The sequence below is a fragment of the Solanum lycopersicum genome, chromosome 4, assembly GCF_036512215.1.
Source record: "Solanum lycopersicum chromosome 4, SLM_r2.1".
Lineage (NCBI taxonomy): Eukaryota > Viridiplantae > Streptophyta > Magnoliopsida > Solanales > Solanaceae > Solanum > Solanum lycopersicum.
The window spans coordinates 3,053,517-3,257,927 of record NC_090803.1 but is presented as its reverse complement, the minus strand read 5'-3'; the positions used below and the strand labels follow the sequence as shown (position 1 = coordinate 3,257,927).

General features: G+C 33.1%; 33 protein-coding genes and 2 long non-coding RNA genes across 84 annotated transcripts in view; 17 read left to right on the top strand and 18 right to left on the bottom strand.

Annotated features, from left to right (window-relative positions):
* Positions 1–7,196: 7,196 nt before the first annotated feature.
* On the bottom strand, positions 7,197–13,291 carry LOC101264918 (E3 ubiquitin-protein ligase RING1-like). The gene is made up of 2 exons (XM_004236795.5): positions 11,198–13,291; positions 7,197–7,561 (listed from the first exon to the last, which is right to left on the bottom strand). Exon 1 carries the CDS (start codon positions 12,164–12,166, stop codon positions 11,237–11,239), a length of 930 nt encoding a protein of 309 aa, XP_004236843.1. The 5' UTR covers positions 12,167–13,291; the 3' UTR covers positions 7,197–7,561; positions 11,198–11,236.
* Positions 13,292–14,696: 1,405 nt separating this feature from the next.
* LOC101265224 (uncharacterized) lies at positions 14,697–28,187 on the top strand. Of its 4 annotated transcripts, XR_011220412.1 has the most exons (6): positions 14,697–14,922; positions 17,625–18,502; positions 18,623–18,682; positions 19,485–19,862; positions 23,250–23,620; positions 25,636–28,187. XR_011220412.1 is itself a non-coding variant. In XM_004236796.5 (5 exons), the coding sequence occupies exons 2-5, from the start codon at positions 17,879–17,881 to the stop codon at positions 23,280–23,282; spliced, it is 1,074 nt and encodes a 357-aa protein (XP_004236844.2). In that variant the 5' UTR covers positions 14,697–14,922; positions 17,625–17,878; the 3' UTR covers positions 23,283–23,763. The 4 variants fall into 4 exon arrangements, 3 of the variants coding, with proteins under 3 accessions (XP_004236844.2, XP_010319325.1, XP_025886370.1); XM_004236796.5 differs by lacking the exon at positions 25,636–28,187 and having other exon boundaries at positions 23,271–23,763; XM_010321023.4 differs by lacking the exon at positions 25,636–28,187 and having other exon boundaries at positions 23,250–23,763.
* LOC101265531 (disease resistance protein RPP13-like) lies at positions 21,167–28,095 on the bottom strand. The gene is made up of 3 exons (XM_010321022.4): positions 25,550–28,095; positions 25,380–25,466; positions 21,167–23,543 (listed from the first exon to the last, which is right to left on the bottom strand). The coding sequence occupies exon 1, from the start codon at positions 28,093–28,095 to the stop codon at positions 25,561–25,563; it is 2,535 nt and encodes an 844-aa protein (XP_010319324.1). The 3' UTR covers positions 21,167–23,543; positions 25,380–25,466; positions 25,550–25,560.
* A 1,444-nt stretch (positions 28,188–29,631) lies between the features above and the next one.
* LOC101265815 (uncharacterized) lies at positions 29,632–32,465 on the top strand. Its single transcript, XM_004236798.5, has 6 exons — positions 29,632–29,938; positions 30,482–30,547; positions 30,966–31,040; positions 31,490–31,613; positions 31,700–31,822; positions 31,976–32,465. Exons 1-6 carry the CDS (start codon positions 29,787–29,789, stop codon positions 32,117–32,119), a joined length of 684 nt encoding a protein of 227 aa, XP_004236846.1. The 5' UTR covers positions 29,632–29,786; the 3' UTR covers positions 32,120–32,465.
* A 179-nt stretch (positions 32,466–32,644) lies between these two features.
* LOC101250108 (disease resistance protein RPP13-like) lies at positions 32,645–37,276 on the bottom strand. Its single transcript, XM_069296428.1, has 2 exons — positions 34,181–37,276; positions 32,645–33,225 (listed from the first exon to the last, which is right to left on the bottom strand). The coding sequence occupies exon 1, from the start codon at positions 36,816–36,818 to the stop codon at positions 35,670–35,672; it is 1,149 nt and encodes a 382-aa protein (XP_069152529.1). The 5' UTR covers positions 36,819–37,276; the 3' UTR covers positions 32,645–33,225; positions 34,181–35,669.
* LOC138347834 (probable disease resistance RPP8-like protein 4) lies at positions 34,225–35,606 on the bottom strand. The gene is made up of 3 exons (XM_069296378.1): positions 35,597–35,606; positions 35,252–35,469; positions 34,225–34,635 (listed from the first exon to the last, which is right to left on the bottom strand). Exons 1-3 carry the CDS (start codon positions 35,604–35,606, stop codon positions 34,225–34,227), a joined length of 639 nt encoding a protein of 212 aa, XP_069152479.1.
* Positions 37,277–39,245: 1,969 nt separating the features above from the next.
* Positions 39,246–41,685, bottom strand: LOC138347833 (putative disease resistance RPP13-like protein 3). The gene is made up of 4 exons (XM_069296377.1): positions 40,958–41,685; positions 40,159–40,648; positions 39,727–39,951; positions 39,246–39,491 (listed from the first exon to the last, which is right to left on the bottom strand). Exons 1-4 carry the CDS (start codon positions 41,683–41,685, stop codon positions 39,246–39,248), a joined length of 1,689 nt encoding a protein of 562 aa, XP_069152478.1.
* Positions 41,686–43,667: 1,982 nt separating this feature from the next.
* Positions 43,668–46,630, bottom strand: LOC101250682 (disease resistance protein RPP13-like). Its single transcript, XM_010321024.3, has 2 exons — positions 43,980–46,630; positions 43,668–43,795 (listed from the first exon to the last, which is right to left on the bottom strand). Exon 1 carries the CDS (start codon positions 46,517–46,519, stop codon positions 43,988–43,990), a length of 2,532 nt encoding a protein of 843 aa, XP_010319326.1. The 5' UTR covers positions 46,520–46,630; the 3' UTR covers positions 43,668–43,795; positions 43,980–43,987.
* A 6,972-nt stretch (positions 46,631–53,602) lies between these two features.
* On the bottom strand, positions 53,603–53,971 carry LOC101251274 (disease resistance protein RPP13-like). Its single transcript, XM_069296376.1, has one exon. The coding sequence runs from the start codon at positions 53,969–53,971 to the stop codon at positions 53,603–53,605; it is 369 nt and encodes a 122-aa protein (XP_069152477.1).
* Positions 53,972–56,105: 2,134 nt separating this feature from the next.
* Positions 56,106–65,099, top strand: LOC101266113 (uncharacterized). Of its 3 annotated transcripts, XM_004236799.5 has the most exons (11): positions 56,106–56,292; positions 58,099–58,309; positions 59,431–59,556; positions 59,634–59,786; positions 62,329–62,458; positions 62,555–62,596; positions 62,994–63,242; positions 63,384–63,423; positions 64,215–64,292; positions 64,455–64,562; positions 64,633–65,099. In XM_004236799.5, the coding sequence occupies exons 1-10, from the start codon at positions 56,222–56,224 to the stop codon at positions 64,519–64,521; spliced, it is 1,167 nt and encodes a 388-aa protein (XP_004236847.1). In that variant the 5' UTR covers positions 56,106–56,221; the 3' UTR covers positions 64,522–64,562; positions 64,633–65,099. The 3 variants fall into 3 exon arrangements, with proteins under 3 accessions (XP_004236847.1, XP_010319328.1, XP_010319329.1); XM_010321026.4 differs by lacking the exon at positions 63,384–63,423; XM_010321027.4 differs by having other exon boundaries at positions 64,455–64,725.
* A 751-nt stretch (positions 65,100–65,850) lies between these two features.
* On the top strand, positions 65,851–72,310 carry LOC101266410 (protein LNK1-like). 27 transcript variants are annotated; one of them, XR_011220411.1, is made up of 9 exons: positions 65,862–65,997; positions 66,662–67,231; positions 67,332–67,668; positions 69,730–69,993; positions 70,117–70,335; positions 70,988–71,199; positions 71,298–71,446; positions 71,725–71,854; positions 71,939–72,310. XR_011220411.1 is itself a non-coding variant. In XM_069296421.1 (8 exons), the coding sequence occupies exons 2-8, from the start codon at positions 66,870–66,872 to the stop codon at positions 72,032–72,034; spliced, it is 1,557 nt and encodes a 518-aa protein (XP_069152522.1). In that variant the 5' UTR covers positions 65,872–65,997; positions 66,662–66,869; the 3' UTR covers positions 72,035–72,310. The 27 variants fall into 27 exon arrangements, 15 of the variants coding, with proteins under 15 accessions (XP_025886366.1, XP_069152522.1, XP_069152526.1 ...); XR_011220410.1 differs by having other exon boundaries at positions 65,875–66,026; positions 66,668–67,231; XR_011220409.1 differs by having other exon boundaries at positions 65,876–65,997; positions 66,655–67,231.
* A 6,749-nt stretch (positions 72,311–79,059) lies between these two features.
* LOC101251570 (probable LRR receptor-like serine/threonine-protein kinase At3g47570) lies at positions 79,060–82,878 on the top strand. Its single transcript, XM_004237124.5, has 2 exons — positions 79,060–81,974; positions 82,164–82,878. Exons 1-2 carry the CDS (start codon positions 79,199–79,201, stop codon positions 82,547–82,549), a joined length of 3,162 nt encoding a protein of 1,053 aa, XP_004237172.5. The 5' UTR covers positions 79,060–79,198; the 3' UTR covers positions 82,550–82,878.
* Positions 82,879–82,998: 120 nt separating this feature from the next.
* Positions 82,999–86,219, bottom strand: LOC101266713 (glyceraldehyde-3-phosphate dehydrogenase A, chloroplastic). The gene is made up of 5 exons (XM_004236801.4): positions 86,014–86,219; positions 85,784–85,897; positions 84,584–84,885; positions 83,756–84,000; positions 82,999–83,666 (listed from the first exon to the last, which is right to left on the bottom strand). The coding sequence occupies exons 1-5, from the start codon at positions 86,047–86,049 to the stop codon at positions 83,164–83,166; spliced, it is 1,200 nt and encodes a 399-aa protein (XP_004236849.1). The 5' UTR covers positions 86,050–86,219; the 3' UTR covers positions 82,999–83,163.
* Positions 86,220–88,869: 2,650 nt separating this feature from the next.
* On the bottom strand, positions 88,870–94,639 carry LOC101251873 (protein high chlorophyll fluorescent 107). Its single transcript, XM_010321037.4, has 9 exons — positions 94,451–94,639; positions 92,425–93,284; positions 92,166–92,309; positions 91,282–91,587; positions 91,118–91,177; positions 90,433–90,678; positions 90,089–90,199; positions 89,714–89,890; positions 88,870–89,605 (listed from the first exon to the last, which is right to left on the bottom strand). The coding sequence occupies exons 2-9, from the start codon at positions 93,031–93,033 to the stop codon at positions 89,213–89,215; spliced, it is 2,046 nt and encodes a 681-aa protein (XP_010319339.1). The 5' UTR covers positions 93,034–93,284; positions 94,451–94,639; the 3' UTR covers positions 88,870–89,212.
* A 4,579-nt stretch (positions 94,640–99,218) lies between these two features.
* LOC101267014 (protein-S-isoprenylcysteine O-methyltransferase A) lies at positions 99,219–101,579 on the top strand. Of its 7 annotated transcripts, XM_004236802.5 has the most exons (4): positions 99,233–99,334; positions 99,486–99,552; positions 100,376–100,461; positions 100,585–101,579. In XM_004236802.5, the coding sequence occupies exons 3-4, from the start codon at positions 100,380–100,382 to the stop codon at positions 101,169–101,171; spliced, it is 669 nt and encodes a 222-aa protein (XP_004236850.1). In that variant the 5' UTR covers positions 99,233–99,334; positions 99,486–99,552; positions 100,376–100,379; the 3' UTR covers positions 101,172–101,579. The 7 variants fall into 7 exon arrangements, with proteins under 7 accessions (XP_010319340.1, XP_004236850.1, XP_010319343.1 ...); XM_010321038.4 differs by lacking the exon at positions 99,486–99,552 and having other exon boundaries at positions 99,219–99,334; XM_010321041.4 differs by lacking the exon at positions 100,376–100,461 and having other exon boundaries at positions 100,462–101,579.
* Positions 101,580–101,813: 234 nt separating this feature from the next.
* On the top strand, positions 101,814–104,591 carry LOC101252167 (pentatricopeptide repeat-containing protein At2g13600). The gene has a single exon (XM_004237126.4). It carries the CDS (start codon positions 102,233–102,235, stop codon positions 104,360–104,362), a length of 2,130 nt encoding a protein of 709 aa, XP_004237174.2. The 5' UTR covers positions 101,814–102,232; the 3' UTR covers positions 104,363–104,591.
* A 614-nt stretch (positions 104,592–105,205) lies between these two features.
* LOC101268091 (nucleotidyl transferase superfamily protein) lies at positions 105,206–110,365 on the top strand. 6 transcript variants are annotated; one of them, XM_069296347.1, is made up of 8 exons: positions 105,250–105,525; positions 105,607–105,674; positions 105,802–105,886; positions 106,721–106,800; positions 107,384–107,436; positions 108,524–108,659; positions 109,538–109,713; positions 109,801–110,365. In XM_069296347.1, the coding sequence occupies exons 6-8, from the start codon at positions 108,631–108,633 to the stop codon at positions 110,325–110,327; spliced, it is 732 nt and encodes a 243-aa protein (XP_069152448.1). In that variant the 5' UTR covers positions 105,250–105,525; positions 105,607–105,674; positions 105,802–105,886; positions 106,721–106,800; positions 107,384–107,436; positions 108,524–108,630; the 3' UTR covers positions 110,328–110,365. The 6 variants fall into 6 exon arrangements, with proteins under 6 accessions (XP_069152449.1, NP_001335317.1, NP_001335316.1 ...); XM_069296348.1 differs by lacking the exon at positions 105,802–105,886 and having other exon boundaries at positions 105,206–105,525; NM_001348388.1 differs by lacking the exon at positions 106,721–106,800 and having other exon boundaries at positions 105,245–105,525.
* A 937-nt stretch (positions 110,366–111,302) lies between these two features.
* Positions 111,303–116,514, top strand: LOC101268382 (uncharacterized). 2 transcript variants are annotated; one of them, XM_004236808.5, is made up of 3 exons: positions 111,303–111,996; positions 114,229–114,626; positions 115,331–116,514. In XM_004236808.5, the coding sequence occupies exons 2-3, from the start codon at positions 114,257–114,259 to the stop codon at positions 116,221–116,223; spliced, it is 1,263 nt and encodes a 420-aa protein (XP_004236856.1). In that variant the 5' UTR covers positions 111,303–111,996; positions 114,229–114,256; the 3' UTR covers positions 116,224–116,514. The 2 variants fall into 2 exon arrangements, with proteins under 2 accessions (XP_004236856.1, XP_069152517.1); XM_069296416.1 differs by lacking the exon at positions 111,303–111,996 and having other exon boundaries at positions 114,089–114,626.
* Positions 116,515–116,915: 401 nt separating this feature from the next.
* Positions 116,916–118,530, bottom strand: LOC101268672 (putative GEM-like protein 8). Its single transcript, XM_004236809.5, has 4 exons — positions 118,293–118,530; positions 118,125–118,199; positions 117,449–117,723; positions 116,916–117,368 (listed from the first exon to the last, which is right to left on the bottom strand). Exons 1-4 carry the CDS (start codon positions 118,528–118,530, stop codon positions 117,186–117,188), a joined length of 771 nt encoding a protein of 256 aa, XP_004236857.1. The 3' UTR covers positions 116,916–117,185.
* A 235-nt stretch (positions 118,531–118,765) lies between these two features.
* LOC104646720 (uncharacterized) lies at positions 118,766–121,464 on the top strand. Its single transcript, XR_011220400.1, has 2 exons — positions 118,766–120,311; positions 120,817–121,464. It is a non-coding gene; the product is annotated as an uncharacterized lncRNA (long non-coding RNA).
* Positions 121,465–122,986: 1,522 nt separating this feature from the next.
* On the bottom strand, positions 122,987–124,108 carry LOC101243696 (pleckstrin homology-like domain-containing protein). Its single transcript, NM_001348389.1, has 2 exons — positions 123,909–124,108; positions 122,987–123,629 (listed from the first exon to the last, which is right to left on the bottom strand). The coding sequence occupies exons 1-2, from the start codon at positions 124,060–124,062 to the stop codon at positions 123,157–123,159; spliced, it is 627 nt and encodes a 208-aa protein (NP_001335318.1). The 5' UTR covers positions 124,063–124,108; the 3' UTR covers positions 122,987–123,156.
* Positions 124,109–127,208: 3,100 nt separating this feature from the next.
* Positions 127,209–128,765, bottom strand: LOC101243979 (putative GEM-like protein 8). Its single transcript, NM_001319246.1, has 4 exons — positions 128,543–128,765; positions 128,382–128,456; positions 127,668–127,942; positions 127,209–127,584 (listed from the first exon to the last, which is right to left on the bottom strand). The coding sequence occupies exons 1-4, from the start codon at positions 128,694–128,696 to the stop codon at positions 127,402–127,404; spliced, it is 687 nt and encodes a 228-aa protein (NP_001306175.1). The 5' UTR covers positions 128,697–128,765; the 3' UTR covers positions 127,209–127,401.
* A 1,945-nt stretch (positions 128,766–130,710) lies between these two features.
* LOC101244273 (putative GEM-like protein 8) lies at positions 130,711–132,271 on the bottom strand. Its single transcript, NM_001319673.1, is given in 4 exon segments — positions 130,711–131,114; positions 131,198–131,472; positions 131,860–131,934; positions 132,044–132,271. Coding segments are annotated over 4 exon segments (687 nt in total). The 5' UTR covers positions 132,198–132,271; the 3' UTR covers positions 130,711–130,931.
* Positions 132,272–134,374: 2,103 nt separating this feature from the next.
* Positions 134,375–136,103, bottom strand: LOC101252476 (GEM-like protein 4). The gene is made up of 4 exons (XM_069296417.1): positions 135,752–136,103; positions 135,569–135,643; positions 134,856–135,130; positions 134,375–134,771 (listed from the first exon to the last, which is right to left on the bottom strand). Exons 1-4 carry the CDS (start codon positions 135,987–135,989, stop codon positions 134,598–134,600), a joined length of 762 nt encoding a protein of 253 aa, XP_069152518.1. The 5' UTR covers positions 135,990–136,103; the 3' UTR covers positions 134,375–134,597.
* A 1,790-nt stretch (positions 136,104–137,893) lies between these two features.
* Positions 137,894–145,452, bottom strand: LOC138347832 (putative GEM-like protein 8). Its single transcript, XM_069296375.1, has 4 exons — positions 145,356–145,452; positions 139,056–139,130; positions 138,381–138,655; positions 137,894–138,297 (listed from the first exon to the last, which is right to left on the bottom strand). Exons 1-4 carry the CDS (start codon positions 145,450–145,452, stop codon positions 138,115–138,117), a joined length of 630 nt encoding a protein of 209 aa, XP_069152476.1. The 3' UTR covers positions 137,894–138,114.
* A 3,752-nt stretch (positions 145,453–149,204) lies between these two features.
* LOC101244570 (putative UPF0481 protein At3g02645) lies at positions 149,205–149,645 on the top strand. The gene has a single exon (XM_019213266.3). It carries the CDS (start codon positions 149,205–149,207, stop codon positions 149,643–149,645), a length of 441 nt encoding a protein of 146 aa, XP_019068811.2.
* A 1,018-nt stretch (positions 149,646–150,663) lies between these two features.
* On the top strand, positions 150,664–153,106 carry LOC138347854 (uncharacterized). The gene is made up of 2 exons (XR_011220399.1): positions 150,664–150,761; positions 152,773–153,106. It is a non-coding gene; the product is annotated as an uncharacterized lncRNA (long non-coding RNA).
* A 5,662-nt stretch (positions 153,107–158,768) lies between these two features.
* Positions 158,769–160,553, top strand: LOC104646793 (UPF0481 protein At3g47200-like). Its single transcript, XM_069296374.1, has 2 exons — positions 158,769–158,926; positions 159,216–160,553. The coding sequence occupies exons 1-2, from the start codon at positions 158,864–158,866 to the stop codon at positions 160,551–160,553; spliced, it is 1,401 nt and encodes a 466-aa protein (XP_069152475.1). The 5' UTR covers positions 158,769–158,863.
* Positions 160,554–161,667: 1,114 nt separating this feature from the next.
* Positions 161,668–165,866, top strand: LOC101252767 (UPF0481 protein At3g47200-like). Of its 2 annotated transcripts, none has more exons than XM_069296414.1 (3): positions 161,668–161,802; positions 164,123–164,218; positions 164,395–165,866. In XM_069296414.1, the coding sequence occupies exons 2-3, from the start codon at positions 164,147–164,149 to the stop codon at positions 165,745–165,747; spliced, it is 1,425 nt and encodes a 474-aa protein (XP_069152515.1). In that variant the 5' UTR covers positions 161,668–161,802; positions 164,123–164,146; the 3' UTR covers positions 165,748–165,866. The 2 variants fall into 2 exon arrangements, with proteins under 2 accessions (XP_069152515.1, XP_069152516.1); XM_069296415.1 differs by lacking the exon at positions 161,668–161,802 and adding an exon at positions 162,380–162,504.
* Positions 165,867–166,149: 283 nt separating this feature from the next.
* On the bottom strand, positions 166,150–169,300 carry LOC101244858 (uncharacterized protein At4g14342-like). Of its 2 annotated transcripts, XM_004236814.5 has the most exons (4): positions 169,201–169,300; positions 168,844–168,929; positions 167,953–168,076; positions 166,150–166,380 (listed from the first exon to the last, which is right to left on the bottom strand). In XM_004236814.5, exons 1-4 carry the CDS (start codon positions 169,204–169,206, stop codon positions 166,333–166,335), a joined length of 264 nt encoding a protein of 87 aa, XP_004236862.1. In that variant the 5' UTR covers positions 169,207–169,300; the 3' UTR covers positions 166,150–166,332. The 2 variants fall into 2 exon arrangements, with proteins under 2 accessions (XP_004236862.1, XP_010319349.1); XM_010321047.2 differs by lacking the exon at positions 169,201–169,300 and having other exon boundaries at positions 168,844–168,935.
* A 550-nt stretch (positions 169,301–169,850) lies between these two features.
* On the bottom strand, positions 169,851–173,481 carry LOC101253076 (uncharacterized). Of its 4 annotated transcripts, none has more exons than XM_069296413.1 (3): positions 172,558–173,481; positions 171,787–171,872; positions 169,851–171,130 (listed from the first exon to the last, which is right to left on the bottom strand). In XM_069296413.1, exons 1-3 carry the CDS (start codon positions 173,404–173,406, stop codon positions 170,551–170,553), a joined length of 1,515 nt encoding a protein of 504 aa, XP_069152514.1. In that variant the 5' UTR covers positions 173,407–173,481; the 3' UTR covers positions 169,851–170,550. The 4 variants fall into 4 exon arrangements, with proteins under 4 accessions (XP_069152514.1, XP_010319351.2, XP_010319350.2 ...); XM_010321049.4 differs by having other exon boundaries at positions 171,787–171,890; positions 172,558–173,479; XM_010321048.4 differs by having other exon boundaries at positions 169,851–171,151; positions 172,558–173,479.
* Positions 173,482–174,024: 543 nt separating this feature from the next.
* LOC101245350 (transcription factor SRM1-like) lies at positions 174,025–176,805 on the bottom strand. The gene is made up of 2 exons (XM_004236816.5): positions 175,836–176,805; positions 174,025–174,961 (listed from the first exon to the last, which is right to left on the bottom strand). The coding sequence occupies exons 1-2, from the start codon at positions 176,219–176,221 to the stop codon at positions 174,544–174,546; spliced, it is 804 nt and encodes a 267-aa protein (XP_004236864.1). The 5' UTR covers positions 176,222–176,805; the 3' UTR covers positions 174,025–174,543.
* Positions 176,806–182,562: 5,757 nt separating this feature from the next.
* On the top strand, positions 182,563–192,876 carry LOC101245639 (probable protein arginine N-methyltransferase 6). Its single transcript, XM_004236817.5, has 13 exons — positions 182,563–182,965; positions 183,678–183,743; positions 183,917–183,985; positions 185,062–185,097; positions 187,378–187,443; positions 188,151–188,219; positions 188,442–188,519; positions 189,014–189,092; positions 189,915–190,009; positions 190,974–191,058; positions 191,239–191,444; positions 192,264–192,382; positions 192,490–192,876. Exons 1-13 carry the CDS (start codon positions 182,681–182,683, stop codon positions 192,530–192,532), a joined length of 1,296 nt encoding a protein of 431 aa, XP_004236865.1. The 5' UTR covers positions 182,563–182,680; the 3' UTR covers positions 192,533–192,876.
* Positions 192,877–197,004: 4,128 nt separating this feature from the next.
* LOC101246125 (protein ASPARTIC PROTEASE IN GUARD CELL 2-like) lies at positions 197,005–198,784 on the top strand. Its single transcript, XM_004236819.5, has one exon. It carries the CDS (start codon positions 197,267–197,269, stop codon positions 198,704–198,706), a length of 1,440 nt encoding a protein of 479 aa, XP_004236867.1. The 5' UTR covers positions 197,005–197,266; the 3' UTR covers positions 198,707–198,784.
* Positions 198,785–203,928: 5,144 nt separating this feature from the next.
* The window catches only part of LOC101246414 (FRIGIDA-like protein 3), a 6,284-nt gene continuing 5,801 nt past the window's right edge, over positions 203,929–204,411 (top strand). The window contains exon 1 of one of the 2 annotated variants that reach the window (XM_004236820.5): positions 203,929–204,087. The gene's annotated coding sequence lies outside the window, so the exon portion shown is untranslated. The other variant, XM_069296946.1, reaches the window with a different exon arrangement.

The window sequence follows — 204,411 nt, the reverse complement described above, 5'->3', positions numbered from 1 at the left end:
GTAAAAAAAAAACTCACATATTTTTTTTAAAAATATTTTTCTTTCGTAACGAACGCATCGAAAATGCTAAATAATTTGAGCCTATTTTTAACATAGAATTGGTTATAGCAAAATTTGGTATTGGATGAAGAAATTTGTCATGGTTGTTAAATTGTCAACATCAAAATTTCAAATGGATAAGGCTCGTTAAAAAGGAACTATTATTATGGATATTAAGTCATAATACACCAATAATTATTTTTTAAGAATTTGATTCCTTCTACCTTTATGTGCCTAATTGTAATTAAAAAATTAAATAATTATATATGACCAAATGCCTACTAATTCATTTATATCAAATTGAATTTTGTAGGTAGTAAATGGGATAATTAATTAATTAATTATTAGATAATAATATGCATGAAAAAAGACACGAGAAAATAACAAGAAGTCACTTACGTATGAAAGTAGTTTTCAAAATAAAATTTTAAAATATAGTTTTAAACCAATAAAGTCCAAACAAAAGTATATTTTAAATAAGATTTTAAAATAAATTAATTTCCTTTATAGTCCTTCAATAATTGAGAAGATTCTATTATAGTCATTTTTAATTTCTTTCACCATATATAATTATTCAAGTATTGAGAAGATTCTATGAAAAATCACTTTTTAATTATTTTTTTTCTTTACTATAAGATTATTCAATTTTATGTTTTATAAAATCTTTTTCCCTAGCTAGATTTATTAATTTACATGCCATGTCATAATAATTATTTTTATATTTTATGTCAAGGAGAATAAAGGTTACATGACATGTTATTTAAGAAATCTCATAAGAGAATGAAGTTTTTGTAAGACATAATATTATAGTTAGAATGACTTTAATACCAAAAAATTCAAAAAAATAATTTTAAAACTTAGATAATTATATTGAGAGAAAAATTTAAAATATAACTTTAGTGAAACCTTTACAATACTTAAATGATCCTTTAATCAATTAATTCATTTTATTTTAAATATATCACTAATATAAAATGATAATCGACTTCAAAAGTTAACTTATGAAGGAAGAAAGGAGACTAATTTATCATTCTTTTTTTACTATTGAAAAATTTCTTAATGCTTCCTGCACGTCCAGATCTCATTAACTAGAGCGCGAACAATATAATATAAGAATCTGACTCTAGTATTATATAAAAATAGATCTTAGAATAAAATTTAATCCCAAAAATAACTTATAAAAAGAAAATTATCCAAATTCTATATAAGGAGATCAACTTCGTATCGTTTTCGACGTAGACTTCTTAACCATAAGAAATCATTTTTCTTTCAAAATAAGAATAAAAATATATAGTGGATTCATGGATATGATGTAAATTTTATTAATTGATTTGGAGCCCAAATGTCAGAGAACTCAATTTATTTATTTTTGGTCCCAACTTGCAATGTTAAATAAAGCAATTTCCCTTTAAAGAGTGAAATAAGATTTAAAGTATTATATTATTGTTACTCCAATTGTATTATCTGTTCCCCAATTTAGAGACAAGGCAATTACAAAGTCATTTATCATTTTCTTAAAATAAATAACCGGAAAAAAAAACATTTTTAATGGGTGTCTAATAATTAATAAGCCTCTATTTTTAGTTATTTTGAATTTTTTTTATCTTTTTAGAGCATGAATAAATGTTTCAATGTGCAATTATATTCAATGTCCATATTCAACTCCCCTTTTTCTCATAAATTTTGAAGTTAAAATTAACTTTGTGCTTTAAAATTATAATTTTTAAAATTTAAAATAGTATTTTGTACCTATATTTGAAAAAAAAATTAAAATTTTATGATTAAAAATATCAGCAATTGAAGTATGAAATAACTTTTAAAAACTTATTTCAGCAAACAAAACTGAGATAGCCGAGTGAATTGGTGATGCGTGGAATGATTGAGTTCTTTGTCAATCAGACCTTCAAACTTTGATTTTTTTTCTTTAGGTATCTGTTACATTCGGTAATGTGTCAACGTGTCCTTTTTATTACCAAACTGAGATGAACTTGAGAGTTAAGAATAGTAACTTTTGGCGATGCTCTTTCCAATTAATATTGATTGAAACACGCTTAGACGATTATCAGAAATTGAGATGCCACAATTAGAAGAGAGAAACAAAGCATTCAAAAAATATTTGAAAATCAACCTTTAGACTTATAATTAAATTTTATGACATTTTTACATTTCATTAAATCACTAAAGGCTTGAATTCTTATTGTTATCCCAATCTTCTATGATATCTAAAAAGGAAACAATAAGACACTCGATATAATCTTTATTTCATCGTAAATATGAAATAGTAATTCCACAATTTTTATACAAATAGTAATTAAATTTTTTTTAAAATTAGCCAATACATCAAATTAAATATGAAATAAAGGTAATCTTAAATTTTATTTCTAAATTATTATTCTTTTTCATTGGATGTTTATTACCCATCGTCATGAAGCGACTCAATTCGAATTCACACTAAAAATTCTCACATTTGAAGGTAAAACGTTTCGTAATAAAGACGATTCCATATTTCAAAGAAACTTAATCTCGAAACATCTGATTAAAAATAAATAAATACTTATTAGTTTCAACTCCAATGTAATCCTGCTTATTAATGATTATCCTTATCACACGTATCAAACGAAATAATCAAATAAAATCGAAATTCATATACATCAAGGGGTATTTTGGTCATTTTCTTCTCTCAATTTACCACGCAATAGCAAATAGGTAAGTCGTGTCCACACGCGCCAACGAAAGCGCGTGGAGAAGTCTTTGCTGAAATTGTTTTAATGCACTCAGTAGACAGTGCACAGTACTCAGAGGTGACTCATGTAATACAATTTTCCCAAATTAGACATACAAAAACATGAAAATTACGTAATTTGCCACTATAAGGTTCACACGTACACATAGCTCGTATACGGTTAGTCGGTTACATGTAAAAACAAGGAAAGTAGACGTACAGCACGTGCGGTATAATGACGTCATAATTCCATTTATTAGGTCATAATAACAAGAAAATATTTTATTTTTTTTATAAAAATGATATAATAAAACAATCTCATCTAGTGTTTGATAGTGGTTACAAAATCAAATTATTTTTTTTTCTTTTAATAACCCTTTTTTATAGTGTCGCTTTTGTTATCGGTATTTTCTTTTAATCGTGTTTCATTGAATATTTTTTTAAGTCAAAATATGTCAACCAAATAAAAATAGAATTAAGTATAATATTATTAATGTTAATAATATCATAATTATATTTATATTTATGTCGTTAACAAGCAGAGAAAAGAAAAGAAAGTATATCTAGAAAAGAAATACCAATTTTTTTATGTGTATTCATCTCAAAATGATGCTAATTCTTTTTCTTTTATAATAACTTTTTATTTATCTTGTTGTTTTTTAAAATCCTAGTTGGATTACATTTTATTTGAGGCGAAAGTATATTAAAAACTTTTCGATCTATAAAAATAATGTTAAAGTATGCATATATGTTATTATTTTCAGATATCGTATATGAAATTAAACTTAATATGCGCTCTCTCTCTCTATATATATAGATAGATAGATAGATAAGAAAATTCATTTGAAAGTGAAGCACTCCCAATAAAAATAAATTTGTTACGTAAGTGCTAAGTTTAAGCTTGATTTCTCGATTAAAAATGAAAGGAAGGTTACACATATTGGAATGATATTAGGTGGAGTTTATTAATATCATAATACATTATCAAAGCAACTAAAATGATGGAAATAACTCAAATGTAAATAGGTTTGTTATATATTTTTGTTTAAATTAGCTTAAGTAAGTGGATTTTAGAATTTAGTTTGGAAAATATTTTGCTTTCATATTGGAGCCATTATTTCTAATGATATAAGTACTATGAATTTGGCAAAATGTGAAAATAAAGATGTGTGGTCTCAATCTATAAAAATAAACTATAGACAAAATTGTTCCACAAATTGAAAAGTCTAAAGCTAGCACAAACAAAAGTGCACAAGTACCACCTCAAATCTATGTTTGAAATCTCAAAGACATATTTATACTATGCTAAGGTCCTATTATCCCCCAGAACTTATTTTATTAATAATTTTCTACCCCTTTTAGGCCTACGTGGCACTATTTCGTGGGCCCACCGATGGTTGACTTTTTCTTTTAAAACTAGTGTCACGTAGGTCGAAAAGAGGTAAAAAATTACTTATAAAATAAGTTTAGGGGGTGATAGGACCTTAGTATAGTATAAATATGTCTCTGGGATTTCGGGCATAAGTTGAGGGGATACTTGTGCATCTTTCCTAGATAAAATGTACATATTACTTCTTATGATATGTGAGTCTGACTCTTAGTTGATTTAACAAAATTTAAGAAATCACGGGCTTTAACCGTATTAACAAAAGTTATTGTATTTTTATAAATCGAAAGATATTCATTTAGAGAAAAAAAATTATTTTGTTATTTTTTTTAATTTTTTCACCAAAATGCACTCAAAGAAATTTCAACAATCTTTCATATGTAACTTCCATTAATTTAGATATTAAATTATCAATAAGTCTATGTCCATAAGTATAAAGACCAAAGAAAATGCATCAAATGCAAATAACATGACCATTAAAATCATGCAAAACGTGTAACATATATATATATATAATATATATATATATATATATATATATATATATATATATATATATACTTTAAGTTATATTTAATTCGATAAATTAAACACTATATTAATTTTATTAATTTTATGATAACTCTTACAAAATAATTAATAAATGTTGACTTAGTTATGTGGAATATATGTTGAATAAAATTTCCTTTTGGCTGACCAATCCTGACCCTTATAACGAGTTAAATTAAATACATTGTTATAGACTTTGAAAAAGCAAATTAATTTTTAGTTACGATTTTAAAATAATAATTTTTTCCATAACAATCACGCTCTATAAAAAGTATTTTCTTTTGGCAAAAAAATAAAAACTAGAGAATTAGGTCGTGTTTTTAATTTTCTTTCATGTTCGATTGATCAGAAAAATAAGATGGAAAGTAAGAAAAATGCATTCGATAAATAATATTAATTATCTTTATTCGGTCTGTAAGATATTTTTTACAAAGAAATTAATTTATTTTTTTTGAGGAAAATATTTTTCACGAAAAATATTTTTGATTAGTAGCAACGCAACTTAATTAGGCTGTACTTCAAAGTCTTAATGATTTAATTCTTTTTTTTCTTCTTATCAATGATTTAATTGACCGACATAAAAGAAACAAAAATTAATAAAACCAACTAAGTACAATTATTGTTTAAAAGGAAACAAAGAAACAAAAATTATTAATGTTGATATCATTTTAATTGATTAACTTAATTAAAACAAAGAATAATAATACCCTACATAACTTTTTCTTCAATCATTTTCAATTTATTAAAACAGCATAACAAATGCTATGATTGTTTCTTCACAAACATAATTTTGAAAATTGTTTAATAATAATATTTTATTTAACTTTATGAATTGTCTTTGTTTTTAATTTAATTGAATTAATTAATCTTTTAATTAAGGGCGGCTAATGACTCCGTGTAATGCGGTGTTTATACAGCTTAAAAGATTATACTCTATGATTACCATGCAATTATTTAAATTTAATTTAAGCACACGAGTGCCTATATTCCACATTAGGTTAATACACTTTTTCCCAAAAAGAAAAAAAAAACAAATCAACTTTTTGATTGTCAATCATGTAATGAGATTAATTCATTGCTTTTACAACGTCAGAATTTGAAAATTATGAATTTTATGCTTTTCACGAAATTTATAACGTACGAATTCACGCTATCATCAATACAAAAATAAAATTTAAGCAAAAATTATTGTTTCGGTCTAAAGTCATGGCTAATGATCTAAATCCGCCCTGACTAAGAAAGAATAATTAATCACACCATTCTTTTTTTTTTTTTAATCAGAGAACTCAAGTTTGATCCTAAACAAAAATGAATATACACTTGTATTTTCTTAATGAGCTCATTTGACGCCAGTTGAAATTAAATTGGGAAAAAAAATTTCAAATATCAAACAACTAAATAAAACGACAACAAAAGAACACTTATTTAAGCTTAGTCTAACCACTACAATAATGATAATGATTAATATTCACTAAACGACGATGCAAGATCTTTGGTAAGGATATTGGTGTGCTTTTTATGGGAGTTGATAATATTAATTTTTTATAAAGTAAATGATAAGACATTCCCTTTCTAATCCATAGTTTAATATTGAGATTATGATCTGTGAATCATATTATATTTGTACTAATTAATTCCTCAAACAATGATTTGTAGGGCCCTATATAAAAAATGGGTCAATATAAAATATTCCTCGAATTTTTTTATTTGTTATGATATGGGCATCACCTTATTAAGTGCCTATTTATGTGGGCCTTTATTTATCTATTTTCTGGGCTAAAATTCTAAAGCAACAGGCTATATATAGAAAGGAAAAAAGGTAACAAACGTACTCCTTCCGTTTCTTTTTATGTGACACCATTCAAAATGGAACAATCGAGGCACCTATTCATTAAGTTGACGTCGAATCATGTATTTGATAGCCACACCTATTCATACCTGATTGAACGTCAATTTAACGAATGAATAGGTATGGCTATCACACAGATGATTCGACATCAAATGAACAAATGAATAGTTTAGTAACAGGAAAGAGAGCAAGACCTAAGAGACTCACTGCTATAATAGGCATAAGCGCTACGCTACACTTCATCACACAAGCCCCCATAGAGATAGGTACGAGCCAAGAGCTATCCTAAACCAGTTTAGGACTATCAGAGTTGCAGAACAACGATATCAAGAGCAGACTTTAGTGAAGGCTGAGGCTATCTGGGAAGTGTTTGGCTAGAAAGCACGGGGATTTGTAGCGAATGTACTGCTACTTCTCATGCAGTAAGAGTGAATACAATGTAGCTACTAATGAAAGAATTGCTTCTACCAAAGTTGTGTTGGTAGAAGCATATTTTTACAAGTACGCTTCTAACATATAGTAAAGTACACTGCAAAAATGGGGTCTAAGACCAGACCAGCAGGGGTTCAGCAGACGGCACTCAAGAGTCCAAACACATAGCAAAAATGTTATGAAGTTCAATGCATTTTGAATGCCATAACCACACAATATAACAAAAGCCAACTCAAACCACAAGCATCATATAGGCTTTTTGATGAGAAAAATATGTATCAAGGAAATTCATCAACTATAGCAGCACAGAGACGAGCAAAACAGTAATGCCAGATCAACTGCACAAGGACTAAAACAATCCGCAAAATTCGCGATTGATGAAGCATAAATGAAAACTTTGGACATCTGATGCAAAACATTCAGACAAACATCTTGCAATACTATCTGGGGTTTGTGTAGACCCTGTATCTATGTTTTAAGAGATGAAACCTAATCCTTTACCTTTGTAGCATTTTCTAATTATCTACCCAACAACTCCTCCAACTTTGTCATCCATGATACAACCTGCAAGCAAGGATACCACCTGTAAAACAGAGAAATCATTAATGATCAAAATACATTTCAAAGTGGTATATCATGTTTGTATCTACGAAATCAAAATCAAATTTGTAACATCTCTGGATGTCAGCAATGAATGTAGGAAAGAGTTGACAATTGAAGTGTATGATCAACATAACATAGAACATCAAACAGAAGTACCAATAAAGAGCATGAAATATTACCTAATTATTACTTTACAAGAGAAAGATCAAGAAGTAGTACCATTTCTTTTCATCAGAAAAGATACTACATAGATGTTTACAGTACTATGTAGGTGTGATACATACATCAAGAAGGAGCAAAAGGCAAAAGTGTGTCCTATTTCACCCCAAGGACCAAGGAATCTAGCAAGAAGTGGAACTACTTTTGGACTATTTACAATCTAATGCAACATTTTCAACTACTTCTCAAGAGCATCCAGAAGGAAGATCAGCAGAGCAATTGAGTGACATCATTCATGAAATCCTTAAAATTGAAAGGGAGATTAGATATGATAAATTGGCTATGACCAATTTGCTTATTGATCCAACCTGCTTAACCCACCCAAATTTAGTCCAACCTGCCTATTTGACCCATATAAAACTTTAGAATTCAATGGTGAAACATCATTAAAAGCCATCACAAACCAAAAACCAGCAAAGTGCACAAAATGAAGAAGACTGACAAGATGTACAATCTCGCATCTAAGAGCTCAACAAAGGCATAAGTTGCAATAACTCTACCATCAATAACCTTGGAAATACATGGGAATTAGATCCTTTGACTAAAGAAGGCCGATTCCCCGACACAATTAAAGGGCTACGGCTTTTGCTAGGGCTCATAAACACTTCCTTACATTTATCAATAGGGCCCTGCTCTAGTTGGTCACTTTTCTGGGCTTTCCACGGATAAAAATACCGGGATAACCTCCTCTTTCCAACATTTGACCAATTTTATAGATTTGGTCCCTTGTTTCCAGAAATGGCATCATACACATTGTGATGGCTAAGTATTTGCATGTACATATAAAGACAAATGCAAATAATTTCATACAAATAGAACATGTGTTATGTTGTAAAATGCCCTTGTAGTCGCACAGTTATCAACATACAAGCATAAACTAAATACTAGTTCTGCCACTGAACGTTATCTGCAAAGACATTTAACAACTACACATGCAGTTCAAAATCACACATGTAGAGTGAGAAAGTTTGTCCAGCAATTAATAGTAGTTGCACTCTAAGTCGCTCGGGTGCGGGTATCCGATAAGGGTGCAGATCTAGAGATCAGATCCTCTATGACCTAAATTTTTAAGTTCGGGGATACGGATCCATGTGTGGATACAGGGTGCGGGGATTTGGCTAAACATAAGAGTTATAAAACCAAAATAATGAGATATTATGTGGAAAACTCAAGGAGTGAATAATGATCAAGAGGAGAATCTTGGAATGAGATAAAAGAAAAGGGACAGAAATCATTGGATCTATCCAAAAAATTTCCCTCGAATTTGGTCAAAGTACCCAAACCTAGTTGACCAGATCAGGTACTTATCCCAGCCCAGACCCACGCCCATGTCGTCTCGACACGGTTTTGGCACCGAAAGCGAAGAGTCAAAGCAACTTAGGTTGTGCTACATATCTACATATGCTAATAACTTTATCAGTTGGTCTATGCATAGAATACAAGCATATATGGGATTAATCACCACACTATTCCATAAGTGGAAGCCCCAAAGTTAAAAGTTGAAAGATTATTTCACCCCTTAAAAACTATTGCAATAATGTTCTTGTACAAAATGTGAACACATTATATTTTCACAATTAAGGCTACTCCATTAAATATGAACATTTTGCATAATTAAATGAGAGTTAAATTATATATTGTGGAACGTGTGTGCAAGTGTATCTATGGGTTATATATTAACGACTAAAGAGGATGGTAAATGTATTCAATTAATGTAACATAAAGCAAGGAAAGATTTTTTTTTGGGACGTGGCAAACTAGGAAAAAGATATTTTATAATTAAAAATGATAATAATGTCTCTTCCTATCCTTAATATACTCTTTAAATAAAGTGCAAATTTGAAAGAAAGAAAAGAGGTTCCGTTAATCTATCTTCAAAAGCAAATGAACACAGGGACACACCCACTACACGTGTAGTTTATCGGTGCTCGAGCCCCCATTGCCCCCGATGAGAATTTTGTGTATATATAAAGAAAATCTGTAAAACTAATATAATCTACTCGCGAGCAGACAAAAACCAAAAGTTCTTATGGGTGCTTTGGTTCTAGAGTTGAAATAAGAGTGCACTGATGGGTTCTGTTGAGGGTTCGAATCCTAGTAGGTGCTAACTATTAATCTTTTTTTGGTGGAAAAAAGGAAACAGAACTACTTCATACGTATACTTTAGCTGCTGATTCTTTTTTGCTCATTTTTTCTTTCTTGTTTCCAATTATGTATTTGTCTTTCATTAACTAACTAAACTATAAAAACATTACAAAGCTTCCAGAAAGTAACCCTTCTAGGCTAGCAACTTTATCTTAAAGAAAATGAGCACCCACCATCTTCAAATCCTAGATCTTCCACTGAATGAACAGGCTATCATTATAATTCTATTATTTAAGTTGATTAAGTGGGAATTACAATCTAAGCAGAATGCCCATAAAAAATGTGCGATCATTTTCCCATTCTAATTTTGTGCAACTCATCACATACATATTGTAACCTTATTGAAATCATTTTTAAATGTTTATATTAATCAGCATGGTCGCACATGTCCGAGGACTTGTGAAAATACAAAACTGAAGAAATCGAACAGTTGTTAAACACATCTCCAATGAACTTGAAATATGAATCAGTCTTCAGGTCCCTTTATAGCAAGTACCTCATCGGGTTCACGTAAGGACCAGCTAGACACTGAACATCAAACATGGACGTAGAAGTGGACCTAAATCGAGCCAGCGAATACAACTGAGCTCAACAGTTTCGGAATTAGGCACAGCTGATTGATTAAGATGTCCCATGAACACAGTTAAGGACATTCCAACTACCTAGTAAAATGCATAACCACAGTTAATCCCATTTCCTAGTCTAGAATTCCTTATATTTACCAGAACTTTGGGTATATCAACTCCTGACGTCAAGTACAACCTATGTTGCATGGACTCTTCAAAAATGCGAACAGGTGCGTGTCGAATTCGTCAAAAGTAGTGTATTTTGAAGAATCCGAGACAGGTGCGACATCAAAAGTGAAGAGTCCGCGCAACTAAGAGTACAACAACTACAACATATCCAGTGTAATCCCACAGTGGGGTATGGGACGTTAGAGTGTACGGAACCTTATATCTACCTAGAGATGAGATAAAGAGGCCGTTTCAGATAGACCCCCGGCTCAAGTCAAAATAGTACGATAACAGATACTGAAAGTACAATCAACAATACAAAGTAACAAAACAACAAGTAGGAACATAATAGTACTACAACAAAGTAATACTACAAACAAACTACACGAAATAACAGATAGTCACAAAAATCGATGAACAAGTACAATTTTAGCTTCGATCAGCAAGTCACGTGTATAAATTTGAATCAAATGAATTGAACAATCAAATTAAGACGATTATGGTTTGTATATCTCTACCTAATTAGACTCCCTGTTCCGCTGCCCACGAGACTCGGATCATCCCTGGCTAGATGATGCTCCAAAGCTTCCCAAAGGCCATGGCAATGATATTGTAGTAAACCTTCTCCCTGATCCCCCACTTCCAGAAGCAGAACCATCCCCGCTCGAGTCCCCATCATTGTCTCTTTGCCTGTTCTCATTCTCAGGCTCATCCGTTGGCAACTCATAGCGACAAACCGGGCAAGAACTGTGCAACTCAAGCCACGGTATGATACAATCCTTATGATAAACATGCTTACAAGGCATCTGTATCACATCTGACCCCATCTCAAAATCATCCTTACAAACAGCACACTGTGCCAGTTCAGAACGCATCAATTCCTCATCAACTTTGATGGTAGGGAGCCCCTCCACCGCTGCTCTCGACGCCGGAGGAGTCCCATATCGGTTTGGATCATTTTCTGCCAAATTCTGGATCAATTGCTCAAACCCCGGTCCAATGAAATAGTCCCCATAATTCGCCGGCATTTGGAGACCACTACCCCCGTTACCCCCCTCGATAACGAACTCGAAACTAGCCCCGTTAGCTCTTAGAGCAGCCAGATGAGTCTGAAGAAACTCAAATGGATTGAAATCATCAGACCCGGAGGACATTTGCCTAGGGTTTCGGTTTGAGTTGAAAAAAGCAGTGTATGGGGAAACACGAGAACCGGTGGCAGGAGCAGAATGCTGATGAGAACCGGTGGTAGGAGCAGAACGCGGACGAGCACCCATGAGTAAACTACTCAACAAGCCCGGGTTGGGGAAGTTCGGAAACATTTCCGGTTCAGGGTCCGGTTCCTCGTATTCCTCGACGAAATCACTGTTGCAAGTAGGGCAGAAGAGATCGCCGCTAGGAGAAGGGGTAATGGTGACGGTGTTACTGCATTTATGGCAGAAATACAGCGCTGCGCCGCCGTCGGCGACGGTGATTCCGGCGGAAGACATTTTGATTCTCAGAACAAAATGGAAATGAAAGAATATAGGGGCGGTTTAATAGTCAAAATATATATATATATATATATATATATATATATATATATATATATATATATATATATATATATAAAAATGTAAAACCTATTATAATTTATTTATTTTATTTATTTAAAAAAAGGTCATATATTTTCATATATTATATGTTTTTCCATATAAGTAATTTTTTTCTCAATATAATACATATATTTAACATCTTTCTTTATTCATATTATTTATGAAACAATCCAAGTCAAGCACCAATTTCAAAATCCAAATGTTAATAGTTTAGATTAAATCATATCAAGTCAAGCACCAATTTCTAAATTTGAATCTTTATAAAATGAATATATTTTCTTCATTATAAAATAATATATACTAACCACTCAAATAATTTAATTTAAAGGGGAAATATTCCAAGAAATTCTCGTATTTGATTCTATTTGACACCTAAACCTATCTACTCACGACTTTGTCAATTAAACATTTAAAATTATTAAAACAGGTTATTTTAAATCTCAGTGACTGTTGTCCAAGCTTATGTGGCGTTTATTCGTTGAATAGGATGAAATGTATGGTTACACGCGTTTAAAAGCAAGTGAAGCACATACATCAATTAAAAATGTATATGTAATGAAAAAAATCCCCTTCTTGGATTTTTCTATATTTCCTTACCGTTACTCTACTTCTTCGTCGTCATAAGTTATCACTGTCACCATCACCGTTGCCTTTCCCCCTCCTCTCTCCCCCACTTCGTTTATCTTTCTTTAATCTTCATTCTTTTTTACGATACTTGTTTTTTATTTTTCTCTTCTAACACTAGAGATTAGATTTATAGAAGAAAAAAAGGAAAAAGAAACAAATAAGAAAAAACAAGATTGAAGTGACAAATAAATAAAAAAAATTTAGAAGAGAGAAAAACATAAAACTTTTGATGAAAAGATTATTATTTCCTCCACTTCTCCACTTTTAATTTTGATGGATTTTTCGGCCAAACAACTCGTCACAACTCGTCGATATTGATTTCTTGACAATGACTACCTCAACGGCGGCTATTCGTGAATGAAGTGGTCGGAGAGATATTTTTTCTGGTGAATCAATTTTAAAAGACTAATTTTTAAAATGAATATGAAATTCTTTTCTTTTTGGAAACTAAAATATTTGAAATGATAAAAATGATATAGCAATTTTTGGTGTATGTTATCTGGTATGGATAATGATGTGTTATCCACATCAGCGCGATTGAGAGACACTCATGTTCAAAGGGATTTAAAATAAGATATTTTAATAACTTTAAGTGTTTCGTTGAAAAAGTCGTGAGTAGAAGGATCTAGATGACAAGTACGAGAGTCTTCCCCGTCAATCTGCCTAATTTAAATGGCAAAAAGAAATATAAATTAGGACATGTAAATGGCAAGCAAATGGGAGTGGTATTTTTGACAACTTGTTGGGATGTTTACTACGTTTATCATTATGAAGAAATTAAAATGATTCTTAAATTTATTTAACAAAACTTACTTTAACATTTTAATTTTATAAAATTTTTTCAATTAAATAACTTTCAAGTGAATAAAATATTACCTTAATGTTTTACGTGATAAACAAAAAAAATTCGCTCCATATAAATAGCAAAAAATTGAAGTTGAAAAATGAGTGAATCCCGACAGGTGAGAAAAAGAGTATAGAAAATTTCGCCGACAAGCGTTTCTCCGATAGATTTTGTTTGTTAATGTGGAAAGGGGGAGAAGATGTACGAGTTTCAAAATTTTATTTTAAGGAATAAATTTAAATTTTATTATTTTATTTTTTGTTAAATAATTTTGATAATAAATTCTGAAAATAGTTAATAAAGATAATTATAACATGTCAAATTCATATCACATATATCAATGACATTTACTGTTATAAAAAAAATAATAACGTTTACGATTCAAAATAAAATTAATGAGGAAACAAGATATAATTCCTAATTTTATTGAATGGAGGATAAAATTAAGCATATAATTGTTGTTAATAACTTGATGTCTCACTTGAATATTTAATTAGTGTGAATTTAATTTAATTTACTCAAATTCTTTACATAAAATAAAATAATAAAATTGATTTATTAAATAATAATTAAAAAAATTACAAATATACCATTTTACAAATTTCAGTTTTTAAAAAATTAAATGAATTCCGTTCAATGAAGTCATTGGAGTACAAACTTTTAATTTAACAGCGAATAAAATTTTTCTTTTTATAATAAAGTTTAGTATATTCAAGTCATTAGTAGCAATAAATATACTTTTTGTTGAATAAAATTATGACTTATATTTTCTTTACTTGTGAATTTTGTTTTGAACCGTTAAGGTTAAGGTTCTTCGCGTAAGATTAATTTGAAGAAAATGAAGCGGAGAGAGAAACAACAAAAAAAATTGCTAAAGATTTTATTTATCGAAACATGAATTTCGTTAATACAAACCTAAGCTATTTATATGAAAAATAGAAAAAGACCAACTCTAATAAATTTTTGAATACTTAAAAAACTAAAATCGATAATTTTATAGTTAAGAAACTAAAATCATAAAGCATATAGTAAATGAACTAAAACCGACAATTTTTTTGAATAGTGGACTAATTTTGTCATTTTCTCCAAGTACACCAATAAACTAATGACGTTCTTCTCCGATTTGGAAGAATCGGAAGCTGCCGGTCGCCGATAATCAGTGGATTTTCACCTATTTGAGGTAAGAATCGAACCCCATAGCTGTGAATTTAGCTTATAATCTTCATATATATGAAGTACAGTTGAATTAGGGATGAAATTGTGACGGGATAACTTTGGTAATTGTGGGTTTTCATTTCAAGCATATTTAATTGTATTTTGTTGTCCGATTGATATGCAAATCGAGTGTAAAGTTTCTGTTAGCTTATCATACCATTGTCTACTTGTCTGTTTTAAGCCATACGGACACTTTTTGAGTCTCCACACTAGTCATGGAGCATCCACTTAGACTTCTCCATGCAAGTTTCCATGGGGAACGCATTATTGACATCTAGTTCCACTCGATGTACGGAGTCTACCTTGGAGATCCGATTAAATTCGGATGACACACGACAAGGTCCACTTAGAGGTGGCGCTCCCAACAAGATTTTTCTCTATAGCTAGGGCTTGAAGGAGACCTCTGGATAAGGGTGAAACACTCCCACCAGTACACCACAACCCATGTTGGTTATTGACATCTATTTGATAAAGCTACTATCCTTGTTTGACAACTACATTGATTAAAGTCTCCACAATGGTCAAGATGACCATTGGTGAAAATGTTTCAATGTAGTCAAGTGTACCCTTTGCCCACCAACCTAGCCTTGAACCTTGCTACACTTCCATGTCCGCTGTGTTTGATCTTGTAAACCCACCTACAACCCATTGCCTTCTTTCCTGCAGGTAGATTAGCCGAATGCTAAGTTTGGTTAGCATATAAAGTCTAAAATTACCGTGTCATGGTTGGTTGCCATGCAGGATTCATAGCTACTCTCTCATAGTAATTAGGTTCTCTTATCATAAGAAATGTTTTGCATAACCGGCTGGCTATCAGGATCCAGTGAGATGAGGGGAATTTTTCCAGTGTTGGTGAAAAGGGCACTGAGAGATGGAGAAGGTTCTTAGACCTGGTCTTTCAGAAGGGGAAGATAATAGACAAATTCCATCAAATGAGGTGGGGTATTGTGGATCCTACATCCTAGAGTATCTCCTAGGAGCAGGTATGTCTAAGTGGCTACTAGAAGTGGATGGTGGCAAGGTCTTATCAAAGAAGGATGATTGATGAGGTTGATAGGATGATAGACTTTGATCTGCAAGTAAAGGAGCGTATCGGTAGGACTGGCAGTGTGAAGTATCAATCTGTTAGAGTCAAGAGGAGCAGTAACAGAAGGTGGAGTGTTCTTGGTGTGCAATTGACATTCATCTAAAGTATGTAATTCTGTATAACATTGATATCACACATAGCTGTGGTCTTACAAGTATCACACATTTAGACAAACAATTATTCATAGGTTGAGAGCTTCAAAAAAAATATTTCATAGGTTGAGAAAAAGCAACAGGAACATAAAGTGAAACATGACATGACTCAGTAAATTGGCACTTCGCGCAGAGAAAGTATATTATGAAGTTGGGTTTGATGTCTAAATTCTGTGTTGCTTTATGGATTCATTTGACGAATTGAGTAATTTTACTGGGAATTGCTGGACTTGAACTGTGACATTTTTTTTCCTTCACAAAAAACATGATTTTGGAAGTTTTATTGTTAACAGTGAGCATCTATGTTCTATGGATTTTAATTTCTTTTCTCATCCCAAAGAAATCAAAACAAGATATAAGAAAAAGAGAGCAAAACAATAGAAAAAACTCCAACGCAGCTTCAAAACTTTTTTTTTTTTGGTATTCAGTATCTAAGTGACATGTACTTTCTCAACTGACTCTTGTGAAAAACTGATGTGTGACATCTTTTTTCTGTTTTGTTGGTATTTTGTAGTGGTATTTAGTGTCATTTATGTCATTGATGCAATCTTGATATTAATTACTAGCATGAAATGAATGTGACACATCATTTAATTAGACGGAAGATGGATTAAAGAGGAAGCCATCTGGAAGAAGGCCCTATGTCGAAAACATTTAAACAGTTACACTCTTTAGTGTGTGTTCATCGGAACTGGGGGTTAACCATGATGTTTTCCAACTCGATGAGTTTCTCCATATCGAGCAATTAATAGTCTTAATAATCAGATTCAACAGTAACATATTACATAAAACATTATCTTAAATGTGGATAAGCAAGATAACTTACCGCAGACCAATTAATTTATGTTAACACTAGCATTTATGCATAGAATGCCAAAACCAATTCTCTTCAAACCAATTCCACACGCACAAAAAGAAATTAAACACTACTGAAGACATTGACTCTCTTTGGCAGCCCTGAAATAATCAGCAAAGCGGCAGAAACCTGTTTAATGCTTTTACAATCCAACTTCATTTATGCATATGTCTTCAAGTGCTTGTCAAAAATGGATCAATAAAAGACAGCTTCTTTTCCCGTTTTACCCAAATTGTAAGACACTTTTTAACATAATAACTAGTAGTCAATAAAAACGAAAAGATTTATCAATTATTTAAAATAATGATTTAACTATAATGTTCAAGGCATTATAGTTACATCTAATTTTTTTTATAGATTATGTGGGGAAGGTACAATCCTCAAAAATATTGTACATAGTTTTGAAAATTTTATAATTTCTCTTCAAAGTTATATATGTTATTACTACTGATTCTTGTGTGCTTACTGGTACCCGCTTCATAAGGACTTCCTATAATATAAGCCCAAAGTTTGTGGTTGATGCTTAATCATGGGAAAGAGGATTTATTTTCTCCTTTTGTCTACTTTTACAGGGTGTACTTTGAGGAAGGTGAATGCTCAAATTCGTCATTCTTTTTAGTGGAAAAATACATCTCGAGATGATGGAAATTGAAATTGCGTCCCTTTACCACTACGTATAAGCTGGTCAAGCTGATTTTGAGTTGTTTTCGGTACAACTTTTAGCTTGAATATTCTGAGTGTCCTCCTTTCTCTCGACTGAGTAGCTTTTACTCTACAAGAAATTCATCTGCTAGAGTAGTTCTGCAAAAGAAAAGCAATCAAAATAATGGATGATCGGGTTGTTCTTGACAAGGGTGGAACAAGGAAGTTGCCTCAGTGGATGTTTGCTACATCTGCTGCTGATCAAGTAAAGGAAAAAGCCAAAACTGATAAAGTAGACAATAATAATACTACAGAGAAGGAGATTGTCACTCAGAAACAGAAAAATAGAAGGATTAAGGATAAAAAGGAAACATTCACTGAGGAGTCGTCCACTCAGCTTCCAATATGCCAAACAACAAAAAGAAGCAGAAGAAAATTAAACCTACCAAATGATTATTGTAATGATGAAAGCACTTCAATGGGGAGTGAATGTGACAGCAAGCAAGCAAGTGGTGATGGAGAGGTTCCTATGTTGAGGAGACAGAAACAGAAAACGAAGAATTCCAAGACTGAGAGAGTTGCTGAGATGGAAGAGTCCACAACAACAGCAAGTGATAGATGCGGCTTAAGGAAGAGAAAATGCAGCAGATTGAAGGAAAATTCTAGTGAAGCTGGCCCTAGTTTAAGGAGGCAGAAACAGAAAACAAAGAATTCCTGGAATGAGAATTGTGCTGATGTTGAAGAGTCAACACCAAACACAGACGATGAGGATTTGACTGTTGAAGATCTAATGCACATGGCGGAAGAGGTGACCTCTTTAATTCTCTTGAGGTTTCCTAAACAATTCTTCAAGTTTACCATCTAAAGTAATGATCACATTTGGCCAGAAATGTGGTACCTCAGATTTTCTTACTGTTCATTTTTGCAGTATGCTGGTGATGCTGATGAAGATTTGACCGTTGAAGATTTGATGAGCATTGCTAAGGAGGTGATTATTGATATCTAAATCTTATTAATTTTGAAACATCTGAATCATTTACTAAAGCTTTAATTGCTATTAAAAATGAGAGGCACTACTTCACTTGCTATTTAAAAATACAGAAATAAGTGACTCCCTCAGTTTCAAAAAGAATGACCTAGTTTGACTTGGAACGGAGTTTAAGAAAAGAAAGAAGACCTTTTTATCTTGTGATTCTAAATTAAAATTATGTCAAATGTACCAAAATGTCATTTAATCTTGTGGTCTTAAACATGCCACGTGGAAAGTTAAAGTTAAAGTGTTGCCAAAAAAGGAAAGGGTCATTCTTTTTGAAACAGACTAAAAAGAAAATAGAGTTATTCTTTTTGAAATGGAGGGAGTATTAATCTGTGGCATTTGAATGATTTTTAAAATATATGTGGTGTCTTGAGTTATTGTCGTGCTTTTATGTGGGTGAGGCAGGGGGCGAATGAATCTCCTCTTCTCTTCTTCTCCTTATTTGTAGCATTAGTTAGTATTCACGTAGTATCATATTCTTTAATTTTTACTACTACCTGTTGCTTCATTTGCTTTTTTCATCTTGCTACTTTGCTCTCGTTATTTCCCTTCCAATCATTCTTTGATTACACTTCTTTTGAGCCGAGGGTAGGGGTAAGGTCTGTGTAGACCCCACTTGCGAGATTACATCCGGTAAGTTGTTGTTGTTGGTGTCTTAAGTGCTCTTGTTGTTTGGTATTAAAAATTGATACTTTGACTTTTGTTGTAAATATGAGAATTATTGGTTGTTATTGTATTTTCCATTTCCTGGCAGTATGTTAATGAGAATGAGCAAGCTACATCAGGCAAAGGAAAAAGTGGTCCAACGGAGGATGCTATTTCCATGTCAATAGGCTCATTAAGTGAAGTTGACAATCAATCTTTGAGAAGAGAAACAAATTTTGATTGTATTTCAATTCAAGAGAGAACAATTGAAGATGCTTCTCCTAAGCTTAACATGTCCGAGAATCCGACCCAAGACATGTTAGATTTGTTTCTTGGTCCCCTATTGAAGAAAACTCACGAGGAGAAGAGAGTTGAACTGGTCAGAGAAGAAATGAGTTTAGCTCATGATCTGAACAAGAAAACCCAAAGTAATCCTTCTGAGGTTCAGCCACTTATGGTGAAGAAGAAAAGCAGTCTCAAGGACAAGGTATCACTATTTCTTGACTGATACTTCTGAAGGTAGTTAGGTAGTATATTTGGAAGAACAAGTTTAGTTAAATATTAACTTAAACATTTACTTGTCTGCTTATTAATTCCATGAGAGAATATCTTTATTTTAGATTCTTCATAGTAGTTTTCTCTCTGTCTCATCATTGTACAGAAATTATGAGAACTTGATATCCAGTTATATAAAGAAGGAATATTTTTCCTTAGAAATGAATAGACTTGAAAGGAAGAATCCTCAATAGCTGTGTATTATTTTTTGTCAGCTATATCTACCAAAATGTTATGTCAGAGTTAGCAACTATATCAAAAAGGCATTATACATAAATAAACTTAGCCTTAACTGACAAGTAAACACTCAACTTTGAGAGTGCATGTATAGACACCTCAACTTGGTCCTAACTAGCAACTAAACACTCCATCTTTTCCTGTGTCTACTGGATGGGGGATGCATCTGTATAACATTGAATATCATATATAGCAGTGGTCTTACAAGTATCACACACATTATTAGACATACAAGTATTCATAGGTTGAGAAAAAAGGACACAGGAACAGAAAATGAAACATGAAAATGATACAGCGAATCAGTGAAATAGTTTTTAGTTTTCATGGCTGTTTGACGAATTGAGTAATTTGCCGGGAATTGCTGGACTTGAACTGTGACATTTTTTTTCCTTCACAAAAGACATGATTTGGAAGTTTTATAACAAACCATGAGCATCTACGTTCTATGGATTTTAATTTCTTTTCTCATCTCAAAGAAACAAAAACAAGATATAAGAAAAAGAGAGCAAAACACTAGAAAACACTTCAATGCAGCTTCAAAACTCCTTTTGGTATTCAGGATCTAAGAGACATTAACTTTGTCAACTGCCTCTTGTGAAAAATTGATATGTGTCATTATCTTTCTGTTTTGTTATTCTGTTGTGGAATTTGGTGTTGTTTCTGCCATGATGCAATCTTGATGTTAATTACTAGCATGAAATGAATGTGATGCAGCATTTAAGTAGACGGAAGAGGGATCAAAGAGGGAGCCTTCTGGTTAGCTTAAAGGATTGCCTATCGAAATCATTTAGACAGTTATGCTCTTTAGGGTGTTCATTGGAAGTGGTAGTTACCCACGATGTTTTCCAACTTGTAGAGTTTCTCCATATTGAGCTATTAATAGTGTTTAAGTTTATCAAGTTAGTTCTCTGGGGAGATAATCAGATTCTACAGTAACCTATTACATAAAGCATTATCTTAAATGTGGATAAGCAAGATAACATAGCGTAGAACAATTAATTAACATATTAACATTGTTTATGCATAGAATCCCAAAAGAACAGTTCTCTTCCAATACACATTAAATAAAACCAAAACCAAAAATAAATTATACATTGAAAAATCAAACCCAAAAAAATAAAAAAAATTGAATGCTGAAATAATCAGTTAAGTGACAGAAACTTGATTCATGCTTCGACAGCCCACATCAACGTGAATGTCTTCAAATGACAGCTTCTTCTCCCTAATATTAACACACTATTTATAGAAAAAGAAGAAAAAGAGAAATCAACAAAGTTATATAGGAGTGGTCGCTGTGGATTGGTAATGTTGTTTAGTGAGTAAGATTTGGTAATATCATGCATGCTTAATTCTCGAAGATTGACTAAATCAACAGCGTCAACATCTTTCCACTGATCACAATGGATGCCTTTAAGAACTTGAAGACTAGTGAGTTTGTTTATACGTTTCAGAGGTTTTGAATACGAAGCAACTAAATGTCTTAGATTTATCAGGTCAGTTGTCTCGCGGGGTAGTTGGCAAAAGTATCCATAGTCATTGACAAGAAGTGTCTGTAAATTCTTGAGGTTGCCAATGGAAGAGGGAAGATCATGGATACCTCTCAATTTTAAGAACTTGAGGTGGTACAAACTTCCTATGGCTTTAGGTACTATAGACATATTGTCAACATGCATCTCCAAGTACAACACATATAGATGTTGGAACACATAACAGAACTTTATAGGAGCCATATTTAAAAAATCCGGATCAAGGAACATAAGTGAGCTCAACTTCAAGTTAGAAAGATCAAGTGTGAGATACCTTTTTCCTTGACTATGAATGGCATGTCTAAGACACTAGGAGGATATGGAGTGCTTTATTGGATCATAAATGTCAAAAAAGTTTTACCTCCAATGCTTTTGCACAGCAAGATCGCGAAGCAGATCATGAATCCTACATTTACCAACTTTTTCGCAAAATGTGTGTACCACTTGTATCAAGCTTCATCTTATCAACTCATTCAAGAAGCCTTCAGCAACATCCTCCATCATTTCTTTTCCTATTGATACAAACCCTTCAGCCATCCACAACCATAATATGTGATCAACATGGACCACATGATCTTCTGGAAAAATATCAAGTACAGGAAACACTGCTTGAGCACAGTTGGCAAATCGTTGTAGCTCAATGATAGTATGCAGGAGACTTCAATAGAGTCGTCTTCAATGTTTTGCCAAAGGTGGTACTTCACCTTTTCCCATTCTTCTAGCCCCCTTTTATGTGAAATTAGTCCTCTTAATACAACAACTGCAAGAGGTAAACCTCCACACTTGTCCACCATTTCCTTTGCTAGCCTTTCCATTGCTGAGACCATTGCCCGAACATCAAGTAGTTTCCTACAAAAGAGATCCCAACTTTCTTCTTGGCTCAGGAAGCGAAGTCTATAGACAAAACCTTTGTTATCTGCTCTTTCAGCGACATCCTCTTTGCGTGTAGTAATAATAACTCTGCTGCCTTCTTGCTATCTGGAAATGCCCGTTTCAAACTTTCCCATGCTTCTCTATGCCATAAATCATCGACCACCACAAGGTATTTGGGTTCTTTTAAAAGATCACGAAGGTAAATTTCTAGATCGATCTCTGTCATCTTTTCCAACAAATCTAGAGTTTCCTTGGTGCAACCTTGGATGGATTTTATGATATTCCTAAGGAGATCCATGGTGTTGTACTCTTGAGAAACACATATCCAAGCACGTGTAGGGAAGCTAGAGATTATAGTAGAACTGATGTATAGGTTTCTCGCAAGAGTTGTCGTGCCTGATCCGCCCATACCATAAATGGAGATGACACTTCTGTGAGGCTCTGGTTTGAGAAGTACAGCTAGCAATGTTTGTACAACATCCTGAAAGCCAACAAAAATGTGATCCTCATCTACATATGAGGTAGTTCTCCTCAATGTTCTAACCAAGTCATGCTGATTGTTTGGGAGATTACTTGACCCTTCTCCTGCATTATTGATATCTCTAATACCATAAGTATCTCGTTCGCGAGAGATATCCATGATTCGATGCTTTAGTGATTTGATCTCTTTGCTGGCATTGTAGAACTTTTTCTCCTTCCTGCAGATGCAAGTGTAAGCCTTCAGACGACTAGCAAATCTAGCGTCTTCACCTTTACTAGCCTCGAATCTATAAGTCTCGAGTATGGCAACAGCGTCATTAGCAACAAAGTTGATCTCAAACACCCATTGTTGAACTCTTTGATCTACAACTTGCTTTTGTTATGCATCTTTAAGGAAAGACTGCATGAAGAACAGCTCATTTCGCAGCCACCGCACATCCTGTCTGAGACTTGTATGCAGGGAAGCTTCCTGTATGAGGAAATCCCCAGTTTTTGAACTGCAAATGACACAAAGGTATCAACCATCAAAGCTGGCTGTTAATTGCTGCCAGAAGAAGTTTGACTCAAGAGTCAGGTATATTTTAGTTTACTTTTCTTCTCTTTGATTAATGTGGAAGGTATATTTTAGTTTACTTTTCTTCTCTTTGATTAATGTGGAATAATTTAAACAAGTATATTATCATTCATTGTTAGTACACAATCCCAGAAAATTTAAAATTGGTTTGCTTGTAGTGCACATGATTTCTTTCTAATTTCTATATAGTCAATATTTGATTTTGCATAATTCCATCAGAATAGTGATCACACAAAAAATATTAATATTATTAAGATATTTATTTAAATATTTTCATGAAATCAGAGGTAGAGTATGCCTACACTCTACCTTTCTCGAATCCTATTTAGTGAGATTTTACTGGATATGATGCTGTTAGTAGTTCAAACAATTCCCTCATCTAACCTACAGCCTTCGTCCACCATTAATTAGACACCACCATTTGGCATCTACAACCATTATTTATTAAGAATTATATAATAAATATTTTAAAGTATAACATATTTATAAAATTTATATAAATATACTTTGGTTTGATTTTGATATGCTTTTTCTTAAGTTATGACTAAACTAAATTAATTATGATGGATCTTTTCTTCTACAATACAAAACCAAATCCTTGTTTGTGTTTCTTTTTCTTGATTTGATTCAATCTAATCAACTAGCAAATAAGCACTTCAACTTTGAGAGTGTACATCTAGACATCTCAATTTGGTCTTAATTGACAATTAAACACTTCAATTTGTCCTGATTGTGTCTCATGGACACCAGACGTAGACGTGACATATAAGTTTTGAGTTAGGTGTCTAGATGATCATTTTGTAAGTTAGAGTGTATAACTGATAGTTAAAATATAAATTAGGATACTTTAGGTGTATTTTTTACCATCAACTTTTAATTAATAATAGAACATTATTGATAGTGTTGATTCATATAACTGATTGTCAACCCTCAATACTCTTTTGGATTGAGACTTAAGGGTGCGTTTGGTATGGGTGAGAATGTTTTCTTAGTAAATAAGTTGGTTTCTAACTTATTTTCTCATTTCGGGTTCGTGAGAGTGTAAATATTTTTAGTGTTTGGTTAGTTAATCAATAACATTTTTTAAAAAAAAAAACTTCTATTTTTGGCTAGAGATTAGAAAATACATTTAGGAAAATAGTTCCTGATTCGAAAATCAACACTAATAACTGATCTAGGACCTGACTCCAACACCCAAATCAGGGCCTGGCCTCGACTCCAGATGATCGTTTTGGGTCTCGATCTCGACACCCAACCCGAGATCCAAACCAAGATTCGACCCTTACACTTGATGTGAGACCTGACTTCTGACACTTGACTCATTTTCCAAATTGGGATATGATCCCAACTCTTTATCAAGGACTTGACTTTCGAATTGGAATTTAACCACGACACCCGATCTTGACAACTGATTCGGGACTCAAATAACTGATTTGGGACTAGACCTCTACTCTTGATCCAAAACCCAATTCTGAACCCCACACTGATACCTGACTCAAGAATAAACCCCGACATCTAATCCAAGATCTGACCTCGAGTCTTGACCTGGTACTCGCCACCCAAATCAGAATCTGACTTAGATCCATCTTATGATTTCGTATAATATTTGTGTATAAATATTGTAAATCAAGTTTTACAATATTTTTGTAAAAAAGAAATATAAAAGTCTTGTATGTTGTTGTACCAGATGTATATTAATTAATAATCACAAAATCATTTTTGCATACAAAAGATCTCTTACAACCAATTCCACACTTACAAAAAGAATCACAAAATCTGTGAAGTGATGGAAACTTGATTGATGCTTGGACAACACATCTTCATCTTCGAGTGACAACTTCATCTCCTGTTTAACACATACATTAGCTATACAAAAAAAAGAAAAAAATGAAGAAAGTTATGTAGATTGGGATTTGTTTGTATATTTACCTTTTCTGTTATCAAGAATAAGACTTCATATGAGATATATGTTTGAAATGCTTCACGTCTTTCATTCTCTCTGGAATCTCCTTCAGCTTTGAACAACGATGGATAAGAAGATCTTTAATGAGAGGCATTGCACTTGTGGCTAAATCCCATCTTTCTAGGTTCCAAAGATAATCAAGAATAAGGAACTCTAATCGAATGAAGCTGTTATCACTGCACATTATTTCCTTTCCTTCGTAAGCTCTAAACAATTGGAGATTCTTTAGTTTTGGCAGCATTCCCAGAATAGGCATCGGATCTTCTCTCAATGCTGAGTTCCAAAGAGCTATCATTGTGATGGAATTTGGAAACAGAGGTAGTTTCTCTATTCCCCCATCTAAACACAATTTCTGGAGGTTTTCACAACAGTTGACAAATTCAAGAGATGGTAATGATTCCATATTTGAACAATGCAATGTGAGAGTGCTTAGGTTTTTCAAGCTGCTAATGTTGTTTAGGGAATAAAATTTCTTAATATCATACATGTCTAACTCCCGAAGATTGACTAAATCAATAGGGTCTACATCTTTCCACTGATCACAACAAACACCTTGAAGAACTTGAAGACTAGTGAGTTTGCTTATATGTACCAGAGGTTCTGAATACGAAGCAACTAAATGTCTTAAATTTATTAGTTCAGCTGTCTTGAGGGGTAGTTGGTTAAACTGTCCGCCCTCATTGACACAAAGTGTTTGTAAGTTCTTGAGGTTGCCAATGGAAGAGGGAAGACGACGGATACCTCTCAATCTTAAGAACTTGAGGTGGTACAAACTCCCTATGGCATCAGGTACTATAGGCCTATTCCCAACATGAATATCCAAGTGCAACACATATAGATGTTTGAACAGAACTGACCTCAACTTACGAAAATCTGGATCGAAGACCATAATTGACCTCAACTTTAAGTTAGAAAGATCAAGTGAGGGGTACCTTTCTCCTTGACTATGAATGACATGTCTGATAGATAAAGAGGATATGGAGTGGCGTTTTGGATCATAAATGTCAAAAAAGTTTACCTCCAATGCCTTTTGTATCACAAGATCATGGAGTAAATCATGAACCCTACATTCAGTAACTTTTCCCCAAAATGTTTTAGCCACTTGAACCAAGCTTCGTCGTATCAGCTCATTCAAGAAGCCTTCAGCGACATCCTCCATTCTTTCTTCTCCTCTTGGTATGAAACCCTCGGCCATCCACAACCATATTGTGTTTTCAGCCTTGACCACTCGATCTTCTGGAAACATACCAAAGTAGAGAAAACACTGCTTGAGCTCAATTGACAAATCATTGTAGCTTAGTGATAGTATGTTGGAGATTTCAACAGATTTATCTTCTTTAATGCTCTTCCAAAGGTGATCTTTCACCTTTTGCCATTCATCTAGATCCTTTTTATGCGAAAGTAGTCCGCTCAATACAACAATTGCAAGAGGTAAACCTCTACACTTTTCCACCATATCCTTAGCTAGACTTTCCATTTCTGCAACCATTGCTCGAACATCAAGTAGTTTCCTAAGAAAGAGATCCCAACTTTCTTCTTGACTTAGGAAACGAAGTTTATGAACAAAACCTCTGTCGGCTGCTCTTTCAGCGATATCCTCTTTGCGCGTGGTAATAATGACTCTGCTGCCATTCTTGTCATCCGGGAATGCTCTTTTCAAACTCTCCCATGCTTCTCTTTGCCAGACATCATCAACCACCACAAGGTATTTGCGTTCTTTCAATAGATCACGAAGGTGGTTTTCTAGATCTCTTTCATCCATCTTTTCCAACAATCCTAGAGTTCCCATGGTGCGACCTTGGATGGATTTTATGATAGTCTTAAGAAGATCCATTGTGTTGTACTCTTGAGAAACACATATCCAAGCGTGTGTAGGGAAGCGAGAGGATATATTAGGATTTTTGTAGAGGTTTCTTGCAAGAGTGGTCTTGCCTAATCCTCCCATTCCATAAATGGAGAGGACGGTTCGACGAGGCTCTGCTTTGAGAAGTTGAGCTAGCAATGTTTGTACAACATCCTGAAAGCCAACAAAAATGTGATCATCATCTATATATGAGGTAGTTCTCCTCAATGTTGTAACCTGGTTACTTGGCCCTTGATCTCCTAAATTGATATTCGTAATACCATATGTCTCTCGTTTGCGAGAGATATCTATGATTCGCTGTTTGAGTGATTGAATCTCCTCTGCCACATTGTATAATTTCTTCTCCTTCCTATATATGCAAACGCAAGCCTTGAGACGACTAGGAAATTCGTCGCCATCAGCCTGGAACGTGTAACTCTCAAGTATAGCAACAGCATCATTAGCAATAGTGTTGATTTCAAACACCCATTGCTGAACTCTATGATCTACACATTGCTTTATTTCGGCATCTTTGAGGAATGAGTGTATGAAGAGTAACTCATTTCTCAGCCATGTAACTTCTTCTCTCAGACTTATTCTCAGTGAAACTTGTTGTATTAGGAAATCACCCAATTTTTGAACTGCCAATGACACAAAGGCATCAGCCATCTTTTTTTTTATTGAAAAAAAAGGTGAAGTGTGTATGGAAACTAATATTTGGAATTGAGAGATGAATAATATTGTTGTGATGGAATTCACTATTTAAATCTTAAAAAAGTTAAAAAGATGATAGAATGCTAAAGAAGAAAAGTATATATTCTCTACTAACTCCAAGCCAAGAATTTCAAATTCCATCACACAAGTTATGCTTAGTGTAGTGGTGAAGCCAAAAGTTGCCGTTCAAGATTTAATATATATGTATTGAAAAACTAAATTTGTATAATTCGTATATTTCAACGAAGAATGTCTGACAGAACACTAGGCCACTGCTTCATTGGCACAAGTTGTGTGTTTAGACAAAGAAATTATGTCCCAAGGCACAAGTCCCACTGCCTCGTGGAGGTAAATGTTTGTTTCAAAAAGACCCTCGATAATAATTTCAGTAGGGTAAATATCAGGATATTTAAAAAGACATACTATCATATTAGATTAAATTTTATTATTCAGAAGAGTTGGTTTAATTGTTTTCTTTACCTAAATCACTTTTAGCTAATTAATTATATTTCATTTGCTTCATTTTATCGAAACATGTTTGACTAGGTACGCCATTTTAATCAAGACTAGGAAGATTTTTAAAATATATGATTATAAAATTTCATGGTATCAATGTGGTTATAAAATAATATTATTAATACTAAAATGAGAAATTTTTAAATTTAGTATGTTTAAGTTCATCTTTAAATTATAAATACGTTTCTTTTCTTTTTAACTATTCATGTCGACGAGACTAATCATATAAAATTTCAGATTATTTGGGTAAAATTTGAATTAGTTTTGGGACTGAATTTTTAATCATAGTTCGTTGAAATTCAATATTATAGTCGAACTATATCAAAAATCATATGATAATAATGTAATGTCGGATGAATTATATGTAAATTGTTTTTTGAGTTTGATATTTTATTGTTGTATTTTTTTTCCTGATCTCCCACTCGATACCCGTTAAAGCTCAACTATCTCAAATTTATGTTGCATAGGACTCATTATATACTATTAATTAACTAGTCCTCGAAAAGTGCATTGCATGTTTAACCCTTATTAATATAATAAATTTATACCGCTCTAACTCATGTTTCTAATATCCTTTATCTTATTTTGTGCCACCAAATTCGTCCATGTAATGTAAGAAATTTTGTAAAATCAAATTATATAAAATAGAATTGGAAAAACTCTTTTTATAATTCTTGAATGTGTCGGTACAAGTTTATTTTAAAAGCATATAATAAAAGAAAAATACCTTTTTTTTTAATTAAATACTTGAATGTCACTCATGTCAAGGTATGAACGGATTAGAGTAATCCGTATTTTGGATTCGGCACCTCTTCATTTCCCCAAATTCTTGCTTGAATGTGAGGCAAATGACACTAGATAAAAATTAATGACTAATATTTAATTGATTAAAATAAAATTTAGATAATTAATATTTCATAAGAAAAATAACAAATGCCATAATTATAAGGGATTCACATTTCATTCTTCAAACCCAAGTCCCAAGCCCATAAACTTCAACCCGAGTCCCAAGCCCATGAACTTCAACCCGAGTCCCAAGCCCATATACTTCAACCCGAGTCCCAAGCCCATAACCCTTCCCCAAATTTCATTTCACTTTCAGTACTGTGGAATTTGGGTTTTTAGGGTTTATGAAAATGCAGAGGTGCTGTTCATCTGCGATAGGTAAACGATGGTTTTCTTCATTCAACAATGATAAAATTGTGGCTTCAGTGCTCTTTGAAAGATTACCGGTAGTGGTACCCAAAATCGATCCTACTGTATATGCTTTTCAAGAATTTTCGTAAGTTTTTTCTTTTTTTCTGTTCAATTGTTGCACGAAATCGAAGTGTAATCAATCCCTTTTGTAATCCAATTACAATGATTTACTTTTAGAGCGATAATTGCTGGTTCGTATAATAGAATGATCAAAACATTTACTAGTGTTGATTTTTTTTTTCGCTTTTCAGAAACTGTGCTGGTTAATTAGGGATTAAGGGGTACTTTGATATGTTTGCTTGAGAAAAATAGTGCTAAAAAACAATAATTTTATGCCTTAGTCAGGTCAAATTATGAATCTTCGCTATTTTGTAAGTTTGATGAAGTAAATCTACGAAAGAAAATAGTTTCTTTTGTCCAAAATTTTGCAGTGGTTTCTAATGCTTAGGAGATAATGTGTAATGAAGTTGAGAATAATGAGGTTATAGAATGGGTTAGAAGGAGAAAATGAGAATAAAAAAGAGCAAAGGTTCATGAACAAGAGTTGGCGAATGACAATGTAGATGATTGTTTAACGTAATTGGTGTTTAGTTGATTGCAGTAATTTTATGATTAATTTCTTTTATAGGTTTCGTTGGAGGCAGCAATATCGGCGAGAGTATCCAGAAAGTTTTCTGAAGAAGTCTGATACCAGGTACATTGATGTTGCATTTTTTGAATTACACCTTGCCATTGAATACCTTTCCTTGTGAATTATGTATCTTCATTTATGATGAAATATTAACTAATGAATGGTATGAAGAGTGTGCATAGGATGTATGAAATAAGTTTAAACATAATAGACCAGTGAAATTGATTTAGGAGCTGAATAGCACAAAGAGAGCATAAAAGTCGAAAAGTGATGAAGATTTTCTGAGCGTTTTTCTTTACTCTAGAAATAGAGTTTGTCTAAATTGCTTGTGTAGTATTATTGCCTTTTCAAGCATGTGTTCTTCCTTATTAGCCATTAAATATGTGCATGGTTCTTCTTGAACATGCTATCACATACTGTTCTGTCTAGTGTCAAATGCCACATGGTCAGTGACTCGGTTACATCTATATGTTACATGCAGGGGAAAAGGTGATTATCAAATTGATTATAAACCAGCTCCTCGAATCTCAGAAGCAGATAAGACTAATGATCAAAGGTACCAAAGCTTGGACTTCTAACTTTTGTCAAATATTATACAAGAATTTGAATATGGACATTGCACTAGAAGATATTTTTCTTTCAAGAGTTGCTTTACTAAATTCAGCAGACTCGTATTTCCTGACAATAGATGATTATTGACTTCTAATTGTTTACCATAACTAAATTTTTGATGTTGAAATGCCTTAATATTGTCTCGAAGTAATTGATGTGTTAGTTACATGAGATTTTTCAATTGCGCATTGTGTAAGTACTTAAAATTAGGAATGCAGCGCTACTGTTTTTTTTTTTACCTTTTATTTGCCTTCTTCACCCTCTCTACCCCACAAAATAAAGCTTGCGTCTTTTTTTTCAACTCATCACTTGGTCAAAATTTGCTAAAAGGTGCTAACCCTACACAAAACCTTTTCATGTTACTAATTATGAGATTTTATTGATATGCATAAGGTCATTACAGCGAGCACTAGACAAGAGACTCTATCTTCTAGTCCATGGTACCACACAAGGTAGTGGAAAGCCTGTCTGGCATTTCCCTGAAAAAGTTTATGAGTCTGAAGAGAATTTGCGCAAGGTAAATAGTACTTATCAGTCCATTTCTATGCTGATTTCAGTAATTTGGGTTAGGAAAATGAAAATATAAGTTGCAACTATTTGCAGTGTGCTGAGTCTGCCTTAGAATCTTTCATTGGAGATCTTTCACATACATATTTTGTTGGAAATGCCCCTATGGGTCATATGGTCATGCAACCCACTGAAGACAAGAAAATCCCTTCAATCAAGGTATGTACATTTTAATTATTGAAAGTATTGAAGAAAAAGAGAGTAAAGAAATTCTCTCATCCCACGGTGAGTGAGGGACGGAAGGAGGGAAATTTCCTGATAGCTTCTGCAAATTTTTGTGCTTCTTATATATTCTATATTTTATTGTGGCAGCGCTTCTTCTTCAAATCCCAAGTTATTGCAGCCAACAAATTTGATATTAGGAAATGTGATGATTTTGTCTGGGTGACCAAAGATGAACTGTTGGAATACTTTCCCGAGCAAGCTGAATTCCTGAACAAGATGATCATCAGCTGACGTTAGTTTCTGCTCAAACTTCAGGCTTCGTAGGATAGCGGAAATAGTTTTGATCTGAAAAATCCATTTCTTCCCGCAAATGCAATGGGCTTGGACTGCTGGAGACTGATTTTTATGTCTCGACAGTCTGACTAGCATGCCATTCATCAAGTCCTGTAGAATTTTGAACATAGGATACCTAAATTATGATAGCCTTCTGCCTCAGCTATCACCAATCCTCTTTGTGAGAAGCTATGCTAAAAACTCTGAAATAGTCATGAATTTTAGTATGAATATGCTTTTGTAGATGCACGATTTCATCTCGCGTCATAAAATAAACAAAACAAATTACATGTTGCAGCCTTAACGAGTTGCGAGCTTTGTTTCATAGCTGCATTGTGCATAGAGTGGATTGTGATTGTATTTGATTGTTAACTGGATGATCTTAAGATACACTTGATCGACCAAGTACTTAGACATAGACTTTGTAGCCTTATTTGGCTCTTGGGATCAAATGAGCAACCTTTATCAAGGTATTACAATAGCTATGAGAATGACATTTTATTTGGACTAGTGAAAAACTTCAAATACAACATACCGAACATAATCCAATAAGTGGGGTCTGAGAAAGGTAGTATGTACCCAGACTTTATCCCTACCGTGAGAGATTTGAGAAAAGAAAACAACTAGAAGTCTGCAAAATACTAAAGTTTACTGCAGTAACTAAAGACAATTTTCAACAATCTTTCTACAACATCCTGAAATCCAACAAAATGTTCACCTTGATCATCCACATTGGAGTTGGTTCTCCTCAATATTGTTACCATGGAAGACTGTTCCCCTGCATTATTATCGATATTTGTAATACCATAAGTCTCTCATTTGCGAGAGATATCCATGATTCTTTGCTTGAGTGATTGAATCTCCTTGGCATCTTGGCGACATTTGTAGAATTAATTTCTTGAGACAACTAGCAAATCCAATGTCATCACTTTTACCACCCTCGAAGTTGTAAGTCTTGAGTATAGCAACAACATCATTAGCAATAGAGTTGATCTCAAACACCCATTGCTGAACTCTTTGATCTCTACTTCTTAGCAGGGAAACTTTGTGTATGAGGAAATCACCTAATTTTTGAAGTGCAAATGACACAAAGACATCAGCCATCTTCAGGAGTTTTGATTTTTATCTGGAAAAGAGGGGTATGTATAGAAGAATACAAGTCGGATAATGGGAGATGAGCACTCAAAAGCAGTAGACATAAAGTTGTCAGTAGAATTCACTTAGCTAGACGCCTCAACTAGGACTAGTATCTATGGAACACCTCTTTCCCTCAACATTTGAGCCGCTTAAATGCTTTTTGCCCAAATGACACTTTTTTCTATGATTCACCTTAGATGGACGCGAGAACGCAATCAAGTTTAAAATTTGAAGTCAAGTTTTGGGTCAAATATATGTATTATGCCTTGAATATATTTACCATGCATCGAAAGTTCTTCCATGGCTCTTTCATGTTAGGACTAGGAATTTTGATGTGGTTTCTGGAATCAAATTGAACGATACAAGAAGGTACCTTTGTAACACACTATTTAATATTAATATTAACTAGTATTCATCATCAATTAAAGATAAAAAGATTATAATGTTCATGACGGTATCAAGTGTAAACCAAATGATATATATATTGCTCATTGAACTCGGGCGTAATACATAAACATGGCCTTAAACTTGGCTTCAGCTGATATTAATTCCCTCCAACTTTGAGTGTGCATAAGTAGACATTTAAACTTGTGTAAAAATTGAATAGATAGACACATTCGTCATACGTGGCGTCCTACATGACAATATTGTGTCCTATGTGGCATCCTACGTGTATTATGCCACATGACGTGTGTGTCTACTTATTCAATTTTATGCAAGTTTGATTATATAGCTGTGCACAGCCTGAGTTAGAGGGTATAAATGATTTGTAGTTGACTTTCTTTTAGTAAGTTGATAACGTAAAACAATACTAACATATCTGCAGCAAAGTTTGAGTAAAACAAATTAAAGAAATGGTAATTTGGGATTGGGATTAATTACCTCTACGATTATGGAATAGGACATAATATTATGCTTGAAATGTTTCATCGATAAGGAGTTCTCTCCACGTCTTTCATTCTCTCAGGAATCTCCTTTAGCGTTGGACAATCATAGATACCAAGACCTTTAATGAGAGGCATGACACTTGTGCCTATATGCCATCTTTCTAGCTTCTCAAGACCATCGAGACGAAGGAACTCTAGTTGACTGAAACTGTTATCACTGCAGGTTAATTCATTTCCTTCATAAGCTCTAAACAAATCAAGATTTCTTAGATTTGGCAGCATCCCTAGAGTAGACATTGGATCTTCTATGAGTTTTGAGTCCACAAGAACCATCATTGTGATGGAATTTGGAAATGCGTCTGGGCAGTTTCTCAATTTCCCCTTCAAGCCACAACTTGTGGAGCTTTTGACAAGAAGCAAGAAACTCGAGGGCTGGGAATGATTCATCATCTTCACAACACAATGTGAGAGTGCTAAGGTTATTCAAACTACTAATGTTGTTTAGGGAGTAAGATTTGTTGATATCATGCATGCTTAATTCTCGAAGATTGACTAAATCAACAGGGTCAACATCCTTCCACTGATCACAAGCAAGGCTTTTAAGAACTTGAAGACTACTGAGTTTGCTTATACGTTTCAGAGGTTTTGAATATGGAGCATCTAAATATCTTAGATCTATCAGGTCAGCTGTCTCGCTGGGTAGTTGGCATAAGCACCCGTTTTTTTCATTTACTACACAAAGTGTCTGTAAATTCTTGAGGTTGCAAATGGAGGAGGGAAGACAACGGATACCTGTCAATCTTAAGAACTTGAGGTGGTACAAACGTCCTATGGAGTCAGGTATCGTTCCACCAGAAACATCCAAGTATAACACATACATATGTTGGAACACACTACTGAAGTTTATAAGACTCATGTTAAGAAAATCGAAGAACATAACTGACCTCAACTTTAAGTTAGAAAGATCAAGTGAGAGGTACTTTTCTCCTTGATCATGAATGGCATGCCTGATGCATAAGAAGGATATGGAGTGGTTTCTTGGATCATAAATATCAAAGAAGTTTACCTCCAATGCCTTTTGTATGGAAAGATCACGAACTACATCGTGAACCCTACATAGAATAACTCTTTCCCAAAATGTTCCAGCCACTTGAACCAAGCTTCGTCTTATCAGCTCATTTAAGAAGCCTTCAGCGACATCCTCTATTCTTTCTTCTCCTCTTGGTATGAAACCCTCAGCCACCCACAACCGTATAATGTTTTCAGCCTCGAGCTCTTGATCTTCTGGAAAAATACCAAAGTAGAGAAAACACTGCTTGAGTGCAGTTGACAAATCGTTGTAGCTTAATGATAGTATGTAGGAGATTTCAGTAGAGTCATCTTTAATGTTCTTCCAAAGGTGGTCTTTCACCTTTTGCCATTCATCTAGCTCCTTTTTATGTGAAAGTAGTCCGCTCAATACAACAATTGCAAGAGGTAAGCCTCTACACTTTTTCCACCATATCCTTAGCTAGACTTTCCATTTCTGGAACCATTGCTCGAACATCAAGTAGTTTCCTAAGAAAGTGATCCCAACTTTCTTCTTGACTTAGGAAACGAAGTTTATGAACAAAACCTCTGTCGGCTGCTCTTTCAGCGACATCCTCTTTGCGCGTGGTAACAATGACTCTGCTGCCATTCTTGCCATCCGGGAATGCTCTTTTCAAACTCTCCCATGCTTCTCTCTGCCAGACATCATCAACCACCACGAGGTATTTGCGTTCTTTCAATAGATCACGAAGGTGGTTTTCTAGATCTCTTTCATCCATCTTTTCCAACAAATCCAGAGTTTCCTTGGTGCGACCTCGGATGGATTTTATAATAGTTTTAAGAAGATCCATTGTGTTATACTCTTGAGAAACACATATCCAAGCGTGTGTAGAGAAGCTAGAGGCTATATTAGGATTGATGTAAAGGTTTCTTGCAAGAGTGGTCTTGCCTAATCCACCCATGCCATAAATGGAGAGGACGGTTCGACGAGGCTCAGCTTTGAGAAGTTGAGCTAGCAATGTCTGTACAACATCCTGAAAGCCAACAAAAATGTAATCCTGGTCATCCACATATGAGGTAGTTCTCCTCAATGTTCTAACCATGGCAGACTGATAACTTGGACCTTCTCCTGCATTATTGATATCTCTAATACCATAAGTATCTCGTTTGCGAGATATATCCATGATTCGTTGCTTGAGTGATTCAATCTCCGTGGAAACTTTGTAGAATCCGGCCTCACTCCTACAGATGCAAGCGCAAGCCTTGAGACGACTAGAAAATCCATTGTCATTACCTTTAGCAACCTTGAAGCTATAAGTCTCGAGTATAGCAACAGCGTCATTAGCAATAGAGTTGATCTCAAACACCCACTGTTGAACTCTTTGATCTCCACATTGCTTTAGTTCTGCATCTCTGAGGAAAGAGTGCATGAAGAGAAGCTCGTTTCGCAGCCACTGTATATCTTCTCTTAGACTTAAACGTAGGTTAATTTCCTGTATTAGGAAATCACCCAATTTTTGAACTGCAAATGACACAAATGCATCAGTCATCTTTAGGAATACTACTACTACTTTTGATTGAAAAAAAAAAGGAGATGAGATCATTTTATAACCTCAGAACTCAGAAGCACTAAACATAAAAGTAAGACCTCAAAAAATGTGTTCAAAGGGTCCACTAATGTGAATAAAGTTTAGAAAAAACTAAATATGACCATGTGGTTTTTTTTTTTGTTTTTTTTTTTTTTAAAAAAAATCAACTATTAGACAAGGCAAGCAGTTCCATTGTCTTAAAAGGACAAAGATGCAAGCTATGCGAAAGGTACATTTCAATAGAAGAATCTTCTTATTCTAACCAGTCAAATTCTTTCTACACCAATTGATATTATCTATAAAAATTGTTTGATGATGGAGTTGAAGCATATGGTGAAGCGATCACATAAATTGTCGTGCAGGATGTTACGTGGAATGCGTTTGTATATTTGTTCGTACATTCTAAGTTGAAGGGCATAAATTTGAAATTAGGTCAAGTTAAATGACACACTTAAAAGAAGCCAAAAACAAAAAAAGAAATTAAACATTGAAAAACTAAAACAACAAAAAAAAAGTTGAAATAATGAGTAAAGTGACAGAAACTTGATTGATGCTTTCTTGAAGTGGTGGGCAATCATGATAATGAAAGGCAACAGGAAATGAAAGCTCCTATTATCAACAAGGACGATAAAGATGCAAGCTAAGTGAAAGGCACTTTTTTTTTTTTTTTTTGAAATGGTAAAGAGTAAGTACCATTAGGATATTATCAGTTGGAAATAGTCATTGGCGTTATCGGTTTAGAATATAATGAAGTAAAGAAAATACAGGCTTAAGTCACCTTCTGTCCTTTAAAGTTATCAGCATAATTCACTTATCTAGATGACTCAACTAGGACTATAGTATGTACGGAACACCACTCTTCCTCAACATTTGAGCCATTGAAATACTTTTTGCCCATACGAGACTTTATCTATGATTCACTTCAGATGGACGCGTGAATGCAATTTTTGCAGCTTATGTAGTTCAATGTTAATAGTATTTTCCTCCGCATCCTTGAGGAATCTGCTTATCTCTCAACCATCGGACATCCTCTCTTCGACTTAAAATGCATGTTAACTTCCTGTATAAGGAAATTGCCTAGATTTTGTGCTGCAAATGACACAAAGGCATCCGCCATTTTCAGGCGTTTCGGTTTTTAAAGGTTTCTGCTAATTGCTCCCAGAAAGAATCATGACTGTATGCTGAATTTCAGTGAAGTGATGATTTCTTGGTTTTTTTTGCTTTAAAGTTTTTGTTTAGTTTCCTTCACAGGTATTAACGGCTGCTTTGTTTAATTTCTGCTCGTTTCACATTTATGTCCTCCAACTTTGAGTGTACAATTTGCGTCCTACATGGCAGTTTGCGTCCTACGTGGTGTCTTATGTGTATTATGACATATAAGACTTATGTGTCAATTTGTTTAACTTTATACAAGTTTAAATGTTTACTTGTGCACATCCAATGTTGAAGGTCATAAATTTGAAATTAGGTCAAGTTAAATGACACAATTATTGCCTTGAGATAGCGTGCATTGAGATTTGATGTTGCTTGAATTTTATGAACCAAAATCTGTACTTTGTCAACTGCCTTTTGTGAAAATCTGATGTGTGTCATCCTCTGACTTTCGGTTTCGTTACTCTGTAGGTGATATTTGGTGTTGTTTCTGTCATTGACGATGCAATGTGATCTTAATTACTAGAATGGAATGAATGTGTCAGCGTTTAAGCAGACGTAAGAAGGCATCATCTGCCATTCATGATGCAGTGATTGGATTATTTTGGTACGTATTGCATCTCTACTTTTGCATTAAAAGTCGAGTCTTTTGTAGTTTACAGGATCTGTTCTAAAACAGAAAGAACGAGGCATCGGATTTTTGAGCTTGTGTGTACAGAATCAGAAAACCCAAAAATTAGGTACTAAAGCTAGTTAGATGAATGAACTCCTTCGCTATGCCATCATGAAGAGAAAATGATCAAAATGCTCCTTGATAAATGAGCTTTGGTTCATTTAGTCAATACATGGCCTACTTAGGCCTCGAAACAGGGTAGAGACAATGCAAATCCTATAATGCTTTGTGCAAAAATCCATCTAAAGCTCACAATCAGTAGCTGGATGAAAGTACACAGCATACTTTTCATTCTTTTTTTTGAATCTGATGCAACTTCAAACACTCATGTCGACCTAAACCTTTAATAACAGGCATGGGACTTGTAGCTGAATGCCAACTCTCAATGTATCGAAGATCAACAAAGACGAACAAACTCCAACTGACAAAAAATGTCTTCAAGTGACAGCTTCCTCGCCTGTTTAACCGAAATATTATTAACACACTATTTATGAAATAAGACTTCATGTATGCTTGAAAAGCTTCGCGTCTTTCATTCTCTGGGGAATCTTGTTCAGCTTTTTACAGTGATCAATACGAAGACCTTTAATCAGAGGCATGGCACTTGTGGCTAAATGTCATGTGTCTAGGTTCTCAAGACAAGCAAGACTAAGGAACTCGAGTTGAGGGAAGCTATTATCACTGCAGAATATTTCTTTTCCTTGATAAGCTCTAAGAACTTCGAGTTTTCTTAGGTTTGGCAACATTCCCAAAATAGGCATCGGATCTTCCATGAGTTTTGAGTCCAAAAGAACCATCATTGTGATGGAATTTGGTAACAGAGACAGTTTCTGTATTCTCCCATCTAACCACAATTTCTGAAGCTTTTCACAATAATAAAGAAATTCAAGGTCTGGGAATGATTGACCATCTCTACAAAACAATTTGAGAGTGCTAAGGTTTTTCAAGCTGCTAATGTTGTTTAGGGAGTAAGATTTGGTTATATCAATCATGCTTAATTCTCGAAGATTGACTAAAATCAACAGGGTCAACATCTTTCCACTGATCACAAGAGATGTCTTTAAGAATTTGAAGACTAGTGAGTTTACTTATACGTACCAGAGGTTCAGAATACGGAGCAACTAAATGCCTTAGATTTATTAGGTCAGCTGTCTCGGGGGGTAGTTGGCACAAATGTCTAAATTCACTTTTGACACAAAGTGTCTGCAAATTCTTGAGGTTGCCAATGGAGGAGGGAAGATTACCAATACCTCCCAAGCTTAAGAATTTGAGATGGTATAAACTTCCTATGGCATGAGGTACAGTTCCACCAAGAGTATCCAACTACAACACATATATATGTTGGAACACACTACAGAAGTTTATAAGATTCATGTTCCGAAAATCTGGATCGAAGAACATAATTGACCTCAACTTTAAGTTAGAAAGATCAAGTGAGAGGTACTTTTCTCCTTGATCATGAATGGCATGCCTGATACATAAGGAAGATATGGAGTGGTTTCTTGGATCATAAATGTCAAAGAAGTTTACCTCCAATGCCTTTTGTATGGCAAGATCACGAAGTAAATCATGAACCTTACATTCAGTAACTTTTTCCCAAAATGTTCGAGCCACTTGAACCAAGCTTCGTCTTATTAGCTCATTCAAGAAGCCTTCAGCTACATCCTCCATTCTTTCTTGTCCTCTTGGTATGAAACCCTCAGCCATCCACAGCCGTATTACGTTTTCAGCCTCGAGCTCTTGATCTTCTGGAAAAATACCGAAGTAGAGAAAACACTGCTTGAGCTCAGTTGACAAATCATTGTAGCTTAATGATAGTATGTAGGAGATTTCAATAGAGTCTTCTTCAATGTTCTTCCAAAGGCGGTCTTTCACCTTTTTCCATTCGCCTGGCCCCCTTTTATGCGAAAGTAGTCCGCTCAATACAACAATTGCAAGAGGTAAGCCTCCACACTTATCCACCATATCCTTAGCTAGCCTCTCCATTGTGGAGGTCATTGCTCGAACATCAAGTAGTTTCCTGCAAAAGAGATCCCAACTTTCTTCTTGGTTTAGGAAACGAAGTTTATGGACGAAACCTCTGTTGTATGCTCTTTCAGCAACATCTTGCTTGCGCGTGGTGATAATAACTCTGCTGCCATTCTTGCTATCCGGAAATGCTCTTTTCAAACTCTCTCATGCTTCTCTCTGCCATATATCATCAACCACCACAAGGTATTTGCGTTTTTTTAAAAGATTACGAAGGTAAATTTCTAGATCTCTCTCTGTCATCCTTTCCAACAAATCTAGAGTTTCCTTGGTGCAACCTTGGATGGATTTTATGATATACCTGAGGAGATCCACAGTGTTGTACTCTTGAGAAACACATATCCAAGCTCGTGTATGGAAGCTATTGACTATATCAGGACTGATGTAGAGATTTCTTGCAAGAGTGGTCTTGCCTAAACCACCCATGCCATAAATGGAGATGACGCTTCGACGAGGCTCTTCTTTGAGAAGTTCAGATAGCAATCTTTCTACAACATCCTGAAATCCAACAAAAATGTGATCCTGACCATCCACATAGGAGGTGGTTCTCCTCAATGTTGTAACCATGGCAGATGGATTGTTTGGCCGCTTACTTGATCCATCTCCTGAATTAGTACTATTGATATTTGTAATACCATAAGTCTCTCGCTTGCGAGAGATATCCATAATTCGTTGCTTGAGTGATTGTATCTCTTTGGATACTTTGTAGAATTTGGTGTCCTTCTTACAGATGCAAGCGCAACCCTTGAGACAACTAGCAAATTGATCGTCACCTTTACCAGCCTTGAAGCTGTAAGTCTCTAGTATAGCGACAGCGTCATTTGCAATAGAGTTGATCTCAAACACCCATTGTTGAACTCTTTGATCTCCACATTGCTTTAGTTCTGCATCTCTGAGGAAAGACTGCATGAAGAGTAGATCATTTCTCAGCCATCTAACTTCATCTCTGAGATTTGTAAGCAGGGAAACTTCCTGAATGAGGAAATCACCCAGTTTTTTAACTGCAAATGACACAAAGGCATCAGCCATCTTCAGGAGTATTGATTTTTATCTGGAGAAATGGGGTCTGTATATTGGAATACTAGTCAGAAATGAGAGATAGAGATATACACTCAAAAACAGTTGACATTAATACTGATTAAAAGTTGAGTAAAAACGAAAGAAATAATACATAAACATGACCCTTAACTTGGCTTCAGCCGACAACAATGACCTTTAACTTTGGGTGTGCACAATTAGACACTTAAAAAATTATATATAATTGAAGAAAAGACATATTCCTCTATGTACTAGACCCTTAAGAGTTATGTTTATATACTATGCTTTTTTTGAAATATGTATTAAAGCTTCTTTAACTACCATTACACAACTTGTGGGAAAATTTATGTGTGGAGAAAAGTCTAAAAAGTAAATAATTATAAAAGAATTATGATTGTCAAATATGTCAAACAAGAATGTGGAAAATGAACAAGAAAAAATTAGAGAAATGAAAGTGAAATGTGACTCATTTGACTGGGCAAGAGAAAATCAAAGTGTTCCCATTTGAAAAAATTAGAGTAATGAAACTATATATGGAGGAAAAGTCTATCAGTAGTAGTTCTGTGTTGTCCAATTCAATGGTCCACCTTATAAATTTATTTGGGTATGATTATGAAGAGGCTGAAATAGGACATCGATATATATATATATATATATATATATAGCTTCATCGAAAAGGAGTTCTCTCCACGTCTTTCATTCTCTCGGGTATCTCTTTTAGCTTTGGACATTGATGGATAGCAAAACCTTTAATATGAGGCGTGGCACTTGCGGGCTAAATGCCATTTCCCTAAGTTCTCAAGACGAAGGATCTCCAGTTGACTGAAGTTGTTATCAATGCATGTAATTTCTTTTCCTTCATAAGCTCTAAAAAAGTTCAAGATTCCTTAGGTTTGGCAACATTCCCAAAATAGGCATCGGATCTTCTGTGAGTTTTTGAGTCCGAAAGAACCATCATTACGATGGAATTTGGAAGGCATAATACATAAATATGCCCTTTAACTTGACTTCAAATCACATTTATGCCCTTCAACTTTGGATGTGCACAAGTAGACACTTAAACTTGTATAAAGTTGAACAAACAGACACACATGTCCTACATGTCATCCTACTTGTCATTTTTTGTCCGACGTGGTGTTCTACGTGTATTGTGTCATGTAGGACTCATGTGTTTATTTATTTAAAAGTTGGATAGTTAAAGTGTCTGTTTGTGCATTATGAAAGTTGGAGGTCAAAGTTAAAATTTGAAGGCAAATTTAGGGTCCAATATATGTATTATGCTGGAAATTGGTCCGACAGAGGCAGCTTCTCAATTCTCCCTTGTAACCATAATTTGTGGAGATTATGACAAGAATTAACAAATTCTAGGGCTGTGAATGATTCATCATCTTTACACAACAATCTGAGAGTGCTAAGGTTTTTCGAGCTGCTAATGTTGTTTAGGGAGTAGGATTTTCTTAATATTATGCATTCTTAATTATCGAAGATTGACTAAGTCAATAGGGAGTGATCACATTGGTTCCTTTTAAGAACTTGACGACTAGTTAAGAATTTAATAAAGTAGAGAAAATTATAGGCTTATGTCATCTGCGAAAATACTGCAAAAAAGAAGTGTTGAAATTAACTGAGACCCTCAACATCTTCTTCCATACACAGCCCAATAACCAAAGTTATTCTATGCTTTCTTCATATTCTATTGAATATATTTACCATACAATTGCATTTTTTTCACCCTCTACCCTGCATCGAAAGTTCTCCTATGGCTCTTTACATGTTAGGACTAGGAATCTTGATCTGGTTTTTGAAATCAAATTGAACGATACGAGAAGGTACCTTTGTTTTGTAGTTTGCACATATCGAGAATGTTACTACTTAATGCCTAGAAATATTGGGATAGACCAAGTTGCCTGTGGCATCGATCAGGCGGAATGATTAATCAAAACATCAGAAAATCATTATTTTTACTTAAAATCCCAAAAACAATTCTCTTTTAAACCAATTCTGCACACTCAAAACGCTCAAAAAAAATATACAATTTAAACACTAAAAATACACTCCTGAAACCTGATTAATGCTCCCTTCAACTGCTTCTTTCTCCCACCTGCTCATGACAGTGTCAAGTGTCAACCAAAAGATATATATTTCTCTTTGAACTTAATGTATGTTTGATACGATAAAAGTCATTTTCGAGGAAATATTTGTATTATGCTCACCAAAAATAGTTTCATAACAAAAGAGTGAGTCATTTTACATAGAAGTGGTCATTGTGGATTGAGATATATTACCTCTACGGTTACGAAACAGGCCAAAAATGAGTTATCCCCACATCTTGCATTCTCTTGGGAATATGATATAGATGTGGACAGTATTTGATGTCAAGACCTTTAATATGAGGCATGGCACTTGTGGCTAAATGCCATGTTTCTAGCATCTCAAGACGATGAAGACGGAGGAACTCAAGTTGACTGAAGCTGTTATCACTGCACGTTATTTCTTTTCCTTCATAAGCTTCTTCTAATTCGAGATTCCTTAGGTTTGGCAACATTCCCAAAATAGGCATCGGATCTACCCTGAGTTTTGACTTCCAAAGAACCATCATTGTGATGGAATTTGGAAACAGAGGAAGTTTCTTTATTGTCCCTCTTAACCTCAATTTCTGGAGCTTTTGACAAGAATTGACAAATTCAAGAGATGGGAATGATTCATCAGCATAACACAATAATCTGAGAGTGCTAAGGTTTTTCAAGCTGCTAATGTTGTATAGGGAGTAAGATTCGGTAATATCATGCATGCTTAGTTCACGAAGATTGACTAAATCAACAGGGTCAACATCTTTCCACTGATCACAACGAATGCCTTTAAGAACTTGAAGACTCGTGAGTTTGTTTATACATTTCAGAGGCTCTGAATATGGAGCAACTAAATGTCTTAGATTTATTAGGTCAACTGTCTTTTGGGATAGACGGCTAAACCCTCCATGGTCATCGACAAGAAGTGTCTGTAAATTCTTGAGGTTGCTAATGGAAGAGGGAATATTACAGACACCTCTCAAGCTTAACAACTTGAGGTAGTACAAACTTCCTATGACATCAGACATAACATAACCTCCAATATCCAAGTACAACACGTATATATGTCGGAACACACTACTGAAGTTTGTAAGATGGATGTTACGAAAATCTGGATCGAAGAACATAATTGACCTCAACTTCAAGTGAGAAAGATCAAGTGAGAGGTACCTTTCTCCTTGACCATGAATGACATGTCTGATGCATAAGGAGGATATGGAGTGCTTTTTTGGATCATAAATGTCAAAGAATTTTATATCGAATGCCTTTTGTACGGCAAGATCACGAAGTAAATCATGAACCTTACACACAGTAACCTTTTCCCAAAAGGAACGTACCTCTTGTATCAAACTTCGTCTTATCAGCTCATTCAAGAATCCTTCAGCGACATCCTCCATTCTTTCTTCTCCATTTGGTATGAGACCCTCGGCCATCCACAACAGTATTATCTTTTCAGCGTCGACCTCTTGATCTTCTGGGAAAACACCAAAGTACAGAAAACACTGCTTGAGTGTAGTTGACAAATCGTTGTAGCTCAATGATAGTATGTAGGAGATTTGAATGGAGTCATCTTGAATGTTCTGCCAAAAGTGATCTTTCACTTTTTGCCATTGGTCTAGCCCCCTTTTATGTGAAAGTAGTCCGCTCAATACAACAATTGCAAGAGGTAAGCCTCTACACTTTTCCACCATATCTTTAGCTATCCTTACCATTTCTGGAACCATTGCCCGAACATCAAGTTGTTTCCTACAAAAGAGGTCCCAACTTTCTTTTTGGCTTAGGAAACGAAGGTTATGGACAAAACCTCTGTTGTCAGCTCTTTCCGCAACATCATGTTTCCGCGTGGTAATAATAACTCTGCTGCCCTTCTTGCTATCTGGGAATGCTCTTTTCAAACTCTCCCATGCTTCTCTCTGCCATACATCATCAACCACTACAAGGTATTTGCCTTCTTTCAATAGATCACGAAGGTAAATTTCTAGATCGCTTTCTGTCATCCTTTCCAAGAAATCTAGAGTTCCCTTAGTGCGACCTTGGATGGATTTTATGATATTCTTAAGAAGATCCATTGTGTTGTACTCTTGAGAAACACATATCCAAGCGCGTGTAGGGAAGCTTGACACTATATTAGGATTGTTGTAGAGGTTTCTTGCAAGAGTGGTCTTCCCTAATCCGCCCATGCCATGAATGGAGATGACACTTCTACGTGGCTCCGCTTTGAGAAGTTGAGCTAGCAATTTTTCTACGACATCCTGAAGTCCAACAAAAATGTTATCCTGCTCATCCACATATGAGGTAGTTCTCCTCATTGTTCTAACCTGATTACTTGTCCCTTCTCCTGAATTGATATTTGTAATACCATAAGTCTCTCGTTTGCGAGAGATATCCATGATTCGTTGCTTGAGTGATTGGATCTCCTCAGCTACATTGTATAATTTCTTCTCCTTCCTACATATGCAAGCGCAAGCCTTGAGACGACTAACAAATCTATCATCATCACCTTTACCAGCCTCGAAGCTGAAACTCTCGAGTATAGCAACAGCGTCATTAGCAATAGCGTTGATCTCAAACACCCACTGTTGAACTCTTTGATCACCACTTTGCTTTTGTTCTGCCTCTCTGAGGAAAGACTGCATGAAGAGTAGCTCATTTCTCAGCGAGTCAACTTCCTTTCTCAGATTTTTACGCAGCGAAACTTGTTGTACGAGGAAATCACCCAATTTTTGAACTGCAAATGACACAAATGCATCAGTCATCTTTAGGAATACTACTATTACTTTTGATTGAAAAAAGGGGTAGCTGTATGGAAATTTAACACTTTTTTGTTTGCAAAAGGTAAAGTCTCTATGTGAAAAATTAATATTGGAAGCAGTAGTTTGAGTGTTTGATAATTGTTATGATGGAACTGAGTATTTAAAGCATAAAAAATCCAACAGAGTAAAAAGTAATAAAAGTAGAAAGTTGATAGAGTTGAGGTAAATGATAAAGAGAAGTATATATTCTCTACTAAGTGCAAGGCAAGAATTTAAAATTGCATGACACAAGTTATGCTCTAAAGGCACAAGATATTATGTCGATCGATTTTATCACTATCTCGTAAAGATAGACTGGTTGTTTCAGAAAGACTCTTGGCAATAAGTCCGACAAGGCAAACGTTATCTATAAAGTTATGTCCATCAAAATTAGATTGTAACTAAGGATATTTTAATCAACATATTTTTGTGTCATAATATATAAACATGACTCTTAACTTAACGTCAATTAACAACATTGACTGTGCACAAGTAAGCACTTAAACTTCTATAAAATTGAACAAGCAGACACACATGTCTTACATGACATAATACACGTAGAACGCTATGTAGGACACAAAAGTTCCATGTAGGGTGCCATGTAGGACGAATGTGTCTACTTGTTCAACTTTATATAAGTTTAAATATCTATTTGTGCACACCTAAAGTTAAATGTCATAATTGTCAACTGACGTCGAGTTAAGAGTCATATTTATATATTATGTCATACTTGCAGTTATGCCCTGCAACTTTGAGTGCGCACAAGTAGACACTTGATTTATAAATTTGATGAAATAGACACGCACGTCATATGTGGTATCCTACATGACAATTTATGTCCTGTGTGTATTATGGCGCGTAGGACTCACGTGTCTACATGTTCAGTTTTATACAAGTTTAAGTATCTACCTGTGCAGACCTAAAATTGAAGGGCATAAATGTGAAATGAGATCAAGTTAAAACACATTTATATGAAGCTTAAAACTCACCCCAAAATTAGGGTATTTGTGCTAATGATTTTGGCCTTATACATTTCCAAAAACTATTATTTATTTAAGGGAAAAGGGTCTGATATACCCCTCAACTTTGTCATTTAGAGCTGATATACCCCTTATTATGAAAGTGACTCATATATACCCCTACTTGTAAACAAATGACTCAGATATACTCTTTTCCTCTAACGGAAATGAAAAAAAAAATAATTTTAATCTAAATTTTTATTATTTTTTTTCTAAAAAATATAATCCCAATCCTCGTCAAACATATTTTCTTTGACTTTTTTTTTTGTTTCAATGACTAGTTTATAATTATTATTTTGATAATCAAATTTATTTATGTTTCACTAATATTCTTGTAAAACTTATTGTAGATGACCAAATTTTTTCTTCAAATACGAAATTAAATTACAATACACACAAAAAAAATAGTTTAATTTTTTATTCTTTAAACTAAGGAATGAAAGAAAAAACAAAATAAGAATAAGAAATTCAAATAATTATAATAAAAGAAGTCAAAAAATAATTAATATATGAAAAAAAATTAAAATATACCTTGAACTTTGATAGAAGAATCATATATACCCCTAAATAATTTTTAAATTTTTTTTAGAAGTAATAAATATAAATTTAAAACTAATTTTTTAGCTTTCGTGAAATGAAGGATATATGTGAGCCATTTTGTAACGGTAGGGGTATATGTGAGCCGTTTATATAACGGTAAGGGCATATATGAGCCACTTTTATAACGAGGGGTATATCAACTCCAAATGACAAAGTTGAGGGGTATATCAGACCCTTTTCCCTCTATTTAAAAAGATATCTCATATTAGACTAAAGGCATTTAAATATTCAGATTAGAAGAGTTTGTTTAATTGTTCCTCCACCTAAATCACTTAATTAGCTAATTAATTAATTGTACATCTGTTTTATGGAAAGACTAGTTACGACATTTTAACTAGGAACGAAAGATTTTTAAAATTTATGATTTTAAAAATTTCATAGTGGTTAAAAAATTATATTATTAATAGTCAAATAAGAAATTCCAAATTTAATCTTTAAATGATAATTTTCCTTGTTTGGGGAATCTATAGGGAAAAATAGGAGCATGACTTTTCAATTTGAAGATGCATTTTGTAACTTTGAAGAGAAAGATATAAAATATTCGATAAGTCAGCACAAATTAATTCGAATTCATCCATGGAGGTTATTCCATAAAAGATTTTGTTAGAACTTGAAGTTCAAGTTCTCAAAATTAATTTTTAGTGATTTCTCAAAATGAAATTTATTTAGTAAAAATTGAGCAACTTTTGTATTGAATTTTAGTTTTATTTCGTTGGAATTCAAAATTATATTAAAGTAATTTGATAATTGTATAATGATTGATGAGTTATATAAAAATTGTGTTGTATGTTGTTGTAGTTGCATAAAATTTATATGAAAGAAAATACCCTTCAAAGCTTTAGTGACAATTTTATTCCCTTTAATAAAATTTACTGATCCATAATTTAGTGTCACCAAAATTTAAAAGTTTGTTTCTTCTATATCAATTTCGTTTGAGAAACGACTTATTCATGTGATTTTGTAATGACCCTTCTTGTCATTTTTAGTATTTTATCTTCTGTGCATCGTTTAGAGCATTCCTATAGCGATCCCAAGTCATTTATGACTTGCTGAGACTGACAGATCGATCACCTGGTCGTTCGTTGATTGTTGTGTGAGCTTTAGTATTTTTGGAGCTTATGAAACTTGAACGATCATTTTTTATCAAAAGTTCAAGAAGATGACATCAGAATCCTGTTAGGTAAAATGACATAGATGAATCAAACTTTCAACGACCGATGGCGAAAATGAGTTTTGTTAATGTTCAAGTTTAACGACTTCTTAGATTCAGCTGTTTTTGCAAGAGTTGCATAAGATGAAACCTGTTTTGTAATGGCGAATGACATGAATGAGTCGTTTATAATAGTTTGACGACATATTTGAGCCTTTTTTTCCTTAATTAAATCATCACAAAATCATTTTAGAATAGAATCCCAAAAAAAATAATTGTTTGAACCAATTCCCCACACTAAAAACAAGCAAAAAAAAAAAAAAAAAAACAGGAGAAAGTTGAAACAATCCAAGTGTTGCAGAAGCCAAGTTGATGAACTTGAATGTCTTCATGTACAACTTCTTCTCTAGAAATATTAACACAAAGGTATAACACCTTCTTAATTTCCAAGTACAACACATATAGATATCAAAACACATCTATATGTTGGAACACATTACAAATATTTGGATCGAAGAACATAATTGACCTCAACTTCAAATTAGAAAGATCAAGTGAGTGGTACCTTTCTCCTTGACTAAGAATGGTTGGATGATAAATGTCAAAGAGGTTTATGTCGGATGCCTTTTATATCGCAAGATCACGGAGTAAATCATGAACCCTACATTTTCAGTAACTTTTTTCCAAAATGTTTTAGCCACTTGAACCAAGCTTCGTCTTATCAGCTCATTCAACAAGCCTTCAGCGACATTTTCCATTCTTTCTTCTCCTCTTGGTATGGTGAAACCCTCTGCCATCCACATCCGTATTATGTTATTGGCCTCGACCACTTGATCTTCTGGAAAAATACCAAAGTACAGAAAACACCGCTTGAGCGTAGCTGACAAAAATCGTTGAAGCTTAATGATAGTATGTAGGAGATTTCAATAGAGTCTTCTTCAATGTCCTTCCAAAGGCAGTCTTTAACTTTTTGCCATTCGTCTTGTCCCCTTTCATGCTAAAGTAGTCCACTCAATACAACAATTGCAAGAGGTAGGCCTCTATAATTTCCATCATATCCTTAACTAGACTTACCATCGCTGGAATCATTGCTCGAACATCAACTAGTTTCCTACAAAAGAGTTCCCAACTTTCTTCTTGTCTTAGGAAACAAAGTTCATGGACAAAACCTCTGTTGTCTGCTCTTTCAGCGACACCCACTTTGCGAGTGGTAATAATAACTCTGCTGGCATTATTGCTATCCGAGAATGCTCTTTTCAAACTCTTCCACGCTTCTCGCTGCCACATATCATCAATCACCACAAGGTATTTGTGTTTTGTTATTAGCTTACGAAGGTGATTTTCTAGATCTCTTTCTGCCATCTTTTCCGACAAATCTAGAGTTTTTGTGTTGTAACCTTGGATGGATTTTATGATAGTTTTAAGAAGATTCATTGTGTTGTACTCTTGAGAAACACATAAAATTTGAGATTATTGTAATTTTAGTTCATTCAAATTCAAAACTACAGACGAATTGTATCAAAAATCATATAATGCCGGATGAGTTATATGTAAATTGTTTTTAAGTTTACTATGTTATCATAGTTGTATTTTTTTCTGATCTCCCATTTGGTGTCTGGTATCCGTGGGAGCCTGACTATCCCGAATTCACGCCACGTAGGGGCCATTTGAGGAGAGTGCTCCATACCAATAATTTTTCCATACCGAGGATTTAAACCCGAGACCTGGAAGGAGCAACTTCATCCACTGCAGTCTGCAACATATCTTTTGCTGGTATTGTAGTTGTATTTAGTTTGATATGAATATTGTATACAATGTTGTTGTAGTTGTATGAGATTTTCAGTAATGAACTTTATACAAAGTTTATATATTGTTCATACACAAAAATTATGAACGAAATTCTAAGCTCTAAGTGAGATAGATATATTTCATATGAATTTTACGCTGTTTTCATACACGAGATTTCATATATGTTTGGAAAAAAAACTCCTATAGGTGATTTTTCTACAAAATTATGTAAGATTAGGATTTGTTTGTATATTTACCTTTGCTATAATCAAATACGCTTCACGCCTTTCATTCTCTCTGGAATCTCCATGAGCTTCGGACAATGATCGATATGAAGAGCTTTAATGAGAGGCATCGCGTTTGTGCTTAAATTCCATCTTTCTAGCTTTGAAAGAAAACCAAGATAAATGAACTTTAGTTGACTGAAGCTGTTATCATTGCTCGTTATTTCTTCTCCTTCATAAGCTCTACACAATTCGAGATTCCTTAGGTTTGGCAACATTCCCAAAATAGGCATCGGATCTTCTGTCAGTACTGAGTCCCTCAGAACAATCATTGTGATGGAATTTGGAAACGGAGACAATTTCTCTATTCTCCCATTTAAATACAATTTCTGGAGCTTTTCACAACGATTAACAAATTGAAGGGATGGGAATGATATTACTTCTTCAGAAAACAATGTGAGAGTGCTTAGGTTTGTCAAGCTGCTAATGTTGTTTAGGGAGTAATAATTCCAAATATTACGCATGGTTAATTCTCGAAGATTGATTAAATAAGCAGGGTCAATATCTTCCCACTGATCACAAGAGATGTCTTTAAGAACATGAAGACTAGTGAGTTTGTTTATACGTACCAGAGGTTCTCAATACCGAGCAACTAAATGTCTTAGATTTATTAGGTCAGCTGTCTCGTGGGGTAGTTGGTATAAGCGTCCAGTTTCATTTACAACACAAAGTGTCTGTAGATTCTTGAGGTTGCCAATTTACAACACATATAAACGTCGGAACACATCTGTAAGTTCAAACAGATTATGAAAATCTGGATCGAAGAACATAATTGACCTCAACTTTAAATTAGAAAGATCAGGTTAGAGGTACCTTTTTCCTTGACTATGAATGGCATGTCTAATACATGAAGAGGATATGGAGTGATTTCTTGGATCATAAATGTTAAAGAAGTTTATCTCCGATGCCTTTTGTATTGCAAGATCACGAAGTAAATCATGAACCCTGCATAAAGTAACTTTTTCTCAAGATGTATTTACCACTTGTATCAAGCTTCGTCTTATCAGCTCATTCAAGTAGCATTCAGCGACATCCTCCATTCTTTCTTCTCCATTTGGTATGAAACCCTCGGCCATCCACAACCATATTATGTTCTCAACATCGACCACTTGATCTTCTGGAAAAATATCAAAGTACAGAAAACATTGCTTGAGCACAATTGACAAATCATTATAGCTCAATGATAGTATATAGGAGATTTCAATAGAGTCATCTTCAATGTTCTTCCAAAGGCAGTCTTTCACCTTTTGCCATTCGTCTAGCCCCATTTTATGCGAAAGTAATCCGTGTTGGATTTTAAAAAAGGCGTGAATGGAAAATGAAGAGTTGCGACTTTTATGAAGAGTTGTGACTTTTATGAAATGTTGCGACTTTGATGAAAAGTGGTGACTTTTATGAAAAGTTGCAATTTTTATGAAAAATTGTGACTTTTATGGAAAGTTGTGAGTTTTATGAAAGGTGACGATCATTCTGAAAGATTGTGACTTTTCCAAAGGTTTGTGACCTTTCCGGTAAGGCACAATAAGAACCTTTTCGCACCACCCTTTGTCTTCTATAAATTGAGGGATTTCCTCTCATTTTAAAAAAAGAATTAATGGACTTCTTCTTCAACTACTAAATTTAGTATTCTAAGTGTACTTTACTGCCGTTGAGTGGTTCGCTGACACCGGAGTTTTTGGTATCTATACTCTGGTGATTGAGATCATTTTACCCTAGGAGGTCATATTCCAAATCAAACCTCGGATACTAGAGGGGAATAATTTCCTTAAGGGGACACTGTGAATTCAGTGGACTTGATCTTTTTCCTATTAAATTTTTTTTCAGATTCTGGTACGTGTTTTACAAATTTTAGATTTGTGAATTAATTTCAGTTCTTCTATTCTTCTATTCTTCACTGGTTCATTAAACTTGGTAACTTCGTGTTTCTGCAAAGTTTGTTGGAATCAGTAAGATTCTTTAGACACATATTAACAACAATTCCTCTTTAAGAAAAATATTTCGTATATTTTTTTTAAAATCTGTTTCTGATTCTAGTTTCGCTACTAGTTTTAATTTTCTAGTTGTGAAAATGTTCTTAAACTTTGTTTTCTTACAAAGATGTTCAAAGTTTTGTTCTAAGTATGTTTGGAATACAAGATGAACAACAATCCGCTCAATACAACAATTGCAAGAGGTAAGCCTCTACACTTTTCCACCATATCCTTAGCTAGACTTTCCATTGCTGTAACCATTGATCGAACATCAAGTAGTTTCCTACAAAAGAATCCCAACTTTCTTCTTGGCTTAGGAAACGAAGTTCATGGACAAAACCTCTGTCGTCTGCTCTTTCAGCGACATCCACTTTGCGTGTGGTAATAACAACTCTGCTGCCATTATTGTTATCCGGAAATGCTCTTTTCAAACTCTTCCATGCTTCTATTAGCCACACACCATCAACCACCAAAAGGTATTTGTGTTTTGTTAATAGCTTACGAAGGTAAATTTCTAGATCTCTTTCTGCCATCCTTTCCAACAAATCAAGAGTTTCGTTGGTGCAAACTTGGATGGATTTTATGATAGTCTTAAGAAGATCCATTGTGTTGCACTCTTGAGAAACACATATCGACACACGTGTAGGGAAGGTATTGACTATATACTAGGACTTCTGTAGAGGTTTCTCGCAAGAGTGGTCTTGCCTACACCGCCCATGCCATAAATGCAGAGGACACTTCGACAAGGCTCTGGTTTGAGAATTTCAACTAGCAATGTTTGTACAACATCCTGAAATCCAACAAAAATGTAACCGCGGTCATCCACATATGAGGTAGTTCTCCTCAATATTGTAACCTGATTACTTGGCCCTTGATCTCCTGAATTGATATTTGTAATACGATAAGTCTCTCGTTTGCGAGAGATATCCATGATTCGTTGCTTGAGTGATTGAATCTCCTCTGCCACATACTATAATTTCTTCTCCTTCCTATATATGCAAACGCAAGCCTTGAGACGACTAGCACATTTACCAGCCTCAAAGTTGTAAGTCTCAAGTATAGCAGTAGATTGAGAGTTTGATAATTGTTATGATGGAAATGAGTATTTAAAGCTTAAGAAAATCCAACATTAGAAAAAGTCTTAAAGCAGAAAGAGTTAAGGTTAATAGTAAAGAAAAGTATATATTCTCTGGTAAGTGTTGAGGCAAGAATTTAAAATTGCATGACACGAGTTATACTTTATAAATTCAGTGACACAAGTTGTGTCTTTAGACAAAAATTAAAAGCTAAAGCGTATGTAGATCGTACGAGTACCTCGTGGAGGCAGATAGACTATTTCAGAAAGAAACTCAACAACAAGTCTTCCTAGAACAAACATTATTTTAAAAGTTTTATCGAACGAAATCAGATTATAATTAAGGATTTCTTTTTAATTTTCCTTGTTTGGGGAATCTATAGGAAAACTTTCGTTTCAATTGGTGATTTCTCCAAAGAAATGGAATTTCGAGGAGACTAATAATATAAAATTTGAGATTATTTGGGTAAAATTCGAATTAGTTTCGAATTGAAATTTTGATTTTACTTCGTTTAAATTCAAAATTACATACAATTGTATCAAAAATCAAATGATAATCATAATATGGCGGATGAGTTATGAGTAAATTATTTTTTAAGTTTGGTATATTTATAATAGTTGTATTTTTTTTTCTAGTCTCTCACTAAGTGTTAAGTATCCACTGAAGCTTGACTTTCCCAAATTCATGTCACGTAGGGTCATTTGAGGGAAAACACACTCTATCAAGAATTTTTACATACTGATGATTCGAATCTGAAACCCGACAGGAGTAACTCATCTACTGCAACATATCATTTGTTGGTATTGTAGTTGTATTTAGTTTGATATGAATGTTGTATGCAATAGTATCTAACATGAGCTTCATACAAATTTTATATAGTTATATACATATTTTATACCAAATTTATGTACTTTTTATACACAAAATTTGAATATTGACTTAAACAAAAAATTATATTTGAAATACCAAATAATCCTATAATATTGAGTTAAACAAAAAAAAAATAAAAATTGAAATACCAAAACAATCCTATAATACTACTTATTCAATAATACCATTAAAATGAAATAAATTGTATCTTTATAACAAGGAGTTAGTGAACTAATAACCAAATTAAACTATTCAACATAAGTAATTTATTTATGAAAATAATTAGTTATACAATTTTTTTGAAATATCATTTTTATAAAAGTAAAATCCTTGTGCAAATGTCGAACGAAATAATTTATCGATCATTTTTATCTATGCAAAACTGTGACAGAGTGATTAAATTAAAAAAATATTAATATTTGTAAATTGTAATTTATTCTATATATTTATGAAACAATTTGATCTTACATTTTTATCTCTTTTATATATATATATATATATATATATATATATATATAATAATAATAATAATAATCATCATCCTAAATATTAATTAATGATAAAAATGACTAGTAGACATGAATATCCATAATAAAGTAAAATGATAATTTTATTTTACAAATTATCTCAGCTATTAGTATATTTTTTGTGTTGTCACATTTCTCAACTAATAATTTATAATATTATTTTTCTATATTATCAATAACTTATTTGAATTTATCCAATAAGATTAATATTGGTAATGTTAATTTTAGATATTTATCAATTTAAAAAAGGTATTATAGTTTGTAAGATAGAATTTATTATTATTATTTTTTTTGATGTTTACCAGTACCACCGCTCTCTCTTCACTTTGCCCCTTCATTTTTTTTCCTTTCTGAATCCTTCATATCAATTGCCGATTACGCCATGGAAGAAGGTTCATCGCGACGTGCCAAACGTCCCTTCGTTGAGGACGATGACTCCAATAAAGCTCCAGAGTAACTATTTCCTTCCTTCTTTCTTTTTATTTTTTATTTTTGAAAAATTTCATGTGATTTTGTGCCCTAATTTATTCTGAACATACTTAGGGATTCTGCACAGATGAAAGCTCATATTCATTTGTTATATTGATTTCGGAATATAAAATTTGAGCTGTAAGTTTGTGATTTCTTAGTAAATAATATTTTGTATATGTTTGAAACATAGTGGTGAAACCCCAAGGGTGTGGCTTAGTGATTAATGAAGTGGTTGAGAATTCTGAGGTCTTATAAAACTCAGGGAAGACAACAAAGTTATTTGGTGGGAGGTGGGACGTATCCAATGTATTTGGATACCAAGGTCATTAAAATTAACAAAAAACTTCTCAAAGGGTGTGGCTTAGTGGTCAAGGGAGGTGGGTTGAGCATCATGAGGTCTAATGTTCAATTTCTAGTAGAGACAAAAATGCTAGATGATTTTTTTCTATTTGTCCTAGTTTTGGTGGACAGAGTTACCTGATAGTTGTTAATGGTGAGAGGTGGAATTAGTTGAGGTGTGGGAAAACTGGCGTGAACACCACAATCATAATAAAAACATAATGCGAAAGGAAACCAATTTATTTTACCATTGAAATTTAATGACATTGATTTCATAAAAAAGTGAATAAGGAAGGGTGTGATCTAGTGGTTAATGAAGTGAGTTGAGAACCATGAGGTCTAAGGTTCAAATTCCAACATAGAGAAGAAAAGTGATTTCTTTCTACCTGTCCTAGCCTTGAGGATAGAGTTACTTTATAGCTGTTTTGGTGGGGAGCGACAGATATCTATGTAATTAGTTAAGGTGCGCATAAGCTGGTCTAGTAACTACAGTTGTCTAAAAAACGAAAGAAGTGAACTAGGGGGAGTATTTTGTATCAATAGAAAGATAAAAATAGATAAATAAGTAAGGAAGCTCATTTTTGTTTTTATAACTCAATTAATTCTATCCTATGGGATCTCTACTACCTCCCATCCACATAGATATCACTTTACTGTGTCAATTGAGGCTTAAATAGATAGGGAGAATACACATAGTATTTTTTGCTTCTGCTGGGATTGATTTATTATGTCATTATTGTAAGAATTTTAGGAGCTTCCCAGAGGAGTTCAGGAGTATGTACTTGGATTTGCTTTCTTTCAGCTGCTATCTATTTTTGTTATTCTGCAAATGCGCCCAGATTCTATTAGCTTGTTTTTTCCTAATCTGAATTACCGTTGATTTCATATATGATGTGAACCTGGAGCAAAAATCTAGTGGGAATGGGTGGATTGTGTATTCTTAGTACCTAGAAAATGTCTAATAAAGAAGGGTGTGTTTGGCCTTGAGAGAACTATGCAAGAAAATACTTTATTTGTTGGAGATTTAAGGAATTATACAGTGACTATGCCTCATGCCCAAACTAATTGGATTAGTTATATGTAATCTCTATATCTATTTACTCTAACTGTGATCATTTCATTCCAGTGCTCAATAGTTTGTCTTTGAAGATAAAGTAGACTGCTTTCTTTTTCAGATTAGAGGTTGTATTTTGTTGTTGAGACTGTCATGAGTTTAGTACGAGAAAAAATAGATCTTTTTTACCTACTGTTATTTTCCTTGTAAAGATAATGTGTTTCATGAGACAGCAATAGCAAGTAATACAACTTCAAATAGCGTTTTTTTTTTCCATGTGACGTCTGCCATGCTCTATGACAACCTCATTTGTTGGGTTCAAAATAGTTTCATTTATGATGCTGGATTTTAAGGATGTTTGCATTGACATGTTGCTTTCTTCCTCAACATCACAGGCAGAAGCGTGTAAGGTTCCCAAAGGGTAAGAAGGCAAAGCAGGGCGATACCACGATTGATGGGTGTGAAGATAAACCTAGTGGGCGGACAGATCCTCGCAATGCAGCCAAAGAGCGTTCGGCACGGCGGAATCAAATAACAGCGGAACTCCTTGATGAAGAAAACGAAGGTGAAATAGCTGACATATCGCGGGCAGAAGTGGAATATGAGGTTTGTCCTTCCAATATCTGTTATTCCATAATTGTTTGATTGTAGTTAGGTACTTTGTGGATATCTGATGTCTACTTCATATCTCTTGATAAGGAAGTGATACTAGGATTATTACAAACTTTTTTGGGGCTTGGCATGATTTGTGCTGCGTGTTTAGCTAGAACAACTTAGATATGGGTAATCTTCTTTAAAAGAGCTGAGATATGGGTACTCATGCACAATTGAAAACCATAAATAATCATGATTGCTAATTATATTCCCCAAGTAGTAAGTAGTAACGTAAGCAAAATAGGGACCATCTGTAACTTCATTTTAAAAACCCCACTAATACATATCAATCCTTATGCTCTTGAAACAAAGGTCAAGGAGACAGAATGGTGTTTTTTCTTAGCATATAGCGGCTCATCAAAAGGAATAGCATAAGGTTGCATGCCATGTGTAAAGGAATCATCATCAAATAATTGTGCGCTTCACTTAATAAAGCATGTGCCTTACTTCTCTCCTATTCATTTCAAGCCTCGCAGACGCTTTTTTTGCACTTTTCACTTTTAAATTCACTGAGCATGAATCGTTGTTTCTGTGTCCAATAGGCTTGTCTCATTCTATCTTATGTAGAGTTCTTCCTTGGACTTTATGAACTGTGGGTTTTTGAACTTTACAAATAGAAAATGGGTAAGATTTAAATTCTGCACGTACTTTAATTTGCATAGAGATGAGAATAGGATTACAAAGAAGAAAAGAATTTATCTGAGTTCCCTTGAATAAATTTTTCCTGTTCTTCATAATTCCCTCGCCAATGAAACAATGGAAATAAAATTTGTAGCTTTACTTCCTTTGTTTCCTTCTGTTTTATTTTCCGAGCATTTTATTTCTTTTACTTAAACTCTCAAAACATAAATGTTAATTAAATTTCATTATTTCTGCTTCATGTGCTGTCACATTAAATTCGTGGAATTATATTGTTATTTGTTCTTTGGTTCGGCTCTCCAGCCTATAAACAAACTGAAGTACTTGGAATTATCATTAATGTCAAATTTTGCATATTCTAATTGCTCTATGGCTAAACTTTGTATTTCTTGTATTCCTTTCTGGTGTAACTAATGGAATATCTCTGGTTGCAGGAAAATGAAACATTCATTGATGATGGGATTGCAATAGAACCTTTTAATCTGAATAAAGAGAGAGAAGAAGGTTATTTTGATGCATCAGGAAACTATGTTGAATATTTAAATGAAAATGAGATAAAGGTGCTAGTCTTACATCAAACATTTTCTACCCCAGGCCCCATTCCTTGCATCTTTTCCTGATCTTAGTAAGTGTACAGGATGCATGGCTTGATAGTGTTGATACTGAGAAAACATATTCTGGGAAGAAAGCTATCAAGATATCAAATGAAGATGAGATTCAAGACCTTACATCAGAACAACTAGGAAAGATGAAGAGGCGAATTGCTGATGTGCTCGAACCAGGAGAAACAGTAACTATTCCCACCTCGTGTTTTCTAGTTTTTTTTTGTTAATTTTTTTTAATGGATAAATACTGTTGATGGCATTTGCTTGTAGATTTTTTTTAATATCTTCTAAATATTTTATGTGCTCTCATTTCTGGTTCCTTCAGTGGTGGTTTCAACATGAATCTTATCTGCTTTTCCCTCATGTATTATCTCGTACTAATGGTTGCATATTGATACTGTGTTTGCTGTTGCTTGCATATTATATTTTCTTCATTGTCCAAGCAAAGTTCTTTGTGGCTTTTTGCTGTTGTTTTCAAATGAGAAATGGAGAGGCTATGGTTGAGCTGTTAAGATTTAGAGCCTGTTTGGCTCAGCTTAAAAGCTGGTCAAACTGACTTAAAAGCTGGTTTTTGACTTATTTAGCTGTTTGACAATACTCAAAACAACTTATTTTAAGTTAAAAAAAACTTATTTTAAGTCAAAAGTTAAAAGCTGGGGTAGGGGTGCTTTTTTTCCCCAGCTTATAAGCTGTTTTAAGTTGACCACATTTTTACCTGTTTGCCCTTAATATTTTTATACAATCTTCAAATTACCCACATAATCCTAACATCTCTTTCTTCTATTTTTTCCTTTTCACGTGTGGATGATAGACAATTACTATTACTAATGAATGAAAATAAAATAAATCTTAAATCTTTCAAGTGATCTATTCAAATTATATATTATTTAAATGTAAAATAAGTTGCACATATAACTTAAATAAAAAATTATATTCCTCTTATAAATAATTTGTGATAATAAAGAAATATGTGAATGATAGACAATTATTATTACCTATGGATGAAACTAAAATAAAATCTTAAATCGTTCTTTAATCTATTCAAATTATATATCTTTTAAATCTATAATAAGTTTATATTCCTCTTATAAATAATTTGTGATGAGAAAGAAATATGTGAATGATAGCAAAATATAATTATTTATGGCTGTAAAATATAAATAAATTAACTTTTATTATGTTAACAGCTTTTAAGAGCATTTAAGACATTTTGATTTAAAAAGGTGTTTATCAGCACTTATTTGCCAAACACATCAAGCTTTTTTAACTTCATCACTTTTATCCAAACGCATAACTGCTTATTTTAAAAATAAGTTTCAGCACTTTCAAAAGTACTTTTTTAAAGCTGCTTTTATTAAGCCCATCCAAACGGGCCCTTACATTGTTATTTCACAACTTTTTGTCAAATTTTGGTTGAACACAAATGAATGAGTCAAGGCATGTTTCTTGAATCATATTAGAATTGGAGTAGTTAAAAAAGAACTAGGTGGATTTTATGGGGGCTCATTCCCAAGGCATTTAATATTTGAATTTAACAGTCGTGTGCACTTGTGCATGTTAAAGCCAATTCCAGAAATATGTAGGTTAAAACTTTAGAATCACCGCAATATAATAAATACCTCATTGGCTTTTCTGAAGGAGAACTTTTGGTACCCGTCAGAACAGCACATCCTTTCGAAAATTTTGCGCACCCTGTAGGAGCTATGTTCATCATTAAATTTCATCATGGTAGTTAGACATTGGCACCATCAACTTTGCATCTGATATTTTGACAACTCCACTTATTTCCACTACAAATACTTCCTCTAAACACAGCCATCCATTCAATAACAAGTAAATTTAACATATTGTTTGCTGTATTGCTCAGTCAGTTACTTGCTTGCTTCCTCTGACAGCTTTCCTCTCTCCAAATATGAATAAGTTAATGATAAGATGCTTTGCATCAGACCAGCATACTGGTAAACCACACCATTTATTCTTTTCCCCTTCCCTCCCTTGGTCATCTATCCTTGTCAATCAGGATATTCAAGTGTAAGGCCTTCACCCAAAAGTTCCTGATGCCTGCACGGCAGAGGTGTGTCATCTGGCATCCAGTCCATTGGGGGTGCTGGCAGGTCACTCTCTCTATTCTCTACAAAAAATCTGTTAAACATAGGTTGCTTTGAGGGTACATGCTATTCAATTAAAGGAAGACGGTAGTAGATTTTGTTTGAGAGAAGGCTTTGCCTATTTGCTTGGAAGGTTAATATCTGAATCTGGTGTGGTGTTTAAGAACACCAGGATACCCTTCTCTCTTATTTTCAGTATGTATCACTCTTTTGTTTTATTACCATGTTTAGCATTTAGGGTATCAGAGCTGTGATCAATCATTTTGTTTTTGATAATTTCTGGAAGCTGGTTGATTTTTTTTTTTTTGATAATGGTAACTGAGAAGCTGGTTGATTTTTGTCCCTTCATTTCCAACCAAACAAATCGTGCTGCCTATTTGCAATTTGCTCACAGCGGATTTGCTTTGCAGCTAGTTCTCTCGACATTATTGTTAATTTAGACCATAGACCATTTAGTTTTTATTCCTGTATTAGCTGCCTCATATGAACCTGGCAGGCCTTGTACGATAAAGTTATCCACTTGTTATGTTTGAATACTTCTGCCAAGAATCTTTGTGCTATGAAGTTGATGTTGTTCTCTATTGCTTTGGGACTCATGGGAAGAACTTACTTCCAACAGGTTTTGCGAGGTTTAAGGAGATTGAAAGGTACCTCAAACAATAACAAGGGCAAAATGTCTGGAGAAACTAAGCAGCTGTTTGATCAGCTAACAGAAGATGCTATGAAGCTAATGGAGAATGGAGATTACAGTTAAGTGTGTTTGCATAATAACTGTATTGAAAGGTAATAGTTGAATAGAATACCAAGGACGGTTCTAATCTTTTAGTCTATTTCTTGTTTCACAGATGTGTATGAAGAAAAGCAAGAGAGTTTCCAGCGGGAAGCAGGTACTTATCATTGTGTTATTCCCTCTTTTCTCTGACATTATATCCACCATGACCACAACTCAAGGAAGTGGAAAATATATGATGGCAGTCTTGTCTCTTTCCCATTACATTCTTGTCTTTTCCCTAACCAAACTGGTTAAAACTTTCTTTTTTTTTAGGGGGGGGGGGGGGGGGGGGAAGGGGGCCGTGGAGGGGAAATATACAGAAAAACAGGAAGTAGTATTTCCCCTGGTTACTGGCTTCGCCTTTTTTCTACTATAAGGATGATATTGGTGACTTAAGTTTTATGCTAGGGTTCTGAAGTAAAGAACAATTAATTTTCACTTGCATGCGCTGACATTTCTGTTGAGCTGCATGAGTGACGGTATTATCTTATTTGCATTTTGTGTTGATCCAGAGGGATACGAGAAGTTAGCTCAAGCAAGACAGGGTAAATCCAGTGAATCAATGCAGCCTAAGCCCTATAGTATTCTCGATGAAGGTTTCCTCCCCAGTGGGTCAACTGCTACTGCAGAAGGACATCCTATGCATAAGACAGATGTGGCTTCATCTAATTCATATAACTCAGCTAGCAAGAGCGATGATGCATTTGACATGTTTGGTGAAGACGATGAAAATACTCCAGCTAATCCTGCCCCTAATGGAGGTAATTTGATCTCTAAACACATCTACAATTGACATTATTGACAAATTTAGTCCATTATTTTATGTGAGATAAGATTAAAAGTTTCTTTTTAAGCATATTCCCCTTTCCACATACGTGACTCCCACTCAATGTAAACTGTAGGTGATCAGCATGGTGATTATGTCTTTGATGAGTCCTCTGGGTATGTTTTCTACCTTTTAGCTCATCGCACTACTTTTCTCCTTCTGCTCATAGTGTGCAGACATCCTAGTAAATAAGAAATTAAACCGTCTCATTTTGAAATTCCACTGGATTCAAGTGGTGATTATATCTTTGATGAGTCCTCTGGGTATGTTTTCTACCTTTTAGCTCATTGTACTACTTTTCTCCTCCTGCTCATAGAGTGCAGACATCCTAGTAAATAAGAAATCAAACCGTCTCATTTTGAAATTCCACTGGATTCAAGTGGGAGCGCAGATTATTGTAGGGATCTTCCTTGTTCAATCAAAGAATCACCCAATGTTGTAGTTCTAAAGGAAGAGGATCCTATGAAATTTATTTGAACATAGTTCTTTCGGAGTTTTCCGTTCCAATTTATACTCTTTCAACATTCTTTTCAAGCTAATATTGGCAGAAGTGTTCCTGTCGGGTTGCCATTCCATTGTCAGTTTCTGCCCACATACTGATTTTGGAAGTTCATGTATGCTAGTTTGTTTGCTCGATATGATATCCACCTTTGTTTAGCAGTAGCAGGGACTACCAAATAACCATGGGTTTCCTGCTTGTCTAATCTTTCTACATTGACTTGATAAGAGCAGATATGGGATGTTGAGAGTGACATGAAAGGTTCATATGTTCTATCTGTCTAGGAACTTCAATTCCATTGTTTGACGAACTGCGCCTCCAAAGTTGAAATCAGTCATTAATGTCGGGCATTTCTTTTTGTATTTCTGTCTTAAACTTCTTACACTCTTTTTGTATTTTTCGTCTCAGTTATTACTACAGCAGCAGTTTGGGCTACTATTATGATCCATCATCTGGACTGTATTGCAATGCATCATCAGGACAATGGTAATGACACTCAACTGTTTTAACTGGACAAAATCGGGATATTGATCTTCCTATTTTCGATTGGTTCCTCGCAATTTGTGTGGACCCAATTGTAGTAGTGTGATTTGAACTGTCGCAAATAGTACTTTTGTTAACTGTTTTTCATTGATGTATCAAATGTAGGTACTCATATAATGATGAATCGGGCATATACCAAGAGGTGCCACAAGCTACATCTGACGCCAATTGAAAGAGACCGAGTTCTTATACAGAGGAGTGATGGTCCTGGCGGTAGTTTTCTTTGACAGAGGTCCACAGCTTTGCTGCATTTGTCAAACTTACTGATAGTTTTCTTTGACAGAGGTTGACGGCTTTGCTGCATTTCTCTAACTTACTGAATCTCAACCTTTGGAAACACAGCGTATTTGAGAAATGCTTTTTGCTTTCTGCCCAGTGCTCAGTGCAAACATCATGGTTGCGATGATATATTTTTCGTTTACGTACAAGCAGGTGTACAGTGGATTCATAGCACGTTTGAGAAGACAAAACTTGTTTCTTGTATCTTGTGGTGATAGACTACAAAATGCTGCTAGTTTTCAGTGCCTCTCGAACTGTAAAATTGTTGTCTATTTGTTTCTTAAGTTCTATTTGTGATATGACTGAAAAGAAAAGGCAGTGTAGTGCACTATAACTTCTGTTGACGAATTACAAGGGTGTATTGTGCGTAGCGTTACAAAATCTCTGCAAGAGGTTGTTTTCACGGTTTGAACCGTTGACCTCTTTGGTCTGATATTTTGAAGTTGAAAACATGATAGAGGGTTAAGTTAACCTATTTCGATTTTCGAATAGTTCATGAATATTTTTCCTTTCTAAAATTGACAAGAAACAAAGGATTCGTGTAAGTTTTTTGATAATAAAAATGTAATACTTGATGATTATTTTTTCTAATTATGAAAATTACCCGAGTGTTGATATTTAACAATCAACAATTCAATTTACGTGGCCTACCCTACTTCTAGTAATTTTATTAAATTCTTCCCAAATTTTTTTTTGTACTAGTTTACTAGATGAAAAGTAATAAAGTACATAATTCATCTCGTTTATATAAAAATATTGAGATAAAGAGTAATAAAGTACATAATTCATCTCGTTTATATAAAAATATTGAGATAAAGTAATTCTACAACTAATTAACTATGTATAACCAAACATAAAATACAATATTATTTCTTCCATTTCAATTTATTAATCATACTTTTTTTTTTGTTTTAAAAAAAAATAATCTATTTTTTCATTACGATCTTTAACTTAAAGCAATAAAATTTAAAAAATTCATTTTACTTTCTTAAACTTAATATCAAATCAAAATAAAAATTTCAATCGACTCCGCAATCCCAAAGGTGGATTAACACTAAACATTGAGCCACCGGTAATAAACATATAAATTAACTGACACGTGTCGGTTTTCATCATACGTGGACCAATTAGATTGCAGAAACAGATCTCATCTCAACCGTTTTTTCTCGTCCACGAATTTGATTCTCCCCCTTTTCCCACACAAATCGACGTGTCATCATCTGCTATATATTTAAAAAATTTCATTAACTTATTCAATTTAAAGTATTTTTATTGTTTTTTTGGTTTTCATTTTCAAAGCAATCAAATTAGGGTTGTATAGCTCAACTGTTTATTATCCGGCGAAGCGAATTCATCACTTTCCGGCGAGGTACTGTTTTGATTCAGAGAGTTTTTGTGGTGAGATCTCAATTTATGTACACTTTTTTTTTTTTTTGGTTTAGTTTTATTGCTTTGTGAATTTGAGGAGGAGTGTTTTCACCTTATGAACTGATTTTGTTTTGCTGTAAAATGAAGGAAAACAAGTAATTTTGGAAGTTGATTTTGATTGTTTGTAAATGAGTTCCTTCTTTGTTGTTGTTTTGTTGCTGTATGAATATAAGGAGGAGTGCTTTCAGCTAATGAATTTTTTAATTTTATTTTTTGCTGTAAAAAAAAAAAGAGTAACTTTGGAAAATGGATGTTTACTTAAGGTGAGAAGAGTTTTAAGCTTATGAACTGATTTTGTTTGTTGAAAAATGAAAGAGAAGAAATAAATTTGGAAATTGAATTTTAGTTAAGGAGAAGATTTTCAGCTTATGAAACGGATTTTTAGTGAAGGAGAGGAATTTATTTGTCAAATACATTGATAGCCTTAAAAAGAGCAGAACTTTCGTATCTCTAACGGTGGAAATAATCTTACCTTAATCCAAACTATGATGATTTCAATTTAAAGAAACAAATTCTGTGTTCTATTTTTGATTTACTCATTTTAAGGAAGCATCCTCTCTAGTTGTTTACAGCTAAAATTCTGTAACTGATGCTATAGCTTAAAGATGTAGCTTTGGATGAAGTTTGCATTAGCGATGATCATATAGTGCCACATCCTAGTTGTGAACATGCCAATGAAGTTTCTCTCCCAGACTGATAGCCGTAAGAAACCCCGGTGTGAAATAATTGGTTTATTAAGAACCATAGGAGCAATCTTCTCTTAAATATAATAATCAGCAAAAGGGCAAAGAAGTTCCTCCTTTATATAGTACAATGATGGAGAAGGACTCGAGGGCTGGTAGGCTTGATTGCGTGTTCCCTTCTAAACATGATAAGGACTCTGTTGAAGAAGTTTCAAGTTTATCATCTGAAAATACTAGGACATCAAATGATTGCTCCAGAAGTAACAATATAGACTCCATTAGCGGTGAGGTCCAGCCCAATAACCCCATTCTGGATGACAAGAATTCTGCAGTTAGGGACAACTTGCATAGCTATCCTCTTGGTCCCGTTTCTCAGGCAGATGATGATCTTGGTTTTCTTGATAGTAATCATGAGGATAAAAGTAGTACCGAGCTCTTATATTATAACTGGCCTGAGATGGAAAACTTTGAGGATGTTGACAGGATGTTCGGGTAATTGTTGTCTCTAGTGTTTTTCATGTGATTTTCTTTTTTTATTCAGAGGAGACTGACTAATACTTTATGATTGCTCACTGTTTATAATATCTTCCAGAAGTTGTGATTCAACATTTGGAGTTGGAGCTAGTATCGAAGATGACCTTGGTTGGTTTTCGTCATCTGGTGTTATTGAAGGATCTGGAGGTGGATTGAGGTCAGATTTGGAGTTTGCCTTCTCAACATCCAGTGCACTTGAAAATATCTCTGGAATGCAGGAAGCTTCCAGGTCAAAGGAAACAGGCAATTCAATTAATGATTCTGGCACTAAAGATCAACTCTTCAGTCAGACTGGCAGTTCAATGCCATCAGAGGATGAATCAGCCGTTCTGAGTCATCTATCTTTTACAAATGGTTCAAGTGATTCAGATTTCAAGATAGTGCCCATAAAGAAGGTAAATTATTAATTTAGTGTACATCGGGCTTTCTGTTTAGCCTTTTATTCCACCTCAGCTTAACCTTTAAGGTGTTCTATTTGAAGATTGTTGAATTCAATGGAGGGATCAGGTTGAGATTTTGTCTAACATGCACACATGAACTAGTGATAGAGTGTTATTGGCGTTCAGCATGTTCATCTAATTTAAAATCTTAAGCTGATAGAGAGAACACACTTTTATTTACTTAATTATGTTTCCAACATGTCCTTTACATTTGGACTTGATTCTTTTTCATGGGCCAAGCATATGTAGATTCTTTTTTGTTAATGGGTAGCAATGAATTCCAAACCCAGTACATGTGGCTGCGGTAATACCGTGTTGACTCTGTCATCATCTCATCTAAAAACTCATGTTATATCTTTCATAAGCACTCTTTCTTTTCCAAAATCTTGTCTTAAGCAAGGAAATACATGCATTGATGAGGTGCACTGTCGCCGGCACCAATGGTTTTGACTCTATTTTTATGCGTGAAACTTCTCAAGAAACATATATGAACAAAGTGGCTCCCCTCATGTAAAGGGACAACTGGGTGCACTGTTTCATCTAAGATATTCTGGTAATGAACACAGTTGAAGCAATTTTTTTCATTTGTTCCTCACCTCAGTCTGATCTCTGTTTCTTTAGTTTCTTTGTTGTTTCTGATTCTTCACTTGTTTTTACTCTTTAAAAACAAATCTTCACAGCAAAATTAGGAAAGGATGACTAGGTGAGCAATTTGTAGCACTTTTTTTTTTTTGAAATGTTCACAATTTTATATATCAGTGCATAAAAATTGAGCCAACAACCATAATTTGAGACATGACAACCTGATCAAATACTATCCTATACACTTATATATATTCTAAACACACTAAGATAGATTCAGTAGCCAGTGTGAGTTCTTTTTTACACAAACAAAAAAATAAGAAAAGTGAATTCATCTTGATCTACTGAGTCGGACTATCCTTGCTTGAAAGAAATCTCTGATTCCTTTCCCTACAGACAGACCACCATATCTGAAATGGTATCCTTTTTCATCTCCTTTATGCCTGGGTATAAGATGACTCCTCTATTCCGGCATGTCACTCTTTCCCCTACTCCCCCTGGCCTCCGCGTCAATTTTTCTTCTAGAAATGAATCTTTAGAAGCAAAATCATGAGTTGGTGAAACAGGGAAAGGTGCTATTTGCAACATTGTATACACAAATTTGCCTTCCTTTTTTTCCATGTATAAATGTTACTCTTCTTTGTTTCATTTTATGTGATGCAGTTTAATTGGGCACAAAATTTGAAAGGGAGAGTAAGACTTTTGAAATTTGTGGTCTAAAACAAGTCTTAGATATCTGTGTGACTGCGGTAAGATGAGAATTTTAAAGTTAAATACAGAACGACATTATTGCTTTTGGGACAACTAAAAACTAAAATGCATCACATAAGTTGGGACAGGTGGAGTAGTTTGGAAAATTGTAATTTGTAATCCATCTTTGAAGAACGCACTTTTTTCTTGTCTTGTTGGTTGGATTATGGTTCCTGCATTGAAAATGTAAATTTGTTTCTATTATTGATTAATGAGGTGTGGTTCGAACTGACAACATTTATTTTGCTTGTATTATTGATACTGATGTGTACTCATGAATTGGTTGTGAGTATAGGATATCTCTTAATTAATACAATTTGAACCTTAAAGATATAAAAAGCGAATTCATCGTCCAACTGGTTTATTATCTTCAAATTTGAAAACAATATAAATTGAATAGAATTAACCCAAAATATCTAAACATGAATCTAATTAAGCCAAAAGCAATAGAACAAAACAAATATATGTCCCTCTTTGGACTTTCTAGGCGTTACCACCATTTTACGTTAAAAGGCAATGGTGCACCCGTCACCTTAAAACCCTGGTATGATTCTGGTGTTGAGTAAGGTAAATGTGTTCTAGAGTTCCTAACTCTCTGGATGTGCACATTCTACTTGATGCATTCATCCTGATATTAGTGTTCACAATGATCTGCTTCTTTCTAATCTGTTTATGGGGTTGCAGATTAATCTTCACAAAATTAACTCTAAGCTCCAGAATCAATCTGAGGGAAAAAGAAAACATGTTTACGTGGAAAATGGGGAGACATTCAACTATATTGATAGCCTTCCAGAAGAGAGAAACCATCCTACTGCAATCACTGGATCTCAGGCTCTCACATCCACAGGTATTCAGCAGCACAAGCAAGTTGATGGATCTGATTTTGGGTATTTTCAGGATGGCTTTTCTTACTTATCTTCAGATTACAGTCATTCAGATCAGACTACGGTTTGTCCAACCCTATCCACAATTAAATCTAAAAAAAGCTGTCTCGTGACTCTTTCTGCTAAGGACTCCTGTGCGACAAATCAGATGCAGTTGATGGAAAGCTTACCTGATCCTTCTTTTCAGGTGGCTGGTATAGGAACAAATGAAAATATGGTGGACAAGCTACTTCAACGTTCTGTAATTAAGCATGAAAACAACAGGGATCTTGAAAGTGTCAGCACGGGAATTCCAGCAGAAGTAGGTTCCTCTATTGTAAAGGAGAGCTCTTGCACAAGTTCTGGGTTGAATGAAATTTCTGAGGAGGCAGATAGTTTTCATCAGCTTGAACATGTCATGGAACGGGTATAAAATCTCAATGAAAACTAATATGCATTTTTGATATTGTTTGGTGATGAGTTTCATCAAGGTTTGTTTTAAGTGAGTGATTTGACTAAACAAATTTGGCACACCTTATTTGTGTAGGTCAATAGCTCAAACGACATGTGCAATGCTTTTAGATGGTTCTCAGCTGGATTAAGATAGTTTTTTAGTCGAGGGACAATATTAATGACAAACATATTATACAAATTCCTATATTCTGGGAAGGTTAATGATGTGCAGCTACACACTCTTGTAGCTTCACGCAGTCATAGAGAACTATTCTATTTTGTCAGGAAGTTGTCACACAGCATGCTGTAGCATTGTGCATACATCTGACTTTTTCTAACCATTCTAAATTAGAGATCTTTGTTATTTAATTGAGACATGTGAAGATGCTGAGTAAATAGGAACTCATTTGGTCCTCTTATTCATTATTTATATTTATACAGATCACATATTAAATTATTTTTTGTGTTAGAATAATTCATATTAGTGATGGCGTTTTACTAAGACTTATTTAGAAAAATCTTTGTTCATGTATATCTATAGTAACCTATATCATACTATTGCCTATAGCTACAGAATATAGATATAGAAAAGAGTATTTGTCTCTTAGTGCATGTTTGTGTTGCAGATAGCAATGCAGAGAGCTGATTGCTTATTTAGTACAACAGACAGCCTTAATATAAAAGCTGTTCCTCATCATCTTGCTGCTTGCTTATTTTAAATTATTAATCAGCGGATGTGCAAAAGCCTTCCAAAGTCTGACTTATCGTTGAGTGTCTTGAAACTATCTTTGTGTTAATCCTGTAAACTTGGGCTAGGAAGGGGCAGTTAGCAGATTTGGTATGTGGTTCTTCAAGTTTATACATTTAGTTGGAAATCAACTTTCTTTTCAGTACATGCATGTTTGTTAGCTCACTCTGTTGAGCCTTCTGGTTTAGTTGGATGTAAGAACAAAGCTACGGATAAGGGATAGCTTGTATCGGTTGGCTCAGAGTGCTGAACAAAGGCTTAGACATGCTAATCTCAATAATGGATCTGGTGATGATAGTCACACAAGCAGAGCATTTGATGATGATGGAGCATACAGGTTGGTATCGTTTCTTGATGCCTTGGTCTACATGCATACTTCCCATATAGGCCGTATCATAGTTTGCATACTTCAAGCACACGGTATGTTTGGTTTAGTTAGTGAAGATCTTATGAAGCACATTTCTCACCCTTCGAGTTTGGAAAGTAAGTAGGTCTAGTCAGTCACACCTTGAATAAGCACTTTTCTTTTCTTGATACCAGTAATCATACTGGTAATGTGATAGATTCTGTTGGCTTCCTTTCTGTGGTCTTAACATCTATTGGCTTGTTTTTCAGATGCACAGGATATTTGGACACGGAGACAGACACTAACTCTATAGATCGATCTATTGCTCACTTACTCTTCCACAGGCCTTCAAACTCATCAGTGATGGCTGATTCTTTGGCTTTGGAGTCACCTTCCACGGTAGGTGTTTCTGCATATGCTTCCAAAAATTTCATGTTCAACACCCTGTATCTCAAACACACCCTGCAACTTGTCAATGAACAGATTTTCGAGACATTACTCAGCCCACCAATGATTGATGAGAACTTGATTTCTGCTGGAGAAAATGCAGCCGAACCAGATAAAGGCACGAAATATTAAACAGGCTTCTATACAAATGGGTTGTGTTTATTTCAATTTATGTCGCATGGACTCGCCTACATGTATGTGCATGTAAGTATCTGCTATGGATACTTATATACTCTTTTGTTGTTTAGTGTAATTCGAAGAATCTAAACAGTATGAGAATGAGGATCTATGTCAAATAGCTTACAGTTACTCGTGTGTTTGTGTATGAGAATTATCAAGAATCTCAAATGAGAAATTATTTCATGTAATATATAACACGCTCGTGTGTTTCATGGTTTTGATGTTTTATCCTTGGCACGTTACATCTTCTTCTGTCAGTTCAGTTTTTCTTTTGCCTAGCAATTACATTCCTAGACTATGCTACTTGGTGTAATCCTACGAGTAGGGTTTGAGCAGGTAAAGGGGGATAGTTTTCATGCTTTTGAGCAACTTTAGTGAATCAAAAGTTTTGTCAAACTGCTGTACACAAAAGAGGCTGTAATGCATTAAGAGCTAATTTGATGCATCAAGGGAGAAGCATTTCCCCAAGGGAATGGAAAAAAAAGTTACTTTCTCCGTTCTAATTTATGTGATGTAGTTTGAATACATTTTGAATACTTTTAAATCAGACTTAGATTCACAAAGCAGTCAAATTAATGTTTCCGAATATAAAATCGGTTTTTGGTTACATAAATTGGTACATTTTAATAAACTAGTATTTAAAACGTGCGATGCACGTTTGTCCCTTAATATATATATATATATTTTTATTAAGTTCAATTATAAAATAAGAAATGCATAAATTAACAATTTTTGTTATGATTTAATCACTAATGGTATGAATATGTCTATGAATAACTAATTATTTTTCCAGATCAAACAACTTATTTATTGAAATAGTTTACAATGAATTTCTACTCGAAAATAATAATAAACAGATGTAAAAGTCTTTGACGAAAGTAGCAAAGACATGAAGAAGAAATAAATGCAATTTTAGTTATTGCTGAAATCACAAATATGAGAATCTTTTTCTTTTGTGCTTATATGAATTGCATTCTTCTTCTTTTTTTAAAATACTAGATTCTGACAACGTGCGTTGCACGTTTATTTTTTTACTATTGTTATATAATTTAAAATTGTGCTATCAAATAGAAAATGTTTAAATCAACAATATTAATTTTATCAATTATATTTCATGCATCAACAAAAATAAATAAAAAGGGATTGCGCATTTGACATCAAGCAAAAAGTATGTGAAACTAATTAATATAATATAGTCTCCTTTAACTTTGTATAAGCCTTTTTTATGATCTAAATATCAGTGATAACCTTTTATAGTCATAAATAAATATTAAAAATCCATGCACACTTATTGATAAAATTGCCTATTTTATTTTAATGAGAAACGATAGAGTGAAATATTTATATTATTTAAGTAAGGTTCTAAAATTAAAAGACAATACTATCAAAATTATACAAGATTAAAAGCAATTACATTTAAAATATAAATTGACGGATATATAATTTAAACACTGAACTTCATGCATACATCTATTTCAAAAGCTCATAATAATAGCTAAAATATTACAACACCACAATGAGTTTATAGAAATGCAAAAGAAATTAGAAACAACAATAATCTTTGTGATGGAGAATATATATCGAAAGAGATATGAGGACTTAGGCATGTCTAAAAAGAAGTCTTCAAGTTCTTCTCCCCACCTCATGTATTCTATTTTTTCATGTCTTTTTTGTCTATCATAGATGGAATAGTTTCTTTTATTATCAGTTGAATGACAATTTCTTTCATTTTTCGATAGTTATCACCTAGTTCTTAAATAATAGTAAAAATGTCGGTTTAAATTCTATATTTCTCAGTTCTAAATAATAGTCTTTAATATATAGATAGATGGAAAGATGAAAAATACAAATCATAGTTAGACTTAATAAGAGAATTAACATTAACACTAATAATTATTGCTTTGAACTTGGAGTCTAGTCCAGTTTGAATGAATAATTAAAAAGATGAAAAACACGAATCATTGTAATTAGTAATAAATGAGGCAAGTACAAGTCATCTCAATAATTTATTTCTAATTCATTCATATATAATAACACACTTTTAATATCTTAGTAATAATAAATCAAATAAATAAAATCAGTGACATTAATCGAATAAATGGAGGATCACACTTTTTATATGCCATTAATTATTCTAAAATATACATGTACAATTAAAATATATCTTCACATTCCAAACATCAATTATCTGCTTATATTTTAATTAAGAATTAATTTAAGGAAATGCAAAAGTCATCTACATTTTTATTAAAATGATACAATTTAACATTTAAACTGAATAATTAAATGCTTCTATAACATTTTAATTTATAGTAAGGGTAAAATTGTAATTCAACTTTTAACTTTTTTTGTTCCCTATATATATATATATATAATATATATATATAAGAGGGAACCAAAAAAGTTAAAGTTGAATTACGATTTTACCCTTATTATAAATTTAAATGTTATAAAGATATTTAACTATTTAATTTAAATATTAAATTATATTATTTTAATCAAAATGTTAATGACTTTTCCACTTCTTTAGAATAATTTTTAATTAAAAATATCTAACTTAATTTATTTTCTTGAAATTATTTAAAATATTATTTTTTTCGTTTAATATTTATTTCGGGATTTAATGAATTTTGATTATCAAAGTTGAATTACTTTTTTGCCTTTTACTTAATAAAAATATTTAATAAACAAAAATAACTAATCTAATTAGTAGTATTATTTAATTGTTACACAATCTAATTAAATAGGAGTAATATTTTAATTTATCACTCAAATTACAACAGCCTATATTCAATGTTTTGGAATTGCTAGCTTTTTCATCTTCCTAAAATTGTCCTCTATTCAATATTTTAATTTGGTTTCAACTTCCGAAAATTATGAAACATTAATGTGAAGTTCATGAATCTATCAAGCCCTTAGTATAATTTATCTTTTACTATATAATTATATATGCATTTATCCCATTAATTTTAAATTTGTTATTTCTTTTAATTTTCATCCGTTAGAAAACTTTTCATGTACTCTATTAAGTTTTATATAAATACACATAACATTTTTTTTAAAAAAGCATAGGATGCAGTTCCAATTGATTTGCACAGTAATTTAGATAAGTGTATTACTATTCAAATTATATCATACGATTGAAAACTTGAGATTCTTATAGCCGATTGCATATTTGAGGCAACAATGTCAAATAACCATTTCGTGGTAGTTTACCTATCAGGTGATGTTGATTAATTAGTTAAAATTGTTATGTCTTTATTTTGTTATTCTTTAATTTATCTTACACTTTAATATATGTAAGTGCATGTATTACTATAGAAAAAAAAAGTTATATATGAGATTATATACTTTAGAGGTTTAATCAAAAATTTGAAGTTATTAGTTTAATATGGTGGTGCAATGCATGAAAAACATTGATTTTAATAGTTTGTCATGTTACATTCAATATACATATATTTTACTAATTATGTATGTTGAATTCAAAAAAGAAATGACTCAAAAGTTTAAATCAGAAAAAAAGTAATCTGCCCTTTCAAATCTATACAACTCATATTATTTTCTTAAAAAAATTACTTAACCTGAAATATACGTGCAACGCACGTATTGGAGTAGTAGTATTATATACATGTTCTAGCTAGTATATATATATATATATATGACAAATAACTAAAACGCTTACATAATAAGATTTAACTACATATATATCTAACATTTATATTCTTTGTATGATTTTTTTTATACATTATGTATTAACACCCTGAGTTTTAAGGGAGAGATTTACTGCCTTACATCCCAAATTCTGTTACAATCTTGGCTAATTGAGAGTCAATTAGATTAATTTTACGAAGCTAAATTGGATCAATTTAACTAAATATTATAAAATTAAAATATAAATATTTAAAAAATTATACAAGAAGTATTATAAGTTGTAATTTTAACATATTAATTAAAGTTCATATGATTTAAATTTCAAGAAATGAAAAATATAAATTAATTGAGGCGGAGAAACTATACCTTTTCAAGTTTCTGTGAATTATCAGAACAATTTAGTATTTGATGTTGTAACATTCTTCTATTCTTTCTACCAGATTATTGCGAAAGCTCTTGTGAATCTTGTTCTGCAATCAAATAGGTTTTACAATTGCAATAAGAAGAAAACATGAATATGATGAAATATGGAAAAAATAATGAAAATTATAAACCCAACATACATTCAATATGAATTGTAGAGGAAAAATTCATTTATAAACCAATAGAGAAATAGTAACAGTTACATAAAACTTTTACACTTCTTCCATGAAGTTTGTAACCATCAATTGTGGGTTCAGTTTTGTTTTGATAGAAACTTTTAGTATTCTTCAATAAGGTGCTATTAAAATATATTTTTAACCGATGCAGTTCTTAAGTTATAGGTTTTTTTTGGAATTTATACAAATAAGATATAAAGCAAATAATAGGAAGAAGATAGAAAAAAAAAGAAGAGAAACTAAATAAATAAAAAAACCTTGCTTTTAAGAGTGTGTATTTATATTTTTTCCATAAATATATAAGAATATTGTTTAATAGAAAATAATAGTACTTATTTATAATTAATGTGTACATTTTTGTTCATCAATATAATGACATTATAAGGACATTTTGGTAATTCAACTTTTGACTTGGAGGTTTCCCACTTATAATATAATATGATACAATAGTATTTTTTAAATGAAAATAGAAAAAATTGACGAACATTGTTCTCATTTTAAAAATAATCATTCCGTTTTCATATCAAACACTATATCGCTAAACATACTAAGATTGAGGCTTAAACCACACATACATATATAAAAAGGATTGATGTACCTGGAAAAAAAGAATCTCTAGTAGAATGAGAATGGAAGATGAGAGAAAGAAAACTTATTGTATATCTATATAGAGTTTTGTAATGTAAAGAATATTAAAAGGTGGAGAAAATTATATAAACATTGATCAACAATAACTAAGAAAAATATGAGGTGAAACATTTTTGGATTGTAATCATGGAGATTATGACTATCTATCTTCAATCTTAAGTATTGAATTTAGTGTGAAGCATTAAGTGCGGTTGGAATGAGTTTAACTGCAGAAACTCAAAGGATCACTAATTAAAAATAAAATAAAAACTGTTTTGCTATCATTATTTATTTAATTTTCAAATTTAGTAAATGACATTTTTCTAATTTAATAAATAAGTGAAGGGCATTTTAGTAATTCAACTTTGAACTCAAAACCTTCCCACTTATAATAATATATGATAATTACTAATTTTAGCGATAACTTTTTATTTATTACTCCCTCCGTTTTAAAAAAGGATGACCTAAGTTTGACTTTGAACGGAGTTTAAGTAAAGAAATAAGATTTTTTAATCTTATGGTTCTAAATTAAAGTTATGTCAAATGTACCAAAATGCCCTTTAATCTTGTAGTCTTAAACATGCCACGTGGAAAGTTAAAGTTAAAGTGTTGCCAAAAAAGGAAAAGGGCTCATCTTTTTCTAAACAGACTATAAAGGAAATAAGATCATTCTTTTTTGAACGGAGGGAGTACCATTTATATCAATACTATGTTAATTCTGCAATATTAAAAGTGAATTATGTATGTAGTTTATATGAATTATAATTGTTTTTGAAATATATTATGTTTGTTTGGTAAAAATTTGACACATTATATTATAAGTATATTAAAATGTATGATAAATGTATTAACCACCATTAAAACTTGTATTATATGTGAATAATAAATTGTTTTTTGTAATATGTATTCAATTTGTATTATATTATAAAGGGAAAAGGATCTGATATACCCCTGAACTTTATCATTTAGAGCTGATATGCCCCTTGTTATGAAAGTGGCTCATATATAGTTATATACCCCTACTTGTAAACAAATGACTCACATATACCCTTTTCCTCTAACGGAAATAAAAAAAAATTAATCCAAATTTTTATTATTTTTTTCTAAAAAATATAATCCCATATAAGTAAATTTAATTCTCATCAAACATATTTTTTTTGACTTTTTTTTGTTTCAATGACTAGTTTATAATTATTATTTTGATAATCAAATTTATTTATGTTTTACTAATATTCTTGTAAAACTTATTGTAGATGACCAAAATTTTTCTTCGAATACGAAATTTAATTACAATACACGCAAAAAAAATACTTTAATTTTTTTTCTTGAAACTAAGGAATGAAAGAAAAAAACAAAATAAGAATAAGAAACTCAAATAATTATAATAAAAGAAGTCAAAAAATAATTTATGTATGAAAAAAATTAAAATATACCTTGAACTTTGATAGAAGAATCATATATACCACTAAATAATTTTTTTTAAAAAAATTAGTAATAAATATAAATTTAACTTCCGTTAAATGAAGGTTATATATGAACCATTTTGTAACGGCAGGGGTATATGTGAGCCCGTTTGTATAACGGTAAGGGCATATATGAGCCACTTTTATAACGAGGGTATATCAGCTCCAAATGACAAAGTTGAGGGGTATATCAGACCCTTTTCCCTATTATAAATCAAAATTGATCAAATTGAAAAAAAAAATATTATTACTATAATTGGTAAATATTTTTTTATTATGGTATATTTATGTAAGTTTCCCTTCTAAAAATTATTGACCCAGTAAGAGAGGAATGAACAAGGAAGACTCCAACTTTTTTGATTCTAAAGTCTTGACTTTGGGGATTGAATCATATTCAACTTATCATGAATGAGTAATAATCAAGTTAAACTATTTAAAAACAAGTTTTAGCAGATTTTAATTAGGTTGACTTGGGGAATTACATTATAGTCAACTTGTCTAGAAAATAAAAGACAATTAGTCATTTATTCATTTGCAAGATAAAGCATGACTGGTCAGTAATTGCTTCAAAATAACAGTATTTATTTTCTATACCAACTTGTCCTTTCTTGTGGACTCCTACAAGTTGTTTAGCCGGAGGCAGAGCTAGAATTTTGAGTTTATAGACTCTCGTTTTTTAATTATTTTTTTTTACTGGATTATTGATAAAATGCTTATACATGTTGAGTGAATTTCTTTTAACGTAAGTGAGTTACTGAGTTCTGTCAAACTTGTGTATGTGTAGGTTGCTAGCCTCCTCTATATATTCTCAAGTGTTTAGAGGCAAAAACAGTACCAAGTTTGATATGTTTCTGAATTCACATATGGATTCGACATTGTTCTCCTTCAATCTGTTAGTAAACAGTTGTAGTTCTCTTCTATTCTTCATGACATGTTTTCGTTGTTTTTCTATGGCATTGTGTCATGGCAATGACACAGATCAACAAGCACTACTTGCATTCAAAGGATCTATAAATGATCCTTTTGGATATATGAAAACATGGAATGCGTCCACACACTTTTGCCATTGGTCTGGTGTAACTTGTGGACGTAAACATGTTAGAGTCATTCAACTAAACGTTGAGAACCAAAAACTGGATGGCCCCTTGTCACCCTTCATTGGGAACATGAGTTTCCTCAGATCTCTATACCTGTCAAACAATAGCTTCCGTGGTGAAATACCTTCGGAGACTGGCCGTTTGAGAAGGCTACACCGGTTGTATCTTGGTAACAACTCATTTCATGGACAGATCCCCTCAAATTTATCAAGGTGCTTGAATCTTGTATCTCTTGTCCTTGGAGGTAACAAGTTAGTAGGAAGCCTTCCTCCGGAGCTAGGTGCCTTGTCCAAACTCGAGTACTTGTTACTCACTCGAAACAACTTGACAGGTGAAATCCCTTCTTCTTATGGAAACCTAACATCATTGATAGGATTCTATGCACCAGTGAATAATCTTCAGGGGAAAATCCCCGACTCATTTGGGCAGCTGAAAAACTTAGAAAGGTTCGGAGTAGCTGCAAACCGATTGTCAGGTACTATCCCTTCTGAAATCTTCAACATATCTTCCATCACAACATTTGATGTTGGATTGAACCAAATCCAAGGTACACTTCCTTCAAGTTTGGGAATCACTCTCCCGAATCTTGAATTATTTATCATCGGTGGGAACAACGTTTCTGGATCGATCCCATCTACATTGTCCAATTCATCAAAGCTAGTGTATTTTCTTGCTGGAAGTAATCAACTTACAGGAAGTGTGCCAAGTCTTGAGAAACTGAATGAGCTTCAACAGTTGACAATTCCCGGGAATTATCTTGGAACTGGAGAACCAGATGATCTAAGCTTCATCACCTCTCTGACTAACGTGTCTCGTTTCAGAATTTTGGAGATTCAGTTCAATAGTTTTGGAGGGGTTCTGCCTGCATCCTTCAGAAATCTTTCAACTGAGCTTCAGGTTGTGCAGTTATCATACAACAGAATCCGTGGTAACATACCACCTGAGATTGGAAATTTCGTCAACGTGGAAGAATTTCAGGTGAGGGAAAACTTACTTACTGGTACTATTCCAATGAATTTTGGTAAACTTAAGAAACTGCAGATTTTGGATTTGTCTCAGAATAGATTTTCAGGGAATATTCCATCATCTCTAGGAAATCTCAGTGTAGTATCCATCCTTCTTCTGCACGATAATAATCTCACCGGTGAGATCCCAGCAAGTTTAGGAAATTGCAATTACATGATTGAGATATATGTTGCTAACAATAACCTGTTAGGACAGATACCTAAGGACCTTTTTGCTCTCTCTTCCTTAGTTGCTGTAGACATTTCTGAGAACCATTTAGATGGTTTCATTCCTCTTGAAGTTGGTAATATGATAAATCTTGAATATCTTAATGTTTCCGTAAATAACTTCACCGGTAAAATCCCAATTACTATTGGTAGCTGTGTCTCACTAGAAGCCTTAGACATGAAAGGGAACTTCTTTCAAGGGATTATTCCTCCTTCTTTGAGCTCTTTACGAGGTCTCCGTGTTTTAGACCTTTCTAGAAATAATATGTCTGGCCAAGTACCAAAATACTTGGAAGATTTCAAGTTTCAACTCTTGAATTTATCGTTCAATGATTTCGAAGGAGCATTACCAAATGAAGGCGTCTTTAAGAATGCAAGTGCAATATCAGTAATTGGAAATCCAAAACTTTGTGGGGGTGTGCCTGACATACATATTCCGGAATGTGACATCAAAAGATCGAAAAAATTTGGTTCGAGGTTTATCCTCAAGATTGTCATCTCTGTTGTCTTTGGTATACTAGGACTTGGTATGCTTGTCACTTTACTAATTTGTTTCTTGTTAAAGAAACCGAAAAGTGTGCCTGTTTCAAGTTCATTGGGTGAGTCTCTCATAAATGTGTCTTACCGAAGTTTGCTTCAAGCTACTAATGGATTCTCTGAAGACAACTTGATTGGTGCTGGTAGCTATGGATCTGTTTATAAAGGAACTCTCGATGGAGGAATAGTTGTCGCGGTGAAAGTGCTAAACCTCTCGCGACATGGAGCTTCCAAAAGCTTTATGGCTGAATGTGAAGTCTTGAGAAACACTAGACATCGGAATTTGGTCAAGGTTCTCTCAGCATGTTCAGGAGTTGACTATCGAGGGAACAATTTCAAGGCTTTGGTTTACGAGTTTATGGTTAATGGAAGCCTCGAAGACTGGTTGCATCCTCATCCAAGTGAAGATACAAGTCAGGCAGCAGAAACAAAAAAGTTGAATATTCTTCAAAGGCTCAACATTGCTATAGATGTTGCTTCTGCAATCGATTATCTTCATCTCCACTGCGAGACTCCGATAGTTCACTGTGATCTCAAGCCAAGCAACATTCTTCTAGACAACCAATTGGTCGGGCACATTGGTGATTTTGGTTTGGCAAAGTTCCTTCAACCAACTGCACAAAATTCTTCTATTTCAGAAGGAAGCTCTGCTCTCGTTAGAGGAACAATCGGTTACACTGCTCCAGGTAACAATTAATACATAAACAAACACTCGAACGCCCTTTTTTACTTGAAAATGATATATTCATAGCAAAATCAAGTCTTAATTGTTACACATATACTGCCATTACTTCAATAAAATCAAGTCATTGTAAGTTATGTTCCTATTAGGAAAGTTATTGTCCTTGTCTTATTACATCTTTTGTGAATTTTAGAATATGGGATCGGAAGTGAGCTATCGCCTTGTGGTGATGTGTACAGCTTTGGGATCCTTTTACTAGAAATGTTCACCGGAAAAAGGCCTACAGATGGAATGTTTAAGGATGGTTTAGACCTTCCAAGTTTCGCTAAACATGCATTGCTTTATGGAGCCATGGAAGTCATAGATCCATCCCTTATTTATGGAACTGAAGAAGATGAGCAAGGTAAAAGCACAAATATCTATCAGAATAAGGAGTTTCTTGTTTCTGTTCTTCGAGTCGGGGTTGCTTGTTCTGCATATTCTGGAGCTGAAAGAATGAACATCACTGAAACTGTTTCCCAATTGTACTCTATCAAGGAAGCTCTTTTGGAATCACAAAAAACTTCTGGAGCACATTAATCTATGTTACTCGAATCCTCCAAAAATGTAGTTACCTATGAGTATAATAAGTTTTTGCTTCAGTATTTAGTCCATTCATCACCTAATCTATGTTACTCGAATCCTCCAAAAATGTTGTCGCTCATGTGTCAGATCCTTCAAACATACATAAACTTTTGGAGGATCCGACACACACCTTGCATGTTGTTGAAGAGTTCGAGCAACCTATCACCAATTACATGATGTTGAACTACAGAATATCTTGTACTCCCCTCCGTTTCAATTTACTTGTCCTACTTTCTTTTTGTAGTCCGTTTCAGCAAATGAAAGTCTCTTTCTTGTTTTGACAACTCTCTAATTTAAACTTTCCACATGACATGCACGAGATTGAAGAACATTTTGGTACATTCTACCTATCTGGAATAAGTCTTCAAAGAGCTCCTTTGCAACATATACAGAAGCGGACTGTATAAAGACAAGAAAGGGGACTTTTATTGAATTGAGATTTCACAAGGTGGAAAATTGTTATAGTTCTCATTACAATTTTCAAAAAGGAATAAGAATCTACAAGCAAGGTTAAAAAAATATAAATTAAGCCACTATTTAGTAGTACTGCTTTATTTTATTTTCATGTTTCATTTCCACTGGTTTGCAACAATGTCAGCAAGATCAACAACCCTCTGTGAGTAACCCCATTCATTGTCATACCAAGCAATAACCTTAACCATGTCATCTCCCATGACCATGGTGAGTGAAGAATCAACAGTTGATGACACGTCACTGCACCGGAAGTCAACTGACACGAGTGGTTCATCACAGACAGATAGAATGCCATTGAGTTCCTTATCAGCGGCCTCTCTGAATGCAGCATTCACTTCCTCAGCAAATGTCTTCTTGGTGACTTGCACAACAAGGTCCACAACCGAGACGTTAGGGGTGGGAACACGGAGGGCAATGCCGTTGAGTTTCCCCTTGAGGCTTGGGAGAACAAGAGCCACAGCCTTAGCAGCACCAGTTGAGGTTGGAACTATGTTCAGTGCTGCAGCTCGTGCACGTCTAAGATCCCTGTGGCTTGCATCAAGAAGCCTTTGGTCACCGGTGTAAGAGTGAGTAGTTGTCATTGTTCCCTTGATAATTCCTATGATAAGGAAAGATAATTTATTGATGAGTTTAAGTTATATATACTAACAGTATATGCTCGTGTATGACTAGATCAAGATGTATTACCAAATTTCTGGTCAAGAACCTTGACGAAAGGAGCAAGGCAGTTGGTGGTACAAGAGGCATTGCTGATGATAGGTTCATCATGGCTGTAAAGTTCAGCATTGACACCAACAACATAAGTAGGGATGTCACCTTTTCCGGGGGCGGTGATGAGCACCTTCTTGGCTCCGGCCTGGATGTGTTTACCGGCACCTTCTCTGTCTACAAAAACTCCGGTACCTTCTATGACTAAGTCAACTCCAAGTTCTCTGAACAAATTACAGAACACATTTTGAACAATAGTTTAGATGTTTACTAGGTATCTCAAGCTAGTACTATATGTTAGACACTACATGAGCTAAATTAATCATGTTTTAATTCAGAGTTAATGATAATTAAACACTTAAACTATCACTTCCTCGCGAGTTTCATATCTCAACTATCCATTGTTCTCTTTTTGTACCTAAACTATCTCTCAAGTTGGCCATATATTTGTTCTCAATCAACAACAGGCATGTAGGCCAACTCAACATCAAGGTATTTTTTAATATGAAGCAAGTAATAGTTGAGGTATGAAGCTCGCAAAAATGTGTCAGTTTAGGTATGTAAGTACTAAGTAGAACAATGGATAGCTGACGTATGAAACTCGCAAAAATGTGATAGTTTAGGTTTGGTTGTTACCCTTAAGTCTATAATTCATGGCTATTAAAACTTAGAACGACTGTTTCTGTTTAGACAACTAATAATATGAGTTTCCTGAATCTGCAAACGTATAATGTAAATTAGTTACACTACGTGTAAACATATACAACTTAAATCTGTTTTGTTATATGTTAGTATGAAAGAACATACCCCCATGGGAGGTTCACAGGGTCACGGTTGGAGACGACTTGGATGACTTTTCCATCGACAGAGATGCCATCAGTGCCAACCGGCTTGACGTCAGCATCAAAGATGCCAAGGGTGGAGTCATATTTGAGAAGGTGAGAGGCTTGCTTGACACCACCAGTGTCATTGATGGCAATGACATCAAGAGGTGAGTCTTTTCTACCATGCCAGCACCTCAAGAAGTTCCTTCCAATTCTTCCAAATCCATTGATAGCCACTTTCAACTTTGCCTCAGTTACTATCCTCTTGTTCTTCCTTCCTCCAATCTACATTTCATTAAATCCAATTACCACAAGAAACATCGTTGGAAGCTATGTTACTCAGACTCGTCAAAAAATGCTGACAAGTGCATGTCGGATACTCCAAAAGTAGTACATTTTGGGAGAACCCGACATGGGTGCAACAACAATTTTGGACAGTCCGAGCAACATAACATAGGAAGGAAATACAATTTAGATGTTTATACAATGTTATCATTCATTTTATAGTGTTTGATCTTCCTTAAAACTTATCAAATTGATGAATTTGCATAAAGATCTTTGTATGGAGGCTGCTTTCAACATAGAAAAGGTAGAACATACAAGGGAAAGAAAAGGAAAAAGGACAAATATACCCTTGAACTATCGTAAGTGGTATGCAAGTACCCTCCGTCATACTTTTGGAACATTGTTGCCCCTACTGTTCAAAAACTAGAGCATATATACCCTTTATATTAACAGACATACACATGTCACAATCTTATCCATCGATCCGACATTTATCAACATATAAGATTGCGCCACGTGTCCCTATTTAGTCTTCCGTTAGAGTGAAGGTCATATATGCTCTAGTTTTTGGATAGTAGGGGCACTAATGTCTCAAAAGTATGACGGAGTGTATCTGCATACCATTTACGATTATTCGGGGGTATATCTGTCTTTTTTCCCCCGAAAAAAAATTTAGAGCACATCTTGATCACAACAAGACATGAAGGATACATATTCTTTTTTCCTTAAACTTTGTAAGGATTCAAGTTGTATACACCGACAATGTTAGATTTTTTACACTATCAATACTAATTAAAGGCTATGACCTGATAGCGTATAAATGTTTTACATCGTCGGTGCACAGAACTTAAACTATCTTATGATGCAATAATAGTAGTAGTTGTATAATAATACTCACAGCAGAGGTTTGTAAGCCAGCAACAGAGAACAAATCATCATTAGTTTTCCTCCCAAATGGAACAGCTGATGAGGTTCTCAAACCAGAGAATTCAGAGAATCCTTTGTTGTTAACCTGTCCATCAGTTTTAAGAAAACAACAAACATATTCATAACTACGTACGTCTCAGTCCCGAACAAGTCAGGATCAATTAATAATAAGATGGAATGCAGGACGAGTGAATGAGGTACCTTAAGAGAAGTGTTGGCTACTGAGAGAGCAGCCATTGTTCTTTAAGAGAATTACAGCAACAGCAGTACAGTTTATGTGTTGATGAAGAAAAATTGTGGAAGTTTATGAATGAATGAATGGAGGGAAGAAAATGGATGAGATTATGGATGATAGATAGATAGATAGCCTCTCACTCATTGTATGGTTGAGATTTGTCTACTTGTATGTTCCATTTTAATTTTTTTTTTACTTGATGTGCTAGATTTTTTGTTTTTTTTTGCATCATATGTTTCGATTTTTGTTAGGCATAATACATAAACAGACGCTCAACTTGTCTTTAAATGCTAAGTACACATTTTAACTTTGAGTATGCATATTCAGACACCTCAACTTATCTTCATTCTGTTAGTCGAACACTTCAACTTACAAAATGATCATCTAAACACCTCAAAAGTTTATGTAACACATAAACATCGGTTGTCCACGAGAGATAGTAAAAACGAGTAATAATTTTACTAGTAAAGTTGATAATACTAAAAACAAAGGCAAACAACTAGCGAGAATATATCAAGTATGTCATAATGGAGGTAGAAAAAACAAGTTTCGTTATAATATATTTTGAAATATTATTTTATGTTTATTTAGCAAAAGCAAGAAAACATTCTAATTATGTATAGGTAACTTACACTTTTAATGATCAAGAAAGGAAAATTTCTAATTAAATTTTTTCAAAGAGTTTTGTTCTTATTGGCAATTTGATTATTCTTTTCTTCTATTAAACATTATTATGTGTAAATTGATGACATGGCAGTTATTTGCTATCCATAAGAAAATTGCCACCTTGTCCCTAAGACTCCCTGCCATTGGTCCAGCCAAAAACTAGAAATCCCTTGTCCATATCCATCTTTTTCTTTATACCTCATCGGTAGAAGTACCTCTCTAGACTATGATTCAAATCTCAGAGACACGTCTTAACTAAATTAAGGTCATATTATTCGTCTGAATTATTTTTTCTGCAATTTTATTTATCTTTTTGGCTTACGTGACACCTAAATATTTCTCACGCGCTTCAACTATGTAGAGTCACAGGATATATTACATAAGCTAAAAGGTATACAATATTATGCATAAAATGAGTTTGGGCGGTAATAGAACTATAATTTAGTTAAGATGTGCCTATGAAATTTCTGTCTTCTCCCTACCTCATTATAAAAATGTTTTTTTTTTCATTTAATTCCAATGATCTTTATAAGGATTTTAAATTACATTGAAAGAATCATCAACACCTTTGCAAATTTGTGGCTTCAAAAATATTTCTTCCTTTATATGATATATACCCTTATCCTTTAGATTTTGAAATAGTGGTGTATTTTGGTAGGAACAAAAATGTTTTATTTTTCTATATAAAATATAAGTATTATATCTTATTTGCTTGATCACATTAAATTGTTATTATTTGATTGAAGTGTAAATAATTATACTTTTTTTTTTTGTACTTTCATCTTCGTAAGTTAGACTTAGAATCATATATTATTATAAGTGGAAAGCTCCAAAGTGAAAAGTTGAATTATCATTTTGCTCCTCTACTAAATTAAAACTTTTATAATTTTCATATATATATATAATCTTCTTATTCTCATTTCAAGATTTTGACCTTTCAAATTTCTCACACAAATTTTAAAAAAATACGAATGATTAATTATTTTTTAATGACAAGAAATTAAAGTAGATGTCTGTATTTCTTAAAGTTAAATTTCATCTCTATCTTTTTTATATTTATTTTAATAATATTTGACTTTTCAATTTTCCATGTGTCTTCTCATGTTTTCATAATTTTGTTGTATAAATTTAACTTTTCTAAGAAAAACTTTAATTTACTATTTTCTACAATTCTTCTGTGTAGGAACTCTAAAATTTATTTCACTCATTAAATTTCTTTTTCTTTCATCTCCCAACTTCTTTTTACATTTTCATTCATATTTTAATATATAAAATTTCTTTATTTTATTGGTTGACATAGTTTAATCTTCTCAATAATATTTATTCTGATCAATCTTTTTACATTCGTTAAATACTCTATAAAGTGTATCATAAGGTGAGTTTGTCCAATTATTGCATTTGCCTTCTTCAGTTAGATTTCTCCTCCAAAAAGAGTCTTACTTCAGATAAATCTATTCCAATATAATTGATCTAGCTACATATATTGACCAACACTTTTTATACTATTGCTAAGCTAGCAGCATATTTACATCTTTTAGTATTACATCTATTTATGAAAAACTTTTGTTGCAATAAAATTTAAATTCAGATACAAGTTGATCTGTGAGTGCCTTTGCATATTTAAACTTTGAAATGTGGACATGGACCATGCTTGGAGCACACATGTTCATAGTTGACTGTGTGTTCGTGTAGTTTAAAATGATATGAAATACACGTGCGTTGCACGTGTTCGAGGACTAGTCTAGAAATATTGCAATGTTCCTAACTTGTTTTGATTAACTCAATTTTATTTATCAACTACTTTGTTTTACAAGGAGATCAAATTCATGTCACTTTTGAACAATCTTTTATGATCATAACTTTGTTGTTGGACCAAATAAATATGAAAGTTTGAGCTTAATGAGCATAGATTGAAGTTGACACTTATTTGTAGGACAAAATGTGGTGGTGACAAATGATCCACATTTCTCCTTATTGATGACATTAAATAGAATGTTCCTTTTCCTCCACTTGTTGGAGAATATATATCATATTTTGTTGGTTATTGGTCCACATAATTTTACCACAAATTTAAATAAAATAATTTCGCCTCAATTTCAAACGAATTGATATCGACTATACACAAATACTTTGATAATTAGGTTTACGCGATTAGCTTTTTCATGAAATCCATTATATAAGTTGTCAAAGAAAAGATATTATACAATGTTTACTCATAATATGTGTAGATTTGTATCTCTTTCACAATCAAATTTATACAATTCTTCTCAATATTCCTAAGTAATTTACAAAATGTGGACCAAGACTTCTTCATTTGACAACATTAATGAATGTTGCAATTCCCACTAAAGAACAATAAACTTCATATTGAGCTGAGTCAGAAACAGTCTCTCTACCTTCACGAGGTAAAGGTAAGGCTGCAACACATCACCTTTCGTCCTCCGCCCTCCCAGACCACACTAGTGAGGTTACATTAAGTATGTCGTTGTTGTTGTAAAATCAAAGTGTTGTTGATGTTCTACTAGTCTTTGTCGATGGTCGCCACACCCCATTAGTAGTTCTGGCGATTTTCGGAGGGTCCTTAAGAGATGTTGTAAGCTGAACTTCCAGCTTTGAAGGGTCTAAAGACAGCATTACACTGATAAAATCATCTAAATCAAAGCCACTTCCTGTATCTATGTTATTGTCATTGACGTTAGCCGAGGAGGGAGAAGCTGATTCTTCTGTGCTCCCCTCAACGTCGTCTCCAGCAGTAGTATTAGAAGCAGACTCTTTTACCTTGTAGTAAGAGTTCTGATCTAGATTCAAGAGCCTCTTTATGCTGTCAATCGCTGGGTCAATGACGTCTAAGAAGCCCATAATCCACGACTCATCATCAACAACTTCAGTACGCTGTGTCAACAAAAACGTCTAGTGATGTTAGGGAGAAGAGCAGCTATATGGAACACTGATGTATAACAATGCTTGAAATGTGGTCATAGAAGGAAATGACTCATATACCTGTTGAAAGTAGAGGTTACGAATTTCCTCTGCACGGATAGAGTTACCTTGATCTTCCTCTAAATTTGCCCATGTCATCCATGTTATATAGCTCTGAGAGTTTATGTTCAGAGACGATCTAAATAGTCTTCGAGCAGCTGATAGATTTCCAGCTCTTTGCTCCAAAACACCCCAAGCCTATAGTAAACAACTCTTTAGTACATTTCCTATGTGGAGAAGATTACATATAACCAGAATATACTACTTGTTGGAACAAAGGACAGACTAAGCTGCAAGCCAGAGTTACGAGTTTGGACTAACCTCCACAATTTGCATCAAAATGTCTTACGAAAAGCAAACTAGAAACTTACTCTATCTATTAGAAATGAGCATTACCTGAAGACAACGCGCAGCACTTTCAGTTGTTGAGTTGATCGATAGAGCCTTCTGGTATAGTTCTCGAGCTGTGGAAATGTTTCCTTCTTTCCACTCCATCCAACCCCAAGCCTAAATCAGTACCAAGTTAGGTATTCAGTTGTTAAAGTTACAAGTTTTATTATCTTAAGACTGTTGAGAACATATGGAAAAGGCAGTGATGAGGTTCATCAAATGTATTCAGTTCTTTTAGTCTTTCATCATCTATTAACCATGTCAAGAGCTTGAACGATTCGAGTGAGTCTTTTAGTAAATGAGTTTATTCGATATTCTATAGCATTTACTATTGAAACGAAAGGTCTTACAATCCAAACTGGTTGATGCCTTGGATCTAGTTGAGACGCTCTTCGGAATAGAACTCGTGCAAGGTTTGCACTGGAGTTCTTGTATTCTATCAAACCAAGTGATTGGAGAAGAACAGGATCTCTAGGATTCACCATGTGCCCTATTGTTAGAAGTTTCCTTCCTTGATCAATATTTCCTAGATTAGCTTCAAAAACTCCCCATACATGCCACGCGAACCTATTTTTCGGACTGGCTTGAACTGCTTTCTGCTTTGTTTAGGAGTATCAAGTACAAGAATTATAAACAAAATTGAAAATAAAGTGACAGAGGCATCAAATTAAAAGGAAACTCATAATACATGAACAAACACTCAAAACTTGGCCTCAACTAGCAGGTAAACACTCAAAATCGGGAAGTGCACATCTAGACACCTCAACTAGTCTTCATTGTGTCAGTTGAATAGTCGAACTTACAAAATGATCATCTAGACACCTCCAAAATTTATGTGCCAAATGAATATTGGACGAGTTGGAGTGTTTAGTTGTCAGTTGAGACCAGATGTGCACTCTTCTAAGGTAGAGTGTTTACTTCCTAGCCGAGCCAAATTTGAGTTAAGCACTCCAACTTTGAGTGATTGCTCATGTAATATGCCAAAAGGAAATGTTCAATGATGATAGGAAAGGATCAACTTCAGAAAATACAAACCTCAAACAGCTGCCTAGCGGAACGGTTATTCTCTAACTGAGCCTCTAGTTGAGCCCATGCCTACAAAAGATAATACAGAACCACTATAAGGAATCCAGAAATGACATGTGCATAAACCACTCGAAAAGAGCTGAGACAGATTAAAGTTTTTGAATGACTCTTACCAGCCAACTAGCACAACTTTTTCGGTTACACCTTGTTGCCTGCTTGAACAAATATCGTGCTCTTTCATATCGTTTTGCTTTAGCTTCAAGGAGCGCAAGAGTTTGATATACATACTCGTTACCTCCACAAAACTTGAGGCCTTTGCCAAGAAGATTTCTTGCCTTCTTTATATTCCCTTGCTTTAGCTCTAAAACTGCCCATCCATGCCAGGCTGCAATATGTTTCTTGTCAGCTACTGTCGCAGCATCAAATAGTTCTCTAGCTCTCCGTAAATTACCCATCCTATTTTCCAGAATAGCCCAGCACTAGTCCAAAGTAGTAAGTTTTGGTGAACTTTCTGATACAAAAAAACATAAATTGCAAGAAGACATGTAGTATGTCATATTGTTTTCAACAAAGGCACATCATCTGCAAATGGATGTCTGACCTCGAACCGGATATCTCATATCTTTATAGCTAGTTAGTTCTTTATTTCCATTTAAAACATCTAACAGACTCGAGGACCGATCCACTGATACATGTTAAGACACAATCAACGATTACAGATCAAATTCTCTTCTTTGATATCTGAAAATTTGAACTTCATTCATAGAAGTATTGTCTGTAGCAAAGGGAATAGTAGCAAGAGATCCGAAAGCTTAGTATATCAATCAATTGTTCTACATACCCCCAAAAAAATTACTGTACAAGGTTAAAGATCACTAGGATAATGATTGAGCTTAAACAACAGATCCAATAAACTTGAATTTCAACTTCCGCGTTATACTATGTTAGTAGAGACACTTTTAACTTACGACAGATTCCTATTCAAGCACGAGATAAATTTATACTGGAAGCACAGGAGAAGACTAAATGCATTCATAGACAATGTAAAAACACTAACCTGCCAAATGTAAGGATTTTCTCCTTGTGTTGCCTGGCAGCCTTTTTCGTAAACAGTTCTGGCTTCATTTAGTTTTGATTGCTTACTCAAAATCTTTCCCAAAGCAACATATGATCTTCCATCTTCTGGCCAGACATCAATACACTTCATGTGTAAATGGTACAGAAATCAGTAACATTATTGAACGAATAACGAAATCCTCTGAATATCAAGATAAAAGAACAAGGGAGTAATATTGTTTGGATGAACGAATGACTACCTGTTGCAAAATTTCCTCTGCATCTGCATACTGAAACTTTCGAGCCAAAATCTTTGCCTTATACAGAGCTAAGTCTAAATTGACTTTAAGAGGCTTCTCTCCGGAGTCAGATTCGAGTCTGCTTGGCTCAAAAATTGGCACTTTTTTTGCAAATTTCTTAAGGCCAGCATCAAGTGGAAATGATGAGGAAGATGGTTGTTCTTCCAGAATATCATTTCTCTCTTGAGAATCCTCAAAGTTACTCACTGCTTCCCCTTTTTCATCATCATTTTCCACGGAAGACTCCTTCACCGGCCTACGAACAACAAGTAACTCTTCCAAGGACTTCTTTGTAGTGCTGATCTCCTCAGAAACTTCATCATTGTAACTTAGTGTATCTTGAGGATCAAACTTAGAAGAAGATTGTGATGTTTCTGGCTTTTCTTCAAGAAGTGGTGATGAGGAAGACGGATCACGGGAACATAAGGGAGGTAAAATAGGATGTGAAGGCGATGGTTGGGATGTTCTAAAGGGAGCAGAAACATGAAACTTTGAAGGATTATGATTCTGAGAATGATAGAAGAGAGTGAAATTAGAGCTCGAAGAAGAAGTAAACGAAAACTGACTCATTGCTTTACTTGTATCTACACTTTGGTAACACTGTCATATACTTAATGGAATACAATGGTGATTGAATATCGGTTTCTATCTGGAGATGAAAGAATAAGCCGATAAACTTCAAAGACTAAGAGAAATTTGGTGTCGAATAGCTCAAACTTTTCGATAGTTCAACAGATTCTAAGAAGCAAGGCTTATATGGAAAAAAAATCAAGACTTGCACTTCCTCATAGAAAAGATTATCCCCTCTGTATCCTGTTACTCTGAAACATAAACAACACAAAATGATCACTCACTTAAACATGGGGCAGGCGGAGGTTCTTGGTTCGAGTCTCACTGACACCCATTATCAAAAAGAATTTCTACGTGTTTTCACCCGTAGCAAGAAACTAGGCCACATATTAGGTGCATATTGGAAGACGATAAAATAATACAATCAATACATCTCTATTCACCTCTAACAGCTTAAGCTTTTGAATGAGATAGTCGTACTTCAACACAGAGTATGTATTCCCTTCTCAAACTAAGAAAATTATGCAAAAGGGCTAAAAAAAAAAGAAACATGATCCACGACTTAAACTTTTGGATGAAATGGTCGGCTTTCAATAAAGAGTACATAATGCCTTCTTAAACTAAAGGGAAAAATGCACAAGCACCTATGACCGAAATCTCAAAAACACACTTTAACTAAACTAAGGTTCTATTAGCCCTGAACTTTTTTTTTTTTGTAATTTTGTGCCCCTTTTTGGCTTCCGTGGCATCCAAATATCTCTCACACGCCTCAATTGCGTGGAGTCACGAAGTGTGTCACATAAGACAAAAATGATATAAAATTACAAAACAAATAAGTTCAGGGATAATAGGACCTTAATTTAGTTAAGATGTGTTTCTGGAATTTCGACCATAGTCTAAAGGGCTACTTGTGCATTTTCCCAAAATAAAACCAAAACTATGCAAAAGGGCTTGAAAAGGAAATATGATCCACACACCTTTAAGACTTCAAAATTAATGTTCACAGCTTGATAACTCACACAAACCAAATTAATTACTTCCAAATAATTTCCAAGAACATGTCATTAAATATCTCATACAAGTTAAATTAACTTGAATAACCTTCAAATATCAAACAAAAATGTATGTTCTTGCAAACTACTTTCTATCTACCTTTAACAAAATCTATACCAACAAGAACATATATATCGGCAGAGGCGAAGCCAGAATTTCAATTTTATCAGTTTTGAATTATAGAACAATGACTTTTAGCATTATAACATGATTCTAAATTTGATACTTTTTTACATATTAAATAAATCTCGTAAACATAAAATACATAATTTGAGCAAACACTAGAGTATCTGAGCTTCTATCTCCGCCCTCTGCGGCTATCAACATTTGAAAAGAGAAAGTGTAAGTAAAATGTGAGACTTACTATTGAAGGTAAAACAAAATAAAACCAGAGATCCACTGATTTCTCCACCAAATATGTGTTGAGGTGAATATGCAGAGACACAAATTTAAAAAAAAAAATGAAAGAAGAGAAGAAGTTATTTTAGTGTTTTTTTTTTTTTGCAGCAAAAGAGCAGAGGGCGCAGAAAATGGATGAGATTGTTGATGACTTGGAGATTACATTTGGCTCACTATTTTTAACTGAATGGCTGTGCTTGTTTCTACCTACGTGTCATTTCTTTTTCCTTTTCATTTTTTATATTTTAAAATAATTATATTTCAACAATGTAATTTTTAGAAAAAATGCACGAGTAAACCCCCTACTTTAGACTATGACCGAAATTTCAGAGACATACCTTAACTAAACTAAGGTTTTATTATTCCTTGAACCTATTGTGTTACGTGGCACATTCCATGACTTAACGCAATTGAGCCCTTGAAGGTTGTCAAAACGGTCGATTTACATTTATAATGTTTGTAATTGTATGAATTCGTTATTGTCGAGTATATGAAAATAAGCGAATTATACAAATGTATCCGCGAATCATGGAAATCTGCAAATTATACAAATAAAAACAACTTAAAGTGTAGCTACAACCTGTAAATATGCAAACTATAGCAATACGGAACAATTAAGTTTATTATAGTGGCAATTTGTGAATGTTATTATCTACATTTTAAAATTATAATTACATCAATAATAAATTTTCAAAAATATGTGCATAATACTTCCTCCATTCGTATTTACTTGTCAAATTTTGATTTGAGTATAATTATTTAGAAAATAATGATTGATACTTCAAGTTTACTATTTTATCCATATTAATTGATATATTTTTAAATATATTAACTTGTTATATCACCGGATTTTCAACTATACATCTATTTTTCGCGGGATTTCTATTACCCTCGGACTACTTTAAAATGGAATAAATAAATCCACAAGTGTTGAGTTGACGTAAAGAGTGTATTTCACTTTCTTTGAGGGTGAATTGCCTATTTTTTTGGGAAAATGCACAAGTATCCTCCAATCTATGCCCGAAATTTCAACACATGTATATTATACTAAAGTCTTATTACCCCTGAATTTATTTTATAAATAATTTTCTATTTTTTTCGGCCTACGTGACACTATCTTGTGAGTTCAACACATGTTGACATTTTTTTTCAAACTAGTGTCATGTAGGCCGCAAAGGGGTAGAAAATTTTTATAAATTAAGTTCAGGGGGTAATAGGACCTTAGTATAGTATAAGCGTGTCTTTGAAAATTGGAGCATAGGTTGAAGGGGTACTTATGCATTTTCCCCAAATTTTTTTTAATTTATGTTTTGATCTAATTTGCTTTTTTGTGCTCTTTCTTTCTTCTTATTTATCTATGCAACTATACATTTTCACCATTATCATTGTTGAATCATTTCCAAAGGATGTTTAGTATAAAAATTATCAAATTTTCCCCAATTTTTTTTTAATTTATGTTTTGATCTAATTTGCTTTTTTGTGCTCTTTCTTTCTTCTTATTTATCTATGCAACTATACATTTTCACCATTATCATTGTTGAATCATTTCCAAAGTATGTTTAGTATAAAAATTATCAACAACTGATGCATTTTATGAATAAATAATTTTTTAATAAACTTATTTAGACCATATATAACAAATTAAATTTATTTTTTTAAAAAAAAACATACCCATTAATCATTATTTTTTAAGTCATGGACTCGAGAGTAACAATTGTATATTTAAAAAGTATTTTCAAACTTATTAAACAGAACTAAAACAAAACAATCTCTTCTACATTTTAAAAGAAGGATCCTACATGTTCTCGCAAAATCCATGAAGAATCAAAATCAAAAACTCAAATTATAAATTAATCATGAAAATTTTAGAGGGAGAAAGAATAAAGAATGGGAAGAGAGATGTTTCTCATATTGATGTTACAAATTGGTCTAAAATTGATCTTCTCATCGCGATGATTTTGAGTTGTCGACGAAATCTTTAGGAGATAAATTTGATATCGGATGTTCATGACCCGTTTAATGCATATCTATGATTGTCTAAGGACGAAATTGAAAGAAATGTAAAAAAAATTATTGAATTTGGTTGGATGAAATATTTGATTAGGATTGCTATCTCATAGGCTCTATAGATTTGGAGTAGATGAAAAGACGACTTGAATTTTTGGTTTTATAAATTGTAGAGATATAAATTTTATGAAGGTAAAAAATGGTGTTTATTATAGTTAGGGTTGAAGAAATAATTGGGGAAAAAAAGAAGATCAAGGAGGAAAACTCTTTTTTTATTAAATGGTAAAATACATGTGTAAATGTGTGGTCGTGTATTTCACCACAAGACACATGTTTGATAATAACATTTTAGGAAGGAAATAATTCCACTTTAAAATAGTTCGAGAGTAATAAAATCTTGTGAAGTATAAGTATATAGTTAAAAATCAGGTAATAGATTGAAGATCATTTGACCAGTTTTTCTTTTAGACATTACTCAATATTAAAAAATATAGAGTATATTAAACAAAAAAAAATCTGTCCTTTCTTAATTTGTCAAAATCATATCATATCATGTATTTATATAAAATAGAATTCTAGGCTTGCCTATGTGTCGCCACCACAAACACGAATTTTCTTTTAAATTTATTTATTTTCAAAACTAGCCTTCCTTTTTCATTGAAATGTGTGATTTTTTTAATGAAAAATTGTGACTTTAATAAAGAGTTGCGACTTTTATTAAAAGTTGTGATTTTTATGAAAAGTTGTAATTTTAATGAAGAGTTGCAAATTTTATCACAAGTTACGACTTTTACAAAAAGTTGTGACTTAATGAAGAGTTACAACTTTAATGAAAAATTGCGACTTTATGAAAAGTTGTGAACTCTCCGAAGGGTTGCAACTTTTCTAAATAGTTGTAACCTTCCTGATAAGACACAATAAACATTTGTTCACATTATCCTTTGTTGTTTATAAATAGAGAGATTTTCTTTCATTTTAAAATAACAAATTTCTGATCTTCTTTTATTACTTTCGCAAAATTAAATATTTGTGTATTTTGCTCCTGTTGAGTAACTTACTAACACCACTGTTTTTGTATCCATAAGTTAATGAATAAAATCGTTTCATCATGAGAGGATGTAATTCTATAAACCTCTGGTATTTGAGGAAATAGTTTTTTTAAGGAGACATTGTAAATTTAGTGGACTTGATTTTTTCCTTTCTATTTCATTCTGTTTTCACATATCCTGGTATGTCTTTTTACACTCATTAATTTATGCTTATAATATTAATTATTTATTAAAATTTTGTTGATTATATTTCTGCAAAGTTATTGTCTCCGATTGTATTGAACATATGCACATATAGTACGTATGTTGACTGTGCAGAAAATAATTATTGTAATTAATTCCAAGAATTCATGTTTTGATATTTTATATTAAATTCTATAACTTACAAGTACTATTTATAAACTTACATATTATATATTTTTACATGAATATGAAATTTCTCACTAATCAACTGAAGAAATTAATTATGCAAGTTCAAAAGTTATAATTGCTTTTATGTTCAAGCGTAATTTCTTTTTTTTGAATATGTTAACAAATTTTTGAATTTTCTCCTAAGACATATATCACAATTGTATAATCTATGCAATTTAAATGTTTCTTTTTATTATGAAAAGTCTTTGCATATATATTCTTATTTTCTTCTATATTTTCCTTTTAATGTTGATTAAAGAACCAATGATTTTTTATTTCGTGAATACTTTATTCATTAGAGGTTCTTCAGTTATGTGATAATGACAAATAATCAAATTAATGTTGGAATATTATTTTTTAAGAAACTATTTTTTTTTATTATTGTTAATGTATGAGTATTAGGAAAAAATTATTTGTAAGTTCAATGCAATTATTATTTATGACCGTGCGAAGCGCGAAAAAATTACCTAGTATTTATATAAAAGAGAACCTTACACCTGTCTACGTGGCGCCACCACAATCCAGAATTTCCTTTTAATTTTTCATTTTCAAAACTAGTCTTTTCTTTTTCTGAAAAGTTGTGATTTTTATAAAGTGTTGCGACTTTAATGAAGAGTTGTGACTTTAATGAAGAGTTGAGACTTGTATGAAAAGTTGTGACTTTAATGAAGAGTTGCTAATTCTCCGAAAAGTTATGAGTTTTATGAAAGGTTGTGACTTTTCGAAGGTTGCAACTTTTTCAAAAAGTTGTAACCTTTCCGATAAAGCACAATAAATATTTGTTCACACTATCTTTTGTTGTCTATAAATAGAGAGATTTTCTTCTCATTTTAAAACAATGAAAATTTTGAACCTTCTCCTCCTCCTCCTCCTCTTATTCTTCACAATTAATTATTTGTGTACTTAGCTCATGTTGAGTGACTCATTGACACAATTGCTTATGTTACATATCCTAGTATGTATTTTTATAATGACATAAATATTTATGTCATTAAAAATAAATGATAAGTTGTAAAAATTTTCATTTTCCTTTACATAAATTAATGTTTGTTACTACATAATCTTATATGTAAGATAATATAGTGTTTTAATTTTATTGACGGTAGAAATATATTTGAAGTATTATTTTATAAATTTCGTGATATTACAAAGCGCGAATAATTTTACTAGTTAGAAGAAGTAAATAAAAATGAGAAAATAATTAGTAAGTGATTTAGCACCAAACTAGAAAATTTTAAATTAATATCGATAATAAATAAATATTTGTTTTCTTTTTTTATATTTTATGCATATTTAGTTTCTTCCCAAGTGTGTGCTAATGGTTAATACGGTGCTTTCTCTTAATTAAAATAATTACCTCGCCTTCATCAGATCTGGTTGTTGTATGTAAATCTCCTTAATCTGTTCTTCGTTTAATCTTGCCCTCTTGGTTGAATTCATTTTATTTTGTGCATCTTCGGTATGTTTTCGTATTTGAATGAACTGAATTTGTTGTTTTCTGTTTTTGTTTCTGTTCTTCTTTTGTGGATTTAGGGTTGAGCCGCCTTTGCTTGTGTGCATCTCGATTAATTTATGGGGTAGCTTATCGTCTAGCTCACAGGTACAGGTTCAGTTTAGTGTTGCTGCTGATACTCGAACTGGGGATTTTTCAGTTTTTTTTTCAACTCACTAGGTCATTCCCTTGGGCGGGGTGAATTTTATAGGGCAATTTATGGTGTTCGTGAACCTATGGTATATCTATCAACTTAGATATTTTGGGTAGATACTCCGTTGAATTAATCTAATATTATCTGTTGACATTGATGCTACAAAAAAAGAAGCTTAAATGGTGCACTTGATGCTAAAAAAAAGTTCGTTGTTTTAATGGTGCAGCGATGTTATAAAAATTCTATATCTTCATCTGCCATTGTGGACTCATGATAGAACTCAATTTTCGAGTCATTTACTAAATGATACTGATGATATCTGTGCTGTAGATGTTGATTTCTAGGATAACTTTTTTATTAAGTTGCTTTTATCTCAATTAGTTCGTTAAAGAATGTGATAGTTAAATAGTTAATAACTTGTTATTTTTCATGATTTAGTGATGGGAGTGTTAAATCACAAGTTATCAAGTGTAGTGAAAATGTGCCTGAATCCGGTTAGTTTGGATAGGTGTTATGTTGATTGATTGATTTTTACTTTATTAGAGAGTCCAATATCTAAAAGCTCTGTATTGACCCCAAAATCCCATTGATAATGTTTGAAGAAGAACCGTGAGAGCTAAGGGATCACTATGATATCTAAGCTTACGTAGAGTAAGAGATTGTATAAACTGATATTGGAGACGAACTGAAAATGATCTTGTGTATAATGCACGTATAGAATCTAAGTTCTGTTATGTGATGTCTTTGTTCCTGAATGGTGCTTGCATAAATTTGCAGGGAAATGTCATTCTTAAAGGATAGTTTCATTGATTCTGAAGCCCATTTTGTGGTGCTAATTGTACAGAGCTCATCAACATTTTCAGGTTTGGAGTTGAAATTTGAAACATAGCGTATCATATTTTCAAGCCTTTGATGACTCAGACTGAGACCTCATTTTAGTAACTTTAACGAGAGGTTTTGTTTGACTTATTCGCGTGAAATGGCAGAGCTTTTTGGATATACAGCATGCAGACAATTATTGCAAATGTTCATTTCAATTATATTCTTCCATGTTTCCGAGTACATTCTGGCACTTGTCTTTCATGGGAAGTCGAATGTATCTTTTAAGTCGCTTTTGATAAGCAAACATTATGTACTAGCAATGTTTTGCTCCTTGATAGAATACCTTATTGAAATCTATTTCTTTCCCGGCTTAAAGGAATATTGGTGGATAAGTAATTTTGGCCTCGCAATGGTTGTCCTCGGAGAAATCATAAGGAAGTTGGCAATTGTGACAGCAGGCCAAGCCTTCACTCATCTAATAAAGGTTTATCATGAGGAAAATCATCAGTTGGTTACGAATGGGATCTATAGATTTGTCCGGCATCCCGGTTACTGTGGTTTCTTCATCTGGTCTGTTGGTACACAAATAATGCTATGTAATCCAATATCAACCATTGCATTCACAGTTGTTGTGTGGAAATTCTTCTCGGGAAGGATACCTTACGAGGAGTTTTTCCTCAAGCAGTTCTTTGGTTCTGACTACGAAGATTATATGAGAAAAGTTCCTTCTGGTATTCCACTTGTGAGGTGATTATATCCTCTTCAGTGCTCTATATATTCATGCCTAACGTCATCTGCTCATCGGTGCTGAGATAACACTGTTTATGAATTTTATCTTCTTAGACACTCTTTACAGTTTTCATAACATGAAGTTCGCCAGAAAAAGGTTCCTCCTAGATATAACTTCTGAGGTGATGCTTCTATTAACCCTTGTATAGCGCGTTTATCTTATTTGTATCATCATGTTTTCGTCGTATCATGTCTTTGTTAAGACTTAGGTAAACTGTTCTTGTGGGGAGCTGTAAGTTATAACTGTATTTGTATTTATGGCTTGATGGGACAGTGTTTTTATCATACTCTTAAGGAGAAGAAAGGCTTTGTAACATTTTCTTTATTTGTCAATTCATTACCACATTTATGAACATTCATATTTCTATTACGATTATCGTCCTTTATAACAATATTTCATTATAATAGCCTAGTTTTTTGGCCTGATAAATTGGACCATCTAATATGAACCTAATAGATTTCCAGAACTATAAGCCAGGAGGTACATGTCATGAGAAAACAGTAAAAAAAAAGCCATAATGTCTTCACTTTTTTTTTATTTTAGATTTTCATATTTGATATTCGTATTAAAGCTTGATTAATTCGAATTTACGTTGGTATGACTCATTTGAAAAAAACGCTTCCCAACAACGACTTTTTGTTTAACAGTAATAAAGCCACAATGTCCATTTGATTTTCTACTATGACTTGAAGAAATCACTTGGACCAAGATTTCTGTATGTTTTTACTTTGCATCGATTGGATTCGTTAAAAATATTGTTGGATTCGTAGAATTCTTTTTTTTTAATAAATATACTATCTTTGAAAGATCTGATAACACCCTCAACAAAATCCGATCAATCTATCAACTGAGTTGCTACTTAAGTTGAGTTTCGAATCAATTGAGCAACTGAGATTCCCGATCTAACTCAATTGGCTGTGTCTTCTTCTTAAGCATAGGACTGAAATTTGTGCTTAATTTCTGTTCCATCTGATGTTTTAACAACATGCCCATCAATCAAACTTCCTTAAAATCTATGTCAAATGACAAAAGACACTTCTTTATTCAAAAAACTCATCACTTGGGACCTTTTCTCCCTCTCAAACTCAACTCCCTTTGCCAAGATTCTAGATTCTTACATCAATACCAAGTCCCAGTATGTCATACAAACTGTCCATTGCCGAGTTCTCAAGACCCATTTTAGCTCCGAGGTTTTCATAAACAACAAGCTAATAGATACTTACGGTAAATCCGGGGTGTTAAAGTATGCCAAGAATGTGTTTGATAAAATGCCTGAGAGAAATACCTTTACTTGGAATTCCATGATGAATGCATATACAGCATCAAGATTGGTTTTTGAGGCTGAGGAACTGTTTTACATGATGCCTGAGCCTGATCAGTGTTCGTGGAACTTGATGGTGTCGAGCTTTGCTCAATGTGAATTGTTTGATTCGTCGATAGAGTTTCTTGTGAGAATGCACAAAGAAGATTTTGTTTTGAATGAGTACGGTTATGGAAGTGGTTTAAGTGCTTGTGCAGGCTTAAGGGACTCGAGAATGGGAACTCAACTTCATGCCTCGGTTGCTAAATCGAGATATTCGAGAAGTGTTTACATGGGTTCTGCGCTTATTGACATGTACTCGAAAACGGGTGATGTGGATTGTGCAGCAAAGGTGTTTAATGGGATGTGTGAACGTAATGTGGTGTCGTGGAATAGTTTACTTTCTTGTTATGAGCAAAATGGGCCAGTGAAGGAGGCACTTGTGGTATTCGCTAGGATGATGGAGTTTGGGTTTAAACCAGATGAGAAGACATTGGCAAGTGTAGTAAGTGCTTGTGCAAGTTTGTGTGCGATAAGAGAAGGTAAGGAAATTCATGCCCAAATTGTGAAGTCGGATAAGCTTAGGGATGATCTTATTATATGCAATGCGTTGGTTGATATGTACGCAAAGTCTGGGAGAATTGCTGAAGCTAGATGGATTTTTGATAGGATGCCAGTTAGAAGTGTGGTGTCCGACACCTGTTTGGTAAGTGGTTATGCGAGAGTTGCAAGTGTGAAGACTGCAAGAGCTGTGTTTTCGGGGATGATTGAAAGGAATGTTGTGTCTTGGAATGCTCTTATTGCTGGATATACACAGAACGGGAACAATGAAGAGGCACTAAATCTCTTTCTTATGCTAAAGCGGGAATCTGTTTGGCCAACACACTATACGTTTGGGAATCTACTTAACGCTTGTGCAAATTTAGCTGATCTGAAACTTGGTAGGCAGGCTCATACACATATTTTGAAGCATGGATTTCGTTTCCAGAATGGACCTGAGCCTGATGTTTTCGTGGGAAATGCTCTCATAGACATGTATATGAAATGTGGATCAGTTGAAGATGGTAGTTGTGTTTTCACAAAAATGCTGGACAGGGACTGGGTTTCGTGGAATGCCGTTATAGTTGGATATGCACAAAATGGCCATGCTATGGAAGCTCTTGAAACTTTCAACGCTATGTTAGTATACGGAGAGAAGCCAGATCACGTGACTATGATTGGAGTTCTATGTGCATGTAGTCATGCAGGATTGGTTGAGGAGGGGCGTCGATATTTCTATTCCATGGACAGAGACTATGGGTTGACACCTTTTAAAGACCACTATACATGCATGGTCGATTTACTTGGCAAGGCTGGTTGCTTAGAAGAGGCAAAGGATTTGATTGAATCTATGCCGATGCCACCAGATAGTGTGGTATGGGGGTCTTTGCTCGCTGCATGTAAAATTCACAGGGAAATTGAGCTGGGTAAGTATGTAGCTGAGAAGCTTTTGGAGATTGATCCTACAAATTCTGGCCCTTATGTTCTTCTATCAAACATGTATGCTGAACAAGGGAGATGGCAAGATGTCAAAATGATCCGAAAACTTATGAGACAACGAGGCGTTGTTAAACAGCCTGGTTGTAGTTGGATTGAAATACAAAGCCAGGTTCATGTTTTCATGGTAAAAGACAAGAGACACACGCAGAAAAAAGAGATATATTTGATATTGAATACACTAACTAAATTGATGAAGCTTTCTGGCTATGTCCCAAATGCTGGTCATTTGGATGGTGATGAGGAGCAAACCATGCTGGATTTTAACTCATCTGAAGAGTTTGAAGAACCTGTAACAGCTGCCATTGCATGCTAAGTTTGAGCGGATTCGTCACTTTCGATGGCGCACCTATGTTGGATTCTCTCAAAGTACGTTATTTCTGGAGGATCCAACACGCACCCTTTGACATTTTTTGAAGAGCCCAAGCAACATAGGTTGCATGATGGTAGAGGTGGCTTGTGGAAATTGCAAGCTCTATGTACTTGTCTAGAAAGAGTTGGTCAATATCTTTTATACATAATATATAAACAGTCACTTTAACTTACTCTTCACTGACAGTTGAACGCTCCAACTTTCATTGTGTAACTTACTCTTCACTGACAGTTGAACGCTCCAACTTTCATTGTGACCATCTAGACACTTTCAACCGGACATGAGTGCATTTCGCAAAGCACCTTAACTTTGAAAATGCACTTTTAGATACTTTTAATAAATATATTATTTGAATAAATTATTTATCCATAATTTGAATGATAAATCTAAAAAAAAAGAAGTAAAGTACATGATAGAGCTACTATAAAAAGGTAGATTGTACGATGAAAGAGGAATTTGAATATAAGTAAATATATATGTTATATGTGACGTCCTACCTGATCAATTTACATCCTATGTATATTATATCATCTAAGACGTACAAAGTTCAGTTCGAAGTACAAAAATATTTGCATAAGGTATAATCATACTATATTTCTCCGATAAAGAAGATATAATATATAAATATATTCATTAAACTCGATTTTAATAATATTTATGTCTTTTAATCTTGAAAACATACTTTATATAAAATAAGACTTATTCGCCATTAATGAAATATAAATTATAAAGTTAGAAAAACCAAAACTATCGATCCAAATACGCCCACGCCAATCGCAGATAGGCTTTTTTTTTTTTCTATAAACAAACCAAAATGTTATTGCAACAATAGGCCGAATCCATCTCAATTTTCTTTTCTTCTGATGAAAATTAAGAATGTTGAGTGGGTCTCGGTGTAATTTTCATTGCAGTGCTCACCAATTTGCCACCATTTTAGCTGCTTCTACACTGACCTCAGAATCTTCTTTCAAAAATTTTAGAATCAGATTGAGGAGCAGGAACAGTAATAGTTCTTGTTTGAGCAATAAAGTTTGTGATTTTGGGGTCAATTGTGTTCAACCCAAATCTTCAGATACCCAAAGCTCTTTGCTTTCTGAAACTTTGAGGTAATTTGTTGTAATTTTAATCGTAAATTTAGTGATTTTGGGTAATTTTGAGGTATTTATAGTAGATTCTTGTTTGAGCAGTGCAATTAGGGATTTGTTGAACCCAAATGTTCATATAACCAAAGCTCTTTATTTTCTGAAACTTTGAGGTAATTTATTGTAATCTGAGCAGTAAATTTAGTGATTTTTGGGGTAATTTTGAGGTTTCTATTGTAGATTCTTGTTTGAGGTAATGAAATTAGTGATTTTCGGCTAATTTTGAAATATTTATCGCAGATTCTTGTTTGAGCAATAAAAATTAGTGATTTATTGAACCCAACTGTTCATATAACCAAAGCTCTTTATTTTCTGGAACTTTGAGGTAATTTATTGTAATCTGAACAGTAAATTTAGTGATTTTTGGGGGTTATTTTGAGGTTTTTATTGTAAATTCTTGTTTGAGTAATGAAATTAGTGATTTTTGGGTAATTTTGATTTATTTATCATAGATCCTTGTTTGACCAATTTAGGGTCAATTGTGTTTGACCCAAATCTTTAGAGAGTTAAAGTTGTTCACTTTCTGGAAGTTTGATGTAATTTATCATACTCTTAGCAGTAAGTGGTAATTTATTGTAACTTATCTTCTTTGAACGGTGACTATAGTGATTTGTGGGGTAATTTGAGGTATTTATCATAATGTTCTTGCTTGAGTGGTAAAATGTTGTTATTTTGGGATTTGTTTTCATCAATGGTGTACAACCTAAAGCTCTTAACTTTCTGAAAGTTTGAGGTAATTCAACATATCTGTTATTGTTTGAGCATGAAATTGAGTGATTTATGCCCTCAGGGCTTTAGTCAAAGTGGTAAGAGCCCAATACGTGACGTTGGGTTAGGCGCACAACACGGGTTAGAACAGTGACACAGTCAAAAGCCTGGTATTTAAGTGTGGTTAGGGTAGAGGGGCGGGCCTGTCATTGGGCGAGTTTTGAACTGTGCACCGCTAGCCGTTGGGGATTTTTCGGTTATCAAAAGAATAAAAAATTGAGTGGTTCTGGGGGCTGTATTATCAGTTGTGTTCAACCTGAATATTTAGATTCCCAATGTTTATTGCATTTTAATAGTTTGAGGTAAATCTTTTATTTCCCCCTTAAAACCTTTTGTCATTGAAAAAACAAATATAGAAAAGGAAGCTCTTTTGTTAATCCTTGATTTGTAGGCTGTAATTGCGGAAAATGGAATGGGTGAATGGAAGGTTGGAAGCAGACCTTTATAAATGCAATAAGATGAAAGGGGAAAGTAAGTTAAAACTATAAGTTTGGATCACACTTTTGACGTCAACAATATTTAAAGTTTATTGGAATATCATATAAATATGGGCAGGTATGCCTTTCTGCTTACTAAACTATGGTGTGTTGACTTTTTATTGTAGATCTAAAATAAATAGATAATGTTATTTATCTCTTAAGTGTTTAAAGTTTTAGATGAGATGATTCACACACTTTAACTGGGCAACAGAGTAGAGAGTAGAAGGCCCCATGTTCGAGTCTTGTTTCCAATCATCTAACAAAATTGTTACGCATGCTTGGCTCAATAGAAAGAATCAGGTGCTGCACAAGAGAGCATGTTGTGACCTAAAATAAATAAATAAATAAGAGTGGCTTCCCTTTAATAATATGAGTTCTTAGATGAGACGGTTACACATTTAAATAGTTTCATCTGGACAGAGTATTTGGGATAGTTTTTGTTTTATGTTTAAATGAAGCTTACAAAGGTCTAAGAGCTTTTCATCCATTGCATTGACATTGTAATGCCATTTTGTATTCAAGTATGACTCTCCTTAGAATCTCAATGCTAAATCTGTGTTCTATTTCATGTAAAGCCAATCTGGAACAGATGAGGAGCCTCCATCAGAAAGATTGCCAATTCTTACAGGTTTGCTCGTATCCATATACTACTAAGTGATAAAATTATCAAACAATATTTCATGTATGCTGAATTTATATTAATACCCATTTTCATTTATTCTAACTCATGAAGTTTTTTCAATGATTAAATGCTACGTAGATGCCTTGGTAGTTGTTGTCAGCCATTCTTTATGTCATAATCTTTGTTGCATTGCTATATGGCTCTTATGCCTATTCTTTCCTTTTGTAATTTCTTTTATTTTTCTCTTCCTGGTTACTAAAGAAAATTTAGGAAATAGGTGTCAAGATTTGGCCATTTCTTTTAGTGTACATATTTATATGTCTGTGTACGTCAGTCTTCAGTTATACTGCAAGGTCAAAGAACAGCCCTTAGTATCACAGCTTAAAAACCCTGTAAAAACTGTTGAAATATGTTCCAATACATGAGTCATCACAAAGAGAAATATTGTCCATTCACTCATCAATTTGTTTTGTTAATACTTCAGACCTGATCTTTCAACATACTTTTTACTTTATTTTTGTATAAGAAATAAAGTTTTGATGGGACTTCAACTCCTATCTCTTCTCTCTCTTATTTTTTTTATTTTTTTTTAAAGAAAAACTCCTATCTCTTCTCTGAAGTTCAAGTGTTTGATCCTTCTTTTCAACTGGAGCAATTTAGCCCCTGTAAGTGATGTTATTCCTCTTGTAGATTTCATTAGCTCCTTGTCTTTGGCTTAACAGCCTTGGTCATTTAGAGAAATGGCTCAATGCTCTATCAGTAGTTTTTTTTGTATCTAGGAGCTTTCCCTTTTTCTCCTTTGTTCTCATTCAGCATCTTCTTGATGCCAGTCAATATGACAATTAATTCATAAAAAAAAAACTTTACTTTGTATAAGAAGATCAGGGGTAATCTAGCCGTGAATAGTTGAATGGTCAATCTGCAAGTTTGTTCTAAATTTACTTAGGACCTACAATTACTTTCTTCAAAGTTTTACTTCTAATTGTTGCTTATCATAAAAGAAATAAAGAGAGTTTCAATTCCACTTGTTACAATTGCATTGTAAATGAGAAGCAAATAGAGGATTCTCAATTATTATTTTTCGTTTCAATAGGCGGGATAGTAGCTCTGGGGAAATTTGATGCACTCCATATTGGTCACCGCGAGCTTGCAATTCAAGCAGCAAAGAGAGGAATTCCATTTCTTCTTTCATTTGTTGGGATGGCGGAAGTACTTGGATGGGAACCAAGGTATAACTTCTGTTGTCTCTTATGTTTTACGCTGCTGTCATAGAATGTTAAATAGAGAAATATTATCTCCTCGAAATACCAGAAAAGGACAGAAGGATGAACTTTGTCATGACTCGACTCTCACTGCTTCACCCAATCCTGTAATAGTACCTAGGATCAACTTTGAATTCTGAAAATACAAAAGGAAAGAGGATCATCACATCAGAGAGTTTTATCTTGCATTCTCTTAGTGTATGCAAGTCTTAACTTGTAGCAATATTCCACCCTAGCTCCTCTGATTTAGCATAACTCTATGGACCCGGTTGACACTCTTTCTCCAAAGCACTAGATAGTAACATTCTTGAGTTTAGGAATTTCTGTTAATAGGATGATCAATCAGAATATGTACAAAGAAGGAAGAAAATATATCCATATATTTTAGTTCATTTAAGTTTTAACGAAAAGCATAAAATAAAGAAATCAATCTCCACATCAGTATATTTTCCGACAGGAAAACTTAAGTTAATGTCCTCTATTCTTTTCTTCACTGCTTTTTGCGACAAGTGAAAGTTTGTGATGATTCCTTATAGCTTTTTGCTGTATCTTGTCCTTCATCTAAAATTCAAAGGATGTCCTTATCAACATGTTATACAATCTTGATTTGCTCCTTGGAAATAAAATATTTTCAAACGTTATTCTACTCAAGTAGTATATAGGATTAGTCATGGTTTAGAAAATTTGGTGTTTGAAGCTGGAAGGTGTTTACATCTGTTGAGTGTATCCTCCTAACCTTACTCAAGCTTACTGAGAAGTTCCTTTTTTGGTTAGTAGTCTTTATGAAATGCCATATCATGAAATGAGAAATAATATTTGTGAGCATGTGCATATTTTCAACCCAGGGCTCCCATTGTTGCTGAATGTGATCGCAAAAGGATTCTTTCGTCTTGGGCTCCTTATTGCGGTAGTATAATGCCAAGGGAACTCCAGATAGATTTTTCGAAAGTTCGATATCTTACGCCTTGTCAGTTTGTGGAGAAGCTTTCCAAAGAGCTGGGAGTACGAGGAGTTGTTGCTGGTATGTTGTAACATCCTAACTTGATATAGAGATTCCAATATAAACTAATAAAAGATAAAAAAGATGATGATGTCTTGATGACCTCAGGCGAGAATTATCGTTTTGGATATAGAGCTGCTGGTGATGCATCAGACCTTGTGAAGCTCTGTGAGGAGTATGGATTAGAGGCTTATATAATCAATTCTGTCATGGACACAAATCAAATTTCTGGAGACTTGAACTCTAAAGACGGTAAAGAGAGAGGGCAAGTATCATCTACTCGTGTTAGGTATGCCCTTCACAAGGGAGACATGAAATATGTGTCAGAGCTATTAGGTCGGAACCATCGTCTTATTTTAATGATGGAAGACCAAGAAAGGTTTACTAGTGAGAGAAATAGGCTGTCTGCTCCAAAGTCTTGTTTGTTGAATCTTGCACCTAAGGAAGGTCTTTATGAGAATTGTTCAGTTTTGATTGACAAGAGTGTTATTCCCTGCAGAGTAATAGTTGATACAACATATATTCATTTGGAATCCTATGAGGTAGCTAGTTTTTCCTGTGTTACTTCTCAAGACTTAAAGATATTGGGTATTGACTTTGGCAGTCCAAAGTTAGAAGGGGTTCAAATTTTGTAATTCATTCCCGATAATTTGTTAGTGCAACCATTTCTGAATGTCCTTCAGTGTTTAAGTATGAGTATGATTTTTTAAGCGGTACCTTTCTGCTAAATTCACATTCTTTTTACCGGAACATAGCTGAATTTACTGATATTCTAATTTCTAAGAATCTGATAGTGTGAATAGAATTGAGATGATAAAAGTGCAACAAAATAGCAAATATCATTATGTAATGACTTTTGACCATTACCATACATAATGGATTTTGTTCTATCACTACAAGTAGATTGGTTAACAACTTGGTTACTATTACTCTTTCATTGTTTGAGTGTTCTTGTATTTGTCCTAATTAGTGAAAATCCTTTGATTATAATCCTGTCGTACTTGATTGAATATTATCCTTTCCACCAATATCTTTAGTGCTTGAAGTCTATTTCCTTCAATTCATTTGTAATTGTTGAAATGTGTGAACCATCTTATCATCTATAACTTTGAACTGTCGAAGGGGAGGTGCATATTGCCTTAAAAAGATGTTTTGTCTCATCTAAAATCTTAAAATAAAAAGGTAACACTTTTGTTTAAAGTTTAAACAGTACTACAGTAGTGAATGCAATATGTCTATAACTACTGTTGGTGTCTGCTTACTTTGAGCATGTTTGAATCCTTATAAGGAGTGCTTCTTGTAGACTTCTGCTCTCTCATTCCTGTTACAGTGGTTTTACCTGATTTAATTATCATTCCCTCACTGCTTATGAAAATCTTGTTCATCATCATCAAGTAGGTGGTTGTCTGGAATGTTTTGTTTCACGGATAAGGAAATCTTGCTGTGATCTTTAAGAGTGTTGTTTGACAACTTTAGAGGACCAAACTAATGTCTGGATTCAGACGTGTATAAAGTGGAACCAATGTCTTATATTAGGCTGTGGCACGTAACTTAGAGAGAGAGAGAGAGAGAGAGTTATTAATTTGAAGGGATTGTAGAACATGATGAATGTTGCTTGGAAGTCTACAGATCTTCATATATTAAATTCAGGAAAGTATAGTTTCAAATTTTTCATTGGAAGCAGGGATAATTTTGTTATTCAAAGGCTCTTGGTATTTGGGTTCCTGCAGTTTTGTGGGTCTCCCAAGGCATTGTCTACTAAGCTATTGCCATTGAAGCTGGTTAAATTGTTAGCAGAATGTCACCATGATGAGACAAGGGAGAAGCTCAGTAGTGGACCGCTGTTTCTTCAATGATCTTTGTCCACTTTGTCGGTGCATCAAGTTGTATGGTACAGAAGGAGAAGTGGAGTTCTCCTTCTCAAGTACGAACAGTTTCCTGCTGTGTTTCGTGTACCTTTTCTGTTTAAAAAAATGTGTTTTATATGTGGTCTTATTGACCATATACTAGAAGCTGCACATTGAAGGATGATCCTCGACCTACTTGATGCAAAAGGATCTTGCTTTGTGGGGCTTGGTTCAGTGTCTTGATAAATTTAGATTGGAGGTGTTGTGCTGCCATTGTTGGAGATGTATTTCTGGCTTATGCTTTGGTTTGAAGCATATGTAGGAAGTTTTGATGGGCCTAAAGAGGTCATGAAAGGAAACTCAGCTGCAAATCTTGGGACGATGCAACCCTGAATCTACATACTCGTCGCCTGGGTCCTGTCATCTCGTTGCTTCAATCTAGAGATCTTGCAAGCAGGTATGACCGTATGAACAATAACTGAATCCAAAGTTTAAATCAGTACATAGAGATTATAGAGTATTAGACTTAGAGACATTTAGTAGATTCTGGCATAGCTAAGAATCCTATTTTACATACTACCATGCTACTAATGTACTGGAAGCCTATCAGTTATAACTGTTTATTCATGTAACCTTGTGTTGGAGGGATGCAACATTCTGTAAGGTCAGAGGGCCTGAGGCTGTGATCCTATTGTGCTATATATCGAACTCTACATAATTTGAATGTCATTGAGATCTTATTGAAAGACTGCTCCCAGGGATTTGGTCTAGTGGTAAGATTGCAACAGGTAATGGGTAGGTTAGGCACACGTTACAGATTTGGTATTTAAGTGGAGAAGGGCAAGGGGCCCGGCCCCTTGTCCATCGACTTCCGAACTGTGTGCCACTGGCCTTCAGAGATTTCTCAGTTCTTTCTAAAAAAAGATTGTGGAATACTGATGCTAGCTCAACTTATTACTTCTATTCCTCTTTGTCCCTTATGAATTATGATCCAGTGACAAGCCTATGAAGTATTTCAGAGAAGAATGATATTTAAAGGTCCATCCTGAAGTGAAGTTCTTTCTGAAAGATCGGAAGATATCCTACACACTCGGCTGTATCTAGTAAAGCCATGGTGCTGTGGCTAATTCTATATGTGAATGGGATTGTGTTCTCCTGCCCTGTTCCTTCAGGTCTTCTCCACTAAAGCTATGATTCTCGTGTCGGCCTTCAAGTTGTTCCTGACAAATTTGTTCAATAGGAAGGGGCTGTTCTTTCTTCTTCTTTATGATCCTTTTGGTGTATAAGGACTCCACTGATCTTTCATGGATCTTCTTATAAAGTCCTGAATTTGCTTGATCGTTGTCTATTCACATCTGGTGTTTTTTTGCTGCTTGAATCAAGATTTCTGGTATTCCAGCTAATGTTATTAGTTAGATTGAGGAACTTCTTCTACTGCCCAGTTTTAGGTAAATCTACATGGTGTTTTGATATCCTTAGAGCTGGAATTTGTTGTTCCTAGACAGCAGCATGAGGAATCCTCCAAATCTCTTTACTTCAAAACTTGCATTTTGCTCTATGGGTCATTTCTGCGTCACCCTTAACTAGAGGTCTCGGGTTCGAACCCTAGGTTCATCTTGGGAGCATCGCCCCTGAATGGGCCCTGCAGTCCATGATATGGACTCAAACCCTGAGTATGGAGTACCACCCACGTACGGGTCATGCAGTGCGCGGTTTGAATTTAGTCGGGGTTCCAATGTGGACTCCGGGCGCTGGAAGGAAAAAAAAAACATATCTGCAAATGAGAATCACTCTGAAATACTTTGCAGACATGAAAAGTCTGCAAAAGAGAATAAGATTATGACTATTTGCAAGCAATTATTTGGTGGTAAATTTATGATGTTTACATCAAATTATGATTATTAAATGTATTAATTTGTTATTAAGTGACAAGAAGATATGTAAATGATACATATTATTGAATTGGCCTAAACATTGAGTATGGGACCCTTGTGTCAATTAGTGCCAATAATGTAATTGAGAGTCATTAATCTTTCCTTATCTTAGGATACCAAAGGACAAATAATGAATAATAAGATAGTACATAGAATAAAATGTGTTTAATGCGAATATACTATAGGTTAGTTGGAGTTTAACTATTTAATCTTGTAGGAGTTGTTTGGTAAGATGTATCGTAACAAAGGTTGAATACAGTGCATTACTAGTAATACTGAGATTAATATTTTGTCATTAGTTATGTTGATATTATTTTTTTATGAATAATTTGATTTACGATATAAAATCAATAAGATGTATTACGATAAAAATAGTATCGAATAAAATGTATTATGATTAGAATATAAATAATATCTCGTATTGTTATTTCCTTTATTATGCTTCATATGTTGGTAACCACCATATTTCAACTACTTTTAAATAATCAATCTAATGAATCTTCAAAATTAGGTTAGATTACATTAATATAATATTTTAAATTAAAAATTAGATAGTAATTTTTTTAATAATATCATAAAAATATATATTGTTCAATCTTCTTATTCAAAATGCTTACACTAAATTAAAAATATTTAATACATAATTTTATTTTGCTAAATCATAGTATAATTATTATAATTACTTATATAGTCCAAAGTATTATAAACAGCAAAAACAATCACAAAATGAAAAGATAACTTCTCTTTCTTTCCAGTATAAGATCAGAACCATAAACTTCTCCGATGGCCGGCGCCGGCGACGATTCTCATCTGCAGAACGACGTCGTTTCAGTCCACTGTATAAACGACAGTCTCGGCGACGATGAGCTTCGGGCCGTACTGTCGAGACTTGGAGACGACAAAGACAAGGAAGTTTTCGGGCTGGTATGTAAGCGGTGGCTTCGTATTCAAAGTACTGAAAGGAAGAAGCTTTGTGCTCGGGCCGGGCCTCACATGCTCAGAAGAATCGCGTCCCGATTCACTCGATTACATGAGCTTGATCTATCTCAATCGGTTTCTAGATCTTTCTATCCTGGTGTTACTGATTCTGATCTTTCAGTTATTGCTACTGCTTTCTCTTGCTTGCGAATTCTCAATCTGCAGAACTGTAAAGGTTCGTTTTTGTATTTTTTTCTGAAGTTTTATAGTTTGAAATTTGTTGAATTTGAATGGTCATTGCTGAAGTGAACCTGAGCTACTGCAGGAGAGGCCAAATGCACCAATCAGTAGTCGTACTCGTATATGTAGTGATACTTCACATCTAGTACCGATTTAAAATCTTGAATTTGTTTCTCTGTGGGATGGTTGAGCGGGCTTTTCATTAAGATAAACACACAAAGCAGTTGAAGGGGTCAACATTTATTATATATATACACATAAAACATAATTTTATCCATGTATAACCTGTTCGGATGAACCCCTGGCCCCTTACTAGCTCTGCCCCTGTCTGTGTGAGGTGTTGGATGTATTGTTCCCAACTTGGACATAAAGGTTTTGACCTGATGTGGCGAAGACTGCCTCTTCCTCTTTTCTATCTTGTAAATAATGGGTTATTATGATGAAAATGGAGTAATGGGGTTTGTGGAGGATTTTAGGGGATTTATGGTTGTTTTTTTTAGGACAATTAATTGCAAATTTGTAGGATTTTGTGTTTCTGCCTAAAGATTATGTCTTTTTTTCTATGTGGTTTTTGTTGTGGTAGGAACAGGCTATTATATCATATGTATTCCATTTTTCAAGAGTGTAACTTTATTGTGAATCTAAGGCTCAGATGCTTCCTTGACTTAACTTGCACGGTTTTATGGTCCAAACATACAGGCATAACAGACAAAGGATTGGCTGCTATTGGATCAAGTCTGTCTTCTTTACAGTCCTTAGATGTATCCTACTGCAGAAAGATCACTGACAAGGGGCTTTCAGCTGTTGCTGAGGGGTGTCATGACTTGAGAATATTGCATCTTTCTGGCTGTAGATTTGTCTCAGATTCATTAATGAAAGCTCTCTCCGAGAATTGCCATAATGTGGAAGAGATAGGTTTGCAAGGATGCACCAACATTACCAACTCAGGTCTCTCTGTTATGGTTGAAGGTTGCCGGAGGATAAAGCATTTGGACATTAACAAATGCATCAATATTGGTGATATTGGGATATCTAGTGTGTCTGAAGCTTGTTCATTGACACTCATGACATTGAAGTTGTTGGATTGCTATAAAGTTGGTGATGACTCTATCTTATCCTTGGCCAACCACTGCAAAAATCTTGAGACACTCGTTATTGGTGGTTGCCGTAACATATCAGATGAGTCCATGAAGTCACTGGCAGCTTCTTGTAGTAATAGTCTGAGGAAACTGAGGATGGATTGGTGCTTGAATATTACAGACTCTTCATTGGACTGCATCCTTTCCAAATGCAGAGAGCTTGAGGTTCTCGACATTGGCTGCTGTGAGGAGTTAACTGATGCTGCATTTCAACAATTAGGAAGTGACAACTTTATGTTGGGGATGAAGATTTTGAAGGTCAGTAACTGTCCAAAGATCACTGTTGAAGGAATTAAGAAGCTTATGAAGTCATGCAAATTTCTTGAATATCTAGACGTACGATCTTGTCCCCTTATCACTAAAGCAGGGTGTGAGGAGGCTGGAATTCAGTTTCCTGAATCCTGCAAAATAAACTTCACTGGAAGCTTAGCAGAGCCAGATGTGTTACTTTGAGCAGTACTTGTTTTAGCAATGTCTTTGAAGGCCTGATGGGGATCATACAGTGTAATTATCACCTTCTTTGCCTAAGACCTAAAATATGACTTTGGAAGCTCCTGATGTCAGTCCCTTGTTCCCATTAATTTGCCTTTTGTTAAGCATCAAGTTTTTCTGTTGTAGATTATTCCCTGCTTTTCAGTCATTTGATATCAAACTCCTGTATATCATCCTTGTAAACTACTAGTTAGCCCCAATGTTTGCTGTAGGTGTTTTCAGATTGTGAATGAAATGAATCCATTGCTGCTAGTTTGAATGTGAACTTATACCAATCATGATGGTTTAATTGATTACACATCTCGTACAACCTGTCCAATGATTCTGTTGGAATAGTTCAATCACAACTGCCTGCATTTATATTTGCTGTATTAGCTGGATGCCACAACCAATCTGATGAACAATTTAAACTGCAGATTTTATATCTTATTTCATTTTACCCAAAAGATAAAATAATTTGAAGACGCTATATACCATACTAATAAAAACTTGAAGGCAGCAAAGTCTGTGAATGCAGTATTAAATTTGCATATAAACAATCTAAAATGCTAATCCTGAAACTAGCATATTGTTCTTGTTTTCATATCTATCACTTGGGTCATAAAGTCTTCTCTAAGGACAAGTAGAAAGCTAAATGAATCAAAAAAAAAAAATAATCAATCTATCTCCACAAGTTTTATAATAAATTTGTACATTCGTATCTCTTGCTATCTCAAAAAACAAAATAAGTCTATACAAAAGCTACCAGTTTTAGAGAAAAAAAAGTCTATACATTCCCATTAACTCTTAAGGGCACAAAGGTTAAACCTTAAGCCTCCTTTGAGCAATGGATCTAGTTACAAAGTTTTAACAGATCCCTGAATTCGTTTTTGCATGAACGTTTTACATTGAAGAACGAGCTCATTAGAAAAAAAAATGTGTCTTCATAACTTGCTTGAGCTGGAGATTGCCTGCTGCAGATATCTCAGTGTCTTTTGATGATTGAGGAATCCCATAAACCAGAACTCAAAATCATCCTCTGTAATTACTTGTATATACTTCTGTGATGGCTTTTGCATATTTTTGCTCTCTTTTGCTTTCATTATCTTACTTATTGGGATGGTTACCTGCCATTGTGAACCAGTTAGATTATGCTTTACGTGGTTAGAAAATGAAAAGTTGGAAGAAAAATGGAGCAGAGTTATACCTTATAGTAGATTCTAAGCAACTTTCCAGTTGGAGATAAGAGCTTTATTGATCTCTCGCTGCAGAAAGCAATCTTATCGGTAGAGATGAAGAGAAGGCCTGCTATTGGACCAGCTGTCGTTGATAAATAGCATTGAGAAACATTCAATAGCTTTTCATCATCTCTAACACTGAACTTCTGCCTGAATATTTTCTCCAACCCTCCTACTTGAAGGATTTTTGCTCCAAGGCTCAATTTTCCCTTTAAAGTTTCTGTTAGTTTCGGGCTTAGGCTCACTGCACAATCAGAGTACATTTAGAATCAATATTTTCTGTCATGTTTACATGAATTTTGTACTTATTACTCACTTCTCTGAGTTCTTTAGATTTACACTAGTGTTTGGTCATGACTTCACTTGCAAATACTTAAAGGTGAAGTTTGTCCATCAGTATTCGCAATTGGTGAACATTTTAGCATTTGAAAGGCTGGTATAGTATGGAATTAACTTGTCTGAGTAGCATTTTTGAGTGAGATAATTGTTTTCGCTTTAACCTTCTTTTTTTTTTCAAATGGAGTTCATGTCCAGACACAAACTTTAAGTTCAAATACTTATTTTTCGACTTAAAACAAACTATTATCTCAGTAATATTTTCAATAGATATATTTAAGTCTTTTATAGAGAATTTTAAGCGCTTACCATGCTCGCGGATGCTTTTTACTAGACAATCCACCCTTTCTCCCAATTTGTTCATCTTACCAATGACATATCTTCCTGCATATTCAAGAATATTGTTATTTTTATGATCTCTTCATTCAAGGTTTAGATCAAGTTGATTCTTCATCAAGGGACCAGGGAAATACTCACTCTGCTTAATTTGAGACAAGTTCTTTGAAGTTGCATATGGAACGATATGGTCTTCGCAAGCAGGTAAGGCAAGTAGTCTTTTCGGCTGGCTTTCAAGTGAACCTACTGATGAACTCATGGGAATACCCACCGAATTTCCACGGAGTAAGTCCATTGTGATTCTGGTTTGAGGTGGAGTATTACTGTATTTTGAAGGTATGTGGGAAGTATTTAAGTTCGGTTGATGGTTTAAAAGCATTGCATTATAGCATTATATATAGGTGCTTGCAGAGGAGTTGGTGAATCCTTTAACTGATTGTTGCATGAGTCAGCTATGAGTCATCTGAGATAACCAAAAAAGGTCATGTATATGCTTTTTCAGAATTTTCTGTTGTATCAAGAAGAAACAGTAAGATGGGAGTGTCTTCAATGATCTTTTTGTTGATTGAAATTTGAAATATTCTACAAAACAATCAAAGTGCAGTGCATGTTCAACCACTCCCTTTATTTTCTAAATTCATTTTATATCTTTTTCTCTTTGCTCTTAAAGGTATTGAAAGTGTCTTCTTTTAGCTGTCTGGTCAATTACAGTAAACTAAATCTCAAGCTGACTCATTTTGTCATTAAGATTTGTGTGCACATGTGTTCTTTTCTTAAAGTTTTTAATCAGTTGACAGATTTGCTTTATGATGCTGCCTTCTTTTGTAAGTTGAGCCAACCTATTGAAGTCATCTCTTCATAATAAGGTAATTTAATTACGCTTAATTGACTCAATTTCTTTCCCGTGATTCTTTATGATTAAGCATTTGTTTAAACTAAAAGGGAAAGGGTCTGATATACCCCTCAACTTTGTCATTTGGAGCTGATATACCCTTTGTTATGAAAGTGACTCATATATACCCCTACTTATAAACAAATGACTCACATATACCATTTTCCTCTAATGTAAATGAAAAAAGAAGAAGATAATTTTAATCTAACTTTTTATTATTTCTTTTCTACAATATATAATCTCATATGAGTAAATTTAATCATCGTAAACATATTTTTTTGACTTTTTTTTTTGTTTCAATGACTAATTTAGAATTATTATTTTGATAATCAAATTTATTTATGTTTCAATAATATTCTTGTAAAACTTATTGTAGATGACCAAATTTTTTTCTTCGAATACAAAAATCAAATTACAATATAGACAAAAAAAATTGTTTAAATTTTTTTTCTTTAAAGAATGAAAGAAAAAAAACAAAATAAGAATAAGAAACTCAAATAACTATAATAAAAGAAGTCCAAAAATAATTTATGTATTAATAAAATTAAAATATACCTTGAACTTTGTTAGAAGAATCATATATATACCCCTAAATAATCTGTTTTTTTTTTTAAATAATAAATATAAATTTAAAACTAATTTTTTAACTTCCGTCAAAAGAAGGGTATATGTGAGCCATTTTGTAACGGCAGGGGTATATGTGAGCCGTTTGTATAACGATAAGGGCATATATGAGCCACTTTCATAACGAGGGTTATATCAGCTCCAAATAATAAAGTTTGAGGGGTATACAGACCCTTTTCTCAAACTAAATAGAAAAGGGACATTGTTTAGAATCATATTGCTACTTTTAGACTAGCTGTCATATGCTTTTGAATTGATCTCAAGTTAGTTTTTAGCAGTCTTGTATGTTAAAGTTGACAAGATGAAAAATTCGAATTTATGACTGTTGTTGTACAGTAGTGATGATTCATAGCCACCGCTAGCCTGTCCCGTTAGGAACATGCGTGGGTCATCGTTGAAGTGTTGCTTAACTAATTAGGCAATGGAAAATAGTCATTCTAAGATCTCAATCCGACATGTAAGATCTATATTACATGTGCTTGTCTGGATTGTATGTATACACGCCTTCTCCTACAAGGCAGCTATTCTGATCTTGCTTTATTTTTCTCTCCATCTCATCCTGATGTGTATGGGCAGGTTATGTAGTCATTCATGCTGATCCTATGTGGAACACAACACACAGACATATGATTTAGAAGTTTCTGGTAAACTAACTTATCTTTTCCCTAGTTTGACCATATATCTTTTATCTTTGGACATCAATCCTATGAAGATTCTAAAAGAAATAAAAGTATTTAACAATGAAGCATAAAAAGATAATAACATTTTTTGATTCATTTTTCATGTGTATCATACAAACTACTTATCTAATTATTAATAAATTATTGGGAAAAGGGTTTGATATACCCTTCAACTTTGTCATTTGGAGCTGATATACCCCTCGTTATAAAAGTGGCTCATATATACCCTTACCGTTATACAAACGGCTTACATATACCCCTGCCGTTACAAAATGGCACACATATACCCTTCATTTAACGGAATTTTAAATAATTAGTTTTAAATTTATATTTGTTACTTATAATTTTTTTTAAAAAATTATTTAGTGATATATATGATTCTTCTATAAAAGTTCAAGGTATATTTTAATTTTTTTCATACATAAATTATTTTTTGACTTCTTTTATTATAATGATGTAACGAACTCAGGGACCTTGTGAAGGTACCAGGTTCTCAACATGAACAACTCGTTGACTGCCAACTAGAGAAGGTACAGGAAGTTGGTGCATATTTCCCAACTGTGTCAGAAAAGTCAGATCTTTCCAACCAATGGCATGAGCTTAAGGAAAGGGACTTGTCTTACAATGCACTTCTCTTAACATTGTTTTTTAGTTTTTGCAACTTGAAAAAGCACTCTCAAGAACTCTTGCAAAAGCTATAGAAAATCAAAGTGAAGAATTATTATAGAACAACCAAAAACCCAGGCGTATATTGTGTAGTTGTTTGAGAATATATTCTTTTGGTCTTACATTGTAAACTGATCTTAAATCTATAAAGGAATCAGTGTGGTGGGTGTTGAAATTCTAAGTTGTCCAGAGTGATAGCTTAGTGGGTAGTATAACTTCTACTTAAGCTTATCAAGCAATAGAAGTTATTGCTTGTTGGTGAGATTAAAATTTTTTTCTAACATTTGTGTAACTAGTTTTACTTTTGCTTGTGAAGATTAGTGAAACAGTTGTGTAAATCCTGTGAGACAGGTCGTGGTTTTACTCCCTTGAGCAAGGAGGTTTCCACGTAAAATTCTTGTGTTGTTAAACTGCATTTACTTTCTGTTATATAATCTTGTTTGTGTGTCAAGGACCTGGTCCATTGACTGATAGTGGACGCATAGATTCTAACAATTTCATTCATATTTTTTCATTTTACCCTCAGTGTCGTGCTTTTTTAGTCACAAGAATCTCATGGTAGGTTCAACGCCACAAGTCCAAACGTTCTTTTCTTAAACTTTGTGTTGAGTCAAATTCCACCACATAGATTGGCTAGGGGAGAATACTATAATATGTTTAGAATTCTGTAACGTGTTTCCATTCTTTTTCAATTATATTAAACTAGCAAGCTAGTTGTTCAATTTTTGTTGGAAAATTAGTTTAGTTACGCAAAGCTTAAATAAAATGAGCACCAAAGGGTGTGGCGTTGTGATCAATGAAGTGGACTTGAGAACCATAAGGTCTGAGGTTCAAATTCCAGCTGATGTTTTTCCATTTGTCTAAGCCATGTTGGATTGAGTTACCTGACACTTGTGTTGGTAGGAGGTAACAAGAATTCTTATGGAATTAAGCGAGGTGCACAAAGTGGTCAGACATCACAATTATATAAAAAAATCAAAATGAATTAATCCTCTATCATATGCAAAACGAGAAGAGCAATTAGTGTTACCGAAAATATCTCAAGAAAGTTAGTTATAACTAAATCAAGATATGAGAAGTTTTGTGCCTTCTTTTGGATTGTATACCCTACTATCATGGTTTATCTATGGTACTGAGACTCTTCGAAATTCCTACCACACACGCGTGGTGTGAGATAAACACCGGATTTTGATCACTTGGGGTAATTTGACCACATCTATGATCAAGAAGTATAGATTGATTGTATTTGGTTTGTTTTTTGGGTTTATGTCATAAAGATGTAGTTATATGAAGTTTGAGAATGCTTTGCTATTACACGAGATATCAACAGCAAACCAACTGTAATCCCTCAAGTAGGGTTCGGGGAGGGTAGAGTGTACACAAACCTTGTATATGTTGGAGGCATGTCGGAAGCATGCGTAGGACTAAATTGAGTTAGTTGTATGGTGTGGGTATTTGCTTATTTTCTACGAGGATCAAAATGGATTGTGGTTTAGAGAAGGGAAACACCTGTTATTATGAACTGGTGCTTTGATAGCAATAAAGGGGTCATGATCACAACATTAGTGATTTTCTGCATGGTAACAAAAGAGGTTGCAAGCACAACACATGCCTCGCCTCAACAAGGCACGGTCCGGGAGGCAGTAAGCCCAAGCTCAGAAATCGCTATTGTGAGCCCTCTGGCTTCAATCGCCACTCTGTGGGGCTGCTGAGGTACTATGGAACATGTTATAATAACACATGATTTACCTCTCAAATCTTAGATTTTTGGTTTGGTTACCTATTTGATCATATTTCACTCAAGAACCAGGGCTTGAACTATTGAGGTAGTTTGAGATATTTGACACTACCGTAGACTCTATATAGCCTATGGGTGTGTGATTACGCTATGGGGATATGAATCAAGGCTCACTATCGATGTCATGAAAATGGATGGATAGTCCAAAAGATGAATTAGCCTCCTGTTTGATTAGTTTTACAATAAGTCTATACATTCGTATTAACAACTTAGGCTTAAAGCCTAAAAAATCTAAAACCTCCTTTGAGCAATGGAGCTAGTTACAAGTTTGAACATATCTGCATCTTGCATCAACATTTTACATTGATGAATGGGTGTATTAGGAAACAAAATAAAATTAAAAAACTATCGTCTTAGCTGATTGAAGTTTGTGAAAGTTGAAATTGCCTGCTGCAGATATCTTAGAGTTTTTTGATTATTAAAGAACCCCATAAACCAGAACTCGTAATCGTCCTCTGTAACTAACTGTATATACTTCTGTGATGGCTTTTCCATATTTCCACACTCTTTTGCTTTGTTGATCTTACTTATTGGGATCGATACCTTATATCGAATTCTAAGTGACTTCCCGGTTGGAGATGAGAGCTTTATTGATCTCTTACTGCAGAAAGCAATCTTATCAGTAGAGATAAAGAGAAGTCCTGCTATTGGCCCTGCTGTCGTCGATAAATAGCATTGAGAAACCTTCAATAGCTTTTCGTCATCTCTAACGCTAAATTTCTGCTTGAATATCTTCTCCAACCCTCCTACTTGAAGAATTTTTGCTCCAAGGCTCAATTTTCCCTTCACAGTTTCTGTTAGCTTCGGGCTTATGCTCACTGCATTATTAGAAGTGGCGACGTTAATGACATAAGAATCAATACTTTGTTATTGTATATACACATAATTACTGCTTCTTTGCATGAGTTTTAGTACTTCATGACTCACTTATATGTGTTCTTTAGGTTTACAATTGTGTTTGGCCGCGGCTTCACTTTCAAATACTAAATTCAATATTTGCAAGTTGAAGTTTAGCCACCGGTATCATTAAGTTATACTCTTTAGAACTACTACAGTATCGAGTTGATTATTCATTAAGAGACGGAAAAAATACTCACGTTGCTTTAATTTAGATAAGATCTTTGATGTTGCAGATGGAATATGGTCTTGACAAGAAGATAGGGATAGTAGTCTTTTAGGCTGCCTTTCAAATGAACATACTGCTGAGCTCATGGGAACACTCACCATATTTCCACCGATTAAGTCCTTCATTTCGACTTCTGATCTTGAAGAGGATTGCTATATTGTTAAGATAACTGAGATATTATTATGGTTTGGTTGATGGTTTTAAAGAACATTGCTTGTAGCACTATATATATAAGTTGATGATGACTGTTTCATGAGTCAGCTATTGGTCATCAAAAATAAGCAAAAAAAGATCTTGCTTTTTTTTTTTTTTTAGAGTTTTCTTTATCAAAGTGCAGTGCATGTTCAACCACTGCTTTTTCTTCTTTGTTTCTTTCCTTTTGCTTTCAGTCTATTAATTTATGTTGGTGGGTGTAAATCATGGGAAAGCGGAGTACGAAGCTAGGAATTTCTTCCTATCTACCTAAGCCATGATGGACAGAGTTACCTAATACTTGATAGATTCACATAGACCGAAAAGTGGTGGTTGAACACCGTTTTCGTCAAAAAATTATACTGTGTATATAGAACATCATAACTGAATATATTGGTAAGAAGTTATACATATAGTTCAAATCTTGTTCATATATAGGTGAAAATTTATTTTTTATATTTACATTTAGTCTTGAAGATATATACTTGGTGGATTAGCACAAGCTGACCATGACAATACCTTCATAAAAAAATAGTATATTCCTCAATTTGCTGCAAAGGTCTTGAAACATGGATCCTTTTAGCTTTAATTTTCAGTTACAGTAAACTAAATCTTTGGTTGCCTTATTTTATTATGAAGATTTGTGTGCACATGAGGTGTTTTCAACTTTTGTGTTGGCAGGTCTGCTTTGTGATGTAACCTACTTTTACTAGTTGAGTAAAAAGTAAGGGGAAAGCTTTCCATTTTGAAGTCATCTTGTCATAACTAGTAAGGTAGTTTAATTCTTCACGTTGATAATCGATATAGCTACCTCATTACCCCCTAAACTTGGCATGGTTTATTCAGTGCACTCCTAAACTTCTCGTAGTTCTTATTACCCCTAAATTCTTCTGTATAGTAGAATTATCCGAGTTAGTTTTCTTAGGTTTGTATGAGTTAAGGTTGACAAGATAATGATATGAATTATGACATTGAAGTTAAGTGGTGGTGATCAACCAGCACCACTGGATTGTCCCCTTTGGAACATGAATGAGTCATCCATGAACTTTGATTTGCTGCTCGAGGCGAAGGGAAAAAGTAGCCATTCAAAATATTTCAGTCTATTATATAGGGCCAATAGTTCTAGATTATATATATTAACTTCTCTTTTAAGGCAGTTACCTTATCTTACTTTTTTTGTTATCTCATGTTGAGGTGTAAAGGCAGGATTTGTAGGCCATTGATGCTGACTTTATGTGGAACATACCATACATGGATGACAAATGATTTAATTCTTTAGAGTAAACTAAATATATTTTCTTGTTGACCATCTCTTGCCTTTGAAAAATCTTGGTAATTTAAGCACATAAAGTAATTGTATTTTGTATTAGAATAATAGGAACAACATTGAAGATAGAAGAGTTTGACATGTCAAATTTACTGTGCTTGTAGAGATATTTTCCATGTATTCTTTAGGGGAACCCAAGTAATTTTGTTTACGATTCGATAAAGTCTAGTAAATTGCAAGCTAACTTGCATTACTTCAAGAGAGTGCTTACATTTATAGAACTTGAGAAATTACTTAAAAGAAAATGTCGGTTTCTCTCACGAGCAGATGTGTCTGTTCTATTTAAGCCATCTAAATGTTAGAAACTAACTGGAATGGCATTTTGTGTGGACAAGAGACACTCAAGCATGCTTTTCCTGTACTATATAGTCTGAGCCAAGCACAAGAAGCAACAACGGCAGAATTAAACTGTCTCTGAGAAGGAAACTAAATGATTGGGAAATGACAACATAGCAAGATTTCTTGACACGATGAATATGGCTACCGTTCTGATAGAAGAGGACGATAGACTATAGTATGGAAGGGGGAGAGAAGGGGAGAATTCAGAGTAAAATCTGCATACAGAGAACTCAGTTCTTCTGAGGTACAGCAAGCAGGATAGCCCTGGAGAATGGTTTGGAGAACGGAAGTTCCCTACAAGGTTAATTACTTCAGATGGATTTTGGCAAAGGAGGCAATCTTGACACATGAGAACTTGAACAAGAGGAAATTCAGTCTACATTCAAGATGCTATCTATGTGAAGAACGGGCGGAGACTCCATCTTGTTTTACACTTCAAATGGACAGATCAATTGTGACAGATGTTCATCCATAAGAGGAAGATCAAGTGGATGAAATCTAAAAGAATTATAGAAGTCCTACAATGCTGAACAAGGATGGAAATGCAAGAAAAAAGGAGAAGAGATGGCTGATTGCCTCAACTTGCATTTGGTCGACAATTTGGAAGGAAAGGAATCAAAGATGTTTTGAAGGAAACAGAACAATATTCATAAGATAAAGACAAACCGCCTAGGGCTTTACTATTTTTGGTATAAACAAGTAGTGATAGGAGATACTGAAAACGTGTTTATGTAAAACTTTTTGGAAGGGGACTACACTTTGATACAGTATACCTGTGGATATATAGAAGTAAAAGTTACCTTTCTCAAGAAGAAGAAAAAACAAATCCCCCAATAATTTGTCATATATCTTGTAAAATCATACATAGAAAGTATCTTGTATAGATTTGAACTTTCCATTAGTGTAAAACTTTTAAAGTTTGACTAAGTAGATGGTATCCTAAGATTTGAATGTTTTATTATATCAAGCTGGGAGTACCACAAGCGTAATAATATTTAGTAGCGGACTAACCAGCATTTGCTCTTAGCACTTTTAAGACCATCTACTCAATCTTGATCCCGTTAATTTTTACAAAACCGACCTTTTAGATCTTATTTGAAGCGGTACTACTTCAATATTTATATAAGTGGAGTTAGTTGTTATGTCCCCGCTACTCTAGACATCTACTAATCCTTTAAGAATTTATCCAACTTTTTCTGGTAACAGTTTGCGTTATAGAGTTTGTCACTTATTTAACAATACCTGAGCTCCTTACAGTCATTTTCTATAAGAGGGATAAGTTCTATAACAACAAAAAGTACCTTGTTATTACTCATTGAACTTGTTATGTTAGATTGTACACTACCTCAAATTTTGGGCCCCGTAACGATCTGCTACTCAAATGGTCAAATAGGAAGTGATGGCTATGCCAAGTCCCAAAAGATGAATCTGACTGCATTAATGTTACAATAAGTTTATACATTTGTGTTGACAGCTATGACTCAAAGCCTAAAAACTCTAAAGCATCAATGAAGGAATGGAGCTAGTTACATGTTTGAAGAGATCTGTACATTCATTGATGAATGGGCGTATTAGGAAACAAAATGAAAAAAAAAGTTTTGTCTTGTTAGCTGCTTGAAGTACTTGAAATTGCATGGTGCAGATATCTCAGAGTCTTTTGATGATTAAGGAATCCCATGAACCAGAACTCAAAATCATCCTCTGTAATTACTTGTATATACTTCTGTGATGGCTTTTCTCTATTTTCACTCTCTTTTGCTTTCATTGTCTTACTTATTGGGATCGATACCTGCAATTGTGAACCGGCTTATTAGATTATGCTTACGTGGATACAGAATTAAGAGTTGGAAGAAAAATGGAGCAGAGTGGTACCTTATAATACATTCTAAGCAACTTTCCAGTTGGAGATAAGAACTTTATTGATCTCTCACTGCGGAAAGCAATTTTTTCGGTAGAGATGAAGAGGAGGCCTGCTATTGGACCAGCTGTAGTTGATAAATAGCATTGACAAACACTCAACAGCTTTTCATCATCGTTAACACTAAAGTTCTGCTTGAATATTTTCTCCAACCCTCCTACTTGAAGAATTTTTGCTCCAAGGCTCAATTTTCCCTTCACAGTTTCCGTTAGCTTCGGACTAAGGCTCACTGCACAATTTAAGTTAAAAATTAAGGACTTCACGATCGGTACTTTCTGTCATACATATTTTTAGTGCTTATTGCACAAAATTTTGTACATCTAGACTCCCTTTATCTGTTGTTCATGAGATTTACACTTGTGTATGGCCATGATTTGGCTTGCTAAAACTGATGTCATTATTTGCAAATTGATGTTTGGCGCCATATTTATAAATATTGAACTTCAGTATTTGAAATAGTGGTGAAAGTAATAAAAAAAAACTTGTTTAAGGAGTTTTTCTAGTGGGATGATGCTTTTCATTCACAATACTTCAATTTTTTTCGTTTCCTCCTTATGTCCGTACACAATTTCAACTTCGAAATACTAATTTTTGACTTACACAAATGATTGTCTCTGTAAATTTTTTATTGTTATTTTTGAGTGTTCATCATGAATATAAGTGCTCACCATGCTCACGGATCCCTTGTGCAAGACAGTCCATCCTTTCTCCAAGTTTGTTCATCTTACTAATTACAGATTTTCCTGCATATTCAACAATATTTAATTTTAATGATCTCTTCTATCAAATAAAAGAACAAGTCGATTACTCTTCGAGGGAAGATACTCACTTTGCTTTATTTTAGGTAAGTGTTTTGAAGTTGCACATGTAAGATGGTCTTGACAGGCAGATAGAGACAGTAGTCTTTTTGGCTGCCTTTCAAATGAGTATACTGCTGAACTCATGGAAACACCAACCTCATTTCTACCGAGTAAGTTCTTCATTGTGACTTCTGATTTTGAAGAGAATTGATGTATTGTGAAGGTAACTGAGATATTATTATGTTTTTGGTTGATCGATTAAGAACATTCCTTGCAGCATTATATAGACACACAGCAGTTTGGGACAAGTTGATGATCTTTTAACTACTAGTGGTGCATGAGTCAGCTAGGGTCATCAATGTAGAATATTTTTCAATTTGCTGCAAAGATTTTTAAAATGTCTTCTTTTATCTGTCTTTTTAATTACAGTAAACTATCTCATGCTGTCTTATTTTATTATCAAGATTTGGGTGCACATGAGGTGTTGTCAACTTTTGAGTCAGAAGATTTGCTTTCTGATGTAAGCTACTTTTACAAGTTGAATAAAAGTAAGAGAAGGCTTTTGGTGCATAGTAAAATTATCTCAAGTTAGCTTTATTAGTTTTGTATGATCAAGGTTGACAAGATAATAACACGGATTTATGACATTAAAGTTAAGTAGTGGTTGTTGATCATGAATGAGTCATCTATGAACTTTGATTTGTTGCTTAATATATCAGGCAAAGGGGAAAAGTAGCCATTCAAATATTTCTACCTGTTACACAGAGCCAACTGTTCTACATAATATTAATTTCTCTTTTAATGCAGTTACCTTATCTGAATTTTTTTTTTCCATCTCATCATCTTGAGGTGTAAAGGCAGGTTTTGTAGGCCATTTCTGAATTTATGTGGAACATACCATACATGCATGACAAATGATATAATTTTTTTGAGTAATTTAACTTGATCTTCTTCTTGACCAACTGTTGCCTTTGAAAAATCATGAAAGAAACGTCAAGTATTTTATTAGAAGGTATATTTAAGAACAGAAAGTGCTTGTATTTTCTGTTTAGAGAAATAAGAAACAACATTGAAAAAGAAAGTGCCTAGTTTGTTGCAATCTATTTTACGAGAACTTTCTGGAAAAGTTATTCTCTTAATAGAGAAATGTGTATTCAGTTTAAGCCCTTCACGTATTACCAACTTACTCAGAAGCCATTCATCTTGTGAGTTGACTGGAGGAGAAGTATTGGAATGGAAGAGGGACTTACATATGGTGTCTATTGACCTAGAAAAGGACAGACTAAGTCCCGAGGGAAGTCACATGTAGAGGTTGGGAGGCTAAAAGTGTCTTGGGGGATTACATTAAGGAGATGAAGGACATGTATAATAGAGCCAAGACTCGGATAAGAAAAGTGGGAGACATGTCGCTTAAAGTTGAGTTTCCAAGCTTTTATTGGATATCTTGTCAAAGGGAGGCGGTAGGTAACAGATGTCCCCGAGGAGAGGCAGAAGTAACGTTTTGGGATTTGAGGTTCAGGAGAGCTATCCAGGATTGGGAGGTGAATGAGTTTGAAAGAATGCTACAGTTACTCCGTCAGCATTGTGAGGCAGTTGACAGAACCAATTCTATAAGATGGAGGTTGGGAAATGATGGTGTTTTTCCTATCCAGTCTTCAGTGAGAAGCTTTTACTGAGGGTTGAGGAGGGTTTTCCTGTTAAGTCTATTCAGATTCCCAAGGTTCCGAGGAAGATGTGCTTTTTCACTTGGTTAGATGCTAGACGGGTGATCCTGAACCTTAGGAAAACAAAAGTTATTTGCATCAGCTGGTATAACTTATGCAATGAGGTGGGATGAAGACGTAGATGATCTTCTGCTACATTGTAGCTTGGCCACGAGACCCTGGTGAGACATGTTAAGCTGGTTTACTGCAAAGCTGGAAGAAGCAGGGCCTAGAATGTTGTTCCTAGGGCATTGATGTGGATCGTCTGAGAGAGAAATTTGAGGTCTTTCAAAGCTGTAGAATTGAGTTTTTGGTGCACCCGTGTAGTTACGGGTTGTATAGAGGATTGGATGTCCCTTGGAAAGAACCATATCTTTGTGTAGCTCCTTTACTGGTTGTTATACCTCTTGTATATGGCCTTTTTCGGCCTTGTTAATAATGAAAAGATTTACCTGATAAAATGAATAAAATTTATATCAAATCACAATGCCAAGTCCCAAAAATTGAAATAGCCTTCTGACTGCATTATTTTTACAATAAGCCTATATATACATTCGTGTTAACAGCTACAGTTCAAAGCCTAAAACACCTAATCTCTCCTTTGAACAATGGAACTAATTACAAGTTTGAAGAGATCTGTACATCAACATTTGACATTGATGAACGGGTGTAATAAGAAAAAAAATTAAAAAAAGAAAGTAAAATATGCCGTCTTCTAGCTGCTTGAAATACTTGAAATTGCGTGGTGCAGATATCTCAGAGTCTTTTGATGATTAAGGAATCCCATGAACCAGAACTCAAAATCATCCTCTGTAATTACTTGTATATACTTTTGTGATGGCTTTTCCCTATTTTCACTCTCTTTTGCTTTCATTGTCTTGCTTGTTGGGATCGATACCTGCAATGTGAACCGGCCTATCAGATTATGCCTTACGTGTACAAAAAAATTAAGAGTTGGAGAAAAACGGAGCAGAGTGGTACCTTATAGTAGATTCTTAGCAACTTTCCAGTTGGAGATAAGAACTTTATTGATCTCTCACTGCAGAAAGCAATCTTATCGGTAGAGATGAAGAGAAGGCCTGCTATTGGACCAGCTGTCGTTGATAAATAGCATTGACAAACATTCAATAGCTTTTCATCATCTTTGACACTAAACTTCTGCTTGAATATTTTCTCTAACCCTCCTACTTGAAGAATTTTTGCTCCAAGGCTCAATTTTCCCTTCACAGTTTCTGTTATTTTCGGGCTAAGGCTCACTGCACAATTAAAGTTGAAACATTAAGGACTTCACATCAGTACTTTCTGTCATACATGGAAATAGTGCTTATTGCAGAAAATTTGTACATCTTGACTCTCTTAGTCTGTTTTTCGTTAGATTTACCCTTGTGTATGGCCATGATTTGATTTGTAAAAACTGATGTAATTATTTGCAAGTTGATGTTTGGCGCCATATTTATAAATATTGAACTTCAGTATTTGAAACAGTGAGATGATGGTTTTCATTCACATTTTCTTTCCAAAGTAAACTCATGTCTACACTCAATTTCAACTTCGAAATACTAGTTTTAAACTAAAATAAAATAGTCTTGGTAAATTTTTGATTGTTCTTTTTAAGTTTTCATCATGAATATGTAAGTTCTCACCATGCTCACGGATGCTTTGTGCGAGACAGTCCATCCTTTCTCCAAGTTTGTTCATCTTACTAATTACAGATTTTCCTGCATAACCAGACATATTTAATTTTAATGATCTCTTCTTAGTGGTCATTAATACTCTTTATAACTAATACAAGAACAAGTTAAATATTCTTCGAGGGAAAATACTCACTTTGCTTTATTTTAGGTAAGCGTTTTGAAGTTGCAGATGGGAGATGGTCTTGGCCAGCATATAGAGACAGTAGTCTTTTTGTCTGCCGTTCAAATGAGTATACCGCTGAACTCATGGAAACACCAACCTCATTTCCACCGAGTAAGTTCTTCATTGTGACTTCTGATTTTGGAGAGAATTGCTATATTTTTTTGAAGGTAACTGAGATATTATTATGTTTTGGTTAATGGTTTAATAACATTCCTTGCTGCACTATATATATATACACGGCAGTTTGGGCAAAGTTGATGAATCTTTTAACTACTAAGTGGTGCATGAGTCAGCTATGGGTCATCAAAATAGAATATTTCTCAATTTTCTGCAAAGGTTTTGAAAATGTCTTCTTTTATTTGTCTTTCTAATTGCAGTAAGCTATGTCATGCTGTCTTATTTTATAATTATCAAGATTTGTGTGCACATTTGGTGTTGTCAACTTTTGAGTTAGGCAGATTTGCTTTCTGATGTAAGCTGCTTTTACAAGTTGAGTAAAAGTAAGAGAAGCTTTTGGTGCATAGTAAAATTATCTCAAGTTAGCTTTATTAGTCTTGTATGATCAAGGTTGACAACATAATGACACGGATTTATACATGACATTAAAGTTAAGTAGTGGTTGTTGATCATGAATGAGTCATCCATGAACTTTGATTTGTTGCCTAATAAATCAGGCAAGAGGGAAAATGTAGCCATTCAAATATTTCAACCGGTTACCTTATCCTACCTTTTTTGTTACTCATCTTGAGGTGTAAAGACAGGATTTGTAGGCCATTTCTTACTTTATGTATAACATACCATACATGCATGACAAATAATATAAATTTTTTTGAGTGAATTAACTTATTTCTTCTTGACCAACTTTTTCCTTCGAAAAATCATGAGAGAAATGTCAAGTATTTTTAGAAGGTAATTTAAGAATAAAAAGTGATTGTATTTTCTGTGAGAAAAATAGGAAACAACATTGAAAAATGAAAGAGTGCTATCTTATGCTAACTTTTCGGAGAAGTCAATCTTCTTCTCAGACAAATGTTTGTTCAATTTAAGCCCTCCAAATATTACAATCTTACTCAGAAACCATTCATCTTATGAGTTGACTAGTTGAGAAGTACAGAGAATGGTGGCGGGACTTACATATGGTGTCTACTAACTTAGAAAAGACAAAAGAAATAAGATAAAGTCTCGAGGGAAGTCCTATGTAGATGTCGGGAGGCCAAAAGTGTACTAGGGCCTTTACATTAGGGTGATGGAGGACATAAATAATAGAGCCAAGATTCGGGTAAGAACAGTGGGAGCAGTCTCAGAGCACTTTCAAGTCGAGATGGCATTGCACCAGGGATCAACACTTAACTCGTTTCTATTTTCCTTGGTGACTGATGAATTGATGCAGCATATTCATGGTGAGGTGTGATGATGTATATTATTGGTATATGACATAGTACTGATATGAGACTCGTGGCCGAGTAAACATTTGGTTGGAGGTGTAGGGACAAACTCTGGAGTGTTAAGGGGCCTATGTTGTTGGAACAAAATAGAATATTTCGGGTGTGAATTCAGTGATGCAGCGCATTAGGCAAGCACGGAACTGAGGCTTGATATACAGGCTATCCCCAAGAGAGAGAAATTTTGAAGTATTTTGGGTCTTTTATTTAAGGAAATGGGGAGATCGATAATGATGTCACACATCCTACTGATGCGATGGGGAAGATATTGAGGTTTACCTCCAGAGACTTGTGTGATGAAAAGGTACTATCAAAACTTAAAGGTAAGTTCTATAGAGTGGTGGTTAAATTGACTTTGTTGTATGGGTAGTGTTTTGGTCAGTCAAGAACTCTCATGCTAAGAAGATGCAAGTTGCGGAAATGAGAATGTTGAGATGGATGTGTGAGAATATTATGAGAAGTTGGACATAGTGGGTTCGAGGAGAGGTAGAGGTAGATCAAAAAAGTATTGGGGAGAGGTGATCAGATAGAACATAGTGCAACTTCAACTTACTAAAGACATGACCTTAGATAGAAGGGTATGAAGGTCGCAAATTAGGGTTAAAGGTTAGTAGGTAGTGCAGTGTTATCTTGATATTCGATAGGATTAGGCTTGGTGATAGTCTGGAGCACCATGTCCGTCGTAGTATTAGTCTTATTCATGTAGATTGTTGCTTTTGTTATCTGTTACCTTTTGTTATTTATTGTGTTCATATTATCAAGGGGCACTCCCTTTGTTGGGAATTTGCCATAATGTTTTAAATATTTCTTTCGAGGAGCATTACGATCTGCTAGGAAGTGATGACTATGCCAAGTACCAAAAGATGAATTAGCCTTCTGACTGCATTACTATTACAATAAGTATATACATTTGTGTTAACAGCTATGGCTCAAACTTTTAGAAACCTAAAATCTCCTTTGAACAATGGAACTAATTACAAGATTGAAGAGATCTGTACATTCATTTTGCATCAACATTTGACATTGATGAACGGGTGTAATAAGAAAAAAAATGAAAAAAGAAAGGAAAATATATTGTCTTCTTAGCTGCTTGAAATTGCGTGGTGCAGATATCTCAGAGTCTTTTGATGATTCAGGAATCCCATAAACCAGAACTCAAAATCATCCTCTGTGATAACTTGTATATACTTTTGTGATGGCTTTTCCCTATTTTCACTCTCTTTTGCTTTCATCGTCTTACTTATTGGGATTGATACCTGCAATTGTGAACCGGCTTATTAGATTATGCTTTACGTGGATACTAAATTAAGAGTTGGAAGAAAAATGGAGCAGATTAGTACCTTATAGTAGATTCTAAGCAACTTCCCAGTTGGAGATAAGAACTTTATCGATCTCTCACTGCAGAAAGCAATCTTATCGGTAGAGATGAAGAGGAGGCCTGCTATTGGACCAGCGGTAGTTGATAAATAGCATTGACAAACATTCAATAGCTTTTCATCATATTTAACACTAAATTTCTGGTTGAATATTTTCTCTAACCCTCCTACTTGAAGAATTTTTGCTCCAAGGCTCAATTTTCCCTTCACAGTTTCCGTTAGCTTCGGACTAAGGCTCACTGCACAGTTAAAGTTAAAAATTAAGGACTTTACGATCGGTACTTTTGTCATACATATTAATAGTGCTTATTGCAGAAAATTTTGTACATCTAGACTCCCTTTATCTGTTGTTCATGAGATTTACACTTGTGTATGGCCATGATTTGGCTTTGCCAAAACTGATGTCATTATTTGCAACTTGATGTTTGGCGCCATATTTATAAATATTGAACTTCAGTATTTGAAACAGACATAAATTATTCAAAAACTTATTTTTGGAATTTTTCTATTGAGATGATGGTTTTCATTCACAACACTTCAACTTTGTCTTTTCTAAGTAAACTCATGTCTGCACTCAATTTCAACTTCAAAATAGTAGTTTTTAACTATAATAAAATTTGTCTTGGTAAATTTTCGATTGTTCTTTTTAAGTCCTCATCATGAATAGAAGTGCTCACCGTGCTCGCGGATGCCTTGTGCAAGACAGTCCATCCTTTCTCCAAGTTTGTTCATCTTACTAATTACAGATTTTCCTGCATAATCAGACATATTTAATTTTAATGATCTCTTCTTAGTGGTCATTAATACTCTTTATAACTAATACAAGAACAAGTCGATTATTACTCGAGGAAAATACTCACTTTGCTTTCTTTTAGACAAGTGTTTTGAAGTTGCAGATGGAAGATGGTCTTGGCAAGCAGATAGAGACAGTAGTCTTTTTGGCTGCCGTTCAAATGAGTATACTGCTGAACTCATGGAAACACCAATCTCATTTCTACCGAGTAAGTTCTTCATTGTGACTTCTGATTGTGAAGAAAATTGATATATTTTGAAGGTAAGCGAGATATTATTATGTTTCAGTTGATGGTTTAAGAACATTCCTTGAAGTACTATATATATACACACACAGCAGTTTGTGAAAAATTGATGAATCTTTTAACTGCTAAATGGTGCATGAGTCAGCTATGGGTCATCAAAATAGAATATTTCTCAATTTGCTGCAAAGGTTTTGAGAATGTCTTCTTTAATCTGTCTTTTAAATTACAGTAAACTATCTCATGCTGTCTTATTTTATTATCAAGATTTGGGTACACATGTGGTGTTGTCAACTTTTAAGTCAGAAGATTTGCTTTCTGATGTAAGCTACTTTTACAAGTTGAATAAAAGTAAGAGAAGGCTTTTGGTGCATAGTAAAATTATCTCAAGTTAGCTTTATTAGTTTTGTATGATCTACGTTGACAAGATAATAACACGGATTTATGACATTAAAGTTAAGTAGTGGTTGTCGATCATGAATGAGTCATCTATGAACTTTGATTTGTTGCTTAATATATCAGGCAAAGGGGAAAAGTGCAATTCAAATATTTCAACCTGTTGCATAGGGCCAACTCTTCTAGTTTATATTAATTTCTCTTTTAATGCAGTTACATTATCTTACCTTTTTTTTTTCCATCTCATCATCTTGAGGTGTAAAGGCAGGTTTTGTAGGCCATTTCTGAATTTGTGGAACATACTATACATGCATGACAAATGATATAATTTTTTTGAGTAATTTAACTTATCTTCTTCTTGACCAACTGCTGCCTTTGAAAAATCATGAGAGAAACGTCAAGTATTTTTTAGAAGGTAATTTAAGAACAAAAAGTGCTTGTATTTTCTGTTTATAGAAATAGGAAACAACATTGAAAAAAAGAAGTGCCTAGTATATTACAAGCTATTTTACTTGGACTTGCCGGAAAAGTCATTTTCTTAATCGACATATATGTGTTCAAGCCCTTCACATGTTACCAACTTACTCAGAAGCCATTCATCTTGTGAGTTGACTAGAGGAGAAGTAGAGGAATGGAAGAGGGACTTACATATGGTGTCTATTGACCTATATGTAGATGTTGGGAGGCTAAAAGTGTCTTGGGGGATTACATTAAGGCGATGAAGGACATGTATATTAGAGCCAAGACTCGGGTAAGAAAAGTGGGAGACATGTCGCTTAAAGTTGAATTTCCATGCTTTTATCGGATATCTTGTCAAAGGGAGGAGGTAGCCAACAGATGTCCCCGGCGACAAGCAAAAATAATATTTTGGGATTTGAGGTTCAGGAGAGCTTTCCAGGATTGGGAGGTGAATGAGTTTGAACGGATGCTACTGTTACTCCGTCAGCATTGTGAGGCAGTTGACAGAACCCTTTCGATAAGATGGAGGTGGGGAAACAATGGTGTTTTTCCTATCAAGTCTTCGGTGAGAAGCTTTTAGTGAGGGTTGAGGAGGGTTTTTCTGTTAAGTCTATTCAGATTCCCAAGGTTCCGAGGAAGGTGTGCTTTTTCACTTGGTTAGCTGCTAGACGGGTGATCTTGACGACAAAGAACCTTAGGAAAACAAAAGTCATTTGCATCAGCTGGTATAACTTATGCAATGAGGTGGGACGAAAACGTAGATGATCTTCTGCTACATTGTAGCTTGGCCTCGAGACCCTGGTGAGACAAGTTAAGCTGGTTTACTGGAAAGCTGGAAGAAGCAGGGCCTAGAATGTTGTTCCTAGGGCATTGATGTGTATCGTCTGAGAAAGAAATTTGAGGTCTTTCAAAGGTGTAGAATTGAGTTTTTGGTGCACCCGTGTAGTTACGGGTTGTATAGAGGATTGGATGTCCCTTGTAAAGAACAATATCTTTGTGTAGGTCCTTTACTGGTTGGTATACCTCTTGTATATGGCCTTTTTCGGCCTTGTTAATAATGATAAGATTTACCTGATAAAATGAATAAAATTTATATCAAATCACAATGCCAAGTCCCAAAAATTGAAATAGCCTTCTGACTGCATTATTTTTACAATAAGCCTATATATACATTCGTGTTAACAGCTACAGTTCAAAGCCTAAAACACCTAATCTCTCCTTTGAACAATGGAACTAATTACAAGTTTGAAGAGATCTGTACATCAACATTTGACATTGATGAACGGGTGTAATAAGAAAAAAAATTAAAAAAAGAAAGTAAAATATGCCGTCTTCTAGCTGCTTGAAATACTTGAAATTGCGTGGTGCAGATATCTCAGAGTCTTTTGATGATTAAGGAATCCCATGAACCAGAACTCAAAATCATCCTCTGTAATTACTTGTATATACTTTTGTGATGGCTTTTCCCTATTTTCACTCTCTTTTGCTTTCATTGTCTTGCTTGTTGGGATCGATACCTGCAATGTGAACCGGCCTATCAGATTATGCCTTACGTGTACAAAAAAATTAAGAGTTGGAGAAAAACGGAGCAGAGTGGTACCTTATAGTAGATTCTTAGCAACTTTCCAGTTGGAGATAAGAACTTTATTGATCTCTCACTGCAGAAAGCAATCTTATCGGTAGAGATGAAGAGAAGGCCTGCTATTGGACCAGCTGTCGTTGATAAATAGCATTGACAAACATTCAATAGCTTTTCATCATCTTTGACACTAAACTTCTGCTTGAATATTTTCTCTAACCCTCCTACTTGAAGAATTTTTGCTCCAAGGCTCAATTTTCCCTTCACAGTTTCTGTTATTTTCGGGCTAAGGCTCACTGCACAATTAAAGTTGAAACATTAAGGACTTCACATCAGTACTTTCTGTCATACATGGAAATAGTGCTTATTGCAGAAAATTTGTACATCTTGACTCTCTTAGTCTGTTTTTCGTTAGATTTACCCTTGTGTATGGCCATGATTTGATTTGTAAAAACTGATGTAATTATTTGCAAGTTGATGTTTGGCGCCATATTTATAAATATTGAACTTCAGTATTTGAAACAGTGAGATGATGGTTTTCATTCACAATACTTCCAACTCTTTCATTCCAAAGTAAACACATGTTGCACACAATTTCAACTTCGAAATACTAGTTTTAAACTTAAATAAAATATTGTGTTGGTAAAATTTTTATTGTTCCTTTTAAGTTCTCATCATGAATGTATAAGTTCTCACCATGCTCACGGATGCCTTGTGCAAGACAGTCCATCCTTTCTCCAAGTTTGTTCATCTTACTAATTACAGATTTTCCTGCATAATCAGACATATTTAATTTTAATGATCTCTTCTTAGTGGTCATTAATACTCTTTGTAACTACTGTTGTTGATATTGTATTTCAAACATACTTAGAACAAAACTTTGAACATCTTTGTAAGAAAACAAAGTTTAAGAACATTTTCACAACTAGAAAATTAAAACTAGTAGCAAAACTAAAATCAGAAACAGATTTTAAAAAAAATATACGAAATATTTTTCTTAAAGAAGAATTGTTGTTAATATGTGTCTAAAGAATCTTACTGATTCCAACAAACTTTGCAGAAACACGAAGTTACCAGGTTTAATGAACCAGTGAAGAACAAAAAGAAGAGAAGAACTGAAATTAATTCACAAATCTAAAGTTTGTAAAACACGTACCAGAATCTGGAAAAATTTTAATAGGAAAAAGATCAAGTCCACTGAATTCACAGTGTCCCCTTAAGGAAATTATTCCCCTCTAGTATCCGAGGTTTGATTTGGAATATGACCTCCCAGGGTAAAATGATCTCAATCACCAGAGTATAGATACCAAAAACTCCGGTGTCAGCAAACCACTCAACAGCAGTAAAGTACACTTAGAATACTAGATTTAGTAGTTGAAGAAGAAGTCCATGAATTCTATTTTAAAATGAAAGGAAATCCCTCAATTTATAGAAAACACAGGGTGGTGCGAAAAGGTTCTTATTGTGCCTTACCGGAAAGGTCACAAACCTTTGGAGAAGTCACAATCTTTCAGAATGGTCGTCACCTTTCATAAAAGTCACAACTTTCCATAAAAGTCACAACTTTTCATAAAAATTGCAACTTTTCATAAAAGTCACAACTTTTCATCAAAGTCGCAACATTTCATAAAAGTCACAACTCTTCATAAAAGTCGCAACTCTTCATTTTCCATTCACACCTTTTTTTAAAATCCAACAATCCCCCGCATGAATGGGGAATGACTCGAAGACAAAGAAACGAACAAGTATGTGTACTTTACAAGCAAGAATTAATTGCATCTGGATAAGTAGGTTTCCCCTTGGACTTTCTGTAGTGAACATATGTCGGATATACTCGGTCAATCGGTAGATGCGATATCTTTGAACCGTCGAACTTTGGTATATACCTAGACAACCATATGTCACACAATTAACCCTTTACCATCTATGGTTCTTACGGTTGTGTTCGTTTTAGCCATGAACACCTCCTGGTTTCATGAGTGTATAGAGAGATGGGCTTTTGACAATCATCTTCTTGAAGCGGCTTACACTTCACACTCACATAGGTGATTTCTAACCATGTTATCGCGTAGATACACTATTTGGTCAACTCTTCCAAAATTAGTAAATCATTAAAACCATTAAGCTTTTATTAACTTATTAACAAGCCTTAATGTTGTATCCTTGTCCCTGAGCATTGTCTTCATCATGAGAATGGATTGAGTTTATTGACAATGCCGAACCGTTATTCACAACTTTGTTTTTCTCCTTGAATCTAGCTCTTGGGATCTCGAGTCTGCTAGATAGAGTTACCGCCATGATGACTTGTCCTAAGCCGTAAATTCATTCCCTTAGATGATCTTTTAAGTTTCTCTCTAGTTAGGCCTTTTTGTAAGTGGATCCGACACATTATCCTTTGACTTTACATAGTCAATTCTGATAATTCCACTAGAGAGTAGTTTTCTAACAATGTCATGTCTATATCGTATATGACGAGACTTTCCGTTATACATCATGCTCCATGCCCTACCTATTGCATCTTGACTGTGAAAGTGTATGCATACTAATGCCAATGGCTTGGGCCAAAATAGAATATCTATCAAGAAATTCCGGAGTCTTTTAACTTATTCACCGACCTTATCTATAGCACCTAGCTCAAAGATCATTGTAGAGCTAGCGATACATGTCTCTTTTGAAATATTTCTAAGAGACTGCTCCTCTACCAATAGTAAATAAATATCCACTCGTAAATTTTACTTCATTCTTCCGATGATTCAATTTGCATCACTATATCTTTCAATATTGTTGGATATTGTTATAATGCAAGACATAGTTTTAAGTATTATTTTAAATACTCCAAAACTCTATTTATTGTCATCTAATGAATTTATTTGTGATCACTTGTGAACGGACTCAGTTTAAAATAGCAAATGCTATATCAAATCGCACACACTATATGATATACATCATGCTTCCCAAAATCTAGCACAATCCCATTGTGAGTCACTTTTGTTTTCACTCTTTTGAAATGCAAAACTCACATTTATTGGACACTTGACAATATTGACATTCAAATATTTGAACTAGTTAAGTACCTTTCCAATGCAATGAGACCGTGAAATGCTAAACATTATGGAGTTCTACGACTCTCTTATATCTAAGATCGCATTAGCAACTCCAATAATTTTCATTCCACTTGCTTTATAGCATACGTTTATTAGTATTTATGTCATTAGTGTCTCTATTGATGATCAACATATCACCAATATACAAACAAACAATGACCTTATGATTTTAATGTGAACACATTTATCACTTTCATCATTCTTCAATCCATTTGCCGACATGGTTTGATTGAATTATGTCATTGTTTTGGTGCTTCCATAATGTGACTTAACAAGTTCACATACTTTCTTTTATTTACCAGGTACCACAAAACCCTCGGGTTGTTCCATGTAAATTTCTTCCTCCAATTCTACATTTAAGAAAGTTCTTTTCACATTCATTTGATGAATTTAGAGGTCATATACCACAGTTAATAATTTTTGCATCCGAATGGATGTAATTCTAATTACTAACGAGTATATATATCGACAAGATCAAAATCTTTTTTTTTCTAAAGCCTTTGACTTAAAGTCTTGCTTTATATTTTTCAACAGTTCCATCAACTGTTATTTTTCCTTCTAAAGATTCCTTTTGAACCCAAAGGTTTATTTTCTTGAAGAAGATCAATTAACTTTCAATATTGTTTATTGACACCATCTTTCCAAAGGATGAGTCTACAGAAGACACAGAAAATGTTACAAAATCATATTTGAAGGAAGTAAATGACATTTAACATTTTACTAAGCCTCTGAATCTCTTTATTAAGTACATTATCCTTTTTCATTTCCTAGGCCTTTTAGACCCTTCTCTAGACTACTCAAGTCTAATTTTACAGTCCATAGTCATGGGTCCTATTTTAATTCTTTTAGGAATAGGATCTTGGACTTTGACTAGATACCCCCACACTTTGAAATATTTCAAGTTGGATTTCCTTTCTTTCCATTTCTCATATGAAAAAGATTGTATTCTGATCAAACAAAATTGCTTTCTTTCTAAAAGGACAAAACTTTTTGTTGATCCCTTTTGCAGTAAGGATAGTTTCTCCACACAAGTTTTGTGTAAACCCGAACTTATAAATAATGCATCCATCATTTCTTTCAACGTTCGGTTTTTCATTAGATTGAGGTGAATATGGCAGTAGTTTGATATTTCACTTTCCAAACATATTTCTGCACAATGAGATTTATACTCTTCATTCTTATCACTTATTATATATTTTTTCACACTGATTTTCAACTTCGATATTATATTGTCTAGACATTTCTATTGCTTCATCCTTACCATTTAGCAAATAGACATAGTCATTTCTAATGCAATTCTCAATAAAAGTAACAAATAATTTTTCCCACCATGAGATGGTGTTAACTTCAGATCATAAATGTCAGTGTAAATTAATTCTAAGGGATTAGAATTCCTTTCAACAGATTTATTAGAATGCTCAACATACTTAGATTCCACAAAAACTTGACATTTTTATTTATTGCACTCGAAGTTAGGCAAAACTTCTAAGTTGATCAGTTTTTCTTACAAGGTTTTGTAATTGACATGCCCCAAGTGTTCATGTCACAAACATTGACTCAAGCAAGTAAGAACAAATAAAAACATTGAGTTTGAAAAGCTCTTCGCGAGATAGCTTTTTCCTCACTAATATTTTGTTCCTATTTCTTACAATTTTGTGTTGTGTGATACAAACATTGTTTAGATTGTCAAATATCCTTTTCAGAAGGACATTTCCATAACTTTCAATGTGATTGTTATAGAACTACCTATGATCAAAGTTTCATCGGGTTCAATAAAGACAATATAGTCCAACTGTTATTTTTACAAAAACATAAAAAATGACTATTCACCAATATTCATGTCTACGCAAATACTTTTATTATAATAGACATATCTTTTTATGAAAAATCACAACATTTTAAGTGATTTTTTTTTTATAAAAGAACACAATTCTTTTGAACAAGTATATATATAATTTGGATGTTTGATACTAGTCACACTATATACTAGTAATAGAGAAACTCAACAACCACAATACCAAATATACTTCAAGAATTTTGTGGGTATAACATAATACAAAAGTATCATTGAATTTCATATTTTTTGCTCCAAAGTTTAATTAGACACCAAGTCTAATCATAAGCAAATAACCCCCACATTTCAAATGTGATCTCAAAAATAGTTTTTCCACATATTTTAATGTTGGAAACATTATTCTCCGAAAGAATTATAGTGCTGCAATTCTCTTTGACAATGTTTACACAATGTCAAAGTTCATTCCATAGAGACACAAAATCACAAATTCTAAGTCATCGGTATTTTTCCTCTATCATAAATAGACATACCACTTAGTTTAAATACTAACACTTAAGTTTATAGAAAATCAAAAGTACAATATTGACTTATTATGTGAAGTTTTCATATTCTTCAAACCAATTGCATAGTCCAATTTATCCAGAGTATAAAACCACAAAAGTTTTTAGTCTACAAAAATCAGACACACTAACATTTCTCATGGAGTACAAAACTACAAAAGTCTTTTTTTTTCTCCAAACAGAATAACACATATTCTTTATCACATAGAAATGGTTTTTTATCAAATAGTCTTCCAACTATAACATTTTGACATACTATTTTATCAAACAAAAATATGCATCTCTCATTTTTGCAAACTAAAGAATTTTAAAAGCAACAATATTTGCGAAGTAAAATTCATTCCACAACATATGGTTTGCAGATCTTTTTCCAAAGATATACATAATTAAAAAAAAATCAAAGATGATAATTCTTAGAAACTATTTTCCTCCATAAATAATTTAATAAGAAGGTTACCTGGTAATCTTTAAACGGAATACCGTAAAAATTTTCTGTTTACATTCTCATTTCGACGTTGCTAAACAAAATAACGAATTATGAAGAAGTAACGCATTTATCTTCTACTTCCATAATTAGATTCTCTCAATCAGTAGAATACAAAAATACTAACAGTATAATAATTTCCTTAAGATTGTTGTTGATATTGTATTTCAAACATACTTAAAACAAAACTTTGAACATCTTTGTAAGAAAACAAAGTTTAAGAACATTTTCACAACTAGAAAATTAAAACTAGTAGCAAAACTAAAATCAGAAACAGATTTTAAAAAAAATATACGAAATATTTTTCTTAAAGAAGAATTGTTGTTAATATGTGTCTAAAGAATCTTACTGATTCCAACAAACTTTGCAGAAACACGAAGTTACCAGGTTTAATGAACCAGTGAAGAACAAAAAGAAGAGAAGAACTGAAATTAATTCACAAATCTAAAGTTTGTAAAACACGTACCAGAATCTGGAAAAATTTTAATAGGAAAAAGATCAAGTCCACTGAATTCACAGTGTCCCCTTAAGGAAATTATTCCCCTCTAGTATCCGAGGTTTGATTTGGAATATGACCTCCCAGGGTAAAATGATCTCAATCACCAGAGTATAGATACCAAAAACTCCGGTGTCAGCAAACCACTCAACGGCAGTAAAGTACACTTAGAATACTAGATTTAGTAGTTGAAGAAGAAGTCCATGAATTCTATTTTAAAATGAAAGGAAATCCCTCAATTTATAGAAAACACAGGGTGGTGCGAAAAGGTTCTTATTGTGCCTTACCGGAAAGGTCACAAACCTTTGGAGAAGTCACAATCTTTCAGAATGGTCGTCACCTTTCATAAAAGTCACAACTTTCCATAAAAGTCACAACTTTTCATAAAAATTGCAACTTTTCATAAAAGTCACAACTTTTCATCAAAGTCGCAACATTTCATAAAAGTCACAACTCTTCATAAAAGTCGCAACTCTTCATTTTCCATTCACACCTTTTTTTAAAATCCAACAACTACTACAAGAACAAGTCGATTATCACTCGAGGAAAATACTCACTTTGCTTTATTTTAGACAAGTGTTTTGAAGTTGCAGATGGAAGATGGTCATGGCAAGCAGATAAAGACAGTAGTCTTTTAACTACCAACTGTTGCATGAGTCAGCTGTGGGTCATCAATATAGAATATTTCTCAATTTTCTGCCGATCTTTTCAAAATATCTTCTTTTATCTGTCGTTTTAATTACAGTAAACTATGTCATGCTGCCTTATTTTGTTATCAAGATTTGTGTGCACATGTGATGTAGTCAACTTTTGAGCTGGAGGATTTGCTTTCTGATGTAAGCTACTGTTGAGTAAAAGTATGAGAAAGCTTTTGGTGCTTAGTAAAATTATCTCAAGTTAGCTTTATTAGTCTTTGTATGATCAAGGTTGACAAAGATAATTACATGGATTTATATATGACATTAAAGTTAATTAGTTGTGGATCATGAATGAGTCATCCATAAAACTTTGATCTGTTTCTTATTATACTAGGTAAAGGGAAAGAAAAAAAAAGGAGCCATTCAAATATTTCAACCTATTACATAGGGCCAATTGTATTAACTTCTCTTTTAAGACAGTTACCTTATCTTACTTCTTTTTGTAATCTCATGTTGAGGTGTAAAGGCAGGATTTGTAAGCCATTTGTGCTGACTTTATGTGGAACACACCATACATGCATGACAAATGATTTTTAAATTTTTATATTTTTTGAAATTTTTTAACTGATTTTCTTCTTGACCATCTTTTGCTTTTGAAAAATCATGAGAGAAATGTCAAGCTTTTTTAGAAGGTAATTTAAGAACAAAAAGTGATAGTTATTTCTTACTTATTTTTAAGTATTTATCATATATTATTATAAGCATGAACCTCAAAACATATAAGTTGAATTACCATTTTATCCCTACATTTAATGAAAAGGCTATAAAATATTTAATTAAATTCATCTTATATAATTAATTAAACATTTTTATCTTTAAATAAAGAAAATACTTCTTTAATAATTTGTGTAAAAAAAGATGTAAACATATGTTTAAATAAATGTTAAGTATCATATTGACTACCATACAATAAATGTTTTAACAGTTTCAAAATTGGTTCTTCATATTCTTTTATGTGTATTAGTACATATGTTGAATACTTATAGTCATACGTTTTAACTTTAAAGAATAACAACAAATTTGGATTTTAATAGTTTTGGAAATCTAACCATTTCTAAAGAATAAAATATAAAGTGTCCTTTCACTTCTTTAATAAAGAGATTTAATGATATTTTAATGATCTTTTTCTAACTTGACTTTTGAGTTTTTATATATCTTGGCTATAAATATCACTGTGTGCTTCACTAATTTTCCGATCTGTAAATTATGTCATGATATTGTCTTAGTTTTGATGATAGCTACTTCTCTTCATTTATTGTATCTTAATATTTATTTGATAATTTTATTGTAGATTAACTAAGATCTGCTAAGATTTCTCTATTATGTGTTCAAGTGAAATTTTTATTTTGTGTTATTATATTAGAAATGAAGATATTATACATTTGTTGATGTTCATAATAATATACTTGTTACTTTCACCTTTCATCCATGAAATGGGTTAATGACATATTCATGACAATCCTTTGAGTCCCTCAATTATATCCTATGGAAGAGATTTTGAATAATTGGAAGAGAATAAAGAAAGTTGTCATCTCTTTTTTTTTCACATTGTTACTACTTTTTTCTTTCACATTGTTAATTTTAGCTTCATTTTATAATTTTTTTGTTGATTCTTTAGAGGTGTTCTTTTATTTACCATTAAAAGTTTTCTATTTTCTTTCCTATTTGATAAATAAATAACTACAAATAAAATATTATTGTACACAATAAGACTTTGAGTTTTATGATTTAAGTCTTTGCATGGTTGATAATTGTTCTTGCTTTGATAACCACATAAGTTGTATAGCTTTTAAAGTACTTTTTCTTGATTTACTATTTTATTTTACAAACTTTATAGTAAAAATAGAATTATTAGTTTTATTAAAAGTGTGAAGCAACAAAGTTAAGGTTAGATTACTAGAATTATCCTATAAATTTGTATAGAGTATAACACTCTTTGAAATTATAAAATTTGAAGAAATTGAAGGGTTACTTAATAATTAAATACACTTAATTTAATATATTGACCATATTCATCTACTAAAAGTCTCTAGCTACAGGTGAAATATGCAAAGATGTTTGAGACTTTGAGTCCTATCCTTCATTTTCTTTCATTTAATTCATTTTAATTCTATTATGAAGTTTAAGTTCAAATTGTCCAATTTAATTAATTACTTTTCTCTTAGCTAAGTTAAACCGTCTTTACAAGAAAAACGTACATATATCTTCCATTACAAAAGAAAGACTTTTTAGATTTTCTTGAAAAGAAAATTTGAAAGTTTTCTTATAAATGTGAGTTTTCTTATATAATGGTATGCCTTCTATTTTTTGCCTAATATTTTCTTAAAAATATGTGAAAGTTTTCTATATATTTTTCTTAATTACTTATTTTAATTTGTAATTATTTTTTTGTTGATCTATTTTTATTCTATCAGCAAATTACTAAATCAAAATGTACGCACCATTTAACATATAATTATTTTTATTTCACAATATTTGTGGTTTCTTTATCTTTAATATCAAAGAGTTCATACAAACACATCGTTACAATAACTTCATGCAGTTTAGCTTGGGGAACACGTGCAACGCACGTGTCTGAAACTAGTAATTATATAAATAGAAATCACTGTCCTCCACACTGCAATTTTTACATTTTGTTTTGTTATGATTATTTTCGTGTAATTACAGATAGGCGAAGGGAAGAAAGTAGTGTTATCTATAAATCAAAGAAATGATGAAATACCTATGGATTTGGACAACAATACATGCATCAAATCTGCAATCATATTCAAAGTAAATGTGGGGCTAAGGAAATCAAATTGTTGTACCTAATGTTGAAAGTTGCATCAATGAATTGGAGAGAATAAAAAATGTAGCACTAAAGTGCTATAACTACGACCTTGACACTGATATTGTTGATAATTTTTTAGAACTATTGTTATTTGATGGTTGTTTTGTGATTGAATTTATTCGAGAGGACTATAAAGAAGAGGAAAAACAAGACGACGTCATCAAATTGGCGTGGATGAAGAATTAAGTACGTAGAGACATGTTGTTACTAGAAAACCAACTCCCTTTCTTTGTGCTTGTCAGACTTTATCACATGACAAAACACGAATTCTAGCACGCAAATCAAATGTTGCAACATAAGTTTTTGGAGTTAATACCTCATATGGTCACTCAACTATGCACTCTTCTCTCAGAAAGTCACTCAACTTTCAATTTTCACTCAAAAGTCACTCAACTATGCACTTCTTTCTCAAAAAGTCACTCAACTTTGAATTTAACTCAAAAGTCACTCAACTATTCACTCTTTCCTCAAAAATCTCATGACCTATGAACTCATGTGGATTGTTGCATCAATGAGTTGGAGGTGGAAGCAAGGAATTGTTACGATGATATAGAAGACCTCAATATTGGAACCCGCAAACTTTGCGAGATGTTATTACTTGATGGTTGTTTTGTGGTTGAGTTTATTCGAGAGCGTTTTGAGATAGGCCCAAGACAAGAAGACGAAATCATCAAAAGTGACATTGGTTGCATATATAATCAAATACTCCGAGATTTGATGTTACTAGAAAACCAATTTCCTTTCTTTGTCCTCGACAAGCTTCATGAGAAGACAAAGCAAGATGATGAACTCCCATTGGCAATATCAAACATTTACTTCATGCAGTACACATACTTTCATGTTATGGGAACCCCACGAAAACATCAAAAGACGACACAATGTGGGAAAAGGCCATGCCAAATGCAACTGAGCTTTCTGAAGCTGGAGTTAGGTTTTCAAATCATAAAAATAGTAATAAAAATTTGTTTGATATTAAGTTTGAGGATGGATTGATGACAATCCCTTGGTTTAAAGTCGCAGATGAAACAGAATCCTTCCTGCGAAATCTCATTGCTTACGAACAACAATCATCTGAAGTACAACCTAAATATTTCAGTGACTTTGCACTTTTCATGGATCACCTTATCGACTCAGACAAAGATGTCAATTTACTTCGCAAGAAAGGAATCATAGAACACCTGATGGGAGAGGACAAAGAAGTGGCTAGCCTCTTCAACAAACTCGGAAACGGGGTTATTGTTTATCCCAACTTCTATTTCAAACAAGTATTCACAAATGTAGTTAAACATTGTGATGAAAATCCATGGAACAGAAGGTGAACAAGTTTAAAGCACAATTATTTTAGTAGTCCTTGGGTAGGAGCTTCAACTCTGACAGTCATTATACTCCTCATACTCACAACTATACAGACTGTTCTTGCTATCGTAAGTATAATTAAGTAAGTAGTAATTCTAGTATGTTTACTCCATTCAAGTAATTTTCTTATGAGTTTTTCAATACTTGTCAGATGTGTGTTTGTTTTTCTTAATGTCTTCTTACTTGTTAATTTTTTATTATATCGTGCTTTCACATACAAAAAATAAAAATAATTGGATAAATAGTATTAACTTTGTAATACAATTGGCTTTAACTTCAATAAGGTATTTCCGGATATCATACCAATTACCAAACCAAAGTTTATTTTAAAGGTTACCGAATTATCTAATCAAAATTTAAAAAATTTGATGGATGATACCTATTTTTAACTCAAATCTAAATTTGAAAACCCCAAGTCGAATATTGAATGCCACCCCTAAAGGCAAGTATAGTGAAACGGAGCACATTGTCAATTCTTGGATCGGATTCTTAACTAGGAAAATCAACTGCTCAAAATGGTTTCTTCTCTCCAATCTAAGAAAATATATCGTAGATAGTTCTTTTCAAAATAATCCACTTATCCTATTAAAATTTAGATACATACGCCTATAGTCATCATCCCCACTACCCTCACATCCTTAACCCACATGCCGATCTTAATTGTGCTTGCTTTGATTTTATACAAATATTATTTTCAAATATTACATTGAACTTATTTATCAAACATTAAAAATAAATAAGAATCTTACATATTTTCATATAAAATAGCAAATCTTCCATCATACTGAACACACCCTAAACACTTACCAAATTTTAGAATAAATAGTGGCTTGAACACACACTCAAAGTGTTATTCTATGATACTTAAAACTTTATTTATTCCATTATACTTTTCTCAAAATGCACACAATTTCATGTTAGTAATATAGGCAGGTTTGCAATTAATCTATATATAGTATACCCATATACAATTTAATATTCACCATCTCTCATATTCCTTCACTTTCATAAAAGTTGAGCAGAGAAAAAGAATTTAAAAAGAAACTCAAGTACAATTCAACTAGTCCATTTTGAATCAGGTAATTTTTAAATGTCGTATACTTACTAGTATGGTCACACTCTTACCTGCTAATATTCTACCTTAATTTATGTCCTACACATCTTTCTATCAGTACATTTTAATTTAAAAAAATACATTAAAAATTAACTAAATCGCAAATAATAAAATATTTCAAATTTCAAATTTTTGATTTTTTTTAATTCCATGCCTTCAAGATATGTATACAGAATAAATAAATAAGTTTTCATGAATCTACCTGAATTCATTTGCAAATCATGGTAATCTTTTCACGGAGATTATTGAAAACAATAAAGATAATATGAATAAGTGGTCATTGGTAAACACCATTTATGGGTTGATATGTTGACACAAAAGAAGAAACAGCCAAACTAAATTGGTAATTTTCTGCATTTTCTCGTTCTTTGCTAAAATAATATCAATTTATTATAGCTAAAACGTTACCCATAGTAATGTTTCTTTAGAATTCTAGTGATTTTTACATATATATATATATATATATATATATATATATTATTTATTAAGTCTATAGTCTACTCCGTAGAATATCAACTAAATTTTCCTATGTTCACAAAAAGAGGATGAATTCTCAAATCTCAACCTTGAGTCTATGAATGATCCTTTAATTTGCCTTTGCCTTTGCCTCCAACGTTATTACAAGTAACGTAATTATCTAGAAAACGTGTCTCAGAGTGACGAATTATAGAACCTTATTAATAATAACATTTTATATTTATTTTACTCTGTCAGACCTTTATCTTTTTGTCATTGAATTCTATTGAATGAAATAAAGCCAAAACATTATTAAGAAATATTTTTCTTCTAATTTTGTAAAATTTAAACAACTCTCAACTATATAAATTAATTTTTTTTATTTCATTAACTCATTTTTCTTTTGGCAATTAACAATATAATCTTTTGCTATATAAGTGCATGAATTTCAAGAGATTATAGAATTTTTTAGACTATTTCCTTTCATATAATCGTGGTTTTACAATTATTGGGTTCTTTTTATTTGAGTCCGGTTTGGAGGGGTAATTTTTTAAAGTCACGTGATATTTTTAAAATTAAAAATTAATAATATATATTTTTTAATTCATTCTATTTACAGGGTAAATATGCATCATTTACACTATGTTTGGATCATTGTTATCTATTGTATTGTATTGTGTTGGTACTATACCTACAATGTTTGTTTTGATTGTTACTTAAAATGTATTGTACTGTATTGTTAAATTTCGTTGTTACGTAACAATGAAATCCCTATTTTATGGAACAACCAATTTGGTGTGTTCCCGTTGTTACTTAATTTCTTTTTTCAGTTATATCTTTACATCATATTTTAAAATACTATTTTACCCTCACCTTAATTATTTAAATCTAGTCAAACCTCTTACCCTAGAATAATTAAGGACAATTAAGTAAATTTATAAATTACAATACAGTACGATATAATCAAACCAAACAATTAAAATGTTACTAAACAACAAATAAATAATATAATCTAGTCAAACATTGTATCTACCATACAATACAGTATATTTGAGTTCAATACAATACATACACTATTAAACGGTAACAATGATCTAAACAAAATGGTAAAGGGCATGTTTGGCAACACTTTAACTTTAACTTTCCACATGACATGTTTAAGACCACAAGATTAAAGGGCATTTTGGTACATTTGACATAACTTCAATTTAGAACCACAAGATTAAAAAGTTTTCTTTCTTTTTTTAAACTCTGTTCCAAGTCAAACTAGGACATTCTTTTTGAAACGAAAGAAGTATGTAAATTTCCTAATAAGTTATAACTAATCCATACATTACTCATACAGCATAACTTTAATATGCTACCAAACAACCCCTTTAAGGTATACAATACACATTATTCTTTTAAAATTTTTTTGCAATTAAGTGTCTAATACTCCCTCAATTTTCCATTAATGTATTACTTTGGATAATAACAATAATAGTCATGGTATCTAATTACAAAGAATGTGTCTTTTGTAGGATTTATCGTTCAAGAAAAAGGGATGGAACACTCCATTGAAATTAATGTGTCTACCCTCACATCCTTAACCCACATGCCGATCTTAATTGTGGTTGCTTTGATTTTATACAAATATTATTTTCAAATATTACATTTAACTTATTTATCAAACATTAAAAATAAATAAGAATCTTACATATTTTCATAAAAATAATAGCAAATCTTCCATCATACTGAACACACCCTAAACACTTACCAAATTTAAGAATAAATAGTGGCTTGAACACACACTCAAAGTGTTATTCTATGATATGTTTTCTTAAATATAATGTCTATATACACTTTATTCTATTATACTTAAAACTTTATTTATTCTCTTATACATTACTCAAAATGCACACAATTTCATGTAAGTAATATAAGTAGGTTCGCAATTAATCTATATATAGTAAGCCCATATACAATTTGATATTCATCATCTCTCATATTCCTTCACCTTCATAACAATTGAGCGGAGCAAAATAATTTAAGAAGAAACTCAAGTGCAATCCAACTAGTCCATTTTGAATCAGGTAATTTTTAAATGTCTTATATAACATCCTATCCAATACACTATAACAAATAAAAAAAATTTGTGAGAATATTAATTATAATTTCTATTATATTATATTTAATGGTAATAATATAATATGGATATTTAATAACCAACATTATAGATAAATTTGATTAAGTAGTAATTGTCTCAATCGTACGTAAAGTTCCATCTCCTAAAAAAAATACTAGTATGCTACTTATATTGATTACGAGGTATTTTATTAATTCGAGTAGTAAGTTGTAAGATATTAGATATCTTTATTTTAATATAGGGGGAAAAATCTGATATATCCCTCAACTTTGTCATTTAGAGCTAATATACGCCTTGTTATGAAAGTGGCCCATATATATCCCTACTTGTAAATAAATGGCTCACATATACCCTTTTCCTCTAACGGAAATGAAAAAAATATTAATTTTAATCTAATTTTTTATTAATTTTTTCTAAAAATATAATCCCATATGAGTAATTTAATCCTCGTCAAACATATTTTTTTTGATTTTTTTTTGTTTCAATGACTAATTTATAATTATTATTTTGATAATCAAATTTATTTATGTTTCACTAATATTCTTGTAAAACTTATTGTAGATGATCAGTTTTTTTCTTCGAATACGAAATTAAATTACAATACACACAAAAAAATAGTTTAATTTTTTATTCTTTAAATTAAGGAATGAAAGAAAAAAACAAAATAAGAATAAGAAATTCAAATAATTATGATATAAGAAGTCAAAAAATAATTTATGTATTAAAAAAATTAAAATATACCTTGAACTTTGATAGAAGAATCATATGTACCATAAATATTTTTTTAAAAAAAATTAGAAGTAATAAATATAAATTTAAAACTAATTTTTTAACTTCCGTTAAATGAAGGATATATGTGAGTCATTTTCTAACGGCAGGGCTATATGTGAGCCATTTTGTAACGGCAGGGGTATATGTGAGCCGTTTATATAACGGTAAGGGCATATATGTGCCACTTTTATAACGAGGGGTATATCAGCTCCAAATGACAAAGTTGAGAGGTATATCAGACCCTATTCCCTTTTATGTATGTATTAATATGTAAAGATTAGCTATTCTGCATAAGTTATTCTATTCTATCTTGCATAAAATAATACATAGATTCTCTCATATCTTATAATACATATATATCATATACGAGTTTCTAAGTTGTCAATCAAATGTCATATTAATATCTACCTACCAATTAACACCATATAAATTATAGAATAATTAATAAGTGAATAACTTTTTTCTTATAAATTGATATTATTACCTCTTTGGTTTGGCTGTTTCTTCTTTTGTATTTATTCAACTCTTGCTTCTCCCGGATTTTTCATTGCTATGAAGTACTTATTATGTATAGAGAAAAAAAAGAGAGAGATTGATAAATACTGTTAATTGTAGGGTAGGGGGTGTCAATGTTAGGTTCGATCGATTATTTTATAAAATTTATCCAAAGGTATAGTATCATCTTCAACTTCATCATCTCATTATTTTTTTGGGTGGTATTCACAATTTCTTCTATGTTCTGGACCTCTTAACATGTTTCACTGTCACTCGGATAATCCAACAGGTTATTGACATCCATTTTATTTTGGTAACCGAGACCATTAATCAATGACCTCAAGTTCATTAGTGAGGTTTTCACAAGTAGGTTCATTATAATTCTCTGAGATTACATCCCCTGAACGAATTTTACATTGTCGAAAAACTATTTGTGATTATCTCTTGCTGAACATTTTTTGTCCAAACAGGGATTGCAAAATTGACAACATCCAAAATATTAATCTTTAGTGGATTAGTTTGTTCCACTACATAGTCTTCTAATATTCTACAATGAAATATCTTGAAAACTCTTATTATCCCAACATCACAAGAATGAAATTAGTAAGATACAATAATTTGATATATTCGTTGTATTTATGTATCACATTTTTTAATGTGAAATCAATAAATTAAATATGATACATAAACTTGTAAGATACAATGATTTTGATATATTCAAAATTAACCTTCATTAAAACTTAAATCATTCTTTAAATTAATATATATATATTATCGATTACATAATATCTCTATAATATAATAAAATGTCATGATCCAACTATATTAATTTATATAGATTTTACCGTAGTAAAAAGGACTACATTTTCTTTGTTGCTGTTAATAAAAGTCGTAGGACTATTCTTGTAATTTCTTATTCTTCGACTTCTAGCTATTGCTATTTATGATTTCGTGTAGTTCAATTATAATATTATTTTGTTGTAGTACTGTTATGCTATACTATTTTTTTTATAAAAAAAACTATCTATTGCTTTTTGTACTTAATTTTATTACGTCTTTTCTGAATTGTTTTTATCTTGAGCCGAAGATCTATCGAGAATAACCTCTTCATATCACATAATACCAAGTATACTTTCGTAGAATAATTTTAAAAACTCTCTAGACACTTTTACAATTTAAAAAGTATGAATCAAATAATATAATCGGAGGTAACAATAAATATTCATCCCACTATTTTACCGTAATGTAAAATGGAGTTAAACAAAGATAGAAAAATTGAAACGTATGGGCTCAAGAATTAGGTTTACTAAAATTAAGTATCTATTTAATAAGAGATTTAGTATCGTGGCTTTTCGATATTTAATATTTTATATTTTTATTGGGTGTGTTTGGTAAGAAGGAAAATGTTTTTCGTTGAAATTTTTTTCTTAAAAAACATGTTGATTTCTAACTTATTTTCTCATGTTTGGTTGGTGAGTGAAAAAATATTTCCTATTATTTGATTAATGAATGAAAATATTTTTTTCTCCAGAATTTATCTTTTATTTTATGAATAGAGAGTAGAAAATCTCTTTAGGAAAATAATTTCTAACATAAAAATCAACCCCACCCCAACGACCGATTCGAGACTGGTCCCCATGACCGATTCGGGATCCGACCTTAATCCCCAAATTAGGAGACCCTAACTCCTAATCCAAAACATGGTATTCGAATTGAGACCTGACCCTGACCCTGACATCTGATCCAAGACTTGACTTCAACTCTCGATTCGAGACTCGATCCCAACCTCGACACCCGAACCAACACAAGACCCCAACGATCTATTCAAATTCCAACTCTAAGACCTAAACCTAACTTTTGCCCGAGACCTAACATTCAAAAAATGACCCCACCCCGACACTTGCATCGACATTCGATATGGGACCTAGCCCCGACTCCCAATCTAGAACTCAACTTTCGAACGGGGACGGCGGGACCCAACTCGACTTCCGACCCAAGATTCAACTTCCAAATTGAGATTCGACCCTGACTATCAAATCGGGACTCGGGTCCACCCTGACTAGGAACCTGACTTCCGAATCGGGATTTAAATTTCTTATTTTAAAAAAAATAATTCTTTTTTGGCGGTGGGGTGGTAAGGAGTTGAGATAGGAGTGGAATAAAAATAACAGAAATAGTTAAAATTTGAAATATTTGTAAAAAAACAAACTGGGTGGACCGGTGGGGGTAAAAATCAGAAATTTTTAAAATTTGAGGTTTTTCAATCTTTTTACGTTGGGGGTTGAGGCTAGTTTAGAGGTAGGCATTAATAAAATGAAATTATTTTTTAAAAAAAAAATTAAAATTTTTAAATTTTAACTTGGAGAAGAGTTTAATTATTTACTTTATTTTTAAAGGTAAGTTATTTTTTAAAATTTTAAAAAAAAAGTTTGAATTGAAAAATATTTTCCAAATATTTAATCCAACCGAATATATCACTCAAACACACCTGTTCTTGGCCGACGACTCAAGTCAATGACTAAATATTTTCCACTATATTTAACTTTTGAGTACGAAAGTTAGGTCTAAAATTAATATCACAAAGATAAGGTAGTTGAGAAGGTTCTTTAATACCACAACAAAAAGTACAAACATATTATTTAATTTTAGTTTCAAGAAGACTTTATTTCTCTGTCTCCTTTTGAGTAAATTAATTATCAAGTATATCATCAACGAGGATCTATTTGAAGTTGAGAGTACTCTTTATTTTTAATCAAAAGTCTTAACTGTTAGGGAACACTTTACTTTTTTTCTTTTAGCCATTAATATGAAACTTTGTTCACACATTTTCAATAATCGAACAGGCAAAGAAACTAAGTTGAACCCTATCCTATCTTGCCAAACCACTTACCAATATGAAATAACATATATATATATATATATATATATATATATATATATTAAAACTCTATAAAACGTGTTTAATTCAAGAGAAAAGGGTCTGATATACTCCTCAACTTTGTCATTTGTAGCTGATATACCCCTCGTTGTGAAATTGGCTCATACATACCCTTACCGTTATACAAACGGCTCACATATACCCCTGCCGTTACAAAATGGCTCACATAAACCCTTCATTTAACGGAAGTTTTAAGAAAATTAGTTTTAAATTTATATTTATTACTTTTAGGGGTATATATGATTCTTCTATCAAAGTTCAAAGTATATTTTAATTTTTTTAATACATCAATTATTTTTTGACTTCTTTTATTATAATTATTTGAGTTTCTTATTCTTACATTGTTTTTTTCTTTCATTCCTTTGTTTAAAGAAAAAAAAATTAAACATTTTTTTGTCTATATTGTAGTTTGATTTTTGTATTCGAAGAAAAAAATTTGATCATCTACAATAAGTTTTACAAGAATATTAGTGAAACATAAATAAATTTGATTATCAAAATAATAATTCTAAATTAGTCATTGAAACAAAAAAAAGTCAAAAAAATATGTTTGACGAGGATTAAATTTACTCATATAGGATTATATATTGTAGAAAAAATAATAAAAATTTAGATTAAAATTATCTTCTTTTTTTTTCATTTCCGTTAGAGGAAAAGGGTATATGTGAGTCATTTGTTTATAAGTAGGGGTATATATGAGTCAATTTCATAACAAGGGGTATATCAACTCCAAATGACAAAATTTAGGGGTATATCAGACCGTTTTCCCTACATAAAATAATATTCCCTTTGTTTCAAAAAGAATGTCCATATTTCATTTTTAATTTGTTTAAAAAAGAATGACCCCTTTTCTTTTTTGACAATACTTTAACTTTTCACGTAACATGTTTAAGACCACAAGATTAAAGGACATTTTGGCACATTTGACATAACTTTAATTTAGAATCACAAGATTAAAAAATCTTCTTTCTTTTCTTAAATTATGTTCCAAGTCAAACTGGGGCATTCTTTTTTAAACGAAAGAAGTATATAGATTTCCTCATAAGTTATAACTAATCCCTACATTACTCATACCTGCGTAACTTTAATATGCTACCAAACAACCCCTGTAAGGTATACAATACACATTATATTCTTAATTTTTTATTTTTTTTTGCAATTAAGTGTCTAATACTCCCCCAATTTGCCATTAATGTATTGCTTTGGATAATAACAATAATAGTCATGGTATCTAATTACAAAGAATGTGTTTTTTGTAGGATTTATCGTTCAAGAAAAAGGGATGGAACACTCCATTGAAATAGATGATCAAATTCCACTGCTTTCTCAAACTTATCAAGATGAGGTTTTTTTTTTCTCTCAACTATACAAATATATAATTTTTTAGATTATTTCCTTTCCTATAATTTTAGGGACAAAGAACATAGATGAGTAAGTTTTTAAAGTCAAATGATATTTTTAGAATTAAAAAATTCTTAATTCGTCGTGTTTATAAAATGCATAAAGAAAGAAAGAAGGTATATATGCACTAATTTTTTTTTATCGAGACATATATTCGATCTACAAAATTGAGACCTTTTACACTTAACAAAAAAAAGTTGTTTCTAATAAACATTTTACCCTTTTAGTTACAGATAGAAGGAGGGATGAAAGTGGATCCTTTATTTGAGAATTTATTCAATTCGCGTGTTAAACCAATTAGCATATTCAAAGTAAATGTGGGGCTACGTGAATCAAATCCAGATGCTTATACACCAAAGATGGTCTCTATTGGTCCTTACCATAATGGAAAACCTCAATTTCGTCCAATGCAAAAGAACAAACTATTGTACCTACGACGGTTTCTTAGACGAAAGGAGAGTCTTGATTTGGATAGTTGCATCAATGAGTTGGAGGAGGAAGCAAGGAATTGTTACGATGATATAGAAGACCTCAATATTGGAAGCCGCGAATTTTGCAAGATGTTGTTACTTGATGGTTGTTTTGTGGTTGAGTTTATTCGAGAGCGTGTTGAGATAGGCCCAAGACTAGAAGACGAAATCATCAAAAGTGACATTGGTTGCATATATAAGCAAATACTCCGAGATTTGATGTTACTAAAAAACCAACTTCCTTTCTTTGTCCTCGACAAGCTTCATGAGATGACAAAGCAAGATGATGATATCCCATTGGCAATACAAGCTGTGAAGTCGTTTACTTCTTTTGTTGACATAGAAGAAATTATCCATAAACATTCCGATTCACCCTTAATAAAGATAGCATCTAACGCAGGTGATATCAAACATTTACTTCATGCAGTACACATACTTTCATGTCATGGGAACCCCACGAAAACATCAAAAGACGACACAACGTGGACTAAGGCCATGCCAAATGCAACTGAGCTTTCTGAAGCTGGAGTTAGGTTTTCAAATCATACAAATAGTAATACAAATTTGTTTGATATTAAGTTTGAGGATGGATTGATGACAATCCCTTGTTTTGAAGTTGTAGATGAAACAGAATCCTTCGTGCGAAATCTCATTGCTTACGAACAACAAACATCTGAAGTACAACCTAAATATTTCAGTGACTATGCACTTTTCATGGATCACCTTATCGACTCAGATAAAGATGTCAATTTACTTCGCCAGAAAGGAATCATAAAACACCGGATGGGAGAGGACAAAGACGTGTCTAGCCTCTTCAACAAAATCGGAAATGGGGTCACTATGTATTCCACCTTTTATTACCATAATGAATCCTTAAAAACATCTCAACACTGTCAAAAAAGATTTAATAGGTTGATGGCAAATTTGTTGCGCAATTATTTTAGTAGTCCTTGGGTAGGAGCTTCAACTGTCGCAGCCATCATACTTCTCATACTCACAACTATACAGACTATTTTAGCTTTCACAGGGTTCATTACATATCAAAAAAACATCGAGAAGATTTCATATCTAAAATTATTTAAGTTGATAGAAATTAAATAGTCAGTGTATACTTCATCTATATCAAGTTTATTAGGTTTCTAGTTGATTTGCTACAAACAAACTTCGTTTTCAACTAACATGTTAAATTACATTAATGTAGTCACAAAAACTCCATCATGTTTTCTTCCTCTTCAAAAATGTTAACTTCCCAACCTATATCACTTGAGTGAGAATAAGAACAAATAACTCAAAGCCCTGACGACGAATAGTAATTTGTTTTTCTTGATGTCTTTTTAATTACATGTTAGTTGTGTCAATTTTGTTCTTCTTAATATCTTCTTGCTTGTTAATCTTCTATTATCGTACCTCCACATATAAAAAAATAAAAATAATTGGATAGATCGTATTAACTTTGTAATACAATTGGTTATAACTTCAATACGGTATTTTTGAATACCGTACCATACTAAAGTTGAATTTAAAGGTTACCAAATTATTGAACCAAAATTTTAAAAACTGATGGTTGGTATCTATTTTTAACTATCAATTACCGAATTAACAAATCTAAAATTCGAAAATCCCAAGTCAAATACTGAATGCCCACCCCTAAAGGCAAGTATAGTGAAATAGAGCATATTGTGAATTCTTGGATCAGATTCTTAACTAGAAAAATCAACTGCTCAAAATGGTTTCCTCTCTCCTATCTAAGAAAATATATCGTAGATAGTCCTTTTCAAAATAATCCACTTATCCTATTAAAATTTAGATACGCCTATAGTCTTCATCCCCACTACCCTCACGTCCTTTAACCCCCAACCGACCTTAATTGTGCTTGTGTAGATTTTATACAAATGTTATTTCCAAATATTATATTCAACTTATTTATCAAACATTAAATATAAATAAGAAACTCACATATTTTTTTAATAAATAGCAAATTTTCGATCATACTGATCACACCCTAAAACTTTTGTTCTTCAATTATACTTGATATCAAATTTTAGAATAAATAGTGGCTTAAACACACACTCAAAGTGTTATTCTATGATATGTTTTCTTAAATATAATGTCTATATACACTTTATTCTATTATACTTAAAACTTTATTTATTCTATTATACTTTACTCAAAATGCACACAATTTCATGTAAATAATATAGGTAGGTTTGCAATTAATCTATATATAGTATGCCCATATACAATTTGATATTACCATCTCTCATATTCCTTCATCTTCATAAAAGTTGAGCGGAGCAAAATAATTTAAGAAGAAATTCAAGTGCAATCCAACTAGTCCATTTTGAATCAGGTAATTTTTAAATGTCTTATACAACATCCTATCCAATACATTATAACAAATAAAAAAAATTGTGAGAATATTAATTATAATTGCTATTATATTATATTTAACAGTAATAATATAATATGGATATTTAATAACCAACATTCTAGATAAATGTGATTAAGTAGTAATTGTCTCAATTGTACCTAAAGTTCCATCTCCTAAACCAAATACTAGTCTGCTACTTATCTTGATTACGAGGTATTTTATTAATTCGGTAAAAATATTAGATATCTTTAATTTAATATATGATTTAAATTTTTCTTATTGCATGTACTTTGTATTTTAGTAGACACTCAGTTTTTGAATTCCTCATTTCAATTTATCTTTGTTTAATTCCATATTTTACATCACTGCATGTAAAATAATGGGATAGAATTTCATTATTCTATGATATGTTTTCTTAAATATAATGTCTATACACTTTATTCTATGATACTTAAAACTTTATTTATTCCATTATACTTTTTCTCAAAATGCACACTCAAAGTGTTATTCTATGATATGTCAGTAATATAGACAGGTTTGCAATTAATCTATATATAGTATACCCATATACAATTTAATATTAACCATCTCTCATATTCCTTCACCTTCATAAAAATTGAGCAGAGAAAAAGAATTTAAAAAGAAACTCAAGTACAGTTCAACTAGTCCATTTTGAATCAGGTAATTTTAAATGCCGTATACTTATTAGTATAGTCGCACTCTTACCTGCTTATATTCTACCTTAATTTATGTCCTACACATCTTCCCATCAGTACATTTTAATTTAAAAAAATACATCAAAAATTAACTAAACCGCAAATAATGAAATATTTTAAATTTCAAATTTTTATTTTTTTTTAGTTTCGTGCCTTCAAGATATGTATACACAATAAAATAAGTAGACTTAGATGATACATACTTGGAAATAAGCAGATCATAAATAAGTTTTTCATGAATTTACCTGAATTCGTTTGCAAATCATGATAGTCTTTTTATGGAGATTATTGGGAACAATAATCATATAATATGAATAAATAAGTAGTCATTAGTAAACACCATTTATGGGTTTATATGTTAACAAAAAAGAAGAAACAGCCAAACCAAATTGGTAATTCTCTGCATTTTCTCGTTCTTTGCTAAAATACTATCAATTTATTATAGCTAAAACGTTACTCATAGTAATGTTTCTTTAGAATTCTAGTGATTTTTACATATATATCTATTTTTCTTAAAAAATTATTAAATCTATAGTCTACTCCGTAAAATATCAACTAAATTTTCCTATGTTTACAAAAAGAGGATGAATTCTCGAATCTCAACCTTGAGTCTATGAATGATCCTTTAATTTGCCTTTTCCTTTGCCTCCAACGTTATTACGAGTAACGTAATTATCTAGAAAACGTGTCTCAGAGTGACGAATTATAAAACCTTAATAATAATAACATTTTATATTTATTTACTATGTCAGACCTTTATCTTTTTGTCATTGAATTCTATTGACTGAAATAAAGCCAAAACATTATTAAGAAATATTTTTCTTCTAATTTGTAAAATTTAAACAACTCTCAACTATATAAATTAATTTTTTTATTTCATTAACTCATTTTTCTTTTGGCAATTAACAATATAATCTTTTGCTATATATGTGCATGAATTTCAAGAGATTATAGAATTTTTTAGACTATTTCCTTTCATATAATCGTGGTTTTACAATTATTGGATTCTTTTTATTTGAGTCCGGTATGCAGGGGTAATTTTTTAAAGTCACGTGAAATTTTTGAAAATAAAAATTAATTATATATATTTTTAATTCATTCTATTTACAGGGTATTTCCGGATATCATACCAATAACCAAACCAAAGTTTATTTTAAAGGTTACCGAATTATCAAATCAAAATTTAAAAAAATTGATGGTTGATACCTATTTTTAACTCAAATCTAAAATTTGAAAATCCCAAGTCGAATATTGAATGCTCACCCCTAAAGGCAAGTATAGTGAAACGGAGCACATTGGCAATTCTTGTTTCAGATTTTTAACTAGGAAAATCAACTGCTCAAAATGGTTTCTTCTCTCCAATCTAAGAAAATATATCGTAGGTAATTTTTAATTATTTTATACAAAGAATTTTTTTTAAATTTTTGAGATGCATGTATAAAAAGAAAACTCAATGAATAGTTAAATTATATTTCTATTACATATGTTTTTAACAATCCTCCATAATTTTTCAATAATATAAAATGTGGTTATATATCTAATAGTCCCTCAACTCAATTTGCCATTAATTTGGTCTTTTGTAGGAATTAGAGTTGAAGAAAAAAGGGATGGCACACACTATTGAGATAACTTCAATAGATGACCAAATTCCACTGCTTCCTCAAAGTGAAAATGATGAGGTCTCTCTCTCAACTATATTAAAAAGTTTTTTTCACATTCTTCAATGTGATTTTAGGTCTATCTCATCATCCTAACACATTCACTAGTCATGAAATTTTAACATATGCATCGATCTTTACAAATATTCATGGTGTGAATGTGTTGAATTTTAGCAATGACTCTTATCTTGTTACAGATAGAAGAAGGGAGGAAAGTGGATCATTTAATCGATATAAAGGAAACAAGTGGTCATGATCTAGTAGGGTCACAAACAAAGAAATCTATAAATCAAATCTTTGATGAAATGTTTGAGGATTTAGACAATTCGTCTATTAAATCTTGTACCATATCCAAAGTAATCGTAGTGCTATGTGAGTCAAATCCATATGCTTATACACCAAAGATGATCTCTATTGGTCTTTACCATAAGAAAAATCCTCAACTTCGTCCAATGGAAAAGCACAAACTATTATACCTAAGACGGTTTCTTCAACGAAAAGAGGGGCTTGATGTGGAAAGGTGTATCAATGAATTGAAAGAACTGAAGGAGGAAGCAATAAAGTGTTATGAAGATAAAGAAGACCTTGGTAATAATAACCAATTTTGTCAAATGTTATTGCTTGATGGTTGTTTTGTGGTTGAGTTTATTCGAGAGCGTTGTAAATTATATCCAAAAGAAGAAGAAGAAATCATTAATGTTCATGATTGTTACATATTTCGAGATTTGATGTTACTAGAAAATCAACTTCCTTTCTTTGTCCTCGACAAGCTTCATGGCATGACAAAGCAAGATGATGAATTACCATTGGCAATACAGGTGAATAGTGTGTTTACCCATTATGTTAACTGGCCAAAAATGACCCTTGAATCCTTTGAAGAGATAGAATATGATGCAGAAAATATCAAACATTTACTTCATGTAGTACACATATTTTCATGTCATGGGACTCCAATGGAAAACTCAAAAGATTGCACAACATGTCATAAGGTCATGCCAAATGCAACAGAGCTTTTCGAAGCTGGAGTTACCTTCGTTAAGGTAGATAAACTTGGCGATAACACAAATTTATTTAATAGTATAAAGTTCGAGAATGGATTGATGAAAATCCCTAGTTTTCAAGTCGAAGATGATACAGAAATCCTCCTACGAAATCTCATTGCTTATGAGCAACTATCATATGATGTGATGCCAAAATATTTCAGTGATTTTGCAACTTTCATGGATTATCTTATCGACTCGGACAAAGATGTGACTTTACTTCGCCAAAAAGGAATCATAGAGAACTGGATAGGAGAGGACAACGAGGTGGCTAGCCTCTTCAACAAAATCGGAAATGGAGTTTTTATCTATTCCGAATTCTATTTCAAAGAAGAATGCATAAAAGCAATTGAACATTGTAAAAAACCATGGAATAGAATGAAGGCAAATTTGAAGCACAATTATTTTAGTAATCCTTGGGTAGGAGCTTCAACTGTGGCAGCCATCATACTCCTCATACTCACAGCTATACAGACTATACTAGCTTTCACAGGTCCCGTTAAGAAGTAATTCTCATGATTGTCTCAATTGTAATTTTGCAAGTGTACATGTTGATGAGCTTATGTGTTTTTCATGTCCCCCTTTTGTACTGAGTTCTAATAGTTGAATGCTAATTTAGTTTATTTCAAGTATCTATTCACGTAACCTCCTACCAACATGTATCAGATAACTTTATCCACTACGCAAGCCAACACATTAGAACCTTCAATATAGATTGGCCCTACCCAAGCACAATGTGGTTTTAAGCCCTCAGTGTGATATTTCTAGACAGCAGCTGGCCATATGGATATTTTGGGGGGTTAAAGTTCAAATATTCCAACTGGATTTCTACCAAAAACATTTACCACAACTATATAGCAGTTACTAGGTGTTCGACACATATCTTACGCACTTGAGCATGAAAAAAACAACTAATGAACTTAAAATGCATATATATGTTAGTTGAACATGGAAAAAACAACTCAAAATGTGCTTTGCTAGATCACTCAGATTAATACAAGTCAAATCTTTGATATCAAATTAAACTTACATGTTATGAACGGGAGATTAAAGCAGCAAGGTTTAGGTCTGAAAGGGTGCTACCTGTTGCAACTCTTAGTCGTCCTCCCTATCAGGTGGAAGACCACAAGGCAAAAGCATTTTCTGCACAAGTAAATACGGGATTGTGAGTAATTGTGGAAGACCAAAATCAAGGATGCATACTCACAGAACATATATTCATAAAATAAATTAGCGAATATTCAGGAAACTATGTCTTATACATGAAACAGCTAAGGCTTCCATCGACACTTAAATTTTCAGGAAGTGATTGGCCCTCCATATTAGTAGCTCAAAAGTTATTGCATTCAACAGCTGGTCATGCAAACATTCACAAGTGGGATTATGTCGAGAATCTGACTAGCTTCATGACAACTGCATCTGCATGTCTACTCTGTCCTTTCCGAAAGTGTATACATTAGAGAGAAGTCTCCTTTGTTTATATTTTTTGAACAACCTCTGTCCATTGAAATTTTTTAAGTGGCAACATAGCAAAAGAAGTTGTGTTTAACGAAGTATAATCTCTAAGATGACAAGAAGAGAAACAGGTAGTCTAATGGGAGCTCTACCATCATTGTAGTAAAGACTTTCGCAAGATGGTCATTTTTCAAAACTTCTACCTGAGGAAGGTTGTACAAGCTAGTATGTACTCCCAAAAACTCCATTTTTGAACACTTCAGTCAAAAGGACTTCATGTTTAATTCCTTTCCAAAAGATGTTCCTTCCACATTAGATGTAGCTACCCTGTGTTACTTACTACTAGAGTTCATATCTTTCTGTTATCTTGATCACTTGATGATTTCTAACAAACAAGTTGACTATATCTAGCTTTTTATTATGAACTTCATCATTTATACCCTTAATATCAGCAAACATGGATATGTTTGTTTTCTTGGGCTAAAATGGGACAAAACTTCCATTATTAAGCCAGAGAACAAACACTTAACTCATGACTCCACACAAGCATCTGAAAATGCAATAAATCCATCTGTTTTGATCAAAACCAAGTATTCCATCTTTTCCCAAAAGTAAAAAAAGAAAAGAGAGCAAGCTATACAAAAAAAACATCACTTTGTTTCGACACTCGCTGAACGAAATTCCCAGGTACAACTACACAGAAAATGAAGATGAGAACCACAAAAGAGTACAATACAGCATGAAAAGTCCAAGTATGTGCGTATTTTGAGTCTCTAAGGAGTTATGGACTTGCGCCAAATATGTGACAACCTTTTTGTAACGATTTTTCTAAAGCTATTGCTGAATCTTTAGTTACTTAGTAGCCTCAAATGAGTCCTAGTCTTTATATTAGTTACTTACTAGCCACGTCTAAGAAGCCATTACGCTTGAGCATCCTTTAAGTGCAAAATGTAACACACGGTAGTCAAATCCTAAAAAAAAGCACTAGAAAACCTTGCATTGAATGGCTAAATACTTTCACTGAAAGAGGACTCTAAACAATAAAGGGCATCAAGAAGTGCTACAACTTGTTCTGCAATGCAACCTATAGTCTTAACATCAAAGCAGCAACTTCCATTAACTAGTTGGTGAATAAAAAACACAACTGTACACTAAAAGCAGTTAAAAACCTGCCTTACGCAAACCCAGCATATTAAGATCTAAGAATCAAAGTAACTGCAAAACAATATAAGCATCTTTAAGACTTTAACAAGTACAAACCTGCATAAAATTGTAGCGCTCTCTTCCGATTGATTCATTTTCTGCAATGGCAAAATATGCCAACATTGGGTAGTGTCCGACATAAGATGCGTAACTGTCACGCTGAATGTTCACTGCCCACTCACTAAGACAAATAAAGAAAATCCAAAAACATCAGTATCTCCGAAGTTGTCAAGACTAAAATAATAAACTCTAAACATAGTCAATAAATGTCAAACAGAGACTATAGATAATCCACCTACAAAATCATAGTTACAATAAAGAACCTCAATTTCAAGGAAAGCAGAAATAGGTAGTTACAAACATGTCAAAACAACATGTGACATCTCGTGATTCAGCAGTTCATAAAGAGGGCTCTAATTCCTTGGAAAATCATTTTCAAGAAGTGTGACATCATGATTCAATTTCAGTAATATTTCCATCTTCCGATTCACTAATAAACACATACCTTTGAGTGTTCTGAGTATCATATAAAGATACATTTCTTAGAAGTCACTTTTTTTAATATGTAGGTTGCAGTCAATAAGGCATTTTTCCAGAAGGAGACACGGTAAATTTGCTTTCATGTCCAATAGTGTCCTATTCCTCCTTTCTGTTACACCATTTTGTTGAGGTGTGCAAGAACAGTTAACTGTTTAGCATTACACAATTCTTCAAATTGTCTTGACATATATTCATAGACTTCATGAATTCTTAAGATCGTTATCCTTTTGTCTAATTGATTCTCAACTTCATTCATATATTCTCTGAGGCATTCAAATGCTTCATATTTATGATTAATCAAATAAAAATAACCAAAAACGCATGAAAGCATTCAAGTGCTTCAGATTAGACTTTAGAGATGGTTACAAATTCCCTTACTTCCATCAACAAAGAAAAAAAAAAACTTACAATCGAGTCAAGTCGGCATGTCCTGTTCCAACGTATTTAGCTTGCAAGTGCTCAAGCTGAGAGTTGATATTGAACCTATCACTAGCCTGCATCGAGAAAATTAAACACACTTTAATCACATAGTCATCCAACAAACTAACAAACAGAGTAACATTTCAAACAAAATCAAATAAACTAGGGTTTTAGGTGGGGAAAAAATTGGTTCTTGGTGGAAGATAACAATAATCAAATATATAAACAAATTGAAACTGAAATTGAATTTGAAAAGTTTAGCAAATAACAACAACAACATATCCCATATAATCGTAACGAGCATAGAGCGTAATCGAAACTGAAAATACTAATTTATGAATTTACCTGCATTTTTCGCACAGTTGAAAAACAGAGAGCGATGATTTAGTTGAAAGGGTTACAGTTTCGGCATATTTATAGATATAGAGCTGGGCTTTTATTGGCGGCAAACGGGTTGGTTCACAGAACAACCCGACCCGTTTGATCATTTTTATATTTTTCGAGATTTTTTTTTATTATTATTTGAATTAAAAGTCGTATATCAAATTTAGAAAATAACTTATGAAGTATCTTTTTATATTTTATATAATAAAAATGAATAATCACTATTGTGTTATTAAAATATTACTTATATTATAAGTTTTTAAATAATATATTATCTAGTTCTGTCAAACATATATTAAGTAACTTAATTCAATATCTATCAAATTTCAGATGAATGGGAAAAAATAATTAAAAAAACTAATTTACAACTCGAAAAAATAAGACAAATAACATCAATTCCATAATTACTATTGTTGTAGTTATCAAAGTATTTGCGGCAATCGAAAGCTAATCTTTAGGGATATAAATAATTGATCTTTATATATAAATCGAACTGCAAAACTATTGGGTGTTTACTTTTCTCATCCAAATGTTTGTCGAAACATACTTCTAACTATTGGTTGTTCACTTTTCCTATCTAAAACATCACACCATTATTCGGATAAGTGAGAGGCTGATAACTGAGATGTGTTGATTCAATAAATATTTGGTGATAGCGTAATTAGGAAACTCGCACACCTGATAGTTACAGATATGAAATTCTAAAAAACTGAAATATTTTAGATGTGTTTTTGATCCTTTCACTCGTAACCTTTTGCAACAATCAACCTCTCATGATATCACAAAGATCTGGCTATGGTTTTAGCATATTCACATCCTATTGAAACATTGCAGCCTGCAGTTATCAACTCAAAATATTTACCAAGTCTCTTAAGGAAGTGAGTGAAGCCTCATTACCATAAGTGACTTCTTGAACAACAAACTGATTTCTGGAGTGTCGTTCCTCGAGTAAGAATATGGTTTTATTGAACCCTTTGGTGGTAACGTTGCAGAAAGTATCCGTTAAGAGGCACTTCATCCATCTCGACTTGAAGAAAGCATCTTTGCAAGGGCTTCTACCCGCAGCTTAAGCATTACATAGAGCTTGTCACCTGAAAGCCAACTCGTATGGCTACTCTGACCTTCCAGCATTTCTCAGAAAACCACAAAACATGTGCTTGAAGCAGCAGATGGCTAATGATCTATCCTTACGCCAGCATAACCGCCAGCTGCTGGCCCTGAGCTATGCGGAGGTCTTGAAAAAGGACTCGAACAAAGTTGAACCAGTTTACTGTTTTTTCTTCTAGCACGATCACATTGTGGAATCTTCTGTTAGTCACATTTGCTCATTACTGCATGGCAAAGTGGGACACCAAAGTGGATAGACTTAACTGCATTGACAATTACCTCCATTCTTATTTGACGACTGCCTTTGACTAGGACGACATCACCACTATTTAGATAATCGATGATTTTAGAAGCCATTTGGTGAGCATCAGTAGTGTAGACCAGTTTTGTATCTGGCCCAAAGTCTATACTGTCAGCTGCACGTACAAACCTTATTCCAACAAGTGCAACCACATCAAACTGAGCATCGCAGCAACTCTGTAGCATCAACTCATGAAACTTGAATTCTGTTGAACCAAGTTCAAGCATGTCTCCGAGTATAGCAACTCGTTTACCTTTGCAGTCAATGTTTCTTAACAAGTCAATTGCAGCTTGAGTACTAGCTGGACTTGCATTGTAAACATCATTGATTATTGTAATCCCATTCTTGGTCACTTCAAGCTCTGATCTTCGGTGAACAGGTATAAATCTGGATAAGGACTTTCCAGCTAAAGCAAGCGGAACACCAAGAGCACTAGCGACAGCAGCAGCTGCACATGCATTAACGGCCAAATGCAAGCCAGGACTGGAGATAACAAATTTAACCCTGAATATTTACCGACATGTCAAGTAAATAGAACTGTAAATACTAGTAAATAACAGTGGATCAATTGTTTTAATGAATAACGCAAGTTATACTATGTTTCAGATTAAAATAGCCTAAATGAAGAAAAGGCATTTCCTTTATAAGACAATTTCTAAGAATATTTCGTCAACCTAAATTCTTTAATCTGTGGTAGTACTGACCTTGCACATTGAAAATTACATAATATATTTGTTTTAAGAAAGTAAAGTTCATTTTGTTCAAGAATCGAGTGTAGACTGTAGCGCTAACAACAGATGTGTAAGAATTACCAAAGTCTCTTCTCTATTAGCTATGAAAAGAAGGGATGGTGACACCTGTCGCACTTTATATCTAATTAATAACATCTAAGTCACACCAAAGAGACAAAAGATAAAGGCCTGCTTGTATAAGCCCATCCAGATAAGGAACACAAAAATATTACATCAATAACAGAAAACCATATTTTTACAATTATTTGGAAAATATGACAATATAAGGGGATTATAAAAGTTTAGTATTCTGAAAATGTTCAAACCAGGTTGTAATAGTTGAAGTTTTGTGCCGATGTGAATAGCATGCTCTACAGAATGGTTGGAAAAAGGTTCTGATGAACTTACATCTCGTTGAACCCCTCTAGAACAATTTCTACTCTGCGACCTCCGTCTATGATTTGTGAAGAAACTAAACGAACATCACAGCCAAACTGTCGACCAAAAACCACCTTGAGCAAGAAAAGAAAAAATGAAATCAAGAAAATAACCAAAAGTAGATCATAGTTTCACAGTATATAAAAATAAAAAGCAACAGAATTCATGTTTTTTCGGCTCTTATCTCCTTAAGTAGAACTGTATCTAACAAATAACAAGGATTTAATGAGCTACGTAGCTAGGATTCACCCCCGTAGACACAACATGGATGTTGGATCCATACCACATTTGGTCAACTCAACTCGAGTGCTTGACCAAATCCACTATGGATCCCACACCCATGATGGACTCACTTGGTGCACATTTTATGAGATTTCTTATCGAGAACGTCTAAATTGGAAGAAGTGTTCTCTGTCCTTTCATATGCAAGATTCAAAGTAGAAATTTCCATTTCAAGATTACCTACCAATACTAGAATGCAAGGAAAGAACAGTGGTATCTGCATCGCATGTAACTCATATCAGCTAGTTCAGACGTTGAGAACTAATTCAATGACCAACACAAAAGAAGCTTGATCACAAACAGTGGTGGAGACACCTTGTATCCAATCAACATAATTCACTCTGTTTAGATAGGTAAATTTTCTTTTAATGTATACACTATATGTTGAATCCCACCTTCACCACCGATCACAAAAATATCAATATAAAGAACAATTTTAAAAAATTAAATAGTAGTCACCTTCTTAACTCCAACTGGAACTGGGAGGCTCATGACAAGGGGATCATCACCATTCAATACACACACATTCCCTGGCATTGCTTCTCTTAAAATCTCTCCTTTCGCCATGGAAACCTCCTCCAAGTTCGCGAAGTTCTCCAAATGTGCAGCATTCACATTCAAAATCACCCTTACATCTGGTCTACACATCCTGGACAGCTCCAAGATCTCTCCTTTCTTGCTCATTCCCATCTCCAAAACACCAAACCCCACATCCCTCGACATCCCAATAAGCAATAACGCAACCCCAATCTCGTTATTCCAGTTCCCTGGACTATAATAAACAGTTCCAACACTCTCCAAAGCTAACGCCACCATAGTCTTTGTAGTTGTTTTCCCCACACTTCCTGTTAAACCAATTAAACAACCAGTAAACCTGTTTCTTGCATAAAAACCTAATCTTTTTAAAGAACTCATAGTGTCACCTTCTACCTGTACAAACCCATTGTTCCAACCCTCACAAACCCAGTTCCCAATCACTCCAACACACCCTTTTGTGGCTAATTTAGGAGTAATGAAATTATGGGCATCAAAGTTTTGTCCAACAAGGGGGAGAAACCATTGTCCTGGTTCAAGGGTTCTGGTGTCCGTACAGATTGTTCCAGGTGGACCCCATCTGATGATTCTGCCATTGACAGCCCTGGCTATCTCTGAAATGGTCCAAAGAGGAGAATTTGATGGAGAAGAAAATGTAGCTTGAGGAATCAAGATTATTGGTCTGTTGGGTAAAGTGAAAATGGTGATTTGGGGTTTTGCTGGATTTGTAAGTGGGAATGGAGAAGGCTGAAGTTGAATGGTCAGTGGACTCATTGGAGCAATGGAAACAAGGCAGCAGAAAAAACTCTGTTTTTCTCAACAAAAAATAGTTTCTTTCATCCGTATAATACATAAATTTATCTTTTAACATCCCATTTGGATACGCATAATAGACATTTACATCTTACTCGACGTCCTGTATCACAATTTGCATTTTACGTGACGTTTTATGTCTATTATGTCAAGCATGACATGTTTCCTGTTTATTCAATTCTATATACTTTTTTAAGTGTATACTTGTGATGTGAGTTGAAATCATGTTAAATGACATATTTATATATTATACCTTGTGCATATATTATTGTACTTTATGCAAATATTGTTGTACCTTGAACTGACTTATTATTGGTTCCTTTTTTGATTTTGGGATAATATGAGACTTTAGGTCTCTTTCACCTCAATTTATATACCCGTCACATCTCATCATATTTGTCTAGATTATATACAAATATTTCTTGAATAGTATTATATGCTCATGTACCAAACACGAGAAATAAGTAACAAACAACTTGTTTTTCTATTTTTTCAGGTCTAAAGATCAATTTTATTTTAAGTCATAGTGTACCCTTTTTCTTGTGTAATGTGGGTATAAATAAAAAAAATGCAAGAAAGAAAGACGAAAGACTCAATATTATTACAACAACAAGGACATATCCAGTGTAAATCTCACAAGTGAAATTTGGAGAGGATGGTGTGTACACAACTTTACTCCTACGTCGTAAAGATTCAATATAAGATAATCTAATATTATATTGGTCTTACCACTGGATCAAAGTCCTGAGTGAATGCTTATGTGACATTGAGAAATAGTAATAATTCATGCACCATTGAAGAAGACTCTTCAGTTTGCCTTTGTACACTTATTGTTTCTAAAAAATGTCACTAATGTGTAGATGTGTGTTCCATCAGAAACATCACCGGGCTCGTGTTTGTAGGTGCACCAGCAAGCATTGCTTCTTGTATTGGAGGTTGGACACCGAATGACTTGTATGTCGGAGGAGAAAGATTCACTATTGTACCAACTGCAGAGGTGGATGTAGTGTTGAACTTGTGGTTTCATCCAAAGCCAATAGTAGCTTTGGGCTCGAATTCTATATCTGTGTTGAAAAGTTACTAGATGTACCAGAAAAGTCAAGGTTGGTCGTAGTAATATCCCAAACTTGAACCCATAATGTCCAAATCCTGAATCTGCCTCTGATCAACTACGTTAACCATTGGTCCTGTTACTGGTTGTCCGATGGTGGTTGCTCCATATATACCAACTCCAATGGGAGCAATTGGTGCTGTTGGAGATAGTTTGTTGGATTTGCCAGAAGAACCAATTGTTTGGCCAGTGATTGGAACTCGAGGTACGGAGACATCTCCGTTATTAACACTAGTAATGTCATGTATACTTGTTCGTCTTCTGTCCTTGTTCATCGAGTTTAAACGTATGAAATATTTTTGGGCATGACTGGCCACTTGTGTAGGAGTTCTTGTCACAACAAAGTTTCGAGAGATACTTCTCCAATCACCTTTCCCATATTTTTCCAGTCCAAGAAGGAACAATCTGCATACCAACAAAGATAAAGCAAATGAAGCAAAACTCTGTCAGTACAAAATATCGGGAGGATGTTAAACGGTATCTAGAATGCAGAAGACGTCAGCAAGAATATGCATCTTCAATTATTTTCTCTGCAGCCATGGTTCTTACAGCCAACAAAATGAGAAGTCCAATTGCTACAAAACAAGATCCAGTTTCAGGAATTTCAAGTACAACACGCAGTTTAGGATGGAAAGGTGAATCCAAGTGAAAAACCATTGTCCGATTAAAATGCAGGTAGCTTGAATTGGACAAAAAAAAAGCTCTAGAGATTAGGAAAAGATGCATCAGCCTGTAATTACTGTACTAATGCATAAACAGACATCTTTAATCTTAACATTCAGACACGCGAAAACCCCTGAATCACTTAGAATGTTTCTCTATCGATCACATCTCCCATCGAAAGAGAATTTTCTGAAAGTGACAGCAGGATAATACAGTTTAACAAATGTCTGCCAACAGCTTAGTTAGTCCTATTACTTCATGAAGTACACCCTCATAACGACAGTCGACAGTCACTACGTTTCCAGGCAAAGAAAGTTTTCGGCAGAAGGCGCATAAAGCTAAGTTTGATAAGATTATATTCACTGAAACATGAAGGGAAAAAAGAAACAGAAAGTACCACTGCACTCTCCTAAATGACATGTAGCAACCTCAAACACAAGGTATGAAACTCATGAGTTAGTGTTCTGACTTACACTCCAGCGTTACCCGACCCTCAACCTATCGAATGATGGTGGAGGTGCTCGACCACTTGAACAAGCCTCAATTGTCTCAAACAAATATACAATAAACAAGCTTAATATTGTATTGAAATAACTGAAGTTCAACGGTTACTGACCTGTGCTCATCCTCCGTCCAAGCAACCCCTTTACGCCGGTCCTGCTCCAATTTAGTAGATTTACCTCCATCATTTGACTCACTATTTAGCCTCCCTGAAACCCCACTCTTCTTGCCAATTCTTTCACCACCAACATCATTGCACAAAGACCTGTCAAAAGTAGAGTTGTACCAAGGCAAAGGAACATAACCAGACTCGATTCGACTCACATCATCGAGTAAAATTTCGTAATGATTCTTAACCTCTTGTAAGGTTTTCCCTTGAACATCAGCTGCAATTTTCTCCCACCTATCTACACAATCCTCAGGATAAGTTGCTAATGCATTCTCAAATTCTATATCTTGCTCTCTGCTCCAAATTGAGCTTCTTGATTTATCTACTGTCATTCTTGAAATTCACTATCAAACTTTTTCACTGAGACATTTTATCAAACAGGTACTATGCATTCCCATAAAAAAATCTTGAAAATTCATTTCTAAGCACATATATATACACCAGTACACTGCAACAACAACTACGCCATGCTAGTTGGGATCGACTATATGAATTCGATTTAAATTAGCATAATACATAAATATAACCTTTAATTTGGTTTCGAATCACTTTTATCTCATTCAACTTTCAGCGTGCACAAGTAAACACTTAAACTTATATAAAGTTGAACAAATAGACACACATGTCTACATGTCATCCTACATATCATTTTTTATCCTACGTGTATAGTATCATGTATGCTCACGTGTTTATTATTTAAAAATTTAATAGTTAAATAATTGTTTGAGCATTTAAACTCAAATTTAAAATCTAATATATATATTATGTCATTTAAATTTATCTCAACCTAACAAATATTATACTAAAAACAATTAAAAAATTATGATTGGAAACAATGTATTAGACCAATGAGGTCAATAATAATAGAAACAAAAGGGTACCAAAAATAGAAAAATATACAGTTGAGCAACTCAAATAAATATTATTGGGTACCACAACTTTATTTATAATTATTCAAAATTTTGACATTTTTGGACTGGTGACCCTATTGATTAAAAAACGCACCAACTTTATTGAAAGACTGAAAAATACTACAAACATTTATGTAATGTTCGTCTATTTTTAATTGTCATAATTTTTATTTTAGAATCAAAGATAAGTATTTAGATTAATATTTTATGATATATTTTTTCATCAAATTAATATGTAAAAAAATCATAAAGTATAGTATTTTTAAATTTTTTGTTTAAAATATTAAATTAATTCAATATAATTTTACTTTTAAGATTAGTTAAATTGACTTTCGAAAAGTATAACATGATAATTAGAAGTAGACGAGAGGAGTAGCTTTAATAGCTACATCGTTGGTACTATTAAAAAATTATATATCGAATGTTTGTGCATTTTTAAAGGATCTGTCATAATTCAATGATAATTAAGGTTGTGAATTTCGAATATTTGAGGTCTATAAAGGAAATAGATAGATTTAATAGTTACGTGGTTCATTCTTTTCAAAAATAATATATTGAATGTTCGTGTATTTTTAAAAGATATGTCATAATTCAATGTTAGTTAAAGTTATGAAATTCGGATATTGAGCGACTAAGTGAAATTTCGTGGAGTTTTGAAAGAACTTATTGATTTATTTAATGTTATTTTTAGGAAATGAAAATGCTTAAAAAATAGTAGTGAGTACAATGAATAAGTTGTGCAAAAGAGATATTTTGGATTATAATACTACAGGACTAAGGACGGCATACACTGTATCTTCTTTAACAGTAGCAGATGTTTAGGACAACGAAAATGTCCAAAGAATGAAGTTGGTGTATAATGATTACGTAGTATTAAGGTCTGCATTTGAAATTTGAACTTGACGTGAATTTTAAATTTTTTGTACCACTAAGTCAGTCTCTACTTTATATTTAGCGAATTCAAAATCTTTACATATATATTTAAAAGATTACCTTATATCTGTATCGTGTGTTTTTTAAGAGGTTCAGATAAATACTTTATAAGACTCTAAAGTCGTTCGTATTTCCTAAATTCAATTCATAAAATTATATTGAATATATTATGGTAATTTGATTAAAGAGAAGTGAAAGGGACTGCAATGAATGAAACCAATAAAAAAAACAGTATTCAAATAATCATCAACAGGCAAAAATCCCATGTTGATAACAACTGTTTTGCCAGTAGTACAGGCCCCACTTTCTCATCTTACTGCAGTAAAACTAACCTTTTCTTTTTATCGAGACATGGTATGATATATATCGAATTATTATATCATATTAAAAAAATTTAATATTATAATTTTTGTATTATGATATACATTTTAATTTTTTTTTTATATATTTTAATATGATATCTGATATTTAAAAATTGAAGTATGTAACAAATATGCAACATAGCATAATATAATTGAGATATTTTTTTGGATATTGTTTAAGTCATAAAAATTTTATTATACAAGTATATATTAGTCCAAGTTGAATAAAGTATGGTTATCAATTTACCATACCACAAAATATCTAAACTGGACTTTAAAATATCGAATCATACAACATTAAATTGGCATAGTAATAGTTTTAATAGTTTTAGAAACTGAACATTGAAACTACCGTATCGAACTTTCAAATATTGTATCACATCATACCATATTCATCCCCTAGTACCATCATTCAATAGAGGATAGAGTCAAAATATTTGATTTATGAATTTCAAACAAAATATTTATACATATTAAATCAATCATAACGATAGTGATGGGAGTTCAAACACCACAGTATTGGAGCCCTCACAAACAAATGAATATCTTGAATATGAAATTTAAATCAAAATTTATGTAATTTGATTGCATTCGTAATTATTATTTTCTGAATCTATAATAACTCATATAATTGACTTCAAACTTACTAAACTGATTATGTATAATTTGTAAATAAAAACAACGGTACGATAGCTAAACCTAATCAAATAGCTCTTAAAACAACCTTTTTTAAAAAGATTTTGGCCATGGTTATAGGTGAGTGTTTATCTAAGTTCTATAGACTAATTATTAAAATGAGATATTATGATCGATTTGAATTATGCTATCAACCATTATAACAAAGGAGATAATTAGACGGATCGTAATGAATTAATACAATGATCGAGTTAATAATCAATCTAACTTAAATTTGCATGGATAAAAATGATTGGTTAAAATGGATTAGATAATTAACTATACAATGGGTTAAGATCTGTTTCAGCCCAACTCAATTTTTATTAAGCTTAATTAATTATTATTTTTTATTCTTTTAAACTATTTTAGTACTTGATAAAATTGTATTTTTTTTAATTATAACTATATATAACATATCAAATTAAAAATAAAATTGACAAAAGTTATAAATTCAAATAATATATCAATTTAATTTTTAATGAATTGTATTGATAAATAAGTGTATCAATAACTCACCTAAATTTAAACGAATTGGACGAATTAAATTTGATTTTGTCACCGTATTTACGACTAGATATGAACATGTTGGAGTGTGATTTTGAAAGGTGAAAATAGTTTTAGAAAAGTGGACCTATCCCTATTGTACATCAACTTGCAATAGAGTGACAACTAATAGGATGATAAATTAGTTAAAAGGACAAACAACAACTATATCAAAACTGAATTCTGTTGTCCCCTTAATTTCTAACGTAAACATAACAACTTTTTTGATGAGGGATAAAGCGTTGACGATTTCGAGAGAATGAATGTATTATTATAGAATAACGAATTTAATATATAATTTTGATTGATTTGATATGTAGATTCTTGTTATGAATTTGTTGCAACTTTTAAAATTATAGGTTTAAAATTAATTTGTATCAATTCAAATATGTATACGTTATGTATCAAGGTATTAAGAGTAATTGAATTCATTATTTATACGGAAAAAGATCAAAAAAAATTTCGAAGTATTGAAAATGGTACAAAATTACCCTTCATCCATCCATTAGCTTCAAAATACCCTTGTCATCCATCTTTGTATTCAAAATTGACCAATTATTTAATGATTTTAAATTTAAACAATTAACTATTTTTAAAATACGTGACGCTCAACTATTTGTTATAGTTTAACTTATTAGTATAATTTATAAATCAATTCACTTCCCTGCAAGTCATTTTCTGTACTTTGTTTCCATGTTTGACTATAATAAGTACTGCATTGTCTTCTCATCGATGCTAGTTCAGTAACATTTCTTATGCTGGTAAGTTTTGAAAAAATTAACATAAAGTCAAATGTTCACTGTTTTGATTGATTGATAAAAAAAAATGAATTTAAAATTGTGTTGTAAAATAAATCATAGATATATATAAATGTGACCTATGAATAATACCTTTAAGATTTTTAACGACAAAATGAGAATTCTGAAAAAGTATTTTAAATTTTTTTTTAGCCGAACTTGTATAGAGTAAGTTGTTTTTCTAGTCAACCTCACCCCGCCCCAGGGCTCACGGCCTACTAGTAAAACGAGTACGTTATTTTGAACATTTTTTAATAACGGGTGGGAAGTGAATTGATTTATAAATTATACTAATAAGTTATATTATAACAAATAGTTGAGTATCACGTATTTTAAAAAATATTTAAACAGTTTAATTTTAAAACTGTTAAATAAGTGGTTAATTTTGAACCCAAAAATGGATGAGAAGGGTATTTTGGAGCCAATATGTGGATGAGAAGGGCATTTTGGAGCCAATAGATGGGTGGAGGGTAATTTTGTACCATTTCTAATACTTCAAGAGTATTTTAGGCCCTTTTTCGTTATTTATATGTTATATTGTGTAGTACTGCTAATTTTAATATACATATCAAGTTTATCTTTATTTGAGCTCTTAGTGCAAGTTTAAGTTGAACCTAGACGTGAAGAGGGATGTTTGAGTGTGAATTAGATGTCCTACATTAGTTAGGAAATAAACTAGTAAATTACTAGTATGAATTTAGACGGGTTTTTTTTTATGAATTAATTATTGAGATTGAATTAGACTCGTGTATCATATCTTTACTAAGCCTACTGATCTAGGACTTGTTCGTACAACTTTATCGATGTAGAGCTTGAACCTACATGTGAGGGAGTTTCACATCTAACTTGGATGGTACATTTGATTTTACTAGCCTTATGTTAGAGAATGATGAGCTAGAACTCAATGACTTGGTTGATCATATCAAAGAAGGATACATTTTTTTTTAACTAAATGAGGAAGAAAGCAAATATAAATGTACATAAGTTTTTAATTATTTAAATTTTAACAAAGACAAAAAGATTTACTTTTTTAAATTACCAAAATTGTATTTAATATACTAATTTTAAACTACACAAGTCAATTTCATTGTCGTCGAGTTGCTTCAAGTCTATCTCTTTATCCCATGTTATTGAATTTGTATTTGTGTAGTGACACAATCTATTAATATTCAATCTAGATATAAGAAAAAGGAAAATTATGCGGATAAACAAATATATATTAGTTAATTAGTTAATATAACTATAATTTGCATTAGTTACAACTCAAAACTTAGTTCTATCTATAATTACATTCTCTCTCGAATCTCTTCCCTCTCTCTGGAATCTCATTTGTCACTCTCCTCTCACTGTCCAATCTCTCTCTTTTCTCTTCAATCAATCTTTTCTCACTTTATACAAACACAAATATATAATTTGTGTTTGTATATAGCGATAGAAACGGGATATACAAATCATATACATTTATAATTATACAAATACAAATCTTTTGCTGCTTAATTCTCTTTTGCATTTCTCTCTCGCTTTGTACAAATATAATGTATAATTTGTGTTTGTATAAAACGAGAAATATTAGATATACAAATATAAATGTTTTGACTCGATTAAATTATATACGAATTCAAATTGTATGCAAATATACAGATACAACATATACATAATAGTTACATATATACAATTATCTAACCGATATACATATATATTTTGCCTTTCTCCACTTTCTTCACTCTCCCGCTTACCTCTCTCCTCCAGCTCCTAATTCGCTCGACTGATATACAAACACATATGTATACCAGTTACATATATACAATTATTTTGACAGATATACATATACAATTCACCTCTCTTCGCTCTCTGCCTCTCCCGCTCGCTTCTCTCCTCCCTCTCCTAATCTCGCTTGACTGATATACAAACACATATGTATACCAGTTATACACGTACAATTATTTTGATAGATATACATATACAATCCGCCTCTCTTCCTATTCTGCCCTCTCTCGCTCACCTCTCTCCTTCCTCTCTCAATCTTGCTCGTCTCTCTCCTCCCTCTCCCAATCTCGCTAGTCACTCTTCTTCCTATAATAACTACTAATCGTAATTAGCAAACTATAACTATGAAGAATAATTAATTTATTTTAAGTGACTATATGTGAAAATATAATTTCACTTTTGATCTTGTTATTATCAACGTATTCTAGTTTTTGTTGTGGTTCTTATAATATTTACTATGCATATTTTACCATAAATAAACAAAATTATGCATTTTTTAACCTTTATATAGGAAATACACAATATTTAGATTTTTTTCGCATTCTCTTACTTTCAAATATTAAATAGCGATATAAATCCGTTTCGTTTGATTTTTCGGATTGAATTGATTTTTACCCGAACCGTCAACATAACTCAAAATTAAATGTGCTTAATTACAATTTATCAACATTTGAAGGATTGAAAGTGCTAATTTCCCAAAATCAGAACCCCTTTCTATTCTCTTCGTTCACTAAACAATATTTACTCCAATAGTTTTGGGCAGTGAAGACTGTGAGATTCGCGTGAGAAAAAAAAATAATAAAATGTTACAACCAACAGACGGCGGTTACACTAACGGGTACCACCACGACGGCGCCGTCGCCGGAGGAATCTCCGGCGGTCATAGAGTACGCAGAGGCAGCCGCGGCAGGCCACGTGGCCGTAGAGGTGGTGGTGGTAGTAGTGATGGTGATGCTAGGGTTTCTCTAGGGCAGCAGCATAATGAAGATGAAGAGGAGAGGGAAAAGCCTGCACCTCCTTGTACGGAGTTCGATACGGCATATTTTAATTCGTATGCTCATGTTGGCATTCATGAAGAGATGATTAAGGTATTTGTTACATTACGGATCTATTTCACTGAATTTTTGTATTTATTATGTACATATTTGCGTATTGAGTTTGTGCGCATTACGATTATGAATTGAACTAGAATGATTGAGTTGGAAGTGTTTCACCGGAGTGGATATAACATATTAGACTGCATTGGCATGTGTACTTGTCTACTAAATACATTCGGAAGAATCAGTTTGTAGGGAGTGTAATGTTTTGAGGAGATGAGCTTACATGATTATTTTGGCTATACTTGTTAGTATGTTAGGCATACATTTGCAAGAATCAAGATTTTAGAGAGTGTAATGTTTTGTGTAACTGAGCTTAACAGGGTTATAGGATTATTTGGTTATTCTTGATAGTATGTTGGACTCATTTGTCATGTATACATGTCCATATACATTCAAGAAAGTCAGTTTTTAGAGAGTGTAACCGTGGGGAGCTGAAATTATGGAGTCATAGAATAAGTTGGCTTCTTTGCATTACTATAGTCTTGAACACTATGGAGCTGAATACTGTTGCATCTTATTTAGTATGATGATGATATGAAGTGAGCTTAAAATAAGAGGTCTTGCAAATTCATTTTACTGCTTGTATTTAGGTGAATTTAATTATTTGGATTCCATTTGAACTTCATGTTCCCTTGTGTTTATGCTTTCAAATATATCTAGATGTACAAAGGACATGTTAATTTATGGGTGGAACTTGCAGGATCGTGTGCGGACGGACACTTACAGGAATGCAATTTTTCAGCATCAACACTTTATTGCTGGAAAAGTAAGTTGACTATCTAAATAATTCTGTGCCCCAAGTGAAATTCTAAAATTTATCAAATCTCACATTGTAATGCTACAAGTCTTTCATGTTCTTTTTTTTTTAAAAATAATTACATTACATAATTCAACCAGTCTAGTCTATGCCAACGGTCTAATTAAATTTACATTTTCTAGGTTGTCGTTGATGTTGGATGTGGCACCGGGATCCTATCTATATTTTGTGCACAAGCGGGTGCAAGACGAGTAAGATATCATTAAGTCCTCTTTACCTGAAATTTCATCAATCTCAGTTCAGTACCAGAGCCGAGTTGTTATTTCCATGGTTTCTTTCAACTTTTGAGGCAATATTATGAACTTATGTTTGTGAACAAATGGAAAAATTCACCCAGCTATTGCTAGATTACAGTATGTTCTAAATACTAGAAGTTCTCTGAATAGTCAATGTGGAAAATTGCATCAGTCCTTCCAGTTTTTTAAAAAATTGCAACACAATCCGTATTTATCACTAGAATATTAAAGTGATGTAGATGTCTGAGCTATATTGCAGTCAAAACTTCCCCTATCTTCGCTGCATGCACATTAACAGTGCCAAATTTTATCTATTGGGCCCCACCTGTGTGGTGCCAAAGCATGTAAAAGTCAGCTTATGTAAAAACATGTAACAGCTATATATTGTATTCCATTTTCAAGTTTTGTCATGGAAGTCACACAAGTTGAGAGATGATAAAACATATCTTTCCTTGCTCCATAACTTAAAGTTTGAACAAACTGTCGAATCTACGTTTTGGTGAACCTTCTCCTATAAGATTCTTTGCTCCTTTCCTATCACATGCTCCAAAATAAGTATCTCTGTATAGACATTCAAGATTTTGGTTTCTACCAAAACAACAGGTGATCCTGGATTATTTATGGAAGAATGAGTTTTATTTTCGTCTACAAAAAAAGGAATTATGAGTTTTATACATCAAAATACAGAAGAATGGGTACCCAAGATTTATTCATTTGATCATGGTGATGAAATATATGATTGTTTGTTTCTTCAGTCTGCTTGCACCAAAGCAGCTATGGCTCATTTATTTTTTCTCTATTGGATTGTTCATTTGCTTTTGGGAAGATGTATGTTTTTTTCTTCTTCTATACAATAAAGTTGCATCTTTGACGTGTTTTACTTTGTTTCTAACCTGGTTTTTAGTGGACCAAGTGAACTCATGACCTCTTCTTGATGCAATCTGAACTTATTTTGCGTGCTTTAATGGTATTCCCTTTAATTTGGATGTTCCAGATATAACACTTACTAGGCAGATGTTCTTTTATCCCAGGTGTATGCTGTTGATGCAAGTGATATAGCTGTCCAGGTACTTGTTTCATTCTGTTAGAAGATGTTCGTTGAAGCTTGTTCTATGTAGTATTTGTATTCTAAATGTGCCTTAGAGTAATGCTTCTCCACACATCTCTTATGGTTGATGAGTTCTGAGACAATTGACTGCTTCATTATGGTGCTTTATGATGATGTTGCATCCTTTACAAAGGCTTGCAGAACCTTCAAATACTCCCTCTTTAAGTTAACTTTCTACTTATGAAGATAGATCCACTTCCATCCAGAAAGTAAATTGGAATTGTTTAATATCTTTTTACTTTTGGTGTAAAGAAGTAGGTTTAGAGGAGATAGATCAGTTTGTAGATTTATTAAGATCTCTGTAAGTATCTTCTTTTCTAGTTGTTTTTTTTTATCCAACACTTTTTGATGATGTCCAGCATGTCCTTAATGCTGAGGAATACACATTTACCAGTTTTTTGTTAAAAAAGTTAGACTTTCTTTTTGAGAAGTTTGTAAAGAAGTTGTGGTGAGGCAGCAGAGGACAATGATGGTGCATGATGTTGTTCCACTACTTAAAGATTTCAAACACTCACGATTTAACTCATTGTTTATCAGTAGTCTAACGTGGTGGTAAGTTCTCTAAAGATCTTTAGATGCCTTATAAAAAAGGCTCTCTAAAGAACTTCCTGTTGTCCAAATGAAGACAATTTGTGGAGTATGTAGCTGTACAGCCAAGGACTTCTCAAGGGAAGAGTATTTCTTTTCAGTTTTTGTATGTTGGTAGGATGAAACAAACATGAGTTTCATGGATAGACTGAACAAACTGTTCCATGGGAGGACTACTGGAAAACTGAGAATAGGCGGAGTGATAGGTGTCACTTGTGAGTTTGAAGAGAATGGACTGGCATTTAATGTGCAAAAACAAAATGCTTTTGACATAAGTGGAATGGGGTAATTCAGTTGAAAAATATGCTTGAATATACATTGATATGTGAATTATTCTAGGACATTTTAGCTGATATTGTAATTCAATTTATTTCACAAAATTAAGATGCATGACTAAGCAACGGCCGATTATTTATAAACACAAGCATGGAGCCATACCTTACTTTGGCCTCCCGCTAATACTTCATCATCTACTTCAGCAAATAGTACTTCCTCATTTTAGATCATGAGTGAGCATTGCATTCCATAAGCAAGCTGACAAATTCTTCTTATAGATAAAGAAGCAAACAAATATTCGTGGGCCTGTGTCAACTGAGTTATATTACTGGGATATGTTGATTCATCATTTTCCATCACCAGATTCGTGTCAATTTTACATGATGTTGTTGTCGGTATGGTAAAGAGATGATCTAAGTCTGGCATTTACTTTGAACATTAGTTGAAACCAAAATGACAGGGAGAAGAAGAAGACGGCAAGTTGACAACAAAGACAGAGAAGAAAGAAGATAGAAGAAAATAAACTTAGTTAGACATATGGAAGAATGGTGTGGGATTAGGTTGCAGTTGTCACTTGCCTTGCCATTTTTTTCTAGGGTTTTGAGGAGAATAAAGGGAAAAAAAGTCTCTTGGGCCAAGGAGGACTCGACTGACATGGTTTACATGTGGTGTTAGGGTTAAGTATTAAAGTTTGATGTGGTGAAGGAAGAGAGGCAGAAAGCATGAGGGTTGAGGAGACTCAAAAGAGTAATTGGGAAATTGGTTCTGACAGTAAATATATCTTAATATTGTAAAAAATATAATAAGAAAAAAATGACACAGCTTGATAAGGAGTGCTCTCTGGTCCATTGGTTAAGCCTGAACTTTGGCTAATAGAGGGTGGAAGTTTGAACCTCAACTTTTCTTTTGGGCAAATGTGTGAGATAGCCCCTTTTTGTCAAAAAAAAAAATGAGGTTAAGCTACATCCATTCTATCTTTAGAGTTTAGATTCAACAAAACCATTGGGCCAAGGATCCTCTATATTTGCAAAAGTTATAAATATGAATGTTTTTTTTCACTTATAGAAATGTTGATACCACTTGCAAAAAATCTTGTTTATGCTGCTGATTTAGATCACTCTAAAAATACTATTACATAAATTTTCTTACTTCCAATGATGCCACTTAGAGCGAACCTTTGAAGCTTTGAAATTCCTACAATTGTCTATCCTTTCCTACTAAAATGTGTAGACATTATTCAAACCATAATAGATGAAGGGATTCACTCTAGTAGCTGGACATTCTTAAGATCTCTTCCACTGCATTTTTTCTAGAGGAACTACGTGAAATAATTGAACTTGAATTTAATTTACATCTGTTTTTTGTGGTTCTCCAGGCGAATGAAATTGTGAAGGCAAACAACTTATGTGACAAAGTTATTGTTTTGCATGGGCGGGTCGAGGTATGTTCTGGTCTTAACATTTGATTCTTCCGCTGTTTTTGCAACTTAGAGTTGATGTTATTACCATTGGACATTGGCTGCTTATGTTTGCTTAAGTTGTATGAAATCTACCTTTTCTTAGAGCGAAGTGAGAATCCTTAAAATTCAATTTGTTTGTATGTAGATGGGTGCATTAGCAACATATGTTAACCGAGACACATGTAGTAATAAATTGAAAAATAAGATAGTTGGAGAGTAAAAATTGAGACCGATAAGGGAGACTAGACAATGCTCGACTACGTACTAACCTTCTACAACTAATCCTCGACCTCCAAATCCTCCTATCTAGGGTTATGTTCTAGGTAAGTTACAAGTGTGTCATGTCCCGTCCAGTCACTTCCCTCAATATTTCTTCTGGCCATCTCTACCTCTTCTCATACTCACCACAACAAACCTCTTACACCTCCTCATTGGGGCATCCATGCATCTTCTCTTTCACATGTCCGAAGTCTGAACCATCTCAGCCTCTCCTCCCTCATCTTCGTTCATAATCCTATCTCTTCTAGTATGCCCACACATCCATTTTCATAGTTGTCATCAATGGAAATGTTGTCATTTCTAACTTTGTCGTAATTGAATCTCTTTATTATGGATGAGTATATCTCTTGTTATTATGTAGATTTGAGTTTGGTGACTAATGACTATATCATACTTTTTGGTTAGTTCAGGATGTTGAAATTGATGAAGAAGTTGACATTATAGTTTCAGAATGGATGGGTTACATGCTGCTTTATGAGGTAATACCATATAGACACACACATTTCAATGCTTCACTTATAGACATCTATTAAAAAATTGCTTCTCTTTCGGGATAAGACTGGGCACTGGCCTGGCACCAAGGCGTGCCTACATCTAGTTTGGTCTCCATATGGTTTACCTTTTAAATGTATTATATGGGATTCCATGATTTCTCAACTTTTCTGTTTCTTACACTGCATGGAATATGCTTGTCCTTGCAGAGCATGCTGGGGAGTGTTATCACTGCTAGAGACCGCTGGCTGAAACCAGGAGGTCTTATTCTTCCATCACATGCAACGGTAGTCATACTCCATTTTCTAATTTATGTGTGCTTTCAAATTTATATGGGGATTATCTTCTGTGTGTTGTGCGTGTGTATTATCCTTCTTTTGCATCCTTTATTTGGGTGAATAGTGTCTGTATTATCAGAATTAGATTCATCATTCACGTATTTAATAGTTATGTGACAGATTCAGATATTCTGTAGTTAATGCGGCAAATACACAATATTAGTATTTGCTTCATATGTTACTCATAGAGGAAATCCCGTGATGATACTTACAGTGCCAAGAAGTAATATGTAGCAGTTGTATTAGGAATGGTGATCTATTCATTTAGATTAAGATGAGAAAAGCTCTTAGAACCAATTCTGATGCCTACTGCATTGTTCACCTAGAACAAGTCCGAAGTATCCAGACCTGGAGTCTGATGATAATGAATGACCTTTGCTTTTCCACCACTTAATGATATGAAATAGTGACGTTATTTTAATCTCTGTTTCTTCTCTCTGCAGCTATACATGGCGCCTGTGACGCATCCAGACCGGTATAGTGAAAGTGTTGATTTCTGGCGTAACGTTTATGGAATAGACAGTGAGTATTGGTCGTACCACTCATGGTTACCTCTGCTGTTCTTCCAACAAAATCATAACCTTGACGAAGTGCTCTCTCTTACGAATGCAAATTAGATTCACTTTCTTGCGTTTTATGTTGAGGATATCACTATTATGTTTAGCCACTTTATTAAGTTAGACATGTGAAAACTCTTGAGATTTAATTTATGATATCATTATTCATCGAACTGTATATAAAGCTCAACTCCTTTTGTCCAACCATCCAGTTCATTTTCTCTTCTCCATCGTTGTCTCACATTTGGATCCCCACATCAACAAGAACATCTTAATTGATGAAGAATACTCTTTTCTGATTGAAACAAAATTATTCTAGTTCATAGCACTGAGTGGCTAATTATCTAGTCACCATCACTTGCACTAACATATAACTCATCTTTAAATAGCACTGTTTCTCAATGACCTTTCTTGTACAATGATTAAACTTGTTTTAAATCTTAATGTCTCCAAACTTGCTGGTTTGTATACCATTTTAATTCGTTGGACCGTATCATCTTGAGATTATACGGTTGATTCTTTGTTTGTTATCAACAGAACTGCTGTTTCATTTATTATCCTCCCTTATCTAGTAAAAACATGAAAGGCGTTATCATTCTGATCACACACACAAAAAAAATGTTATCTCTGTGGGAGAGCTGTATAGTGCATACGGACCTTAAACCCTGTGTGAGTGGGGCAAACAACCCTAAAAAACAAAGTTTATTGCTAAATGCCTATGCTTTTGATTATCTATATCTGTATGTGTTTCCTCTTTAGATTTCAGTTGGAATTCCATTTTTTGTAGTGTCTGCTATTATGCCGTTAGCGAAGCAGTGCGCATTTGAAGAGCCATCGGTGGAGACAATTACTGTTGAAAATGTTTTGACATGGCCACAAGTGGTTAGTACTGGCAAATTCAATTATTTTTGGGTTTGAAATTGCAAATTATTATTTGTGTCAAAAAGGACAACAACTTTGTCTTAATCCAAGCAAGGGGATGCTTCCTGGTAAAGGAGCTATATGAAAGAAAAATTTATATGATTTAAGTTAATACGCAGATCATTGGATTATTAGATTCTGCAGATACATGTTTGTAATCTGGGATCATTTGATTGTTGCCCGAAAGTCTGGATAAGTAGGACTACATACTTGAGTTATATGAAGTTTGAAATTCCCATTGCTGCTGAGTCTCAGAGGTGAAGATCATTTGGAATAGAACTCCTTCTGATTAAGGGGAACTATATGAAACAATTCTTAGCCTTTTTATGAAAAATAAAAATGCATAATCTAAGTCGATAATCATGTATGAAGAAGTGTCAATCTGTTGCTCAATCATTCTGTCCAGGTTCTGTTGGATAGTCACACACAGCATGAAGAGCGCAGAGCTGTAGTACTATATACTAAATATTAGTGATTAAAGAAGCAATTATAGGTTCATGAAAATTGGTTGCTCGGAATAAAAATTGACATCTATTCTTAAGGTGGTGAATCCTCAAGAGGAAACAAAAATATTTTTTTCCTTTCCTGTTTGGGCTTGTCCTTTTGCATGAATAGTACGTCTTTCAGAACTACAGGATCATGTAAGATTCTAGGGATTGTGAATAAGGTAAGGGATCTTGCTTAGTGCTTATGGTATGGATGTTTTATGAATTGCATCATGCTCTTGAGTCTTCACAGTTATTTAGCAGACTTAGGGTGCTCTTGAGTCTCGAGTATGGTCTGATATTTATATCAAGATCATCTGGAATTTAGAATTTAGAATGTCCTGGGCTTCTGTGCCTTATGCTCAATTATTTCCTCTGGCTCTTTGTATTTTATGCACTATTATCAATTTTAAACTCATTTCCCTTCAACTAAATGGCAGGTGAAGCATGTGGACTGTTATAAAGTGACAACTCAGGAGCTAGAGTCCATCACATCCAGATTTAGATTTGAGTCAATGATGCGATGTAACTTCTCTCTCCCTTTCCAAATAAACATTGTCTGAATCTGTTGTACAGGGAACTGTTCTTTTTTTATATAAGAAAAAAATAGTGGGTGGGAGATGATTCATGCTTTTCTTCTTTTAGTGTTGATACCTTCTTCTTTAATGTTCTAATGGTCGTATGGCCTGATTCTATTTTTTTCAGCACCCTTTCATGGTTTTGCTTTCTGGTTTGATGTGGAGTTTACTGGCCCTAGAGTATTTCCTTTGGATAATGGTATGCGGCCTTCATTTGTTGAGCCTTCAAACAGTAACATGATGGAAGACAATCAAAGAAAGAAGCGTCCCAATCCTAACGACGCCCTTGTCTTGTCAACTGCACCAGAGGATCCCCCAACACACTGGCAACAGGTTCTATAACTACTCCTCCCCCCCCCCCCCCCAAACACACACACACACCACCCCAAAAAATTAAAAATAAATAAAAAAAATTGGGTGCTCTCTCTATTCTCTCTCTTTGCCTTTGGTTCATCGGAATGAAAGGCAGGCTTAGAAAAGAGTAAACTGATTACAATCTGCATCCAATTTTGTCATCTGATTTTATAAAATCTACACTAGGAGTTGAACAAATATACATTTTCCTCCGTACTAGACTCGTAGATGGACCAGGAAACACATTCTGAGGCCATAAGAAATATGTTTGCTATTGTCGTAAGAGGCTTGGAGCTTCTGTGCCACCTTTTTTGTGCTAAAAGCTGAATGTTATCTTGAGATTGTCATTAATAACCTTGAGAATTTCAAAGATAATACTGTCAATGTTAAATCTAGATGTATATTTTTGCTTAGATTTTGGTGCAACGTGGCTAATGATAATGTAAATAATACCATGACTATAATTGATTTTGTTATCTCATCGCACTCATTGTAATGCTCTGTTCAGGATGTGACTTTTGAGCCAGCATATCCACATTACTTGTCAAAAAAAAAAGAGTGCCTGATAACAGTAATGCTGCTGACATTCTTCATATAGAAGATTACCTGTTAGTTTAAGTAATCCTTGATATTGGTTCTTAGATGGAATACCTAAATATTTTGATAAACTAATGATATGATAATCCTGTTTGGAAACAAAATTATGGATTGATTGTTATCTCATACTATTTGTCATATTTTCTCTGGTGAAATTGGTGCATGCGCTCATGTTTTTGCATTTTTGGCATGAATTTGCAGACATTGGTTTACTTCTATGAACCCTTAGACGTGGAGCAAGATCAGGTTATTGAAGGCTCTCTAACGTTGTCACAGAGCAAAGAAAATGCTCGATTCATGAACATACATCTTGCATATTCGTATGTTTTGACTCAAAGCTCAATCAAGGCCACTATCTTAGTTTACTTTCAGCTTTTCAGGTATTACCTCTAACTTTAACATCCTATTCACATTCTTCATCATGCAGATCTGGCGGACGTTCATTTGTCAAAGAGTCGGTGATGCGTTAAATCAACATATGAAGTCTTTGTCAGCTGAACCACTGTGATGGTCGGTCATACACGGTTTCTGATAATTCTGCTTGTCATTTAGGTAGGGAAACGAAGGTGAGTTCAGGGCATTTGCACTGCCTCAAAACTTAAAAGCATTGAGTGTGTCAATTTCACTGCATATTCACGTAGCATATTATGTGAAAACTTGTAACATGTTTCCGCGAGAACATGGGTTTCTCATTAGCTGTATTTTATAGAGTAGATGTAGGGTTGGTTGATCTGGTATTGTGTTAGAATTTTTTAATTAGTTTAATTCATTTGGATATGAAAAAGATAAAAAAAAAATCTAATTGTTTCTTCAACCACCAGCTTGTGACAAGCTACTCTTATCCTTTTCTGAGTCTCTCTTTTCCAGTTATTGTACTGTTCTTTTAGTATTCCCCTTCTTTGTGTAGCTGTATGCATGTTAGAAGTGCTAAATTTGATAAATACTTGTGTCCCATAACTATAAGGGATACTATAGAAACACAGACAATCAAACATAGCCTCAGCTGACAAGAACTCCAACTCTCGAGTAAGCACGAGGCACCTCAATTCGTCTCCACAATGTTATGTTGGCTGTCCATGGTGATGAGTTGGAGTGTTTAGATGTTCACTCTCAAAGTTGGAGTGTTAACTTGTCATGTAAAGCCAAGTTTGAATGTCTGTTTATGTATTATGCCTTCGACATAAGTACATATGGTAGTCTTAAGGACTAAGATTCTTTGAGACAAATAATCTAACATAAGATTTAGTTGATACATCAAAGGAGCTATTGATTGAGTGAAATATATATATATTTTTCCCTATAAAACAGATCTCGTCCACTGGCAGGTCACTTCCATTTCACTTAATTATACATGCATTTTATTGCATGAATAGCTAGTGACAACTTTATTTTGGAAGTCTATTGCAACCACTAGGGCCCTATATATATGTCCCATGTTCTCTAATTATTGTTTTTGTGCATGACAATACAATTTTCACGCCTTTGACTGCTACAATCATTGTTTGTTTCTTTAGTAATATCAACCAACGAGGGTAGGGTACGTTGAGTGACAAGTACCTTTTCATTCTTAGCCATAGATATTTCGTATTTGAGTCTTCACAGATATGAATCCTTATTTGTTAAGAAGTGTTTTACCTTCAGCATGATTTTGATTTAGCCGAGCTTTAATTTGGATATTAAACATTGGGTGGGAAGCTGAAAAAGGTAATATATATATATATATATATATATATACACACACATTAGAGAGAAAAAGGAAAATGATTTAGTTTCTATTGTCATTAGGTTATATTATATACATTTGTTGAAAACCTAATGGGTGAAGGTTACAGAAGTCTACAATAAAATTCCAAACTCTTAATTGATATTAAAGATACATTTAATAGGCGTTTGACCATGTGATATGGTATTGGAGATGGAATCAGCGTTTGGACATGTCATTTTACGCTGATTTCATTTCATGGTTCCATATCATGAGATATGGTATCATATTCTTTAAAACCCATTATATGGAATCATATGAGAATACCATGTCATGATTTGAGTTATTTTAATACAAAAAATAATTTACGAGTTTATATTTTGTTAAAACAACTCCACATTTATATCTACTAATCATTTATTTCACATGTAAATAAAATTTATAATCACATCATTACTTTTTAAAATTGATTATTCTCACCAACATATAATTACACTTTAACTCACACTTCACACAATTGTTGAGTGATAAAATCTTGAAGAGCTAATAAAAGGTGTTTCATTTTTACTCAAATATATTGATAAAATGATTCCTTAAGTGTAGAACAAATAACTTTTGTAATAATTTATAATACGATTTTATGATTTTTTGTTTATTTGATAATATTGAATAAACAATTGAGATTATTTTAATAGTTTTAGAACTTATAGGATTTTAATGTTTATGAGAAACTACACAACACCAAAATTTCATATCGCATATTCAAACAAAATTTTAATTTCATCTCATAATTTTAATATCTTGATATTATATCATGATTCCGTATCATGATACCATATTATGATATCATATCGCATGATTAAAAGAGCCTTAGTATATGGTTGAAATTTGATAACAAGGAAATATTTATGAAATGAAATTTAAGATGGTAGAAAAGCAATGATTTGAAGTTTTATTATTGTATCTATAAGATACTAAAATTTAATAGAATTACAGTAATTTTGTACTTTAATCCTTTTTCACCTTTCCAGCCTAAAAAAAACACTTTAATGTGAGACCTTGAGAGATATAGATAGACATATCACATATGGAAAGGACTATAGGGTCTATAAATTTGATATTTGATTTGACTTAACATTTTCCTCTCTCTTTTTTTTTATTCTTTTTTCTTTTATTCTGTATCTGATTACAAACTACTCACTATTCCAAATTAAATTGATCAAAAGAAAAAAAAAACTTATTGTTTTAAATCAAAACTATACCCTAATTAGAAGAAATCAAAAAGTGTCATCTAAAATTATAAGCAAGGTATGATACATAATTGACTCTAAGTCCAACCATTTTAGTTATTTTTTTGTGAACTTCAGGTAGAAATGGTAGAAATATATGAACTTTAATCGATTCTTGGGTAATTCAATCTCTTTAGTTAAATTTTGATTTTGACAAAACTAACTTCAACATGTAGGTCTGAAGTGGTGAGTCCATCTTTTACCCTTATGGCCATATTGAATTGTAGGGACTTACAATTCTTATCATGCCTACAATAAATTGAAAAAAAAAACTATAATTGTGAAGGAAAAAGATGAATAATTCACCTTTATAAAAAGGAAGTTGAGACTTGATCATCATCTCTTCTATTCATAATTGGTCCCTCCACTCTTCCAAAATATATTTGCTTGTTTTGCTATGCCATTTTATTTGTTAAGTAAAATATATATATATAAGCTAAGAGTGTGTTTGGTACATAGGAAAATATTTTTTAATTCTCTCATATTCGAACAAGTTTATGAAAGATGAGAAAAATGACTTTTCTGTAGAAAATAGGAAAACATTAGTCATACAAGTGATATTCCACGTAAATTATGTTCTTCTAACCTTCCAACGTACTTCATTTTTATAGAAAATATTTTTCATCGTACCGAACATATCCAGGGTAACAATTTGATTTCTTGTGGATGATGGAAACTCATTATTCTATTTATTGTATGTATGTGAATGCTTTAAGTTGCATTGGGAAGGCTAGCTAGCCAAAAGCTTCAAACTTAAAGTATTTCATAAAAAGTGCACAATAGTTATAATTTAATTCTCTTATGGTCAAACCTCTTTATAGTATTAGTTTCATTTGTTCGAACTTTTTCCTTTTTTGAATATTATATCACGATTAATTGTTATACACTTATATTTCTTTCTTAAAAAAAAATAAAAAAATGAACATTTGATAAATACTAAGATCATGAGTTAAATATACCATTCTATAGTAAATTTTAGATGAAAAGTTAGAAAAGTGATATCTTTCAAATTCATAATTACTTTCAATTATGTAATATTTCTTCTAATATTAAGCTAATTGGTCTTTTGTTGTGTGCTTATTTATTTATTTAATTTTAAAGAAGCTTTTATTTAATAGAGAGAGAGAAATACATAAACATGTGTGGAGAATCTTAGTCAAGAGACCCCATCACATTGATGTAATCATTTTGTCACCTTCTTAAACAATATATTTTTCTGTCTTTACAAATATTTTAATTATGAATAAGAATTTAATTCCAAAATTTCTTTTTATCAAAGGTACCAAAATGTTAAGATTGGTTATCATATATAGGAAGTGGAATAATGAATTTCATAAAATATTCTAATTCACAAGTTATTTTTATCTATTATATCACATTACTCGAGATACTTACGATCCGAAAGATATTTATAGAATCGAATATTTATAAATTATATAAATTTTTGTGTGTCAATATTTATAGGAAATTTAATAAAGATGGTAACTAATAATCTACTACATCAAGTAAAATTACTAATTAAACTTTATAAGTACTTAAAAAGAAATTTAAAACCATTTAAATGATTATATCAGTCCATAATCATGAAAGAAAATGATGTATTTTGTGTCTCATTTTGTTAGATTACTTTTTGATAGTCAAGCAAAGTTTGATGAAATTGTTTGAGAATAATAAAGGATTCAAATTTAAATTTTAACATAGACTTAGGTAAATTTTTTTTTCATGAGTTCTAGTTTTGATACATATTACTAGCGGGAGGAACATGTAATAACCTGATGCCCCATAGCATAATCTATCGAATCTTCAAGGATTGTAGTACTACTGCACGCTAGTACATGATGAATATTTCTTTCTCTTTTAATTAGATATTTTGAATTTGAGCTATAAATATAGAATCGTTTTTAGATTTTTGAAGCAAATGTAATTTAATCGAACTCTAATACAGATATCAAATCCCATATATAAAAATAAAAAAGATATTTATACAATAAATTCAAAGAAACACCAATATGAAACCTCATCATTCAATTATTTCTTTCTCACCCTCCAAAAAATGGGCCAAAGGACCCCCCCCACCCCCACCTTCCCACCCTCACCCCCCACCCCCACCCCCAACCCCCAAAACCTTTTTTTCTTCTATTCACATCCCAAAACCTTAAAAACAAATTAAAAACTCTCAACTTCCCTCTCACCACACACACACACAAAAAAAAATGTTTCTCCCCTTTCTAGCCTTAGCAATTTTACTCATTTTCTCTCCTACCACCATAGCAACAACTCCAAGTGAAATCAAAAACTCAACTCATGAAATCTTCAATGTAAAAGAATCCATTGCTCAATTAGATACAAAACCCCAAACCCCATTTGAAAATCAAGAAGAATATCATGTTGATAATGAAATTGAACAAGAAAGTGGAAATTTGAAGCTCAAGCTCAACCTCATTCATAGAGACAAACTTCAAATTCCCCATTTTCCATATAACAATGACAAAGTATTTGAAGGCAGAATCAGTAGAGATTTGAAAAGGGTGTCTAGTATCATTCACAGAATTGAAAATGGTGGTGTTAATTACCGGGTCAAGGAATTCGGGTCGGATCTTATTTCGGGTATGGATCAAGGTAGTGGGGAATATTTTGTTAGGGTTGGTGTAGGTAGTCCACCTAAGAACCAATACATGGTTCTTGATTCTGGTAGTGATATTGTTTGGGTACAGTGTCAGCCCTGTACCCAATGTTATCACCAATCCGACCCGGTATTCGACCCATCTCTTTCCGTGTCGTTTACTGGCGTCTCATGCGGGTCGTCAGTATGCGATCGGGTCGAAAATTCGGGTTGTCATTCGGGTCGGTGTAAATATGAGGTCATGTATGGTGATGGATCATATACTAAAGGTACTATGGCCATTGAGACATTGACATTTGGACACACTATGGTTAAAGATGTTGCTATTGGTTGTGGACATAGTAATAGTGGCATGTTTACAGCTGCTGCTGGATTATTGGGCCTTGGTGGTGGGTCCATGTCACTCGTGGGCCAACTCGGCGGGCAAACGGGCGGTGCATTTAGTTATTGTTTAGTGAGTCGGGGCACCGACTCGACCGGGTCGCTCGAGTTCGGTCGAGGGGTGTTGCCGGTCGGTGCGGCGTGGGTGCCACTTATTCGAAATCCACTAACCCCGAGTTTTTACTACATAGGGTTATCAGGGCTCGGAGTCGGAGGCGCCCGAGTGCCGATATCGGAAGACGTGTTTAAGATCACCGAGCTCGGGGACGGTGGAGTCGTCATGGACACAGGGACGGCCGTGACGCGACTACCCTCAGAGGCGTACGTGGCGTTTCGGGAAGCGTTCGTAGCCGAAACCGCGTCGCTCCCTAGGGCACCGGCTGTCTCGATATTCGACACGTGTTATGACCTAGACGGGTTCGTGACGGTTCGAGTACCGACCGTTTCGTTCTTCCTTTCGGGTGGGCAAATCCTGACCCTGCCTGCTAGGAACTTTCTAATTCCAGTGAATGACAAGGGTACATTCTGTTTTGCATTTGCTCCATCACCATCAAAACTTTCTATTATAGGAAACATCCAACAAGAAGGCATCCAAATTTCATTTGATGGAGCAAATGGTTTTGTGGGATTTGGTCCCAATATTTGCTAGCTTATAATAATTATATTATTATGTAAAAAGTGATTTTAACGTTTTTAATTTTTTATAATTTTTTCTCGAGAGGTGTAATTCCACGACTAGTAGACTGAAATATTTGCTAGTTTATATAAGTACACTATATAGTACTACAATAACAACATATTCAATTCAGTCTTATCAAATCTGAAGAAAATAATATATTGACATATTATAGTTAAAAGATTCGAAAAATTGTTTCTGAACGTTATATAATATTAGTTCTTTTAAAATATTATGATTGAAGATATGAAGTAAAGAATTTGGTTCTATTTGCTAGTGCTTTTTTTAATTAAGTAAATTTAGGTGGCTACTCTTTGTAGTACCAAATGATTATAATTCCTAAGGTGTGTCCTTTACTTGTTTTAGGGAGTAAACATAGATTCTATTAAACATTATTTTATATTTTATTGATCAACTTTAATTCCCCAATGAAAATATCTTAGGGAAGAATTATCATCAATGTATTTTAATTAGTTATAGTTTGGTTTATTTAATTTATCTTCATATGTATATATATATTACTTAATCAAAATTACTATTGATAATTATGCTTTGTTGTAGGTAACTTTAATTAAAAAATATCTTTAATGTAATAGAGTTTTACACTATTAAATTTTTTACTTGTTATAGCAAGATTTCAAAATAACTTGCATATAAATACTAATTTAACTATTCGATCAGTATACAGAAATTAAACTCTTAATTAAAAAAACAAGAGTTTGTTTAAGAAAGGTGTTAAGTAGAAAAAGGTGTTAAGTAAAAGTAATTGTTAAATTAATAATAGTCAAAACATTGGTATATACATAAATATGGAGTCAAAAGTAGATAAGAAAAAAGGGGATTTACAAAACAAGAGGATCCAAGAGAACCCTTTTTTCTTCTTCTTGTTCCCCCTTACCCCCCCCCCTCCACCCCCACCCCACACAAAAACACATACTTTTTATTTTTTTAATTATTTTTTTTAATCTCATTAATTGAATAGAAATAATTAAAAGTCCCTACAAGGTATAATGGACATGATTCTGACAAAACAAAAATGGTTTCTCATTGCCATTAATGTCCAACACCAACTTTTTCTATCTTTTTTTTTTTGAATTTTTTTGGGAGATTCCTTTACTTACTTTTTACTTTTTTTATTACTTCTTCGTCTTAAAATACTTATCGTATTTTTTATTTACATATTTTTTTAAAATAATATTAATAATTAATAGAATTGTTTGATTATATTTTATCTTTATTTATGTTATATTGTAAGATGTTATTCTCTTTTTCATTAAATTTTTCCTATATTTATGTGTTATAATTGAGGTGTTCAATTTGTTATCTTGAAACAGTTATTACTAATGATAAAATGAAAAATAAATAAGATAACTATCTTGAGATAAATATTTTTAATAAGAACGATAAGTATTATGCAGGTAACGAAATACCTATTAATTTATTCACCAGAGTTAAGAGAGTACAAAAGGTTCATTCTAATTCTTTTTGTTGAAAAATAATAATATTATATACCTATTAATATATTTAACTTTTTATATTGTAAATCTCTCTAGTGAAAGCTTATAAATATCTACCCACTAAAAGTTTAACATGTCAATAACTATAATTCTTCCTACATATGCAAATTCATTTTCAAGGTTAATCAAGTTAGTGGTGTATATAGAATTTTACGTAAATTATATCAATATAAAGATAACTTTACTTACGCAATAATTTTATACTTAATAATATATAATTTCTTAAAATTATTTATAGGAGAGATCAAAAAATGCACATATAAATTAATTAAAGATTAATGTGTACTTAACCAAAATAATCACAAGCATCAAACTTTTTGTCCCAATTTATACAGAAAATTTAACAGAGTGATAAAGAGGAGGAAAATATTGAAAAAAGTGAAACTAATCACTACTAGATTAGAGTTTTGGTACAGTTTAATATTCGAATCGAAGTTTGATTAAATTTAAATTTGTATTATAAAATTTTATTGTAGGAGGTAAAGTGCTTTTAAATATAAACGACTTCATATAAAAAAGATTTAAACTCAAAATTTCTAATTAAAAATAAAAAAATAATAATTGTTTATCTACCTTGCATCTGAAATTGGAAGTTTGTTCCACCACATTAATTTTTTGTAAAGGCATTTGATTTTTCATTCTTTTGCATAATTGACATTGCAATGCTTACATACTTTATAATTATGCTTTTAAAAAAATCATCTGTTAGAGGTGTTATGTAGGTAGTCTACTTTGATGCAAACATGAATGACTGATTTTACGATTTAAATATGTAACTTATAATCCAAATGAAGATAAATTTATCATTGCTCCAGACTTCCTTTCAAATTATGTTCTAATCATAACAAGATAAATGTATATACATAGAGAGACATTAACTTATATGGAAGTGATAAAATAAAATCCATGTTGATAGACAATACAAGGGTCTCTTTGTAGGTAATGAAGTAAGTCGAAGATCATAGAAAACCATGATTCAATCCATATCGACGGTTAGAATTATCTGATATTCATGATAGCGACAGATACCATAAAGAAACAGATATGCATGGGTGTCTAACGCAACTCCAAAATTCAGTTTGTGAAGGGTAGATTGCTCAACACCATATGAGGAGATCATTTATCTCATTAACCACAACTAATGTGAGACTTTTTCACTTTTGAAAACCCTACTTCACGTTCGAACTGAACATCTAGAGCATGAACAATTTAATATGAGGATCCATTAACCACTTCTACGGGATGTATCCTCCTATGATACGACGTAAAACTAGCTCGTAATTAAGGAAAAATTATCCAGAATCATATAAAGAGATCAATTCTTCTCGTTAACCACCGATATACGACTACTTCCCTCTTCAACAAGAATCACCTACCTAGTAAAAAAAAATTAAGCACACACAATTCGTTGATCCAACACCATCATTATTATTAAAACACAAATACATCAAGGTCAATTTTTACAAATACTTTTTATATATGTAGTAGGTACATGATATTATGTTACTGTTGAATCACATGAAAACTTCTCTATCTTCTCTCTCCAACTAAAATTTTTTGAAATTAAGCATTGATGAGAGACCCCACAAAATTCAACATAATTTTCTTCATGAAATTGTGATGAAAAGGAAGGAATCAATAAAAGCCAAAGCCTGTCTTTGCTCAGAAATTTGGATCAATAGGAGAATATACACTTTTTACCACTAAGAAAGTGAGATTTTGTGGAATTATCAAAGTTATTTTGATATTAAATTTGGGATTAAAATTTCAAAATTTTTAATTGTTGATATTAGCAAAAATCAAAACATAATTTATAAGAGGCATAATACATATATTAGACTCTAAACTTGACTTCAAATTTTAACTTTGGCCTCCAACTGTCATAATGCACAAATAAACACTTTACTATCCAGCTTTTAAATAAATAAACACATGAGTCATACATGACACAATACACGTAAAACACCACGTAGGACAAAAAATGACATGTAGGATGACATGTAGGACATGTGTGTCTATTTGTTCAACTTTATATAAGTTTAAGTGTCTACTTGTGCACACCCAAAGTTGAAGGGCATAAATGTAATACGAAGTCAAGTTAAAGGACATATTTATATATTATGCCTTTATAAAATTATTTATCACATATAAAAGAGAAAGTTATTTATCGTATTTATCGTACTATCTTATTTTGAATCAAACGATCCCTCGTTAAAATGACATTTTTTCAAGAACTACAAAAAAAAAGGGAGGGGGGGGGGGGGGGGGGCAAAGTGAAAGACGAAATGTGCCTAAGGTTGTATTATAAGTTAGCAGCTTTATTTTTCTTCTTTTACTTTTTCCTTTGTTTTACAAGAAAAAATATTACTTTATTTCTTTCTTGATTATTTGAGTAAAAAAGTTTCTCAAATTACATATCATTATATGTTTAAGTCTAAATTAGAAAAAGTAAAACATTACATAAGTTTGTTTTTCATGTTTTTTTTAGGTTGACGAGAGAATCCACAATCATTATTTTCAGCTATGCATAAGAAACTTTTGCTTTAGTAAGATAGTTCAAAAACAAAATATAAAAAATAAATCATAGACAAATTGTGTGCGCGATAAGCTCGATTGAAAAAATATGCAGAGGATTGAATACTTCTATGAACCCTCCATTTAAAAGATCACATACTCAATAAACAACTCGACCACCTTTGTGGGCAAGCTATTTTAAAAAAATAAAAATAGTGATTCTAAAAGCAACTATTTGTGTACTTCACCCCAAATTCAAACAAAAATACAAGGAAAAAAAAAAGAAACTTACATAAATTCCATCAGTTTAAGAGCTAATTATTTAGATACACTCTAGTATATCATATTATGTGTCCTACCAGATTTGGATATGTCCAGATACGTTCGGATACATGTATCTCAAAAGATATGGACTTAAAAGTATGTTTTAGATAGATTATATCAAAGTGAATTTGCATGTATCTAGGATACACAACAAATCTTTCTTACCTCCCTCGCATCTCTTATCTCGCTCGCTACTTTCCTATGTATATGTGATACATAATAAAATCTCGCTCCCCTCTCTTTCCATCTAACTCGTCTCACTCCTTATTTTAGTATATTTGGTAGCAAAAATACATATATCTAAGTGTATATTTCTTAATATATGGTAAGAAACTCTTAGTTGGTGGTAAAATACGTAATATTTTGAAGGGATAATTGTATATAATAACAAACTAATAACCTAAAATAAATGGAGTAGCTATTGTTTGATTTAATTGTGCCCCATAGCAAACGTTTGCCAAAGTTTGTCATTCCTCTCTCTCCCAAAACTCTCGTTCGCCATTCTCTCATTCTCGATCGACACTCTCCCTCTGCTCGCCTCTCTCGCTTTATACAACAGAAGTGTATAAATTGTGTTTCTGTTTTGTATAAAGTGAGAGAAAATTATATATACATATGCAAAAACATATATCTTCGTGCTATACAATTAGTTATACAATTTACAAACATTTTACTTTGATTCAATAGTACAAAAATGCAAATTTTATATAAAAATATTGTAGCGAAAAGGCCAGCGAATTATACAATTGCAGTAAGATATAATTTTAGGCCCAAAACTCCTTATTCCTACTGCGCTAAAACTGAGCTATAATGGGCTTATTTGTTAGCCCATAAAGCATTAGTAATCAAATTTTAGGCCCAAAACTTTTAGTGAAAATCAGAAAACCAGATAATTCTATATTCACTCATGGTTCGTTTCTTCTTCTGGAATTTGTAACCACCGACGATTCCCAATCGGAGCTCCGGCGACCGTCCGACTTTGGCCCTCTTTTCCGTCAGGTTCCGTCGGACTGTAGAATTTCCATTTGCATTCTTTTTATATGATTTTTAAATGTTATATAATTGGCTATCTCATTTTTTTTTCATTTTTCTTGCTGTTTATGCCTCTATGCAAGTAAAATCGTTATAAGGCAGTTCTAAATTAGAAATAATGGGTGTGAAGAAGCCAAGATAAAATGCTAAAGAAAGCATGACATATCATACTAAAAGCGGAACAATCACTACCATAAGATTTGGAGTGCTAGAAACAGTAAATAGCGACATAAAATGGAATGATATCAGTTTTAGATAATATCTTAATTTCCTTAGTATTGGAAAAAAATG

Excerpts from the sequence above, each read along its gene's own strand:
- LOC101264918 (XM_004236795.5), bottom strand. The coding sequence starts at position 12,166 with ATGTCTTCCGCCGGAATCACCGTCGCCGACGGCGGCGCAGCGCTGTAT.
- LOC101265224 (XM_010321023.4), top strand. The coding sequence starts at position 17,879 with ATGGATGATCGGGTTGTTCTTGACAAGGGTGGAACAAGGAAGTTGCCT. Across the intron at positions 18,503-18,622 it reads TAATGCACATGGCGGAAGAG|TATGCTGGTGATGCTGATGA; the intron begins GTGACCTCTTTA and ends TCATTTTTGCAG. Across the intron at positions 19,863-23,249 it reads AAAGCAGTCTCAAGGACAAG|AACTTTTTCTCCTTCCTGCA; the intron begins GTATCACTATTT and ends CTGGCATTGTAG.
- LOC101265531 (XM_010321022.4), bottom strand. The coding sequence starts at position 28,095 with ATGGCTGATGCCTTTGTGTCATTGGCAGTTCAAAAATTGGGTGATTTC.
- LOC101265815 (XM_004236798.5), top strand. The coding sequence starts at position 29,787 with ATGAAAATGCAGAGGTGCTGTTCATCTGCGATAGGTAAACGATGGTTT. Across the intron at positions 30,548-30,965 it reads CTGAAGAAGTCTGATACCAG|GGGAAAAGGTGATTATCAAA; the intron begins GTACATTGATGT and ends TGTTACATGCAG. Across the intron at positions 31,041-31,489 it reads GATAAGACTAATGATCAAAG|GTCATTACAGCGAGCACTAG; the intron begins GTACCAAAGCTT and ends GATATGCATAAG.
- LOC138347834 (XM_069296378.1), bottom strand. Across the intron at positions 34,636-35,251 it reads CCATACAAAAGGCATTGGAG|ATGATGAATCATTCCCAGCC; the intron begins GTAAACTTCTTT and ends TGTGTTGTGAAG.
- LOC101250108 (XM_069296428.1), bottom strand. The coding sequence starts at position 36,818 with ATGATCTCATCTCCTTTTTTTTTTCAATCAAAAGTAGTAGTAGTATTC.
- LOC138347833 (XM_069296377.1), bottom strand. The coding sequence starts at position 41,685 with ATGGCTGATGCCTTTGTGTCATTTGCAGTTAAAAAACTGGGTGATTTC. Across the intron at positions 40,649-40,957 it reads AACACTGTGGATCTCCTCAG|GAAACTACTTGATGTTCGAG; the intron begins GTATATCATAAA and ends TCTCTTTTGCAG. Across the intron at positions 39,952-40,158 it reads CCATACAAAAGGCATTGGAG|TTGGATACTCTTGGTGGAAC; the intron begins GTAAACTTCTTT and ends TATGTGTTGTAG.
- LOC101250682 (XM_010321024.3), bottom strand. The coding sequence starts at position 46,519 with ATGACTGATGCATTTGTGTCATTTGCAGTTCAAAAATTGGGTGATTTC.
- LOC101251274 (XM_069296376.1), bottom strand. The coding sequence starts at position 53,971 with ATGGATCTTCTTAAGACTATCATAAAATCCATCCAAGTTTGCACCAAC.
- LOC101266113 (XM_010321026.4), top strand. The coding sequence starts at position 56,222 with ATGGAAGAAGGTTCATCGCGACGTGCCAAACGTCCCTTCGTTGAGGAC. Across the intron at positions 59,557-59,633 it reads TAAATGAAAATGAGATAAAG|GATGCATGGCTTGATAGTGT; the intron begins GTGCTAGTCTTA and ends GTAAGTGTACAG. Across the intron at positions 64,293-64,454 it reads AATGCATCATCAGGACAATG|GTACTCATATAATGATGAAT; the intron begins GTAATGACACTC and ends TATCAAATGTAG.
- LOC101266410 (XM_026030581.2), top strand. The coding sequence starts at position 66,870 with ATGATGGAGAAGGACTCGAGGGCTGGTAGGCTTGATTGCGTGTTCCCT. Across the intron at positions 67,232-67,331 it reads GATGTTGACAGGATGTTCGG|AAGTTGTGATTCAACATTTG; the intron begins GTAATTGTTGTC and ends AATATCTTCCAG. Across the intron at positions 71,855-71,938 it reads CTTTGGAGTCACCTTCCACG|ATTTTCGAGACATTACTCAG; the intron begins GTAGGTGTTTCT and ends GTCAATGAACAG.
- LOC101251570 (XM_004237124.5), top strand. The coding sequence starts at position 79,199 with ATGTGTAGGTTGCTAGCCTCCTCTATATATTCTCAAGTGTTTAGAGGC. Across the intron at positions 81,975-82,163 it reads AATCGGTTACACTGCTCCAG|AATATGGGATCGGAAGTGAG; the intron begins GTAACAATTAAT and ends TGTGAATTTTAG.
- LOC101266713 (XM_004236801.4), bottom strand. The coding sequence starts at position 86,049 with ATGGCTGCTCTCTCAGTAGCCAACACTTCTCTTAAG. Across the intron at positions 84,001-84,583 it reads CCTGTGAACCTCCCATGGGG|AGAACTTGGAGTTGACTTAG; the intron begins GTATGTTCTTTC and ends TAATTTGTTCAG. Across the intron at positions 83,667-83,755 it reads GGTTCTTGACCAGAAATTTG|GAATTATCAAGGGAACAATG; the intron begins GTAATACATCTT and ends TCCTTATCATAG.
- LOC101251873 (XM_010321037.4), bottom strand. The coding sequence starts at position 93,033 with ATGAGTCAGTTTTCGTTTACTTCTTCTTCGAGCTCTAATTTCACTCTC. Across the intron at positions 90,679-91,117 it reads CCGCTAGGCAGCTGTTTGAG|AAAGCAGTTCAAGCCAGTCC; the intron begins GTTTGTATTTTC and ends TAAACAAAGCAG. Across the intron at positions 89,606-89,713 it reads GTAACCTCTACTTTCAACAG|CGTACTGAAGTTGTTGATGA; the intron begins GTATATGAGTCA and ends TTGTTGACACAG.
- LOC101267014 (XM_069296418.1), top strand. Across the intron at positions 100,462-100,584 it reads GAGCTCATCAACATTTTCAG|AGCTTTTTGGATATACAGCA; the intron begins GTTTGGAGTTGA and ends GTGAAATGGCAG.
- LOC101252167 (XM_004237126.4), top strand. The coding sequence starts at position 102,233 with ATGACAAAAGACACTTCTTTATTCAAAAAACTCATCACTTGGGACCTT.
- LOC101268091 (NM_001348387.1), top strand. The coding sequence starts at position 105,296 with ATGTTGAGTGGGTCTCGGTGTAATTTTCATTGCAGTGCTCACCAATTT. Across the intron at positions 105,526-107,383 it reads TTGCTTTCTGAAACTTTGAG|CCAATCTGGAACAGATGAGG; the intron begins GTAATTTGTTGT and ends TTTCATGTAAAG. Across the intron at positions 108,660-109,537 it reads GTACTTGGATGGGAACCAAG|GGCTCCCATTGTTGCTGAAT; the intron begins GTATAACTTCTG and ends TTTTCAACCCAG.
- LOC101268382 (XM_004236808.5), top strand. The coding sequence starts at position 114,257 with ATGGCCGGCGCCGGCGACGATTCTCATCTGCAGAACGACGTCGTTTCA. Across the intron at positions 114,627-115,330 it reads CAATCTGCAGAACTGTAAAG|GCATAACAGACAAAGGATTG; the intron begins GTTCGTTTTTGT and ends CCAAACATACAG.
- LOC101268672 (XM_004236809.5), bottom strand. The coding sequence starts at position 118,530 with ATGCTTTTAAACCATCAACCGAACTTAAATACTTCCCACATACCTTCA. Across the intron at positions 118,200-118,292 it reads CTTGTCTCAAATTAAGCAGA|GAAGATATGTCATTGGTAAG; the intron begins GTGAGTATTTCC and ends TTGAATATGCAG. Across the intron at positions 117,369-117,448 it reads TGCTTAGAATCTACTATAAG|GTAACCATCCCAATAAGTAA; the intron begins GTATAACTCTGC and ends TCACAATGGCAG.
- LOC101243696 (NM_001348389.1), bottom strand. The coding sequence starts at position 124,062 with ATGAAGGACTTAATCGGTGGAAATATGGTGAGTGTTCCCATGAGCTCA. Across the intron at positions 123,630-123,908 it reads CTTATCTAAATTAAAGCAAC|TGAGCATAAGCCCGAAGCTA; the intron begins GTGAGTATTTTT and ends CTAATAATGCAG.
- LOC101243979 (NM_001319246.1), bottom strand. The coding sequence starts at position 128,696 with ATGAAGAACTTACTCGGTAGAAATGAGGTTGGTGTTTCCATGAGTTCA. Across the intron at positions 128,457-128,542 it reads CTTACCTAAAATAAAGCAAA|GAAAATCTGTAATTAGTAAG; the intron begins GTGAGTATCTTC and ends TTGAATATGCAG. Across the intron at positions 127,585-127,667 it reads TGCTTAGAATGTATTATAAG|GTATCGATCCCAATAAGTAA; the intron begins GTACCACTCTGC and ends TCACAATTGCAG.
- LOC101252476 (XM_069296417.1), bottom strand. The coding sequence starts at position 135,989 with ATGTTCTTAAACCATCAACTGAAACATAATAATATCTCGCTTACCTTC. Across the intron at positions 135,644-135,751 it reads CTTGTCTAAAAGAAAGCAAA|GAAAATCTGTAATTAGTAAG; the intron begins GTGAGTATTTTC and ends CTGATTATGCAG. Across the intron at positions 135,131-135,568 it reads ACAAGGCATCCGCGAGCACG|TGAGCCTTAGTCCGAAGCTA; the intron begins GTGAGCACTTCT and ends TTAACTGTGCAG.
- LOC138347832 (XM_069296375.1), bottom strand. The coding sequence starts at position 145,452 with ATGCAACAGTTGGTAGTTAAAAGACTACTGTCTTTATCTGCTTGCCAT. Across the intron at positions 139,131-145,355 it reads CTTGTCTAAAATAAAGCAAA|GAAAATCTGTAATTAGTAAG; the intron begins GTGAGTATTTTC and ends CTGATTATGCAG. Across the intron at positions 138,656-139,055 it reads ACAAGGCATCCGTGAGCATG|TGAGCCTTAGCCCGAAAATA; the intron begins GTGAGAACTTAT and ends TTAATTGTGCAG.
- LOC101244570 (XM_019213266.3), top strand. The coding sequence starts at position 149,205 with ATGTGGGAAAAGGCCATGCCAAATGCAACTGAGCTTTCTGAAGCTGGA.
- LOC104646793 (XM_069296374.1), top strand. The coding sequence starts at position 158,864 with ATGGAACACTCCATTGAAATAGATGATCAAATTCCACTGCTTTCTCAA. Across the intron at positions 158,927-159,215 it reads CTCAAACTTATCAAGATGAG|ATAGAAGGAGGGATGAAAGT; the intron begins GTTTTTTTTTTC and ends TTTTAGTTACAG.
- LOC101252767 (XM_069296414.1), top strand. The coding sequence starts at position 164,147 with ATGGCACACACTATTGAGATAACTTCAATAGATGACCAAATTCCACTG. Across the intron at positions 164,219-164,394 it reads CTCAAAGTGAAAATGATGAG|ATAGAAGAAGGGAGGAAAGT; the intron begins GTCTCTCTCTCA and ends ATCTTGTTACAG.
- LOC101244858 (XM_004236814.5), bottom strand. Across the intron at positions 168,077-168,843 it reads CATGCCGACTTGACTCGATT|TGAGTGGGCAGTGAACATTC; the intron begins GTAAGTTTTTTT and ends TATTTGTCTTAG. Across the intron at positions 166,381-167,952 it reads AGCGCTACAATTTTATGCAG|AAAATGCTTTTGCCTTGTGG; the intron begins GTTTGTACTTGT and ends TTACTTGTGCAG.
- LOC101253076 (XM_004237129.5), bottom strand. The coding sequence starts at position 173,406 with ATGAGTCCACTGACCATTCAACTTCAGCCTTCTCCATTCCCACTTACA. Across the intron at positions 171,891-172,557 it reads TTCCAGTTGGAGTTAAGAAG|GTGGTTTTTGGTCGACAGTT; the intron begins GTGACTACTATT and ends TTCTTGCTCAAG. Across the intron at positions 171,152-171,786 it reads CTAGAGGGGTTCAACGAGAT|GGTTAAATTTGTTATCTCCA; the intron begins GTAAGTTCATCA and ends GTAAATATTCAG.
- LOC101245350 (XM_004236816.5), bottom strand. The coding sequence starts at position 176,221 with ATGACAGTAGATAAATCAAGAAGCTCAATTTGGAGCAGAGAGCAAGAT. Across the intron at positions 174,962-175,835 it reads TGGACGGAGGATGAGCACAG|ATTGTTCCTTCTTGGACTGG; the intron begins GTCAGTAACCGT and ends GTTGGTATGCAG.
- LOC101245639 (XM_004236817.5), top strand. The coding sequence starts at position 182,681 with ATGTTACAACCAACAGACGGCGGTTACACTAACGGGTACCACCACGAC. Across the intron at positions 185,098-187,377 it reads CAAGTGATATAGCTGTCCAG|GCGAATGAAATTGTGAAGGC; the intron begins GTACTTGTTTCA and ends GTGGTTCTCCAG. Across the intron at positions 188,520-189,013 it reads TTCTTCCATCACATGCAACG|CTATACATGGCGCCTGTGAC; the intron begins GTAGTCATACTC and ends TTCTCTCTGCAG.
- LOC101246125 (XM_004236819.5), top strand. The coding sequence starts at position 197,267 with ATGTTTCTCCCCTTTCTAGCCTTAGCAATTTTACTCATTTTCTCTCCT.